The following is a 288,358-nucleotide window of genomic DNA, read 5'->3' on the forward strand; positions in this document are numbered from 1 at the left end:
ATTGAACACCTGGGGCTGTAGGGTGGGTCTCCGCAGGTGCCAGGTGCTCTCCTTCCTTCGGGAGGGGGGGTACTCTGTGGTTTTCCTTCAGGAGACCCACACGGATCTGGCCGCCGAAGACAGCTGGCGGCTGGAGTGGGGGGACAGGGTCTATTTTAGCCATCTCACAGTTCGTACGGCTGGAGTGGCTACCCTGTTCTCCCCCGACCTACGGCCCGAGGTGCTGGGGGTTGCCGAGGTTGTGCCGGGCCGCCTGCTGCACCTCCGGGTCCGCATGGAGGGGCTTGTGGCCAACCTTGTCAACGTCTATGTCCCAACGTCGGGCCCGGAGCGGCTGCCTTTTTATCAGCAGGCGTCCGCCTTCCTCGGCTCCTTGGATCCTCGTGAGTGCCTGGTCCTGGGCGGGGACTTCAATGCTACCCTCGAGGAGCGGGACTGCTCGGGGACTGAGCAGTGCCCGGCCGCCGCGGACGTCCTCCAGGAGATTGTGGAACATCACTCCCTGGTGGACGTCTGGCACGACCACCACCCGGACGATGTCTCCACGTTCACCTATGTCCGGGTGGAAGCCCATCGGTCGTGCCACTCCTGGTTGGACCGCATTTACGTGTCACGTTTCCATCTTTCACGGGCCCACTCCTCCGATGTCTGGCCGGCCCCTTTTTCAGATCACCATCTAGTCACTGTGACGGCCTCTCTATGTGCGGAGAGGCCGGGGCCGGCCTATTGGCATTTTAACAATAGTTTGCTAGAGGATGTGGGCTTCGTGGAATCCTTCCGGGAGTTCTGACTGGTCTGGCGAGGGCAGCGGCGTGCCTTTCCCTCGGCGCGGCGGTGGTGGGACCTAGGAAAGGTGCGCGCCCGGCTCTTCTGCCGCGACTACACCCGGGGCGCCAGCCGACGGAGGGATGCGGCGATAGAGCAGTTGGAACGGGAGGTCTTAGAGCTAGAGAGGCGTCTGGCCGCCAGCCCTGAGGATCCATCCCTTTGCGGAGCGTGCCGGAAGAAGCGGGAGGAGCTCCAGGCCCTCGACTATCATCGGGCCCGGGGTGCTTTTGTTCGATCCCGCATCCGCCTCCTTCGGGAGATGGATAACGGCTCCCGCTTCTTCTACGCCCTGGAGAAAAAGAGGGGGGCCAAGAAGCACGTCACCTGCCTCCTGGCGGAGGACGGCACCCCCCTCACGGATCCGGTGGAGATGTGCGAGAGGGCCAGGGCCTTCTACGCACATCTTTTCTCCCCAGATCCGACCGACCCTACCGCTTGCAGAGTGCTCTGGGACGGACTCCCGACGGTCAGCGCGGGCGACCGGGACCGGCTAGAGTTGCCTCTCTCTCTGGCCGAGTTCTCAGAAGCCCTCCGCCACCAATAAATCTCCGGGCATGGACGGGCTGACCGTGGAGTTCTACCGCGTGTTCTGGGACGTCCTCGGCCCGGACCTAGTCACCGTCTGGCCCGAGGCCTTGCGGAACGGGGTCCTCCCTCTTTCGTGCAGGCGAGCCGTGCTCGCCTTATTGCCGAAGAAGGGGGACCTCCGCGACTTAAGGAATTGGCGTCCCATCTCGCTCCTCAGCACAGACTACAAAATCGTAGCCAAGGCCATCTCGCTGCGGCTGGGGTCCGTGCTGGAGGACGTGATCCACCCAGACCAGACCTACACCGTCCCGGGCCGTAACATCTTTGATAACCTCTACCTGGTCCGGGGTCTTTTGGAACTTGGGTGTAGGGATGGTCTGTCGTTCGCCCTCCTGTCGCTGGATCAGGAGAAGGCGTTCGACAGGGTGGACCACGGGTATCTCCTGGGCACTCTGCAAGCGTTAGGCTTTGGACCCCAGTTTGTGGGTTTTCTCCAAGTGCTGTACGCCTCCGCAGAGTGTCTGGTGAGGCTCAACTGGACCCTGACCTAGCCGGTCAGCTTCGGGCGGGGAGTGCGGCAGGGGTGCCCCCTCTCGGGCCAGCTGTACGCTCTGGCGATCGAGCCCTTCCTCTGTCTCCTCCACAGGAGGTTGACGGGGTTGGTGCTTCGGGAGCCGGAGCTGCGGCTGGTCCTGTCGGCGTACGCCGATGATGTGCTCCTCGTGGTCCAGGACCCGGGTGACTTGGTGTGGGTGGAGGCTTGCCAGACCGTGTACTCGGCGGCCTCCTCCGCCCGGGTCAACTGGGTCAAGAGCTCTGGCCTGGTGGTAGGGGCCGGGTGGCAGGTGAGCTCCCTCCCACCCGCGCTTCAGGCCATCTGGTAGAGCAGCGGACCCGCACTCCATCTCGGCATTTACCTTTCTGCCACGCATCCGTCTCCGCCGGAGAAATGGCAAGGCTTACAGGGCAGGGTGACGGAGCGGCTCCGGAAATGGACAGGACTACTCCGGTGCCTCTCCCTTCGCGGGAGGGCACTAGTACTCAATCAATTAGTCCTGTCCATGCTCTGGTATCGTCTCAACACCCTGGTCCCGGCCCCGGGCTTCCTGGCCGACCTCCGGAGGGCGATTCTGGAGTTCTTTTGGCCAGGACTGCACTGGGTCTCTGCGGGGGTCCTCCATCTCCCCCTGGAGGAGGGAGGGCAGGGCCTAAAGTGCCTCCGCACTCAGGTCCATGTCTTCCGCCTCCAGGCCCTGCAGAGGCTCCTTTATGGTGCAGGTAGTCCGGCTGGAGTGTACTGGCGCACGCCTTCCTGCGCCGCTTCCGAGGGCTCCGATACGACAGGCAGCTCTTTTATCTCGATCCGAGAGGTCTTCCGCGAGACCTCTCCGGGCTGCCGGTCTTCTACCAGGACTTCCTCCGGACCTGGAAACTGTTCTCAGCGACCAGGTCCGTGGCGGCCACCGGGGGGGGGGGCAGATCTCCTCGCAGAGCCCGTGCTACACAACCCCCAGCTCCGTGTGCAGGTGGCGGAGTCCCCCGCAGTGTGCCAGAGGTTGGTCCTGGCAGACGTCACTAGAGTCGGAGACCTACTGGACTACGACCGGGGAGACTGGCTGGATCCCTTGACACTAGCTCGGCGCATGGGGCTCTCCAGGCCTTGTACTCGCCGGCGCGTACTTCAGGAGGTGAGGGCCGCTTTGCCGCCCGCTGCTCGGGTCTACTTCGACCAGGTCCTGCGTGAGGGCACGCCCCGCCCACCCTCCACCCCTGGTCCTCCAGACCTTTTTATCGGGCCCCTGCCCCGTGGACCCAACCAGCCTCCCCGCCCCTTCTCCATGAGCCGGCTGCACAATTTGCAGCCGGTTCGTTTCCTGACCGTGCCAAGGAAACATCTATACACGCTCGTGCTCCACACTCTTCACTTCCTCACCCTCATGTCCCGCCCCGATACGAAGTGGCGGGACCTCCTGCCACCTGTCGAGGGTGAGAAGCCCCGGTGGGCCAGCCTATATTCCACCCTGGTACCGAGGCCCGCCGGGGATATCAGCTGGCGGCTCCTTCATTGGGCCGTGAGCACGGGCGTGTACTTGACGCGGTTTACCCCTGTCCCAGACACCTGTCCTTTCTGCAGCGTGAGGGAGACCCTGGCTCATGTTTACTTAGAGTGTGCCAGGTTGCAGCCCCTACACCGGCTCCTCACCAATATTATGTTGCATTTTTGGTAACACTTTTCCCCTCACCTTCTCATTTATGCACTCCCTATCCGTGGCCCCACAAAGTCACGGGACCTCCTGGTCAACTTCCTCTTGGCCCTGGCTAAACTGGCCATCTATAAAACCAGGGAAAGGAGGTTGGCCGATGGAGGTTCCTGTGACTGTGTGGGGCCTGTTTCCGATCCTCTGTCCGTTCACGTATCCGGGCAGAGTTCCTTTGGGTGGCGTCCACTGGCTCCCTTGACACCTTTGAGGAGCAGTGGGCGCTGTCCAGGGTTCTCTGCTCGGTGTTCCCGTCAGGTTCCCTTCTTTTGACCCTGTGACCGCACTCCTGTCCCTGTTTTTACATTAGTTGTCCCCCGTAATTATTTGAGTTTCAGGCCCTGTGGATCCTCCCCTTAGGCTGGGGGGGGACCCTTTCGCAGTCCTGAAGCCCAATAGGTACAGAGAGTGCTTGGTGTCCTCAGACTGCCCTATTGGCTGGAGCCCTCCCTCCTTCTCCTCTCCAGTTGCCCTGCTAGCTGGAGCTCCTTCACCCTTCCTTCCCTGGACAACTGCTGCTGCTGCTGCTGAGCGTGGGGTGGGGGGGGGGCTTTGCTGGCCAGCTCCCCCTCCCCACCATCTCTGGAGGGAGAAGCCAAGACCCCACCATCACCACTACGGCCTGTGCGGAGTCTTTCCTGCCTGGCTGACAGGGTTGCTGGAACGGCTGCTGCTGCCGCTGTTGCGTTTGTCCTAGGGAGCTGCTGGAGCCTGGAGGTGGAGGAAGAGGACTAAGTTGACCATCGGCTGCTGGGGGAGCGCACAGGACTCTGGAGACCACTGTGGAGTGGGCTATTTAGGACTGAGTAATTTTCGAACTGTGCTCTAGTGGTGGGGTTCTAAACTGTGTTTGTGGGGACGCAGGGGGTGTGGCGTGGAGCTTGCCCCCTGGTCCATCTGTGTCCCCCTCCCAACCCCCACCACCACCGTTGCCCCCTCCACCACCCCCACAGCCCATTTTACCGTCTGCCTCCGCTCCTGCCTCTGGGACTCTGCTGCTCTCCTGGCCTGCCACGCCCTATTGACATCATTTGGGCCTGCAGCGGCAGGCAGCCGCATATTGACTTTACGCAAGCGCTTGTGGGCGCACCTACCCCCCTGGACTGACCCCTTCCCCTTCGCAACAGGCCTCCCAGCTTTGACCCTTGCTGCCTACCCCATTTGCCCGCTGTAGCCTTTTGCCCCTCCCCAGCTTCAGTTTGTTTGCCTGCCCCATTTTTCCCTTTGCAGTTTGGTTCGGTTGTCCCACCCCAGCCTTGCGGTTAGCCCCTTGGTTCCTCTGCCCCATTCCCAGCCTAGTTGCTCCCCTTCCTGTGCCCCCCCCCTTGCCCTGATTGACCCCTCCCCTCGTGTGCCCATGCCCCCTCCCATGCGCTTGTGCCCCCATCACATTTTTGTTAATCACTGCACCCCTTGATGTTATTGTGACCTTCCCTTCCCTAGTGCAGCTAGAGGAGCCGGCGTTGGTGACTGTCCCTCCCCCACAAGCCCTTCATACTCCCCCCTGTCCCCCCCCCTGGTTCGGCGCCCTCCTCCCCTGCCTGCAGCCTAGCGGGGAGGAGTGGTTGACCTGCTTTCCATTTAGCTGCCCCCCTTCTCCGGTGTGTTTTCCCCTCCCACCTTGCTCATTATGGAGGGGAACATGGCGGGCGAGCCCCCCCAAGTAGACTCCGCTGTCCCTCCCCCGCCTGTCCCCTTAGCCTCTACCTCAACCGCCGCTGCCAAACCACCTACCACCGCCCCCGCTGCGGCATCGGCGGCGACGGGGTGACCTCCGCTGCTGCCACGTCCCTTGCTCCCCCCGATTCCGGGGGAGCCGCCCCAGCCGGCAGGAAAGGCCAGGGCAGAAAGAAAGGAAAGGGCCCCGCTAAGAAGACTCGGCCCTCCATGGCAGGGGCTGCCCCCACCGCTGCGGCCCGGCCACCGGCCGCGGCGTCCCTTCCCGCTGCTCCCTCCACCAGCTCTGCGGGTGCCCCTCCCCTGGCCCCGAGGGCGTAAGCCCAGGTGGCGGCGGCCCCCCCCGCCTGCCGGTACGGCATCTCATCCATCCACCGCCTCCGCTTCCATCTATAGCGGCCTGGGCCCCTTCCCCACCTTGACTAGGAGGCACAGCATCCGTTGCCTCCAGGTGCCGGCCTCACCCCACATAGAGACCTACGTGCGGGCATTGGCGAGGGTGGTGGGGGCCATGGCCATCGTGGCGGCCTCCAAAATGTATGGCAATGTTGTCTTCTTCCTTGCCTCGGAGGCCGCCGCCCAGGAGGCGGTGGAGAAGGGCCTGGCGATGGGGGGCGTGTTCGTTCCCCTGGAGCCGCTGGAGGACCTGGGTGTCCGTGTGGTCCTCACCTCCGTTCCTCCTTTCCTCCCCGATGTCACCCTGCTACCTGCCCTTTCTACCCTGGGGAAACCAATTTCCATCGTTAGCCCTCTCTCACTGGGCTGTAAAGACCCCGCCCTCCGTCACGTCCTCTCGTTCCGCCGGCACGTGCAGCTCCAACTGTCGCCGGCGGCATGTGGCGGAGAGGCGCTCGAGGGGTCTTTCCTGGTCCCCTATCAGGGGGCCCATTACCGGGTGCACTACTCCACGGGGGAGGCCCGGTGCTACCTCTGCCAGGCGATAGGGCATGTCCGGAGGCCCTGCCCCTTGGCCCGGCACAGAGGAGCGTCCAGGACCCCTGAGCCCCGGCAGGGCGCCAGCTCCACCATTGCTGGTGCCCCTGGTTGCCCGGTACCCGGAGCCGCCCCTCCTCCTTCTCGGACCACAACTGCTCCTGCTTGGGCCTTAGGGGTACCTCCCCCACCATGCCCAGATGAGCGGGAGAGCCCCGCCTCTGCTACGTGCATTGTGGCGGGGCCTGTAGAGGAAGGTGCGGTGGGGGTTTTGCCGGGAGAGGGCCCTCCCCAGGGGGAATCCGCCCCCCCTCCTGCTGCCCCATTGTTACCTCCTCAGGTCCTCGAGCCATCATCTTTGCCCCCCGACCCAACCCCTGTCACCCAGCCCGCAGATAATGCCATGGAGGGCTGGACCTTAGCACAGGGAAAGCGGGGCAAGTGGAAGGCTCGAGCTCCACTCCTGCCATCTGGTGCGGAGGACCCCCGGAAAACCAGGAAGGGGGGCACCGCTGCCAAGCCTTCCGCCTTGCCCGCGGGTACATTACATCAACCGTTGCCAGCTGGGAAAGGTGTGGCAGCACCAGAGGATCCCACCATCCGTCCTCCGCAGTCCCTCCTTGCGGAGGCCCCCGTTGAAGCCCCTCCTGCCCCCTTGCCACCTGTACCCCCTGCGATGCCCGAGGAAAGTGTCGCCTCGGGTGCTAGCGGAGAAGACCCCGGGGTGGTGGGAGGTGAGCTCCCTTCTATCTATGAGGAGAGCGAGGCCCTGGGTCTGACCGCGGTCACCCAGGGGAAGGACGACCCTCTGCCAGCGGGCCTCGATCTGGCCAACCTCACCCCATGTGACGTTATTGATATAATCTGGGACCATATAGATCATTGTTGCAACCAAGGTCCTGTAGTGGCACCCAAATCTTGTATAAAGGGGGTCAAATGGGGTGTCTAAGACAAGGTTATGGATTACTGGTTATAATTATGCTGTCTATATGTGTGTATCAGTGTTATAGTTGAAGTTATGAATATTGGCTCTATACTGTCTGTGTTGCAAACTTATGCTATGCTTCTGGGTGACATCCCAGACAAGCTGGTGTTAGCTCTGCCTAGCCTGCTTGATGGCCCATTAAGAACCATCAGCTATACAATGAACTCATTGAGAAAAGGCAAATATGCCTTGAGACTCAGCAAAGTATGCAGGGACTGGCCCATGTGACTCCAGACTCCATTTTGCTGTAAATTTCCACAGTAAGAACAAAGGGGTGTTCTTACACCTGGAAAAGACTATATAAGGCTAATGCCTCGTCTCCCATTTGGTCTTCAATCCTGCTTCACACCTCTGGAGGAACTTTGCTACAAGCTGAAGCTTGGAACAAAGGACTGAGGACCCATCCCAGCGGGGGATGTACTCCAGAGACTTGATTGGAACCTGCAGTTTATTCTATCGCTGCTGCAAGCCTGAACCAAGAACTTTGCCATTACTGTATGTAATTGATTCCATTTAACCAATTCTAACTCCCATCCCTATCTTTTTCCTTTTATGAATAAACCTTTTGATTTTAGATTCTAAAGGATTGGCAAGAGCGTGATTTGTGGGTAAGATCTGATTTGTATATTGACCTGGGTCTGGGGCTTGGTCCTTTGGGATCAGGAGAACCTTTTTCTTTTACTGGGGTCTTGGTTTTCATAACCATTTGTCCCCATAACGAGTGGCACTGGTGGTAATCTGGGAAACTGGAGTGTCCAAGGAGATTGCTTATGAGACTTGCGGTTAGCCAGTGGGATGAGACCGAAGTCCTCTTAGTCTGGTTGGTTTGGTTTGCCTTAGAGGTGGGAAAACCCCAGCCTTGGGCTGTAACTGCCCTGTTTGAGCAATTTGTCCTGAGTTGGCACTCTCAGTTGGGTTCCGCCAGAACCGCATTGTCACAGTGGCGTAGTCGTGCTTGGATCCACAGAACCAGGTCAATTAAGCTTTGGGTCAGAACCCCACGCTATCCAAATTTGAATTTTGGGATTGAGAGTTTTGTTGGTTAAAGAGCTGCTGCAATGGCTGAGCAAAGAGCATATGAGGGACTTGGCAAAAAAGCCCTGGAAAATTTGTGTTCAGAAAAGAGGATAAGCTTTAGAAAGAAAGCTACAAATCAAGAACTGAGAAATCTGGTAATAGCCAGTGATCAGGGGGCAAGAGCACAGCCCTTACCTGAGGCTACAGAAGATGCAGAAAAAATTAGGATGCAAAAGGTGACAAGTAAACTGCAATTTGAGCATGAACAGAAGCTAGCAGATCTTCGATTGCTGGAGAAGCAAAAAATAGCACAATTAGAGAAGGAGGCAGATGAGAGAGAAGAGAGAGCTCGTAAGGGGCGTCTAGAGCTGCTCGCTGCTGAACAGGAGACTCGCAGGATGGAACAGGAGACTCACAAGATGGAACAGGAGACGGCCAGACTTCAGCTCCAAGTAATGGAAGAGCGGAGAAAGTCATCCCCACCTGGTACTCCACTTCCCCCCCGCCGTGAGAAAAACTGGGAAAGGATGTGTCCCATTTACAACGATACTGAGGATATAGAGGAGTTTTTATCTACTTTTGAACGCCTCTGCAATCTGTACCAGATTCCCGAGGGTCAGCGAATGCCTATCCTGCTGACCAGACTGACTGGAAAAGCCAGGGAGGTATTTAATGACTTGGGGGAACAAGAAGCCTTAGATTATGAGCGGTTTAAGGATTCTGTGTTAAGGCGGTTCAAGGTTACTCCTGAATCTTACAGAGTTAAGTTTAGAGAGTTTAAAATGTCTAAGGATTGTACTTTTGTAGAATGTGCTCATAAGCTGATGGGTTTTGTTAAAAAGTGGGTTGTGGGAGCCAAGGCGCATGGGAGTTTTGAAAAACTGCTGGATTTAATAACTTTGGAACAGTTCTTAGACATTGTGCCTGACAATGTGAGAGCAGCTGTGTGTGATAGGGACCCTGAGTCAGTCCTACGGGCAGCAGAGATTGCGGATGCCCATACCCAAAACAGGGCTCGAGAAGGGTGTAAAACCCCGGGGAAAACTAATCACCATTCTCCCCAGTTCAAGAGGAGGGAAGGATTTAAAAGTAAACCTGACTCTTCTAAAGGAGTTCAAGGGGGCCCGGAGGGTAGGAACTCACATCCCAGGATGGAACAGCTTACATGTTATCACTGTGGTATGCTGGGCCATATGAGACCAGACTGCCCAACACTGAAGGGCAGCCCAAAACCAGCAACCCCAAATGCCACGGCAAATGCTAACCCTGTTGTTATAAACTCACAGGCAAGCTACACAGAGCCCAGCATTGGTGCCCTGTGTGCAAATGCTGTTTCTGTGGTCTCTGAAGAATTTGACCTTAAGACTCACATTAAAGCTAAATATGGGGGAAATAATGCAGAGTTTATTAGCAGTGCAGAAGTGAATGGAGTAAGGTGTATGGCATGGAGGGACACCGCAGCAGATATCACTTTGGTTAAAGCAAGTCTTGTCAGGAAGAAAGATTATTTGCCAGGTGAAGATGTGACTGTTGTAGCCTTTTCTGAGTATTTTGTCAGGGTGCCTTTGGCTAAAATCCACCTGAAATGGAAGGGATTTGAGGGCACCATGGTTGTGGGAGTAAAAGACACACTCCCTAAGGATATTATGATTGGAAATGATATTAAAGCTATGGTCAGTCAAGTTAACACAAACCAGGCACAGGAGAGGATTGATCCTAAGGTCCCTATGGAGGGTTTCTCCAAAAGTTTGTCTTTGGAAAGTAGCTGTTTGGCTGGGAATGAAGTTTCTGAATGTCTATCTAATGTCTCAAAAGTAAATCTGGAATTAGATCAAGCGAAGGGAGAGGAGATTTTGGATGAGCCTAGGCAGTCTTGTGAGCTGATGGCTTTATCTAGTCAGCAGTTTGGGAAGGCAAGGAGAGTGGAAGATAAGTGTCCCCATACCTTACCTGTTTCCTGTGTAAAGAATAGGGACAGTGAAGGAAATGTGCCTGTGTCTGTCAGGGGTATTGACTTGCCTATGGAGGAAGCTACCCCAGTCTCCAAGCAGTTGTCTGTGAACAGCCCGGTGTGCTGGGACAAGGGAAATGAAATCCCAAACTGTGTGTCTAGTAAAGGAAAATGTGTCTCCAACTCTTTTTTGTCTGTGGAGCAGACAGAAGGTGCCTTTCAGCCTGTGATGGTTGAGAGTAATTCAGTTGCATCAGATTTGGTTCTGGATTCAACTAAAGCCCAGGAAGGGAATGGTCTTAAGTTTGTGTCTGCTGGGGAGAATGGCACTGTAACTAGGTTGCATCCAGTTAGTCTCTTAGCAAAATCCCAGAGACCAGACAATTCTAGTGCTTGTATCTTGCCTGTTGCTCATGTGTGGTTGGAGAAGGGGGTAACAACTCTGTCTAATCAGGGTGATACCCTAGCCAGGGCACAAGGAGAGCAGAAAGGTAATTTGGTTGTGGTACCTACGGACAGTTTAACAACTTGTAGCAAAAAGGACAAAATGCCTAAGCTTGTGTGTGGCAAAGGAAAGGAGAATGCTTCTGACCTTTCATCTGATGAGTCTATGGGTTTGCCTGAAAGGGGATTGGAGCAGAAAGGTAATTTGGTTGTGGTACCTACGGACAGTTTAACAACTTGTAGCAAAAAGGACAAAATGCCTAAGCTTGTGTGTGGCAAAGGAAAGGAGAATGCTTCTGACCTTTCATCTGATGAGTCTATGGGTTTGCCTGAAAGGGGATTGTGTAGAAATCTGCCTGATGGGCCAAAGGTGATCCTAAATGTAAGTAAGACCCAGACAGAGTCTGTTGTTGCTCAGGAAAGTGTTCCTTTAGAGCAAGCCCTAGGTGAAGAGGGTAAGGGCAAAATTTCTGTGAGGGGAAATTTGCTGCTTAGAAAAGCTCCTGGGGAAAGGAATCCTCATGGTAATCTGTGCAAGCAGATCACTGCAACTGAAGGGTGTGAGAGTGATTTAATCAAGGAAGTTTCAGTTCCTAACAGCCAGAAATTTTCTGTTGTGAATGGATCCACTGACTTTCCTTTTGAAAGGTCCAGTGTGGGTAGCTTTGAGAAGGTCTCAGATGAAGTAAGAGCTGTTAAGAAAGTTAAGCAGCCCTATAACCAGGTGGCTGTGTGTGGCCATCTTGTTGGGAAGACAATGGGGTTGGGACAGGACTGTCTCCATGCTAATTCGTTAAGTAAGCAGTTGGTGCTTCAGGGTCTGAGGACAGATTTGGTTACTGGTGTTTCAGAGCAGAACAGTTTTATGGCCAAATGCTTGAGGATGCAGGGGAGATCAAGCAAACTCTCACCCTCAGACTCTTTGGATTTTTGTGGTATCTCTTTAAGACAGAGTCCAGCCTTGGAAATGATAGCAGTTAAGAATATGAAAACTGGTGGACTGGCTCCTGTCTGTGGTAATGCAAATTACTTGCCTGGCTGGGAGAGGAAGGACTTGCTAATAGCTGTTAGCACAAAGAGCCCACCCCATCAGCCAGTGAATTCTGTTAAGCAAAAGAAATCAGGGTTTGATCCTGCAGGACAAAGAGGAAAGAGAAAACTAAATTTTGCAAAGGGAAGCCACAGGTTAACCCTAAATTGCCCAAACTCCAATGGTATTAAGCCAAAGGTGTGCCATGACAAACATGATTGTAAATGGACACTTGCAATGAATTTGTTATTATTGCTAATGGTAATTTTTGTAACAAATGTGTTGCTATTACCACAAACTGTAAAAATGTACAATGTGCCTAATCTTTTGGAAAATCCATTGAACAGGTTAAAAGGAATACATGAGAACACACTTGATGTTAAAAGGCCTTGTTATAATGGTGTTTCACCGTTAAAGCCTGTAAACAGTATTGGAACTTTTTACAGGGGAAAAGACATTCCAGACCTAATGTGCTGTATAAAAAGGGAAACCGAGGCGCACTACCATATTGCTTTCATGGCTAAAGGCCAAAATTCCTGTACTGTAAACAACCTTAATATCTACATTGACTTGATGTTAATTGGGTTCCAAATATTTGCCAAAGCTTGTATGAGTAAAGTAGCTGTTTTTTTTAGCTCGTGGCAAAATCACATGAGACATTCAGGAACCAGGCTGCAAGAGCAGATCCAATCCACTATTGTTCTAACTAAGTTTTACCTTGAGTTTGTAAAGAGGTTCAATCATGTTATTGAACATGACTTTGATAAACCATTTCTGTTATACATTGGTATAACTTCTAACCCAATGCTAGCTGTAGTGAGACAGACCCAAGGATGGGGAGCTCTTGGGATGCAGTCAGTGATGTTTGTGTCATCCCTTCCTGCATCAATTTTGCGTTGGGGGTGTGACGTTATTGATATAATCTGGGACCATATAGATCATTGTTGCAACCAAGGTCCTGTAGTGGCACCCAAATCTTGTATAAAGGGGGTCAAATGGGGTGTCTAAGACAAGGTTATGGATTACTGGTTATAATTATGCTGTCTATATGTGTGTATCAGTGTTATAGTTGAAGTTATGAATATTGGCTCTATACTGTCTGTGTTGCAAACTTATGCTATGCTTCTGGGTGACATCCCAGACAAGCTGGTGTTAGCTCTGCCTAGCCTGCTTGATGGCCCATTAAGAACCATCAGCTATACAATGAACTCATTGAGAAAAGGCAAATATGCCTTGAGACTCAGCAAAGTATGCAGGGACTGGCCCATGTGACTCCAGACTCCATTTTGCTGTAAATTTCCACAGTAAGAACAAAGGGGTGTTCTTACACCTGGAAAAGACTATATAAGGCTAATGCCTCGTCTCCCATTTGGTCTTCAATCCTGCTTCACACCTCTGGAGGAACTTTGCTACAAGCTGAAGCTTGGAACAAAGGACTGAGGACCCATCCCAGCGGGGGATGTACTCCAGAGACTTGATTGGAACCTGCAGTTTATTCTATCGCTGCTGCAAGCCTGAACCAAGAACTTTGCCATTACTGTATGTAATTGATTCCATTTAACCAATTCTAACTCCCATCCCTATCTTTTTCCTTTTATGAATAAACCTTTTGATTTTAGATTCTAAAGGATTGGCAAGAGCGTGATTTGTGGGTAAGATCTGATTTGTATATTGACCTGGGTCTGGGGCTTGGTCCTTTGGGATCAGGAGAACCTTTTTCTTTTACTGGGGTCTTGGTTTTCATAACCATTTGTCCCCATAACGAGTGGCACTGGTGGTAATCTGGGAAACTGGAGTGTCCAAGGAGATTGCTTATGAGACTTGCGGTTAGCCAGTGGGGTGAGACCGAAGTCCTCTTAGTCTGGTTGGTTTAGGTTTGCCTTAGAGGTGGGAAAACCCCAGCCTTGGGCTGCAACTGCCCTGTTTGAGCAATTTGTCCTGAGTTGGCACTCTCAGTTGGGTTCCGCCAGAACCGCATTGTCACACCCCAGCTCCCTTTTCTCCGTCTTCCATGCCCCTAACCGCTGCTCCTGCTCCTGCCTCAGAGGAGCCCCTGGACTCTTTGAACTGCCCGGCTGCGGGTGATACCCCGCTGCCAGCCGTCGAGCCTGTTGAGGCGACGGCCAGGACCCGAGTTACCAGGGGTATCCCTGGTTGGCGTGGGGCAACCGAGTTCCTTCACGGGTGGGGGCCCTGCTGAAGATTGTCCGTCTCCTGATGCCGTGGCTGATACATCTGCCGTTGAGTCTGTGCCCGGCATCCCTGGGGGCCCCCTCCCTACCCCTCAGACCCCTGAGCCCGACCAAGAGGAGCCACCTCCTAGTAGTCCAGCTCCTGGGGCCCAGGATCCCGCCTCTGTCCTTCTTCCTGACCCTACTCCTGCCCCCGGCCCTGCCCCTACTCGTGATCCCGTCCCTATCCCCTCCACCTCCTGTGATGCTATTGCCGCCCCTGGGGACGTCTCCTTCTCTTTCCCGGAGGATGACCCCCGGGGAGCGGCCTTTGTGTTCCCCAGTCCTGACCCACTAGGGGCTGCTATCCTCCCGCTGCCGCCGCCCCCTATTGAGCTGGGGTCTGAGGCGGGCCTCTCCGGGCTGCCGGTCTTCTACCAGGACCTCCTCCGGACCTGGAAACTGTTCTCACCAACCAGGTCCGTGGCAGCCACTGGGGGGGCAGATCTCCTCGCGGAGCCCCTGCTACACAACCCCCAGCTCCGTCTGCAGGTGGCGGAGTCCCCCGCGGTGTCCCAGAGGTTGGTCCTGGCAGAAGTCACTAGAGTCTGAGACCTCCTGGACTACGACCAGGGAGTCGGGCTGGATCCCCTGACGCTCGCTCGGCGCGTGGGGCTCTCCAGGCCTTGTACTCCCCGGTGCATACTTCAGGAGGTGAGGGACGCTTTGCTGCCCGCTGCTCGGGTCTACCTCGACCGGGTCCTGCACAAGGGCACGCCCCGCCCACCCTCCACACCTGGCCCTCCGGACCTTTTCATCAAGCCCCTGCCCCCCCCCCGCCCCTTCTCCATGAGCTGGCTGCACGACTTGCAGCCGGTTCGTTTCCTGACCGTGCCAAGGAGACATCTATACACACTCGTGCTCCACACTCTTCACTTCCTCACCCTCATGTCCCGCCCCGATACAAAGTGGCAGGACCTCCTACCACCTGTTGAGGGTGAGAAGCCCCGGTGGGCCAGCCTATATTCCACCCTGGTACCGAGGCCCGCTGGGGATATCAGCTGGCGGCTCCTTCATTGGGCCATGAGCACGGGCGTGTACTTGGCGCGGTTTACCCCTGTCCCAGACACCTGTCCTTTCTGCGATGTGAGGGAGACCCTGGCTCACGTTTACTTGGAGTGCGCCAGGTTGCAGCCCCTACACCGGCTCCTCACCAATATTATGTTACGTTTTGGGTTGCACTTTTCCCCTCACCTTCTTATATACGCACTCCCTATCCGTGGCCCCATAAAGTCGCGGGACCTCCTGGTCAACTTCCTCTTGGCCCTGGCTAAACTGGCCATCTATAAAACCAGGGAGAGGAGGTTGGCCGATGGAGGTTCCTGTGACAGTGGGGCCTGTTTCCTATCCTCTGTCCGTTCACGTATCCAGGCAGAGTTCTTCTGGGCGGCGTCCACTGGCTCCCTTGACACCTTTGAGGAGCAGTGGGCGCTGTCTCGGGTTCTCTGCTTGGTGTCCCCGTCAGGTTCCCTTCTTTTGACCCTTTGACTGCACTCCTGTCATTACTTTAGTTGTCCCCCATAATCTTTTGGGTTTGTGGCCCTGTGGGTCCTCCCCTTAGGCTGGGAGGGGGACCCTTTAGCAGTGGGCGGGCTTACGCCCACCCACTTCCTGGACCCCAATATGTACACATGCCCTTACCATCAGCTTTTAAAGTTCTGTGAATAAGGGTCTCTATTCATGTGCACAGTCATTACTTGTGCCTAAGGAGACACAGCTACGGTAGGCATCGTACCATTGGCATTCACCACACAGACTGTTAGAGCAATTCATTTCCAAGAGCAATTGGTTTCATAGTGTTTTGCAAACACTATGCTGCATCGCAGTCAGAGCTAGGAAACGATAGAGATAACACTACTGACAACATGACACTACAGACAGAACACTATAGACAACGTTTTACATGGCACTTTATCTAGACACTCTGGTGTGGCAGGCCAAAAGATAAATCATTTCAGCCAGGTAAAAGATAATTCTCCTGAAGGGTCAGACTCAACTGTTCTGCCTTCCGCTGTGTGTGGGGGGTGCGGAGTGTGGGGGCAGGGGATACCTCCACACGGTGCAGTTTTGTAGCAAATATACATAAAATACCATGGAGCAGAGGTCTCAATATGCTTTACTGGGTTAGACCCGTGTAAACTGGACTAATAAAAGAGTGAATCAAGCTCTCTAACTGATAGGAATTTTCTTGCATTTACATCTCTGAGAGTTTTGCCTGCAAGGACAGCTGGCTCTAGAAAGGCAAAAAAAGAAGGAGAAACTTCATTGGGTGAGACCTGTAGACTCAGTACATTACATAAAGCCAATGAGATATGCTAGAGAGGTGTGTACAGACCTCACTGAAAATCTGCCTCCACTGAATGCTATGGTTCTTCAACTCCAGCCTGTAGTTGCTTTGAAAGGCTTTTGGCTACAGCCAGTTAGAAATGCGGGACAGCAACATTGCTTTCCTTTCACTCATATGCAGAACTACTGAGCCATTGTCACAATCTAAGGTACATACAATGTACTATTACATCTGATCACTCATAGTCTTTAATGGGGAGAGTATGAGACTGCCTACAATGGCATGTAGCCGATTTGCGACTGCTAGCAGCAAATATCTCCAACAGCTAATGATGAGACACTAGATCGGGAAAGCTCTGAGTTACTACAGAGAATTCTTTCCCAGGTGTCTGGCTGCTGGGTCTTGCCCACATGCTCAGGGTCTAACTGATGGCCATATTTGGGGCAGGAATGAATTTCCCCCTGAATCAGATTGGCAGAGACCCTACGTTTTTTTGCCTTCCTCTGCAGCTTGGGGCACGGGTCACTTGCAGGTTTAAACTAGTGTAAATGGTGAATTCTTTGTAACTCAAAGTCTTTAAATTATGATTTCAGTAACTGAGCAGAGGTTCGGGGTCTATTACGGAATGGGTGGGTGAGGTTCTGTGGCATCAGCAATCCAGTTTCCTTAATTTAAAGCTCACTCTGAAAACATACCTTCTTTTGGGACACAATTCAACTCCCATCAAAACCAATGGAACGATGCCCAGACTTAAAGGGGAATTAAAGCGGGGGCCTTAATTAACTGTTAACTATATCCATAGGATTCAATGTGTGTTAATAGAACAATATATATTATTTAAAAATCTAAACCATTATTTCTCTAAGATAAAGCATGCTTCACATAATACTAAATACAGTTTCTCATACTTTGCTCATTTGATTTGGGTTGATTCTAGACAACTTGAGATGAATGAGATTGTGATGACTTCACTACCATCCCTTTTTCAAACAAAGGCATTTTATTTTAATTTTAGGCAATGTCTCTTTCCTTCCCAATCAGCACAGTTGGAGCACCCGGGGCCTTTTAAGTGTGAACTGAAAAGGTTTTGTAAATGAACAATGAATGAATGATCCCCCAATACGTGAGTCAATTATAACAAATACTGAGTGTTGTCTTTAAAAGCCACCTTTGAATTCAAACACCAAGATGTGCATGTAACTAAATGGAGTACCCGTGTGATCTTACTTTTGTAATCCTCATCTTTCCTTGCCCCTTCACCTTCTACTGTTTGTTATCCTATACATAGTGTCTTTTCTTATATTATATTTTATGCTCCTCAGAGAAGGGATGCCTGTTGGAAAAAAGACAGTTACCTTTTCTGTAACTGGTGTTTTTCGAGATGTGTTGCTCATGTCTATTCCACAGCAGGTGTGCATGCTCGCCACGTGCACCTGTGGCGGAAGTTTTTCCCCTAGCAGTACCCATAGTGGGGGAGTGCCCTCCCAACCTCTTGAGTGGCACCTGCCTGGCGCGGTATAAGGGGAGCTGCGTGCTCCCCACCACCCTCAGTTCCTTCTTTCCAGACAACTCTGGCAGCGGGGAAGGAGGGCGGGATGTGGAATAGACATGAGCAACACATCTCGAAGAACACCAGTTACAGAAACAGTAACTGTCTTTTCTTCTTCGAGTGATTGCTCATGTGTATTCCACAGTAGATGATTCCAAGCTTTATCTGCTGGAGGTGGGTAGGAGTTCACAAGTTCTTAGGATGGAATACCGCCCTGCTGAACCCAGCATCATCCCTGGTTTGGGAAACTATCGCATAGTGCGAGGTGAATGTGTGAATCGCAGACCACGTGGCAGCCCTTCAGATGTCCTGAATGGGGAGGCGGGCCACAAAGGCAGCCAACGAGGCCTGCACCCGCATCGAGTGTGCCTTAACAATAGGCGGCGGGGAAACACCCGCCAGCTCATAACAGAAGTGAAGTGATCCAGTTGGACAGTCACTGAGTGGAAATCGGCTGGCCTCTCGCACACTCAGCCGAGGCGACAAACAGCTGTGAGGACTTTCTGAACGGCTTGGTTCGCTCTAGGTAGAAAGCCAGAGCCCGCCTCACATTAAGCGTGTGGAGGCGGCGTTCCTCATTAGTCACGTGAGGTTTGGGGCAAAGGACTGGTAGAAAAACCGCCTGACCCATGTGGTAGGCAGAGACCACCTTCGGGAGGAATGCAGGGTGTGGGCGGAGCTGGACCTTGTCCTTATGAAACACAGTATACAGTGGCTCAGAGGTCAGGGCCCTGAGCTCCGAGACCCGTCTGGCTGACGTGATAGCAACCAAGAAGGCCACCTTCCATAAGAGGTGAGACCAGGAGAACATGGACAGGGGCCCCGTAAGCCGAGCCAGCACCAGATTCAGGTCCCACTGTGGGACCAGGGGCTTAGAATATGGGTAAAGCCGATCCAACCCCTTAAGGAACCGGCCGGTCATAGCATGGGAGAACACCGTGTGTTCTTGCAGCGGGGGATGGAAAGCCGATATGGCTGCCAGATGCACCCTGACCAACGAGGGTGCCAGGCTCCGGGCCTTCAGGCGGAGGAGGTAATCAAGGATAAGTTGGATCGGGGCGGCCGTTGGGGATACACCTTGGTCAGTCGCCCACCTAGCAAAACGAGACCACTTCGCCATGTAGGAGCGGCGAGTGGAGAGCCCTCTACTCTCAAGGAGGATGCGCTGAACTGGAGCTGAACATGTCCTCTCCTCGCCACCTAGCCACTGAGCAGCCATGCTGTGAGGTGAGGAGCTGCCTGGTTGAGGTGGAGGAGATGGCCCTGGTCCCGCAAGAGCAGATCCGGGCAGAGCGGCAACAGCCACGACGGAGCCACCGCCAGGCCCAAGAGGGTCCCGTACCAGTGCTGCCTGGGCCACGCCGGGGAATGAGGAGGACCTGGGCCTTGTCCATCTTTATTTTCTCTAGGACCCTGCTGATCAGCGGGAACGGAGGGAAGGTGTATAGGAGGTGGCCTGACATGGGCAGGATAAAGGCATCAGAGATAGCGCCCTTCCCCAGGCCCCCCCTGGAGCAGAACCAGGGGCATCATCGGTTCTGTCGGGGTCGCGAATAGGTCTACCTGGGGAGTTCCCCACCTCTGAAAAAGCTGGAGGGCGACTTCCGGGTGTAGGGACCACTCATGCTGAGAGGAAAAGTCCCTGCTCAAGTGATCCGCCCTCACATTCCGGGCGCCCGGTAGGTGAAAGGCTTTTAGGTGGATGTCATGGGCTATACAGAAATCCCACAGGCTGAGGGCTTTGTGGAAGAGGGCGGAGGATCAGGCCCCACCTTGCGTGTTGATATAGAACATCAAGGCCGTGTTGTCCATGAGAACCTTGACTATCTTGCCCTTCAGGTGTGAGCGGAAGGCCGTACACGTCAGCCGCACCACCCTGAGTTCCTTGACGTTTATGTGAAGGGTCAGATCTTGCGGAGACCACAGGCCTTGGGTCTGAAAATTCCCCACATGGGCTCCCCAGCCCAGGTCCGATGCATCGGACACCAGCTCCACGAATGGGGCTCTGTCCCTGAATGGGACCCCTCGGAGCATGTTGCTTGGTGTGGACCACCACCATAGGGAGGTAGCCACCGAGTTTGGCACGGTGAGGACCTTGTCCAACCTGTCTGTGGCTTCGGAGAACTGTGAGGCCAGCCAGAGTTGTAGGGGCCTCATCCTGAGCCTGGCGTGGCAGACCACATACGTGCACGCCAACATGTGACCTAGCAGCTGCAGGCAGGACCTGGCTGTCGTCACCGGGAACCTTACGATCAAGTCGATGAGCCTTTCAGGGTCTCGAACCTGTCTTGAGGGAGAGAGGCCCTGACCGACGTTGCATACAGGAGCGTCCCAATAAACTCTATGCGTTGGACCGGGACTAACGTGGACTTGGTGTTGTTTACCAACAGGCCCAGGGCAGTGCATGTGGACAGAAGGAGTGCCACATGATCCCTCACCTGCGACTGGGAGGTGCCCTTGACCAGCCAGTCATCCAGATAGGGTAATATCTGGACCCCCCGGCACCTCAGGTAGGCCGCTACTACCGACATGCACTTTGGAAAGACCCTGTCCCACCACAAAACGGAGGAAGCGCCTGTGCCCCTCGAATATATGGATGTGGAAATACACGTCCTCTAGATCAAGGGCTGCGTACCAATCCCCGGGATCCAGGCAGGGGATGATGGAAGCCAGGAAAACCATGCGAAACTTGAGTTTTACCAAGTACCGCTTCAGACTCGCAGGTCCAGTATGGGTCTGAGCCCCCCTTTGGCCTTCGGGATAAGGAAATACCAGGAGTAATACCCCTTGCCCAGGAACACCTTGGGCACCGCCTCTATCGCTCCTAGTTCCACGAGCCTCCTGACCTCCTGCTTGAGCAGAGCCTCATGCAATGGGTCCCCCAAGAGGGATGGGGGCAGGGGGTGATTGGGCGGGTAGGAGGTAACTGGAGGGTGTAACCTCGGGAGATGGTGTTGAGGACCCAATGGTCTGAGGTGAGCCGTGACCACTCCGGGAGGAACGCACACAATCGATTGGAAAAGGGGAGCTTTATTGGGGGTGGATTCCTGCTGAAAACTGGTGGGGTACCCCCGAGCATTCCGTCAAAACTGACTTTTACCCGCCTGCTTGCCCTTAGAGAACCCAGGCTGGGGGGCAGGCCGGTATTGTCTTTGCGGGCATTTCTTATAGTCCTGTTGCTTCTTGTGGGCAGCCTCGTATTTCGGGAGGGCAGTCTGGGCGGGAGCCTGCTGTGGCTTAAACTTGGGTTTTGCCAGAGCAGCGACATAGAGGCCCAGGGTCTGGAGGGTCATGCGAGAGTCTTTCATGCCGTGCAGCCTTGTGTCCGTTTCCTCCGCAAACAGCGCCTTCCCATCAAAAGGGAGATCCTGCATCGACGATTGCGCTTTGCTGGATAGCCCAGAGCAGAAGCCAGGACGCCCGTCTCATGGACAGCACCGAGGCCATGGACCGTGCGGCCGTGTCCCCTGCATCCAAAACGGCCTGCAGAGACGCCCTTGCAGTGGCTGCCCCTTCCTCCACAAGTGCCTTAAACTCCTTTCTATCGCGCTCCTGGAGGGAGTCCTCGAACTTGGGGAGGGATCCCCAGAGGTTAAACTCATAGCAACCCAGGAGAGCCTGATGGTTTACTACTCTCAGCTGGAAGCTTGACGACAAATAAATTTTTCTCCCTAAAGCATCCAGCTTCTGAGAATCTTTGTTCTTTGGGGTCGGGGCTGGCTACCTCTGTCGCTTCCTGTGGTTGACCGACTCAACCACGAAGGAGTTGGGCTCCGGGGGGGGGGGGGGGGGTATACAGATACTCATGTGCCTTAGTGGGTACGAAGTACTTGCGTGCTGCCTTTTTAGAGATGGGAACCAACGAGGCTGGTGCTTGCCACAGGGCATTTGAAATTTTTGCCACCCCTTCATGGAGCATCAAGGTCACCTTGCCCGATGCCGAGGGGAACAGCACATTGAACAGGGAGCCTGAGGGCTCTTCCATTTCCTCAGCCTGGAGATGGAGGCTCGCTGCCACCCTTTTTAGTAAGTCCTGAGGGCCCGATAGTCCTCCTGCAGGACAGAGGGGGGCGGGCCGCAATCAGCTCCTCAGGACAAGGCGAGGAGGCCGGTGCGGTGCTTTGGGTGTCAGCCGGCACCGGAGGGTCCACCACCTGGTCGGACTCCGGGCATGGCACCAAGGAAGCGGGGCCCATCGACCCTTTTCTTGGCGGCCTAGGGATGGAGGCCGATGGTACTTTCGACGCCCCGGCCACTGAGCAAGCCCCCACCGGGGGCTGCATTGGAGTCCACGGTACACACTGGTGCCAGTGGGCTGGCCACGACGCACGGTGCCATTGCACTTGCTGAGGCATCGGCGGGGCCTGCCAATCAGGCTGGCTAGCCTGGCCTGTACACGGGCGACTGTGAGCGGAGGACGGGCTGGCGTACGACACGCTGCTGCCTCTGGACCAGGAGTGGCGGGGGTGACCTCGAGGTAGGAGAACGGAACTGATGGTAGTGGGTGCTCCGCGAGTGATCTCGACAGGTGGACCCACGACAGCAAGGAGCCAGCGATCGATGTCCGGCACTACGGTGCCTTGGCGGAGACGTTGAGCAGGATTCCAAGTGGGAATGGCGTCGATGGTCATGCCGCGACCAACTGTGGTACCGCCTTTGAGACGAGGACCATTGGTGACGTCCGCCGTGGTCCTGTCTGTGCTCGCTCCATGAAGACGAGCGGTGCCGGGAGTTCCGATCGGATGGCACCCATCCAGACAGTCTGGCCGGCGTCGAGGGCGATCCACAAGGACTGAGCCCTGAATGGTCCCTGGGCAGCAAGTGGTGTCAGGAATGTTCCCTCAACCGAGACCGGTACCGGGTCGGCGGTGACTGCGGCGATCCCAGTGGCGGCTTGCCTCTGAAGCGTGGGGCCGACATCGGTGGCGCTCCCAGCACCGGCATGGAAATGACGTCCTTAGCCGCCTGGAGGGCTTCGGGCGTAGATGGCATCCAGACATCCGGAGAGGCCTGCTCCAAAGGGGCCAGGCTACGCTCTCCGCGTGAGTCGGAGGCCTAGGGCCCGATGGGGACCGAGGACTACCCGACATGGGTCTAGTCTCTGTTCCAGACTTCCCTCAGAGCCGTTGCAAAGAGGGAGTCTTTCCGGTCCTCTTGGCATGCCCCGTGGAAGGGGAGCGGTGCTGACTAGTCGAAGGTACTGGAGGGTCTCCGTGCACCGACGCTGCGGTGCCGGGTACCGGATCGGAGTGGCGTGCATGGTCGGGTCCAGCGCCGACTTCATCAGGATGGCCCGGAGTCTAATGTCCCTTTCTTTTTTAATCCGGGGCTTGAACGACTTGCAAATCTTACACCTTTCGCTGATATGGATTTCTCCCAAACAGCGCAGACAGTCTGTGTGCAGGTCACTCCTTGGCATAGAACGTCTAGAGGAGCCGCACGACTTAAATCCCGGGGCACGGGGCATGCCCCAGCCCGGGCTCACTAACTAACTAAACTTCACTGAAAGCTAAACTGACTACAGGTACTACTGAACTAACAGTTCTGGGGACAAACTGTAGCAAGGCTGGAGATGAGCAGTTCCGACGCACCTTCACTGGTGGCAAGAAGGAACTGAGGGTGGGGGGAGCACCCAGCTCCCCTTAAACCGCGCCAGGCAGGTGCCACTCCAGGGGTCGCAGGGGACGCTCCCCCACTACAGGTACTGCTAGGGGAAAAACTTCTGGAACCAGTGCACGTGGTGAGCATGCACACCTACTGTGGAATACACATGAGCAATCAGTCAAAGAAGAACTTTTATTGTCTCTGTATCATACCAGCAAACCAACAAAAGTATAGCGTATGAAAGGTTATTTACTTTCTGTAGTTTGTTTGCCTAGCCTTGCCTCTTTTCTGTCAAACTATATGCTATCAACACAGGAGGAGGAGAATCATCAATCAGTTTTAGAAATACTGATATAAAACTTCCTGAAGTAGGTCATAGAGCATGAGATTATGGCTGAGTTATGTCAGGTCAGTTGTGAATAATGTAAACACTTTCCATGACTACCCTTAATGTAAATTGGTTTGTCTAGTAGCGTTGCCTCCCTCCCTGGTTATCGTAATGAGAAACGAGGAGTGCATTAGGTACAGTAATTGAGACTGAAATATTTCTAGATAGAAAAAACTAAAAAGAACTTGGGGAAAAATTCCAGTTCCCAATTTTTTTTTTCTAATCACTTTAACTTAATTGGAACTGGAAAGGGACTTTTAGCTGCATCCACCATATTATTTTTTATTAAACATAATACTGAAGACTTGCTAAACTACCCCCTTGTTTCAAAAAGCTGACTTATAAATCCTGACTATTAGCTATTGGACTGTTAGACCTAAGCGACTAACTTGGAAAACATAATGAGGAATGGAACAACAAAGGAGGAAAAATGACGTTACTGTGCCCTCGAATGGTGAGCAAAAATGAAGTAACATCAGATAGTCCCAGCTCCAGCAAAGAGTAAGTGTGCTGCCATCTTCAAATAGTCATGCCCTTACCATCAGCTTTTAAAGTTCTGTGAATAAGGGTCTCTATTCATGTGCACAGTCATTACTTGTGCCTAATGAGACACAGCTACGGTAGGCATCGTACCATTGGCATTCACCACACAGACTCTTAGAGCAATTCATTTCCAAGAGCAATTGGTTTCATACTGTTTTGCAAACACTATGCTGCATCACAGTCAGAGCCAGGAAACAATAGAGACAACACTACTGACAACATGACACTACAGACAGAACACTATAGACAACGTTTTACATGGCACTTTATCTAGACACTCTGGTGTGGCAGGCCAAAAGATAAATCATTTCAGCCAGGTAAAAGATAATTCTGCTGAAGGGTCAGACTCAACTGTTCTGCCTTCCGCTGTGTGTGGGGGGTGGGGAGTGTGGGGGCCGGGTATACCACCACAGGGTGCTGTTTTGTAGCAAATACACATAAAATACCATGGAGCAGAGGTGTCAATATGCTTTACTGGGTTAGACCCATGTAAACTGGACTAATACAAGAGTGAATCAAGCTCTCTAACTGATAGGAATTTTCTTGCATTTACATCTCTGAGAGTTTTGCCTACACGGACACCTGGCTCTAGAAAGGCAAAAAGAGAAGGAGAAACTTCATTGGGTGAGACCTGTAGACTCAGTACATTACATAAAGCCAATGAGATATGCTAGAGAGGTGTGTACAGACCTCACTGAAAATCTGCCTCCAATGAATGCTATTGTTCTTCAACTCCAGCCTGTAGTTGCTTTGAAAGGCTTTTGGCTACAGCCAGTTAGAAATGCGGGAGAGCAACATTGCTTTCCTTGCAGGAGCCTAAGTCCCATTCAAAGTCCCACACAGTTACTCCTGGTTAATAAAAACTGTGAAGGAGATATTCAAAAGCACCTGGGCTTCCAAATCCTTTAGCTGCTTGTGAAAATCTATCTCATGGTAATTATTAGTCATGTGCACATGGTATTAACATGTCCAAATATTGTAAATTAAAAATGTTAATATTGCCTCATTATTTAATACCAAATATAAGGACAAAAATGCACAGTGGAAAATAATGAATAATAAACCAATAATCTTTTAGGCCTTAAAACTAATTAAAACTGTTCCATATCATATTAGGCACAAAGTCATAAGTCATAGCATCAGCAATCCAGTTTCCTTCATTTGAAGCTCACTCTGAAAACATACCTTCTTTTGGGACCCAATCCAACTCCCACCAAAACCAATGGAAAGATGCCCAGACTTAAAGGGGAATTAAATCGGGGGCCTTAATTAACTGTTAACTAAATCCATAGGATTCAATGTGTGTTAATAGAACAATATATATTATTTTAAAATCTAAACCATTATTTCTCTAAGATAAAGCATGCTTCACATAATACTAAATACAGTTTCTCATACTTTGCCCATTTGATTTGAGTTGATTCTAGACAACTTGAGATGAATGAGATTGTGATGACTTCACTACCATCCCTTTTTCAAACATAGGCATTTTATTTTAATTTTAGGCAATGTCTCTTTCCTTCCCAGTCAGCACAGTTGGAGCACCCGGGGCCTTTTAAGGGTGAACTGAAAAGGTTTTGTAAATGAACAATGAATGAATGATCCCCCAATACGTGAGTCAATTATAACAAATACTGAGTATTGTCTTTAAAAGCCACCTTTGAATTCAAACACCAAGATGTGCATGTAACTAAATGGAGTACCAGTTTGATCTTACTTTGTAATCCTCATCTTTCCTTGCCCCTTCACCTTCTACTGTTTGTTATCCTATACATAGTGTCTGTTCTTATATTTTATGCGCCTCAGAGAAGGGACAATGTCTTTCTCTCTGTGTTGTACAGTACATAGTATATTTGGCGCTAACATAATAAATGACATCTCAGGAAAAACTGGTGTATTGTCAGTAGGTGTGACAGAATTCTGTTGCGAGGTTTAATATGTCTTCAAATTTCAGTGGCACAAAGAAATAGTTAACTAAATATTAAACAAAAATGGGGAGAATGTGGGCGCAAATTACATGCAAACCAGTTCAAAGAAAATTACTTATGAAGAAGTAGGAATGGACATTATAAATTAGAGACATTTAAGTAGGATATGGATTAGTCAGGCTTACTAGTCTAAATAGCAACACGTTTCTCACATTCAATTAGTTATTTCAAATATTTCCATGTGTGAGAGTGTGAAGTTTAATATTTTATAGTATACCCTAAATATTTATTAAAACGTACTTGGGCAGGGCACAAAATTAAGACAAACTAGGACTTTTTATACTCACCCAAATAAAGGAGAACTTGCTTTCCTTTAAAATTCACGATATTTCTTTCAAGCATAGAGGTTTTGCTAAGAGTGATGTCTTTTCTTGGCTAAATACTAAGGCGATTATATTCTACTTACCTGAAAATGAGTGACACCATATCTCTGCCATGTATACTTCTATGTACCCTGGTTTGTGGTTTTCAATCTTTACTATCTAAGTATCTTATTTTTATTACTATCTCACAAAGTGCTACTGGGACAGCTAGCTAGTTTAGTACTTATACGGTCTCATTAGTGTTGTTACTGAAGCCCAGATTCTCAAAGATATTTTGCTGCTGATTCCAATGGGAATTAGGCACCTAAATACCTTTGAGTATCTGGGTCTGACTGCCTTCCAAACACTAATGAATTTATCCTCAGAAGGAAATTTGGAATGTGGGGATTGATATGTATTTCCTCTAGAGATAGCATAGAGCCTTTTAAGAGCAGATGACAGGACCAAGTGATGCTCTCTTCCCCCCACCCCTTCCAGTTCTAGTCAGAATCTAATGAATTATTAGAAGAGCACAGCTGCCAGCAGTCCTGGATTTTACACTCCAACCCATGTATCTTCACTATGTTAAAATAAGGCAAAAGTAAAAAATGTATTTACAGAATTAGAGCAGAGACTTTCCAATCCCTCATGTTCAGGTCTTCTGGAAGGAAGCCTGGAATGCCACCTACATCTCCTACTTCTGTTCCAATCAGCCCCATATCCTATGTCAGATACAGCACCAAACGGAGAAAGTTTGCTAATAATTTCAAAGCCCTCTAAACAGAACAGATGCCACCCTCATTGCCGAGAATCCTAAATGTGTCTGGTGCCAACCAACCTTTTTTTCCTGTGTGTGTTTTCCTATGCCTAAAACCAGGTTTCAACTGGAAATACCATGAACGACAAGCTGCTCAATGATTTGATTAAATGTCCCTTATTTTCACCATTTTGTGTAAAAGATCAAACTTAATTTTTAAAATTATGTATATGGCACTGTAATGGGGTGGTTACCCGCTCCTGCCCTGAGGGGTTTAAAACAGCCCTGGAAGAGGGCTGTGGAAGGGCAAGATGCCTGGGCTGATTGGGAGGAAGCAGGCCCTGCTGGGGCCATGCCCCAATCAGGGCCCAGATGGCCCTATAAAGGCTTGAGCCAGGCACTCAAGCAGACAGTCTCTCTCTGTGTTCAGAGAGAGAAGGGCCTGGCTGCAGGGCGTTTTACCAGATACCTAGATTGGGAGCAGGGCTGTGGAAGGGCCAGAGGAGCTGGGAGCTCCGGTCTAGGAAAGCCCCAGGCTGCAAGCCTGGCAAGGCCTAGTAGGTGTATGGTTGCAGGGGGCAGCCCATGGGTAGGCAGAGGCAGCAGGTCCGAACCCCTTTGCCTGTGATGAGTGGCTGATACTGCAGTCTGCCTTAGTGAATGGGGCTAGATGGAGACTGGGCAGTAGCCAAGACTGAGGCGAAGTGGGGGTAGTGGGTGGGGGTTCCCCTGGGAGGGGAGACCCTAAGACTGAGGAGTTACTGCCAGGGGGCAGCACCCCAGGTACATGGGCACTGGGGTCCTGGGAGGGACATGGGGCCTCAGGGTGCACCTTAAGACTGAGGGGTTACTGCTAGGGGGCAGCACCCCAGGTACAAGGGCATTGGAGTCCAGGGAGGGACACAGGGGCCAGAGGACAGGTGGATCACCAGCCTGCAGAGGGCACTCCGGAGCTGGAACGAGCTAATTCCCGGAAGTCACCAGCAGGAAGCGCCGCAGGGGTGAGTCCACACTGTTACAGATACCATAGCTATGCATGGAGTTTTGCTGCCAAGTACAAAGCTCTGTGAGGAGAATGCAGTCTAAATAAGGCAAAAAACTCATGATGGGATGACAAATTAAATATGTGGGTGGAGGTATGGGTACACAACATAAAGAAAGAGTGAGGTATGCTTATTATTACTTAAGTTGCACCATGCAAAATTTATGCAAGCATTCATGCAGACCCAATATTTCACATTTACACACGTGTTAGAACAGCTTAGATGCCTGCCTTTGAAAAGATAGCCCTTACATAGCAGAGATGAGATCTTTGGTATGAATCTGTATCTGCTTGCAGAAGTCCCATTGATTTCACTTGTGGGTTCTATCTGTTGTACACTTATAGGATACCCAGCAGAGACTTGCACTGCAGATAATAATGTGGTTGGAGTGCAATGTAAGAATGCCTATTAGCACTTTCCTTCTTCAAAGGACCTCACAAAGGTTAATCCAAGATCCAGTTCTAAACAGCTTGCCCGATATCGCAGAGGCCCTGGGTCCTACTCCTAGTGAAGTCAAAAAAAAAGTTTTTATCATTGACCTTAAAGTTGTCAACGTCCCTTCTCCCAAATGGAATTGCATTAATGAAGAGTTAATTGGAACCTTGATTGAGAAGCTCTTGTCAGCTAACCAGGACTTGATTTCCCTTGGGGACCAAGAACAGGTGGCTCCAGTCAACCTTAACTTCTCCTCATTACATTTTATCAGTGGGAACTAGGTCCAGGCCAAGCTTACGTGTTTTTAACAAGCCTTGGTCTTCAACAATAAGGAAAATAATAAGAACTGAGAAAAAATTGAATTGAATGAAATACAAACAAAAAAAACTATTGTGCAATTTTTGAGTTATCTAAGGACAAATAAGTATCTGATTTTTTTTTAAGCATGAAAAATTGGGCTTTCCTTGAAAGAAGAACTCAAAAATAAACCAATATAAGGTTACTAAATTTACCAAAAATTTCACCCTCAGCTTGAGACCAAATATGAGATTTCAGGGCAATGGATTTTTTTCATGAAAGTTGGCAGTGTCTGAAAACAAAGGTTAATAATAAAAGTGCCTTTTTCAGCCTCAGTGCTACAATATAATGACACATACCAAAGCTGTTTTACAGATGTGGATATTTTTAGGGGGACCCAGGCATCTCAGACTACATTCTAATAAATGACTAGTGATTTTGGAGGCCTTACTTTCTGTGTGTCCAAAATGACATGTCTTGGAGGGGCCTGATTTTGAAAAAGGGGCTCAGCTCCTACCATCTGAAAACAAAGCCATTTTAAGGTGTCTTAAATTGGACACCTAAAATCCCAAACACCCCAACTAACTAGCCATTTAAAAAAAAATTAGGCCAAGATATCATTTTGAGTAGCTCAAAGCACTTCCCCTCAAGAGACACATACTGTTTCCATAAGAAGAAAGCTACAACTGGGTCAACTATTCTTTCCTATCGAACTGCAAATTACAAAATACAGTGAGAACCCACAGCAAGTCAAGTCTTTCAGGGGCATTATCACACTACAATGTTACCAGGAGATTTCATAGAAACTCTCAGCTGCTGACTGTGCAGTTATTATCCCTTGTCATACAGAAAATACATACCCAATTCCCAGGGAAAAATTTAATTCTTTACGGACAAAATCATGATTCATTAAGCCATGGTCCATGTTAGGGCTGTGTGGAGAAAGAGAACCGTGACTCCATGATAGTGGTGGTTCTAAGAGTTGATATGGCTGATTCAGTCAGAATTCCTCTGGGGGAAGCACACATCAGAGTGGGAGCTGCAATACAGGGTGCAACATATGCCTTACGATGGGAGCTCTGCTCTCCCTTGCTTTCACGCCTTTCCAGTCCCTTTAGGTAGTCTTTGTACTTGAACCTGGGGAGCACAAGTCCTGTGACAAGCCCAAGCAGAAGTGCAGAGGAGTGGGAAAAGGCTCCTTGCATCCTTCTCTACCCTGCAAACTCTCTTGCAGGAGCAGCAACAATATAGCCCTTTACTTGTATTGTAGCTTTGCATATTTCCGATCTTACCATACACACTGTATTGCACTATGAAACAGGGCTGGTATGGGCACTTTTGGTGTTGAGTAATACATGATCCACAACTTAGCAATCTACCATCCTTGTAATGGTGCACTCTTTCTCCAAACATTGACTCATGGAGCGGTGCCTCTTACTGTGTACCGTGTCATTAATGTCTATATACAGAAGAGGGTGGTTATACATTGAATTTCTCAAGCATGTGACAGCACCAGCACAGTCCATAGGAATATTCATCTCATTCACATTTTTCTGTCTCAAATATCTATTTTTAGAAAATGCATTGAGTGGGTTCTTGCACATCCACAACATCCAGTCTGTTACTCTTGTCACATTGTAGTCATTTACTTTAAAAATCCATGTTAATTAAATCTATCCTTAAATAAGAAACTACCTGAATGATCACACTAAAACAGTTCAAATGAGTTCATCTAGCCAGCCAATGGATGAAACAATTGCTCTACTTAAATAATGCTAAACCAGTTTTTCTTTTACTGAATAAATAACTTGAACAAATAACATGAACAGGCTCAATTTGAACTACTTCTCTTAAAAACAATGTAATAAATGTAAGTGCAAATCCAACAAGGTACAGCAAGGAAGAAGCACAGTGTTTGAATCCATAAGTGAATAACATTCTGCAAAAACTACTAAGTTTAACAAATAAAAAAAATCAATTATTTGAGCAATAGACAAATGGCAGAACTCTGCTTTCATTTACACCCGTGCAACTTCATTAACTTCAAGGGAGTAAACAAAGGCAGAAATAAAGACAGGTAAGTCTTCAGTGGGAATACAGAAGTTTAACAGAATGAAATTTGGCCTGTTTATTTAAAAAAATATATTAAAATTCATAGGACCTAATTCTGCTCTCATTGAAGTCAATGGGAATTTCACAGTTGAGTTTACTGGGGCTACGATTTGGCTCCTCATGTTTCCAGGACATTAGTTATTATGCAATACACAACTCAAACTATTGTATCTAGCTGCATAGGTGCTGGAACAAGGAGTGCTGGGGGTGCTACCGCAGCCTCCCGGCTTGAAGTAATTTCTATCATACACAGGGATTACAGTTTGGTTCAGTGGCTTTCAGTATCCCCACTGTACAAATTGTTCCAGCGCCCCGCCTTGCTGTGGTTCCTTTTTTTAAAAAAGTAAGAAAGATGTGAAATCGATTTTACATATGCAGTGGTATGGAGGGTTTAGATTATAGGCTACTACAATCTGGTGGGCTATTGTGTTACTGGGAATGGAAAATTCTATAAGGGTGACAATTCATCCCTGTGTAGCACAATGCCTATGCACCACAAATTTCACAAATTTAAGATCTCAGGTTTAAGTGTAACTAAAGAGGGGCACAGTCCTTGTGTTGAACCTCCACACAAGGGTGAATTTTGCCGTCAGGCCCTGCTGTTGGAAGTTGTATCTAATGGGTGTATTGCTGACTTCAGTAAGGTGCATGAGAACAGGTGTCTCTTCACACCAAACAAGGCACAGAAGTGGAGTCTAAGTGTTTATGACTTTAAATTGATTGGTTTTAAAATTTGTAAGGCATCTAGAATCCCAGACAGGCCCTTAAAAAGGAACAGAAATAAATATAAACATGAAGTAGTAAAAACACAAAGCAACTATGGAGATTGAGAATAACTCAGAGTTTACCTGTGGAAACAATGGCACATGGCCAGTTTAGAATCCCAGAGTCTCCCAAGCTGTAACAAAGCAGATTTTTAATAGGCATAATTCAGAAACAGATGAATAAATAGTAGTTATATGAATATCTGACCAATTCAAGTGTGGAGGAGGCAGGGCCGGCTCTAGTGTTTTTGCCGCCCCAAGCAGAAAAAAAAAAAAGCCGCAATCGCAAGCGGCGGCAGCTCTACTGTCACTTCATTCTACGGCGGCAATTCGGCGGCAGGTCCTTCGCTCCGAGAGGGAGTGACGGCCCCGCCGCCGAATTGCTGCTGAACGGCCGGACGTGCTGCTCCCCTCTTCAATGGCCGCCCCAGGCACCTGCTTGCTAGGCTGGTGCCTGGAGCCGGCCCTGGGAGGAGCGATTCCTTGATGAGGAAAGGAGTGTTCTCTTGAGATTTGAAACCACTGGATAGAACTGAAAAAGCCCATGTTAAATACTTCCATATATTCCTTCACAGATCCAAGACACCACTGTTAAGTAATAGCTTGTCATCATGAAAACCATCCTTTTTAATAGAAATACTGATATGATTAGAATACAACAATTGCTGCACTAGTTGATGCTGTTATAAAAGGCGTATTGGCCATACTTCATTATAGATTTTTGCTGTGAGTTTACAATTTAGAATCAGATTCTATATTCAGTTCATAAAACAATGCTCATCTTTAAAGGCATAGAATCAATTTAAAAAGAAAATACATTTCTCTCTCTCTCTCTCAAAAAAAATCAATTTCTTGCAATTTCCCTGCTCCACTGGCACAAATTGAACCCGAAGCTGGCAGTGCTGGCTAGTGGCTGATTACTCTAAAGTAGGAGGCTCCTCGGGTGGCATAGATCCAATGCATTATAGAGGACGATGTTGTAACTTTGCAGTGTCACTGTATAAATCAATGTGTTGATTTACAGTACTTATACAACAATTGAGAAGATAATAGTTGATACAGAATAAATATACTAATTTAGTCTCAGAGCTTCGCTGATGCCACAATCTACAACCGATTCCTTAGCGTGAATTAAAGCGCATGGTTACTTACAGCCAGCTCCTTACCGTGCACATATTTTGGGCCTGATTCACCACGGCATTACTCCAGCTTTATAAATAGGGGTCAATCAAATTTGTGGCTGTGAAAATCATGTCACAGACTGTGACATTTGGTCACCCCCATGAAATCTGGCCTTTGGCTGCCAGCTCTGAAGGCAAAGTGGAGATCAGTGGCTGATGGGCAGGCACCTAGCTCTGAAGGGAGCACCGCTGACAGCAGCAGCATAGAAGTAAGGGTGGCAGTACCACTACCCCCTAATAGACCCTGTGACCCCCTTTTGGGTTGGGGCCCCCAGTTTGAGAAATGCAGCTGAGAAATCACACGTTTTTGTGGCTTGGTCATGGCATAAATTACAAATTTCATGGACGTGTTACACATCCACAAAAATTTGCTATTTATGCTGTGACCCCAACCCATGAAAAATGTGGGATTTCTCTGAAATTTAAGTAGACCCCTATTTATCAATGGAATTCACACTGATATAGCACTGGAGCAATGCTGTTATGATTCTGCTCTTTAACTTTAATCTTTAAGTGTTTATCTTTTTAAACAGTCACAATTATTAACTATTCAAAGAGTTAAGGTTTTCACTGACTCCACTCTCTACGTTGCCAGGGGAAATGAATTGCAGGTTTTCTTTTTCCTACAGTTGTCTAAGAAATAAACTTACTGGCATATTTTACAAAACACAAATATTGAGCAATATATTTGGGGCTTATCTCTCTCAATGTGCCAGTACAGCAAGTGAACATTCTAATTATCCAGCAAATGAACTTAGTGTCCACAGTTACCCCTTATATGAGCTTCCTCCTAATATGGCTACACCATTCAGGCTCCTGTGCTGAATTAAGCCCATTATAAATCTTGGGTGAAATCCTGAGTTCGTTGCAAGTCAATGAGAGATATGCCATTGACTTTAATGGGAGCTGGGATAACACTCTCCATCTTTAGTTATAATATAAAGTGTTAGATGACTTTAGGAGATGCACCTCATCAATACAAAGAATGTTGCGTTCCCAAAAACAAAAATCAGGCCTGGATCCAATAACTGATGGCACGGACTGGGCACACCTCTGCACCCAATTGCAGGATTGCAGCTTTAAAAGGAGATACTCTTTTTTCAGCAATCAGGTTGTGAAAAGGATTCTATTTCTGAGAACTTTCATCCAGGGCCACCGAGAGCGGGTTTGGGCCCCGGTGAAAAAAAAATTTTGGGCCCCCCAGCAAAGGCGTACCGGCTAAAAAGGGCTGACAAGAGAGGGGGAAGCCAGGGAAGCCGGGCCCTGGGCCCCCTTCCGGGCCCTGGTAATTTGTACTGGCTTCCCCCCCCCTCTCGTCGGCCCTGCTTTCATCACAAGACCAGAAGTTTCACCTGCGATCTTGAATTCTATCGTGTCCCCATATCAAGTAATTCAATAAAGCAAATGCCATGGTCTGATGCTTATTGTAGTGAATCAAATGTCCAAAGCTGGAATGTGGGCCTCACCTTTTAAAATGTGGCCATGAAAAGGAAATACACTTGACACCTGCCCAAATCCCACATTTGCACATGCAGTCCATGGGATCACACATCTACTCTAGCTACCCAGGAGTACATGCAAGAGCAATTTTTGGCAGGTGTGGCCATTGCATCAATGTTTGGAAATTTGGTCCAATTCATTTTAAAATACAAAGAGGAAGGTTCAACCTAATATACAAATTGGGCTAATAATACACATTTCCAGGATACGTTCAGCTTGTGCACTAATTTTGGATGCTTAGCTTCTTCCTTTGTCATAAAATTTCCTCTCCCTATTTGTCAAACGGAGTTTAAATGAACAAATAAATCCCTAAGTAAAACACAGTCACCGAGAAATTAAATACAATTAAAAATCTTTTCCCATCTCACCGTACCCAGTGTTAGTATTATACATTATGAAATAAACAGTAAACTGAGGACTCCTCCACTGTACTGCATTGACATATGTCATTCACTGAGTTCTTTACTTTTTTCAAAATATGGAATTAAAATTAGTCCAGTTTCACCTTAAATTGTCCATCAGCCACTCACTTTGAAACAAACTATATTAATTTTGTAAAATATATCCACTTCATGTTCTGTTTGTCTGTTGAGGGAATTATACCACCGTCATTGCTGTTGTATCTGAGTGCCTTTTTGTTTAACACTACTGTAAGCAGTGCTATGTTTTACACAGTTTATAGAACTCCTGTGTTGGAGTCTTATGTTTGATATTAAAGGTAGCTTTTATCCTGTAATTTGATGATTAAATAGTGTAAAATGTTGTACAATGGATTAAATTTTCTTGTACTTATACTTTTCTCTGCCAGAATGAATTTTTTTTTTAATAAACCATTAGTCAGCAACTAAAGGCCCAACACTTCCTCCCAATTACACAGGTGCAGTTGCTTTCACCTCTGAATTTTATGAGAGAAGGGTTTGCCCCTTACAATTCCATTTCAATAAGCAAGATGTTACTTCTACACTACAATAGTTCAAGCAATGTTGCAGAAGCCCTGGGGGGAAAAAAATCACTTTTCTAGGACCTTGGGCAACACATACGCAGTTCTGGTTTCTATTGTGTCTGGCCCAAGGTTTCTACATGGAAAAACTAAACTGTTTTTTCCGAGTCTGCTCAGTGCATGTTAGTTATGGCCTGCAGCCATACCATCCTGGATTGTGACCTCCCCAGATCTTAATGGGGTCGGTCCTGTTTAACACCTCAATGAGAAGCCACCAAGAAAACCCATCATTCAGTAGGAAGTGATGTTAGTGTAGGTGGCATTCTTCCCTTTGAGTCAGTACTATTGCACAAAATGTCCCACTAGCAGAGCAGTAGGGGACACTGTGCTTGTGACGTTGTGCAGTCTATATGGTTTTATAAAAACATGATAAGTGAATATAATGCAACTGGGATATGCTTCGTGCAAAAGGTCTCTTGTAAGGTATCATTACAAAGCTCATAATCTACTGAGTGTGATCATCCTATTTGTAGAAATGTACCACTCTTGTATCTAAAACTAGAAATATAAAACATAACTCTGAGGGCCTATTGTAATTTATGTAAAGTGTGGGCCATTAATGATGGTTTGGAATCTTGATGACTCCCATTAACCAGGACCATTGTCTGCAGATGGCTGTGTTTACCTGTTAGTCTTTCTGTATATGTGTGTGCTGGCAAGTGGGCAATGAAGTCTTGCAGTGACATGTGATCATGTCACCTGAACTGGAATCCATCTTTAACCTGGTGCTTTTCCAGTGAGGGGGGGTAGAAACCCAGAGGGACAAAGGGTTCCCGCCTTATGCAAAAGATATATAAAGGGGTGGAAGAGAACAAAGGGGGAGAGGAGCCATCATGAAGAATCCCCTAGCTATCACCTGAGCTGGAACAAGAGCTGTACCAGGGGAAAGAATTGTGCCCAGGCCTGGAAGGTGTCCAGTCTGAGAAAAACTTACTGAAGCATCTCTGAGGGTGAGATTATCTGTATTTAGCTTGATTAGACATAGATTTGCGCATTTTATTTTATTTTGCTTGGTGACTGTCATAACTATAAAGGGAAGGGTAAGAGCTCTCCTGTGTACAGTACTATAAAATCCCTCCTGGCCAGAGACTCCAAAATCCTTTTACCTGTAAAGGGTTAAGAAGCTCGGGTAACCTGGCTGACACCTGACCCAAAGGACCAATAAGGGGACAAGATACTTTCAAATCTTGGGGGGGGGGGGGAGGCTTTTGTTTGTGCTCTTTGTTTTGGTTGTTGTTCGCTCTTGGGACTGAGAGGGACCAGACATCAATCCAGGTTCTCCACATCTTTCTAAACAAGTCTCTCCTATTTCAAACTTGTAAGTAAACAGCCAGGCAAGGCGTGTTAGTTTTCCTTTGTTTTCTCAACTTGTAAATGTACCTTTTACTAGAGTGTTTATCTTTGTTTGCTGTACTTTGAACCTAAGACAGAGGGGGGTCCTCTGAGCTCTTTAAGTTTGATTACCCTGTAAAGTTATTTTCCATCCTGATTTTACAGAGATGATTTTTACCTTTTTCTTTAATTAAAAGCCTTCTTTTTAAGAACCTGATTGATTTTTTCCTTGTTTTTAGATCCAAGGGGGTTGGATCTGTATTCACCAGGAGTTGGTGGAAGGAAGGAGGGGGGATGGTTAATTTCTCCTTGTCTTAAGATCCAAGAGGTTTGGATCTGTATTCACCAGGGAATTGGTGAAAGGTTTCTCAAGGCTTCCCAGGGAAGGGAATTAGCTTTGGGAATGGTGGCAGCGGACCAGATCTAAGCTGGTAGTTAAGCTTAGAAGTCTTCATGCAGGCCCCCACATTTGTACCCTAAAGTTCAAAGTGGGGAAGCAGCCTTGACAGTGACTTACTTTGTTCTGTCTGTTACTACTTGGAACCACTTAAATCCTACTGTCTGTATTTAATAAAATCACTTTTTATTTAGTAATTTACTCAGAGTATGTATTAATACCTGGGGGAGCAAACAACTGTGCATATCTCTCTATCAGTGTTATAGAGGGCGAACAATTTATGAGTTTGCCCTGCATAAGCTTTATGCAGGGTAAAACGGATTTATTTGGGTTTAGACCCTATTGGGAGTTGGGCATCTGAGTGCTAAAGACAAGCACACTTCTGTGAGCTGTTTTCAGGTAAACTTGCAGCTTTGGGGCAAGTGATTCAGACCCTGGGTCTGTGTTGGAGCAGACGGGAGTGTCTGGCTCAGCAAGACAGGGGTTTGGGGTCCTGAGCTGGCAGGGAAAACAGGCATGGGGTAGTCTTTGCACATTGGGTGGCAGCTCCCAAGGGGGTTTCTGTGATCCAACCCGTCACAGTGCTGATGAGATGAAAAGCTATGGCCCTTACTACTTGTGCTCATTAAAGAGTCAATATCTGTTTTCTCAACATCAGAGTTGTTACGCCCAGTGTACTCCCTACATTTCACTATGTGTAATTACATTCTAGGTACTTAAATTCCATCTGCAGTTTCAACTGGATAAGCCATTCTTCATATCACCCTGTCCTGAAGTATTGTGTAGTGTTACTATGCATAAACAGCTGTTGCAGTCCAATATATAAACATCTGCATTTGAATAGGGGGTGAAATAATTTCTGTTAAAATAAACCAAAAAATGAAAACAAACAAAAAAATCCCAAACAAAAAAACCCTGACACAGGTATTATATCCAGGCATAACTCAGCTGAAGACAACAGTGTTGCTATAGATCAATGGTTTCCAACTTGTTGTCTGCAGACCCCTGTGGGTCTAAAGACTATGTCTAAAATTTCCAAAGGGGTCTATACCTCCCTTTGAAATTGTTTAGAGGTCTGCAAATGAAAACAGATTGTAAACCACTGCTATAAATTAACAGTTTATAACTCCAGTACTAAATGGGTTTTATGGAACATGTGAATATAGACATTTTGAAAAATATATATTTTGGTTTTTTTATGAAAGAATCTTTTAGACTCACGAACTAGAAATATTTCTAGTTGATGTTGAACAAAAATTAGTGCATTTTTTTCTTCTAGTTATAAAAAGTGAACCCAATCCTAATTGTCACAGAGCAGAATTTGGCTTATAATTTGTAAAAGTGCTTTGGGTTTAGAACTTGCTAGCTATATATATATATATATATATATATATATATATATATATATATATATATATATATATATATAACCATAGAATACCAAGGATCTCAGGAAGTCACCTAGTCCAACCCTCTGCTCAAAGCAGGACCAATCCCCAGACAGATTTTTGCCCCAGATCTCTAAATGGCCCCCTCAAGGATTGAATTCACAACCCTGGGTTTAGCAGGCCAATGCTCAAACCACTGAGCTATCCCTCCCCCCATCAGAACATTAAAACATGTTCTTTTAATGTAACACACACACACGACTTTGCTTGCATAAAAATTGAGCAAGACATAGACAAGTCAAATAAAAATAGTTAAAATAATGTAATTCTGATTGTAAAGTTTGATTTTTAAATTCTCCCATTGGTATATGCAGATTTAAGCACAGATAGAGGAGAAAATTTACTTTTTTAGGCCTTGTCTACACTAGAAAGTTTTGGTGCTTTAACCATGCTGATATGGTACAACCTCCCCATCTAATGCTGATGGCATTACACCACTAAAAAGTGCAGACAAATTCAAGTTAGAAAGAGAAAGTTACTCACCTTGCAGTAACTGAGGTTCTTCGAGATGTGTGTCCCAGTGGTGCTCCACTCTAGATGACGGTGCGTCCCGGCGCTGTTGATCGGAGATCTTCGGTAGCAGTGCCTGGTCGGGACACACGCGCTCAGTTGGTATCTCCCGTCTCGTTGGAATCTTCCTGAGCGTGTGAGTCCCGCACTCTCCTCAGTTCCTTCTCTACCATGGAGAAATCATACTAGTGCTCCAAAGTAAAGGGGAGGAGGGTGGGGAGTGGAGCACCCACAGGGACACGTACATCTCGAAGAACCTAAGTTACTGCAAGGTGAGTAACTTTCTCTTCTTCTTTGAGTGCTGTCCCTGTGGGTGCTCCAGTCTAGGTGAATGTGAAGCAGTACCCACTATGGCTGATGGGATTTTGGAGTTGTGTGAGCGACAATGGCAGACAGTACCATATGGCCGACTATGGTGTCTTCCATGGTATCCCGTGATAGCATAATGTTTGGCAAACGTGTGGTCAGATGTCCACGTGGCCGCCTTGCATATGTCTGTAACAGGTACGTTGTGGAGGAAGGCAATGGATGTTGACATTGCTCTAGTAAAATGAGTCCTAACACCCACTGGTGGTTGAACATTCTGGGTCTGATAGCAGGATCTGATGCAGATCGAGATCCACTTGGAGAGTCTTTGCTTAGAGATAGTGTCACCCTTTGAGCTCTTGGTAGTAGAAAAAATAGTCTAGGGGATTCACAAAATGGTTTAGTTCTGTTAAGATAGAATGCAAGAGCCCGTCCGACATTGAGGGTATGTAATGCAGCTTCCTGTGGAGTCGTGTGAGGCTTGGGATGAAATACAGGTAAGTGTATTGACTGGTTAAGGTGGAAGGTAGACACCACCTTGGGGAGGAATTTGGGGCGGGTTCGTATAGTAAGCTTGTGTTTAGAGAAAATGGTGTAGGAGGGTAGGCCATCAGGGCACTTATTTCACCAACCCTTCTTGTTGACATTATGGCAACCAAGAAAGCCACTTTCATGGACATGTGGAGCAGGGATGAGGTGGCCAGGGGCTCGAAAGGGGGTTTCATAAGAGTGCGGAGAAGTAGGTAGAGACTCCAGGAGGCTCCTGGTGAATGAATCTCAGGGTAGAGATTTTGCAGGCCCGTGAAGAAGTGTTTGATGTTGGGGTGGGCGAAAGTGAATAGCTGTCCAGAGTGTCATGGAAGATGGTAAGGGCCACAAGATGTACTCTGATAGACGTGAGCAAAAGCCCGTCCTGTTTTAGTTTGAAAAGATAGTCAGCGAGGGTTGCAGTCTGGGGTATTAGGCATCTGTGGAAGCACCAGATGGAGAAGCATTTCCACTTTTGCAGGTAGTGTTAGAAGTGGAGTCCCTTCTACTGTGCAGGAGGATGTGTTGGACCTGTTCTGAGCAGGCTAATTTGTGGGATTGAAACCATGAAGGAACCACACCATCCAATGGAGTTTCCAGAGCTGCGGGTGAAGAATCCAACGACAGTTCTGGGAGAGGAGATCTGGTCTGTCGGGGAGAGTCTGGGGAGGACGGATGGACATGCGTAGCAGGTAAGAATAGCATGTCTGCTTGGGCCAAGCTGGGGCAATAAATATGACCCGGGCCTCGTCCTCTGTGATGTTGTGTAGAACCCTGTATATGAGGGAATCGGTGGAAAAGCATACATGAGGGAGCTGTTCCAAGGAATGAGGAACGCATCCCCTAGAGATGTGTTTCCGAGTCCCGCTCTGGAGCAAAGTAGATGGCATTTGCAGTTTTGAGGAATGGCAAACAGGTCTATTGACGGAGTGCCCCAGTGGGAGGAGAGCTGTCGGAATATCGTGGGATGTAATTCCCATTTGTGTTCCTCGAAGAAGTGTCTGCTGAGTGTGTTGGCGGTAGTGTTGTGACACGCGGGCAGGTAGGAAGCGGTGACTTTTATGTGATGTTGTATGCACCATTCCATAGTTTAATGGCTGCTGTGCATAGGGAGTGAGATTGTGCTCTGAGTTCTAGGAGATCGATGTGCAGATGTGTCTCTGATAGGGACCAGCGGCTCCGTGCCTTGTGGTCACCTAAGTGCGCTCTGAAATCTATCTGGGAAGCATCCATGGTCAGCATGAGTACTGGGGAGTGTGGATGGAAGGGAACACCCACGCATAGGTTCTCTGGTTTTGTCCACCAATGTAGGGAGGCCAATACGTTCGGTGGCGGAGTCAGTGTTATGCAGAAACTATGTCTGCTGGGTTGGATGAATGGATATATGGAAATAGGCGTCTTGTAGGGCGAGGGCTGTGAACCAGTCCCCTTGTTCCAGCAAGGGTATTATTGTGTCCAACATGACCATCTTGAATTTTTGTAAACGTACAAACTTGTTCAGTCGGTGTAGGTCCAATATAGGTATCCACCCCCCCCCACCTTTCTTTTGGGTTAGAAAGTAGTGGGAGTAGAATCCTTTTCCCCGATGTTGCGTCGGTACATGTTTGACTGCACCTAGGTGGAGAAGATGAGCCACCTCCATGCAGAGAAGGTGCTCGTGAGAGGGGTCCCTAAGAGGGACGGGGAAGGGGAAAAGGGAAAGGGTGGGTGGGGGAGATAGGAAAGGGATGGAGTAACCTGACTGAGCTATTTTCAGGACCCAGCAGTCCTGCGTGATCTGTTGCCAGAAATGGTGGAAAGCCTGGAGGCAGTAGCCAAATGGGCAAATAGGCGGCGGAGTCAAGGTGGTCGAGCAGACCCCCGAGCAGCGCTTCCAAACTGTTTGTTATCCGATGGTGGGAAGTAGTTTGTTGTGCCTGGTTTTGCCTGCACCTATGAGGTCTGTTGTGGTTTTTCCCAGTGTCATACGGTCTGGACTGGGGTCGGTGATATTGTTGTGCGCTGGGCCTCTGATAAGGTTGATACTGTGGTCTCCTGGGGATGAATGGGTATATGCCCAGTGTGCGCAAAGTGGCTCTAGAGTCCTTCATAGTGTGAAGGGCTTCAGCTTTTTTTTTTTTTTTTTTTTTTGGAAAAGAGTTTATCTTTGTCAAAGGGGAGATCCTCCACTTTGGACTGCAAATCTTTGGGGATACCGGATGCCGAGAGCCAGGAAGACCGGTGCATCACCACTGCAGTGGTGCGGGTTGCTGGATCAGACATGTCCATGGATGCTTGTAGTGCCGTCCTAGACACCAATTCACCTTCGACGAAGATTAACTTGAAATCCACTCTCCTGTCCTGGTATGTGGGAGGCAAATCAAAGAGCTTGTTGTAGTTGTCATGGTCATAGCTTGCAAGGAGGGCGGAATACTTTGCAATTCTAAATTGTAGAGTAGAAGAGGTATAAACCTTGCGGTCCAGGAGGTTAAGGGTTTGAGGTCCTTGTCCTGCGGAGTGGGCCGGTAGTGTGGCTGCTTTGTTCTATTCTGGCGAATGCAGCGACTCAGAGAATTGGGTTGTGGGTGGGAAAATGAGAAATCGACATCCCTCGCGGGCATGTAGTATTTATGTTCAGCTTTCTTGCATATTGGTGGAATGGAGGCAGGGGTCTGCCAGAGAGTACCAGCTGGTTCTAGGAGAGCCTTGTTGATGGGTAGTGCTACCTTTGAAGGTGCAGAGGGTTGGAGGATTTTGAGAAGCCTATGTTGTGTCTCCTGGACTTCCTCCAAAGGGATGTCCTGTCTGAGTGCCATTTTCTTAAAAAGTTCCTGGAATTGCTTAAAGTCATCCATGTTTTGTGGAGGTGGAGGCATGAGGGCGACTTATGCGGCTGATGGTGAGGCAGGAGCCGGTAAAACCAGGAACGGTTCATAGCCCACATCTTCAGGAGGGCGTTCAGGAGCTCTAGATGTTGGTAGAGCTGGGGATAGAGGCGTAGGACAAGCTTGCGGTCCAGTAGAAGGGGCGCAAGGAGGAGCGGTGGCAGGAGCTGACCACGGGTATCACTGAGGCCAGGGCACCAGGTAGGAAAAAGTTGGGTCCCGGCCACTGGGGGACAAAGTAGGGAAACTGAAGCTGATTCTTATGATGCCCCATGTCTTGGGGTATGTATGGCTCCGGTGGGGGGAGGGGGGAAAAACTCAGGCAGTGAGAACTCTCCCTGCTGCTGTGTGCCATTCTCACTATCAGTGAAAGTAGCCAGGTCAGGTGGTGAGAGCTGCTGTTCAAACAGTGAGTGCTCCAGAGCGGAGAGTGAGGCTTAGGGGCCACAGAGATATGGTGCTGATGCAGGAATTGTTGCTGCTCCGGAGGCTGGTGTGCTGCAGCGCGTGAAGTCTGAGCAGCAGCCCAGAGTGATTTTTAGTTTCCCTTTTGCAGGAACCCAGAGCCCTTTGTGAGCCGTGTGTGAATCTGCTCCGGGGGTGGCAGGCAGCTCGGTGGGGGTGGAACGCATTGTCGGCACCGTGTCCATGTCGGTGCCGGGGAACCGGTGCCGAGGAGAGCTTCCGGCTGTGGGAAGTCGGGTCCCTGCTTTTGAGCCCAGTGTGAGTTGTTTGTAAAGTGCAGGGGCGGCCAGAGTTGCCTGCTCTCGGCGCTGACAGCACCAAGGGTAAAGCTCCTGCGGGAGATCCATTACCCTCTTGAGTGTCTCTGAGAGGAGACATTAGGGCTTCTTGCCTCTTCACGTGAGAGGGTGAAGTCGGGCTCCCGGGCGGTTCTGACCTGGCAGGGGAGCCTGAGGGAAGAGGGTTTAGTGTCCTTCTCCATAGGCTCACAACACACCTGTTAATGCATCCCAGAATCATGTTTGCTTTTTTTGCAAGGGCATCACACTGTTGACTCATATTTAGCTTGTGGTCCCCTATAACCCCTAGATCCCTTTCTGCCGTACTCCTTCCTAGACAATCTCTTCCCATTCTGTGTGTGTGAAACTGATTGTTCCTTCCTAAGTGGAGCACTTTTCATTTGTCTTTATTCAACTTCATCCTGTTTACCTCAGACCCTTTCTCCAATTTGTCCAGATCATTTTGAATTATGACCCTATCTTCCAAAGCAGTTGCAATCCCTCCCAGTTTGGTATCATCTGCAAGGGGAGCCTTGATAACGGCTTGGAGATTGGAAAAGGGCTGGGGGGAAATGTCATGCCTCTGTCAGGCATAAAGTTGCTAAGGAGCATGATTACTATATTATAAAGGGCTCAGTATCATTGAGAACAGAAACAATGATAAATACAGATTTGTTGCTGAACTGCCATTCAGTTCTTTGTTCAGAAATCTCCTTACCTGGCACACAGCTGCCTGAAGCATGGCATCAACCCCCCCTTCAGGTGTATCAATATTCCCAGAGATCTTTTGTTTATTCACTGCATTTTTGAACTCTGCTATGTTGTCAGCACATGAGTGTAGCCATGAGGTGGCACACAATCTAAATTATAATCACTGTAGGAGAAAACAAAACAAGCCCAACATATTATATTATTATTTTAAAATAATTTTTATAACTCCAGTACTAAATGGGTTTTATGGAACATGTGAATATAGACATTTTGAAAAATATATATTTTGTTTTTTATGAAAGAATCTTTATTAGACTCACTTGAACTAGAAATATTTCTAGTTTATGTTGAACAAAAATTAGTGCATTTTTTTTCCTTCTAGTTATGAAAAGTGTACCCAATCCTAATTGCTTTCAAGCCATCATAACAAAAAATAAGCAATGCTGAAATATAGAATTTAATGTACAGCAAAATATGGCAAGAGACAGTTTAACCTCAAACAGCACATTATCCCTTTGGAATCCCTAAGAAAGGGAACAATTAGACTTCACATTCAAATTTTTTGTGTCCTGCCATACAGCGAGCCAAATTCCTTCCACAGTTATACCTATGCAACTCCACTGGGTATAACTAAGGGCAGACTGTGGCCAATCTATTCAATTCTGAGTCTTAGCACCGTGGGCAATTTCAGTCTTATGCCTCTCTTAAGCAAAAACCGGCAGTTGCTCTTACTCTGTGAAACTTTGTGATGTGGACGGATGTTCATTTAGGACTAGGAGGAGATCTCTAAGCTCCTTTTCACTTATAGAACAGATTACTTAGGCCTGGTCTACACTAGGAGTTTGTCGAATTTAGCACCGTTACATCGAATTAACTCTGCACCCGTCCACACCACGAAGCTATTTAGTTCGACATAGAGGTCTCTTAAATTCGACTTCTGTACTCCTCCCCTACGAGGGGAGTAGCGCTAAATTCGACATGGCCATGTCGAATTAGGCTAGGTGTGGATGGAAATCGACGCTAATAGCTCCGGGAGCTATCCCACAGTGCACCACTCTGTTGACGCTCTGGACAGCAGTCCGAGCTCGGATGCTCTGACCAGCCACACAGGAAAAGCCCCGGGAAAATTTGAATTCCTTTTCCTGTCTGGGCAGTTTGAATCTCATTTCCTGTTTGGACATCGTGGCGAGCTCAGCAGCACTGGCAACGATGCAGAGCTCTCCAGCAGAGATGGCCGTGCAATCTCAGAATAGAAAGAGGGCCCAGCATGGACTGATCGGGAAGTCTTGGATCTGATCGCTGTGTGGGGCGATGAGTCCGTGCTTTCCGAGCTGCGCTCCAAAAGACAGAATGCAAAGATCTATGAGAAGATCTCTAAAGCCATGGCAGAGAGAGGATACAGCCGGGATGCAACGCAGTACCGCGTGAAAATCAAGGAGCTGAGACAAGGCTACCAGAAGACCAAAGAGGCAAACGGACGCTCCAGATCCCAGACCCAGACATCCCATTTCTACGAGGCACTGCATTCCATCCTAGGTGCGGCCGCCACCACTACCCCACCACTGACCGTGGACTCTGAGGATGGGATATTGTCGCCAGCCGCTTCCTCGGACATGTTAGCGGACGGGGAAGATGAGGAAGAAGATGAGGAGGACGAGGCAGTCGACAGCGCTTACAACGCTGATTTCCCCGACAGCCAGGATCTCTTCATCACCATTACAGAGATCCCCTACCAACCGTCCCCAGCCGTTAACCCGGACACAGAATCAGGGGAAGGATCACTCAGTAAGTGTTTTAAACATGTAAACATTTATTTTTAACAGAACAGGAATATTAACAATATTAACAATGGGTTTTGCATGATTACTTTGCCCTAGGCGCTTAACGGTTCAGTCCCTGGCAGTGCAACTACTGAAAAAAATCTAACAATGTCCGGTTTAGCATGATTGTTCTGCCCAAGCCGTAAAATCCGGTCTATATGTCCGGGGATAGAGCAGAAATCCTCCTGGGACATCTCCACGAAGCTCTCCTGGAGGTAATTGGAAAGCCTTTGCATCAGGTTCCTGGGGAGAGCGGCCTTATTGGGTCCTCCGTAGTAGCAAACATTTCCGCGCCAGGAGACAAGCAAGTACTCCGGGATCATTGCCCTGCAGAGCATGGCGGCATATGGCCCTGGTCTTTGCAGGCTTTCCCGAAGCATCCTTTCTTTTTCCGTCTCTGAAATCCTCATCAGAGTGATGTCACTCATGGTGACCTGCTTTGAATTAGGTAGGGGAATGTTAGTATTGGGACTGCTTGCCTGTTCCTTTACAGAACTGTAACCGGCGGTTTACAGCCACGCGGTGGAGGCGGGAGAGGGGCAGCATACAGGGATCTTTCCCTGGGACAGCCGCGAGAGGGTGGGACAGGGGCAGAGTTCATGCTTGCCGGATTGCTGGCAGCAGGGACTGGCATTGCTTTCAATGTGAAAGGAGGCCAGTGCTACTATTAAAGTTTTAAGCAGCCACAAGTCTACGGCTTACCATGTTGGCCTGCTACACAAATTCCGGTGTCCTGCCCCGCTTCTCTGATCTGCACTGCAAGACCCCAGGCACTGAATGCGAAGGCCGAAAATTCGACCTTGTCCTGAGTGCGCATGTGATAGGTGCTGTGCATGGTCTTGTTCACAGAGAAAGACTATGTTCTTTGTTCACAACTAAATTTATCTTTCTGAGGAATTCACTCCCTTTTTCCCATTCCCACAGCTGCGACTGTCTCCCGACCTAGCCTGGCATCACACTCCCAGAGGCTAGCGCAGATTAGGCGTAGGAAGAAGAGGACACGGGAGGACATGTTCACGGAACTTATGGGCTGCTCCCGAGCCCAGGCAGCCCAGCAGACCCAGTGGAGGGATAACTTGTCCCAAATGCACCGATCACACATGGAACGGGAGGAGAGGTGTCAGCAGGAAGACCAGCAGGCGACTCAAACGCTGCTTGGACTAATGAGGGAGCAAACTGACACGCTCCGGCACCTTGTGGATGTTCTGCAGGACCGGAGGCAGGAGGACAGAGCCCTGCTGCAGTCTATCTGTAACCGCCTTCCCCCGCCACCAAGTCCCATACCCCCCTCACCCAAAGTCCAAAGAAGGAGGGGCAGCAGAGTCCATGAAAACTCTCACTCCACCCCTGCAGACTGCTCTAGTACTAGGAGGCTCTTATTCCCCAAAATTTCCTTTCCTTCCTGCCTCACCCAAGCCCCCGTCCAAGTTTCACCCCCCAGTTTCATGTGTAGTTGCTAATAAAAAATAAGTTTCTGTTAATTACTGTTTCCATCATGTTCTTTTAGAGGAGAGTCTGTCTGAAGGGGGTTGGTAATTGGACAGGACAGTCACCTTTACCAGGGTACGGAGGTTGGGGCAGGTTCAGCAGCAGGGCACACACACAGAGTGCAGTCACTAGTTACCCTGGTCAGTCTGGGAGGTGGTTTTCATGTTCTGTGGTGGGGGGGTGGGGGTTGCTCTGTGACTTTGTGGCGGGGGAGGGCAGTTAGAGATCTTATGCAGCGGTCCTTATCCTGGATCACAGAGCCACGCAGCAGGGGATCTGTAACCGTCCTCCCCCTGCCACAAAGTCACATAGCCCCCACACACACAGAGTCCCGAACAGGAGGGGTGGCAGGCTCCGTTGAAACAACCAGTCCACCACTGCGGAGCCTGTCATTCTTGGAGTTTAGAAGCGTCATTTGCATCACTACACTACACCCGCTCCCCACCACAGTCTGCGTCCCAGGTTCAACACTTTCCCGCGAAAACAGTAATAAAGAAAACGGTGTTCATTAACAAAATTCAAGTGATTTTATTTTTAAACGTGTGTTGGAAGGGGGGGAGCGGGGTATGTAACTGGAGAGGATACTGAACATTTAGTGGGTAAAGAAACAGGGGCAGGATCAGCTTCTCTGTACACAAACTTAAAAGTCACAGGTTACCCTGCTCACTCAGGAACCTGGCTTTCAAAGCCTCCCGGATGCACAGCGCGTCCCGCTGGGCTCTTCTAATCGCCCGGCTGTCTGGCTGGGCGTAATCAGCAGCCAGGCTATTTGCCTCAACCTCCCACCCCGCCATAAAGGTCTTCCCCTTGCTCTGACAGAGATTGTGGAGCACACAGCAAGCTGCAATAACAATGGGGATATTGGTTTCGCTGAGATCACAGCGAGTCAGTAAGCTTCTCCATCTCCCCTTGAGACGGCCAAAAGCACACTCCACCACCATTCTGCACTTGCTCAGCCGGTAGTTGAAGAGTTCTTTGTCACTGTCCAGGGCGCCTGTATAGGGCTTCATGAGCCAGGGCATGAGCGGGTAGGCTGGGTCCCCGAGGATGACTATAGGCATCTCCACATCCCCAAGAGTTACTTTGTGGTCCGGGAAGTAAATACCTTCCTGCAGCCGTCTAAACAGACCTGAGTTCCTGAAAACACGAGCGTCATGAACCTTGCCCGGCCATCCGACGTTGATGTTTGTAAAACGTCCCCTATGATCCACCAGTGCTTGCAGCACTATTGAAAAGTAGCCCTTTCGGTTGATGTACTGGCTGGCCTGGAGGTCCGGTCCCAGGTAGGGATGTGAGTTCCATCTATAGCCCCACCGCAGTTTGGGAATCCCATCGCGGCGAAGACATCTATGATGACCTGCGCGTTTCCCAGGGTCACTACCTTTGAGAGCAGTACCTCAACGATTGCGTTGGCTACTTGCATGACAACAACCCCCACGGTAGATTTGCCCACGCCAAAGTGGTTCGCGACTGACCGGTAGCTGTCTGGCGTTGCAAGCTTCCAGAGGGCTATGGCCACTCGCTTCTGGACAGTCAGGGCTGCTCGCATCCGGGTGTCATTGCGCTTCAGGGCAGGGGACAGCAACTCACAAAGTTCCATGAAAGTCCCCTTCCGCATGCGAAAGTTTCGCAGCCACTGTGATTCATCCCAGACCTGCAGCACTATGCGGTCCCACCAGTCCGTGCTTGTTTCCCGGGCCCAGAATCGCCGTTCCACAACATCAACATGACCCATTGCCACCGTGATGTCCTCGGCGCGGGGTCCCGTGCTTTCTGACAGGTCTGTGCCACTTTCAGACTTCAGGCCCTCACCGCACTGCCGTAGCCTCCTCGCCTGATTTCTCTGCATCTGCCTCTGGGAAAGGTGGATGATAAGCTGCGAGGTGTTACAACGGCCATAACTGCAGCGATGGTCGCAGCGGGCTCCATGCTCGCAGTGCTGTGGCGTCCGCGCTGTCACTGACCAGAAAAGTGCGCGAACTGATTTCCCGCCGGCGCTTTCAGGGAGGGAGGGCGGTAGTGACGGACGGATGACGACAGTTACCCAAAAGCACCCTCGACACATTTTTTTTACCCAGAAGGCATTGGCGGCTCGACCCAGAATTCCAATGGGCAGCGGGGACTGCGGGAACTGTGGGATAGCTGCCCACAGTGCACCGCTTCCAATGTCGACGCTTTCCCCGTTAGTGTGGACTCACAAAGTCGAATTACTGTCCTTAGTGTGGACACATATGTTCTATTTTGTAATATCGATTCCACATATTCGATTTAAGTAAAATCGAACTACTCTCGTAGTGTAGACATACCCTTAAACCAGCTTTTCAAAAGGCTGTGTTGCACATTAGCCCAAAACATTTCAGAGCCCCTAAAAGAATTTAATGACAGCTGCAAGATAGGCCCAGATTCCACGACCCCTATTCAGCCTGAATTCTACCTTACTCTACAAGTAGTCCTACTGCAGTCAATGGGATTTTTAGAGAAGTAAAGTATGATTCAGTGTGAATAAGGGTAAAAGAATGTGACCCACCATTTTAATAATTTGAGGGGTGGAAAAGATGGATGGCTAACATTCACTTGTGCTTCACTCCTGCAGTAAGACTTGAAGATGACTCAGATCTTAATTCCCTTTCCTAAAGAAGACCCATCTTCCTCGTTAAATGTGGAATTGTCTTTGTGACAGTGGCTATAATTTGTATAGAAGGTTCACAGTAGTATACTTTTGATATTATAAAGATAAAAAAATCTCCTCCCCTCACTTCTCCTGAGTTGAAGGACACATGATCACACACAGTTGAGTTGGTCAGACAATGACTTTCCATTCATTCGAGGGCAAGTTTAGGTGTACAGAGGTACCTGGGAAGTTATTCCCTATATCAACTTTAGGAGCCTTTGCAAGCAGATAGTAAATGTGAACAAAAACCGAACAAAATATAGGGCTGTCAAGCGATTAAAAGAATTAATCGCTATTAATTGCATGATTAAAAAAATTAATCTGAATTAATCACGTAATAATAGAACAACATTTATTTAAATATTTTTGGATGTTTTCTACATTTTCAAATATATTGATTTCAATTACAACACAGAATATGAAGTGTCCAGTGCTCACTTTATATTTATTTTTTATTACAAATATTTGCACTGTAAAAAACAAATAATTTTTTTTTTGCAATTCACCTAACACAAGTACTGTAGTGCAATCTCTTTATTATGAAAGTTGAACTTACAAATGTAGAATTAGGAACAAAAAAAGCCTATTCAAAAATAAAACAATGTATAACTTCAGCGTCTACAAGTCCATGCAGTCTTACTTCAGCCAATCGCTCAGAAAAAAAAGTTTGGTTACAATTTGCAGGAGACAATGCTGCCCGCTTCTTGTTTACAATATCACCTGAAAGTTAGAACAGGAGTTTGCCTGGCACTGTTGTATAAGGCGTCGCAAGATATTTACGTGCCAGAGGTGCTAAAGATTCATATGTCCCTTCATGCTTCAACCAACATTCCAGAGGACATGCGTCCATGCTGATGATGGGTTCTGCTCGATAACTATCCAAAGCAGAACAGAGCGACGCATGTTCATTTTCATCATCTGAGTCAGATGCCACTAACAGAAGGTTGACTTTCTTTTTTGGTGGTTTGGGTTCTGTAGTTTCCACATCTGAATGTTGCTCTTTAAGACTTCTGAAAGCATGATCCACACCTCGTCCCTCTCAGATTTTGGAAGGCACTTCAGATTCTTAAACCTGGGGTCGAGTGCTGTAGCTATGTTTACAAATCTCACATTGGTACCTTCTTTGCGTTTTGTCAAATCTGCTGTGAAAGTGTTCTTAAAACGAACAACATGTGCTGGGTCATTAGCCGAGACTGCTATAACATGAAATATATGGCAGAATGCGGGTAAAACAGAACAGGAGACATACAATTCTCCCCAAAGGAAGTCAGTCACAAATTTAATTAATGCATTATGTTTTTAACAAGCATCATCAGCGTGGAAGCATGTTCCCTGGAATGGTAGCCGAAGCATGAAGGGGCATATGAATGTTTAGGATAACTGGGACATAAATACCTTGCAACACCCGCTACAAAAGTGCTATGCGATTGCCTGTTCTCACTTTCAGGTGATATTGTAAATAAGAAGCAGGCATAAGTATCTCCCATAAATGTAAACAAACTTGTTTGTCTTAGCAATTAGCTGAACAAGAAGTAGGACTGAGTGGACGCTAAAGTTTTACATTGTTTTGTTTTTGAGTGCAGTTACGTAACAAAAATAATCTACATTTGTAAGTTCAACTTTCATGAAAAAGAGATTGCACTACAGTACTTGTATGAGGTGAATTGAAAAATACTATTTCTTTTGTTTATCATTTTTACAGTGCAAATATTGGTAATCAAAAATAATAATGTAAAGTGAGCACTCTACACTTTGTATTCTGTGCTGTAATAGAAATCAATATGCTTAAAAATGTAGAAAAAAATCCAAAATATTTAATAAATTTCTATTGGTATTCTATTGTATAACTGTGCGATTAATTGCAATTAATTTTTTCGAGTTAATCGCATGAGTTAACTGTGATTAATCAACAGCCCTACAAAAAAACAAAACCAAACAAATCTACAATCTAGGAATTTTAGCTCACAAATTTATTGTATGGGTTCATAAGTAATACAGATTGTGTATCCTCAAAGGAAGATTATTTTTATAGGAGAATCTAAACTTAGAAGATAAAGGAAGAACACAAAACAGAAAAGACCAGAAAAAAGTAGCAGCAATTTTAAGGTTAGAGTGCCAAATTCTGCAGTCTCTGGTGAGAGTTTTCCTTAGTCAGGGACCACAGAATTTGGCCAAGAGGAACTAGTAAATAAAGGGACATATTAGAACATCTAGTTTATCTCCTGCCAGGGCAGGTGTTCCCTATGGTGCACTGTCTACTGCTTTGTCCAATCTAGTTTTTCCACCATTCCTCTCAAAAGGCTTTTTACAACCTCAGGGCCGCCAACTACATTACAAAAATAATCCTGTTTGAACATGACTGTGAAACATAGCTGTGGCCCAAATGCATTATAGAAATGTTTCTTCTTGCCTGTGCACATAATCCATTTAATGATTTATGAACCCGAAGTGCACAACAAAGCTGAAGCGTACATAATGGCTTGGATTTTCAAAGGGAGCAAAAAGAAATAGGTGCTAATTCCCACTGAAAGTCAATGGGACTTGGAAGCCTAACTCCCTTAGGCCTCTTTGAAAGTCTCAGGTAACGTCCCAAGCTTCACAACAAGCAACACACACTTTAGCAAAGTGCTACTTTTGAATATGCACATGTGCCAGTGAGGTGAGGAAACATGTCATCTGTGTGTGTGCTGCATATGAAAATTGTGTAGAAAAAGGAGCAGCTCCCTTTCCTCTAAGGTATCAACATCCCTTTGGTACTACTGTTTTGCAGGTGGGGGTTGAGGCATTGCTACCAGGAAAGAATGTATCAGGGGTTGCAGCTCTTGCTCTAAAGAGCGTGCACCACTTGGAAACTCACGGACTTTCCCACTGATGACTTCACTGGAAATTAATGCTATTCAGACCAGTATTAATCTCGAATACATGATGTCTATCCTCTTGTGAGAACAGGGGTAGAGTGGATGGCTGTGGGACAGGGATGAGTTGAAACATGGCCACTGAGCTAGCCAGGAGCTTGGGGCTGAAGGAATAGGAAGATGGCTGGGGAGCAGTCTAGAGGGACAGGCATTCCAAGCTATGCTCCAGGATCCACAAGGTTGGGGTCATCCATACAGAGCCTTCTTGAGTGTTCATGATTAGAAGACCTACAACCACTGCTCCCATCCATGAAGCCACTAGATTCTCCCCCCTCCTTCTGGATGAGGCAATTTCTGGGGTGTCTTTTGGCTTCTAAGTAGGTATATTTTGTATTATCTTTTCCCTTTCTGGATAATTTCCATCAAATGGGATGACATGGTCATATGATATGGCATGGTTTAGATTATATGTGGGAAAATAACTATATTACAACATTACTATTGAAATTTTAAATTGCATGAGAGTCAGGAAATTCAATGAGGGTTTTTACAACAACCCTATTACTGTACAGTCTTCTATTCTGTCATAACACAATATACTCCAGCATTCTCACTCTAGCACTTGTGCATTAAATTTATACTACAGAAAAAAACCCCAAAAATCTGATTTCAAGATGAGTGTATCCAAAAAACATCCTAAATGTCTTTTTTGTGTTTAGGCGCATGAACTAGTAAGTCAGTTTGTAACAATTTTGTTAGATAGTCAACATTATGGACCAAACAGTGTTTTGGTATTTAGTTTAATGAGGTGGGTTTCATTCTTCCAATTCTGGGATAATTCAAGCAACAGAATTATAACCTGTCTTTTGAGAGTCTCTGGAACTTAACCTGTGTATTTCCAAGTGCAAAACTCCAACTTGGTGGATCAGGATGGAAATAGCTAACAAATAAAAATGAAACAAAACACCACAAAAAGTTTTCACCTTCACTCCATGTCACTGTTTGTGAAACTCAGTGGCAGCCCTAATCCTGAGTTAATGGGCATAGCTGCCAATAGATATAATTTTTAGCTATACCCACAGGAACATTGCAGTTATACTTCTACACATAATTTTATAGATGAAATATAGTTGTTATAATAATAATTACAGCCATTGCCTCACAAACTGGATTGAACCGTCCCTGTATTTAGTTTAGATTTAATACACTAGCAATGTTTTAGATAACCAAACATGGACCCAGTTGGATTGAAACCTCTCCCAGTGTTACTTATGTATTTGCCTTGTGGTCGCTGGGTATTGTTACACGAATGGTGGGATTTTCTATAAATTCTGATTGGCAGCCTTTTTTTATTAAATTAAAAAACATGTCACATCGTCCCTTATGTGTTGCTCCTGCCATGAAATCCTGGTTGAAAAGAGGCAAAAGGTACAAACCATTTTAAGTTAAAAAAATATAATCTTCAAAGGAAACCAGTTACCAAATAACAATGTTTCGAACAATAGAACATGCTACTATAATTGCAAAGACTGTTGTGCAAGGCCAAGGAAGCCACATGTTTTTAATAAGGACAATAACAAGCAAATATTTAAAATAGAAGTTAAAGAAAAAATAATTTTAGATATAAAGGACAAAACTTTTTGAATAGAGAGAGGATTTTACACTATTAGAACAAGCTGCCTTTGGGAAAAGGATGGTATGCACTGTCATTATGTCACTGTAAAATTGTTTGTGCTACGTTCACTAAAGCAGTTCCACCAAAGTAGTGTGAGCCACACTTACTATTTTACTTCAAAATGTACTGCTCATTTCTCAGAAAAAATCTACTGGAAATTTTGTTTAAAACAATATTTTCAAAATTAGGACCAATATTTTCAAAATTAGGACCAATATCTATAGTTAAGTTTTTCATATTTTGGAGTTCCTTTATCTGCATAAGTGTATTAGAAGCAGCTAAAATAAATAAATACAACAATAAAACAAAGAAATAGCTCACCTCTTGAGAATACCATCCACACTCTGGGCCCAGGGCAAGACACATTGTGGACATTAGTGCATTTGAAGTGGCACATCTTTTTTCCGCTGTAATGAAATATAAAAACAAACATTAGTGATTCATGATGTTATGTGGGCATTCTGTAAAATGCCTAATTTTAAACTCTGATTAAATAAACTACTGTTTAGCAGATTAAGACTGATGACAAAAAGTTTTTGAATAAGAGAAGAACAGTATAGAAGCCAGGGAAGTAGAGAGCACCTATACAAATCTTAATGACTATATTCAGATACTGGAAATATTCTTCCCACCCATCATTACACTGCTTAGCATATCGCTTCATGCCTGTGTTTTTGGAGGGCATGGTGTCAACTCTCACTATTCTCAAACCTTTGATACGGAACATTGGCAGTTTGCCTCTGAAAGGAGATCTATTCTTCTTGAGCCTGTCAATCAGCCCTCTCTGAGCATCAACATTAACAGACTCTTTCAGCATATTCAGTCTAAGGCTATGTCTTCACTGTACTTTGGTCGTTAAAAAACTTTTGTCGCTCAGGGGTGTGAAAAAAAGTTTTAATGACGAAAAGTGCCAGTGTGGACAGCGCTTCATTGGTGGAAAACACTCTCCTGCTGACAAAGCTACCACCCCTCATTAGGGGTGGGTTTATATTGTCATTAGGAGAGCTCTCTCCTGGCAGAAGAGAGTGGCTACACTGCATACCTTACAACAGCACGGCAGTAGCGGCACAGCCGCACCATTGTAAGGTATGCAGTGTAGACGTAGCCTAAGTGACTCTCACATCAGAGCGTATGTCTGTGGGAGCAGAGAGTCTTCCTGACAAGAGGCATTAGGAAAATGTATTTTATGGCTCTTCAGTACTCAGCGAAGTATATTTAAATTGGAGTGCAGCAGACACAGTGATCAACACCACTGCCGGCAAATGTCACAATCAATTTGCACAGAAGCCAGCAGAGACTCTAAGGCTAAAATTTTGGAAGATAGCATTTTAGTTTCATATGGTCCAAATGTTAAAACTGTAATTTGTACTGGCAACAAAGTCAGTAAATTACAGCACATGGGATCCACCAGTACTCTGCGCATATTATAATACACAATCTTGCATCCATTAGAACATGTGCATGCTGCTTTAAGAGACACTTGTTTTTCATTCAAGATTTTAACTTTGTATAAACCAGGGGTTCTCTAACTTTTCCATAGCACTGACCACACCTTAATAAAGACATTGTCTCACAGATCACCTCCTTCCCATTCATTATCATGCAGGCCACTTCCCCTTCCAGAACAAAATCCTTGTGACAGTTAAAACAGCTCACACTAAAAATAATATTGAGAAAGTATTTAATATTTTAGCTTCTTTTAATGTGATTTTAGCAGCTGGATTCAAGGAGGAGAACCAGCATTACACAATCAGCCAGCTCTGTGCAGGCAACCAGCAAGAGCTCCTTGCATAACTGATGCTTACTTGATGACAACTTGGGAACTACTGGTATAAACAAAATAGGTCAATGTCTAATAGAATATGACCTTAAGGTCTTATCCTGCTCACATTTTTAAGTTAGTGGCAAAACTCACAATGACTTAAATAGAAGCTTGATCTGCCTTCTATTTTATACAAGCTGTATCCAAAATATTTTATTATAAAATATAATAAAATAATAATAATAATAATAATAATGCAGAGAGAAATTAACACATACGAAAGGAAGAAAATATGTGTTATCAGATGACAGAGTACTGATAAACTGAAGAGATACAGGAACACAATTTTAGATGGCAAGAGATGCAGAGGAGAAGGTTTTTGCAGCAGAAGAGAAATTGCTTGAAGCGACAAAGAGGATGTCAGTGCTAGGTAAGTGGAGGGAGCATCAAGGAAAGTAAAAAGAGCAAAAACTGGTCTATGAGGTGTACTTTAAAAAAAGAAACATGGTAAATTTGGACTAGACCTGAAATGAGTGTAAGGCAGGGTAGTGTTGTTCTTTGTTACCATCAAATTTCTTTGCATTTGTGAGAAGATGGGCAGCAGCATTCTCCACGTGCTGAAATCTAGAGAGCTGGAACTTGGACGCCGCGGAGAAGGTGGCACTACAAATTGAAAGGATGGGAGAAGACAGCACAGATGAGGATTTCAGTCAAGGCAGTGCACTGGCAGGGATGTGAAGCTGGCAATAAACAGATCTGCAGGAATAAGAGGGCCCAGGACAATGCCAAGGTGTTGGAGGAGGAAATGGAGGGGATGGAGTTGCATTTGAGGATTTTCTTGCTCAAGAGAATCCCTTCTCTCTTCAATTCAACGTCTTCAGAAGCAGAGATGAAGCCAGACATGTATTTGGTCATGACAGACAGAGAGAGGAACAGAGAGAAGTCATTAAACGTACCAAAGGGTATAGAATGGCTGATCATCATCATAAGTGTGGCAACTAAAAGAAAAGGTAGGGAGAAGCTGGATAGAAGAGAAAAGAGGCTAAGACCTAAACCTTGATGGGATCCACTGAGATGCAGCCAGTTCTAGCAGAAGAGTTGTTTGACAGGTAAGAGCAGAAAGTTTACAGGTGGAAACCGGCAGCAGAAAGTGATCCACAATACTGAAGGCTGCACTAAGGCCAAGGAAAACCAGGAGGGAGAAAGTGCCTTCAGCAGAAATAAGGAGAAGGTTGTTAGTTACATGGAAAAGATCAATTCTACTGCTGCCATTTCCCTTAAGAGTTTTTAATATGGTGTATTGGCTGTATGACTAAATAAACAAAACTGGGCCAAATTAATCCCTTGTAATCATTGTAATCAATGGAGTTAAACCAGAATGAATTTGGTCCAGTGAATTTCTTATATTCATTTAAGAGAGTCTCCACTATAGATGTAGACTCCAATATGAATAATATAGGTAATTTACTTGCAGAGTTCTTGTATGTATTTCTAAAACATTTCCCAGAATGAAATGTTACTACATGTGTAACAAGACCCTCCCCCCACCCCCCCACACACACCTGCTAAGAAGGATAATGAATGTCAATCATCAACAGGATGAGTGGACAGCATCCGGAAGCTGAATAGGCACAAAACTTCTTCCGCACAGCAGTGCCCTGCCCTCTATGGCCCTGCTGCTGCTGCTGCTTCTGGCCTCCTTGCCGCAGTCCCTGGGTGGCTCGGGCCATTTCGCCCAGCCCCGGCTGCGCGCTGGGGGGCGGCCGCCTTGCGGCACCTGCAGGCGGCTCCGTGTGCCCCGCGGGGCATCCCCCAGCCCGAGTGTCCCCCGCTCGGAGCCTGCCCGGCCCAGCCCCAAGGTGCGGGCACTGCTCCCCCGCGGCACGAACCGCAGCGGCCCCAGGGCGCCCCCTGCGCACCACGCACTGCTGCTGCCAGGGCCGGCTCTAGGCTTTTGCCGCCCAAAGCAAAAAAACAAAAAAGATGGCCGGAATGCCGCCCCTGAAAATGTGCCACCTCAATCATGTGCTTGATTTGCTGGTGCCTAGAGCCGGCCCTGATGTCTCTTGTGCCCTCTTTCCTCCAGTACAGCACTCAACACATGCACCAGCAGCAGACACAATTTTCTACACTCTGGGTTCTATTGGCGCCCCCCACACACACACACACGCACACAGTCTGGCACCTGAGGCGGCCGCACAACACACCTCTCCTTGAATGCACTAACTTAGGCCAGCATCAGGTACTGAGCATCTTATGTCAGGTGCTACTGTCAGGAAGATTAAAATTCATACCCGGCCCTCCTGATTGCTCAGTGCCACTGGCCAAAGAAGATAAGCATGTGCTTGACATAAATAAAAATGATGTTTAGGATGATGGTGGGCATCTGTCAGCAGACCAAAGAAAACCAGGTTCAGCAGGTAAAAAGCAGGAATATAATTTGGTCATTCAAAAAAGCCATCTGGTTTAAAATTAACCTGTTTTAACACGAAGTAGGTGGCAACCTCAGGTCACATCCACACACACACAGACACACACACACAAAAACCTGATTAACAACTGCAATTAAACTTGGTTGCCACTCAACTCTGTTCTTACATGGTATAGCCCAGATTGCATGGATGGGACAGAATCACGTTATAATGGGATGAAGAACCCTATCCCAGTTGTTAGAACAAGCTTGAACTTCAACCAAATGTAATGACTGTTTTAGGTGTGGTTTTTTTAGCCTGTAAATGAGGTCTTAGCTTGGTAGCATGTAGCATACTTTCATAATGAGGTTCTAACACGATTTCCAGTCAAAAAAATCTCTATTCAGAGTGGTCAAGGAAATTTGCAATAATAGGGGTTAATCATGGTTAGAATTAGCATAGTTCTTCTCCTACTTTGCATAGAATAAGTATACACATAATTATAATAATACTAATTAATTAATATCTAAATCTTCATGTGAAAGGTGGTGCAGTAAAATTGCGCTGTGTATGAGGAAAGAGGGTGGATTAATCCATTTGCAATTTATTATAGGAAAGGCAAGTGAGAAAATGGTGTATTTATAAGAAAAACTTTAACACTAACCTGCCGCAGCATGGCTTTAAATGCCATATGCCCTAATCTCATTGTTAGGATTTCTCCCGACCTCCCATAAAGGAATCCCTGTAAGAAAAAATAAAACAGTAGTGCCTCATATCTTTGATTTTTACTACTTGTAATTTAAATGGCAGTCTGATGCTATTTATACATCAAGTGCAGTCATTTATTACAAGCATAGCACAAAATGGTGAGATATGAATATAAAATTAAAAAATCCAACAAGAGCTGAACAATACAGCTGTAGAGAACCAGACAGACATTCCCCCATCCCGTCATGCCATGATCCCTCAGCTGCCAACTTTAAATCCATAGCTGATTAAAGCAGTTACTAGAATGCAAACTGCTGTTCCGACCAATTGTTTTATTGATTATGAGAGTTTACCTGCAAAAACCAAGTGATAAAGCAAACACCACCTATAACAGCAAATGTGATGGAGAAAATGTTAGCTTCATGCTGGATCCTCTCCGGATCATCTTTCATTGAAAAGATCTGCAAAAATAGGAGGAAAAACATCCAAATATTTTGTTACCCAGCCTATTAATAGATGCTGTATATCACTATATAGACTAGAATGGAGTTTCTTACATACTTGGGGAAGAAGAGAGGAGAGCGTTTATATTAATGAATATTTCAAGGTTAAAGTTAACGAGGACTAAGGGTTAAATTTTCAGAAGCCTCACACTGACTTTTCTGCCTCACACTGGCTCCCTCCTGATAGTCATGGTGCTGTACCTCTGCTGCCTGGCTACAGAGAATTACCTTTGTTCAGACCTCTAGGCACTGGTGTCAGAGACGGCAGTAATTATTGTGCCCATTCCCTGGCTTTGGAACGCTGACACAGCACTGAAGTCAAAATGAGAAGGAATGAAAAAAGCAATCTTGTTAGCAACTGGTCGGTCAGTGACTTCCTAATAGAAGTTAGCCCTCTAGTGCCATCAGGAAACCTTTTTTCTTGATGATATTCCAATAGGCATAATCTTTCAGGAACAGGAGCACTACAAGAGGCCCTACTTCACTCTATTCAGTGCAGAAAGACCCTCCATCCGCATTAGAGAGAGGAAAAGAAGGTGGGTTGCTCCGTGCCACCATCCAAGCTCCCTGGAGGCTTTCATCTGCTTCCTACTCAGCCTGGAACTGTTCCCTTGATGCTGGAGACATCAGTTCGTCACTGGATTGTGGACTTGGGCTTGGTCCCTCTGGAAGCAATGTATGGGATGGGGCTGTTTCTGTTGACTGTGAACCACTCTCCGCTGGTGCACTAGCTTGTGTTTCAGGCTCTGGCTGAGCCTCTTTTGCAAGTTTAGCTCCTACTGCCAGTGCAGGCTCACTGGTGCCCTTTGGCATTGGAGTTGCCAACGGGGTTGCAAGCACTGGATTCAGTGCTGGCATTGGTACTGATGCTGGTTGCTACGCCAGTTCCGGTTCTGGGACTGGCTCTGGCTGGGTCTCTGCAACTGGATCCACTACTGCTGTCGCAGATGTTGGCATGGAGTCCAGTCCCACCACCTCAATCTGGCTCTCTGGTAACACAGACTGGGCCCTTATAGAAGGCTCAGGAACAGAGCTAGGTGTGAAGGCTTGCTTAGCCTGGCTGCGGGTGACCATTCCCACCCTCTTGGCTAGCTTCACATGGTTGGCCAAGTCTTCCCCCAGCATCATGGGAATGGAATAATCATCATAGACTGCAAAAGTCCACATTCCTGACCAGCCCTTGTACTGGACAGGCAACTTGGCTGTAGGCAAGTCAAAAGAGTTTGACTTGAAGGGTTGAATCATCACTTATGCCTCTGGGTAATTTGAAATTGTTTAAAATCAAATCCTTAAATTTACCATAGTCCGAAGCATCCTCAATAGGTATCTTGTTGAATATGTCCAGAGCTCTGATAGCCAATTTTGCTACTAATGTGGTCATCTTGTGATCATCAGGAATTGCATGGAGGGTGCACAGTCTCTCAAAGGTGATGAAGTATTCAGCAATATTGCTGGATCCATCATACTGTGGACATAGTCGCTCCCATTTGTGGATTTTTGGGGAAGTGGAGTCAGCTGCTGAAGGGTTCTGTCTTTTCAACTCCATGACAGACAAATCATGCTTCCTATCTCTTTCCCTCTCCTCCTGAGCATGCTTCTGGGCTTCCCTCTGGGCCTCCACAGCTCTCTTGTGGGCAGCTTCCTCTGCATTAATTTCTAATTGTTTTAATTCCATCCGTCTCTTATGTTTGTTTTCTTTCTCTTTTGCTTCCAATCTAGCTAAATCTAGTTTCTTTTGGACGTCACTTTCCATCATCCTAGCCTCCCTGCGGTTATCCTAGCTTAACCCGAGAGCTAGAAAGAAAAAAAAAGCTTGTGAATTCCCTTGCAGGACTTAACTATTCTGCCCTGAGGCAGAGAAAAAAAACAACCTCCAGCTGCTCTCAGCTAAAAGAAAAAAAAAGTGTCCTTTTTAAAGAAAAACTCCCTGGTTTTCAATCAGCCAAAAGAAAAAAAAGTTCTTTTAATATCCTGAGGTCTGTGCTTCTGGTTCAAAATGATCCCACCGCTCTGCCACCACGTCAGGGTTCCCTCCCAACTCTGGGGTAAAAATGCGGGGACCCGCATGAAAGACCCACTAAGCTTATGTCTACCAGCTTAGGTTAAAAACTTCCCCAAGGCACAAATCCTTCCTTGTCCTTGGATGGGTACTGCTGCCACCACCAAGTGAGTTAGACAAAGATTCAGGAAAAGGACCACTTGGGTTCCTGTTCCCCCAAAATATCCCCCCAAACCCCTTCACCCCCTTTCCTGGGGAGGCTTGAGAACAATATATCAACCGAATAGGTAACCAAGGTGAGCACAGACCAGACCCGTGGGTTTTTAGGACAGTAAAAACCCAATCAGATTCTTAAAAAACAGTACTTTATTATAAAGAAAAAAGTAAAAGAAGCACCTCTGTAAAATCAGGATGGAAGGTAATTTTACAGGGTAATAAGATTAAAAACACAGAGGATTCCCCTCTAGGCCAAACTTTAAAGTTACAAAAACAAAAACAAAAAACCAGGAATAAACCTCCCTCTTAGCATAGGGACAATTCACAAGCTAAAGCAAAAGATAATCTAATGCATTTCCTTCCTATTATTTACAATTTGTAATCTTAGATGCTTAGTTCAGGTATGGCTTTGGGAGATGTATTTTCCCTGTCCTGATTCCTTGCTGACCTGGAGAGAACCCACAGACAGACAAAACAAAAACCATCCCCCACAGCTTTGAAAGTATCTTCTCCCCTCATTGGTACTTTTGGTCAGGTGCCAACTAGGTTATTTGAGCTTCTTAACCCTTTACAGGTAAAGGAGGGATTTTATGCTACCCTTAGCTGTATGTTCATGACAGGTGCCTACAGGAAGAGTTCCGTTTAAGAACCCTGGACTAGGAGAGAACACGGCAGGTAAATGAAATGACTACAGGTGACAGGACTGGCCAAAATCCATTCTAAAAACACCCTGGAATACTCTTAACAGCAAACTTTACATGGATAATTATGCTTTGTACTTACATTCAGTAGCACCTTTCAATCAAGGATCTCAAAGAAGCTCTACAAAGGAGGTTATGTATTACCCATATTTTATAGATGAGGAAACGACAGACTCAGAAGTGAAGTGATTTGCACATTGAATCAGTGATACAATTTTAGGAAGAGGACACAATCCTCTTGACTCCCACTGAAATAATCTTTGATATACACCCCCTTTCAGAAATGTTCTGATCTCTCTGGAAGAATTGTGCAGGTTTACCACTGAGCTGCTGAAGCTTTGCAGGATGAAAACAAAGACCCACGAACCAAACAACCAAACCAAAAAAATCTCGACTAAGCTCCAGTAAACCATTACCTCTTCAGGTGCAGCTTCTTCTTCAGCCTCTTTTTGTGGAACATGTTTTATGCTTGCTCTTTTCGAAATCAACCCATTGATGGGGAACGCTTCTTCATGATCTTTTAAGGTAATAGTTTCTGTTGATTCTTCATGGTCTTCTGTTTTAATAGACTTTAACACAACATAAATTCAGTCACAAATATATCCAAAAGGTCAGTGTAGTTGCATTAGGTAGGTAGACTCCACTTCCATTTGCAGTGTCATGTAGGTTCTGTGAGACCCTGACTGCTATTTTGGATTTAGTCCTCTGACTGAATTTGTTACTCATACCCTTATTTGGCAGAAACATAGGAGTATTTCTCCTAGTTCTTGGATTCTCACTCCTCATGTCCTGAAATCCAGCTACAGGAATCTTCTGTGTTCTCTACATATTTACACAAAAAGCTAACATTTTGTGCCAAGCATTAAGGAAGCCATGCTCACTTTCTTCCAAAGAGCCTAATCCTGTGCAGTTATTCCTGTGAGCTTCCATTGACTTCCAGAAGTGAGCCCAAAAGGTTGTAAGCAAACAATACATTAAAAAATACTTTGACATATTGTTTTAATTCTGTTTTTTTAAATGGTCTGCAAAACTCATGAGAATACATGTGTGTTCTCCCATTTTAGGCCAAAATCCTGGCCCCATTGAAGTCAGTGGCAAAACTCTTATCAACTTTGATAGGGGGAGGATTTAGTTCCTAGTATTTTGAAACAATTTCTTCTGAATTTCCTTCTAGTTTATCTTTCCATGTTGAGATATTGATAGTTTTATATATGGTTTTGTAATTTCATAGGTATAGATAGATCCCCTTTTAGGCTCCAAACCAAATCAAGCCAACAGAAAGGAATATAGAAGCGCGAGCACCAAGGACAAGCTAATTAAAACTATCCTCCCTGTATCTCTATGTGAAAAGTTACAAGGACAACTTGCTAATTGTACTAGCACATCCACAGACAAAGAGTCTGTTCGAGGAGGTGATAAGAGTTGTTGTAAAAACAACTGTGCTCTGGAATTGGTCTTGCAAAAATCCCTCACCCCCTTCATTTATTCTCCTGCTTGTTTTCTACTATTGTATCAAAGAAGTTAAATAAATTGATGGAAGTCTGTCACATCTGGAAAATAGAATTGTAAAATAAGGATGTCAGGAAGAGGAGGTAGTAAAACGTAAGTGCAAGATGTGACTTAAAAATAAAAAATGAATGTAAATGAATGCGTGTAATGCAAATAAATAATTAGCAAATCAAAGGTGCCAGCCTAAAAGTTATAACTGTGATCTCCCATGGCCAAAGAATGCGTAGCACGGAGATAACCAGATGACGCCACAGGGCCAGCCAGAATCCACCCAAGTACCCCCCCCCCCCCAAATGGAGGGCTGAAGACTCGAAGAACAAAATTACACTCAGCCATCGGGGATGTGCCATCTGCTGATTAATTATCACTTCAAACAAACATCAGCATGATGAAGCGATTCCCATAGACTTGTATAAGGACAAGATCCTGTAAGAACAGAACCAAAACCTCAGGGACTTTAAGTCTGGTTCTGCAACCACCCTCCAGGAGCATCGGATGCGCATCTGACAAGGACTCGGCTCCACCCTCGTGTGCAGGCTACCTGGCCAGTACTCTGCCACGAGCAACCTCTAGGCTGGTAACTATAACAACTCTGCAGAACTTGTATAAATGTGTAAATGAATAAGGAATAGTAGTGAAATAATATTGAACTGCATATCCTGATTTCTCTCTCTTTCTCTGTATTTACAATAAACGTGGCATTTTGCCTTATCCCTCTTATAAGATCCTGTTGGTATTATTTTATTAGTATAACACCCACAGCCCCAGAGTATCAAAGTGGGTTGATTCTGAATTGCACAGATGAAAGAATCCATGACAGTACAACAGTTCTAAAGTATAGCGTATAAGAGCAAAGAAAGTTTCCTACTAATATGGTTTAAAACACTGTTTCCAGAGTCAGAGCAGGCCAAACTCAGCTTGAAACTATGTTTTAAAAACAAACAATTTTCAGAGTATATTCAAGAGTTTTCTAAAATATGGCTTAAAAACAGCCTAGTTTTATCTATTGGCCATTCTTAAACTGTGTTGTTAACAGGAGTGGTTTTAAAACCATGGTAACATAAATGGTATGAAAAAAACCTGCTTTAAAATTGTTCCACTGTCACAGCCTTAGTGCCAGTCCAGGCCTTGTCTCCATTAAACAAAACTACTAGCACGTCTCTCACAGTTGGGCTAGCAACGGTGACAGAACCAGGTAGATCAGGCTCTATTCTAACCCTGGTTAGAGAACATGGTAGTAAAAGTGCCTGTGCTCTGCCTACAGTACACTAGCACCATTTCTACCATTGAAGTTGCACTGGGTGCTAGAGCAACAGTGGGGGAAAATGCTGAAAATGGTGTATATACCTGTGTGTATATACTGCACTACAACTGTAATTGTACAAGCACCTGGTTGTCTAGCAAAGTTAGGGGGCATCTGGATTCTGACAGATTCTGTGTGTAGTGTGGATCCAACATCAAAATTAGGCAATAGAATTACAGACTAGACTGTTACCTTTTCTTTGGAACCACCTTTGTGCTGTGAAAGCTTCCATCCACCCCTTTAGTTGGGATTCCACACACAGCAGTTGCCAAAGGAGCTGTGCTACCAGGAAGCTGGAGGGTGGGGAAGGGGGCCTGATTTCAGCACATCCTGGGGTATCTGTGGGTTTGGGGAGGCATGGGGGGAGGCGCAAACCCCAGTGACATGTACAAACAGAACAATCTTGGTTTTTCGCAGGAGGCGGTGATTTGGCTTTTAGTTACCATTGTGCCTCTCACTTCTTGGCAGAGTAAAGAACTTAACACATGTACTAGTGTATGCGTGACCTGCTTATTGCTCTATCTTTTAAATAAATGAAGTTGATATGTCACAAACAAGGACTTTCACAGCAAAACTTTAGTATCTTTGTAAGGTACCTGTGCTGTTGCAAGTCTATAATATAACCCCCTTTTCTCCATCAGCTCTGAATGTGTTCCTACTTCAGCCACAGCACCATCAGCTATGGCCACTATTACATTTGCAGTCCAAATGGTGGAAAGCCGATGAGCTATTACAAAAGTGGTTCAACCTTTGCTGGCCTGTAAACAAACAACCACATTGTAATTTGTGTCCCCTGTGGCTTGGAGATTTAGCGTAATTTACTCTAATTGGTCATATTGAGACTGTAGTTACTTTTTAAATTTTGAATAGAATAATAAAGAGAGAGAGAGTCAAGAAAATCAGGAGAAGCAAAACAAGCTTTCTGATTTTGTTTAGTGTGGATGCCGGCAAGCAGGTGTCCTGTAGCTCAGCAGAGACAGAACCAGGATACAAAAAGTTTTAGTTGTCAGTTGTGGAAAAACTCATGGATTGTCAGGATGTTTAGCAAATAAAATCGATGGGAGCTAAACTCTGAGCTGCTTTAGGTTATGCCGTGTGGAACAGTCTCATAGGGACTGATTCCTTACAGAGGAGCAGATGGAGCAACATGTGCTCTAGCCCTGCCCCAGTGTTATATCATAATAATAATAATAATAAAAAGAAGAAGACGATGACCAACAGGATCTTGTAAGGGAGATAAGGCAAAATGCTGCATTTATTGTAAATACAATAACAAGATCCGAATATACAATTCTATATTACTACTATTCCTTACTTATCTATATATCCATTCATACAATCATTCATACAAGTTCTGCAGAGTTGTTATAGTTACCAGCCTAGAGGTTGCTCGTGACAGAGTACTGGCCAGGTAGCCTGGACACGAGGGTGGAGCCGAGTCTTTGTCAGATGCGCATCCGATGCTCCTGGAGGGTGGTCGCATAACCAGTCTCAGAGTCCACAGCCCTTAGAATCTGTTTTTATAGGAATTTATTCCTATGTTAGTCTATGGGAATTGCTTCATCATGCTGTTGTCATGATGGCTCCATGACGACTATCAGGTGTTTATTTTGTTCTTCAGTTCTCTCATCCTTGGGATGGTTGGGTGGATTCCGGTTTGCCCTCTGGGGGCCATCCAGTTGTCTCCACTCTGCGCATTCTTCGGCCGATGGATATTGAACTCTTAGGCTGGCACTTCCCTGCTCATTCATTTATTATCTACACCAAGCATCCATCCACATCCATTCTCTATCTCTATTTTAGTCACAATTGTTATTTTGCTGTCCCTCCCGACTTTAACAACTCTCGGGGTGTTACAAAGTTACTTGAGCTTCCCGCCATATAACATTCATAACAAAGCGAGATAAAAACTACAAAGGGTGGGAGTCTCTGTGTGCTGTTTCTGTTGTTACAAAGTATCGCTTTGAGTCTCCCTCTCTGTGAGCAGTTGTTGTTACAAAGTATCGCTTTGAGAACAGACTCTCTGTCTTAGGATGTACTAACACAATTAGCAGCTTGCGAGTTTCACACAGAGAGGGGGAGAAACAGAAAGCAAGAGACCTCTTAATTAGCAATGCCCTGGAATTTAAACCATGGGGATTCAAAAACTTACTTGTGATTTTAGTACAGACCTTCTTTAATATCATCCAACACCAACATGCCTCTATATAGGGGCCCAGGTAGCATGAAGTTGGCTACGCTAGCCTCACACCTCCCAGGAGTCTTCCTGAACTGTGGGAGCTCTCAACTGTCTTCTTGAGGCTTCTGTGAGTGTCTTCTTTGCTGCCAGAGTGGCATAAAGACACCCAGGACACATCTATTCTGCAATATCTCACCTGAGGCTAGCCCAGGTCAGCTGACTCAGACTCATGGGGCTCAGTCTGTGGGTCTATAAAATTGCAGTGTAGACATTCAGGTTGGAACCCAGGCTCTGGGACCCCATGAGAGGGGAGGGTCCCAGAGTTCAGGATCCAGCCCAAGCCCAGAAGTCTACCCTCAGTTTTACATCATGAGCCCCACAAGCAAAAGTCTGCGGACACAGGCCCACTCACAGGTGGTTAATTGCCGTGTAGACATACCCTAAAAGGTACCTGGTTCACATTCACGTAGTCCCATTTGAAACAGGACGATATTAACATGAGCTAGGTACCTTTTAAAGGGCAGTGAGAGCACAGCACTGTACCACGCTTCACAAATCACACCCCTTTGGTGCACTTTGCCAGTGCCATGTAGACAAATCGTTCATCAGTGCTGAGGATCTGTTTTCTGGAGGGAGTAGGCACGAGTGACATGCAGTGGAATAATAATCAATGCACACTTCTTCGGCAGTGCACATCTCTATGAAAAGCATGAACTAGAAGGAATCAATATTTACACACTCAAAAGATTAACATTACTGTAGCACTTCTTAATACCCCATTTGCATTTTTGTTAGTATTGGTCTGATGATCTGAAAGTACAGAAATATCTATTGTACCAATTCAGATGTTTGTGTATTTAAAATTGATTTTCAAGAAAAGGACAAGATGTTGATTCTAAAAGCTCTAACGGTGACAAATTATTTGCCAAAGGGCAAATGTTGCCCTCACTGATTTGCACCCTATTTACAATCTGATGGTAGCCAATGGGTTTGCATGTGCATCAGGGCAACTTTTGGGCCCCATAACCACATAACAATACATTCATTATATCTACGTGATTTAGACCCCAGTCTTGCACTGAGGGCTCACCCATACAGAGCCTCACTGCAGGATTGGGCCACGGTGAGAGTTACCACGTGGTTACTGTTGTTCCCAGTGGGGTTACAGCATTGTTACTGCTGAGCAATGGGCAGCATTTGGCAGTAATTGAGTAAATCATCCCTGTCATTGCAGTACAATAATAATCTTGTTCATCTATTCCTTGCTTTGAAAGAAAATATATTTGATTCAAGAAGATGGAACTAGAGGTTGTGTCAATAACCCAGCATTTACCTTTTCCAGTGCAGCTTGGACTACTGACTCACTTTCTGTATCCAGGGCGGATGTGGCCTCATCTAACAAGAGAATTTTAGGGTTGCGCACCAAAGCTCGAGCTATGGCTATTCTCTGCTTCTGCCCACCACTCATCTGGGCTCCTCTTTCTCCTACAAGGGTATTGAATTTCTGAGAAAATAGCAGAGACACCATCAGTTTTGCAGTCTAAACAATTAACCACTAAATAGAGCTTGATCCACAGTCCATTGAAGTCTGTGGAGAGATACGCCACCCCCCAACCTTGATTTCAATGGACTTTGGATCAGGCCCACAGTGAGAGCAAGATAATTCTGTATTATGGGAACACCCTAGTGAAATGAAAGCTAAGGTTATATATTGTCTGATCCCCAGAGTGCAGGACACAAATCCCATTTGGAATGAAATCTACACAAAGTCACTTTCAGTAGCAAAAACGTTCCCACAAGCAGGTGGTCATGGAATTTTTTCAGATGGGGTACTAAGAATATAAGAACATAAGAACATAAGAAAGGCCGTACTGGGTCAGACCAAAGGTCCATCTAGCCCAGTATCTGTCTACCGACAGTGGCCAATGCCAGGTGCCCCAGAGGGAGTGAACCTAACAGGTAATGATCAAGTGATCTCTCTCCTGCCATCCATCTCCATCCTCTGATGAACAGAGGCTAGGGACACCATTCTTACCCATCCTGGCTAATAGCCATTTATGGACTTAGCCACCATGAATTTATCCAGTCCCCTTTTAAACATTTTTATAGTCCTAGCCTTCACAACCTCCTCAGGTAAGGAGTTCCACAAGTTGACTGTGCGCTGCATGAAGAAGAACTTCCTTTTATTTGTTTTAAACCTGCTGCCTATTAATTTCATTTGGTGACCCCTAGTTCTTGTATTATGGGAATAAGTAAATAACTTTTCCTTATCCACTTTCTCAACATCACTCATGATTTTATATACCTCTATCATGTCCCCCCTTAGTCTTCTCTTTTCCAAACTGAAGAGTCCTAGCCTCTTTAATCTTTCCTCATATGGGACCCTCTCTAAACCCTTAATCATTTTAGTTGCTCTTTTCTGAACCTTTTCTAGTGCTAGAATATCTTTTTTGAGGTGAGGAGACCACATCTGTACACAGTATTCGAGATGTGGGTGTACCATGGATTTATATAAGGGCAATAATATATTCTCAGTCTTATTCTCTATCCCCTTTTTAATGATTCCTAACATCCTGTTTGCTTTTTTGACCGCCTCTGCACACTGCGTGGACATCTTTAGAGAACTATCCACGATGACGCCAAGATCTTTTTCCTGACTCGTTGTAGCTAAATTAGCCCCCATCATGTTGTATGTATAGTTGGGGTTATTTTTTCCAATGTGCATTACTTTACACTTATCCACATTAAATTTCATTTGCCATTTTCCTGCCCAATCACTTAGTTTTGTGAGATCTTTTTGAAGTTCTTCACAATCTGCTTTGGTCTTAACTATCTTGAGTAGTTTAGTATCATCTGCAAACTTTGCCACCTCACTGTTTACCCCTTTCTCCAGATCATTTATGAATAAATTGAATAGGATTGGTCCTAGGACTGACCCTTGGGGAACACCACTAGTTACCCCTCTCCATTCTGAGAATTTACCATTAATTCCTACCCTTTGTTCCCTGTCCTTTAACCAGTTCTCAGTCCATGAAAGGACCTTCCCTTTTATCCCATGACAGCTTAATTTACGTAAGAGCCTTTGGTGAGGGACCTTGTCAAAGGCTTTCTGGAAATCTAAGTACACTATGTCCACCGGATCCCCCTTGAGCATGTGCATGACTTGAGGCACATGAGTATCCTCACTGTCAATAGAACTACTAAGGACCAGAGGGGCATCCCAGGGCAATAGAGGGAGTTTCTGCTCGATCTGGTACTGGAACACAGGTTTCTGATGTGAAAGACCCAAATCTTATCCACTCAGCCGCAGCATCCCTCAAAAAAATACATGTCAGGTCTGCTGCCCTGATTCAGCCAGGTACTGAAGCACCTGCATAACTTGAAGCACTAGGGTGACCAGACTGCAAGTGTAAAAAATCGGGATGGGGGTGGAGGGTAATAGGTGCCTATATAAAAAAAAGCCCCCAAAATCAGGACTGTCCCTATAAAATTGGGACATCGGGTCACCCTATGAAGCACGTAAGTAGTTCTATTGACAGTGAGGATACTCATGTGCCTCAAGTCGTGCACATGCTCAAGTGCCTTATTGAACTGGGGCCTTTGTGCCATAAGCACTACCCTGATCACCACCTTATATGCCTAAAAATACAAATTTTGAATGACACTGCAATTTCCACTCTTGGCCACAAGGTGGCTGTAAAAATCAATGTTTCCCTGCTTACATTTATCAGCTGTTGCTGAGTTTTGGTTACCCATATTCTGTGATTTTGCAGCGGGGCAGCTGTCCCTCAACTTGGGGCTGAGACTGAAGGAAAGACAACCATAGTTCTTACTTTTAAGATGCATTTATATCAGAGTCATCCATGCTTCCAGCTTTTGGATTCACAGTTATCTCTCCCCCGACCCAGCCCGGATTTATTTCCATTTCCTTAGATGTCTGTTTCAGAGAATTTAGGGAAACATTGCAATTGCTGTAAATTCCTTCTGTCACACACACAGAAAATGGTTTCTTTTATGGTCATATAGCAATATCTCACTTTATTTCTAAGAATGCAGGTTATTTTAAGTACCATACTTACATCAGGAAACTCCATGATAAAATCGTAAGCATTTGCTTCTTTTGCTGCATTCTCAATTTCTTCATCAGTTACATCCTCTCGACCATATCTTATATTGTTTCTAATTGTTGTCCCAAACAGAACAGGTTCCTGACTGACCACACCAATGAATTCTCGGTCATGTCTCAGATTAAGGGACTTTATGTCGTGTCCGTCCACTATGATCTAAAGAAAAAAAAGACTATGAGAGCCAGAGGTTGTATATTATTATTTTTCTTATTATTTTCTATTATCGTAGCATCTAGAAGCCCTAATCATGGACCATGACCCCATTGTGCTAGGTGCTGTACAAACAGATCAAAAAGACCGTCATGTTCTTGAATCTTTCTAAACCTAGAAATGTTTAGGACAAAATCTTCCCATTCAGTTTGTTAGGGCAGATTTAGGATTCATGAGAAAAGTGAGGATTTATTTTTGTTTCAGTGAAGAAATAGTCCTTGGCCAGATGTTGCCATACACCAAGTGGAGATTTGCCTCTGCTGGGCACCACACCTGCAGTAAGGCCAAAGTAAAGGAAAAAGGAAGGGGCCCTCAATCTGAATCCTACCATCCCTAACATAGTGTTGGCTGGAGATATTTTTCATTTTTGCAGGAAAGGAAAATTTGAAACTAGCGGAGGCCATCTCTGCTTATCAACCATATGATATTATGGTTTATTGACACACACCCTAAAGCCTGCATGAAGCATGGTGCAAGGAGGATAGAAGGGAAAAAGAACAATCATCATGTATCTTAAATGGGAGATCAGTCCTATGCAGGTAATCCATATGGTGGAGGAGGTAACACAAGGTTTGGCACTTTACACTTTAGCTGTGCTCAGAAATGGCCATGAAAATTCTTTGTCTGGATAGCAAATAGGAGAGGACAGACTTAAGCGTCAGGCAATCTTTGAGATGAACACCGGTCTTCTACGTGCACTCTCACAGGACTGTGTGACACTGGAGCCGGGGTGGGGTGTGCTTGGCTGTATTTTGTTACAGTGCTGTTTTTTCCCATTTCACACATGAAGGGGATCACAATTATGTAGTGGCCTGGAGGACAGAGTTGCGAGAAGGCCAAGCCCAGAGACTGTCCTATCAGGACCCTGGCCCACTTCTCCAAAACTCGCTTGCCAAGTCACAGCGCCAGGACAAGAAGTTCAGGTTCTGGAGTGAGCCGCAAGGATGGAGTAACTTAAGTATGGATAATCAGTGGCCTCACCTTCCTACATGGTCATGTTACCTCAATCGATTTAGATACATATATGGCCCCTATCACTGTGGCACATGAACACCTCTAAAGTAGTTAAGCTTAAAAAACAATAGCCTCTCTCTCCTCTCATCACATACGATATTAAATACCATGAGCCTCCAGGTCCCTCGGAGGAGCATGGATCTGATCTACTAGTAGATCTACAGTAGATCTGAATAGCAGGTAGCAGGTGATTTGAACTGAGCTCTGGGGCCAGACTCATTGGCAAAGATCTGCCAGCAAAGGACAGATCTGCATTTAGATGGTCTCTCCTAAATAATATTTAATAATTAAACATTGTATTTATTTCAATTCAAGACAATATCTACCCTCCACAGGAAACCCTATAAACAACACTGTTAAGCAAGAAGGCTACCCAATATGCAGGACACCAGCCAAGTGTGTGTTTGGGTGTTCTAAATCCAAGCCCAGCATCTGCAACAAATTCCTAATGTAAAAGGTGAGGCTGCTCAGAACAGAAAACACCCTACAGTATTTAAAAAGCTTGCCAGTGATTTATATAACTTCCAAGTGAGCCACTCTCTGAAGGCTGTAAGGCTCACTTTGTAAGAGTTAGACTTTTGTTAAATCTCCCTGCATCAGATGGGAGGAACAGGGGCTGATTGGCCCAAAATCTTGTGTATTATAGTTGGGTACAATATCCCCAACTTTGTGCTCCACTTGTCTCCTTTCTCCTTGAGGACTTGTATAGCTATAATTCTTTGTATATCACTATTTTAATACCTATGTAAACAGTACTATGCTCTAGAATGGCTGTACTCACCACTTCTTTCTGTGGATCATAAAACCTGTGAAGCAGCTGGACCATTGTGCTCTTACCACATCCACCGCTGCCAACCAATGCCACCGTTTGTCCACAGTCAATTTTCAGAGTGAGACCTTTCAAAATCTTGTGGTAGTTAAAAAATAAAATGTAGAACAATCTCAAATTAATGAGATTCTGTCACTTAGGGTGACCAGAGGGCAAGTGTGAAAAATTGGGACAGGGGGTGAGGGGTAATAGGTGCCTATATAAGAAAAAGCCCCCAAAATCGGGACTGTCCCTATAAAATCGGGACATCTGGTCACCCTACTGTCACTAAATTCTGCCAGATTTATCCCTGCTACATTTTCAAAACCCACTCATTCTCATTGCAAATTCTGGCTCTGATCTTGTCTCATACCTCAACCACTGGACCCTGCCCTTCCTGACACCTCACATACTCTAATTTGTCCAGTGTTCTGCAGCAAAAAGTCATCTACTGTCATGATTCTGACGTCAGTCAGTCCCTCTTGAAGTCCTTCCATTGGCTCCTGTATGCCACCTGCATCACAGTCAAGCTCTTGGGCTCACCTTCAGGACCCTGCATAACTTTGCTTCTTCCAATCTCTCTTCTCTTGTCCTTTTTAGAGGCCACACCTTTCTTGCCTCCCTCAGCTCAAACATTCCATTGGCTGACAACCCCTTTTTACATTCTTCTCCAACACTCTTCTCCGTGCCTTCTTTTATGTTTCCTCTGTACGCATGGAACTCAAATCAACCGCCTGACTCCAATCTGCCGTGCTTCCATCCTGTCCTCTAAAGCACACAACTCTTTTAGCATAATACACAAGTAACATGCCATATTTCAAGTTGTAGTCACAGTGACTACAACACAGCACAGAATAGGTGTTTCTCCTACCTGGACATCTGGTCTTGAAGGGTAACTGAACTGTACATTATTAAATTCAAGTGTTCCCTTTATGTGATCGGATTGTGTCCATCTGAAGAAAAACTATCTATAGTGGGTTTCTGGGGAGTGGACAAAAATTAAAATTTAAGCAAATAATTTACAAATGCACAGTTGAGGGAGGGAGATATCATTATAGCCTGAATATTTCATATTTTTATTCTACTATTTAAAACATATTCCACACCACACCCGTTTTAGCATTGGGTAGTTTGCAATCTAAGGCTAGCTGCCATAGTTACTTTGCTTTGGTAACTGCATTCTGTTCTTTGTAATTTCCTTTTAAGAGCCTGAACATAATGTTTCTTTCTAAGCCAGTTTGGTCTTTTTCCATTTGGCAAACACTAATTTTTTCCTCCTTTATTTTTCAATGGAAATTACGATGGCTTTTTGCTTATTACTACTTTATTTTTCTATTGGCATCATTAGTGCTCTCATACAAAATAATAGCCCAATTATGAGGACAGGGTAGAAGGATCCATACCTGATCAATTATCTTGAAAACTTTAAAGGCAGCTCCTCTAGCAATAGAGAAAGTTTCAAAGTGTGGTGCTGCTGTGCCCAGGCAATAACTACTAAAAGTTACGCAGAAGAAAACCTAGAGGAGGAAGAAGTTGAAACCCACACTGAAAACAAATCCAAAATTAAAGGCTGGTCCTATAGTCTTGATTTAGGCAACACTCCCATTTATGACCATTGGAGCTATGCCTCAGAAAAGACCGCAGGATCAGCCCCAGCACTGCTGTGTCATTCACAAGACATTCCTAAGTATCAAAAGAATAAAGTTTAAACCTTGGAATGCCAGCACAATACCTTATAGTCTGGACCAATAGAAACTGAGAAGGATTTTTGGCAAAATTCTATGGAATTTCTACATAAGAAAGAAAGAAAATGATTATTTTTGTTTTCTATTCTACTTGCCTCTGTTGTAGTATATTTTAACACCAAATATTGTTAAAAAATACAAAAAGGCCGTTCAAAAATATTTATTGACCCATTAAAGTGAATGGCCTTTACCACTGCTAGATAAAGTTTTACAGAAAACTCAGAAAACCTGCAAACCACACTGTGAAAGTCCAACATATCTTTAGCTGACTACACCATAAACCTCACTATAACTCTGAGTTTTAAGGCAAGCAGTAAATAGAGTTCCAATTTTCCAAACAATTAAAGACTCCACATAGTCAAACTTTTAACTTTATTCTATAGAATATCCTTCAAATGAATAGAAACACAAGATGTGAGGAGTAAAAACAGCCACCCTACCTAACAGTAATTTGTGAGGAAGAATCTATTAGGCAAATTTCACCTCCTCTTCTGGTTGTGGAAAATCCATGAGCAGATTATGATTTTCTCTAATTTGTTATTTTAAATTATCTGATTATGTTTTCAATTAACTTCATTTACTGCTATTTAGTTGTGATTGGTCATATAGTCGCATGGTATTGTTTCTGTTCTCTGACTGCAGTTATTATAATCCTTGTGTCTGGTGTGAATGCTTTTGGAAAGTAAATTTAACATTCATCTTCTATGCACATTTGTGCCGGTAAAACAAACTGCATGAATGTTCATGGAAAACAAACACAGAAGAGACGCAAATATGGCGGAGACAAATTTTTATATAAATTCAAATTAATATCATGAAAGAAATCACTATTTGCCTCACTCTATTAGATAAGCATGTTAGCTGAAACAGCTATGACTGTGAAGTGCAAAACCAGGTGGATTTACGTCATCTTTATTTGATCTCAGAGTGAACACTTCACTGAGAAGAATGAAAAATTTACATCTGCTTTGTTGTTACATTAAAAAGACAACAGCAAACCAGTTATGTAGTGAAGATTCTCTTCTGCCTATCTAAATTCTTGTATTAGTGCCCATTACCCTGGTATCCAAACACAACTTCACAACCAAAAGGGCAAGGAACTTAATTTTAACTTATATTTTACAGAACACAACCAACTCTGCAGGAAGTTATAGAAAGAACCCAGCGCCTGAGCAGTTGTGGATTCTCCAAACATATGATATCTCTTGTCCCTGCCTATAGCCAACATGTCATATACTCAACATCCCTTCACAATGAAGTTAGTTTGTAGAAAGACACTGATGTTAAAATACGACACTTACAGCCAGGACAGTCCCAACTGAATAGCCAGTATTCTCATCAAGAATTAAGGTAGTTCCACACCAAAACCCAAACCCGTAGCATCCATTTATAATTAGGTACAAAAATCCAAGAGACAGCTTAGAAGCAATAGCCTTTTTTATACCAAGGTTTTTTGCTTCTCCTAGTTTACTTGTATATCTGTTAAAAAGACAAACATAGGTTAGTCATTGTGGCTGCAGACAAAGTCATAAATTAAAAAAGACATTAACTATTGAGAGTCAGACCTATTGATTTCCTGAGCTTGTTTTAGGGATCTATGCTGCCATAGGTTACACCCTTCAAAGAGGATATAGGTTCATATCCTAATGCAGGATCAGGCCTGAGTGGTTGACTCTACAGTAAATCATGTGGTCTTAAGACCCATCTTTATTTATTTCTGTGCTACTGCTAACAATTCCATCATCTCAAGCCATTTTGTTGTGTCTTTATGCATCTGGATTCCAGCACTGCCTTCAATAAGGACCCGATTGGATGGATTTGAGACTCTTCTTTTTTTTTACTCTGAAATTTAACTGGGTTTAAGCACATTAAACCGGCTGTAGCATTATCAGAATTTACATGTCATACATGATGTGCTCTGTACATGTGATCAATAGCTATCCTGTGTTTGTATCTCTTGTCTAAACTTCTCTAGTCATGTTAATCATTGAAATCTGACATTGTTACCCATATTGTATGTGATTCAAAGCCATCCAAAGTATGACATGTATTTAGAGTAAACAAATGGCACTAAACATGTGTTAGCTGCTTATTGTATCAGAGTTTTCATTTATAGATTCATAGATTCTAGGACTGGAAGGGACCTCGAGAGGTCATCAAGTCCAGTCCCCTGCCCGCATGGCAGGACCAAATACTTTCTAGACCATCCCTGATAGACATTTATCTAACCTACTCTTAAATATCTCCAGAGATGGAGATTCCACAACCTCCCTAGGCAATTTATTCCAGTGTTTAACCACCCTGACAGTTAGGAACTTTTTCCTAATGTCCAACCTAGACCTCCCTTGCTGCAGTTTAAGCCCATTGCTTCTTGTTCTATCCTCAGAGGCTAAGGTGAACAAGTTTTCTCCCTCCTCCTTATGACACCCTTTTAGATACCTGAAAACTGCTATCATGTCCCCTCTCAGTCTTCTCTTTTCCAAACTAAACAAACCCAATTCTTTCAGCCTTCCTTCATAGGTCATGTTCTCAAGACCTTTAATCATTCTTGTTGCTCTTCTCTGGACCCTTTCCAATTTCTCCACATCTTTCTTGAAATGCGGTGCCCAGAACTGGACACAATACTCCAGCTGAGGCCTAACCAGAGCAGAGTACAGCGGAAGAATGACTTCTCGTGTCTTGCTCACAACACACCTGTTAATGCATCCCAGAATCATGTTTGCTTTTTTTGCAACAGCATCACACTGTTGACTCATATTTAGCTTGTGGTCCACTATAACCCCTAGATCCCTTTCTGCCATACTCCTTCCTAGACAGTCTCTTCCCATTCTGTATGTGTGAAACTGATTTTTTCCACTCTAACATATGAATAAAACCTACTAGATTTGGTAGGAGAATAGTTCTCTTTCCTATCATCTTCTGATGAGCCTAGTGGCAGCTTTTTTTGTTATTAATAAAGACAACACAATGTTTATCTGGATAATTTACTTGTTAAAATGAAGAGATTTTCTAATATAAATTAATATTAGAAAGTTTCTCCATTTTTAAAGATAAAACAATTTGAATTGGCCTAAATATATCTATGTCCCTGTCTATCTGTGCAAAGAAACTATTTTTTTTTAAATCAGGCATTTTTCTTTTAGTTTATTTTCTTTTCATGAACCATGCTCTTAGCAATTGTGAACAGCTGTTAAACTCCTACTAAAGGAAAGCTAACACTTAAAATGTAATTTGGTAATTTAGAGATCAAAATGTACATTTATTCACACATAAGAATAAGACACAGGATTTCACTAGTGGAAATCTGAGCTTTTCGGTAACTGTAATTTTGGCAAGTATATAGCAAAAACGGTTTCCATGAAATTGCCTTTTGTTACATATTAATCTTTAAAATCTTGCCTACCTTAGAACAAAATGCTGCTGATAGTACTATGAGGGGGCTTGTGGATAGGATCACAAGTGTAAATTTCCGTCCCTTCACAAAGCCAATCATTATGCCTACTGTGAACATTGACATGTTTTGAAATAGCTGAGTGAATTTGTCTCCAATGCCATCATTGATTAATTAATGTCTCGGGGGGGGGGGGGAGCAATTTTTTCAGCTGAAGATAGTTTAGAGTAATATGTATATTATCTCTATTTCTCTCTCATTTTTATTAGGGCTGTCAAGCGATTAAAAAAATAATCATCATTAATCGTGCTGTTAAACAATAGAATACTATTTACTTAAATATTTTTGGATGTTTTCTACATTTTCAAATGTATTCATTTCAATTGCAACAGAGAATACAAAGTGTACAGTGCTCACTTTATATTCTTGATGACAAATATTTGCACTGTAAAAAAACAAAATAAATGGTATTTTTCAATTCAAGTACTGTAGTGCAATCTCTTTGTCATGAAAGTTGACCTTATAAAAATAGAATTATGTACAAAAATAAATTCATTCAAAAACAAAACAATGTAAAACTTTAGAGCCTCCAAGTCCACTCAGTCCTACTTCTTGTTCAGCCAATCGCTCAGACAAACAAGTCTGTTTACATTTGCAGGAGATAATGCTGCCTACTTCTGGTTTACAATGTCACCTGAAAGTGAGAACAGGCATTTTCATGGCACGTTTGAAGCCAGCATTGCAAGGTATTTACATGCCAGATATTCTAAACATTCATATGTCCCTTCATGCTTCGGCCACTGATCCAGAGGACATGCTTCCATGCTGGCGACACGTTAAAAAATGTGTTAATTAAATTTATGACTGAACTCCTTGGGGAGGAATTGTATGTCCCCTGCTCTGTTTTACCCATATTCTGCCTATATTTCATGTTATAGCAGTCTCAGATGATGACCCAACACATGTTGTTGATTTTAAGAACACTTTCACTGCAGATTTGACAAAACACAAAGAAGGTACCAATGTGAGATTTCTAAAAATAGCTCCAGCACTCGACCCAAATTTTTAAGAATCTGAAGTGCCGTCCAAAATCTGAGGGATGAGGTGTGGACCGTGCCTTCAGAAATCTTAAAAGAGCAACACTCTGATGTGGAAACTTTAGAACCTGAACCATCAAAAAAGAAAATCAACCTTCTGCTGGTGGCACCTGACTCAGATGATGAAAATGAACATGTGTCGGTCCGCACTGTATTGGATCATTATTGAGCAGAACCCATCATCAGCATGGAAGCTTTCAAGTTTTAAAGCTAATTGTAGTGTAATTTTTGATAATGGCTGCAGAGCGCTGGGACCAGGCCAGGAGCAGAGCCTGAGTTTATCCCTAAAATAAAACTTATTCCTGGAACTGCATCCCTTCACCAATAGCTCCTGTTTCCTAAGTCCTTGCATCCATAAGACCTCCAAAAATCTTAGAACAGAGGTGGACTGACCCCCGGTCCTATCAGTCTTATGAGGATGGGCTACCCTGTCACATTAGCCTTCTCACTCTATATGGCCTTGGAATACCAGAGATTCCCAAAGAGATAGGAAAAAGGGATTTAATGGTTTGTCCTTACTCCTCTTCTTGGATTAGCTGATTTCATTAAGTGTTTAAACCAACCAACAAACATGGGGGGAGGGAAGGGGGAGATTCTAGCCAACTTTCTCCAAAACAGATGAATTGCAAGAATATAAACTGCTTGTGGTATATTAGTTTCACCCAAAAAGATAGACTCTTGGTCAACATAAATAATTTTCGGGAGGTCTATAGACTGTTTTATACAGGATGTCACAATAAATGATCACAGTGGTTCCCTCTGACCTTGGAATCAGTGAATCTATAGTGAAAATAGAGCCTGCATCTTTAAGACCATAAGTTCAGCTCCTTCCTATAGAAGTTTTCAGACAGCTTGCACCTATGTCTGGATCTTGCTGGTCTGCAGGGATTAGTTCCCAGGGTTGTATTCTACTTTAAGTTGTTAAATACTATTATTTGGCAGACTGCTAGTTAAAGACAGACTGCTAAACACATTCATGTTATTGATAATACACCTAACAATTACTCTAGACATTTTAAACAGAAAAAACAAGTGCAGGGTACCTTCTTGAACCATTAGAGGTCACTGTTGTGTATGTAATGCCAACTTGCTTACACATTTCTTGCAAACACTACAGCATGGTTGTGCTCAGAAAAGTGACTGTATAAACTGCCCCACTTTTACTCTACAGATCTGGCCCCCGTAGATCTAGCTACTCTTACTGCAACAGAGCTACCCAATACAACATTGGGATGTGAGTTGGACGGTCTTCAGGCTTATGCACAACCTACAGAATTGTTAACTGAGTCCCATATTTCAGATGGTGCCAAAAATAATACAGTTGGACCCTTGATCTCAGTTTTAATTTGTGAAGCTGGTAGCTAGAAAAAACACCTTAATTGTAAATTGGTGATTTGATATTACTGAAAAACAATAGCCCCCACAATGTCAATGTTAGAGTCACTTATCATAATATGGGCACACTCCAATACCTCAATTATAAATGAGCCAAGGTAGCCTTCACTGGGGCACACTGGGCAGATTTCTACTTGCACCCACTGAGGCCAATAGGGTTGCATATATGTAACTGAGAGCCACATTTAGCACAGAGCATTTGGCAAGGCCACCAAACAAAGCTATCAGCAATACCCTCTGTCACAGCTGTCTCAGTAATCAGATGGGAAACTCATCTAATTGTCAAGTATCAAAGGGGTAGCCGTATTAGTCTGGATCTGTAAAAGCAGCAAATAGTCCTGTGGCACCTTTTGCTGCTCGTCTAATTGTGTGGAGAAACAGCATATCCTTCAATAGAGGGAGCTGGTATTTCTAACAAAAGATTGATAGCTACTTTAATTTCTGGCTGAATTGCTCTGACCAGCTCATTTCAAAACACACACTTTCCTCTGGCCCTGGTTACAAGGCAGGGGGCTTGCAGAAATAGAAAATGCTACTACCATTAACTTCTTGCTACTAGTCCTGTCCTCTGTGTTCTCTCATTCTTTTCTAATGAGTCATCCACTTTTTATTACTGGAATGAAAATGCTTTAATACTTTTGTTCCAACCTTTTTCTTTTTATTTATGCCAAACATGCTCCCAGTAAGGCAGTTCGGTATAACACAAGGCAGATTTTGATCCCACCAGTGCACCCAATATTTGCATCACAGGATGCTGTTCGTAAGATCCCAGAGATTTTTTGGGGGTCCCTGAATTCCCTGCATCTCATTAGATTATTGTCCATTCCACAGCTGTAATAATCTGGAGCCAAGACTGTCAGAAGCAAACTTATGGCACACCATTAGGGTACCCCCTTGCGTCAGGGTGTGATGTTTCAGGAATATTAGCCTCTAGAGCCTCCTGCAGGTCTTCAGTCTGTACACAATTCAGCCCTCCAACTGAGAAGCATCTAAGTCCAACCCCTTTCAGGGCAACACAAACTCAGACCAGCATCCAAAGTTTCTCAACAAATCTACCCTTTTCTGGACTCTGTCTTCAGTCGCCTTCCTCCAATACCAGAGGAGACTTTCTGAGATGTGTGGCTTTCCTACACACCCAACTCCTTTACAGGAGTCCCTCTTTTCTCTGTGGTTCTTCCCTTCACAGTGAACTTTCTCCCTCTTTTATGAGGGCCAGGTGTCCATTAAGTATCACTTACTGCCCCTTAGTTCTTTTCTTCTGGCTGAGAAGCAATTAGCTAATTATTGTTTGCAGTATTGAAGAATAACCCTGTGTAGCTGATAAGCTTGTCTCTTTCACCACCAGAAGTTGGTCCAATAAAATATATTACCTCACCCACCTTGTCTCTCTATTAATTAATTATGGCACAGGTGTAATAGATATGACTAATAACTCCTTCCCATCACATTGACTCATTAAAAAACTCCTCATCGTGCCTGCCAAATCATTTCATCTTAAAACCTCCCATTCTCTACACAACCCAAATACTGGTTTGCATGCTGGGTATTTCCATGGGGGCTTGAGGGAGGTGGACTCTTTCTCACCAGATGATGAAGTTTCTCTGGAGATGCTAAGCCTGGAGGGCGCAGTAGCCTCTGTGTCCCTAAAGAGTTTCTCTCTCTGAAGGCTGGAGAAGAAAATCTGTGTAGAGAGGTCACTGACATGAGGAAATCACAATTTAAATTAGCCATTAAAGAACAACTGGTGATTAATTCTGTCTTGTAACTCCCCCTGCAATTTTATTATTGAGTAAAAATAATGTCAAAATATTTGTGATGTTGTTTTGTTTTGTGGTGTTTTTTTTGGTAACAAAGTTAATGATTTGATTCAGGGTTAAGATGTTTTTTAATCCATTTGCCAGTTACTAATTAGAACAATAAACAAGTGAATAGTTAAATATATTATAAAAGTCAGAATGTCTCAGGCTGGAGGAGCTGGCATTAAAGTGTCCTAAATGAATTAATACTTTTAGATTGAACTCTGAGTTGATAATTGGTTTCCTCACAATAACAAAATGTGGAGTTACAAAACTGCAGAATATCATCCACTGTAGTTCTTCTCTTTCCTCAGGAATCTCGGACATTTCCTGGATTGGGGATGCCTGGGGAGTTCTCAGGAAAGCACCACTCTCATTTATTTAGACTAAAAACATCTCCTTGATTTATGGCAATTTTAAAATATTTTCAACTATCTGCTGAAGAATTAAAAGGCAGTGAGAAGTTTGTGGGTTTTCTTTAGGAGGTGGGTAAGAGTGGAGTTTTATTTAATACTAGCTGCTAATCTCTTGCTGCCTTTCATTAAATGATGAAAATGGGATTTAGACAACCTCTGGGAGGGGATGCAATCCAGCATCACTAACTCTGGTTCTTGCTAGAACACCAGCTTTGCTTCCTGATTTATATACGTTAGTGCAGGGCTGATTCAAGCACATCCATGGCCCCCTGAGAATCACCTCAGGTTTATCCCCTCCTTCCGATGTAATAATTTTTTCCTCCTGCCTCTGGGATTATACTTAAAACTGTATGTTGACTGAAATAAAAAGCTACTATTTTGGGTGCGGAAATGGGCTGGCAGGGAGGCTGAGAGAAGGCCAGCTGAGGGACATGTACAAAAGTGCAGCATTGAGCAAGCTGTGGGGTTGAAGGTGCAGAGAAACGTTGTGGAGAGAAGGGAGGAAGCAGCAGGAGCACAAAGCAGCAGGCAGCTCTAAGTGGCAGGGCAGTGCCAGAAGTGAGGGAAGGGAACTGCCACAATAAGGCAACAGGTCCCGTCAGGTGTAGAGGACAAAAGTGACAGGGGACCCAGAAGGAATCTTCTTACCTGAGCAGCAGGAGCCACTTGGGCAGAGGTTGGCTCAAATCATGAAGTTCTTGAGGTCAGCAGGTGACAGGAAGGTTGAGGAGGAGGAGGGGGGGGGGTCACAGAAAACCCCAGTGGAGGCAGGAGATGTGCAGCAGGTGGGGGGGAAGTGCAAAGGAAGCCCTGGTTAGCGGTAGCGAATCAGCCTTGCAAAGGGGCCAGAGGAAGCCCCATTTGGGGACAGGAAAGCAGCTCCATGAAAAAAATGAGACCAGCTCAGGGGAATAACCTGCTGTGAAGGAGCAGAGCAGTATCCTCAAGGGAGGAGGGGCCCTAGATCAAGCCCAACCAGGGTCTGCAGACCCCTGTCAGAAAGGGTCTGGTAAAAGGCTGTGATTGGGCAGGAACAGCCACCAGGAGGGGGTGGGAAAACTCCTCAGCCAAGGGCTACAATAGCAGCATCAGGCAAGGCACCTGGGAGGCAGGAGCCACAGCCTCTTCCTTTCTCCTTGACCCCCTTTTATTCCTCTTAAATCTTCCTTTTCATTTATATCCCACCAGTTGTGCGCGTGTGGCTCGGCTGGTGCCCCAGTGCTGGGGAGTGGCAAAATCTAGCCAGAAGGGTTTTGAGTCTTCGAGATACAGCGAGAGGTTCAGCTCAGCTTGCTCACACTGTCCCTTTGCATGCAGTACAGAGGGGGAAAATGAGGAGCAGGAGCAGAACACTCTTTCTCACTGCCTCCCTGTGAGGGGTCCTTCCCACCCCAGGTGCAGCCTGTCACCAGTGCATCTGTAGCTTCTGACACACAGTCTAGTACTGATCCTGCAAGATCTAACAAAATAACCAGTTCTTCAACCTATGTCAATCTCCCTGTTGTTCCCCTAGACTCACTTGTTAATGGCATTTTTACAATTTCCTGTAGAGACCACATGAAGGTCAAGGGGAGCTTTATGACAAAGGCCGACACACTCTCATGCTTCTAAAAGCTGGAACCGAACTAACCCATTGCTCACCACTGCTGTCACTGAATGGAGAAACTCACAGCCACGTGATCCAAAGAAAACAAGGCTTCTTACTAATATGCAGCCTTCTGACATCTCTCTTCCCAGTCATTGGGTGACCAACAATTCCCATCAGAGATTTTCTCTCTTTTTTTCAATCTTTCCCCATAAAGCTTTCCCCAAAGGTCATTATTCACTGCATGTGGAAATGCCGGGTAGAACTTTGTCAATCGCTTTTAGCTGCAGGACTAAAGACCCAACCACTCCCAGTCTTTATTCAGGCCTAATCTGATGGTATCCAGTTTGCAAATTAATTCCAGTTCTGCAGCTTCACGTAGGGTGACCAGAGGGCAAGTGTGAAAAATCGGGACAGGGGGTGGGGGGTAATAGGTGCCTATATAAGAAAAAAACCCCAAAATCGTGACTGTCCCTATAAAATCGGGACATCTGGTCACCCTAGCTTCACGTTGGAGTCCATTTTTAAGTGAAGCTGCAGAACTGGAATTGATTTGCAAACTCGATACCATCAGATTAGGCCTGAATAAAGACTGGGAGTGGTTGGGTCATTACAAAACCTAAACTTAATTTCCCCAATAGTAATTTGTCTCTACTGTTACTCACACCTTTTTGTCAACTGTCTGTAATGGGCCACTCTCTTACCACTTCAAAAGTTGTTTTTCCTCCCTTGGTATCCTGCTGTTAATTGATTTATCTTGTTAGATTGACCTCACACTTGGTAAAGCAACCCCCATCCTTCCATGTATTTATACTGCTCCTGTATTTTTCACTTTCCGGTTTGACAGCCCCTGATTAGGCCCTGATAAGGGCCTAATCACATCAGCCATACCATCAGGGGCTCGTTCACCTGCACATCTACCAATGTGATATATGCCATCATGTGCCAGCAATGCCCCTTTGCCATGTACATTGGCCAAACCGGACAGTCTCTACACAAAAGAATTAATGGACACAAATCTGACATCAGGAATCATAATACTCAAAAACCAGTGGGAGAACACTTTAACCTATCTGGCCATTCAATGACAGACCTGAGGGTGGCTATCTTACAACAGAAAAACTTCAAAAACAGACTCCAACGAGAGACTGCTGAGCTGGAATTGATATGCAAACTAGACACAATCAACTCAGGATTGAATAAGGACTGGGAATGGCTGAGCCATTACAAACATTGAATCTATCTCCTCTTGTAAGTATTCTCACACTTCTTATCAAACTGTCTGTACTGAGCTATCTTGATTATCACTTCAAAAGTTTTATTCTCTTACTTAATTGGCCTCTCAGAGTTGGTAAGACAACTCCCACCTGTTCATGCTCTCTGTATGTGTGTATATATATCTCCTCAATATATATTTCACTCTATATGCATCCGAAGAAGTGGGCTGTAGCCCACGAAAGCTTATGCTCTAATAAATTTGTTAGTCTCTAAGGTGCCACAAGTACTCCTGTTCTTTATGACAATAAGAGATTACGCTGAGACAAAAACTACATTAAGATGGGGTTAAGGTTGAGAGTTCATAGCAGTAATTTAGGGTAAAATACTTTATAGGGATGTTGTAATTGTCCTCAAAACAAGCAATAGAAACTCAAGAAAGTCATAGTTAAAGTTCCATTTTAAAAAAATCAAAACCTGTTAAAAGTGTGGAAATCCTCAGGTAAGGCACTCAAGCAATCTTACTTTGTCCTGATTAAACTGATTATTAAAGACATTAGATTTTTCTTTATTTTGAACTCATGGGATATGGTGGTCCTAAGCAGCTCCCGTAGAGGGAGAATCCTCCCATAGCCAGTTGTGGTTCCTTTATGTCCCCTATATGCCACTAGAGTGGCGTACAGGAGCTGGGATCAGAATTGGGCTTCATGTTTTTGTTGAGTACTTTATAGGTGCTATGTGTTTGTGGGATGGCTGAGTGGAGAATGAAAATATGCGACTTTCTAGGCAAAGCTGTATTTTTTTTGGAAGAAGGAAAGTCTGTGGGCAAAGAAATGAGACCACACGAGAGGCTCTGATTTTGTGGCCGGAAACGCTTTTTGAAGATTTAGGGTTGAATTCTGCAGCCTTTTATTATGCAATTTCCCATTAAAGCCAAGGGACAAATTCTGGGCTCCTTACATTTCCTCCATCCCCATCATGAAATGAACTAGCTTGGCTATTTAAGTGCAGGGAATAGGACCTTTTCCCAGGAGGGCTGGTCATCAGGGCTTACATACAAGAGGTAGCACTGGTTTAACTAATTGTACAATCCCATCCAACCCCCTGGGTACATACTCAGGCAGCTGCCCTGACCATACTGTTATTTTTAGGAGCTAGCTCAAGCACAGCTAGCATGTGTACATCTACTCGAGCTGGGAATCACCCCTCGCAGCTGCTGTATAGATGTGCTCTGTATGGGTAACTAACATCACATTGGCACGTGTTCACATGACATCTGTGTGTGATGGTTTACGCAACTGACCAGACTGAATAGACAACTTGTAATAACAAAGGTTAATTACTTTCTTAAGATCCTATGCATGATTAAAAGAATCCACTGAAAAAATGTAGGAATTTCCTATGATTCATCAAACCGTTTGCTCCCTTCCCACCTGTTCATCACTAGCCAACTTTTGTTTATTTACAAAACTTTTTCAATGTGTATACCTCTGCAAAAGCGATTATGTCTGCTTCACAAGGATGTATCAGACATTTACTTGTAACAAGCAAGCTCATGAATACATTTATATAGTAGGAACATTTAAAATGATTACTAAAATGTAATTAATTACTATGGATGCAGAAAGATTTTATTAGTGTCAAGTCACGCTGCCATGTCATGAAACTGAATGCATGAATGAAAAACAATTGCAAATGTTATTTAAAAGGTGGTGGGGAGGAATGAAAAACATAACAGTGGAAAACCCCTAAAAGGATTGGTACGCAGGTATGGAAAACGTTGCTTCAGGTCTCAAAGTGTTTGTGAAATAAGAAAGTGGAAAAAAAATAGTAATGTGAGTCTTAATAGGGAACCCTGTTTATTCCAACTAAAACTACTTTACCAAGTATTAAAAGTAAATCACATAACAGAGGTCTCTTCACTTCACTCTTGCATCATAAAAGTGACCCATTAAATTTTTGTTTTCATGCTCACTGTTGCCGATGTGTTATGCACTTCATTTATAGTAAATAAAACACTAAGCCCATTAATACTGCATAAATTGATAGTGGTTTGATCCAGTTTCCTCTGAAGCAACAAAAACTAAATTGCCAGGTGTGTTCATATGAATAGCAGATATGAAAATGAGAATTCTACTTATCACCTGAGGGGAAGGTTCATAAGAACGGGCAAGTGGTGGGTAAGAATTGTCACAGAAGCCGTTTGTTTTAAACAGAAGTTTTACTTAAATTGTTCAAAGATCAAAATAATGTCCCACCAGCACACCCAAGAGAAAAAAAAATCTATATCCCAGGCTCTCTGGTTATTCACTCTGTCATTCTTGTAAAATGTTCTGGGCGCTACTGCTGCTGTAATCTACAATACCTTTCCCATTTTATATACTCAATAACAATAACTCTGCTTTTCAGAGCTTTACTCCTGCATCTACCCCTCCAAAAACCAGGGAACTGATTTCTCCTCATCTTAGAAATACTCACCAACAGCATGCCTGTAAAATGTGTGAAACCATTTATTCCCTATTGTGCTTGGGGTCTGAGTCCCATTTTGTTGTTGTTGTTGTTTTTTTGTTCCAAGGTGGACCCCAAAGACTATTTCTAGAGGCTGGTATTCTGACCCAGCAATCCCTTCCTGGCATACCAGACATTCAACACCTGCTCCCCTTTTAATGTACTGCTTCCTCCCATAATTACAGACAGGTACAAAACTTTACCACCTCGCTATCTACCCTCTTTTCCAGATCATTTATGAATACACCTCTACCCTGATATAACGCGACCCAATATAACATGAATTTGGATATAACGCGGTAAAGCAGTGCTCCAGGGGGGCGGGGCTGCACGCTCCGGCGGATCAAAGCAAGTTCGATATAACGTGGTTTCACCTATAACGCGGTACGATTTTTTGGCTCCCAAGGACAGCGTTATATCGGGGTAGAGGTGTATGTTGCACTGCACTGGTGCCAGTATAGATCTTTGGGGGACCCTGCTATTTACCTCTCTCCATTGTGAAAACTGACCATTTTTTCCTAAACTTTGCTTCCTATCTTTTAACTGATCCATGAGAGGACCGTCTTTCTTATCCCACGACTGCCTATTTTGCTTAAAACCCTTTGCTGAAAGTCCAAATACACTATATGCACTGGATCAACCTTATCCACATGTTTGTTGACCCCCTCAAAGAATTCTAATAGATCGGTGAGACATGATTTCCCTTTAAAGTGCTGTGTTGACTCTTCCCCAACAAATCATGTTCATCTAGGTGTCTGATACTTCTGTTCTTTACTATAATTTCAACTAATTTGCATGGTACTGAAAGGTTTCAGAGTAGCAGCCGTGTTAGTCTGTATCCGCAAAAAGAACAGGAGTACTTGTGGCACCTTAGAGACTAACAAATTTATTAGAGCATAAGCTTTCGTGGGCTACAACCCACTTCTTCGGATGGTACTGAAGTTAAGCTTACTGGCCTGTAACTGCCAGGATCATCTCTGGAGCCTTTAAAAAAAAAAATCAGCGTTACATTAGCTGTCTGCCAGTCACCTAGTCAGGGCCGGCTCTAGGCACCAGCAAAACAAGCTGGTGCTTGGGGCGGCACATTTTTAGGGGCGGCATGGCCGGCGCCAGAATGCCGCCCCTAAAAATGTGCCCCGGCCGCCCTAGCTCACCTCCGCTTCTGCTGCCGCTCGCGCGCCGCTACTCGCCCTCCCTCCCAGGCTCTCAAACCTGGGAGGGAGGGGGAGATCCCGAGCGGCCGCGGCACGCAAAGCAGCCGTTTCGTGCGCCGCTGCCACTCAGAGTCTCCCCCTCCCTCCCAGGCTCTCAAATCTGGGAGGGAGGGGGAGATCCCGAGCGGCCGCGGCGCGCGAAACAGCTGTTTCGCGCGCCGCTGCTCCCCCTCCCTCCCAGGCTTGAGAGCCTGGGGGGAGGAGGCAGGGAAGGGGCGGAGTTGAGGCAGGGCCGGGGGTGGGGTAATTAAAAAACGGGGGGGAGGGGGGGCGGCCAAAATTGTTTTTGCTTTGGGCGGCAAAAATCCTAGAGCCGGCCCTGCACCTAGTACAGAGACTGATTTAAGTGATAAGTTACATACCACAGTTAGTAGGTCTGCAACATCATATCTGAGTTCCTTCAGGACTTTTAGGTGAATACCATCTGGCCCTGGTGACTTATTAATTTATCAATTTCTTCCAAAACCTCCTCTACTGATACATCAATGTGGGACAGTTCCTCAGATCTGTCACCAAAAAAGAACAGCTCAGGTATGGGAATCTCCTGCACATCCTCTGCACAGAAGATCGATGCAAAGAATTCATTTAGTTTCTTTGCAATGACCTCGTCTTCCGTGAGTGCTCCTTTAGCACCTCAATGATCCAGTGGCCCCATTGATTGTCTGGTAGGCTTCCTCCTTCTTGAGTACTTAAAAAAATTGCTGTTCTTTTAAAAAATGGAAGTAAACTCCTACTGAGGAAAATAGAACGGAGCATAAAATTTGGCAAGTCAAGTATGAAAGTGTAACTAGGAGGCCAAAAAAGAATTTGAAGCACAATTAGCAAAAGACACAAAAACTAACAGCAATTTTTTGTCTTTTTGTCTCTAACTGTCTCTTTTACTCTGTTGGTTAGCCATGGTGGCATGTTTTTGGTCCTCTTACTGTTTTTCTTTATTATTATTTGGGAGTATACATGTAGTTTGAGCCTCTATTATGATGTTTTAAAGTTTTCATGAAGCTTGCAGGCATTTCATTCTTGTGATTGTTCCTTTTAATTTCCATTTAACTAGCCTCCTCAGATTTGTATAGTCCCCTTTTGGCGTTGCAGGACTCACCCCTGGGGCACCTCCTGCTGGTCATCTCCGGAATTAGCTCTCCAGCCTCCGGCGCACCCTCTGCAGGCTGGTGTCCCGCTGCCACTTGGCCCCCCGTGTCCCTCCATGGACTCTGGTGCCCCGTTTTCTGGGGTGCTGCCCCCTGACAGTAACCCCTCACAGCCTCAAGTTCTCCCCCTCCCAGGGGAACCCCCACCCACTATCCCCACTTCGCCTCAGTGTTAGGCTACTGCCAGTCCCCGTCTAGCCCCCTGCTCACTGGGGCGGACTGCAGTGTAAGCCACTCATCATAGGCAAAGGGGTTCGGACCTGCTGCCTCTGCCTACCCATAGATTGCCCCCTGCAACCCTGCACCTATTTGGCCTGTCGTCAGGCCTGCAGCCTAGGGCTTTCCAGGCCAGAGTTCCCAGCTTCTCTGGCCCTTCCCCAGCCCTGCTCCAATCTAGGTTCCTTGCTTGGCATCTTGCAACCAGGCCCTTCTCCCTCTTCAGGCAGAGGAAGACTGACTAGGCCCTGGCTCACAGCCTCTTATAGGGGCCAGCTGGGCCTGATTGGGGCATGGCCGCAGCTGAGCCTACTTTTCCCAATCAGCCCAGGTTTCTTGCCCCAGCCACAGCCCTCTCCCAGGGCTGGTTTTAACCCTGTCAGGGCTGGAGTGGTTAACCACCACGCTACACCCCTTTTTTAACTTAAATGCTACTGTGGTGGGTTTTTTTGGTATTTCTCCCTCTACGAGGATGTTAAATTTAATGATATTATTGTCGCTATTAATTGAGCAATTCAGCTATATCACCTTTTGGACCAGATTCTGTACTATACTTAGGATTAAACCAAGAATTGCCTCTCCTCTTGTGGGTTCCAGGACTAGCTGCTCCAAGAAGCTGTCATTTATGGTGTCTAGACATTTTATTTCTGCATCCCATCCTGAGGTGACATGTACCCAGTCAATATGGGTTTCTGTAGCCTCTCTAATCTCCCTAAGCATTTCACAATCACCATCACAGTCAGTTGCTCGATAGTATATTCCAATTGCTACACTCTTATTATTCAAGCATGAAATTTCTATCCATAGAGATTCTATAGTAGTTTGATTCATTTAAGTTTTTTACTATCATAGAATCATAGAACTGAAAGGGACCTCGAGAGGTCATCTAGTCCAGTCCCCTGCAATCAAGTCAGAACTAAGTATTATCTAGACCAGGGGTCGGCAACGTTTGGCACGCGGCTCGCCAGGGTAAGCACCCCGGCGGGCCGGGCCAGTTTATTTACCTGCTGATGTGGCAGGTTCAGCCAATCGTGGCCCCCACTGGCCGCGGTTCGCCGTCCTGGGGCAATGGGGGCGGCGGGAAGCGGCGCGGGCGAGCCGACCCCTGATCTAGACCATCCCTGACAGGTGTTGTCTAACCTGCTCTTAAAAATCCCCAATGATGGATATTCCACCACATCCCTAGGCAATTTATTCCAGTGTTTAACCACCCTGACAGTTAGGAATTTTTTCCTAATGTCCAACCTAAACCACCCTTGCTGCAATTTAAGCCCATTGTTTCTTGTCCTATCCTCAGAGGTTAAGAAGAACAATTTTTCTCCCTCCTCCTTGTAACAACCTTTTATGTACTTGAAAACTGTTATGTCCCCTCAGTCTTCTCTTTTCCAGACAAAACAAACCCAGTTTTTTCAATCTTCCTTTATAGGTCATGTTTTCTAGACCTTTAATCATTTTTGTTGCTCTTCTCTGGACTTTCTCCAATTTGTCCACATCCTTCCTGAAATGTGGCACCCAGAACTGGACACAATACTCCAGTTGAGGCCTAATCAGCATGGAGTAGAGCAGAAGAATTACTTCTCGTGTCTTGCTTACAACACTCCAGCTAATACATCCCAGAATGATATTCGCTTTTTTGGCAACAGTTTTACACTGTTGACTCATATTTAGCGTATGGTCCACTATGACCCCCAGATCCCTTTCTGCAGTACTCCTTCCTAGGAAGTCATTTCCCATTTTGCATGTGTGCGACTGATTGTTCCTTCCTAAATGGAGTACTTTGCATTTGTCCTTATTGAATTTCATCCTATTTATTTCAGACCATTTCTCCAGGTTGTCCAGATCATTTTGAATCCTATCCTCCAAAAAACTTGCAACCCCTCCCAGCTTGGTATTGTCCGCAAACTTTATAAGTGTACTCTCTATGCCATTATCTAAATCATTGATGAAGAAATTGAATAGAACCGGACCCAGAACTGATCCCTGCGGGACCCCACTTCTTATGCCCATCCAGCATGACTATGAACCACTGATAACTACTCTCTGGGAACGGTTTTCCAACCGGTTATGCACCCACCTTGTAGTAGCTCCATCTCAGTTGTATTTCCCTAGTTTGTTTATGAGAAGTTCATGTGAGACAGTATCAAAAGCTTTACTAAAGCCAAGATATACCACGTCTACCATTCCCCCCATCCACAAGGCTTGTTACCCTGTCAAAGAAAACTATCGGGTTGTTTTGACACAATTTGTTCTTGACAAATCCATGTTGACTGTTACTTATCACCTTATTGTCATCTAGACATTTGCAAATTGATTGCTTTATTATTTGCTCCATTATCTTTTGAGGGAGTATCCCTGGCTCACTATCTCTCTGACCCATTTGTCTATGGTTGATGAAAACCATTCCTCCAGGAAATGGGGAATCCTGCCCCCTAGTTTCAGTTCTGGGCAGATGTCTTCAAGATCTTTCTCAAAGTAAATTTTGGGGGAGGGGAAAGGGCTGAGGTCCCTCCAGACTATCCCCTGGACCTCTATTCCACCGGTTTCCTTTGGGGAATCTGTCATACCTTTGCTGGTACCTCTGTGAGGATGAGGCATGAAAGAAGCATCTCTGTCTGAAGGCTGGTCTATACGCTCTCCAGTGGGCACTTAGTGGGCCAGGGAGAGACTGTTTGGTTTTGCCACATTGTCAGCCAGCAGCTTCTCCACCTTTTCTCCAAAAAGGAGGAAGCCTGTAAACTTGGCCAAGCATAGGACCTGCTTAGAGTTAGTGTCCATCTTCTAGGGTCAGAGCCATAGCTGGCAGCTGGCTACATGGCTTGGGTAGAGAAACGTATTGCATCCATTGAAGTGTTAGGTATAAATGCTGTTGCTAAGGACACTTTTGTTAAAGTGGAGCCAAAGTCAGGGTGATCTCTGTCCTTTAGGCTTGGAGCCCTTCCAGCCAGGAAAGGAGCTGCTCTTGCAAAGCAGGTAGCTGCCAGGGACACTCAGAGGGTGGCCTCCATCTTTCTATCCTTGGGATCCTTAGGGTAGAACTCCCTTCTGAGGGAATAACCATATCCCTGGTGAGGGATGCTACAGTGGCGCCAACCTTCGGTGTCTCAGCCATAGACCCCTTTTGGTTTCTGAATGTTTAGAGAACCTGAAGTCACTCTTGTTAATGTGTGTGCCCTGACCCAGCTTGTTCCATTCATCCCTAATCACTTTCTTAAAGGAGGAGTGAAGGGGTCTCGCAGCCTCAGGGGAGGAATTTGAGGGGAGGAATTTACTCTGAGGCTTGATCTCAGGAGCCCACTCAAGCTGGATGTGAATCTTGGAAACAACATTGTTGCACACAGCTTGAAATTTCAAAGGTGAAAAAAAAAATTTTGCATTCCCACCCTTTCTGTTTGGATTCAGAACCAGACAGCTCACCTTCCTCAGTGGAGGAGGAGAGTCAGAGGACTCTGTCTCCTGGATTTTTTGTGTGCCTTGTCTTTCCCTTTTTGGAACCTTTTTAGGGTGCTTTGGGAGCTTAGATGCTCTGCTGCAGCTTTGGTGAGGGCTTTTGCTGCTTGCCTTCCATCGGTTCTGCAGCACTCTTGAGAGGTCTGTCTCAGAATCCTCTCCCGCTGGGACCCATTTCTCCTGAGAGTTGTCTGAGTCCTGCTGGTCAGCTTGGGAGGGAGTGGGAGCTGATTAGAAGCCCTGCTTCTTTCCCCAGGGCTCTGAGGACCCACTTTTAGACATGGGTGGGGGGTATTTGTGGCCCTCCAAGTTTCCCCTCTTTGTTCTGTTGGGGCCTCTGGGACTTACTCCCTGAGTAGAGTGGTCAGGGAGGATCCTCCTCGCTTATGGAGCCGCTCCCTGCTCTGCACCCAGGTTCCTGGTCCATTTTATCCCTGCTGGGGTTGTGGCTGCCTTGGTGGGTGTAATGGGGTTTGCTCACCACTCTGGCACCTCCTGCTGGAGGTCTTTGGAATTAGCTCTGTATGGTAGTGCGCCCTCTTCGGGTGGTGCCTCGCCACCGTCACTCCTGCTCTAGCACCCACATCTCTCCAAGGACCACAACAACCTCTTCAGTGACACAGCCCTCTGGCCTTGCCACACACTGGGTTTCCCCCTTCTGGGGGACCTGCAGGCCTCTGTTCAGCCACTTCCCTTAGTGGCAACTGCAGCAAATTGGCCACTTACTCATCATCCCAGCATCTTCTTTGCCCTTGCCTCGGGGCCTCAGCCTGTAAACCCCAGTAGCCAGCCAGGAGCTGTCTCTCGCTCCCCCAGTCCCTGCTCGCAGCACTGCACTTTCCAGGGTGCTGGCAGTTCTCTCAGCTCTCCAGAGACACAGTCTTTCCTCCCTGGGCTCCCAGCAGAGAACTGCCCTCCTCTGCCCTGCAGCTCCCTTTTTATATGGGCCTACTTGGCCATGATTGGCTGCTCCCTTCAGCCGTTTTCTGATAGGCTGCGCAGGAGGCAGCCACCCTGGGCTCTATTAATCCTGTAGAGGCCAGTGTGGGGCAGGCGCCCCATCACACACTCTCCCCCTCAAGCCTACAACTCTTGGGGGTAGGAAGATCTCATGCTCTTCACTACTCTGAGATGCCCCTTTAGGTTATCCTGCTGTTTCTTGGTTTCCCTCAGCCAGAGACACACATCTTCCTTCTCCTTTATAGCATCCCTAAATTCTTCCCTCAGGCTTGCCAGTTCTCCTTCTGCCCTTAGGCTGCCACTGCTAATTGGGCTTGTATTTTGCACTCCCCCAGTCCCTTTTCTCTCAGAGTCTGGGTACCCACAGTAGCCTGTTCCACCTCTGTGTTTGTTCCTACCTCTCCCTGGGCTCCCTCTGTCCCAGTCATTTTGCCCGTGACCTCCTTACTACCTCCTACTGAGTGTGGGAGATGACTCCCTGGCAGGTCTACAGCCATCACCGCTGCATCCACCCTGACAGTCTCTGATCCAACCTGGTTCCTGGGCACGCCTTTCCTATCCTGCCTTCTCTTAAGGGGGCAATGCCTTTTTATTTATATGCCCCCCCTCATCGCACCAAAAGCAAGCTCCTTGTCTCTTCTTGGCCATGGGTCTCCCATAGTCATTCCCTTGTTCAGCCCCATCCCCTGGGCTAGCCATGACCCTGCAATTTATGAAAGGGCACTCCCTCTGTAGGTGCCCCTGTTGCCCACAGGCCCAACATGCCCATCCTCTCTTTGTTCTCCTGATGGGGGGATTCTTTTGGGCTCTCGATCCTTTCCACTCTCTGATTGAGGCTTCAGTCCCCCATCCCAGTAGGGGCAATCTCTTTTCCAGTGTCCTTGCCACCCACAGGCATAACAATCAGTCAGCCCAGCCACAGGTCTCCTGGTCCTGGTACCTGGCTTCTCCTCATGCTCTCTGTGGCTTCTATTAAACTTTCTCCATAGGAGCTTTACCAGGGCCTGCTGTTGCTTAACCAGCTTCCCCAAATAAGTCTGGAGGTACCACTGTGTCTCCCATTCCTTCTGTTGGTTCTCCTGGATTTCATGCAGCAGGGTCTCGAACCTTCCGTGCTGTCTGTCAGTCCCTTTCTGCCAGGGTACTGACGCCAGAGTCCAGCCTGGGATGGCACAAAAACCCTCTGCAAAGAAGACCTCTGCATACTCTGGATCCATCGTCCCCACCTTCAATATCTCGCCTTTACTCTCTCAAACACTCGTGTACCTGGGCAATCGTCCCCACAGTCCTCTCTCCTCCCCTTATCTCAGGGGTGACCTTGTGCCCACATTCTCCACCACGTGTAATGGGGTTCACTCACCACTCTGGTGCCTCCTGCTGGATGTCTTTGGAATTAGCTCTGCATGGTAGTGTGCCCTCTTCAGGTGGTGCCTCACTGCCATCACTCCTGCTCTAGGACCCACATCTCTCCAAGGACCACAGCATCCTCTTCAATGGCACAGCCCTCCGGCCGTGCCACACACTGGGTGTCTCCCTGCAGTCCTCTGTTCAGCCACTTCCCTTAGTGGCAACTGCAAATTGTCTGGCCACTTGCTCGTGGCCCCAGCATCCTCTTTGCCCTTGCCTCAGGGCCTCAGCCTGTAAACCCCAGTAGCCAGCCAGGAGCTGTCTCTCGCTCCCCTGGTCCCTGCTTGCAGCACTGCTCTGTCCAGGGTGCTGGCAGTTCTCTCAGCCCTCCAGAGACAAAGGGTATGTCTACACTACGAAATTAGGTCAAATTTATAGAAGTCTTTTTTTAGAAATCGTTTTTATACAGTCGATCGTGTGTGTCCCCACCAAAATGCTCTAAGTGCATTAAGTCAGCGGACTGCATCCACAGTACCGAGGCTATTGGAATTCTGGGTTGAGATCCCAATGCCTGATGGGGCAAAAACAGTGTCACGGGTGGTTCTGGGTACATGTCGTCAGGCCCCCCCCCCGCCCTTCCTCCCTCCCTGAAAGCAACGGCAGACAATCGTTTCACTCCTTTTTTCCTGGGTTACCTGTGCAGATGCCAAACCACGGCAAGCATGGAGCCCGCTCAGCTCACCATCACCGTACGTCTCCTGGGTGCTGGCAGACATGGTACTGCATTGCTACACAGCAGCAGCTTATTGCCTTTTGGCAGCAGATGGTGCATTACGATTGATAGCCATCGTCGTCATACTCCTGGCTGCTCTTTTATCCGAACTCGGTGACGTGGGTCAGGGGTGCCTGGGCAGACATGGGAGTGACTCAGCCAGGTCATTCCCTTTTCAAGTTTCGTCTCATGGACACTCAGTCCTGCCGGCAGTCGTACTGCACCGTCTTCTGGCGAGCAGCCAGGAGATGGCGATGGCTAGCAGTTGTACTGCACCGTCTGCTGACAGCCTAAGATGTATAAGATAGATGGAGTGGATCAAAACAAGAAATAGACCAGATTTTTTTGTATTCATTTGCTCCCTCCTCCCTCCCTCTGTGAAATCAATGGCCTGCTAAACCTGGGGTTTTGAGTTCAATCCTTGAGGGGACCATTCTATGTGACAGTTGTTTGTGTTTCTCCTTGATGCAAAGCCACCCCCTTTGTTGATTTTAATTCCCTGTAAGCCAACCCTGACAGCCACGCCTTCAGTCGCCCCTCCCTCCGTCAGAGCAATGGCAGACAATCATTTCGCGCCTTTTTTCAGCGCAGACGCCATAGCACTGGGAACATGGAGCCCACTCAGATCACCGTGGCAATTATGAGCACTGTAAACACCACACACATTATCCAGCAGGATATGCAGAACCAGAACCTGCAAAAGCAAAACCAGGCGAGGAGGCGATGGCAGCGTGGTGATGAGAGTGATGAGGACATGGACATAGACTTCTCACAAAGTACGGACCCCGGCAATGTGCACATCATGGTATTAATTGGGCAGGTTCATGGCATGGAATGCCGATTCTGGGCCCGGCAAACAAGCACAGACTGGTGGGACCGCATAGTGTTGCAGGTCTGCGACAATTCCCAGTGGCTGTGAAACTTTCGCATGCATAAGGGCACTTTCATGGAACTTTGTGACTTGCTTTCCCCTGCCTTGAAGCGCCAGGATACCAAGATGAGAGCAGCCCTCACAGTTGAGAAGCGAGTGGCGATAGCCCTGTGGAAGCTTGCAACGCCAGACAGCTACCGGTCAGTCGGGCATCAATTTGGAGTGGTCAAATCTACTGTGGGGGCTGCTGTGATCCAAGTAGCCAACACAATCAAAGAACTGCTGATATCAAGCGTAGTGACTCTGGGAAAAGTGCAGGCCATAGTGGATGGCTTTGCTGCAATGGGATTCCCTAAATGTGGTGGGGCGATAGAAGGAACCCATATCCCTATCTTGGCACTGGAGCACCAAGCCAGCGAGTACATAAACCGCAAGGGGTACTTTTCAATGGTGCTGCAAGCACTGGTGGATCACAAGGGACGTTTCACCATCATCAATGTGAGATGGCCGGGAAAGGTACATGACGCTCGCATCTTCACGAACTCTGGTCTGTTTCAAAAGCTGCAGGAAGGGACTTTATTCCCAGACCAGAAAATAACGGTTGGGGATGTTGAAATGCCTATAGTTATCCTTGGGGACCCAGCCTACCCCTTAATGCCATGGCTCATGAAGCCATACACAGGCAGCCTGGACAGTAGTCAGGATCTGTTCAACTATAGGCTGAGCAAGTGCAGAATGGTGGTAGAATGTGCATTTGGACGTTTAAAAGCGCGCTGGCGCAGTTTACTGACTCAGATAGACCTCAGCAAAACCAATATTCCCATTGTTATTACTGCTTGCTGTGCGCTCCACAATACCTGTGAGAGTAAGGGGGAGACGTTTATGGCAGGGTGGGAGGTTGAGGCAAATTGTCTGGCTGCTGATTACGTGCAGCCAGACACAAGGGTGGTTAGAAGAGTACAGGAGGGCACGCTGCGCATCAAAGAAGCTTTGAAAACCAGTTTCATGACTGGCCAGGCTACAGTGTGACAGTTCTGTTTGTTTCTCCTTGATGAACCCCCCCCTTGGTTCACTCTACTTCCCTGTAAGCTAACCACCCACCCCTCCCCCTTCGATCACCGCTTGCAGAGGCAATAAAGTCATTGTTGCTTCACATTCATGCATTCGTTATTAATTCATCACACAAATAGGGGAATACCTGCAAGGTAGCCCGGGAGGGGTGATGGAGGAGGGAAGCACCGGGTGGGGTGGTGGAGGAGGGAAGGACAAGGTCACACTGCACTTTAAAACTTAAAAACTTAAACACTTAAAAACTTATTGAATGCCAGCCTTCTGTTGCTTGGGCAATCCTCTGGGGTGGAGTGGCTGGGTGGCCGGAGGCCCCCCCCACCACATTCTTGGGTATCTGGGTGAGGAAGCTATGGAACTTGATGAGGAGGACGGTTGGTTACACAAGGGCTGTAGCGGCGGTCTGTGCTCCTGCTGCCTTTCCTGCAGCTCAACCATATGCTGCAGCATATGAGTTTGATCCTCCAGCAGCCTGAGCATTGACTCCTGCCTTCTGTCAGCAAGCTGACGCCACCGATCATCTTCAACCCACCTCTTACTCTCTTCAGCCCGCCACCTCTCCTCGCGCTCATATTGTGCTTTCCTGCACTCTGACATTGTCTGCCTCCACGCATTCTGCTGTGCTCTGTCAGTGTGGGAGGACAGCATGAGCTCAGAGAACATTTCATCCCGAGTGTGTTTTTTTCGCCTTCTAATCTTCGCTAGCCTCTGCGAAGGAGAAACATATGCAGCTGGTGGAGGGGGAAAAAGGGAGAGTGGTAGTTAAAAAGACACATTTTATAGAACAATGGGTACACTCTTTCACGGTAAACCTTGCTGTTAACATTACATAGGACATGTGCTTTCGTAACAAGGTCGCATTTTGCCTCTTATTGAGGGTATGCCGGTTTGGTGTGAGAGATCACTCACGCAGGACTGGGCAACAGAATTCGGCTTGCAGGCAGCCATGGAAAGCCACAGTCTTTTGGCTTCTTTAACCTTCATAACATGTGGGAATGGCTTTACCCCTCCCCTTACCGCGTGGCTAACAGTGGGGAACATTGCTGTTCAGCCACAGGCAAACAGCCCAGCAGGAACGGGCACCTCTGAATGTCCGCTTAATAAAACCACCCTTTTTCAACCAGGTGACCATGAATGATAACACTTTCTTCAGGATAACACATAAAGAACGGATGTTGTTTGAATGCCAGCAAACACCGGGACCATACTCTGCAATGCTTTGTTCTGCAATGCTTTGTTCTACACGCTACTGGCCTGGCGTGGTAAAGTGTCCTACCATGGAGGACGGAATAAGGCTGCCCTCCCAAGAAACCTTTTGCAAAGGCTTTGGGAGTACATCCAGGAGAGCTTTATGGAGATGTCCCTGGAGGATTTCCGCTCCATCCCCAGACACGTTAACAGACTTTTCCAGTAGCTGTCAGATGTATACGGTGGGAGGTTTTCCAGATTCATATTTTCAGAAGTGAGGTGCAGCCACAGAGCCGTGTCCTTTCTCCACACAGAAGATCAGCATCAACATTGAACTCACACTCCAAGCATAGACTAAAATACACTAACTAGCAAGAGCTGGTTGTTCTGGCCGGAGCAACTTCTAATCCCACAATATTTTAAAGAATGATCTGATACTTGACACCTCCAGGCCTTTTATTTCAAAACGATTCTTCCAGCAATACAGACTTGATTAAATTTGGCTGGCTACTGCCACAGAAGAATGCACTAATGAACAACATTAAGCAACATGCCAAGAATGATATACGTACAATCATCTTCCTGTACGTCAGATGTAATGCTGACACCTTTCTCTAAGATGGCAAAATGATGGGACCACATGTCTAATGGATGTGGCAGCTCATATGTACTGTTGGTTGACCGAAGCAAAGCCCTTTTCTAAACCTTTAATGTCCAATTGTGCATGTCTCCTCAAATGTTTTGCCCAGCTCCATTAAAACAAGTTCAAAGTCATCACATTGGAAGCAGATTGAGCAGTGAAGCATTTTGGCCTCTACTCTACATTATCTGTGTTGATGTGACTATGAGATCCCATTAACTAGCTACAGATGTTCTATAGTTCATACATTAAGTGGCATTAAAATAAACTAAGTTTGGCAATCCTCTCTGTGTAATATTTGAATGATTTTCCACATTCTTTATTATAGGCTTCACCTTTACAGCAAACAGACTTAACAATTGGTTCCAGTGTAAAAACAAAGCCAGACAAAGGGACACATTTGATTCCAGTTTGGATAATGGGGAAATACTGTGAGAACAGCCATTGATTTCTCTATAACCAGAAGTGGAAAGTCACTTTCCTGCACACGTCACGGTGGTGCCAGCAGAAACTGACCAGCCCTTCCCAATGTGTCTACAGAGGCTCAATGCTCCATAGTGGGAATAGCCCTTCCTGGTAGCTGCTGAGAAAAGCTGATTGGGGATGAGGATGAATGGGGAAGAGTGATCACATGTATTTTGGCGAGGTTGAGAGCAAAGTTTAAATGTTTTTATATTTTGTTTCCCTCATAGACCTAGAAGGAGGGAAACAAAGGAGCAAAAGACATTATAATTTTTAATTTCTGTCTGTCACAAGTAAGCAGTGGCATCTGAAAGTGTGAAATATTCCAAGCTCCTGTAAGGTGTAAATACTAAACAAAAAATAAAGGTGGTTTTGATTTTGTCCTTGGCAAACCAAAAGGTGAGTTTGCCAGAAGCAAACCCAAAACAGGGCTGCCCGAGTCTGTCTGTCTGTTTCTCTCATGACATATGTTCCTCAACTGTTGTTTTAAGCATGATGGTTGACTATATTAAGGGAAAAACACTCTGATAATAAAATATTATAACAGAGCTGTGTAAACCACTATGACTATAGAAGGTTCGATCAACATTTCTAAAACTCCATTTAAAAAGCTGAAAAAAATGTTTAAATCTAACTTCATATGGTAACCCCACCCCAGTTTTTTGCTTAATGTCAACCATGTAAATAGTTATTTATCAGCTCCAAAAGGAGCCATCATGGTCATTGGGCCAATAATAATAATTTTAAGTCTTTTTGAAATAGCCTTAATGGTTTCAAAAGAACCAGTAAGTTCTGTTAGGTCAATAATACAGGTTTTAACAATAATTTATAAACAAACAGTTTGTGATCTATTTTGTCAATATATATTTCCATGAAAGGCTTGTAATCATTAATATAAAAGCAGTTTAAAATTAACCAACACGCCCCAAAGGATTTTACCAATAGGATTAAATAATACTAAAGCTGTGACAAAAGGAAAAAATAAATGTCTCTTCTCTGTTTTTTACTACGTGCCTGTGTTTTGAACCTGCAGACATCTCAGTAATGAGGTGCATCCTTAATATTACTTAGCTGTGGGTTGTGTGTGTATTTATATAAATAGATTAGTTTGTAACATTAATGTTAATGAGAAACTTGTGCATTTACAAGTGCATAGTAATGTCCTTCCTTTGCCAGCAGCTGGCTGTGAGTCCCTTGTTCCACTACTTTTCCATTATGAATCACTGCTATGACATCAGCGTTCTGGACGGTCGTCAAGCGGTGAGCAATAATAATGCAGGTTCGACCCTTCCTGGCATCGTCCAAGGCTTTCTGGACAATCTGCAGACAGATGCAGTGAAAAACGTATTACTTGGAGAATCTTCCCTTTCACCTTTGCCTTTATAGTTCACATTATCACTTGGGTGTTCCTCACTGGGGTTTAGGAGTCAGTACTTCCCATGCATGAAGGAGGCCTCAAACACAGAGGCCTGATATTCCAACCTTTATTTGTGTGAGTAATTCCACTGAAGTCATTGAGACTACTCTCATGAACACAGGCTAGCAGAATGAGCTCCATAAGGATCTAGTTTGGACCAACATAAAACTTAGATTAACTTGCAGCACAACTGATTTGCAAAGGTGTGATATTGGCTCCTTACCAAATGTGTGTGTTCTATTTGACATTGCATGCTGTTTGTTTCCAACTACATGCCAAATTTAGAGAAACTAACAACCTCTGTCCTCCCTGCCATATGCACTTGTCCACGTGTTTGTCAGTCAGACATGCACAATACTTAGATCAGTTTGGAGAAAGCAGACCAGCCAAATACATAGACATGACTAAAACTTGCGTGTTCATTGATAATACCAGCAATGCCAGATACTTCTTGTTGTCCATAAAAATCCAAAATTCAGGATCCTGACATCTGGCTCACAACTGGATGGCGGTTTGCATGGTGGCATTTTTCACTTCTACTGCACCCCCATCCAAATGAACAGTTTATTCGTCCCTATGGAGTCTCCCCCCTCTCCTGGAGATGGTGGCTGCAGTGGGGAAGCTCAGCCAGCTCAGCAGCAGAGGATAGCTTAATTACTCTCTCTTCACTGCACAACATCTCGTGAGAGGTGGGAGGTGTTGCTGAAGCCTTTTTTCCAAGCCAGCTGCTCCTGCATGTCACCTCTTACCCTCTGAACGCAGGTGGATCAAAGGACTGGGAAGCGGACAGAGGCAGGACAACATTAAACTTCTTCATTGTTCCATTCTGTCCTGACAGCCAGCAGTTCTACTGGCAGAGTGGATCCCTCTCGGTCTCTGTAGCAACACCTGTTCACCCAGACAGAGCAGGAAATAGTGCAGAAAGAGACCCACTTTGCTGCTAGTGCTGCTGGCTGAAGGGAAGAGGAAGGAGCTGGTGACTTGCCTTACAAGGCCTCCTCTAGTAGATCACAGTCTACTGTTTGAAGACACCTGTCTCAAACTCAAAGCTGCTAATTATGAATGGGATTTTCCAAAGTGCTCAGCATTGGCCTAACTGTGAACCCATTAAAAGTCCCATTGACTTCATAACTGACTTTGAAGGAACTGAGGCAGGCCCAAACTGAGGAGTTCTGAAAATCCCACTTTGTCTCCAGCCCCAAGTGTTGCTGACTACCATCAACTCCCAATTTAGACACCAGGAGTTGAAGGCACTCTACACCTTGCAAAAGCAGGCCGTAGACAGAGAGTGAGCTAAGGACTGTTCTGTGGAACTTTCAAAATTGTATTGTAGATGGAGCGCCTGTGCTCTTGCAGTGAAGCGTTCGAACCCCGTAATTTTGTGTATATTATAAATGGTAGAATGCATATTACTAACCTTTTCACTTTCCGTGTCAAGAGCAGATGTGGCTTCATCCAGAAGCAGAACTGCTGGCTTACGAACTAGAGCACGAGCAATTGCTATTCTTTGTTTCTGACCTCCAGAAAGTTGTGCTCCTTTGTCACCCACTCGGGTCTTATACTTCTGTATAAGTAATATTCATTGTGAAGGAAAGTTAGAAACAGAAAGTTATATTTTTAATAGCAGATAATGTACTATATTAAGCATTTCCACCGTGAAAGAAAAAAGAATAATGTAATGGTTTTTAATAAAAAATAAAATTTTATAAGATCTTATTAACTGTTTGAATCAAAATGCATATCTACAGCTACACGTATTGATAACTGCTCTGTAATGAAAATTCATTTCAGCATTAGAAAAAGACTAACTCCCAAGTGGTGCAACCACTGATGTGTCTAGTCAAAGACACCTGTACTTAAACATATAGATCTCAAGAGACTTTTATAATTTCAAGGCCCTAGAGACCCACACTCAGGAGGTGACCCTTTATTTCTTACACATCCCAAACTTTCTTCTAAGTACATTTTCAAAAACTAGGTGGTCATGAAAAAGAAATATTGTTTTTTTTCAATTTTCAATTGTCATTTCCAATTCCATGCAACTCTACAGGAAGCCCGATTTCTCTGGGCTTTTCCAAGGTCTTTCTCCACTTTGAGAATTAAGTCCATGGCAAACATGAAGGTTAAGATGTACTTGAAACATTTTACCTTTCAGATAAGACTAAAACTAGAGAAAGTTTCTGCCAAAAAAGAAAAAAGAATTGGCAAAGTTTATGAGGAAATGAAAATAAAGGTTTAGAATCGAATGTCTCTTTTATAGTTGTTATATAACATCACTGTGGTAGAGGAAAACAAGAAAACTGGAGCGCAGATTTTGCATTTGAATTAGCTAATTATGACTGCGTATGTGTTAATACATATTGCAAGTTACATTTTTAAACATCAGCTTCCTATTTTCCTCTTTGAGAATTGTAAACACAAGAAAATAAGCTTTTTTTTTTTAAAAAAAAGCATATTGTTTTGCGTTAATGGGAGTTGCTTAGATAAGTCACAGTGAGTATTTACCCCACACTGAGACTGGAAAGACTTTTTCATTTACCTCTGGGAGATTTTCTATGAAGGTGTGAATATTTGCTGCTTTAGCTGCCTCTTCAACTTCCTCCTGACTGACAACCCTACTGTTGTCTCCGTACTGGATATTTTCAGCAATGCTGCAGTCAAACAAAATAGGCTCCTGTGACACAATACCCAATTTGGACCTTAACCATCGCAAATGCAAAGACTTGGTATCGAACCCATCTGCAAACTAGAAACAGAAAAAGGGAAAAATCATTCCCTGCAGAATGCAATACTCCTCCTCAGGTGTACAATGTACATGTGAAACACAAATCTGTAAAAATCCTCTGACCTGTGCTAGAGTTACAGTAAAAGTAAAGTGGTTAGTGAACCACTTCTGATGAAATAATAGATGATCAGATCTTTCATCCAAACTTCAACTGAACCAAAACTCTGAAAATTCAAAAGAAGATCAGATAACCTTTTCTTCTCAGAAGTATTTTTTGTGCATGTCTGCTCTGCTAGCTTCCGTAATAGATGTGGAATTGCCAATCTATAATGAGATGTGCCCACAGAATTTCCATCTTTACTGATGATGGCAGGTACCAGAGATCTCATGAGAAAGTCTGTTCATGAGCTTCTTAGACCTAGACGGTTGAAGAGCTCCAATAAGAATCCACATCTTTGGGCATTTATTCAAACGTCCTTTGACTCACCATCTCTAGGCTATTCTTCTTGGAGCTCTCATCATCATTAATAGGACTTGCATCAAAAGTCTCATCAAGTGATGAATTAGACCTCAAATTGTGTCATGTTAACATGAGTACAGGACTAGTGGCAAGGGTTACGTTATGGGAAGTATATTCTAATGCCCCCTCCAATATATCAAGTAAATCAACCAAGAGATGCAATCCAGTGATCTAAAGCCAGGATGGGGAGTCAGAAGATCCAAAGTTCTACTCCCGGCTCTACCTTAAGGAAGTCCCAAGTCTTCCCTGCAGTACCCGGACCTGTAACAACACTTATCCACCTCAAAAGGGGTGTTTTGCGGATGATGATATGTTTGTAAAATACTTTGAAGAACAGTTCTATAAGCTCATAGCGTTAACAGCTTCACAAATCTTTTCTTACCACTTGTCCTGCCATAGGGTCATAAAATCTCTCCAGCAGCTGAATGGATGTGCTTTTGCCACAACCACTGCTCCCCACCAAGGCTAGCGTCTGTCCTTTATTAACCTTTACGCTGAGTCCTTGCAAAACTTGAGCTTCTGGTCTTGTAGGGTATATAAAATGGATGTCCCTGAATTCAATGTTGCCATCAAACTGACTCTGGAAATGGTAGAAAATACAAATGTATGACAGAAGACCTGTCTATCTTGTACAGAAGCATCAAACACAACCCATTATGGTCCTTTAAATGAAGGCGTGACAAGTCAGTTGGAAATGGTATGGCATTGACAAACCCAGAGCATTTTTGTCAGTTTATTATTGCTTAAATATGCAGTGCCATTGGATTGGTATCTTCTGTGTACGGGCCCTCCTTCTTGAGTGGTTCTTTTCTGCATCTCTCTCTCATTTATATCATTCCTTTTCAGCCTGGTTTGCAAGGACTATCATTACTTTAGGTAAGTAAACAACCCTAATACCTCTCTTTTTTGTCATCATTGCATATAATCCAGACACTATCATTGTGTGTGGAAAACATAGTTCCTGCCCCTGGGAGTTCACTCTCTAAATAGTGTCATTTAAACACATAGTACGCAGGATGAACATAGTACAAGGCGAACATCAGATCTCAGATTGTGTTAAACATTTTTACTTTGGTGGATTATTCATAGTTTTCAAGGACAACCACATTTTAAGTGTAGGTTTGAATAAGGAAAGGGTAGCTGATTGGCTCTTTTATGTAGGAAGGGAGCTCTGAGTATAAGAGGTAGCAAGGAAGAAGACTTGAAGACAAGGGCGAGTGAAGGAGATGTTAGGAGAGACTGTGGGAGCCTCCTCTGATGCCTGGGGGATGGGACAGCTCTAGGACCACAATACCAGCACTGTGAGTATAATGAGCTCTTACAGCACCTAGAGAACTGGACTTTCAAGGTTTAAGCTCTTTGGGCCAAATCTTAGCTTCACTGAAGTCAAAGGCAGCTGCTTCACTGGCATCAGGACTTGGCCCAGAGTGGTTTCACTTTCAATTAACATCTTTATCCGCAAGAAGATATTTCCCCTGGAGCATTAATAGCCTGGGCATGTGGAGCTGATTCAGGAAAGTAGTCAAGCACATGTGTGACTTAAAATTGTGCACATGAATTACTGGCATGCTTATAGCATATGCCTGAGTCCTTTTCTGAATCGAGGCCACTATCCAAAAGCTAGAATTCTAAAGCAATTTCAAGTTTCCGAAAGGCTGGTTCAGCTTGTAAAAGCATTTATGAAAAGCACCGAGAGACAATATGAAATGTGTTCAGTTTACAAATACAAAGATGAGTTTCTAACTGTCAACACTGGACTTTGAGAGACAAGCTGGGTTCTTTCCATCTCACGTATAATCACCAGGAACAAAAGGTTCTGCAGGCCAAGTTACGTCCTCATTAATACTTGTGCAACCCCTTTGACTTGAATGAGGTTACACAAATGTTGTATGTAGTGTTGTTATAGCCGTGTCAGTCCCAGGATATTAGAGAGTCAAGGTGAGTGAAGTAATATCTTTTATTGGACCAACTTCTGTTGGTGAGAGAGACAAGCTTTCGAGCTTATACAGAACTGAAGAAGAGCTCTGTGTAAGCTCAACAGCTTGTCTCTCTCACCAACAGAATTTGGTCCAATGAAAGATATTAACTCACCCACCTTGACTCTCTGTTACACAGTTGTAACCGACTGGAACTTAGCAAACAAGTCTGCTGATAATGCACAAGAAGGAATAGACTAACTCACTCTCCCCAACAGCTGCATAGTTTACAGTAAAAAGCAGCGAAAACATACTTGTATTACTAAAGAAAGCAGTTATAACTCTGGGCTTGTCTTCACTACCAGGGAGATGGACACTGCTGCAATTGATTTAGCGGGTGTCGATAGCAGAGTGCTCTCTGATCGAGTCTGATACTCCACCGGAACGAGAAGAGTAAGGTAAGTCGATGGGAGAGCATCTCCCGTCAACGCAGCACAATGAAGACACCGCGGTAAGTCGACCTCAGCTACATCGAACTCAATTACATTATTCACGTAGCTGGAGTAGCGTAACTTAGGTCGACTTACCCCGGTAGTGTAGACAAGGCCTCAGAATACACCCAACGGACAGAACAGGTGAATGAAATGTCATTCTTCCAGTCATTTTTCAAAACAGAACCGCACTTAAAAGTATTCTATTAATTTCTCAAGCAAAAAGGTATTAAATGGCACTGGGCAAATATAAAATTATTAAGTTATTGCTGTTAAATTTTACCCTACCTGTCTGGTCCTGTCTTCTGTGACATTGCAAAAGGCAATTTAACAAGATTAATACAATTAAGGACAATACAGTACCACCAGGTTTGTTAGTTTCAAGGACTTTCTGAATGGCCTTACCAGTTTTGTACCCTCTTCACTATAGCTGTCAATTAAGGGTTTCCGATCCAAAAGCTGAAAGATTCGTTGGGAAGAAACTTTAGCTTTGCCAAAATCTGGTGCCAAAGAAGTGGACAGCCCAACATTTAAAACACCATATAGAACTGAATAAAAGGCTCTGAAAACCAAACACAAAACATCTTTCAGTTCATCTAAAGAGAGACTTTTTTATTATTGTTCATAAATTACAAATATTGTTTTCCTTATTTAAAATAAACAGACTTAACACTATCTATAAATCTGAGAACTGTGACATTTTTACAACTTTATGGTTTAGAAAAATTACACACAAAGGATTAGAAACAGAGGTTTACAGCTACAAACATTTTTAGGGGTGACTAATGGTATGTAATTTCTCCATGCAGAAGCATTTCACAAAGCGGATTGTCTGCAATGAAGTGTCAACAGTAAAAGTTTCTCCATAGTAAATAAACTGAGCCAGGCTCTATACATGCCAACACACCTATTTCAAGCTTCGTCTCCCAGAAATAACCCTTCTGCCTGAATTGAACTCCTGACTAGATTCTAAACTGTTGGACCTCTTGCACTATTGCCTCAGTAACTAGACTGATACACAATTACCATGTGTTGAAATCACTGTCTTTGGACTGATGTGTACTCACATAAATACATTTTCAAAGTTTGTATAACAATTAGCAATGAGCCATGCCCCGAATCTGAAGATTGCTGCATTGAGAAAGTAGTTTGCACATTGGGCTATTCCATAGGTAAGTCCATATAGGGGGGCTTTTGTTAGAGAGTCCCTGATAAAAAAAACAAAACGGTTTTTGTTAAAGGAAAAAATTGTCATGAAATGCCAAAAGCAGAGACTGGCCGGGAGAAGGTCAGACCTTTGTATTAGGGGTGGCAAACCATATACCTCAGTCACTCAAATAATAAATAATAATAATTAATAAAGCTGCATGCTAGGGGCTCCATGAAGGTGGCTCTGGAGAGAACTTATGGCAAATGAGACTCCTTCATCCCAACTAGCTGTTTGTTGGATAGGACCTTATGATAAAATTACCTTTAATACTCAAAATATTTTAACACTCGAATGCTGGTTTCCAGAGTAAATGTTTATGGATGGCCAAGGATCTGACACAAAGCAAATTGATAATTTTGATAAGTCTCTTATGATCTTTGAAGGCTTGAATTTTTGGACAATTTGGATAAATGTAGTGGTCACCATAGAAAAGTCAATGTGTACAACACAGCATAACTGAAGCACTGCAGATATGGCCTGTTCTGAGTACAGGAGAGGAAAAAGTAGCAACTCAGACCCCCTGTACAGTGGTGACTTTTAAATGGTGACCAATGTTGTTGTGTGGGATGGTAAAACTGAATCACCTTAATTATGTGCAGACCTTGCTGTGACAAAGAAACTGGTTCTAGTTCTGACACAATGATTTTTCAACAGAAAATGCAATTTCTGCACATTTGAAATTTTCCATTGGGAAAAAAGTAACAAAATATTTTATTCTGGGTTGGTTTGACCTGAATTGAAATATTTCTGCTTTGCACCCATAGCCATGTGACTCTGATAATGCATTATGCCACTCATTTCAGAGGGGAGACCACACTGCATCATGGGAGATATACTCCAACCAGGGAGCCTGGCCCATAAGAGAGGCAATGTTCCAAAACAGGAAAATGCAGTTTGATGTTGAACTAGATAGAAACAAAAATGTTTAAGGTCAGTTAAACAAAAGAAAAATTAAATATTTCAATTATTTGGAAATATAAAAATAGTTTGTTTGGAGAAAAAATGCAAAAATGGAATGATTTGCCATTTCTAAATTGAAATTTTTCTAAAAAACTTTTCTTTCAGTGAAAAAATTTGATATATTTTCACATTTTGTCCCACTTCAGAGCAAAACAGAGGTTGAAATATTAGAATTTCCCACAGGATAGAAATTCAGATTTTCACTCATCTCTAGTGCTCATATATTTTTAAAACGTTTTTCAAAATAGTTTCTCTAAAAATCATAATATTGTGATACAATGACCTTCCAGGACTAGAGACAAGTGCTAAAGCTGAGAATCCCATTTCTCCAATGAAATATAGATTTTTTTTTCTCATACTGATGGTTTATAGAATATTGAATCATAAAACTGTCATTGGCAGAGGACTATCATTTTCAATCCCTACTTTTACTTAAAGCATATTTAAGGGGAAAGAAACAAAATGGATGGTAGATCATTTCATTTAAATAAAATGGAGACTAGGAAAATGTCTGACATATTTGGATATTAGAAGTTAGCCCCTGCAGTGGTTAGCTTGTAGAGTGTGAATGAAAAGGCCAAAGGGGAAAAAGAAATGCACCTTATTTCAAGACCTGCAAGTCCTTACTTGTAGTTAAAGTCATAATATATGGTGACGTTATGTAGTATAAAGTCTTTGCCACTTGATCCATGAAGCTCATTCTGCTGCAGTACTTGTGAAGCAAGTAAATATCCCATATTCATGTTAATAAAAACTTTATACCAGGTCATTACATTCTCTCTCTCACACAAATATTACATCACACACAATAGCATCTAAGAATGTATTCTAAAGAAACTGAGTAAATACATTTTACCCTGCCAAAATCTTTTCAAATCATTTATATGTTTAATATTTTCAGTCTGAAAATGAATGTAATATGAATAAATCTTGAGTTGTTTTAAATTAAGAAAATATGTATTCATTGCTTTTAAAAAACAGAATTGTTTGAGAGCAAATCCTACCTGTATGGACCATTCAAACTTGCAATATATCTCTCATAGAATGCATCTTCACTAGTTAATGAAGCCACAGTTCTTATATTTTCAACTGCTTCCGTTGAAATCTAAATCGGGAGACAAGACAGCTATGAAGTATTCTCTTATGTTTGAGTCTCCTCCTACCACTACGTAGTTAGCACATCTGTAGCACTTTTCATCTTTCGCTCTCCAAGTGTTTTTCTTTTAAAAAAAGGAGATTAAGTATCATTCTCAGGGAAACTGAGGCACAACGATTAAATTATTTGCCTACGGTCACACAGTGGTCTTTCTACTAAGCCAACATGGCTGCTATGTGATTCCTAAGTACTCCTCCCCCCACCTGTCCATTTTGTTGCACAGCAGCATTAGCTGGCACTATAGAAGCCATTAAAAGGTAAGAAGTTGCTCCTTGCTCTGAGTACACATATCCCAGGCAGCAGCTCACTGGAGGGCTGCATGCTACCTTGGTTATGCAGCCTGAGCGGCACATTGAGCTGGGTGAGCCCCACACTCCTACTACCCACCCCCAGTGGGGACTCCTGCTCCTGCTTCTGCCAGGCTTCCCCAGCCATGTGCCAGGCCCACCCAGTCCTTCAAACCAGGCCCTTCCCCCACACACTTTGGCCAGCACTCCCACAGGGGTGACGTGTATCTTTGCTTTTCATTTTCTGGATTTCAGATGTTTGAATTTGCATATTCTTTAGCCCCCCTGATCCTGGCTTCATTGGGGGGCAAGGTGAGAGGCTCAGAAACTCCAAGAAGAGCAGGGTCCCTAGATCCCAGCTCACATGGAGGAGCAGGGCTCCCCTAGATCTAAGCACACACAGAAGGGGAGAATTCAGGGCTGACAGCCCACCCGCAAATCCTCATCTTCCTCTGCCACCCCTCACATTCCCCATCCTCTCCCCTCACACTCCCCCAATCCCCACCCTCCCCCTTATTTGAGCCCCTAACCCTTCTTCCCTCCCCTACCACCCATCCTCATTAATCCCCCTCCTCATGTGCCGGCTTCCTCCTTTCCCCAGGGGTGCTCAAACCCCCGCTCAGTTCCAGGCCCCACCCCCACTCCACCCAGTCCCCCAAAGCCCCACCCCCATCCCGCCTCTCCCCACCCTGCTTATTCCCACCCAGTTCCTCCCCCTCCCCCGAGCGCACCTCATCCCCACTGCTTTCCCTTTCCCCCCAGCACCTCCTGCACACCGCGGAACAGCAGATTGTGGTGGGCAGGAAGCGCTGGGAAGGAGGGGGAAGGAGTTGATCAGCGGGGCCACCGGTGGGCGGGAGGCGCTGCAGGGGAAGGGAGGGAGCTGGCTGCCAGTGGGTGCTAAGCATCCACCAATTTTTTTCCACCCACAGAGTCAGCACCTGTGCCCCCATCCCTTGCTCTAGACCCCAAACAGCCCCTTCTTCCCACTTACTCTTACACGGCAATCACCCCTTGTAATTAATTTTCTTTTCAAACATAGTTTGAGAGCCTTCTTAATTATCGGCTGTTAATGGAATTATCAGATTCCATTTCTCCAAATTAAAACAAAAGTTTACATTTCATTTTCAGATTTCTGCTCAGGGTGAGCTTACAACTTCAAAGTTGCAAAAATCTGTGAACTTAATTTTTTTCCCCTGGAGGCTGCGGTGAACCCCATACTCAAATGACCCATCTTTGGATCACTCACCCTACCCTATGCTTTCATGACACATAGCAAATTTCGAGACAATCTGTGTAAACACACAGATTTTAGCATACTTTGTAGTCATCCTTTAAACAGGAAGGGCTTCCCCACCTTAGCTAGAGCAGAGCTGGTGCTCAGTTGTAATGCTGTATAAAATTAGAAGGCCAGTGGAGCAGAGGTGCTCCACACATCCATCAGCATCATAATAGTCTCAGAGAGCTGTGAAATGGCCCATTCATCTCAATGAGATGTTCTCAGCTGAAAGTGAACACCCAGCCTGAATTCAGCCAGAATCTAGCTCTGAGTAGGGTGACCAGACAGCAAGTGTGAAAAATCGGGACAGGGGTGGGGAGTAATAGGCACATATATAAGACAAAGCCCCGAATATCGGGACAGTCCCTCTAAAATTGAAACACCTGGTCACCTAGCTCTGAGACATATGAACTGCTCCATTCATGCCAGTGGATTTTTCCATTCCCCCTCCCCAAGCCTGTAGAGTTTCTGACATGCCCATTCTCAGCTCCTCACCCCTCTCTCAGCAGTGTGTTCTTGGGGCATACTCTGAGCATGCCTGTTTTAAGCTTCCCGCTCAGAGCACCTGGACTTCCCTGATCCAAGCTCACATGGGGAGACGTAGAGAGAGGGGGCCAGACTCCCTTAGAGGGACAAAGCACCCCAGATTCCAATTCATGTGAGGAGGTAGGGAGAGGGGCTTAGATGTCTCCAGAAAGCAATGCCTACTGCAGACCCTGGCTCACATGAGAGGGGGCATGGAAGGCAGATAGATCCCCACAGCTGGGCAAGGCAGCTTCAGAGCCTGGCAAATAGAGGGGGGTCAGGTGCAGGACTCAGACACCCCCAGAGAGGCAAGCCCCCCCCCCAATTTCCAAGTCACATGCAGGGAGTGGACAGAGAGGCTAAGATTCCCCTAGAGAGCTAGGGGGTCCCCGAGATTCAAGCACACACACAAAAGGGACAGAGGGGAGAATGTGGAGCTGCCCCTATTCCCCCCAGACCCTCTGCAACAAACCCTCATGTCTGCTTCCCAGTATCCATTCCCCAAACCCAACCTCCTCTACCACCCGTTCCCATTTATCTCCCTCCCCATAATCCCCCCTCTTCTCCGTGCAGCCCCAAACCCCTCTCACCCTATTCCCTTAACTCCTCCATCCCCTAAAATGCTCCTCTCTTGCCAGCAAGTATTTGCACGCCTATTTTTTAAAACAAGAATACTTTGATGACATTACACCCTCCTCCAAAATAAAAGCCTGATAGTAACAGATTTTAGCAACATGCCAGCCAAGCTTTCCCAGATTTTCAGCAAAGGGGGGCCGTGAACTGTCACTAGCTGGGGGAGTTCAGGAACAAACACTTACTGTGCATCTCTTCAGTCTATCCAGCTGCTTTGACCATATTCTACCTGCAAATCCTTTGGGGTTCGCTTTACATACGTGCTCAGTGTAACTTGTGGAGTGCTTGACCTTTACTCAAGAGCCTAAGTCGATGGCCAAACTCTTTTGCTGATAATGTTCTGAATCTTGCTTCCCCCAAAGGGCTAATGGATGCCATGCATTCTCTGGAGGTCACCCTCAAGTGAGTGAGACCCTTGTGCCAGGATTAGACCTGTGGTCTGTTCTCTAGATGTGGGCAAAAAAACATTCCTAGAACATTTTTTCCTTTAGAAAAGCTGATTATTGGGTGGGAAACAACATCTCGTAAACCCCTTGGTCAAATGACCCCAAATTTGGATCACTACACGTATCTTGCACCCCCATAAGGTTCACCAATTTATAGTGGTGCACCTCAGGAGACGGCAGGGTAGGGTTAGTGACCCAAACTTGATATCTGTTGAGCCAGACGTTCTGGAGATATAAGCCCTAAAAACAGCCATTTAAAAAAAAAAGTTTCTAGGTGGTGGGTGTTTAAAAAAACCCAAAAATTTAGAGCTAGAACTCTAGATCTAGAATTCATAGGTAGATACTAAGGACTGGAAGATGAATCACAGACCACTGGATGGCTGTGAACTCACCCTTCAATTAACACTGCTAAAGATAAGTTAATTACAACACCCACCTAAGACAAAAGGAATTTTGAACTGAGTGGCTGGAGATTGCTACAATGTGAGAGTCATAGGAGGTAATTTCATTTTGGGAGAAATGCAATCAAAGCATTTGGGTGGAAAATTGGATGTGTAAACTTTCTTGGAATGAGGGTTGCCACTTGCCAAACCTCCAGGATTGTCCTGGAGTTTCCCGGAATTAAAGTATCAGAGGAGTAGCCGTGTTAGTCTGTATCCACAAAGCCACCAGACTCCTCGTTGTTTTTCAGGAATTAAAGATTAATCTTTAAAGATTGTGTCATGTGAGGAAACCTCCAGGAATATGTTCAACCAGAATTGGCAACCCTGCTGGGAGGGTGGATTGGGGTAACTAGGAATAGGTGGTAGGGGAGATAAGCGGTTCAGGTGATGGAGGCACGTGACCCCCCAGCTCTGCCAGTGCACCCCAGCCATGCACTGCAACCCATGTGCCCCCTTTGCCAATAAACTCAAGCCATCCTGCACCTCAACCTTCCTGCACCCCAACCCCCAGCTTGGTCTTGGCATCCTAACTCCCTGCATCCCACAGCTGTCTTTGCACCCCAACCCCTCATGCACCCCAACTTTCCTGCAGCCCCAGCCCTTCCAGTGTACCCCAACCTTCCTATACCCCAGCTCTACCAGTGCACCTGACCCGTTGCACCTCCCAGCTCTGTCAGTGCACCCCAACACTACAGGAAAGCTACTGGACGCACATTAATTGGAGGGTTCGTGGCCTACCAGAAACCATTACAAGCTCTGACATCGCACTGTTCTTGGAGATGGGGCACATCTATCGGAAAGGGGTCAGAGGATTTTTCTCTCAAACATAAAATTGTCAGTGTTTTGGAACACAAACCCTATCTGTGATTTCTCCCACCAGCCTGCTACAAACCCCACCCTCTAGCCATTCTGAAACACGACCAGGAACACTATGGCACTGGAACACAGCTGTCCTGCACCCCAGGCACTGCATGTGAGTCAGATTAGAGGAGGGAGGAAGTGACAGCAATAGAAAAGTTAGTACACAGGGAGTGAAAACTTCAGGGAGAGGTGTTCCCTGCTTGCAATAGGGAGGCCTCTGTATGGTAGTGGGGATGGGGGAATGCAGTGACTGGGTCAGAGGTATGGCAGGGGAGGTGTGCTGAAGCAGGGCTGGTGAGGCACAGCTGATGAATGTGTGTGTCAGGGGGTGCAGCTGGCTCAGTATGCTAATTGTGGAACACTAGATGTACAACTACTTATATGGCCACTATCTCCTAACGCCACCAGAGCTTTTTCTGTTTAAAAAAAAAAAAAACACAAAAAACTTTGGAAATTCCATGGCAAAGAACGCCGTTAAATGCAGAGTTAAGGTTGCTTGGGGGTATGTCGTACCCCTGCAGAATGCTGTGTTGAACAAAACTCAAACTACTGAAAACCAGGAGATGCACAAGTAAGGTTGTGCATGTAAGCTTACCTCTGCCCTCTTTCCGCAGTGCCCAGTTAACACACATACCTTTGCTCTGCCAACCCCGCAGCTGCTGACATGTACAAGCTCTTCACGTCCTTTTACAACCCATTCACTGTCACCCACAGGATTCCATCTAACAATATTACAGGACAAGAAAGAAAAAAAAAAAAAAGGCTGCCCACCCCATGTTCCATCTGTTTCATGGAGCTGGCAGTAGTCAATGGGAATTATTTGCATATACTCCAGTTGCAATCAGGATGCTAGATGTACCCACACTAAATGGTGGAGACGGTAGTTGGGCCTGCTTGGTAAGTGTGTTGGTGATGTGAGGACATGTGGATCACTCTGAGGTATGTGAGAGAGCAGAGCAGAGCTTCGGACAGGAGGAACTCTGTGTTTTCCACCCTCCGATGTCTGAACAAAGGGAGGAGCTAGGTATGTACCTTCAGGATCCTGTGTGCATCAGTACAGTGCAGAATCATTAGCAGGGCACAGGGGCTGTATAAGAAAGGGTATTTTCAGTAGCGAGCTGGCATATGAGCAATCTAAGCATTTATTATCTATGCACACTCCAGGCAAAGTGAGTGTGCTCAGTGGCAGATGGAGCTGAACTGAAGAGCGGAGGAAGTAGTTAGCTCTGCTTGGTAGGTGTGTTAGCGAGATCTATGGATGACTTGGAGATGTGTGACAGAGCTGTGACTGAGATATGAGGAGATCTGTGTGTGTGTGTGGAAAGGCAGGAGGTGCATGTGTACCTTCAAGATGAAGTGTGTCTCAGTTCTATGTGGAATTGTGTAGGTTATGTCAGAAACAGGGCACAGGGCTTTAATTACAAAGGATATTGTCAGCTGTGAGGTGGAATTTGAAAGGATTCTAATGCTTTCAGGATGGCTAAGTGAAAGTGTAGGTTGAGATGGTATCCTGTATGTAACAGTAGCCCTACACTTAAGCTGGGAGGTGCGAGTCCCAGCTCGCATAGATGTACCCACTGTGCATAGCTAGGGTGGCACGAATAGTGGCTTGAGCTACCTGCATGAGTACAAACCCACCCAGACCCCCTGGGCACATACTACTTGTGAGGCTCGCCCAAGCCACCGTCCTGGCTACACTGCTCTTTTTAGTGCACTAGCTCAAGCAGAGCTAGCATGGGTATGTCTATGAGACCTGGGAATCACCTCCCAGCTGAGATGTACCATCAGGGCACGGGAGCTGTAAAAGGCTGTAAAGCAGTTCTCACATTGTACATGTATGATATTCTTTCTGGGGAGTTCGCTAAGTGTGACAGTGAAGTGGAACCTTCTGAATCTTTACAGTGCTTGAACATTTCAGCAACTGTGGGGTCGGCAGAGTAAAGGTACGTGTGTTAACAGGGAGCACTGGGGAATTACTGAAAGAGGGCAGAGTTAAGGTTGCATCAGCAACCTTAACTGTGCAATTCCTGATGTTCACAAGTTTGAGTTTTGCTCAACTCAAGGTTCTCCAAGGGGACGACATGCCACCAAGCAACCTTAACTTTGTGTTAAAATTCAATGGCAAAAAAATGATGTTAAGGCAATATGAGTAACTGTGTGGATTTTAAAGCGGTAAGAAAAGTCATCCTCAACCTTAACTAGAGTGGAGCTAGCATCCCACTATAATAGAATGTCTCTCTTTATCACTGTTTTATTTAATATATTTTCAGAGTAATTTCTGTAGAAAATCACCACTGACAATGTTGTCCTTAAAACGATATAACATTATACCCATTTAGTTTATATTGGAGATCTTACTCGTCCGGCCTCTTCCAAAGCTTTTTGATCTTTTGATGCCTGACCAACCACAGAGCTCAGTCGAATAGCACTTGCAGCAATAACGAAAGGAATGCAGGCCAGGATAAGCAAAGTTAATCGCCAGTCATATACAAAAGCAATAATGATGGCGGTCAGAAGGGTAGAGGCAGTCTTAGTGAACAAGCCAAGTTGGCTTCCAGTAGCCTATTAAAAGCAAAAGAGTCCAAAGTTAGAGTTAATTCCTGACACACAAAACAGAGATCAAATGTATGAAATCATTGTTCACTCAGGATCAAATATTCAGAGGGAGAAGAATCGTAAATGTTATGCATTTAAAATGGGCAATTGTATATGCAAAAACCCATATGGACAATTACATATGCAAATACCCCTAGCTGTGGCTGAGGTTCAGGAAGCCTGATGAAAATGTGGCCACATGGGCTCAATTCAACAAAAAATATCAGGGTCCTCCTGTGCCACAACCAGGCACAGAAATCATGAAGAGCCAACAGCCTCTAATTTGGGGCATGTCAGTTATTGGGTGCCCAGCTTAAGGCACCGAGGGCCTGATTTTCATAGGTGCTGTACATCAGCTGGAGATAATGGAAGCTGCAGGTTCCTTTAATTAGGCACTTTGTTTTCAGCAGCGTTAGCAGCAGGAAATGAGCGTTCACACCAAAGAGCTCTTCTCTCCCTGAGGATCTGCACATCCATGTCATCAAGAAATGTAAAAGTGATAATTGGCACAAGGGATCTATGTAAACTGTGACAATACTCATGGCTCAGCTGAGAAAATAGTGGATTTTCCAGCTGGGGACCAAAGTGGAAAATTGCAGGGGGTGGGGGGAGGGAAATGATTCGATTAGATCTGAAACAATAAAAAAAATTCTTTGGTCGAATAAAAAATAGTAATTTCAAATTGACCAAAACATTTTGGTTGACTAAAAACTCCTCCCGCCACACACACAATTTTTTTTGTATTGATTTGGCCATTTTGTGGTATTTTTCTTCTCTTTTTTATTTGGTCAAATTTGAAAACAAAATGCCATTTCAAAACAAAAGTAGAAATGGCATATGTTTAAATGGTCAAAATGAAACATTTAGACTTAAATCAAATCTCCCTTCCTATCTCTTTTGACTATTAGTCACATTTTACCTGAATTCATTAATAGATTTGGGGTCCCTAAAAATACATATTTCAGCAAAAATACCATTCACTGAAAACATGTTGGTCAGCTCTACTCATGCCTGCAGACGAAATGGAAAGTTTTGTGGAAACAATCCATCTTTCAAATATCGCACTGTGGACAAACCAAGAAAACCTTGGGTGGGAAGTATGAGTCTTTCTTTGCTAGCCAGAGGCTTTCCTGCCCTCAAGAGACTTTTGTGTTCAATAAAATTATAAAACCAAACCAATGCCAAGATGAATTATTGCCATGCACTCTAGGGGCTTATACATAAAGATCACTTTGAGACTTCAGCTAGCACAACATACTTAGTTACTTAGCAGTAGCCGTGTTGGTTCCAGGCGATTAGAGAGACAAGGTAGGTGAGGTAATATCTTTTATTGGCCCAGCTTCTCTTGGTGAAGAGGACCTAAAGAGCTCTGTGTAAGCTCGAACGCTTGCCTCTCTCACCAACAGAAGTTTGTACAATACAAGATATTACCTTACCCACCTTGTCTCTCACTCACTGATATTTCTTTGTTCTCCAGAGCAGGGGTTCTCACCCTTTTCCTTTCTGAGGTCCCCCCCCAACATGCTATAAAAACTTAATTGCTCACAATAACTGGTTTTCTGCATGTAAAAGCCAGGGCCAGCATTATAGGGTAGCAAGCAGGGCAATTACCTGGGGCTCCATGTCACAGAGCCCCCCGCGAAGCTACATTGTTCAGGCTTTGGCTTCATCCCCATGTGGTGCGGCTCAGGGCCTTGGGCTTCAGCCCCATGAGGTGGGGCCTTGGCTTTCTGCCCTTGGCCCCAGCGACTCTAATGCTGGCCCTGCTTTGCGGACCCCCTGAAACCTGCTCGCAGCCGGTTGAGAACCACTGCTCCGGAGAATGCAATGTTCTGATGTTCATTTTGATCTATTAAGCTTTTTTATAGTTTGGATCCCATGCACCTGTTTTACCTTGACAGCTGGGATGATGGACCTGTTAGGCCAAAAAATATGGAGTATAGAACATTGTTTGGCCAGCTTAGCCAAAGTTAGGCTAACAGTAGTTGCTGGGCCATTCCTGTCTCTGTGAAACCTGAGGGCATGCTTGCTTGAGCTGCAGAGAATAAAATAAGAGGTGGGGGCCGCATTCTTGTACCAGAAGTGCTAGGAACAGTTTGTTTGGACATATGGAAACTTGCAGTCTCCACTCCCTGTTTCTGTTCTTCATCTGTTCTTAACTCCCTCCTTTCTCCTAGTTTCTGGTGCATGACAACAAAGCTCATAAGAAGTTGCTGAGGCATCACAAATTGTTTGTAGTGTCAAAGAAGATAGATATGCATGAATATTAGAAGCTTTTAACTAATAAAGGGGGGCTGGGTTGTTTTAACTATGACGCGACGGAACTGTCTATATAACCTTACTAGTTATTGTAATCGGGGCTGGTTCTCTCTGGAGACAGGCCGCCCTCTATTGTTGTGTGCACTCTTCAATAAAGAGCTTGTATTGGACCTTGCTGGTGTTGCCTGTCTCACTCTGCGGTCAGACAACGAACCTTGCCGTCTGGGTTAAAGTCCCCGACAAATTTGGCGACTCCGCCGGAACTCGTCTGACTCTCCGGTGCGGGATCAGACTCTGAAGCAATGCAGCGCGCATCCTCTGGCTTCGAGGAGCCTTGCCCGGTAACCTGATCCCTGCATCGGCGATAAGGCGAGTCCTGTGAACCAGCTGAAGCCCGTAGAAACCCAGCAACGTCCACCTACCCGTTGAGTAGGTCAGGTCTTCGGGGTTCGAGTCCCTGGATAAGGTAAGCGATCGCCAGGAAGGGGTTAGAGGCCCCGAAGAGGGGTTAGAGGCCCCGGGAAAGGGGTTAGAGGCCCTACAGTCTAAATGGGACAATTTGGCAGTAAGTGCCCGGGGGACGCCCCGTTGTCTCTGGTACTTTGAGATTGGAAGGAAATCTCTGGAACAACCGGTTTGACTAAATCTAAGATGAGAAACTTATGCCAAATTCAGTGGCCCTCCTTTACTACCCATTTGTCCCCGACTAAGGACTGGCCAAGGTGCGGAACTTTTTCTGCTGACAGGATGGATTCCCTCAGGGATATACTGGTTGATCTTAGACCGGGACAAATGGATTATTTATTTGTATGGTATAACTATAAACCAAAAGAAAAACTGCTTTCAGCCCCAGCTGGCTGTGAAAAATATAGACAGAGGCAAACCAAAGACAATACAAGTTACAAGTGCTGAGATTACATTTGCAAAGCTTAACTGTCCAGTGAGATCCAACAGTCTGCCTTTGAGACCCTGGAGCTGGCGTGGTTTGGGGACGCTGTGAAGAAGCCACAGGCAGCCGGCCTGGACTGGAATCTCTGAAAGAGACGCCGCAGGAGACCCCAGGGTGTAAAAGAACAGTCCCCCCTTTAAAAAAAAAAAAAAAAAAAAATTGAATAGTTAAATGCCAATGGGCCATGCGTTTTTGCCCAGGTGGCAAGCCTCACGAGGGAGGACTCAGGTAGCCTTGTGAGTAAGAATGTTTAAGGGAAGAGACCAGGAAGGGTGGGGGCTAGTTGAGAAGCCCACCATCCTAGTTAAATTGATAGTGGAACAAGCCGGTGCCCATGGAAGGGACGGTTCATCAAGAAAAGCAGGATCGGGCCCAAGCGGGCAGTCAACAGATAGATTAGAAAACAGGTTAAAAACTTTAAGGGCATAGTGGAAGAAAAGGAGTAAGTAATTATAAGCATGGTGATTTCAAATCCCCAGGACAATAATTGGAATGGTAAAATCTGAGTTGATTGGGTGTCGTTTTGGGAGACAAGCAAGTGATCTAAAAAAAAAAAAAGAGTGAGAAGTTAACTCTATAGTTGCTAGAGGGAATTAAGCAGTGAAACTTGGTAAGAATTTCTGTAAGTAATCCAGGCAAGAGGTTATTTAAGTGGAATTATTCGACTATGAATAATTTAGTCGAATTTGCTGAAGAACACTCCGGCTGTATACAATCTGTATTTTAAAAGTTTAAGATGAATTGGTATTGTTTAAAGTTGCAAAACCGAGAATACTTTTGCCAGGCACAGGAAACTAGTGTTGTTTAAGGTATTTAGCATTTAATCCTTAAGGTGACTTAATGCTACAAGATTTAAAATGTTTTAAATAAAGACCAAAGGTTGTGGCTGCAGCAGGGTAGTCAAAGCCAGAAGAATAAAAGATTTAAATTTGTTTTTGGGTAACAAAATAGCAGATAAAAGATCTGGTAAAGAGAGAGAAGGACAGTGCCCCTGGCTCTGTGTGGTCAAGCTGTCACTTTGCTGTGGGTGCATGGAGATTTTGTAAGCATCAAAGAAACAGTTACACCTTGTGTAGAAATTGATGTGGCTAGTGTTGTGGAAATTGAATTGTGGAGAGGATGTGCATTTTCCCCAGAACATGTGCAGTGTATATTGTAGCAAAGGTAAAAGAAATGCAAACCTACCAATATAGGTTGTGTTGTCTTTTTCAGATCACTGTGCGTTTGAAAGCAGGAGTTAGAAGTAAAAGGCAATCAAAAGTCTGGGAAAGTTAAATGTGTCCTTTTTTAAAGTAAACATTTTTAAGCTGTGGATAGCTTTGGATCTGGAAGCAAGCCAGAAAGCATCTGTATTAATGCAAATTATCTAACTAATAAGGTAGAAGCCACTGAAACCTGGGCTGCCTATAAAACAAATAAAGGAAATATGGGGTAATTCCTCTGTTTTGCCTAAAATCGACAAGAGTATGTGTATATAAAGGAAATATTTTAAACAATGACTGACTGCCCAGAAGGGGTAGACCTCTGTTCTTTTGTCTTTCAAATCATCAGAGAAAACGGATGCCAGCTGAATAGCATTCAACGTACCATGCATTCACTGGCACAATAGGAATTATTTTTGTGTTCTATGGCCAAAATTGTTGTTAAAATTTGCACACCAATAGTCTTTGGAAGCAAGGACATGGAAGGTTAACCCACTCCCCATATTGCCCATGGGATCCTTCTGGCTACCTCAGATTTCTAGCCAGAGGGCCAGGGAGGGAGGAAAGCTATTGGACACCAGAGGTTGTACCGAGTGGACTCCTCAAAAGTGGGAGTGCTTGTCTTGGTTTGTTGCTCCAAAGCTCTGTATATAAGTTATTTTACTGGAAGGGTGTATATGGCATACATTGAATAATAAGGCTAATGTACTGTATAATGGCAATGTGTATGTGTTCATTGTTGGGAAAAGGTGTATGAGTGAAGAGTGGAAGTTTCCTTTGTAGGTTAAAAGAAGCCAAAAAGAAGGAGAAGGAAAAAGACCAGAATGAGTTAACTGGAAAAAATAGCTAGCAAGCTCAGTCCAAAGATAAGACGCTGGCCTCATCCAAGGACACTGCCCACAGCTAAGACTTGGCTGAAAGCCAAGAAAAGGGGGGCCTGAATGTGCCCAAGCAACTATGAGATCTGCAAAACACTGCCAGGCATTAATGAAATGTGTTAGGTTTCTTTTCTCACAGATAAAAGAAGTGCTACCCAAAGACCCTAGCAGCCCTGCCATTCATTGAAAACAAGGAGACTGAGTCTACGTAAAGTCCATCAATGAAAGACTGCTTTGGCTCCACACTGGAAAGGCCCTTTCCAAGTCCTGTTAACCACCAACACTGCTGTGAAGTGCCAAGGACTGCCTACCTGGACCCATGCTTCTCACTGCAAAAAGACCCCTCCACCTCGGGAGGACTCTCCGACTGATGATAAGCCTATTTCTCCTTCTAGCTCTGCTGTGTCTTCTGGACAGCAGGAAAAAGAAAAAAAAGACAAGGTGAAGTGCTAGTAACCTCTCCCTTGTCCACTGACAGACCTACTGTGCCTTGGATTTTCCTAGAAGAAGCAAAACCATTACAGGGTGATGTGCTAGTAACCTCTCCCCTGTATGATGCTAAACCACACTGTTTCAGAAAAAGAGAAGAAGGATCACTCGCGCCATTGAAACCACCAAAGTCCAGGGATTCCTGCCTACAAGAGACATTAAGAACTGACCCTGGTGAAGAAACAAAGAATTATACACTGGCAGGAAAAAACTTGTGGGACCCATGCTTGGGAATGTGGTATAGTACTACACCAAACAAATGTATTAGGATATCAATGAACTGTGATTAACACTACACTAGGGACTGTTAAATTTTCATTACCCTTATCCAGTTTCCAAATTACCTCTACATACCCAAATTGCTCAAAGGGGGCTGCCATTAGATTAGCACAACAGAGGGCTTGGGTTATTTCCTCTAGAAAGAAGAGAGACTTGACCGGATCCCTATGGGATGGGGCCAATAGTACAGCAGCAGTTTGAAATATTTTTAAGAACCAAAAACATGATAAGAAATTGGGGCAACTAAAGAAGGCCACAGGCCTTATTTCTGGGGCACAGCTAACCCAGGTACAGGCTGGAATTGGTGAGTTACATGTTATCTCCGCCCTTAGTTCTATGACCCAGAAGTTGCTGACAGAAATAGTATTAAGTATCACTGAGGCTGGGAAGGCATTGCAGTGGGATCTAGCATGTTCAGGCTTGGCCCACTGCCCTTACAGACACATCAGGAGTACCATCTGATCTGTGGCCATGGAAAAATACTTGGAGACTTTCTGGGTGGAAGTGCGGACATTCTCAATGCTCCTTCCAAGCATATGGACCGGTTGGGGGGGGGGGGCTCCCACATACCGAATCCTGCCGGGTCCATGGGGAGGATGCATGTGGAATTGGGTAATTCACCAAGACATCTGGGAAATTAGACTACCGCCAATGCCCTGGTGGACTTGGCAACCGCACAGAGAAAACTAAGGCAGATGGTTCTCCAGAACCGCTTGGCTCTAGATATCTTACTGGCCTCTCAGGGAGGAACATGTGCACTAATTGGGCAAGAATGCTGAGTATATGTTCCTGATGTTTATAATGCCACCTGGGATAGAGCAAACCACCTCATACAAGTAGCAAAGGACCATTGAGGGGAGCGGGTTGAATCCTGGTGGAGTAACCTGTTCAATTGGATTCCAAACATAGGTGGTTGGCTCCATAATGTACTCCGAAGCGCCGTTGTAATTATATGTGGCTTGCTAGCTTTGTATGTTATGATAAAGGTTGGATGTTGGATGGGTACCAAGCTGTGTTCCGTCCAAAAGTAATCAACTCCAAGCTCACCACTCATAGCAGCTAGTTGTCCCAGGAGTCCCTCCAAGGCACTCCAGGGACAAAGGGGGGATTGTTAGGCCAAAAAATATGGAGTATAGAACATTGTTTGGCCAGCTTAGCCAAAGTTAGGCTAACAGTAGTTGCTGGGCCATTCCTGTCTCTGTGAAACCTGAGGGCATGCTTGCTTGAGCTGCAGAGAATAAAATAAGAGGTGGGGGCCGCATTCTTGTACCAGAAGTGCTAGGAACAGTTTGTTTGGACATATGGAAACTTGCAGTCTCCACTCCCTGTTTCTGTTCTTCATCTGTTCTTAACTCCCTCCTTTCTCCTAGTTTCTGGTGCATGACAGCAAAGCTCATAAGAAGTTGCTGAGGCATCACAAATTGTTTGTAGTGTCAAAGAAGATAGATATGCATGAATATTAGAAGCTTTTAACTAATAAAGGGGGGCTGGGTTGTTTTAACTATGACGCGACGGAACTGTCTATATAACCTTACTAGTTATTGTAATCGGGGCTGGTTCTCTCTGGAGACGGGCCGCTCTCTATTGTTGTGTGCACTCTTCAATAAAGAGCTTGTATTGGACCTTGCTGGTGTTGCCTGTCTCACTCTGCGGTCAGACAACGAACCTTGCCGTCTGGGTTAAAGTCCCCGACAGACCTTATCCTCAAGAATTAAGTTGCAGTTTTTAAAGATTCAAGTAATTGTACGTTTGGTCAAATATTTGATTGATTCCCACCCTGTGCTGGCCAGTAAAGAGGAGATGGGAGGGAGTATGAAATCTAGTGAGTCTGAGGATCTAGTCAGTCTAGTGAATCCGGGAGTCGAGGAAGCATTTTTTTTATTTTGTTAAGACAAGTGAAGTAGAAATTTAATTTTATTTTAAACTATTGAATAAATAAGGAAACTTATTACTCTTTGCTCGTCAGTGAATTTATTTTAAAAAGAATGGCTGATGCGTCAGAATTTTTTTGATGGAGTCGTGGTGGGAAGGAAAGGGGAGATTGGCAAATTCTGCAGAATTTGCCACTTACCTGCAGGATTTTCAGTGGCTCCTATCCTACACCACTCCCCCAAGTCACACAGTATCTCGTGCTTCTGCCATCACTGATACTCTGTATTAATGACAACTCACTTCACCCCATAAAGCCCACATAAACCGTCTTCCTGTGTATGAAATGCAGTGGACAGAGCTGGGAAGAAGAAATGTACCCATGTCAACATGAGGCCAGGGCATTGGCTGCAATGCAATTCTCCCACACTACAGCCCCTCCAAGCAACTGAAGTGGGGCTTTAGGGCCACTTCATACACTGAAGACTTTGCTCCATCATGCAGTTTAAGTGGTGCAGAAGTGCTTACACTGGGCCTTGGACATGGCTTACTTTTAGAGTTACTAAGGTGTTTACTTAGCCGCTTACAGCAAGGAAATGGAAGATGTACGAACATCTGCCGAAGCTTTAGAATCGCCACAAATTGGGACTAGTGAAACTGTTTCCGAGACGTTGATAGTGTGGTATTTAAATGTGTCAGCCAGTCTCTAGAGTAGATTTACCAACTCGTTTTCCAAAATAACTTCATCGTCCCTTGCCAACACTGCAATTCACATTTGTAAGCAAAACATACAAACAAAAACAAACATACCCCTTTGACTTGTGAAGCATCTGTAGCTAGTCTGGTTAACAAAACCCCTATGGCATTTTTAGGATCGTCGTACCACCCAATCTCCTGCAAGGGAATAGATGGTTCAGTTATTTTTGCTTTTGCAAATGAAATGTTCTTATCGTAACTCAGACTTGTCAGGGTCATTAGTACAATGTATGGACATTTAAAGCTTGACTAGCACGTGAGTGTGGGGAAGAGACAGAGCCAACATAAGCACTAAGATACTCACTCTTCTTTTGTGATGAATAACATTTGTCAGATAAACTGAAAACAATCTTAACAAACTATTCTTACCCTCAGAACATTAAACTGTTAACAATCCAGGTGCTAACAACTTCATAGATTTTAGAATTTAGTCAAGTACATGTCATGCACCATAATGACAGGTTTCAGAGTGGTAGCCGTGTGAATCTGTATCAGCAAAAAGAACAAGGAGTACTTGTGGCACATGTACTCCTCGTTCTTTTTGCACCATAATGAGAGTGCCTTCCACGCCCATACTAACATCTGATAGGCACAGTGCTCCTCTCCTACACCTTTTATATTACACTGACTTCTGTAGAGCTATTCCTGATCGATATGGGTGCATGCGGGAGGAGAATCAGCTTTATTATCCTTAAAGGTAGTGGAAAAGAAGGAGAGGTTTGGGTTTTTTTGTAATTTTCCCTCTCCTCCCCTATCCTCTTAGAATGCTCCTGTGCATATGTAGAACCCTGTGATACCAAGTGCTACCAATGGGTGTGCAGGGTGCCTAATCGTTCACCCACAGAGAATCCTCTGCAAGGAACAAATAGAGGAGTGTCATTCCCAGGGATCCATCAGCAGCGAGTATAGAAGGGCAGTCATGTTGCAACAGTATTATTGTAAATCATTCCTGATCCAGCTGGTCATCTTGACAAGAGAAACCACTCTAGAGAGCAAAGATAATACTTTGAGAACATATACCTGTTATGATATGGTCCGTTTGCTATGGAGTTTGATGCAAACAGACCTAAGCCTATTTATCTAAACATTTATATCATGACCATCAGGGTGAGATAGAGATTTAACTTCTGTTTTGTTAATCTTTGCAAATATACCAATGCACTCAGATACATGCATGTTTTATACACTCTTCAGTATGGTCGATATTGAAAGAGATGGCATCAAAATTAGACAGCTCTCCTAGCAGCACTGAGTTAATCTGTACATGCTTTTCTTTATTTTGTTTCGCACGTGTGCTCAGAGACTTGCCGCTTGTGCATTGGTAAAGTTTCACTAAAAGGATGGGTTCTCTTGAAGCTGTATTGGAGGGAGGCTCTACACAGGCTGCAGGGAACCAGGAATTTTGATGGTGTTATACAAACATCAGCCCACAAAAGCCATCTGGCTCACTTGGCAGGAGTGCTGCATATTTGCTCTGACCCAGAAACGTGGCCCATACCTGCTGAAGCAATGCTTTGAATGACAAAGATCGCAATCTCTTGGTCAGAACTTCTCCAGAATTTCCAAACATGAATCCCTGAAAAGGGAGAATGGGAAATAAAACAGTTGAACTGTATGTGCTGGGCTGTACAGTCATATTTAGAACAACCTGCTGTAAATGTGATGATATTTCAACCACTCAGCCACACAGTTTACACAGTGTTTTGGGATATAGTTTCAGATGTTAGTTTAAAGCTGGTGAAAGGTACCACACACATTCCTGGAAACTGAAGTTTCCTCATACTGCCCCCCCCACACACACGCTTTCGCAGCCAGCTGCAGAGGTCAGCAGTGGAGTCACCTTCCCTGCTTACTCATTCCTTAGCCTCACTACTCACTCTGCTATCTAACAGTGCCGACTGGGCCGGTGTTTTTTGTAACGTACACACCAATGTAGTGGAACTGGGCTGTGCCCAAACGCATTCCCCCAAGGACACAGAACGGTCAGCAGCACCTTTCAGACATTGCTGCCCTGGGCTGCTTTGTAACTGGCAATCGGGAAGGGTATGGCTCTGTATTCCATACCAGCCACTTGAGTCATTCAGTGGCTTGGCTCTGGAACAATTTTTAAGAAACATAGTGCATACAAAGTTGCATTATGTCCCCAACATAGCCTCTCAACGAGATCTGAAAATCTTGACCATAATGTATGTGACCAGATACTCAGCTTTGACTTTTTAATGTAGTGAAGTTTACCTGGATTATGTGTGTTACTAAGCTGATCACTGCCAGTACAAGAAACATTAGAGAAAGCAATGTGGTGGTTTTGCTCCTTTTTTCAGGATCTGTTTCTTGAAAAGCCTATGTAAGAAAAGCACAAAGTGACCACCAGTTACAATAGCTCAGGAAACACTGTAGAAACTATTGAACTTCACCTTCTCTCAGCTCTTCCCCAGCACCTGAACTCTGCCACCTCTCAGCTTTCTGCTGCTGGCCAGGAGGTCACTCCACCTCTCCCAGCTGACCTGCCTCTCATCAGCTGCTCCTTCTCCAACCCACCACCAGACCCTCTCCACATTTGCCTGGGAGCTGCAGTTCCACTAAACCCTGCCTCCAGGCTGCCACTTCACCAGCTCTTATCTGCCTTCCACTGAATGCTGTCACTCCGTCAGACCATCCACCTCCCCTCCAGCTGACTACAATACCCCTCTTCTCTTGCCTGAAGATAAAAGATTCCCTCAACATCTTGCTCCAACTCCCAGCAGCTTCCAACAATCATATACTGGAATCCAAAGGAAGACTCCATTTCTTTCCTGCAATGATTCAGGAATTAAGGGGTTAATTATTCAGACGGTCCGTCCCTGGTACTTGTTGGAATGCAAAGTACCTTGAAGGAGCTTACTGTCTGAAGAGAATGGGTACAATGCAAAGAGTAGGGTCGGGTACAAGGCAGGGAATGTGCACAACAGTGGAGAGTGGTAAACGAAAACTGAGTTTGATAAGGGAACGTGATTTGCTTCACTGGAAAGGTGAAGTCATTCCAAATACGGGGCTGGAAAATAGGCAAGAAATCTCAAGTGGGGAGAGGAGATCAAGGGCTTGATCAAGTTCCTACTAAAGTCAGTGGAAAGACTTGTAGAGTTCAGTGACGGTGGGAGTAGAAGGAGGCTCTAAGGCATCACTAGAGAGGACTAGCTGGAGGGTCGAGCTGGATTTAAAGTTCTGTATTTGTGCCTGGTTCGTTAGTTTACCATACAGTTCTGAACTTACCCCAACTATTTTTCCATATAGAACAGAAAATGCAGGGTGGATGCCACCAGAGAAGGCAGCAGCAATCACGCCAAAGAATATATGCAGCCACTCAGGTTTGTTCAGAGCCAGAATTCTGGAATAAGGCACAGCCGGGAGATTTTCCTCCTATATAAGAGATAAAATTCAACTGTTCCCTGAAAGTTGTGGAACATGACAATTTCCTCAGCTAGGGGGTAAATCAGTAAACTGTCCTAGCAACTGTTCACAGATAATTCGCCCCAGCCTCCAACATACACACTGAATGAGCAAACATATTGAAGATTTGCCACTCTGTAATTTAAGGTCTTAAAACTGCAATTGCAAGTCAAAAAAATCTGCAGGCATAAATTTAACAAAAGGTTAACTGGGGGGGTCGATGGGATGGGGTATATATAGTTCAGTGAAATATCAAATAGGGTCAGTGACCATGGATTGCAACTTTAACACATGAATCATTATAACGACCTAAAAGTCTCACTGTTCAGAGCACAAAGAGATCAGTCTAGTTCAGCCTCTGCTAAATGCTAGTGGGTTGGCAGTAATACAATTGGGTCTACTTATGTCAGTTAGTCTGTATTTTGTAAAAGACAAAACAGACTATCATTACGAGATGCATGGAAAAGGCATATGAAACAGTGATTTAGGCTTCATCTCCCTTGAAAAATACATGGCAGCTCAGTTCAGCTTCACTGAACTATTCAAAATGTCCATACATTTGTTGAGGAAGTTGTGGAAAATGAAATGAAAACATAGGAACTGGTACAAATTATTAGATGAGGTTTTCAGCCAGTTGCGATGGCCTCGCCTGGTTATCTTTGCCTGTGTTTCAGAGACTGGAAAAGCCTGTCCACACTTCAACCATACAAGCCTGCTGAACTTTGTGACATCAAAAATTGCATGTCTTCCCATCTGATTTCTTCACTTTACTGCAAACAGTATGAATTCTGAAGCCATGTATCTTGCCATCTATTTCCTCTGACAAGGCCCAAATGCAACGGTTATGAATAGATAAAAAGTGTGTTCTGGACTTCTGGGCATTGTAAGAATGCATCCAGTGCTTATTGTTTGCATCGTGTTCTACCAGTAGACTGTACTATAATAAAAAAAGAGCTCCTAGAGCAGGGTTTCTTCACTGGTGGGTTGCGACCCAAAATCGGGTCATCTGAATGTGTTAAAGGATCACAGGGCTGGATGGGCTCAGCTCCCCTCTCTGGCTTTGTGACCAGGTGCACGTGGTCGCAATGCCACTCTCACAAATTTGGCCTGGTTGGCCCCCTCATCAAGGGGGCCAGGCCAAACCTGAGCAGTGCTGCAACTTCTGAGGTTGCAACACCTGGAGTAAGGAGCCAAGCCCAGCTAGCCCTGCGGGACAGGAGCTGGGAGAACAGCTGGTATCCCAATCTCTGGTAAACACTGGCTCCCTGATGTAACCCCCACCTCACAGCTGGGCAACACTCCCTCTTCCATAACCCTTGTCCTGCACCCCATTTTGGACCCCATGATGTAGCCTTCCCCCACAGCCAAGTGATCCTCCCTCTGTCATACCATCTATCCTGGCTCCCAGCCCCCTCACCTCCTTCCCTCAACCTCTCACTGTAACCCTTGTACCCCAAATCCCCCCACTCCTTTACCCTCTTCTCTCCAGGGGCTGCATCACATGTCTGTGGTTTTTGGGGAGCTATCAGTTTGCCACCCCTCCCCTAGACCTGTCTGCCTCCATATCCTTCCCCCAGCCCCCAACTGCACCTCCACACCCCTCTGCCCCCATTTCCTTCCCCAGACCTTCCAACTTCTTCCTCATTACATCCCCAGAATCCCAGTCTCTCCATTTTACCTTCAGCCCTTATTCCTCTCCACCCCTTATTCTCCTCCCCCCCATGGGCTGTGTGTGTGGGAGGGTTGTGTGTTTTTGGAGGGGGTGTCTTGGTTTACCACCCCTCCCCCCAGTTGCTGGTGGGGGGAGTTCCCCAGCTATTTACATCTGGCTAGAACATCTGGAATCTTAGCTCTGAGGCCCACCAAGCCCCTGACGGATCCCTGCAAAGGGGGTGGAGGGAGGAGTATTGAGTCTAGGAGTGTCTCAGGAAGTCTCTGGGTCATAACAGACCATTACAAATAGGGTCTGAGCTGAGAAAGGTTGAGAAACAAACAGAAACATCTGGCAAGGTTAGGTACGTTATGGATTCTGAAATTGTATTCACTAATCAAACATTTTATTATAGGAGAAATCCCAGCAAAACACCCATTGATTTCAATGTCAGCAGGATTTCACCCTAAATTTATATTCTAGCTCTTTGCACTGGCAGATGATTGAAAAATGTTCTGTAGGTCTTCTACAACCAGCCTCATACAAGGATGTGAATAATTATACTGTGTGCAGTTCAAACTATATATATTCTGCAATAAAGTCCTTGCTTGGCCCCATGGCCAAGGTCTAATCCAGGGACCACTGAAATTCTTTTAATTGACTTCAATGAGTCCATTGAAGCAGGGCCTAAAACCTGAAGCCCTTACCTGGTTTTTATTCAGTTCTAACTCAGGCAAAATACCTTAACATGAAGGGGAATTTTGTCTGAATAAAAATAGAGTAAGGACCTCAGGAGCTGGCCCAATTGAAACAGAGAGAGAGGTGGTTGGAGAAAAAGGTAAACCTTTTCTATCGTTTTAATTTAGGCTGCATTTCAAAATAGAGTTTTGAACATTTTCTCTGTTTAGTATGTGACCAACACTATTATTAAATTTGATAATTTCCATTTATATAGCACCTTTCATCCCAAAGTGCTTTAAAAACTGGTATACATATCACAAGGATCGTGTCATCCACTGGTAAAATGCCATGTCTGTGTAAGTAGGTATAATTTAATTACTTGAGTAGGAACTTGGCCAGGACAGTGGCCTTAACACCGTAATCTTATGAAGTTTGACAAGAGGTTGAGAACTTGTTTGAACATCTTAATAAAAAGATAACTAGCATAAAGCTCCTTAACACCATATTGTGTATCAGGTTAATTTAGTCTCAAGAGGTCAGACTGATTTATTTAGACCTGTGTTCTCCCTGAAGATTCCCAATTCAAGTATTCACCCAGGTCAATGATGCATATGACAGGATCATAGCAAAGGTGACATGGCTTAAGGCCTTTTAAAAAAAGAAAACAGAATCACCTTTGTTCCTATTCTCACAAGCTATCACTAAACTTTAGGATTAAACTAAATTTTAACACTAACCTCTTTCTCCTTTGTTTTCTTCTTCTTTTCAGACGACTTTTTCTTAGAAGAGGTCTTTCTGCTTTTATGCCTTCTGGATCCCTTAGGAATGCTTCCCATCTCAATGATTCCTGGTTCTTCAAAACCACCAACATCAGTTAGGTTCTCCATCCTGAGATCATCTAGATCCTCTTCCTCATAGTCTTCATCTTCTGACATCCCATTTTGAGTGTTTCCACCATGACCCTAGTGACAAGCAAAGAACAGTGATACACAGTCACAAGACACTTTGCAGCAAGGGGAAGGAACAGTATACTTGGTATGGAAACAAACAAAAACACTGGTTTCGTTCTCACTTTCACATTGTAATTTGTATAGGCCAAGTTCTCTGCCAGGATAAGTTGGTGCAGTTGCAACTTACACCAGCAGAGAATTTGGCTCTGTATGTCCCCCCCCCCCCCCCCCCCCCCCCCCGCTATCTATATAGGTCAGTCAAATTTGGGATCTAACAGCTCTATGAGGTCATCCACCTCTTCTGCTCAGTTATGTTTTTGACTCATTACTTTGGGTAAATGTGAAGCACTGCTACCGGTGAAAAACAACCACTTCCAACTCATAAACAAGATTGACTGATCAACTTTCACTCAACTAGAAAACATGCAGAAACTGCAAAGCGAAAATGGCCCAGCTGTTTGAGTGCAGAACCTGCATGTGTCAGCAATAGTATCAGTGAGATCATAGGCGCCGACACTGTGGGTGCTCCGTGGCTCAAGCACCCACCGAAAAAAATAGGGGGTGTTCAGCTCTCCCATGGCTGGATAATGTTTTGTGGGCCCCTGGGCTGTGGCCCCGCCCCTGCTCCACCCGAAGGCCCTGCCCACCACTCCACCCCAGGGCCCCTCCCTTGATTGGCCTCTTCCTCCCTAAGGCCCTACCCACACTCTACCCAGAGGGCCCACCCCTGCTCAGCCTCCCCCTCTCCCTCCCCCCCGCCCCGAGTCCCTGCCCACAGGTCACACAGGAAGGGCACCCACCAGCGAATACAAAAATCAGCACTTGTGAGTGAGATATACAGATAATTTTCTGGAGTAGAGAGATGGCCAGTACATCTGAAGCATTTAGTCAGGAGTGCTCGATCACATCTCATTACCTGCTGCATCACAAGAGAATAGTAGACACCCTTCTGTGTCATGAGTTCATTGTGTGTTCCCTGTTCAACAACAACACCGTTGTGAAATCCAGCAATAATGTCAGCTGTCCGGATTGTGGAGAGCCGGTGAGCTATCACAATGGTGGTACGTCCAGCCCTAGCCTTACCAGGGGGAAAAAACGAGAGATTTACTTTAAAATGTGGTGAAAAAAAACCAAAAAATCTCTACCTAACAGCACAGCAATAGTGTGGAAAATACAAGCATAAAAGCCCTTCTGACCCTTTATAGCTGATCATTATTTCCATGCATACTGTCTGATTTAACAGCCAAAGGACATTTCTGATTACAAAATTCACATTTATAATAATGACAGGGAAAAGTGGATTAATTTTATAGGCTACTATGCAAGTACCAATTCCTATAGCTAAGGTTGCCTGACACTTCCAATTGTAAGACCTGTTGTCAGATGCTTATAACTTTGCCAAGATTTAATTATTTGGGCTGAAACTTTCCATGCTGGTAAATGCCTCGGCTGTCTTTTTTTTTTTTTTTTTTATTTCAGCAAAAATGGTTCAATGGTGTCTCAGAATGAGGTTAGAGAAAAAATAATGTTATTTTGCACATATTAAAAAAATTCTTATAACTGTTTAATTGAGAAGCTTTATCACCTAAATGCTCGAGAGCAGGGACTTGAAATTTGGAGGAGATGGGCATGTCTCACTGGTTATCAGGGATGTGCCTTTTACCATTCCTATGAAAATCTGCCCAAATGTGGCCGAGTTATGAGGCTCTGAAAATCTCAATTTGCATGTGTTCAGTAGAGACTTCTTAGAGCTCAACAGCTAAATTCCCCAAAGAGACAGTCTGAGCTCGCTGCATTGTATGACAGGAGTGCACATGCACCATCCCCACAGAGAGTCTAAGGGTATGTCTACACTACGAGAGTAGTTCAATTTCACTTAAATCGAATATGTGGAATCGATATTACAAAGTCGAACGTGTGTGTCCACACTAAGGACAGTAATTCGACTTTGTGAGTCCACACTAACGGGGAAAGCGTCGACATTGGAAGCGGTGCACTGTGGGCAGCTATCCCACAGTTCCCGCAGTCCCCGCTGCCCATTGGAATTCTGGGTCGAGCCCCCAATGCCTTCTGGGTAAAAAAATGTGTCGAGGGTGCTTTTGGGTAACTTTCGTCATCCGTCCGTCACTACCGCCCTCCCTCCCTCCCTAAAAGCGCCGGCGGGAAATCAGTTTGCGCACTTTTCTGATCAGTGACAGCGTGGACGCCACAGCACTGTGAGCATGGATCCCGCTGCGACCATCGCTGCAGTTCTGGCCGTTCTCAACGCCTCGCAGCTTATCATACACCTTTCCCTGAGGCAGATGCAGAGAAATCAGGAGAGGAGGCTACGGCACCGCCGTGAGGGCCTGAAGTCGGAGAGTAGCACAGAGCTGTCAGAAACCACGAGACCCAGCGCCCAGGACATCACGGTGGCAATGGGTCTTGTGGATATTGTGGAATGGCGATTCTGGGCCCTGGAAACAAGCACGGACTGGTGGGACCGCATAGTGCTTCAGGTCTGGGATGAATCCCAGTGGCTGCGAAACTTTCGCATGCGGAAGGGGACTTTCCTTGAACTTTGTGAGTTGCTGTCCCCTGCCCTGAAGCGCAAGGACACCCAGATGCGAGCAGCCCTGACTGTCCAGAAGCGAGTGGCCATAGCCCTCTGGAAGCTTGCAACGCCGGACAGCTACCGGTCAGTCGCGAACCACTTTGGTGTGGGCAAATCTACCGTGGGGGTTGTTGTCATGCAAGTAGCCAAGGCAATCGTCAAGGTACTGCTCTCAAAGGTAGTGACCCTGGGAAACGTGGAGGTCATCATAGATGGCTTCGCCGCGATGGGATTCCCAAACTGCGGTGGGGCTATAGATGGGACTCACATCCCTATCCTGGGACCGGACCACCAGGCCAGCCAGTACATTAACAGAAAGGGCTACTTTTCAATGGTGCTGCAAGCACTGGTGGACCACAGGGGATGTTTTACAAACATCAACGTCGGATGGCCGGGCAAGGTTCATGACGCTCGCGTGTTCAGGAACTCTGGTCTGTTTAGACGGCTGCAGGAAGGTATTTACTTCCCGGACCACAAAATAAGTCTTGGGGATGTGGAGATGCCTACAGTGATCCTCGGGGACCCTGCATACCCGCTAATGCCCTGGCTCATGAAGCCCTATACTGGCGCCCTGGACTCAGAAAAAGAACTGTTCAACTACCGTCTGAGCAAGTGCAGAATGGTGGTGGAGTGTGCTTTTGGCCGTCTCAAGGGGAGATGGAGAAGCTTACTGACTCGCTGTGATCTCAGCGAAACCAATATCCCCATTGTTATAGCAGCTTGCTGTGTGCTCCACAATCTCTGTGAGAGCAAGGGGGAGACCTTTATGGCGGGGTGGGAGGTTGAGGCAAATAGCCTGGCTGCTGATTACGCCCAGCCAGACAGCCGGGCGATTAGAAGATCCCAGCGGGACGCGCTGTGCATCCGGGAGGCTTTGAAAGCTAGGTTCCAGACTGAGCAGGGTAACCAGTGACTGTTAAGTTTGTGGACACAGAAGCTGAACCTGCCCCCGTTTCTTTACCCAGTTAATGTTGACTATCCTTCCAAGTTACATACCCCCTTCCACACCTTCCCCAAAAAATAAAATCTGTTCTGTTTTGTTAATGAACACCGTTGTCTTTATTACTGTTTTCGCGGGAATGTTTTAAACCGGGGACGCAGACTGTGGCGGGGGGCGGGTTTAGTGTTCTGATGCAAATGATGCTTCTAAACTCCAGGAATGACAGGCTCCGCAGTGGTGGACTGGTTGTTTCAACGGAGCCTGCCAGCACTCCTGGGCGGGATTGCGTGTATGTGTCGGCTATGTGACTTTCTGGCAGGGGGAGGAGGGTTACAGATCCCCTGCTGCGTGGCTCTGTGATCCAGGATAAGGACCGCGGCATAAGATCTGTAACTGCCCTCCCCCGCCACAAAGTCACAGATCAACCCCCCCCCTCCCCGAACATGAAAACCACCTCCCAGACTGACCAGGGTAACTGGTGACTGCACTGTGTATGTGTCCTGATGCTGGACCTGCCCCCGCCTCTGTACCCTGCTAAAGGTGACTGTCCTGTCCAATTACCAAGCACCTTCCCCCCCTTCAGACAGAGTCTCCTCCAAAAGAAAATAATGGAAACAGTAATTAACAGAAACGAATATTTTATTATGAACCACACATGAAACGGGGGGGGGGGTGAAACTTGGACGGGGGCTTGTGTGAGGTGGGTAGGAAAGGACTTTTCAAATTTTGGGGAATGAGAGCCTTCTAGTGCTAGAGCAGTCTGCAGGGGTTGACTGAAAGTTTTAACGGCCCTTGCCGCCCCTCCTTCTTTGGACTTTGGGTGAGGGGGGTGTGGGACTTGGTGGCGGGGGAGGGCGGTTAGAGATAGACTGCAGCGGGGCTCTGTCCTCCTGCCTCCGGTCTTGCAGAACATCCACAAGGCGCCGGAGCGTGTCCGTTTGCTCCCTCATTAGTCCAAGCAGCGTTTGAATCACCTGCTGGTCTTCCTGACGCCACCTCTCCTCCCGTTCCATGATTGCTCGGTGCATTTGGGACAAGTTCTCCCTCCACTGTGTCTGCTGGGCTGCCTGGGCTCGGGAGCAGTCCATTAGTTCTGAGAACATGTCCTCACGCGTCTTCTTCTTCCTCCGCCTAATCTGCGCTAGCCTCTGGGAGTGTGATGCCAGGCTGGGTTGGGAGACAGTCACAGATGTGTCTGTGGGAATGGGAAAAAGGGAGTGAATTCCTGAGACAGATAAATGAAGTTGTGAACAAAGAACATAGTCTCTCTCTGTGAACAAGACCATGCACTGCACCTCTCACATGCGCACTCAGGACAAGGTCGAATTTTCGGCCCTCGCCTTCAGTGCCTGGGGTCTTGCAGTGGCGATCTGAGAAGCGTGGCAGGACACCTGAACTTGTGTAGCAGGCAAACATGGTAAGCCGTAGACTTGTGGCTGCTTAAAACTTTAATAGTAGCACTGGCCTCCTTTCACATTGAAAGCAATGCCAGTCTCTGCTGCCAGCAATCCGGCAAGCATGAACTCTGCCCCTGTCCCACCCCCTCGCGGCTTTCCCAGGGAAAGATCCCTGTATGCTGCCCCTCTCCCGCCTCCACCGCGTGGCTGTAAAGCAGTCCCAATACTAACATTCCCCTCCCTAATTCAAAGCAGGGCATCATGAGCGACATCACCCTGATGAGGATCTCGGAGAGCGACAGGGAACGGATGCTTAGGGAAAGCATGCAAAAACCAGGGCCGTATGCCGCCATGCTCTGCTGTGCAATGATCCCTGAGTACTTGATTGACTCCTGGCGCGGAAACGTCTCGTACCATGGAGGACCCAATAAGATCGCTCTGCCAAGGAACCTGATGCACAGGCTTGAACATTACCTCCAGGAGAGCTACGTTGAGATCTCCCATGAGGATTTCGTGTCAATCCCCGGACATATAGACCGGATTTTGGTGTAGTTGTACTGGCAGGGACTACAGAGTGGAGCGTCTTGGGCAGCAGAATCATGAAAATCCGGACATTGTTAGATTTTTTTTAAATAGTTGGGACTAAATAGTTAAGCGCCTAAGGCAAAGAAATCATGAAAAACCCATTGTTAATACTATAAATATTCCAGTTCTGTTAAAAATAAAAGTTTATATGTTTAAATCACTTAATGAAAAACCCATTGTTAATATTATAAATATTCCAGTTCTGTTAAAAATAAATGTTTAGATGTTTAAAGCACTTACTGCTTGATCCTTCCCCTGATTCTGTGTCCGGGGTAACGGATGGGGACGGTTGGTAGGGGATCTCGGTAAGGGTGATGAAGAGCTCCTGGCTGTCGGGGAAATCAGCGGTGCAAGCGCTGTCGACTGCCTCGTCCTCCTCATCTCCTTCCTCATCTTCCCCGTCCGCTAACATTTCCGACGAGGAACCGGCCGCGGACAATATCCCATCCTCAGAGTCCACGGTCAGTGGTGGGGTAGTGGTGGCGACCGCACCTAGGATGGAATGCAGTGCCTCGTAGAAACGGGATGTGTGGGGCTGGGATCCGGAGCGTCCGTTTGCCTCTTTGGTTTTTTGGTAGCCTTGTCTCAGCTCCTTGATTTTCACGCGGCACTGCGTTGCATCCCGGCTGTATCCTCTCTCTGCTATGGCTTTAGAGATCTTCTCGTAGATCTTTGCATTCCTTCTTTTGGAGCGCAGCTCGGAAAGCACGGACTCATCGCCCCACACAGCGATGAGATCCAAGACTTCCCGATCAGTCCATGCTGGGGCCCTCTTTCTATTCTGGGATTGCACGGCCATCTCTGCTGGAGCGCTCTGCATCGTTGCCAGTGCTGCTGAGCTCGCCACGATGTCCAAACAGGAAATGAGATTCAAACTGCCCAGACAGGAAAAAGAATTCAAATTTTCCGGGGCTTTTCCTGTGTGGCTGGTCAGAGCATCCGAGCTCGGACCGCTGTCCAGAGCGTCAACAGAGTGGTGCACTGTGGGATAGCTCCCGGAGCTATTAGCGTCGATTTCCATCCACACCTAGCCTAATTCGATATGGCCATTTCGAATTTAGCGCTACTCCTCTCGTTGGGGAGGAGTACAGAAGTCGAATTTAAGAGAGCTCTATGTCGAACTAAATAGCTTCGTGGTGTGGACGGGTGCAGGGTTAATTCGATGTAACAGCGCTAAATTCGACATAAAAGCCTAGTGTAGACCAGGCCTAAGCATGTTCCAGCCCAGGACTGTGGGGCCTGAGCAGGCCTTTGCCTGCAATTTCTCCTCCCTATAGTCAGGGGGAGTTGTGGCTCCAGGCACAGGAAACAAGAGTAGGGAGAGCAAAATGAACAGTGATTATGGAAGGAATCAAAGTTATGCAGGAAACCCACCTTATTTGTTGCAGAAGTTGTAAGGTGTGTAGTGAATGAGGCAGAGGATTGCAGGAAAAGAAAGGATGGTCTCGTTGTTATAGCAGTTGAATACTGCCCTGGAGAACTGGATTCTAGCCCTGTCTCTGCCACAGAGTTACTATGTAGGGTGACCAGACAGCAAGTGTGAAAAATCGGGACAAGGGGTGGGGGTAAATAGGAGTTATATAAGAAAAAGACCCCAAAATCATGACTAGCCCTATAAAATCGGGACATCTGGTCACCCTATTACTATGTGATGCTGGTACTAATTGTGTAGTCCTCATTTTCTGGATGCCTGACTTGAGGCAGTGGGGTCTGATTTGCAGAAGTGCTGAGCATTCACGGCTGCAACTGAAGTCAATGGGAGATGTGCTTTTAACATATATAGCGCTGTATAATGCACAATTCTCTGAAATATTGAGTCCTGGGCATCGCAGATCATGCACCCAAAAGTAGTATGAACTTTCAACATTAACATCTCTGTGTCTCAGTTCCCCTTCTGTAATATGGGAGTAATACTACCACCTTACCTGTCGGGGGTGTTGTGAAGATAAATTCATTAGTGTTTATGAAGCACTCAGATACTAGAGCGATGAGAGGTATAAAAAAGCCCATGAGGAAGTTAATAATTTTGCTTTCAGAGCAGGGTTTGAATGGAATGGGGGCATACATTGAATGCTGAGGATAAAAAGAAATATTGACTAGCACTGAATGTTGAATAGCATCCTGTGCACTGAATGAAGCAGGGGCCCTGTGGAAGAAATAGTATGTGATTGTAGCAATTGGACTCACCCCTGAGGCACCTCCTGCTGTCTCTCTGGGAATTAGCTCAGCCAGCCTCTCGAGCACCCTCTGCTGGCCGGTGTCCCGCTGCCGTTTGGCTCCATGTTCCTCCCTGGACTCCAGTGCCTCTTTCATCTCTCTCTCTCTCTCTCTCTCTCTCGGGGTCTCCCCTCCGCGGGGAACCCCCATCCCCTATCCCTACTTCACCTCAGTTGTAGGCTATTGCCAGTCACCAACTAGCCCCCGCGCCCTGGGGCAGACTGCAGTGTAAGCCACTCATCATAGGCAAGGTTGGGTCTGGACCTGCTGCCTCTCTCTGCAACCCAGTGCCTCTATGGGGCCTTGGATAATGCCCTGCAGCCTGGGGAGTTACCAGCTTTTTAGCTCCCCAGCCCCTCTGGCCTTTCCCCAGCCCTGCCTCACTCTAGGCACCATGAGCTTCCCAGCAGCCAGGCCCTTCTCTCTCTGAAGGCAGAGAGAGATTGCCTGGGCTCCTCGCTCGCAGCCTCTTATAGGGGTCAGCTGGGCTCTCTTTGGGGCGTGGCTGCAGCTCTGCCTGCTTCCCCCCCCCAATCAGCCCAGTGGCTGCTTTCTCCTCCCACAGCCCTTTCCTAGGCCTGTTTTAAGCCCCTCAGGGCAGGAGCGGGTGTCCACCCTGCTACAGTGATCATGTAACCGAAGACTGTCCCCTAATGCAGACACACAAGGGTTTATTAATGCTGACCAAGCAACTTTAATTCTGTCATTCCCTACATTTTGAGTGCTTGACTTTGGAATCTTAATGGTCTTTTCATGTAGTGTGTGTGTGTAATTCAGTATAAATAATGATATTATCTATGCAGAATATAAGGGCTCAGCACCCAAATACTACCCTCAATTACACCGTGCGCTACCGCTGATATTAGGGTTGCCAACTCTGACTGAAGCTATTCCAGGAGATGTTTTTTCCCAACACGACAATGTCATTTTCTTAAAATATCCTATTAAAATCTCCTGGATTACTTCCAGTGGTCACTGGGAGATCGATGCCGATTCTGGGAGACTCCAAGCCAATCCTGGAGGGCTGCAAACCTAACGGATATCAGTGTGGTGAGATGGGTATAAGTGAAGGCAGAATTTAAGCCCATCGACTTAAAATTTATTGCAGATAAATGCTGGGGGCCATATAGTGCCCTTGAGCCATGCATAGAACTTATGCTATTCTGTGTTTACTATTACTGAGTACTAATGGGAGGCCGGCTTTTTTATAGAGCTTATTTTTAGGATACACCACTGGTTATATACAAATACACATCAGAAACTTAAAGCAGTGTTGCAGCCCAGTCCTGTAGGCCTCACTCAGGCAAAGCTCCAGATTCTGTCTCCGACTCACCGTGTGTCCACTTGACCTGTCCGTGCCTCAGTTTCCTCATTTTCAAAATGGAGAAAATAATTCCTAAGTCCCAGCAGTGTTATGAAGATTATTAAAACGTCTGTTTAGTGATTGGAGAAGACACAGTGCTGGATAAGCACAATGTATTTTTATTATTGCCCTGTAGAAATCCATACAATGCTGGCACCTTGCTTTGATAATGTAGGAGTTAAATTCCTGATGCCACATTCACAGTTTACCACCAGGCAAGCAACTGTGATGTGAGGCAGGATGTGGTGCAGGCCAGCATTAAAGAAGACGACTTCTGTCCACATGCAAATATCCTGGCAATCAGGAATGATGCTAACAGAAACAGAGCCTGTGATTGCTTTAGGGTTACCACCTGTCTGGGTTTTATCCGGACAGTCTGGCTTTTGGCTTCTGTGTCCAGGTGCGATTTAGGGTTTCCAGGTGCCCAGCTTTTGGTGACTTGGCAACCCTATGGCACCTGAACCAAAAGCTCAGTTACTGCAGGGCAGGGAGAGTGCCAGGTCATTAATGCGTACCAGCCTCTGCTCAGCCGGGCCACCTCCTACCTGCAGGCAAGCTCCTTGAGACGGTACAGCGAGCAATGGAGGGGGCATGGGGAGAGGAGCGAGTAATGGAGGCAGGGCCTCTGGGAAAGAGGTGGAAGAGGGGGAGGGGTTTCAGGGGTGGCAACCCGAGATTGTTTAATGGAGTTTTGATTAAATATTACAGGGTCATATCCTGACACCAAAATTTGAGCATGCATCCCTATTGATTTCAATGCCCTCCTTGAAACCAGTGGAGAGCAGTGCTTAAAAACGGATGGCATGCTATAGCCTTTAATGTCAAGCTTGCCATATGGTTGTTGTGCTTCTTAATATTGATTGATTGATAACTCTAGCAATAGGATTCCTACCTTATCAAGAGCTGCTTGCACAATAGATTCACTCTGAGTGTCCAGAGCAGACGTGGCTTCATCCAGCAGCAGAATCCTGGGATTCCTTGCTAGGGCACGGGCAATAGCAATTCGTTGTTTCTGCCCTCCGCTCAACTGAGCTCCCCTTTCCCCCACCATGGTGTTAAATTTCTGAGAAAACCAGAGAAGCATAGAGATTGCAGAAGGGGTCAGTTGAAATCCTTTTACACCCCCCGCTCCCATCATATTGTTACCATCACAAACAGAAATTCCCTCTTTTAAGTTTTATGATGGGTGCTCCAATAAACGCTTTAAGAATAATGACTTCTAAAAGAACTGTCTTGGCCAATTACATTCAGTGTTTTTGGTAAAAAAAATCTCTCATTGTCCATAGAAATTCCTTATCCACCCTATTAAAAAATGTTGCCACGTAACATACAGTTAGTATTGTAAATTAAGAACAACGTGGGCCAAATTGTCAATTGGAATAAATGACAAAACATTAGTGAAAAACTAGTGAAGCACCGTCTATTTGCACCAGCAGAGAATTTGGGCCACAAAAATTCAGAAGAACCGAGAGAGAGAGAGAGAGAGAGAGAGAGAGAGACCAAAGAATCCGTCATAGTTATAAGGTGCTCAAAAGTACATGAACTCACATCAGGCAGTCTGGATATAAAATCAAAAGCATTGGCTTCTTTAGCTGCTTTCTCAATTTCATAATCAGTAATACCCTCTCTGCCACAGCAAATGTTCTCAGCTATTGTTGTAGCAAACAAAATAGGCTCCTGGCTTACAAGGCCAATATGTTCTCTTAGCCACTTTATATTAAGTGTCCGAATATCTCGTCCATCTAAGGTAATCTGAGTGGAAAGGCATAAATGAAGAGTTTGAGGAAATGTATTATGTTTAAAATAATTAGTTGTTATAATGGTAAAATAATAATGATATAATAATTGACTTAAGTATTTGTTTAGCAGCTTCTCACATGGAATAAAGCAATAACATTTAAACAAAATGACCAGGAAAAATTAAAAATATATCTTCACGATCACCTCAGATTAGAAGAATGGAAGGAGCAGGATAAACAAAAAGGATATTGTCGGAGCAGTGTTTTATCATTGTACTTTGAGAATTAATGTATGATTTGATTTCATCCTGCCAGCCACCCTTTTTGAATAGCAGAAAGGAATGACAGACCAGAACAATCCTTATGATTGATTATGGTCACCCTTTTGTTTTAGGATAAGTTATAATGTCTACTATGGTTTCCTATATGTATTACAAATTAGGCACTCTAGTTTAATATACATTTCTTTGTTTTAAGGTTTTAGTATGTAAGAGACAGGATCTTGTATTGTATCTATGTTAAGGAGATTAGAGGAATGTTGAGGGCCTAAAGCCCCAATGTGAATTGTTTTAGTTATAAGATTTAGCAAGGCTTGATTTACAATGTATTCTGCTGAATATAAAATACTGCTGTCTCTATACCTTTGAAGGTTTCTGTAAGAGATTGTTTGTGTGAATGAGGAATGCATGCATCAGGAAAACGTAAGGTGTGAAAGCTATCACAAATGTCCAGATGGTCAAGAAAAAGTGAGAGACTTGGAAAGACCAGGAGACAATCAGTAAACATCCATTGTATCTGATGCTAAACATGTTAACAGCATTGACGACCACAGAGGTGAGGCAGGCACCCCAGAAGGTGAGACAACAAATAGGAGATAACGATGGGAAGCCTGACAATAACCATCAAATGATAACAGCAGAAAACCCCAAGATTAACACCACTTAAGGACAGGATGACATTGCAAAATTCATGGACTCAAATGGGAATTTACAACTATAAAGCTGGGGTGTTTTGTCATGGAACTCTGGGTTCAGTCCTGCAAAGCCTCGGAGCATCGGATCGTGATCGACTGAGCCCAGCTCCACACTCGTGCTCAATCTAACTGGCCGTTAGATTGACTCGAGCTACAACTAACTGGTAACTATCAACATAAACTTGCAGGAGTGTGTGTGTGTGTGTGTGTGTGTGTGTGAGAGACTAAAAAGCATATGCTAACTGTTGTATCTTCAATAAATGCAGCGTATTTGCCTTTTCTCCCTGAAAAGATCCCGTGTGCTTTGTATACCATAACAATATCCTCAAATATTTAAATCCAAATTTTGACTTCCCTTAATATCAGTAAAGTCCTGTCTAGGTGTTTACAATATTCTCATCATCATGACATACAAGTAATGAAAAATCAGTTTCAGAATTTCGTTGGATGCTACATATCTTTTGTTCTTTTAAGAATCCAATTTTGTGTAATGTCCTTTTAAAGTATAGGTCTAATCTACTCAGGAAATTAATCTTCATCCTAGTAGCCAGGAATATCGACAGTTCATCCAAACTAACCTCTCCTTGGACTGGATCATAGAATCTCTGTAGCAGCTGAATAGCAGTACTTTTGCCACAGCCACTGGAGCCAACCAGAGCGATGGTCTTCCCCGATTGAACTTTCAGGTTCAGGCCCTTGAGAATCTGGAAATATAATCTTTATATGTTAGTCCAGTAAATATAGAGCTACCTAAATGGTTTGTTTATAAAAAGGTCCATTAAGATGCTTGGCATCATGATCAAGCCAATAATGAGAGGTCTGGTCTAACAGTGCACTGAACTCCCAGGCCTGCTTTCAGTCCTTTGTTCCAATCCTGGTTGGAAAGCACTTTGAAGATGACAAGAAAAAGTTTTTATTAATAATAACAATCTTGCTTTGTTCTCTTCTTATTCTATAAAGACTGTCCTAAGAAAAAACCTTTGGCTCTGAAAACAAAGTGGGTGTTTTAATATCCCCAATGGAATGAAGAGTCAGGGTTCGACAATCTCTAGAATTTACTAGGAAGGGATTAGTTATGGAGTAATGACACTTTTGATGCTATGTTCACATTTAGGAACATTTTACCTCAGTCCGTTTATCCCATCTTATAAATGTCTAATATTATTAGTGGCCAAAATATTGGTCTCCTATGGGAACTCTTATCTATATTGATATTTAGGCTGATTTATGACTACACAATTTTTGCAATAGAAGATCAAAACAACAGTAATATTGTTCTCGTCTCCTTATACTATACCAGAAGAGCTCCAGTTTTCCAGTAAGCTACTAGCAGATAAGCTTTGGTGTTTGCTTGACCAAGCAAGAGCATCATCCTCCACCCCTTTAACGTCATTTCTCATCACGACCATCCCATCTCTAACCTCCCTTTTTAGGTAAGGCAGGAAAGGGCATGTCAACATAACACTGACAATAACTAGAAACTTCATCTCTCTGTGACCCGGTTCATTCCAAATTTAGGTACTAAATGGAGATTGCTTTGATCTTGTATGTTGGTCATCTTTGGCTGGTGATTGATGAGAACCAAGTATCCAAGATGATTCTTTTAGCTTTGCCAGCTACCTCTGATACCATTGATAATGAGCCACTGCTGACACAGGGTGGACTCTGGAAGGGATGGATGGAATCATTCTTGAATGGCTCCATCCCATTCCAGCCACAGGCCCAAAGGGTGGCTCATCCGGTCCAGAGTTTCTCTTGTGTAGAGTGATGTGGGATTCTGTCTTGTCACCCTCCTGCTCAATTTGTATGCAAGACCATTAGGGGAAGACAGTGAGACAGTACAGACTACATTGTCTTCAGTATTCAGATAACATAGCTCTAGGTCTCTGTTTCATCAGACCCAGCTGGGAGAAGTCAACTGGCTTAGCCAGCAAGTTACAGGGTGGGTTTGGTGAAGGCAAGTCAGCTGTGACCAAGGCTGGCTCCAGGCACAAGCCCAGCAAGCAGGTGCTTGGGGCGGCCAACGGAGAGGGGCGGCACGTCCGGCTCTTTGGCGGCAGGTCCCTCACTCCCTCTCGGAGCGAAGAACCAGCCGCTGAATTGCCGCCAAAGACTGAAGCTGATCGCGATCGCGGCTTCTTTTTTTCCCTCTCTCTCTGCTTGGGGCGGCAAAAACCCTGGAGCCAGCCCTGGCTGTGACTAACCTCAGAAATGATTGAATTTATGCTTGTAGGTTGGAGGAACCCATCAGAAGAAATGCAGAGCTAACAGCAGCACACTCAAGTGAGTTTGTAACCTGTTGGATCCACAGCTGCTTTTGCACGCAGGAAGCAGTAGTGCCGAATAGTATTTTCTTTGTCTCTGTCACTTGGCCAGAAGGTTCCAAACTTTCAATTCTGGTACAGATGTCAATCCAGAGAGAAGTATTGGATTACTGCAAAGTACCATACATGGGACTGTACAACAAGATGACTCCCCTCACAAACTTCAGCTGGTGGAGAGTATGGCAGTCTGTTTCTTAGAGGTCATTTGCTGTAGGGAGAATCTTACCTCCATGCTCTGTGATCTGCACTGGCTTCCATTTCATTGTCAGCAGTGATTTAGAATAATGGCTTTAACCAATATGCCTTCAAATCCTGCATTGTTGTTGTATTTTTATAACTATTATAATAACATTTAGCTCTTACATAGTACATTTCATCCATATATCGCAAAGCACTTTAAAGAGGAGGACAGTATTACTATTCCCATTTTACAGATGGGGAAACGGAGGAAGAGAGAGGAGAAGTGACTTGCCAAGTGTTACTTTGCAGGCCGGTGGCAGAGCTGGGAATAGAATCCTGGTCTCTTGAATCCTCACCCAATGTTTTTTCAACTAGACCACACTGTGGTGCATAAATACCCAGAGTACAGGATGGACACTTTAAAAAAAACTGAATTAAAATGAACACATTAAATTGATAAAATATCAGTTTTCTTTTTAGTCACACAGATAATGGCAGCAGCTTTTCACTGCAAAGATGAATGTATAAAGATCACTTACTTTAATATCAGGTCTAGATGGGTAACTGAAATGGATGTTTTTGAATTCAATCTCTCCTTTGAGCTTGTCTGGTCTGTATCCTTCCTTGGCACTGCTATCTAGAAGACGGTGCTGGAGAGAGATTTTGAAAAGCTATTACACAGTTCTGTGATTTTACAGTTGTGGCTTTAGAAGGATAAGTTGTTTAGGACAGTAAAAGAAACACTGCAACACTACATAGCAGTTTAACTGATCAGTGGTTGCTGTATTTCACCCCAGAGGATTCTGCATATCAGTGAAATGCAATCCTTGTGTATGCCCTGCAAAGCATTTTGGGACAGGGGACAAGGAAAGAACAGGAGTAACTAGAATAATAAAACATCAACTATACCTTAAATCATCCATCTCCCAACATTTACAATGGGCCCAAATCCCTTAGCTCCCTCCAGGCATCTGCCTAGGCAGAATGTGGGTTGAGAATCAGATCTTGGAGAAATGATGCAGCCTGAAATTGTTGGTGGGCTTAAAATGCACAAGCAAAATAAACAAACTGGGGATTTATTACAAAAAGTCTTCACCCCTAAAAAGATACCATCATCCTGAGGCTCCCTGGTCTGAAGTCCAATGGAAAATTAGCCTGGTGCTAAATAGCCTGACCTGGAATTGCTCCTCCACTTCCCAGGTTGCTGATCTCTGTTGGACTGATACTTTTCAAAGACCCAGTAACCACCGGCAGAGTTCAAATCTTCTCTTTGAGTAGGAATGGGAAGTTTAAAGGGGACCTCCTAGGCTCTCTCTGCTCCACTCCAAGACCATCAAAACCAAAAATAAGTTCTGGTTTCCGATTGGCTCTGGTAGTAGCTTCCAGCTTGTTCTATCTCCATCCAGGACTCTAGGCAATCTAGGAAACAGAGTCCTGAGCCTCTGTAGTCATTGTTGCTGTAGTCCGGGGCGAGTCCCCTAAAGACGTGCTTAGTTTAATAGGTCAGGAACAACCAACTCCAGAGGTGGTTATACAGAGTTTGATCACCTTTAATTTAGTTTCTCTGGGTAAAATTCCACCCTTTGTTATATCCACACAACCTCACTGAAACCAATAGACATTTATGGCCATAACAGAGGACAAAACTCAGCCCTTTGTTCTAACCTAATATGAACCTGAGACTGCAGATATATAACAAACTGCTGTACAAAATTCTAAGAGTTAGTTACTGAAAGTGTGGCATCCCTCTTCCCCAGCAACAGTATTACCATAGCTTTCAACAGCACTGTTAATTTCCGAATCAAAAGCAGTTGAACTGAAATCATGTCTACTCCATATACTTGTGTTTTAAAGAGCAATGTCATTTCACTTAGCTCTTCACCACTTACTCTAAAAAATAAATAAATGAGGGAGTGACAAACCTAACAGGAAAGAGGGCCCCAATCTGTAAAGTTGAGCTATAGATCTGAATTTCCCCAAGTTTGCAATAAGCACTTTTAGGGCTTTGGTTAAGGCGCATGTCTCCTTAATATGAATAGAAATGTCGTCTTATTTTTGTTTTCAGTGGTATGAGTCTATGGAGTTCATCCACTTTTTGAATTTTTTGAGAAATAAATCAGAAATTTCAGACTGCTAGAAAAGCGACATTAAGTACCTTATTGATAACCTTGTACACTTCATAGGCAGCACCTCGAGCATTGGCAACACTCTCTAAGTATGGGTAGCTCTGTCCGAGAAAGAATGCGCCACGGATCATAGAAAATAATACCTACAGGGAACAAAAACAGGAGCTAGCATACAGTGGTTCCAGACCTGCAGTTTCCTTAGTGCTAAATGTCAAAGTAATCCTGGTGGTTCTGTCAGAGCTTTCCCAGAAAAAAATATAAAAAAGGAAAATCAAAACTAAGATTTCAGGCTGCATTTTTCCATCTCCCCCAGTTTTTATTTTTTCACTGGATTTGACACAGGAAGTGGTGAATGTAGCTATTGGGTGCAGCCACATGCCCTTTAACAGTTGGATTAGCTTCTTTTTTTGTTTCTTGTTGCTGCTGCTTTCATTAACTCCCATTAAGAGAATAAATTGTGAAATTAGACATCTCTCCATCTCTTTGCAATATTAAAAACCTCAGCGTCCTCAAAGAGAGTTAATCCACAGTTTCCTGAGGCCCCAATCCTTCAAAGCGCACACTTAGCATTATACACTGTGACTAGTTCCACTGAAGTCAAGTTCTCATCAGAAGTCAATGGGGCTACTCACAGTGCATAAAGCACGTACCTAAGTCTTTACAGGACCAGGGCCTTATTCCTTTCCAAAGGAAAAATAATCTAAAAGTATTGGTAAAGTACAATAATCCCTTGCAGAGATTTAAAAAAAATGAAAGATGGTCACATGGCTGTGACACTGGCAGACCAGGTGCCAGCTCATGCCAAAGCTCCAGACCTCACTGAATGCTTACAGATGCATAGCTGGAAGCCAGGCCGACTCACTTGTGTATTAGTGTAGTGCAAAGTGATTGTTAAATGTATAAGAATGTATTTGGTGTTTAAACTTAATGAAAACTAATGGGATGTTAGTGCATTGTTTTAACTAATGCATTGTTTTCACTTATCTGGATCCCATTATAATACTGTAGCAAACATTCACATAGTGTATGCCCCTGTCAGTAAATAACCCATCAAATGAGAAAGACGCCTTGTGGAATGCAAATGAAGAACTTTAACAGAAAAGTGTTAATTTCAAAGCAAGTGGTCATTGTGTGTGATGATCGAAGGTCAAAGACTCCAAATGTATTCCTCACTCTCTGCCATCAAAGGAAAAGCCAACAGGGGTATTGACCCTGTCAGCTTGTTTTCTGTGGGACGAAAACTATGAGTATGGATTCAGGGACAAATCCTTCATCTCTGCACTGTTTGGGTTCTAACAGGGCAGAATAAATGAACAGGGAGATGGAGATTCCCGAGTTATTCTGGGTAGCCCTGAGAGACTTTTGGGAAACTGGCAGATCACTACATCTCTGCTACCATTTGGAATTATAGACTGACTCATCTGTACATATATTTTATCTGCTTTAATCTCTCAATAATTCTTATTACCTTTTCTTAGCTAATAAACCTTTAGTTAGTTTACTGTAGCATTGTCTACTAGCATTGTCTTTGGTATAAAATATAGGATACCAATTAATGTGGGGTAAGTTATTATTCTCTGGGACTGGAAGCAACCTGAATGTGGTGTGATTTTTGGTGTAAATGACCTTTTATCATGAAGTCAAGTTTGTCTGGGTGGCAAGATAGACTGGAGAGTCTGCCTGTGACTCCATGGTAAGACTGGTATAGTGATCCCGGAATTCACATTTGTTACTGGCTTGGTGAAATCTAATTATAGAACACACCACCAGTTTGGGGTGTCTGCCCAGGGCCGCCCAGAGGATTCAGGGGCCCTGGGGCAAAGTGGAGGATCTGTGGCGCTTGTACTCACCCGGCGGCGGTCCGGGTCTTCGGCGGCATTTCAGTGGCGGGGGGCCCTTCAGTCGCTCCACGTCTTCGGCAACACTGAAGGGCCCCCCACTGCCGAAATGCCGCCGAACCCAGACCGCCGCCGGGCCAGGGCTCGCGGGGCCCGTGTGGGGCCCGGGGCAAATTGCCCCACTTGCCCCCACCCTCTGGGTGGCCCTGTCTCTGCCCTGTTTTCTGACAGCCTGCCCTGAGGTAGGCACTCATGGTCGTGAACCACTCCAGACAGCGACCAAATGAGATATTTGTTACGGAACTTTGAGGTCTTAAATATGTAGATTCAACATCTCTGTTGATTTATATTAAACATATATTAACATTTAGTTTGATGGGTACTTTGTGCCCGAGTAGAAATTATAGATCTTTTTATGCAGTACTTAAACAACAAAGCATTTTCTCTAATTTATAGATCATTTTTAAAAAGTTTGCCTCAGCTAATCGGACTATACTGTGCTGTACTTACAATTAACACACGTCCGATGTCATAATTCTCTTTCTCCTCCACTGTGAGTTTGGTTCCGTACCAAAGTGCAAGAGCAAAGGCTCCAAATAAAATAAACTCTATGAAACCCAAAGATGTGTAGGTGGTAATGGATTTTTTTACTCCAACTTTCTTAGCATTCTCTAGGTTAACATCATATCTGAAAACAGATGATAAATGTTAAATTTGGTATGTACCCAGATGACATTCAGTTCCCGAGCTTCCTTTCATGCTTCCAGGGTTTTCTGCCATAAAAATCAATTATCTAGATTCTTAGATGGTGTGAATCAACACAGCTTCATTGATTTTACATCAACAGAGGATCTGGACTAATAATTGTCAACAGTAGGCCTGCCTTCTGGTGTTATTTCTCGGAATGTGGCTGCTCTGAGTGAATTATCAGGCACACAGATAAACATGATATGTTGGGGAACAGTCAACACGGCTTTTGTAAATGGAAATTGTACCTCACCAATCTATTAAAATTCTTTGAGAGTTTCAGCAAGTGTGTGGAGAAGGGTGATCCAGTTGATATAGTGTACTTGGACTTTCAGAAAGCCTTTGACAAGGTCCCACACCAAAGGCTCTTAAGCAAAGACATGGGATAAGAGTGATAGGAAACAAAGGGTAGGAATAAATGGTCAGTTTTCACAGCGGGGAGAGATAAATAGCAGGGTCCCCCAAGGATCTGTACAGAGACCTGTGCTGTTCACATATTCATAAATTATATGAAAAAGAGGGTGAACAATGAGGTGGCAAAAATTGCAAATGATACAAAATTATTCAACAGAGTTAAATCCAGAGCTGACTGCAAAGAGCGACAAAGGCATCTCACAAAACTGGGTGACTGGGCAACAAAATGGCAGATGAAATTCAATGTTGATAAATGCAAAGTAATGCACATTGGAAAACAATCCCAACTATACATAAAAAATGATGGGGTCTAATTTAACTGCTACCACTTAAGAAAGATCTTGTAGACATCATGGACAATTCTCCGAAAACATTTGCTCAATGTGCAGCAGCTGTCAAAAAAGCTAAGAGATTGTTAGGAACCATTAGGAAAGGGATAGCTAATAAGACAGAAAATATCATAATGCCACTGTGTAAATCCATGGTATGCCCACACCTCAAATAATGTGTGCAGTTCTGGTTGCCCCATCTCAAATCAGCTATATTAGAATTAGAAAAGGTACAGAGAAGGGCAACAAAAATTATTAGGAGTTTGGAACAACTTCCAGCTGAGGAGAGATTAAAAAGACGACTGTTCATCTTAGAAAAGAGATGACTAAGAGAGGATATGATAGAGGTCTAGAAAATAATGAATGAAGAGAAAGTGAATAGAAAACTGTTATTTACCCCTTCATGTAACATAAGAACCAGGGGTCACCCAATGAAATTAATATGTAGTAGGTTTAAAACTTACAAAATGAAGTACTTCTTCACATAATGCAGTCAACAACTCATTGCCAGGCCAAAAGTATCACTGGGTTCAAAAAAGAATTAGATAAGGTCATGGAGGCTAGGTCCATCAATGGCTATTAGCCAAGATGGTCAGGGGTGGAACCTATGCTGTGGATGTCCCTAAACGTCTGACTGTCAGAATCTGGGACTGGATGACGGGATGGATCAATCAAAAATTGCCCTGTTCTGTTCATTTACTCTGAAGTATCTGGCACTGGACACTGTCAGAAGACAGGATTCTAGACTAGATGGACCATTGGTCTGACCCAATATGGCCATTCTTATGTAATATTGAAAAAATTGGCCTGAAATCAACATGAAATTCAATAAAGACAAGTGCAAAGTACTACACTTAGGAAGGAAAAATCAAATGCACAAATACTAAATGGGGAATAACTGGGTAGGCAGTAGTACTGCAGAAAAGGATCTGGGAATTCAAGTATATCACAAATTGAATATGAACCAACAACGTGATGTAGTTGTGAAAAAAAGATAATATTCTGGGGTGCACTCAGGGGAGTATCATATTTAAGACATGGGAGGCAATTGTTCCACTCTACTTGTCTCTGGTGAGGCCTGTGCCAGAGTAGTGTATCGGTTTAGGAAAGGTGTGGACAAACTAAACCGAGAAAGTCTAGAAGAGAGCAACAAAAATGATAAAAAGTTTAGAAAACCTGAGGAAAGGTTAAAAGAACTGGGCATGTTGGTCTTGAAAATTGAAGACTAAGCGGGGACCTGGCTAACAGTCTTCAAATATGCTAAGGAGTGTTACAAAGAGGATGGTGATCAGTTGTTCCCAATATCTACAGAAGACAGGACAAGAAATAATATGGGCAACCTGCAGCAAGGGAGGTTTAGGTTAGATATTAGGAAAAACTGTCTAAATATTAGGATAGTTACGTACTGGAATGTGTTACCAAGGAAGGTTGTGGAATCCCCATTATTGGAGGTGTTTAAGAACTGGTTAGACAAACACCTATCAGAGATGGCCTAGGTATACTTGACCCTGCCTCAGTGCAGGGGGCTGGAATTGATGATCTCTCAAGGTCCCTTCCAGCCCTACATTTCTAGGATTCTATGAATATCAGCTCGCAAAGGTAAGAATTAGTGCTCACTCAATTGTTGAAGAAAAAGTGCTCTAGATAAAACCAAACAAGTAAACAGAAGTCAGAATCCCCTTTGATTCCACAACCTGGCAGTAGTTTGCTCTTGATGAACGCTGTTGGAAGCCAGGAACTATTCTTATGAGCTAAGTTACCAAGATATATGCCAATAGCAAGCAATCAAATACAAATTAAGCACCATATTATGCTAGTTAACCCCTGTGAGACAAGGACACTGTAATTGTAAACACTTTAATCAATGATTTCAGTGGGAGTGTGCATGTGCTTAAAGTATTTGCAGAAGTGCTTTGTTGAACTGGAGCCTTAGAGAAGAATGCATTTTCTATAGCTTCAGCTTCCAAATTCAACTTCAGGTTAGTGTCAGAGGGAAATTGGGCCTTACAATGCCCCTCCATAATGTAGGTCAATTGAGTGATTGCAAATATTCATGGGTGACAGAAAACATCTCCTTCCATATGCTCATATTTATCTTCATCTGAACTTCTCAGCTGTCTGGGGGATAAACTGACAGATCATCTTTGATTTTTTTAAAATAACCACATCACTTTCCCAAATATTATGTACAATCAATAATTAGTTAAAAAAAACTCACATTGATAATGCCTTCATCTGTCCATTGAAAGCAACCACTGTTCTGATAGCAGTCAAAATTTCTTCTGCCACAGCTCCTGCTCTACCATAAGCAGTCAGCTCTTTTGTAGTGAATGATGCCAGGAACTGGAAAATTGGGAGGGTGGGGGGAAAAGGGAAAGTATTTCATTGCCATCTATTTAAGTGGTGTAAATTATGTACTGATACAAGGGGTGATCAAGCAGTTAGGGAAAGAGCCTGGAATTTAGGAGACCTGGGTTCAAGTCCCCACTCCAACAGAGTTTTCCTGTGCAACTTTGGGTAAGTAACTTCACTCTGTGTTTCACTTCTCCATGTGTAACATGGGAATCCCCTATCTTGCATGGTGTTGTGAGGCTAAACACAATGAAGCTTGTGTGGCACTCAAACTATAGTAATGGAGGCCATGTAAATAACTTAGCTATCTTAATTATAGGTCACAATCCTGTTTCTTCCTCCACCATTTTCAGTGCTTTGGGGGCGGGGGCGGGGGCGGGGGGGGGGGGGAGAGAAAACAAAATACAACCTATAAATGGAAACACTTGGTAAATTTTTCTGTGAATTACAAGCAATATCTACTACTGTGGTTACAGTTGATGAATGCTGATCATCCTCTTCCCATGTGATGAGTGGTGGTGACTGGAAGCAGTCCAGGCCTCCATGGCATGCCAATGCCTGCCTGCTGATGCTCAGTGTAGACAGAGCTCTGCAAATTTTGGGGCAGGAGCCAGTGGAGTAGGAGAAGGGCTGCTCTCCATGCTCTCCAAACTTTGGGGTCATGTTGCTTTGGGGTTCACTCCCTCTCAATCTGTTTTTAGAAGTAGAATTCTTATTTGTTTTCCCCCAGCACTTACGATTGATCCAACTGCTGCTGCTGCAGCAAGGAGAGGGCTAACTGACAAAATCACCAAAGTCATTTTCCACCCGTAGACGAATCCTATAACAATCCCTGTCAGAAACGTGGCAAAGAATTGTACAAATATACAGATCTTGTCTCCGATGCCTTCCTGGATGGTGTTAATGTCACTGTTAGTTAAAAAAGAGATTTGTTAACTTTGATGAATGCCTCCTCCTCACACATTTTTCTGTTTTGCTGGAGAGAAGCTTGTCAGAAGTTTAACTGTTCAAATCATTGGCTAGTAGGAATTTTGGACATGGATACTGAACGGCAGTAATGGCTCTTTGTGGGGCTAGGAACTAGCAGATCACAACTCATTTTCTGTGATGTAACCTCTAGACAGACTTCTGCCATTGCTACCCCTGCTCATTCACACGTGACCCAATTCATTTATGCAATATCCAAAAGGAATAATCCACACAAACACAAAAATTCACCCCCAAAACCTTTACATTACTTTTTCCTCCAAGTTCCCCTATGTATCCTATCTTCTTCAATTTTGTTATTAGATTTTAAGATCTTTGAGGCAAGGAATATCTCCATTTTGCATTCTATACAGTGACAAGCACAGTGTTAGTAAATTATTATTTGCAAAACCATTGTGTGTCACACTAATTTTCTCTTGCTAGTTACATATGTGGGAGCTAGAATTGGTGAAATTCAAGCCTCTCTCATTCCCTTCAGGACTCACATCTTACAAAAACCGGGCATATCCCTCCCTGCAAACACTTAAATCTGGATAAACTCTTCATACCCTGATCATACCTTCCTCTGAATCCCTGCACAAGGGACCTGATCCAAAGATTCCTAATGATTTTAATTGGTTTGGATCAGGTTCAACATGATAACATAGTGCCCATAACTATGAGTGCAGTTTCATTTCATACAGTGTCAGGGGTTTCAGTGTTTGTAAACTAGCTGGAGACAGCAGAGCTGTTTATCTACAGTAGTTTGCAAAATAGCTCATAGACACTACAAAGCCAATGTCAGATGAGTAAGATATTGCATTTCACAGGATAAGTCCTCGCAATGGAAATGTCACTGAAACTCTGAAAATGAAGTATCAGAGGGGTAGCCGTGTTCATCTGAATCTGTAAAAAGCAACAGAGGGTCCTGTGGCACCTTTAAGACTAACAGAAGTATTGGAGCATAAGCTTTCGTGGGTGAATGCCCACTTCATCAGACGCAAGACTGATGAAGTGGGCATTCACCCACGAAAGCTTATGCTCCAATACTTCTGTTAGTCTTAAAGGTGCCACAGGACCCTCTGTTGCTTTCTGAAAATGAAGTGAAAAATGATAACGAATTCCTCCCTCAGACAGCAGTAATATTTTGGGTCTTAGTTAAAAAGGTTTCCTGGAAATTCCCTGTAGCTAATTCTATAAAGGGAAACATCAGACTTCTTTTTGGCTCATGTTCCTGATGCATAGATAAATAGAGCCTTCTCACTCCGTCAGTCGGGTGTTCAACGTTCCAATCTGGCTGGTATCAAACCAAGCCATCTCCTGGTGAAGTATTGCGAAAAAAATCTTTTGTCGGATTCTTGCTGTCTGTCTTGCAGCTGAGGTCAAAAATGTCCAGACTTGGATCGTGCTCAGTATCACTACAGCAAAGCCAATACCTGCATAGTAGTAGGCAAACCTGTAGTAAAACAGTAAAAGTCCATAAAGTCAATTGCATCTTGCAAGATAAGTTAGACACATCAGGTCACATTCAACCCTGCTGAAGCCAATGGGATGTAATTCAGGGCCAAATTTGGCTTACAGCCTAATTGACAAAAAAATATAGAAACTACACTGTGCTATTCTTATGAAAATAATTGCAGAGGTTCTTACCTGGTCATTTCAGCTTCTATATCCAAACCTGGAATTGCTGGACAAGTAGAGCTACTATTCATCACAGCTAAAAGATTAACAGTAACAAAGAAAAATATTCAGTTTTATTAGAACAGGCATAAAAGAAATCATGGCGGTTTAAGGCCATAATCTTATGGGTGTTTTGTAGGACACTACACTCCCTGCAACAGCTCTGTAGATTTATAACTTTCATGGTGGCCATCATCCTTCCAGTGGAGGATCAAACAAGGCAAACTTCTGAGTCAGCTCAGAGGGTTACTGCAGAGTGATGTCATGGATTTAGCTCACTACGTCAATGGGCACTGGTCAGATCATAGCTTCATCTGTTCTGACTGTCTGATTCCAACAGTGGCCAATATCTGATTTTTCAGAAGTTGATAACTCCCCCTTCTACCTCACATAAGGCAAAATTAATCCATGCAGACACCATAACTCCGATTTTTATGTACCACTTAGGTTCCACCCAAGCATCAAAACTGGGCCCAAGTGGGGTCCAAGTGGTGGCTCAGCCTTTTGCTGGCTGTCTGCAAAAAGGTAAATTTCACTAATAACGCACCTAACCAAAGGTGCAAAACTATTCAGACCTGGGAGAAATAGGAGACCCCTTCCAGGTGTCAGCACATATATTTTAGGGTAAGTTATGATTGCCCTTATCAGAAGCTTAGCTCTTATAAAGGCAAAGTAGTATTAATGGTCCTATTTGGTTGTTTTAAAAATCCAATCACAGAACTTGATTTGGTGACCTCCTGGGACAGTGAATTCCATGGATTAACTATAAGCTATAGAAAGTAGTACATTGTTTTACAGTTACCAAATGTACTGCTCTGTAATTTATCAAGTGTCTATATTGCTACTGTACTATACAGCAGGGTAAAAAGGAAGGACTGCTCAGAATTTGGGGGAGGGATAACTCAGTGGTTTGAGCATTGGCCTGCTAAACCCAGGGTGGTAAATTCAATCCTTGAGGTGACCACTTAGGGATCTGGGGCAAAATCAGTACTTGGTCCTGCTAACGAAGGTAAGGGCTGGACTCGATAACCTTTCAGGGTCCCTTCCAGTTCTATGAGATAGGTATATCTCCATATATTATATTATTGAATTCACTATGCTCTTCATGGCTTTTAACACCACAGCAGCACTCCATCCTGAATCTCTGCCAATCCAGTAAATAAGAGACCCTAACAAATAATTTCAGAAGTTGAACAAACTTTGTTTACCAGAAGACATATTTAATGCTTGGCCAATCGTCACAAATCTGTTTGTCATCTCTCCAAAGACAATGATTAAAAGTGGCAGGCCTGTTCCATTCGCAACAGCTGCAATCAAACCTATTATCATCAAAATGATATCCAGCCAATCGGCATACCCAAACTACATGAATATAAAGAAAAAGGTATTAATTGAAGGTTGACAAATTCACATAATTGTGACAATATCCTACTAAGACACATAGAATAGGATTTGTTTTTACATAGCACCATTCGCGATTTGGGTATCCCAAAACACTTTATGAAGCAATGAATTAGATACTGTGAAGGCAAAGAACATTTGGGATGCACTTTGAAAAAGCTTACACACAGTTTTAGGCCAGTTTTTATTGAGGGAGTTTGGACATGTTGGCAGCATGAATCCCCTAATTTGCAGAAAAAAGAATCTATCTTACATTTTCCACAAAGTGATAACATCACCTGTGCAACTCACTGCCTCTGTGTGTGCATTCTACTACATCCCATATTTACTCAGTGCATTTAAAATGTAAACAAGAACAGGTAGTTGACAAACATTTGGCTGCTGCCTACCAATAGAAACGGGTATGTAGCAGTTATCACATTTAAGAAAAACACAGCACTTGTTTCCCTGGATAATTCATAAGACAATATGCACTAATGGTAAAATTAGCTCCAGTTGAGAGAGCCAGGGCAAGGCTCTTACCACATATGCTTCACTTCAATCCTTAACATGGGTGAATTTCACTCCGTTATGGTGCTAGTGCTGAAACACTGTCTGCTGAATCAGACTGCAGCTCTCAGCCTGCCGGAGCTGATTCAATCAGCCTGCGGGAGCCCGAGGTAAGACGAGACTCGGAGGGGAGGAATCGGGGGGTGATAAGACTGGGGGGGGGGGGAGGAATCGGGGGTGATGAGGCTCGGGGGGAGGAATCAGGGGGCTGCGAGGCAAACCGGGGGACGGTAGCGCTCGGGCAAAGGACGCTCGGCTCTTCAGCTGCACAGAGCCAAGTTATCTTGTCTCCCAGCAGCAGCCGCCACCGCTGCAGGGGAATCAGACTGCAGCTCGCAGCCTGCCAGAGCCCAAGATAAGACGGGGAGGGGAGGAATCAGGGGGTGACGAAGCTGGGGGAGAGGAATCGGGGGATGATGAGGCTCGTGGGGGGAGGAATTGGGGAGGGGAGAGGCATGGGATCCCGGGGGGCAGTGAGTTGTCTGTCTATATGTTCTAAATAATAGCTGTTGTTCCCCTAGCAAAATCCTCTCCTCTACATTTCCTTTCTATTTTTGCCTCATTTTCTCCAGTTTATAGTTCTGTTTTTAAAGCCTATGTTATCTATTCATGTTAATCTGTCTCTCTGTTTCAGACAGGGTTAAATATGTAACTTATTTTACGTAGAAAAATAGCTGGAGAGATAATGGTAAGACTATATCACCCAGCATTCTAAAGAGGATCTGTCCGTTACACTTTGTGAATAGGAAACACAAAACTTGTCTTTGAATATTATTAACCAATGTAATTGCTTTTAACATCAGGAAGAAAGGCAGTGACTTTAAGACCTGTTTGTATAATAATGGAAATACTATAGTTTCTCACTGGCTAACTGTTAAAACATCATTTCTTTTGTTTACAGCCACTGGCAGTAGCTATATAATCCCTTACCCACAATGGTGTTCTGTAACGTTTGCCATGGCTACTGTCTAAATTCTTGCCAAGCTTTTCATCATATCCACAGAACAGAGATTAAATTCATGTAACTGCTAGCTTCAATTCATACTAGTGCTTGTAAAAACTGCTTCATCAAAGCACTTAGTTCAGTTTTGCAATAAGGGGTGTGGAGAGGGATCGGGGTAGTCAGGGGACAGGGAGCGGGGCGAGTTGGGTAGGGGGTGGGGACCTGGGGGGGTAGTTAGGGTGGGGGGTCTCGGGAGGGAGTGGTCAAGGGACAAGGAGCAGGCGGGGTTGATGGATTGCAGGTTCTGAGGGGGGCAGATGGGGGCAGGATGTGGGGGGGGGTGTCAAATGGAGGGGGACAGCTGTTTTGGGAGGCACAGCCTTCCCTACCTGGCCCCTGATAGGAAGTGCAGGGCCCAATTCGAACAGTTTTGACAGGGCCCCGGCAGGGATGACTAAAAAAAAAGAACACGTAAAAAAACACATGGGGCTTACTCACCGGGCGGCACTCCAAGTCTTTGGTGGCACTTCGGCGGCGGGTCCTTCACTCGCTCCGGGTCTTCAGCGGCACTGAAGGACCCGCCGCCAAAGTGCTGCTGAAGACCCAGAGCAAATGAAGGACCTGCCACCGAAGTGCCACCGAAGACCCAGTAGGGAACCGGTTGTTAAGATTTTGGCAGCTCATCACTGAAAACGTACAACAGGCAAAGAAAAGGAACAATGAGAAATATAAATCAAACCAATAAACTATGCACTAACCAATTTCAAAATGCCAACCATCTTTTCCTTTGACTTCTCGTTTTTCTTTCTAAAGAGATTAATGCAAAATTAATCCAGGCCCTTTCTTGAAAGGCAGGGCAAGAAATTTAACAGTGTATTAAGATCAAGGAACCCCTACTTTTTCTTGTTCTGTAACTGGTCTTTTTGCTCAGGTTTTTCATCATGTTGGAAAGCAGGATTGTCATAGCCATTCCTTGCAGATTCTGTGGAGGGGAAAGTAGGTTTTGCTTTCACAAATAGTAAGGTCTTTTAAGTCAGCTTCTTATGAAGCACATTAAATCCCTTTCTGAATTATCGGAGCCCCAAAACAGTTGATTTTTTTAAATCAGGAAAACTACATTTTTCTCATGCTCTTGAAACAGCTCAATCACTTTCAATTTTTTCCTCCCCAAAAATCACATCCAAGCTGAGAACAAACAAACTAATTTTAAGGGAAGTCATTAAAGACTAACTTGGGCCTCAGTCTTGCAAAAACTGAGGGTATGCCTAAGTGTATGTCTACACTAGAAGTGCTACAGGGGCACAGCTGCAGCTATGCTCTCTGTAGCATATACACTTACTACAATGATGGAAGGGATTAGTGAATCCACCTGCTAGGTTGATGGAAGAGTTCTTCTGTCAACCTAATGGTGTCTACATTGGGGCTTAGGTCGGATTACCTATGTCTCGCAAGGGCATGAATTTTTCACACCTCTGAGAAATGTAGCTAGGTGGACCTAACTTTTAGGTGTAGACCAGGCCTTTGTCTTTGCAGGATTGGGGCCTTAGAGTGGAACAGGCATCTTATTATTTGTTGGTATTTCAGTAGTACCTACAGGCCTCAATCCTACTGTGCTACGGCTGTACAAACACAAGCAAAAAAAAGAGGATCTCCGCCCAAAAGAGTTTATAATCAAGGAATAGGATGAGAAATAACAAGTGGATGAACGAAACAGACAGAAGAATCACAATGGAATAGTGAGGTGACTGTGAACTACAGGATAAAAGAAGGTCACAACACTCTAGCTGTCTATCCTATCTCAACCTGAACTATAACTACTGTGTTTTCCAACACTAGTTTTAGAACACCTTTGTAGAGACTTACAGGACACTATTATGTTTGTTTTGATTATATAACAAATCAAATGCAGTTAACTGGCTCCTGACTCACATAGTGGAGCATTTGCATGCTTAGGCCCCATTGCTGATGCATGTAAATAACTTTAGGCATGTGAGCGGCCACATTGAAACTCAATGGGACTACTCATGTGCATAAATGCTCGCAGGATGGGAGCCTTAGTTATTTTCAAACTAGAGTGCCTCACTAGGCACACCAGGGTCACTTAAGTTGGTAGAAAGGCCACACAGAGCTATGCCCAGCCAGTGCTGTGATTAAGTTAAAAGAGAATACATGTATTCAGTGCTAGCTAAGAATATTTTCTGAATGCAGTTTCCTCCACATAGATCCCCAAGAAGGGTCCATACTCGCTGGGTAAAGACACCACAGAAGAAAGCTTAATAGCCAGAGTAGCATGATTTGTGGAGGACGACGGGAGGGCTGATCAGTTTTTCCATAGAAATCCCTCATGGCTACCAGACAATATTCAAAATGTGGCTTAGTTTCGTGGCAATGGAGTACATCCTTCCAACAACTAGCCTAACATTCAAAAGAAGAAACAACTAACCGAAAAACTTACTAGGATTAGGTGGTTCCTTTTCTGTGCAATTTATGAAATCATCCTTCATTGTGTTATTCTGTTGTATGGTTATTAGACTTGCAGAACCAAATCACTTTGGGTAAAATCTGCATACACAAGGAAACAGCACAACCTTTCAGAGACAATAGCCATTCAAAGAGTTCACATTAAGATATGTTTATGTTTCTTTATTAATTATTTGTTTCCTTTCAACAACTTTTTCTAGGGAAGAAAAAATATTTATCATTACATACTACTTTTACATCAGGGTAAATTACTTTTCTAAAGAACTATGTTCATTTTTAAAAATTAGGACAACAATGCGGCCTGCTTCCTGGGGGTACCCAGGGTTGTGGCCACCTGCCCTTAGCACGAGAAAGCCTTGTCTGTGCCTGATGGGGGTCAGCTCCCCAACTCCAGTGACCACAGGCAACACAAGCACTCCCCTCTAGGCCTATGCAGGCCCTGCTGTCTCTTTACAGGTTAGCAATAGGCACATTCCAACCCCCGAGCTCTCCGAGCATCTCCCTGGATTGTGAAGCCCCTGCTCCACTGCAAACTCACAGTATTTACAGATTTGCTGTTTGGAAGGGAACAGTACATCCCAGCTTACCAGTTCCAGCTCAGATCACCTCTTTGCTTAACACATGACACTTAGATACGTTTATACTGAAAATGAGCAAAAGTTTATTTAACAAAGTAGAGATGTAACCCCCCTTTCAGTGCTGGTTTAGTACTTGAATGCAGTGCAAACAGGAGCGGGGTACCTCACAGTTTTTGGACAGTTCCAAAGTTTCGGTCACCCTGGGATCATTTTGCTGTGCTGCTGGTAGGTGCCTGCCTCCCCCTCCTGGTATGCTAAAGGATCAAGCTACTTGGTAGTGCTTCCAGTGAGACAAGGGATAACCACACTAAGGCTGTGTCTACAGCACTTGAACTCACAAATAATTCAAACTCACACAAGCAAACACATTAAAAACAATAACTATAAACTTTATGTAAGGACTTGACCAAAGAGAAATAGACAATCAGTGAAAATATTAAATGATTAAAATGATTAGAGATCAGTAATGCTTTGTAATTACTAAAGGCTCTGCCGAGAGGCATGCTAGGTCACGTGACCACACACTCTCTGAATGTTCCTAAAGAAAAGTGTCTCTTCCCACCCCCACCCCAAGTTCTGTCTGTCCCCCACATCTCAGGTGGTGCATGTGGAGACATGTTGCAGGCCTGTAAGGAGATGCTGTTAGAAACACACTTTATTATACTGTTTTGGCAGTGCAGGTCTTGATGATCCAGGTAGATGAAAATCTTCCGCAGATGCAATGTGCCTTCATGGTGCAAAATTACAACCCAACTGCCCATATAACTCTAAGGGCTTGGCTACACTTGCGAGTTAGAGCGCATTAAAGCAGCCACGGGTGCTCTAGCTCACTACCTGTCCACACTGGCAAGGCACGTAGAGCGCTCCTGGTACTCCACCCCGGCGAGTGGAATAACGTTTGATGCGCCCCCGCTGGAGTGCTGCGGCGCCAGTGTGAACGGGGTGTTGCATTACTATGCTCTGATCGGCCTCCGGAAATGTCCCATAATCCCCTCTCAGCCCCCCAAAACCCCACTCTCTCTCCCCCCACATACATACAACACACTCCCTGTCACACTCCACTCCCCTCCCCCATTTGAAAAGCACGTTGCAGTCACTTGCATGCTGGGATAGCTGCCCATAATGCACCGCTCCTAATGCTGCTGCAAATGCCACAAATGTGGCCACGCCAGTGTGCTTGAAGCTGTCAGTGTGGACAGACTGCAGCGCTCTCCCTACTGCGCTCTCCGAAGGCTGGTTTAACTCAAAGCGCTCTACATCTGCAAGTGTAGCCATGACCTAATACAGGATACCCCCTCAGGTTCCATTTCTGGCTGATTGGTCAGGAGACTGATTCAGGCAAGCAGGTCCTGCCTAGGGATCAATGGAAATGGACTAACCGCCCACTCCCTTCTGACAGTGCTGACAGTCTTTAAAGCTTGGAACCCATGGGTTCTAAAATCCTGGACCTCGTGTGGGCTGGCTGCCGGGCAGGCAGGCTGGAAGCAGTGAATGGCAGGAGAGACAGGCTATCTCCTAAGCTTGCTGGCAGGCAGCGACAGGAGGATTGTTCCCTCTTGGGGCTTTTCTGCAGGCTGGGGTTACAAGTTAGGCCAGTTGCTGGGCCTGGAAGAGCTGTGCTGGCAGACTGCAGGCAGCCCTGCTCTCCCCTCTGCTTCCCAACTGGTCTCTCCCACATAGCGGGAAAAGCTGAGCTATTCATAGCCTTCCCAGGGTTCCCAGGGTGATTTAAAGGGCTAGGAGCTCCCAGCCGCCCACCACTACCACACCGGGCCCATTAAATCACCGCCCGAGCCCCACTGCCAGAGCCCTGGGGTAACGGCAGTGGGGCTCTGGCAGTGATTTAAAGGGCTTGGGGCTCCCGGCCGCAGTGGAGCCCCGGGCCCTTTAAATCACCAACAGAGCCCCGGGGGATCCCAGCTGCCGCCGCTACTCCAGGGCTCGAGGCTCTGGCAGAGATTTAAAGGGCCTGGGGCTCCGCTGCGGTAGCGGCGGCGGATGTAGTGTATTAAAGTGCTCTCCGTAGTAATGTGCTACTTACGGTGTACCGAGCATGCTCAGTACATCTGCTGAAGCCACTGCCCTTCACCCTGCCCTTATTAGCCATAAGATTCTGCGGTTTGCTTTTGACGGGTTAAAAAGTGGCAAAGGGGGCGAATCGGAGGAGGGGGGTGGCCAGGGCAGGGCCGGCTCCAGGCACCAGGCAACCAAGCTGGTGCTTGGGGCGGCACCTGGAGGGGAGCGGCGCGGCGCTCGGGCCGCCGGGGAGAGCGGGGCCACAGCCGGGCTCGCCGCCCTCCCCCCGGCGCTCTGGCCGCCCTCCCCCTGCGCCCTCCCCCCGGCTGCCGGGGGGAGAGCTGAGCCCCAGCCGGGGCTCGCCGCCCTCTCGCCGCCCTGCCCCCGGCGCTATGGCCGCCGGGGGGAGAGCCGAGCCCCAGCCGGGGCTCGCCGCCCTCTCGCCGCCCTGCCCCCGGCGCTCTGGCCGGGGGGGGGAGCCGAGCCCCAGCCGGGGCTCGCCGCCCTCTCGCCGCCCTGCCCCCGGCGCTCTGGCCGCCGGGGGGAGAGCCGAGCCCCAGCCGGGGCTCGCCGCCCTCTCGCCGCCCTGCCCCCGGCGCTCTGGCCGCCGGGGGGGGGGGAAGAGCCGAGCCCCCGCCGGGGCTCCTCGCCCTGCCCCCGCCGGGGCTCGCCGCCCTGCCCCCGGCGCTCTGGCCGCGGGGGGGGAGAGCCGAGCCCCCGCCGGGGCTCGCCGCCCTCCTCCCAGGGCTCCGGCCGCCCTCCCCTCCAGCGCCCTCCCCCCACCCTCGCCCCGGGCTCCGGCCGCCCTCCCCCCGGCGGGAGGGCGGAGCCCCCAACGGGGCTCGCCGCCCCACCCCGGCTCCGGCCGCGCCCCCCCCCCCCCCCCCCCGCGGGGGGGGGGGGGGGGGCGGGCGGCCGAGGCTTTTTTGCCTGGGGCGGCCAAAAAGCCAGAGCCGGCCCTGGGCCAGGGTGTGAGAAGGGGGTGGAAATTTACTGGTCGGGGGGTCAAGCAGCTGGATGCAGCATTAGGAAAGGGGCTAAAGGGAAAATCAGGGCTGTGGGGAGGATCAGGAGTTAAGCTCGGGGTGAGGCGCTGGCAGAAGGTGTCAGAGGGCAAAACCCGGCACAGAGGGTAACAGTTACCCCAGTGGCATTGAGACACCCGTGTTTGCAAAAATGGAAGGGGGCAAAGGGGCTTTTTTTATTTCCCCTCTCACAGACAGCACCTCTCAGCATCGGCTTCCCAGGGCTGGGTTCTTAAAGGCACAGGCATCCCAATGCCTAGTCAATGCAACTCCTCTTTGTCTGATCTAACCTACTGAGGCTATGTCTACACTACAAAGTTCAAAGCGCTGCTGCGAGTGCCAGTGCTCCCGGTAATCCACCTCGATGAGGGGATTAGCTCCGAGCACTGGGAGCCGAGCCTGTCCACACTATCGCTTTAAAGCGCTCAAACTTGCTGCGATCGGGGTTAACTCAACTTATGTCAGCATAGAGTCACTATGTCACTTGTGTGCATGCCTCCTGTACTCCTTGTCTCAGCAGACAGGGTACTCACCAGAAGCACTTGTATAGAGTCAGAGTGAGGTGCACCATGAATAGATATCCCACTGTATTTTGGGAAGCTTTGTTTTGGCAGTGTATGCTGGGTACCAAACAGGTCAGACAGGGGTGGTTGTGGCCATGGGATCCAACTTCTTATAATGCATTGTTAACCATCCACTAATTTTATATGTATCCCATACATAAATGTATACATAATGTTTATACCTTTTTTTCTAAACCCACTAAGCTGCCTGGCCCTCCTCACTGTCTGCCATCTCACACAGAATCATGGAACTTGCATGGCTCTGCACTATTGTCATGAGCGTTTGCACCCAAAGGTGCATGCTCCTTTATTGTTTGCCGATCAACAAACATACATGTGGGGTGTGACATTATACTCTACATTCTTTATGAAAATATGCTTATGATATGGATATGACATAGCTAATATATACTTTATGCAAGATGGCTGATGTGGGATATCATTGCAAAACTGAAGACCTATTGACTGTGTTTATCCAACCTGTATGCATGTAACATTTGTATCTGAGGCTAGAAATATTTACCATGTCTCTGTATTTCAAATGTGTCTCTGTATTTCAAATGAAGTAAAAATCTTAAGTGAATCCGCATGTTCCATAGAATCTCTGTGGATAGTAATTTCATGCTCTAATAAGAATATAACATGAGGGATCTATTATCGACCACCTGACCAGAACAGTGATAGTGACGATGAAATGCTGAGGGAGATTAGAGAGGCGATCAAAATTAAGAACTCAATAATAATGGGGGATTTCAATTATTCCCATATTGACTGGGAACATGTCACCTCAGGACGAAATGCAAAGACAAGATTTCTCAATACTTTAAAGGACTGCTTCTTGGAGCAGGTGGTACAGGAACCCACAAGGGGAGAGGCAATTTTCGATTTAGTCCTGAGTGGAGCGCAGGATATGGTCCAAGACGTAACTATAACAGGACTGCTTGGAAATAGTGACCATAATATAATAACTTTTAACATTCCTGTGGTGAGAAGAACACCGCAACAGCCCACCACTGTGGCATTTAATTTCAGAAAGGGGAACTATGCAAAAATGAGAGGGTTAGTTAAACAGAAATTAAAAGGTACAGTGACTAGAGTGAAATCCCTGCAAGCTGCATGGACACTTTTCAAAAGACACCATAATAGAGGCCCAACTGAAATGTATACCCCAAATTAAAAAACACGGTAAAAGAACTAAAAAAGAGCCACCATGGCTTAACAACCATGTAAAAGAAGCAGTGAGAGATAAAAAAGCATCTTTTAAAAAGTGGAAATCAATTCTAGTGAGGTAAATAGAAAGGACCATAAATACTGCCAAATTAAGTGCAAAAATGTAATAAGAAAAGTCAAAAAGAAGTTTGAAGAACAGCTAGCCAAAAACCCAAAAGGTAATAACAAAATGTTTTTTAAGTACATCAGAAGCAGGAAGACTGCTAAACAATCAATGGGGCCCCTGGACGATCAAGATACAAAAGGAGCACTTAAAGACGATAAAGTAAAGAGAAACTAAACGTATCCTTTGCTTCAGTCTTCACGGCTGAGGATGTTAGAGCGATTCCCAAACCTGAGCCGGCTTTTGTAGGTGACAAATCTGAGGAATTGTCACAGATTGAGGTGTCACTAGAAGAGGTTTTGGAATTAATTGATAAACTTAACAATAACAAGTCACTGGGATCAGATGGCATTGACCCAAGAGTTTTGAAAGAACTCAAATGTGAAATTGCAGAACTACTAACTATGGTTTGTAACCTGTCCTTTAAATCAGCTTCTGTCCCCAGTGACTGGAAGATAGCTAATGTAACACCAATATTTAAAAAAAGAGGTGATCCTGGCAATTACAGACCGGTAAGTCTAACATCAGTACTGGGCAAATTAGTTGAAACAATCGTAAAGAATAAAATTGTCAGACACATAGAAGAACATAAATTGTTGGGCAAAAGTCAGCATGGTTTCTGTAAAGGGAAATCGTGGCTTACTAATCTCTTAGAGTTCTTTGAAGGGGTCAGCAAACATGTGGACAAGGGGGAATCCAGTGGACATAGTGTACTTAGATTTCCAGAAAGCCTTTGACAAGGTCCCTCACCAAAGGCTCTTATGTAAATTAAGTTGTCATGGGATAAGAGGGAAGATCCTTTCAAGGATTGAAAACTGGTTAAAAGACAGGAAACAAAGGGTAGGAATAAATGGTAAATTTTCAGAATGGAGAGGGATAACTAGTGGTGTTCCCCAAGGGTCAGTCCTAGGACCAATCCTATTCAATTTATTCATAAATGATTTGAAGAAAGGGGTAAAAAGTGAGGTGGCAAAGTTTGCAGATGATACTAAACTGCTCAAGATAGTTAAGACCAAAGCAGACTGTGAAGAACTTCAAAAAGATCTCACAAAACTAAGTGATTGGGCAACAAAATGGCAAATGAAATTTAATGTGGATAAACGTAAAGTAATACACATTGGGAAAAATAATCCCAACTATACATACAATATGATGGGGGCTAATTTAGCTACAAATAATCAGGAAAAAGATCTTGGAGTCATTGTGGATAGTTCTCTGAATACAGCCACGCAGTGTGCAGTGGCAGTCAAAAAAGCAAACAGGATGTTAGGAATCATTAAAAAGGGGATAGAGAATAAGACGGAGAATATCTTATTGCCCTTGTATAAATCCATAGTACGCCCACATCTTGAATACTGCGTACAGATGTGGTCTCCTCATCTCAAAAAAGATATACTGGCATTAGAAAAGGTTCAGAGAAGGGCAACTAAAATGATTAGGGGTTTGGAACGGGTCCCATATGAGGAGAGATTAAAGAGGCTAGGACTTTTCAGCTTGGAAAAGAGGAGACTAAGGGGGGATATGATAGAGGTATATAAAATCATGAGTGATGTGGAGAAAGTGAATAAGGAAAAGTTATTTACTTGTTCCCATAATATAAGAACTAGGGGCCACCAAATGAAATTAATGGGCAGCAGGTTTAAAACAAATAAAAGGAAGTTCTTCTTCACACAGTGCATAGTCAATTTGTGGAACTCCTTGCCTGAGGAGGTTGTGAAGGCTAGGACTATAACAGGGTTTAAAAGAGAACTGGATAAATTAATGGGGGTTAAGTCCATTAATGGCTATTAGCCAGGATGGATAAGGAATGGTGTCCCTAGCCTCTGTTTGTCAGAGTGTGGTGATGGACGGCAGGAGAGATATCACTTGATCATTATCTGTTAGGTTCACTCCCTCTGGGGCACCTGGCATTGGCCACTGTCGGTAGACAGGATACTGGGCTGGATGGACCTTTGGTCTGACCCAGTGCAGCCATTCTTATGTTCTTATGCTCTGTTGGATGAGGCCAGACAATGTTAGTGGCTTATTGAAGGAATGCACAAACACATAAAGATTACCCCAGGAACTGTGTGCAATAGGAACCTCTGAATGACAGTGCTATACCGGGGTCGGCAACCTTTCAGAAGTGGTGTGCCGAGTCTTCATTTATTCACTCTAATTTAAGGTTTCGTGTGCCAGTAATACATTTTAACATTTTTAGAAGGGCTCTTTCTATAAGTCTATAATATATAAATAAACTATTGTTGTATGTGAAGTAAATAAGGTTTTTAAAATGTTTAAGAAGCTTCATTTAAAATTAAATTAAAATGCAGAGCCCCCCGGACCAGTGGCCAGGACCTGGGCAGTGTGAGTGCCACTGAAAATCAGCTAGCGTGCCGCCTTCGGCACACGTGCCATAGGTTGCCTACCCCTGTGCTATACAAAGGCCATCTGATATAGCTCATTGATACAGATAGCAGTCTCACATATCTACGGTGTGAGAAACTGCTATCTGTAGGAATTAGCTTAATCAGATTGCAGTGTTACAGGTCTCACATGACCTTCTCATAAACAAACTATGGAAATGCAACCTAGATGGAGCTAAAATAAGATGGGTGCAAAACTAGTTGGAAAACAGTTCCGACAGTAGTTATCAGTGATTCACAGGCTGAAAGGGCTGAGTCAGGCTGAAAGGGCATAGCAAATGGGTCTCTCTAGGGATCAGTTCTGGATAAGTTTCTATTCAAAATCTGAATCAATGATTGAGATAATGGCATAGAGAGTACAATTATAAAGTTTGTGAATGATAACAAGCTGCACACATACAAAATGGGAAATGACTTCCTAGGAAGGAGTACTGCGGAAAGGGGTCTGGGGATCATAGTGGACCACAAGCTGGATATCAGTACTGTGGAAAGGGATCTATGCAAAAAACCAGAACATCAGTCTGGGATATCCGCTCTACTCTGCGCTGATTAGGTCTCAACTGGAGTAAAAATTGGAAAGAGTCCAGAGAAGGGGAAAAAAATTAAGGTCTAGAAAATATGATCTATGAGGGAAGTAGCATCTTTTTACAAAAGCTGTTTCTTACAATCTATACGTATAAATAACTGCTACAGATAGCACATTTCTACACGTAGCAATTTCACATACACTATACTGCAAGAAACTGCTACCTGTAGGCATCTGCTACATCAGATAGCAGTTTACTACAATAGCAGTTTCTTATAACCCATTACCTATCGGTAACTGCTACCAGTAACACAGTCCTACCCAGAGCAGTTTAATACACTACACTTGTCTGGTCCCGCAGGGCGGACAGGATCGGACCCGGTTACTTTCACCTCCGCCCCCCGCAGTGGCCACGATCCCTTTGCTTTCAGTCCCAGCGGCCAGGGCTCCCTTGGTGCGTGTCACTCCGAGCTGCCATTGGCCATGGAGCGCGCATCCCCCAGAGACGCGGCCCCGATCCTGCCGGGGAAGGTGCCCCGCTGCCCGCGTGCGGCGGCCGGGGAGCGCCGCTGAGCCCCCGTGGGAGGAGAGCGAGTAGCGCGGAGGGGCTGGGCGAGGGGTTTGCTCGGACACGCCGCTGGCGCCAGAGCGGCTGGAGCTTCCCCATCGCTCAGCCCTGGGCCGACCCCAGGCGGCCTCCTGCCCGGGGCGGGGGGGTGTGACTGTGGAGGCAGCTAGGTAAAGCCTGTCTCGGGGGATGGGAGAGATTCCTCAGCAGGAGACTGTCCCCGTCCCAGCGGGTCTGAGCCTCACCTGCCCGCTGCTCCCTGCGCTGCTCCCAGAGCGGGTGTGACTGCGGAGTGCCCACACCTACCTTCACTCCCTAATCAAGGCAGACTCCCCGGGGTGGTGTGTCCCAGACGCTGCACTTCCTAAACCTCAGTGCCCGCTTTACCCTGCCCTTTATAAACAGCAGGCTGCTTCCCGCCGCCCAGTTTTCAGCTACCTTGTTTCCCTTCCTCCACGTACCGAAGGATCAGGTTTCAAGGTAATGCTCTGGGGCCCCCTTTCCACATCTCCTATCAGTGATTCCTTCCCCACAGTTACCCCCCACCCAAAACAAGAAAACCATTTCTGTGTGGACCAGAAATGGGTAAAAGGACTAAAGCCTACAGTTGTGGTTCTTTCCTGCTTAAATTATTTTAAATGTCTCCTAAAAAGTTCAGAGAGTTGATTCAGAAAAACATCCCAAAGCTCAGATTCTTCACCACATTTGTAGGGACGTCTATCAGTTACTATGGGAAAATTTATGCAGACTTTACAGTACCCTGTGGCTCCCCACCCCTTTCCACTGTGCAAAAACAAAATCCCATAATTATCTTCCCATCCATCTGGGTGCTGATATCATCCTCATCATGCTGGAATCTGAGTGCCCAAGGTTTTTGGAAAGTCAGGGAAACCAGTGGTAGTTTTGCCTGATTAAGGAGTCCAGGCATGGGCCCTGAGTGATGATTCCTCTTTTCATTCCCCCCCACAAGGTTCAGGGTAAAATGATATAATTCCCTTTGAAAGAAAAGGCAATGTTTCCCATCGCTTTCTTCACCCCACCACCACTACCTTTTACTTTACAGCTGCACTTCCATATTGCTCAAAACCCTACACCTCAAGTCTGTTTATTTCTAGGGCCCCACGCTCTCATTACCATTGCGTTATTTCTTGTTGTAAAGTTTATTACAGGACTCAACTTCAGTCCCCATTATGCTAGGCATTGTACAAAACACATTGGGACAGCGACTGACTCTTCCTGAGAGTTTATAAAGTCTTGGCTTCCATAGCTCAGAAGTCTGTGCCTCTAGATTAGCAGGGGGGAAAAGGTGAGAAGCACAAATACATGATTGGCCCAAGCCCCAAACTGTTAATCCCAATGGAGTCAATGGAATTTTTGCCATTTCAGTGGGAACAGGAACAACTCCTGCATCCACACTAGGAGCATTTTGCCGGTGCAGTATACTGGTATAGCTTTACTGGCAACGACTTTTCAAGAGTAGACCTGGCCACAGGTTTAGTTGTGGTTATGGTTGAACTCAGATACTATAGCAATGAATGCCATATAAGAATATAAGCAGAATTAAATAGGAAAGTCTTGATCAGAAGTTTGAAGATGCTAAGCACCCACAACTCTTATTTGAAATCTCCAGGAGTTGTTGGATGCTTGGTACATCAGAAAATCAGGCCATTTTATTATTACAGTAGAACCTTGATTTTATGACCACCAATCTGACAAACTACCAGGTACAGGAATCATTCCCCACCCCCCCATATTGTGGGAAGGAAGTAGAAAATCACAGCATGAATGTGATCTGATGAAGAACAAGTTGACATCCCTTCACATTTTGAGGCCTTCAGTGTGTTGGAAAATGTTTTGCTGTGGTTTGAAGGATAAGGAGAAAGTGATGCAGTGCACCATGCTGCAACTCGCACTGTACCTACTGTCAGTTCGAGATATTCAAGTTTATGAACTTTTCAATGTTATGAACTCCTCAGTCCCCAATTAGTTTGTAAAACAGAGGTTCTGCTCTTTTTGTGTGTAGAAGCCCCAGCCAAGACTGGAGCCACATTGTGCTAAGCATTGTAAATACATGTTGTTCAGCATTATCAAAATGCTTTTCCCCCCAAAATAAAATGTTGTCAAGGTTGACACAGTCCCACAGAAAGTTTAGATTTTGATGAAATGGCATTTTATGATGGGAAAATGTTCTATCTGAAAAATTTTGACCAGCTGTAATGTTAATAAGCAACTTTAAAAAGTATAAACCAGGAAAGCAAAGGGAAAGTGAGAGGAGGAGAAAGGGAAGAGTTGGCAAATAATTCCTGCAGTAACCTGGTAAGATATAAGGGCCCCACTTATCACTTGGTAGAAGACCAGGGAAAGTCAAAGCAAATTGCATTATTTTTTTAAACCTCCTTTATAAGTAAAAGATGACCACAATTATTTAGAAGTTGAACAGAACTGATAGTAGTGGACTGAAATAAATGCGATGGTAACTTGAATGGACATGAGCTTATAAATAAAGCTTCAGTATTTAACTGTTGTGGAAGAAACAAACTTTATTTTTAGGTTGGAAGCAATAAAATGAGAGACAGCTTTATTTAGGACATGCAATTGTAAGGGAAGAACGTAGCTGACAGAGAGCATTTTTGTTTTAGTTTTTTTAAAGTACAAGCAATATTACACAAGCATTTATATAGTTTAGTGGCATGTATTAATTTAAAACATTTGTAGTTTGTTTATGTTATGTTTTGCTTATTTTTGTATTTTGTATTTTTGTTTTTAACTATAGCTATTTTAAGGCTGGGTTACATTGACTATTTTGCTGTCTTTATTTGCTTTTGATATAAGCTTTGCTTTTATAGGTTCTGCGATATTAGGCTAAGACTTAGCTTAACAGTTACTTTGTTTTTGATACTTAAATGGCAGCTTAACCCCCCCCTTTTTATTTTATTTTTTGCTTTTACACTCCCCCCTTTTGTCCTTTTTTTAGCATAACTAACATTTTAAAAATTTTAATTGCATTAAGCTTTGTATTTTTGTTTTTAGCTTAGGAGGATTAGAATTAGCCTTATAAGTTTTAACTGGATATAACAATAATGCATAATTAGTATGAACATGAAAGGCATTTTTGTTATTACATTTATTACAACAATAACATATTTTTAGACTAAATAAAAGCAATTCAAGCATTAATGCTTTTATTGTAATAATATGCTGGGGTTGTTTTACTGCCTTAGTTATATAGCACATTACATTATAATTAGTACATAAAGTAGACACTTTATAGGCTGTATGAAAAGCATGTTTTTTAATTTAATATATATTTTGAAGCACATGGATTTGACCCTGTAAGTTAGAAATTTTTTGAACCTTTGGTAGGAGTAAGCGCAAATTTTGAAATTGGTTAGGTATTAAAGTGGTTCAATTAAAAGAATTTGATACCTAAGGTTTGATTGGAGGGCTTGTTTGCAGGCCAATAAATAATTTGATTTTTTGCGGTTATGTATCAAAGGGGTAGCTGTGTTAGTCTGGATCTGTAAAAGCAGCAAAGAGTCCTGTGGCACCTTATAGACTAACAGACGTATAGGAGCATGAGCGTTCGTGGGTGAATACCCACTTCTTCACATGCATGCAAAGAAGTGGGTATTCACCCACGAAAGCTCATGCTCCTATACGTCTGTTAGTCTATAAAGGTGCCACAGGACTCTTTGCTGCTTTTGCGGTTATGGTGAAATTAAAATGCATATTTAGCAAAGAGGTGGCCTTAATGTATACACAGCTATTATTAGCTTGGAAGAGTAATTATTTTGTTAGGGTATTTTTTTATATATTTTTAATAATTTTTATTAAATATTGTGACAATTTTTTTTGCTTTAATTTTTTTACATATTGAAGCTGCGGGGGTTTTCAGGGCCAAAATGTTTATTGATTTTTTATTGCAATTTAAATATTAGGTGTTATTTTAGGAGCACTAATAACAAATTGGCTAGGCATTACTAGGTGGTTTAATTTTTTAGATATTACAGTGAATTATTTAATTTTACATGCATTTTTTATGGGCTTGGCAGGATTTGTTATTGGGAGCCTACACCTCTCCTATCGGCCCAGATGCTTGGAAGGAAGGAGCACTGTGAGTACTTGCACATTTATTTTGAAATATTTTAAGTATGTTTTTATGGCCACAAATTAGATGGCATTTTTGAAGCACTAGTAAGGGCAGTGGGCCACGCTTGCTGCTTGAGATTATTTTGAATGGCGATTAGTTGGTCATTTAGGAAATTTTGAATTTTTGAACATGCCAGTTTTTATTGCAATTTTTTTTGCCTTAGTGATTTTTAATATTATTTTTGTTAACAGCTTTTGGGTTATTAAACTAAGGGCAGAAATAACATGTAATTTACCAACTGTAGCTTGCACTTGGGTTAGCTGTCCTTTAGTAATAAGACCAGTGGCTTTTTTTATTTGCTTTAATTTTTTATTATGTTGTTGGCCCTTAAGAATATTTCAAATTGCTGCTGCACTATTTGCACCATTTTATAAGTGTTTAGCTAAGCCTTTTTTTTTTTGTTTTTTTTTAAGAGGAGACCTGGGCTTTTTGCTGTGCTAGCCAAATAGCAGCCCCTTTGAGTGATTTAGATACATGAAAGTGATTTGAAGGCTGGATAGGGACAGGGTAAATTTTACAGTTTTTAATGTGGCATTAATTATTGTTATTTGATATTTTAGTATATTTTGGGGGGGATAGCATTATATTATATTTATTGTTTAAATATTTTAGGTACTTTTGAGAGGCATTAACATTAATAGCATAGGAAGGAGTATTTTGTAATATGGTACAGGTTAAATTATTAGTTACTGGGATAATTTTAGTACATGTACAATTTTTAGTAGCAGAACATACTCTTTGAGTATGAGTTTGATTATTTATTAATTGGGTAACCAAAACAATAAGGACTTTTTTTAAATATACTATACACTTTTTGTTTGGCCATTCTATTAACCCCATTATAAAACTTTAATTTTAAATTTTTGAAGCTTATTTGTTATATATATTTTTATTTTTTATTAGTTTTTTTTTTATTTAATTGTTTGCTTATATGGGATATTTTGAACTTTAAAAATATTTTTTTAAACAATATTTAAATAAATTACTATAGTGTTAAGGCTTTGGCCAGTGGGTTTTATTAGATATATGGCATTGTCTGTATTTGGATGTATTACAGGGGTAATAGTGTAATGGAGGAGATGGTGGGGGCAGTTGCAACAAGGTGCCTTTGGTATTTGTTATTTAAAATTTAATTAGGGAGGGCAATATATGCTGAAGGTACTTATTTCAAAACACAGGGTGCAGCCTATAGACTAAACCCCAACATTTAATTAATACCACATTCCCAAGCATGGGTTTTACAAGGCTTTTTTTGCCAGTGTATACTTTTTTGTTTTTTTATTAGGGTTAGTTAATATTTTTTGTAGTTAGGAATTTTTGGACTTTTGCAATTTTAATTATTATTATTTTTTTTTTTAAGCAATTGTGGCTTAGCATTATACGGGGAGAGGTTACCAGCACATTAACCTGTAGTGTTTTGGTTTTTGTAGCAAATACTGAATTCAGGTTAGCTTTGTCAGTGGACAAGGGAGAGGTTACTAGCACATTACCTTGTTTTTCTCTTTTGCTGTTTAGAAGGAGGAAAAGAAATACTAGAAGGAGAGACAGGCTGATGAATAGTAGGAGTGGAATTATTTTGAGGCGGAGGGGTTTTTTTGCAGTGAGAAGCCTGGGTCCAGGCAGTTAGTTTTTGGCACTTTACAGCAGTGTTGGTAGCTAGCAGGACTTGGTAAGGGCCTTTTTAGCATCAAAAGCAGTTTTTTGTTGGTGGACCTTTACATAGATGCAATTTTTTGGTTTTAAGGAGTGGCAGGGCTGCTAGGGTTTTTGGGTAGCGCTTTTTTTATTTGTGAGAAAAGAAACCTAACACATTTTATTAATGCTTAGCAGTGTTTTGCAGATTTTACAGCTGCTTGGGCATATTTAAGTCCCTTTTTTTTTGGTTTTTAGCCAAGTTTTAGCTGTGAGCAGCGTCTTTGAAGAGGGCCAGTGTTTTATTTTTGGACTGAGCTTACTAGCTATGGTTTTTTTGTTTTTTGTTGTTGTTGTTGTTTTGGCTTTTTTTAATTTATAAAGGAAATTCTTACCACGATGCATTGGGTTTTTTTCCTCTCCTTTTTTTTTTAAACCTGAGGGTGTCATCACAACCCCTTTGTCCAGACTGAACACACCTGTGTTCTTTTTTGAGGGCGTTACCACAACCTCTCAACTCAATAGGTCTGACCTAAGCCACACATTGGCTTACCCTGGGGCAACAACACATTTCCCAGCCCCGCGTATGCATATTACTGACCTTACATGGGGCAACCAATTCCCCAACACCGTTCTGCGTCTGATCTTGTTGCATAAGCAAAAGTTCGCATGGCATGAGCCCAAAGGGACAGACGGCCCCACGGTCAGTCCTCCTCCGACACCCCAGCAGAGATTTCAAAAGGTCTCTTATCTCTGGCTTGGCGCCTGGGGTTCGAAGGAGAACGGTCCGTAGTAGCGGTCACTGCCTCAGCCCAGGCGTAGCCATCCGAGTCACACGGCACCAAATATTGTAGAAGAAACAAACTTTACTTTTAGGTTGGAAGGAACAAAATTAGTGACAGCTTTATTTAGGAAATGCAATTGCAAGGGAAGAACACAGCTGACAGAGAGCATTTATACATTTTATTGGCATGCATTAATTAAAAATATTTGCTGTTTGTTTATGTTATGTTTTGATTATTTTTGTATTTTTTTATTTTTGTTTTTAAATATTGTTTTTTTAGGCTGGGTCACACTGATTATTTTGCTGTTTTTATTTGCTTTTGATGTGAGCCCTGCTTTTACAGGTTCCGCGATATTAGGCTAAGACTTAGCTTAACAGTTGCTTTGGCAACTTAAACCCTTTTTTTTTCTTTTTCTTTTTTTTTGGTTTTACACTGTCATGATCCACAACACTATAGTTTACAACAGTGTCTCTGCAGTATTTTGGGGCCATTATTGTAGAATACCGTAGACTGTTTTGTTTATCATTTAAGGAAGGTGTGTGCTTTGGAAGGAAGAATGCCATTTCCCTTTTTAGGTGTTCTATTTTATGAAACCACTCAATTAATTTTAAAAATCATCTTTGGTTAGAAATAAACAATCTTCAGGTCCAACTGTCAGACTTTGAGGCCAGAAACGACAACCAGATCATCTAGTCTGACCTGCTGTATATCACAGGCCACCAACACCCAGGCATTAAACCCAACAACTGAAATTAGACCAAAGTATTAAATCCCTCAGGAGATTAAACTGTCACAGGCAGAGAATAGGAGGCGCGGAGGTGCACCAGGCATGGCAAGGAACTGAGTTAATAAGATATACCTGGATGATTCTAACACAAGAACTGCACCACATGCTGCAGAGGAAGGCAACCCCCTCCCGCCCCCAGCTCACTGCCAATCTGACCTGGGGAAGATGCCTTCCCAACTCCACATATGGTGGTCAGTTAGACCCTGAGCATGTGAGCAAGAGCCAGCTGGCTAAGCACATAAGAAAATTCTCAGTAACACCTGAGAGCAGCAGCCCACCTCATCCAATGTCCCATCTCCAGCTATGGCCATCTCTGATGCTTTAGAGGAAGGAGATAAACACCAAATACAATGGGAAGGGGGGAATCCCTGCAGGTGACCAGCTGAAGCCCTTAAGCAAGATATTTTAGGAACATAAATCATGAACCAGAAGGGACGCTCAGGGCTGTGAAGCCAGCTCCCCTAACCAACCACATCATACAATCCCACTCATAAATGTGTCCAGCTCTCTCTTAAAATTAAGTTGCTTGTCCCAGAAACTCCTATTGTGAGGCTGTTCCAGAACTTCACTGTATTTGATTGCCCTTCCGAGAGGCAGCTGCTAATGGGAAGGGCCTAATTACTATAGTGCAGCATCAGTCAAGTTGAGTTAACTAGCATCAGCCCTAACTGGTTAGACTGGAGAGTGGTATCTGCTTAAAGGAAATACTGGTTACAGCTGGACTATACCCACTATAGCATTCATAAAAAACAAGCTACACTTTGTTTTCCTGAAGTGATTGAGCTGAAAATACCCCAATGTGTGGCAACTCTCACATTAATATATCTGCATGTGGCAATGGTAAAATAATAGATACCGTTTTCGGCTTAACATCCCCAGCCCTGATATAGTAGGCAAAGACCAGGAAGATAGAATTCCTTTCCTGGGTGCCTCTCCCAGCAGTACCCAGACCTGGTTGGTGTTGGACAACTGTTACAGAGTTAAGGGTTTGGTGGCTAAATCCTACCTTCAGTTACAACCATGCAACCTGTGTGGGGTTAGAGTTGTGTAACTGAGGGCAGAATTTAGCTCATTGTACCAATTCTAGTTGATAGTGAAAGCTACTACATTTTAAATAGAGACATAATTAGTACTCCATCACCACCACAACCAACAAAAAATCCTTCTGCTCCAATATTTGTTAAAAATCAGGAGCTGCGGAGGAAACTGATGGCACAACACTCTGAAGTTTCCTAGGTCACCTCCACAATCCCAGCATTCCCCACTGTCACACGCACCTTCCCTAGTTCTAGGGCATTATTGTGAAACATAAACCACAACATTTATTATGAGATTTACAGTTTGGAGGTAGCACCTCAAGGCCCCAACCAGAGAACATGGCCTCATTGTGCTAAATACTGTGCACAGATATAATTAAAGATGGTCCTTCCCAAACCGCTTATCATCACAAGCTTTTCATTAAAAAGGTTGATCAATACATACTGATATGCATGTAGACCTGGATACATGACTAATTTTTCACTGATAATTTTTTATATATACTTTATTAATTTTCTGGCAATTTAGATTAATGATGGATACTGTAGCTAAGGCAATTCTGCATAAAGTTAGTTTACTTTAAAAAACTTTCCCAGTTATTGGCCATCTCCTCCTGGTTGTGTTATATAAGCAGCGATGGTGGGTGTCCATGGCGTATTGCAGGGCTTAAATTTCAGCCTGGGAACAGCTTTGGGTTGATGCCCCAGTTACGGTATAAGATTCTGCCCCTCTTAGCCCAACCCCTGCCTCAGTCACCAGTTAAACCAGTTCACTCAGGCTCTGTACACATGAGGATGATCTCATCCATTAATTCCTTCTTCACCTTGATCACTTACAGGTATTTGGATAGTTCAGAGACTTTCAGGAGTTCCTAGTTCACATCTGCTTTAGTTCACATTGAAGTTCACATCTGCGTAAGGAAGAAAAACAAAGAAATGACATTCTAATTGCCTCCTGAAAAGTTTGTACGTCTGCTCTAGGCCCTAGGAGAAATTTAATTAAGTGCAAAGAATCTGGCAGATCTCTCATATTCAAAAGGGGCAGGATGTAGTCTTGTGGCTTTTTTAGGTCAATGTAGTTTATCTGTTACTATAAAAGGGAAGAAGAGGAAACACCCTGTGTGTGGTGAGAAAATAAGGTCTTTACCTGAATGTACAGCATGCCTGAATGGAGCAATAGGTAGGTGCAGCACCATACACTGGGGCGATCATATGTTTTATATTTCCTCTAAAGACAACCTGCCAAATTCACTCAGGTCTGTGCCAGTTTTGCTGGCACCAGTCTCGGCATGGACTCCTGTGGGTGAAAGTGGGGAGGTTGCAGCAATAAAAAACAGCACTTGTAAAGGTGCCAAAAATGAGAGTTCCTATTGGGCAGAGTGTGTGACCACCAGGGGTGGCTGTGATGAACTGACTCAAAACATCCCTTCTGCAGCCTCCACCAGCATGGCTCCTATGGAACCTCTGGCAAACTTTAAAGTTGTCCTTCTGTAGTATAAGTTATAACCCTGGAGTGGGTGATACATGGTCCCCAGGGTGACTCTCTCCTGGGGCAACAGCAAGGCTGAATCTGGACCCACATCAAGAAGTAAGCAGAAAGTTAACTCTTCAGCAGTATTAGAACAGGCTAGCTGATCATTTTGGTATGACGAGTGTGCATTGCCAAAAGAAGCACATACCTAGGCCTTGTCTACACTTAAAAGTTTTGCCACTTTAACTGTGTGAGAATAGTTAAAGCAGCAAAAGCGCCCTAGTACTGACATAGTTATAATGTGCATAAACTAGTATAGCCCATTCTGATTTGGGGAACCAAAATAAGCTATGGCAGGATTAAATGCCTTATAGTGGTACAAGTGCAATGCTTTTTCCTTACATACTTAAAAATGTCTTACTAGTTATCTTTTTATTTTGGCTATATAAGGTACGTATATGGTCCCCAATAGTGTAATAATTGATCACCTCAACAAAATCTTTAATGTATTTATCCCCACAATATTTTTGTGAGGTAAAGAAAGACTATTACCCCCATTTTACAAATGGGGAATTGAGACAGACTAAAGATCCAGGAAGCCTTTGACAGAGCAGGGAATTAAACCTGGGTTTTTCATATTCTAAACTGGCACCCTAGCCAGTAGTCTACCCTTCCTCTCTAGCCATATTTTCTCAAGTTATTGCTTCAAACAGTGTTTTTCCAAGTGACTGAGGCTCCTCTGAAACTTGTATGGACCAGCTCTCAGCACGACTCTGGTAGACAAAAGGGGAAATACCCCCCACCATGTTTGACTGCATAATGAAATGTGAAGGAAATATTGGACATCTGTGCATAAAACTGTATTATTGACCAAATCCCTTAGTCTGTATTCTGTGCCATCGTCTACCTTATGGTGGCTACTTTTGCATCAGGTGCAGGAAACACAGTGGACTTCAGCTCATTAAGTATCCTGCCCCACATTCCATCAGAGGCGTGGCAAGTGGCAATTGCTTTTCTTTAATTTATTCCTTTCATCTACATCATTGTGAAGTCTTTAGGGCAGGATCTTTCTTCTTATCTGAATAAAGAGCCAATCAAGCATATTGTTGGTGCTATCCAAATAATAAATAGGAATTGTGACTATCTGCATCACTCAAGAAAGATATTAAGACAGCTAGTGCAGGCTGGTTATTGCTTGACTGAGATTTCACCATTCTCCAGGATCTTACATTTGGAGGGGAGTTGAATGACATATGTATATGCTCTCAGGAATCAGAGCTTCAGGTTGGGTGACCAGATGTCCCGATATTATTGGGGCTTTGTCTTATATAGGCAACTATGACCAGGATCCTAGTAGGGAGCCAGCTGTGGTCACTCAATTAGGGTGCAAAGAATGGGGCAGACAAACTCCAAAAAGCTGGTGGATATTCCAATACTTAGATTACCAAGTCAGCATAAAACAGCTTCTTTATTACCTTATTGGTTACTCAGAAGTCCAAACAACACAGTTCCCTTAAAGTGATTCAGCCTCAGGCCTCCATCCAGGTACCCACGTCAAATATGATGAAAATTTCTGTAAATCTTATTTCATCAAAGAAAAGGTTCTACCAATCCCAACGGATCGGACACATTAGCTCCCAGGTTAATTAATTTTTCATATCTTACCCAGATACATGCTACAGCCAATTCATTGAGGTGCAGATTCATAACAGAGATGTGAGCTTTGTAGTTGCAAAGAGTTCTTTCAGAAATAGTTCATAGGTTTGTGGAAGCAGAGAAAGAACTGACAGGAAGGGGATTGCAATGCATGACAGTTTGTTAGCATGAGTTAGGCTAACTGTAACCCTAATAACGCAAGATTTGTAGAAGCGAGGATTGTGTGAGGCGAGTGGGAAAGAACTGTGTGAGAAGTTGTTGCGACCTTGTGTAGATAATGTGTAGATAATATTGTATGTAGACTAGAGGCTAAACAAGTGAGGAAAATAAGCTATCAGGATGACCTATGTATAAACAAAATGCAGCTGTTGCTCATTATTGTCTGTAACAAAAGGTATAAATGCTTGCTGTAATTGTTTACCTGTGAGAGACCTGCCTAGGAGGGGGAGACCCTGTGTCCTAGTGCACTCTCTCCCTCTATGCAATTGATAGAGAGAGAATAAAGTATCTGACTTTGCTCTGCCCAACCAAAGAGTGAGAACTGTGTTTTTCTCCGACAGGTTATAGTCCAATGTCCAAATATCATATTCAGGGCGTACGAGCATAACTGGGACCTCAGTCTTGCGAATCAAAATTCTCCTGGTGAAGCCCAAGTAGATCTGAGATGACAGAATCAGGACCCAAGGATCTTTTATACAGTTTCATGTCTTTTGACAAATTGGAGTTCCCCAGGGAACAAAAGGTAATTAGGATGACTTTGAAGGAGGTCCATCACCGGTACTTAGCTATACGAATTAACATAAGGCCATTTGCTTGTTCCTCCACCATTCACAGTACATTTCAAAGAGAGATGAATACCAGGACATCCCATGTTTACAATTCATTTAAATGATAGGATGTTCTTTTGACCTCTGAATTATCAGAATACAGCATAGACAGGGACTGTTGATTACATTGTCAACCCTATTCATACATATGTAAACACACAAAAACACAAACATTATCTCCCCACATGTCTTTTGAGGGTTATTTATTTTGCAGGATATTTAACCACTTCTAGCCGTGCGTCACAGCACCTATATCCCCACCCCAGAGAAAAAAGTGTTCCAATTTTTCACACTTGTGATCTGGTTACACTAGCTTCAAGTCCCTTTCATCCAGGGGGATCCCAGTATAAAATCCAAGCATGTTTAAGATGTCCTTATGTGCATCATGAATCTCACAATCATGTCACTGAATCAAATTGCTGCCTTGCCAAAAGTGGCAAGAATGGAATGGATTTCTATTTTCTGTGAGGATGTCCACGGGCATTGACTTTCAGTCAATGTCTAATATTTAATCTAGGTAGGGGAATGGCAGAATAAGAGGCTAAAAATAATAGTACTTGGCATTTACAGAACACCTTTCATCAGAGGCTCTCATACTGTTCAAATACTGGAGTGGTAAATTTAACTCAAACATACCTAAGAAACCCAAAGGAAATGTAAAAATAAATTCACTATCTTGGTAATCCTTATGGGTACTTACTGGCTGCTTATTCTCCTTGGAGGACAAATGCCTGGGAGGTCGCCTGGCGTGGGGAATCTGCGGGGTGACGGGAGATGAGAGCACGGGTCTGTGATCAGGGCCGAACGACAAACAAAGTTACAGAGCCCAGCCCCTGGTCAGGGCAGGGCAGCAAAGAGTCTCTGGCTCAGGCCTGCACTCAGGCTGTGCAGCAAAACAGTCGAGCCTCCTAACTGTAGTGGAGGGCCAACAAGCGCAGGCTTCTTGCCTAAGAGAGGTGGGAGACTGCCACCCACGGATTGGGGTGGCAGGGGGGATGCAGGCCCACCCACTCCACTGCGTCCCAGCCCAGGGCCCTAGCACTGCCAGAGCGGTCTGCCACTGGTCAGCGGTGATCCTGACCGCAACACACTGACTCACTTGCTGGCAGCGTTGCAGCCAGACAGGGGTCGGCTACCTCTGGGCCACTTCTTAACTCTCCCTCAGGGCGTACCTGGCTCTGTAGAGGGTCATCCATGTTGTCAGGGAAGAGGGCCTCTGTCCTCTGCCTTCTGTGTTCGGGTCTCTAAATGGCCCTGGCCAGTCCTCGGATTCCTCAGTGTCTATAGCAGCCTCCCAGCTCGGGAGCTTTCAGGAAGCCTGTGGCTCTGCCGGCAGCTGGGCCCCAACTGAGTTTTCCGGCTTGCCTTTTATACTTCCTGTCCTGCCCACTGACTTCCAGTGGGAGGGTTGAGCATGGCGTGGCTCTGCCCACCAGGGTTCAGTGAGGGGCCCCTCCCCCTCCGGGTCTGTTGGCGGCCAATCTGCCTCACTACAGTTGGTCAGTTGAAAGTGATATGTTTTTGTTTTTGTTTTTGGATATAAATGGTGCAAGACTTCCACTTCAGAAAATTCTTTGTAAATCTAATAACAGCTGTATTTGCACTGCCAAGGACCTCCTGGAGCAACTGAATAATTTTTGAAAAATTATGAAACTCAGCAAAAAGGAACAGATCTTCAAATTTTGAACAGTGCTTCAGAAGAACTGCAAAATTAAAGCCGGAATTTATCTAGTTCTTTGGAATTAGTAGCAAGCAATACTCCTGCTTCTGAGGAAATGAGATCATCTGAAAGCAAATGGAAGGAGTTATGTGAGGAAGCTGAACACATAGCCAAGGAACCTGAAATTGCCTTTTCCCCTCAGGCAGTAGCAAAAGTTGACCTCAGCACTGCAAACCAGCAAGGCCACAAAGAACAAACAAAATATACTCCAAGCTGGCACGGCTCTTTATTTCTGGCACACAGGATCAGTCATCTGCATATGATGTTCTGAAGAGCAGTCAACAATATATAAAAAATGGTTTCTACTATCCTGTGCTGGATGAATTCTTGCTAAGCTTGGCAGATGATTCACCTCTAACTCTAGTTAGTTGTCTGATTTTTTTACATTTTATCCTTCAAAAAAATCCAAGAGTTTATAGGGGCCTAAGTGGCTCCTGGGCCCTTGCTCAAAGTTGGGCTCCCCCCCGCACTGAAATCTGAAATGTCACCCCTGCAGCAGATTGCCACTTCATTAAAGATTGCTTAGAATGGAGTTAATAATGCAAACACTGACATGGTCTGTTAAGCTGTATTCTAGTCTAAAATCCGGAATATTGTTAAATACATGTTCTGAAAAAGAACTAATTTGACAACAGTTAACCACATACGAACAAAAAGGCTATAGTCAATTCAATTTTTAATCTTTCCTGAGTAAAAATCAGTTTTATTCCAGAATATTACTGCACTTCCAAAATGGAGTAACTATTCCAGAATAAGGTGATTTTTATTCTGGAATGCAGTGTTCATGCAGGGAACTGTTCCGGAATAGCTATTGCAGAACAGCTTATTCCCATCAATGACTCCATGCTGACAAACAAGCCCTAAGACAAATTGAGTAAGGGTTGCACAATCAGGTGCTTAATGATCATCCTTGAAATAATAACACATGATGCACTTGCACTTCCCTCTGTGGTCTATGTTTCATATAATATCAATATTTTTATTGTAAATGATGGTGAATGAGACCATTGACTGTGGTATTTCAAAAAGAAAATAGAAGTAGGTAGAGACCTTAGAAGTGTAGCCTATAGGACTAACCTGCTTGCTTGTATGTATATATATATATATTCTTAGAGATTAAGTATTTGGTTTATTGTAATAGGTTTATAAATTTATATTACAGTAAGTTTGGCTGTAATGCAATAGACCTACAGGCCAAAAACCTGTATGTTAAGCAAAAGCAAAGTTAGCATATTTATATTGGGCCCTTTTACCCAGAAAGTAAAGTTGTTTATCCTATACCTAAATAGATAAAGTACCTATGCCTATAACTTTTTATCTAGACCAATAGACAATGGAGAATGGCATAGGGGGGGTTTCAATGTTGTACCCACAGACTTAACAAGTACACTACAAGAGACTGATGTGCGTACATACCTGTCGTCAATACGCACATTCATACTAACCTATGGGATAAGTGTACCCTAACACTTCTGTGGGTGACGAATGAAATTTGGTCATAAGAGGAAGGATTTCCGGCATTTGCCCTATAAAAATGTCACCCCTGCAGCAGAGGTAACCTACCTCGATAGAGTACTCCAGTTCTCACTTCACTCCATCTCCTTTCTCACTTTGCTTTATTCTTCCTTCACTCTCTCTCTCTGTCTACGATAACTACTACTATTAGTAGGCTATATTTTTTCTTCTTAAACTTTAAGTTTCAAGGCAACTAGGCTAAGCTCGGTTTCCCTAAGTTTTATTCTTTGTTTATTAGGTTTTGATTTTAAGTGTAAGTTAGTCAAGTAAACCCTAAGTTCACTTTAATAGCTCATAGCATTAGTTTCTTCTAAGCACTGCATCCCTCACGCAAGAATTAAGAAACCTGAACCACAAGGCTGTTCCTGTGTCTCTTACCAGCAGGTTATCAAGGAAGGGTGTGAGTATATTAACCAAAGGTTTGTTGCATATAATACTATATTATCACATGTATCTTTTAAATAGAAGTAATGCAACTGTAACTTTGTAACTCTAATTATTTTACCATTTACTTACTATTATTAATTTTAATAAAAAGTCTTTAAGGCTATATCTGCCTCAGTGTGAGCTTCCTGTCATACCCCCAAGGGTCCTTTATAAATTCTGTGAAGCCTAATTCAAAACAAAACTTTTATCTTCTAATCAAACAAATTGGAGAGCCTAAAACCCATACCAATTAATATTAATTATAACAATTATTAATATCATTAATAAATTAAAATTAAATAAAAATTAAATTCATAAATTAAATTCCCATATTATCCAAATTAATATTATCAGTACACCCTAAATCAGACTGGCGAGCCACAGCCACACTCAAGGATTGTGTGACAGGAATTTTCAGGGATTCCAGGCATCCTTAGACCCCTGAAAATCTCACCTGAAACATAAGTAAAAAGTTACTGAGAAATAGAAATTGCGTGTCTTACTCATTCTTAAGAGTACAGAAACCTGATTTCCTGTGGCTGCAGCTTGGCAGCAAGCCCAGTATTTCCATCCTGCATTGTCGTTTAACTTAAAGTTTTGAATTTCATCTTACAAGATAAAGTAATAGTAATGTTATTTTAAAAGTGATACGTGCATTTAAGGGGCTTTGTTGGAGGTTGAAATTGTAACAAATGGTACCAATAAGATATAAGCAGTAGCATCGGGCCCAATGACCCACACTAAGTGGTGGCAGGAGAGTTAATAAATATATGTATTAATTGCCTCCAAAAGGCTGCAATAACTCAGAACTTGTATAGTTCTTCAGTCCCCACAACTCTCCCGGGCTGCACCTCTGATCTGTCTGCCTCAGTTCCCCAGCTGTTTGGCAGGTCCCAACAAAGGGAAAAACCTCTCAATCAGCTACGAGCCATCGAGGGAAGAGTGGGGAACGCACCCCCAACCCCTCTATCATTTACTTGCAACTTATTAAATTAGGTGAAAAACTGGTTTGGGGTATTATTTCCTGTTGTTTCTGTGTAAAGGAACGCCTTCAGTTACAGAGTAGAGCAGCAAAGTGTTCATTATAGTTTATAACATAAGCTAGTAAAGTGTTAAAATTCAAATAAGTTCTATGTTATGTGTTAAGGTAAGTAAAGCAAGGGCAAGAGTAAAGTCTGTTAAAGATACTAGCAGTATGGCTTTAAAAAACCTTGCCAGAAAATACATTCAGGAACATGAAGAAGGTTTAGAACAGCTGAAAAATAGCGAAATAATATCTAGCCATTGTAACCCATGGGGTTTTGTAAATAATGTATTTAATGTAAAAACACAGAAAAAAAAAAGAAACGCTAAACTGGTAAAGTAAATAGCTGTTAAATGTCTGCGTGTAGCTTATAGTTCGCTGGGGGAAAAAAAATAAAAAAATTAAAGTTACTCAGAAAAGCCCAGCAAACTTTAAATGCCAGCTTAAAATCACTAAACGGCTATAAATCAAATTGTGGTCGGATGTTAAAAAAAAAATTAAAAAGTTAAAAAGTTAAAAAATGTGTTAAAAGAAGAATAGAAAATCGGTTCCCATTTGGCATGGTGGAACCATCGGAAACAAAAAAATCTGCAGGGCCAATTACTAAAAGTAGGGTAAAAAAGTTAGCTCAGGCTAACACAGTACCTTTAAAAGCAAAGTTAAAAATTAAGTCTCAAAAGCCACAGGAAAAGTAAAAAAAAAAAAAAGTTAGCTCTGCAAAAGCTACTAGCAGTCTGCAGGTAGAAAAGAAAGTCTTAGGGTGGCACCACAAAAGGCGAAGTTAAGTATCATCATAAAAAAAGCAACTAGTAATGTAAAAAAGGAGATGAACAGAGCAAAAAAAAAAAAATCCTCTCCTCTGTTAGTGTCCACCCCAATAGTAAAAACGGAGTGGCTTTAAAAACTGTAATTGTTCAGAAACTAAAAAATGCAGTGACATGGGTAGCTAGTGCCTGTAATATAGTAATCTCTAGGTTACAACAACAACAAAAATACAGCAACCAAAAAATGTAATTCCTGCTCCTCCACCCAATGTTACATTGGCACCATATAGATCAAAAATCCACCCCTTTGGGTGGACACTTACTGACATTTGGGTAATTATCCACATTGACTAGGTCCCTAAAATTTCAAGAACCCTCTACACCCCCAGTGTATTCCTGTTGCAATATTTCAGAAACCACAAGCTAATCCCACTGTGAGGATTAAGGAACCCCAGGGTTGGGCCAAGGAGTTCCTAAATTCCCTAGGTATCAGCTTCGGCAAAATAACCCTAACCCATGTAGTAACCCTGAACCTTCGAGTGGGCGTGCCCCTCGACAGGGTTGTGTTTAAATCCCGTGTGGGGGCCTGGAACCGTGTTCCTTTCTTTTCAGATTCCGCACAAAACAATTCATGCCTGCAGAAACCCAAGTCAAAAATGAGGACTCAGTTGTAATAATGTTTAAACAAACACTTAAGGTTCAACAATGGAATATCTGAAAACTCCAAGCCCCCATAAATAAGCTAATAATAAAAGACCAAGGCCCGGCAACCTCAAACCGTCCGGTGGCCTCCGTAACCCATTTCTTCTCTCCGGTGAACAGCCTCTGGAAAAATAAAAGGAAAACCCGTAAATTATTTGTCTGCATACTCTACAAATTACTCGGCATAACGCCAATCGGCCCCGAGCATAGTCATACGCCCTTTAGGCAGGAATGCAAGCAGAAGACCCACAGTATTTGCAGTGGTACAGGGCCGTCACAGGAATTTTATTATAAATAATGGGGCAGCAATTAGTATTATCCATGTTAAGGATCCTAGATCCTCTTCTCTGTCATCAGAACGTACAAAACACTTGCAACTTTTGCAAGTAGTCAGGTTGTTACCACACTTCCTATACCCATTAAAGTACAGATAAGTCGCCTAAGAAAGGTTCATACCTTTGCGTTAATAAAATTAGCAAACCCAGAAAATTGCCTACTAAAAACTAATTTCCTATACAAACAGGAATGCGTTCTTAATTTGGGTAACCAATTATTGTGTCTTACTGTAAAACAGGCAAAGAATAACTCAATAGTAAGCATACCTAAGTGTGGCAGGGTATCTCCAGTGGAGAACTCTAAACCCAAGGATATAATTTAAACAAAATAGTGGCTAATCATGCAAACCAACGTAAGTTAGAGGTGTTACTTTGCAAGCATGCAAATGCCTTTGCTAAACACAAACATAATTATAAATGTATGGCAGTCACTATTGTTGTAAAAGAAAATATATCAGCCCCAAAACAATATCCTTACCCAAAACAGGCAAACCCATACATAAAAAAACCCTATCAAGTCTTTATTAACATAGGGAGTGCTACGTGAATGTACTTCCACTGCCAATTCCCCTATTTGGCCCGTAAAAAAACCAAATGGTGTGACGGATTGGATCACAGAAACCCCCTGGGAGCTGCCACCTGATGTGTCAAAACTACTTCTACCCCTGCTTTCCCTGCCAGCTCGGGACCCCAGCACCCTGTCTTGCTGAACCAGACACACCCGTCTGCTCCAACAAAGACCCAGGGTCTGAATTACTTGCCCCAAAGCTGCAGGTTTACCTGAAAGCAGCTAACAGAAGTGTTCCTGTCTTTAACACTCAGATGCTCAACTCCCAATGGGGTCTAAACCCAAATAAATCCGTTTTACCCTGTATAAAGCTTACACAGGGTAAACCCATAAATTGTTCGCCCTCTATAACACTGATAGAGAGATATGCACAGCTGTTTGCATATCTCTCTATCAGTGTTAGGGTAATGTAATCCAAATGTCGACATAACTAGGTTAGTGTCTACATACAGCCTTGCTCCTGCTGATGTAAGTTCCCTACTACACCAACACAATAACTCCACCTCCAGGAGAGGCATAGGGCTTATGTTGTTGTAGTTAGGGCAAGGCAGTATCATAGCTCCTCTGGAGCCATGAAATTGACAAGAAAGCGAGTTCCTGGCTCCCCAGCTGGGCAGCTGCTGGGTCTCTGCTCCAAGTCAGGCTGCCACCCAAGGTCCCAGCTTGGGCTGCCGCCCAGGCTCCCCACTGGAGCCCTGCTGCCCCCTGAGGTCCTGGCTGCCTGTTCCCCGCTGGTAGCATGGTAACCAGACTCTGGGTGTGGATTTCCCTGCCAGAGGTGAGAAGCCCAGACTCTCAGCCCCCCACAATGCCCCTCTTCAGTTGGTGGAAGCACTCCTGGTGAGGACGTGCACCTTTGACAGAAGGAAGGTAGTGCGGACATCAGCCAACACAGTAATTACTGCAGTGGCTGTAAGTCAACATAACATAGGTCTGCTTAAGATTGTAGTGTAGACAGGCCTTTAGTTTCCTGGGTAAAGCTTAACTTACCCTGCTATGACCATTTATTGCTGGAGTCTACAAACAACAGATGTTTTTATATATTGTGCCTATGATGCCCTGTAATAACTAACCACAAAAGGATATAGGTGTAGAAGAGAGAGCCTTAACTCTGAATTTCCCTGATTTTTTTGTTGGTTTGGATCACAGTGTTAAAGGGAATCAGCAGTGTTTTTCTATCCAATCCCATATAGATATTTAGAAAGAAAGCCATACAAATAAAAAGCAATGTTCAAAATTGTTGTCTGCTTCAACATTAATTTCAATGGGAAAATCACTCTACTTTGAACATTGTTTTCAGATAAGTTTCAAAATGTATTTAAAAGTGGTGGGTTTTTTTGGTCGGTAAATTATTTTTTCTTTATATTTGAAATGACACTTCCTTTTCATAGCGAATGTACAACATTTTCAAAAATATTGTAACCAGGTGTAATCCAATATGCAGCATAATCCACAAATTCATTCAATAATAATTAGAACTTATTTTTTAACTGCAAAATTTACCCCAAAAATTGCAATATACCTCTACCTCGATATAACGCTGTCCTCGGGAGCCAAAAAATCTTACCGCGTTATAGGTGAAACCATGTTATATCGAACTTGCTTTGATCCACCAGAGTGCGCAGCCCCGCCCCCCGGGAGCACTGCTTTACCGCATTATATCCAAATTCATGTTATATCGGGTAGTGTTATATCGGGGTAGAGGTGTATATTTGTTATAAAAGTAGCTTCCTAGCATGAAATATTTAACCCCCTTAATACAGATTTGAATAGAACACGATCTTACAGACTACATGGTGATATAACATTAATATCAACCAGACACGTGTCCATACATTCAACTAAACTAAACTGAGTCCTCCCTACAGAAACCAAGACTGTTCATGTGAGAGGCAAGTCAAATTTGAACAATGTTAATGTTTAATGTAATATGTCTTTAGTATTCTATAAATACATTAGGAGTAAGAGGAACACAAAGGAAAGTGTAGGTCCACTGCTTAGCAGGGAAGGAGAGTTAATAAGAGATGACATCAAGAAGCCTTGAGGAGTTTAATGCCTGTTTTGCTTCAGTCTTCACTAAAAAGGGTAACTGTGACAAGAGGCTTAACACAATTAATATTAACAACCTGGGGAAGGAACGCAAGCCAGAACAGTGAAAGAACAGGTTCAAGAATATTTAGAGAGGTTAGATGTATTCAAGTCAGCAGGGCCTGATGAAATTCACCCTAGGATATACTTAAGGGACTAATTGAAGCAATCTAGGAACCCTGAGCAATGTCTTCAAGAACTCATGGATGATGGGTGAGTTCCCAGAGGGCTGGAGAGGGTAAACATAGTACCTATCTCTAAATGGGGAACAAAGAGGACCTGGAGAATTACAGATCAGTGACCCTAACTTTGATACCTAGAAAAATACTGGAACAAATTATTTAACAATCACTTTGTAAGCACCTGGAAGATAATAGGGTGATAAGTAATAGTCTGCATGGATTTGCTAAGAGAACAATCATCTCAGGCCAACCTAATTTTCTTTTTTGACAAGATTACTGGCCTACTGAATAGGGAGGAAGCAGTAAATATAATTTATCTTGATTATAGTAAGGCTTTTGACACTGTCCCATATGACAGTCTCATAAGCAAACTAGGGAAATGTGGGCTATATGACATTACTATAAGGCAGGTGCAGAACTGATTGAAAAACCAAACTCAAAAAGTAATTATCAGTGGTTGACAGTCAAACTGAGAGGATTAATCTAACAGGATTCCACAAGGGGCTCTATTCTGGGGTCAGTACATTTCAACATTTTAGTTAACTACATGGATAATGGAATGGAGAGTATGCTTATAACAGTTGTGAATGACACCACGCTGAGAAGGGTTGCAAGCACTTTTAAGGACAAGATAAGAATTCAAAATGACCTTGACAAATTGGAGAACAGGTCTGAAATCAACAAGATGAAATTCAATAAAGACAAGTGGAAAGTCACTTATGAAGGAGAAAGTCACTTACGAAGGAAAAATCAACTCCACAGTGTAAAGGCAGCCATACTACGGAAAAGGATCTGAGAGTTATAGTGGATCACAAATTGAATATGAGTCAACAATGTCTTGCAGTTAGGAAAAAGGCTAACCCCATTCTAGGGTGTATTAGCAGGAATGTCATATGTAAGACATACTTCCACTCTACGTGGCTTTGGTGAGGCCTCAGCTGGAGTATAGTGTCCAGGCATGAGTGCAACACTGTACGAAATAAGTGCACAAATCGGAGAGAGTTTTGTCGCCAGAGGAGGGCAACAAAAATAATAAAAGGTTTAGGAGACCTGACCCTGAGAAAATGTTAAAAAATTGGGTTTATTTACTCTTTGGAAAAGAAGATTGAGGTGGGATCTGGTAACAGTTTTCAGATATATTAAAGACTGTTATAAAGAGGATGGTGATCAGTTGTTCTCCATGTCCACTGACGGTAGGACAAGAAGTTAATGGGCTTAATCTGCAGCAAGGGAGATTTAGGTTAGATATTAGGACAAACTTTCTAACTATAAGGATAGTTAAGTATTGGAGTAGGTTACCAAGGGAGGTTGTTGAATCCCTGCCATTGGAGGTTTTTAAGAACAGGTTGGACTAACACCTGTCAGGGATGGTCTAGGTATACTTGGTCCTGTCTTTGCACAGGAGATCAGCCTAGATGACCTCTCAGGTCCTTTCCAGCCCTACATTTCTATCATCCTATATGACACAAATCCTACAATGGGAAAGTGCAAACAGGAAGTTAAAATGGAACTCCATATGAAACATTAAGTATGCCATTTGCTACTGTATCTGTGTAGCCTCTAGGCTTGAATTTACATCTACTGGAGCTTGCTTTTGAATCTTTAAAGTAATATTGGTCTGCCTTCAGAAAATAATTTGTTAGAGAGATTAAATGATAGAGAGAGAAATGATCTGTTTGTGTTTGCTGTGTCCACATTTGCCCATTGGAAGATAAGACGGTAACTCACCTTTGTAACTGTTGTTCTTCAAGATGTGTTGCTTATATTCATTCCAATTAGGTGTGTGCGCGCCACGTGCACGATCGTTGGGAGATTTTTACCCTAGCAACACTCGGTGGGTCGGCTGAGGCGCCCTCTGGAGTGGCACCTTCATGGTGCTGGATATATGCCCTGGCCGACCCAGCGCTCCCTCAGTTCCTTCTTGCCGGCTACTCCGACAGAGGGGAAGGAGGGCGGGTTTGGAATGGATATGAGCAACATATCTCGAAGAACAACAGTTACAAAGGTGAGTAACCGTCTTTTCTTCTTCGAGTGCTTGCTCATATCAATTCCAATTAGGTGACTCCCAAGCCTTACCTAGGTGGTGGGGTCGGAGTGAGAGGTCGCGGAGTGAAGGACCGCTGAACCAAATGCAGCATCACCCCTGGACTGCTGCACTATCACATAGTGGGTGGCGAAGGTGTGCACCGATGACCAAGTCGCTGCCCCACATATCTCCTGTATGGGCACGTGCACCAGGAAAGCAGAGGATGAAGCCTGAGCCTGGGTGGAGTGGGCGGTAAGGTGTGTAGTTGGAACACCAGCCAAGTCATAGCATGCATGGATGCATGATGTGATTCAGGACGAGATGCGCTGGGAGGAGACCGGAAGGCCTTTCATCCAGTCTGCCACTGCAACAAACAGCTGCGACGTTTTCCTGAAAGGTTTAGTTCACTTGATGTAGAAGGCCAGGGCCCTGCGAACGTCCAGGGAGTGCAGCTGTTGCTCCCATCAAGAGGCGTGCGGCCTCGGGTAGAAGACAGGGAGGAAGATGTCCTGGTTGACATGGAAGGCAGACACCACCTTAGGGAGGAAGGCCAGGTGGGGTCACAGCTGTACCATGTCCTTGTGGAACACCGTATACCGTGGTTCCGATGTGAGTGCCCTGAGTTCAGACACCTGCCTCGCTGAGGTGATAGCTACGAGGAAGGCCATCTTCCAGGAAAGGTACAGGAGTGAGCAGGTGACCATCAGCTCGAACGGGGCACCCATGAGTCTGGATAGGACCAGGTTAAGATCCCACGTAGGGACCGGTTGTCAAATTTGTGGGAACAGGCGCTCCAACCCCTTGAGAAATCTACTGACCATGGGATTGGAGAAAACCGAACACCCATTTTTGCCTGGGTGGAAAGCCAAAGTAGCTGCCAGGTGCACCCTGATGGAAGATATTGCCAAGCCCTGCTGTTTTTAGGAGAGGAGGTAGTACAAGATGATAGGTACTGATGCCTGTAGGGGGGTCGTATGATTCTGAGCGCACCAGCAGGAAAAACGCTTCCACTTGGCTAAGTATGTGGACCTGGTAGAGGACTTCTGCTACCCAAAAGGATCTGCTGAACCAAGTGAGAGCAGCACAGCTCAGATTGATTTAGCCATGCAGCATCCACGCTGTGAGGTGGAGAGATTGCAGGTTGGGATGACCGAGTCGTCCGTGGTCCTGAGTGATCAGGTCTGGCCACAGCGGGAGTGGAATCGGACTGTCCACTGACAGCTCTAGGAGAGTGGTATACCAGTGCTGTCTGGGCCATGCCGGGGCGACCAAAATCATACGGGCTCTGTCCCTGCGCAGCTTGATCAGGACCCTGTGGACTAGCGGGAATGGAGGAAAGGCGTAGCACAGGTGATCCTTCCACTGTATTAGGAAGGCGTCCAACAGGGAACCCGGAGAGCGTCCTTGGAGAAGCAGAAAACCTGGCATTTCCGATTCTTGTGAGAGGTGAATAGGTCTATCAGGGGAAAGCCCCACTTCAGGAAGACAGAGTGGATGACTTCCAGGCAAACCGACCACTCGTGAGTCTGGAATGATCTGCTGAGGTGGTTCGCTAAGGTATTCCGGACTCCTGGGAGAAACGATGCCACCAGATGGATCGAGTGGGCTATGCAGAATTCCCACAGACGAGTGGCCAGTGGGGGGACAACCGGGCTCCCCCTTGCTTGTTGATGTAAAACATGGCTGTAGTGTTGTCTGTGAGGACTGCAACACAACGACCTTGAATGTGCTTTCAGAATGCTTGACACGCCAGACGCACTGCTCTGAGTTCCCATACATTGATGTGCAGGGATAACTCTCCTGCCAACCATAGCCCCTGTGTATGGAGGTTCCCGAGGTGGGCTCCCTATCCCAGGGATGACGCATCCGTGACTAGGGACATGGAGGGCTGTGGGGCGTGAAATGGCACCCCTTTGCACACTGATTTGGGGTCCAGCCACCAGCCTAGAGAGGCTAATATCCGTGGCAGGATGGTAACCACCGTGCTCAAGCTGTCCCAACCTGGGCGGTATACTCCTGATAGCCAGGCTTGGAGTGGACGTAGTCGCAGCCTGGTGTGCCTGGTCACATACGTGCAAGAGGCCATGTGTCCCAGGTGGCATAGGCATGTTTTCACGGTTGAGGTCAGGAAGCTTTGCAGGCTGTGCACGATGTTCGTCAGGGATTGGAAGCGTGCTTCCGGCAGAAATGCCCAGGTTAGGCCTGAGTCTAAGACTGCTCCTATGAATTCTATCCTCTGGGTTGGTACCAGAGTGGATTTCGCGACATTGAGCAGGAGGCCCAGCCGATTGAACATGTTTGTGGTGAGCTGAACATGCGACTGCACCTGATCCCTGGAGCGACCCCGAATAAGTCAGTCGTCGAGATATGGGAACACTTGGATCCATTGTCAACGAAGGGAGGGAGCCACCACAGCCATGCATTTGGTAAACACCCTGGGGGCCGTGGACAGGCCGAAAGGAAGGACAGTGAATTAAAGGTGCTGTTGATTGACCACAAAGCAAAGGAAGCGTCTGTGCGCTGGGTAGATCGCAATGTGGAAGTACGCATCCTTCATGTCGACGGCGGCGTTCCAGTCTCCAGAATCTAGGGAACGAATAATGGTCCCTAGTGAGACCGTGAGGAACTTCAACTTTACCATGAATTTGTTGAGTCCGCATAGGTCCAGGATGGGCCGAAGCCTGCCCTTGGCCTTGGTGATTAGGAAGTAGCGGGAGTAAAAACCCCTGCCCCTTGACTCTCCCGGAACCTCCTCTATCGCTCCCAAAGCTAGGATTGATTGGACCTCCTGTAGAAGGAGGTGCTCGTGAGAAGGGTTCCCGAAGAGGAACGGGGAAGGACGGTGGGGGGGGGGAAGCAAATTGGAGGGAGTATCCCCTTTCCACCGTGCGTAGGACCCAACGGTCTGATGTTATGTAGGACCACGCACGGAGGAAATGGGAGAGACAATTTTGGAAAGGCGGGGAAGGATCCTGAATGGAGACTGATGCGCCGTCCTTGGGCGCACCTTCAAAAGTTCTGCTTAGGCCCTGCCGATGGCTTGGGAGGGCCCTGGCCTTGGCTGGCTTGGTGCCCAGTTTGTTTTCTTTTACCACCTCGGCCACGTCTTCTAAAGAAGTCCTGTCTTGGCCGAGGGGGAAGGTAGGATCTCTGAAGCTGTGGTCTGAAGGGCCTTCTCTGCATTACTGGGGTATGCATTCCCAGAGAGTGCATGATAATTCTTGAGTCCTTCAGACTCTGCAGCCTTGAGTCTGTCTTTTCAGAGAATAGGCCCTGGCCATCAAAGGGCAGGTCCTGGAGGGTCTGCTGTAACTCTGGTGGTAAGTCAGAGGCCTGCAGCCACGAGATGCGGCACATGGCTATGCCCGAGGCCAGGGTCCTAGCTGCCGAGTCCACCGCATCCAGAGAGGCTTGTAGGAAGATTCTGGCTACCTTCTTGCCCTCCTCTACTAGAGCCCCAAATTCCTCTCTGGACTCCTGTGGAACCAACTCTGAATTTTTCCATAGAGTGCCATGGATTATAGTCATATCGGCTCAGGAGTGCTTGCTGGTTGGCCACCCTGAGCTGCAAGCCTCTGGGCGAGTACACCTTGCGCCCAAACAAGTCTAGGCGTCTAGCGTCCTTTGATTTAGGCGCCGGGGCCTGCTGACCGTGCCGCTCCTTCTCGTTGACCAAAGCCACGACAAGGGAGAATGGTTGGGGGTGCGTATAGAGGTACTCGTAGTCCTTTGAAGGGACAAAGTACTTCCTTTCCACCCCCTTGGCCGTAGGTGGAATAGAGGCTGGCGATTGCCAGATTGTTTTGGCACTGGCCTGTATAGTTCATATGACGGGGAGGGCTACTCTGGATGGTGCCTCCATGGACAGAATGTCCACCACAGTGTCCTTTAATTCCACCACCTCCTCTATCTGGAGGTTCATATTGTGCGCCACCCTTCGGAACAGTTCCTGGTGGGCACGGAGGTCCACAGGAGGAGGGCCCGAAACCGTAGTCCCCGCCACTGCTTTATCAGGCGAGGACGAGGAAGATACCCCCGGGACTAAGGGATCCTGCGTGAAGTCCTCTTGTGGAGGATCTTGTTGCTCAAGGTCCACCATGCTAGGAGCGTGGGCCTGTATTGGCACTGGAGCAGTCGCCTCAGAACCCCCCGGGGTGGGGGGCGAGACACAGTGGCCTCCGGTACTCGGGGCTCCGAAGGGGCAGAATGGGAAGCCCCCAAAGGAACCCCCTAGGCCTGATGGTATGCCTAGGGGGTCCAAAAGGACCACTGTGGGGGTTCCTGGCCTGGGTCCTGGCTTTCTTCCAGCCACTGGCCTGCACCGCCCTCGCCCTGGTCCTGGGTGTGGTAGCCACCTTGCGAGTGAGATGATGCAGAGGAGGAGCGAGACGGCCAAGGTGGTGCTGTACGCATCGGCGCCGAGTACCCTAGTGCTGTACAGTGCCGTGGTGCCGGGGACCGGTGGCGTGAGGCAGAACAGTACCGAGACGTCGATCAGTGCCTGCGGTCGTATCGGTACTGGGAGCCTGATCTGGATCTCGATGGTGACCTCCGGTGAGATTGGCACCAGGACCGGCTCCAGGTCCAGTGCTGCTCTGACTGGTACCGGGAGCGGTGCCAGGAGTCCGATCGGTACCGGCCGTAACGCGATTCGGATCTCTGCGAGCCAGACCGGCGTTGCGAGTACGACCGGCGCCAAGAATGAGATCAGTGCCAGGACTGCGAGCGACGCCGTGATGGGTGCTGGGAACAAGATCGGGACCGGTGTCGTCCTTCTTCGCTCGGTGACGGTGGTCGCATGAGGGATGGCTTTCCCTTCGACAGCACCGACCGCTCATAAAAGTGGCCTGGCATTGCTTTTTTTTTTACACATTATTTGAGGGGGCTTTATAGGCCATAGCTGCCAGGTGTTGCCCTTTGCAATTCATATGTGTGGGTATTCAGAAGATGTTGTCGGCACATACTGCTTAGCTGTGTCATTGGGGGGTGCCACCTTCCACACGTTGCGATGGACCACCCAGTCCCAGAGGCATCCTTCCCAAAGGCCCAGTTGGATTTTTATAGCGGGGGCCCACATTCCTTTTATAGGGCCAAAGGCCATGCAGGAGCAGGCTATGCCTGTGCACTTTCAGTTAGTGAGCTCCAGGAATAGCGAAAAGGCCATTGCTTCGGGGAATCCCTGAGTGGGAATGGATTTTCCCAGGCCAGGCTCCATGGAGCACATCCTTATGGCGGCTACGGCCTTATTGGGTTAACTATTGTTGGAGCTGGGAGCACACCGAATCCCACGCTAGTTGGTCCCCGGCCTCCATTATGGTTTTAATCAGTTCCCGCAAGGTGTCCCACGTGTGGAGGGCCAATTTCGCAGAATGTTTGAGGGCGGAGGTGGCCATTATAAGGTGGGTAAGAGCCGCACTTGTGACCAGCCCCATGGCCTTTTTTAACTGTTTTAACTTTGTTTTTTATGGCCGCTTGCTGAATATTTTAAATACTAACTGCCGAATTGGCCCCATCCCACAAGGAACTTACTAAGGTTCGCCTTTTTCGGGGGGCGCAAGGACAACGTCTGCGTAAGGAGGGCAAGTTGGAGGGTGGCCCCCCCCCCCGGTGCAATTGGGGAGGAAGGCTGGGCCCTGGAAGCGTGTCAGGGGAAGGTGAATGTTTAAAGCTTTTAAGGTGGCATTGAGGAGGATTTGGCATTGAGGAGGATTTAGCATTGAGTGACTGCTTTTTATTTGGTGGCTAGTAACATTTGCCACCACTGCTGGTGGGAGGAGATGTGGAGGTGCTTTTTTAGAGTTATTTTTTGAAGACTGAGGGCTAAGCGGAGGAGGCTAGAATTTAAAAGGGATGCTGGAAATTGTTCGGGACATGTAATATTTACCTTTTTACACTGGTGGGATGTGTGTGTGGATGAGTGGATGATATACGTGATATACTAACATTTGGAACTGCAGGGGTTAGGTTGAACCCTACACCACCTGGGGACCAACACTGCAACCACATCCCGATGCCAGCTGTTAATATTGAACTTTTTTGTGACATTGAAAACCTCCCCATCTACCCTCCCATCGGTGGTTTATTTGAGCCATTGCTTTTACATTTTTTTTTTTTTAGTGGAACCACAAGCGCTGGCAGTATGGATAGAGATTGTTTTTTTTTTTAAAGGTAGGTGCCATTGTTTCCAGGTGGAAACAAACTTTTTGTGAGGGGGGCTTAAAGGGAGATGGGACGCAATATTGTTTCGGGAGGTGCTGTTTTGCAGGGTATGGAGTTTTTTGGGGTTAACCCTATCTGGGACCCAAATGGGGAGGGAGACGCAGGGCCAGGGGACCTGGGGCTCTCGGCAGGGGGCCGCCCCTGGAAAAACGCCCAGGCAATACGCGGTGCCACACTTTCAGGATGACACACCGCAACTGCCCCCTTGCCAATGGACAATACACCTTCTTTTTTACCATGGCCAATTTTGGATAATGGTAAAATTAACAAAGGAGGACAAAAACATCGGAAACCCAAGGAATTTTATAAAAATATGCCACCATATATACATTGTATTACAATGAAGGATTTTGAAGGCTTGAAGCAGCAAGAGCAGTTTTACCACTTTTGTTTGGGGTGTTCCTGGGCTTTCGCTATTACTGCCTGTTCTGTTAACAAAACAAAGGAAAGAAACGGGACAACGTAAATGCACCTATTGGGGAAAGTGAGACACAGACAAAAACTTTTTCAGCCATTAGTTGTCCTGTTAGAGCCCACCCTGGCTTCCATTATGTATGTTGTTTGCCTGGTTTAGGAGGTTACAACAATGATATTGCATTTAGGGATTAATACTTGTTATTGCCCTCCAAAGGGCCTTTTATTTCGCTTCAGGCCACCACATGAGGAACAGGGTCTGCCCCTTGGGGGTCCATGGGAGGTCCGGGGCCACCCACCAGGTATTTTGCTGTGGCTCTGCTGTGTTTATTTGGGCTAGGCATTGCCTTTATGGCTCCTCCCCTCCAGCCTTACACCACACTGTGGCTTGGGCCCCATCAGTTGCTAGAACCAGGGAGAGCCTTTGGAGGTACTTTCCCTCCTCATACTTATAATTATCCAGATAATCCCATGAGCAGATGGAGACCTGGATAGTCCAGGCAGCTGGCAGGTCCACAACCGAGGCCCATGACGCCATGACCGGAAACCTAGGGAGAAGCATATGTTTTGAGCTGATTGGAATGTACCCATTTTAGTTGACCTGGTAGCTGAAGTTGGTACACTACCAGGAACATGCGATTTACAATGGAGTACGGACCCACCCACTTGGCGTTCAGAGTGTGGGCTGCCTTTTTTAGCTTTTGCAACATTACTTTGTTTTTAATTGGCCATTTTTAGATGTTTTTAATGACAATTTTTTTACACTTGGCCTTTTTTTTATTTACGGCTTGCGGGTTTTACATAGCTGTTTTTTAACTGGGCAAAGCTGCGACTTTTTTGGTTGTGGCAAACAGTAAATGTGATTATTGGTAAACACAGTATTTACATTACATTTACATTTGTTTACTAGTGGGTTGCTAACATTTATTTTTTTTAAACACTTTTTTTTAGGAATTAACGCATACACATTGCCCATTATACAGTACTTTGGTTTTATTATTTAATATACAGGATTTTAGTAAAATGTTTTAGTAAAATGGTGTGCATTTTTAATAACAATTTTTTTAATTAAAATGTTTGTCCTTACTATGGTAGAAACATACTGCATTTATTTGTATTGATAAGTATTAAACGGTGATTTTTTTTTTTTTTTTGCTTTAGCAAGTGTATTAAAACCTTAGTATTTTTTGATATTACTCAAAACATTTTGTGTTCCAAGGTGGACAAAGCAAGTATTTGCATTTTAGTACATTTTATAGCTATAGCAGTATGTTTTTTATTTTTATTTGTTTTTGTATTAGGCTGTTCTGTAGCTGGGACAGAGAGCTTAATTTATTTTTAATTACCTTTAGGTATACAGTATTTAGAATTTTTGCTTTAAAACCAATTTCCCTTAATATGGTGTTTACTACCTGAGGATTTTTTTTGCAGTATTTTTTTTTAATACACAATAGTGCTAGCAACAAGACAAACACCACAAGACAAAACATAGAACACAAAACACAATTTTTATTATGACTGTAGATTTATGGTATTTTGGGTTGCTTTTTAGCTGGTATTAGCTGTTTTAGATTTTTTTTGAAAGACAAAAAGAACATATTTTTACCCCTTTGAGGGTGGCAGATTATTGCTTAAAATATATATATACACCCTTGCTGATTGCAGGCAAAACAGAGGAATTACCCCCATATTTTTTTGTGTTTGTTTTATAGGCAGGCCAGGTTTTAATGGTTTTTACCTTTATTAGTTAGGTAATTTGCATTAACACAGATGCTTTTTGGCTTGCTTTTGGATTCAAAGCCATTAGCAGCTTAGAGACTTTGTTTTAAAAGGAATACAGTTAACTTTTACCAGAGTTTTGATTACTTTTTATTTTTAACTTGTGCTTTTAAAATATACAAATATTTGAAAAAGAAAACACAACCTATTGTGGCTTTCTTTGGAGCCCGAATAAGATTTTAATTATGTAGCATGGTATGTTTGCATTTTTTTTTACCCCTTCTTCAAAAAACACTGCACATGTTCTGGGGAAAACGCACATTTTTTTTTACACTGTTTTGTCTTTATATAGCTGTATAGATTAAATTTTTATATATATATTTGGGGCAGTTAAGTTTTAATAGAACCCCCTTATATTTTTTTAGCAAATTTGACTAAATTGTTTATATTTAAATGATTTTAGTTGGATAGCTTTTTTCCTGGATTATTTACAGACTTTTGGGGGGAAAAGGGCCCATTTTTCTTCAGAATGGCTACAAAGAAACCAAGAATTTTTTTTATAACACTTTAAAAAAAATATTTTTACAAAGTTTAACTGCTTAATTTTTTTTAGCCTTTGCAGAGTTAACTTTTTACTTTTTTATATAATTATTTGCTTATTTTTTTTAAAATGATATCTTACTTAATTTAGATTTTACCATTTGAAGTACTATTTTAGGGAATTGAATTTTCCATGTCTGCACTTACTCCTTTCCTTACTCCTGCCACTATGCCCTCAGGGCTTCCAACCTGTTTTTTTTATTTTATTTTTTTTAATTTGTTGCCTGCCTGCTTGTTTGGGGACAATTTTTTTTTATTATTATTATTTTGTTGAACCTTTTCATGGGCACAGGTTGGGTTGCCGCCTGGTTAGTAGTTTGCGCTTTTAGTTGCTTAATTTTTACTAGCTGCCGGGTACACACTACTTCCCTTTTCCCCAACTTTTTTTTTTTATTTTGACAACATTTGGTACCAGATGTCCGCTGCAGTTTATATCAATCCCATAGCTCCCCCTAAATTTTTACCCTTCTGCCTTTCATACTTGGCATACTGATTTAACAAATTTTGCCAAGTATGCACGCTTTTTTGAAGCTTTGCCATGGAACCCCAGGGATTGTATCCCACCTTGGTGAGGTTCTTACCCCCCGTTTGAAAGAGGCAGAGTCACGTCCTTTCTTGTCGCCCCTTCTGTGGCACGGGCATCAAGTCCACCAGCAGGCCAGGCAGCGGGACTCCCATGTCCGCGCTCCCTGATGCCTGTCCATCCAGCCTTGAACCCATTGTTGATGCCATCGCCCACGACTGCGGGACTTTCGATTCCGCAGTTGTACCCTTCTGTTTCCTGAACATGTTGTCACAATTCATTAGTACAACATTTATGTTTTTTTTAGTTACTTGAGATTTTACGCTGCCCACGCTGGCACCGGGGCTTACAATGTTAACCCAGCCTGAGCCAGAGGGAGAAACGCTAAACCTTCCCCTTTATTACTCGGCCTACTACCACCGAGGGTCCATACACCAAATACAAAACCCTTCCCGGGCAGAGCGAGAAACCCTAAGTTCTTCTTTTATGCTTAGTTATGCTAAGGCTGAGGGTGTACGCACTGAGGATTTTTTTTTTATTTTTTTTTTTTGCTTGGAGCGGGGTTTTTAAAGGTTTTTTTTTATTGCCCATCACTTTTATGACTGCGGTATATCCACCTGCAACAATGTCCCTTGCTGTCTGGAGTGGACCAGGTTGGAGAGAGGAATGCTAAACCTCTTTTTGTTTTTTAGCCCTGCTATGACTGAGGGTGGGCATACCTTTAATTATAAAATCCTTAACATGAAATACCAACAATGCTGGGCAGAGCAAACATGAAATACCAAGGGAAGAACAGTTGGTGCGCTCAATATTTCATTGTATGAAAACAGACCTCCAATCCACTTTTTAAAGCATAGGAGGTCTAATATTGTTATCAGGGAAGGGATTCCTGTTGGAAACTTTTATTGTCTCTTTATCATACCAGTAAACCAACAAAAGGTTACGCCATCTATAGCGTATGAAAGGTTATTTACTTTAAGATTACACATGTTTTTAATGTTCTGTAGTTTGTTTGCTTAGCCATTCCACTTTTCTGTCAAACTATATGCTATCAACACAGGAGGAGAAGAATCATCAATCAGTTTTAGAAATACTTATATAAAACTTCTTGAAGTAGATCATCAAGCATGAGAATATGGCTGAGTTATGTCAGATCAGTTGTGAATAATGTAAACACTTTCCATGACTACCCTTATTGTAAAGTTGTTTGTCCTGTAGCGTTGCCTGCCTCCCTGGTTATCGTAATGAGAAACAAGGAGTGCATTAGGTACAGTAATTGAGACTGAAATATTTCTAGATAAACAAACACTAAAAAGAACTTGGGGAAAAAATCCAGTTCCCAATTTTTTTTCTAATCACTTTAACTTAATTGGAACTGGAAAGGGACTTTTAGCTGCATCCACCGTATTTTTTTTTATTAAACATAATACTGAAGACTTGTTAAACTACCCCCTTGTTTCAAAAAGCTGACTTATAAATCCTAACAATTAGCTAATGGACTCTTAGACCTAAGCGACTAACTTGGAAAATATAATGAGAAATGGAACTACAATACTACAAAGGAGGAAAAATGATGTTACTGTGCCCTCGAACGGTGAGCAAAAATGAAGTAACATCAGATAGGCACAGCTCCAGTGAGGAAATGAAAATGAAATATTCCAGCGAAGAGTAAATGTGCTGTCATCTTCAAATATTCATGCCCTCACAATCAGCTTTTAAAGTTCTGTGAATAAGGGTCTCTATTCATGTGCACAGTCATTACTTGTGCCTAAGGGGACACAGCTACGGTAGGCATCGTACCATTGGCATTCACCACACAGACTGTTAGAGCAATTCATTTCCAAGAGCAATTGGTTTCATAGTGTTTTGCAAACACTATGCTGCATCACAGTCAGAGCCAGGAAACAATAGAGACAACACTACTGACAACATGACACTACAGACAGAACACTATAGACAACGTTTTACATGGCACTTTATCTAGACACTCTGGTGTGGCAGGCCAAAAGATAAATCATTTCAGCCAGGTAAAGATAATTCTCCTGAAGGGTCAAACTCAACTGTTCTGCCTTCCGCTGTGTGTGGGGGGTGGGGGGGTGGGGGCAGGGGATACCTCCACATGGTGAAGTTTTGTAGCAAATACACATAAAATACCATGGAGCAGAGGTCTCAATATGCTTTACTGGGTTAGATCCGTGTAAACTGGACTAATACAAGAGTGAATCAAGCTCTCTAACTAATAGGAATTTTCTTGCATTTACATCTCTGAGAGTTTTGCCTGCCAGGACAGCTGGCTCTAGAAAGGCAAAAAAAGGAGAAACTGGGGGGGGAGGGGGATCGATCTAAGATATGCAACTTCAGCTACGAGAATAGCGTAGCTGAAGTCGACGTATCTTAGATCGATTTAAAATTACTTACTTCGCGTCCTTGCGGCGTGGGATCAACGGCCGCGGCTCCCCCGTCGACTTTGCTTCCACCTCTCGCAGAGTTGGAGTTCAGCAGTTGACGGGAGCAGTTCAGCAGTCGATTGGGGATTGATTTATCGCATCTACACTACACGCGATAAATCGATCCCCGATAGTGTAGACGTACCCTAAGGTACATACAATGTACCACTACATCTGATCACCTCATAGTCTTTAATGGGGATGGTATGAGACTGCCTATAATGGCATGTAGCCGATTTGTGACGGCTAGCAGCAAATATCTCCAACGGCTAGGATGGGACACTAGATGGGGAGAGCTCTGAGTTACTACAGAGAATTCTTTCCCAGGTATCTGGCTGCTGGCTCTTGCCCACATGCTCAGGGTCTAACTGATGGCCATATTTGGGATCAGGAAGGAATTTCCCCCTGGATCAGATTGATAGAAACCCTATGTTTTTTTGCCTTCCGCTGCAGCCTGGGGCACGGGTCACTTGCAGGTTTAAACTAGTGTAGATGGTGAATTCTCTGTCACTTGAAATCTTTAAATTATGATTTGAAGACTTCAGTAACTGAGCAGAGGTTTGGGGTCTATTACAGGAATGGGTGGGTGAGGTTCTGTGGCCTGTAGTTTGCAGGAGGTCATGCTAGATGATCGTGATGTGTCCTGCTAGCCTTAAAGTCTGAGTCTAATTCATTTATCCTTACAATGTACCTGTGAGGTAGGGAAGTGCTGTCATCCATATTTTACAGAGGGGGAACAGCAGCACAGGGAGACCAAGTGACTTTCCCAAGGTGAGACAGGAAGTTTGTGGTGGAGCAGAGAATTGAATCCCTGTCTTTAGAGGACCAGCTAATGCCCGAACTGCTAGACCATACTTCCTACCAGGGAACAGAGCATACTTTCTGCACCATGCCTCACTGAATACATAATTTTTAATAAACATATCAGTTTAGAGATTTGGGTTGATTCTAGACAACTTGAGATGAATGCGATTCTGATGACTTCACTACCATCCCTTTTTCAAACACAGGCATTTTATTTTAATTTTAGGTAATGTCTCTTTCCTTCCCAGTCAGCACAGTTGTGGCACCTGGGGCCTTTCAAGGGTGAACTGAAAAGGTTTTGTAAATAAACAATGAAGGAATGATCCCCCAATACGTGAGTCAATTATAACAAATACTGAGTATTGTCTTTAAAAGCCACCTTTGAATTCAAACACCAAGATGTGCATGTAACCAAATGGAGTACCTGTGTGATCTTACTGTTGTAACTTTGTAATTGTTGTTCTTCGAGATGTGTTGCTCATAACCATTCCAATTAGGTGTGCGCGCACCGCGTGCATGATCGTCGGAGAATTTTTACCCTACCAACATCCAGTGTGTCGGCTGTGGAGCCTCCTGGAGTGGCGCCTTCATGGTGCTGGATATATACCCCAGCCGACCCAGCGCCCCACCAGTTAATTCTAAACGGCTACTCCGACAAAGGGGAAGGAGGGTGGGTTTGGAATGGATATGATTAACACATCTCAAAGAACAACAGTTACAAAGGTGAGTAACCGTCTTTTCTTCTTCGAGTGCTTGCTCACATCGATTCCAATTAGGTGACTCTATGATAGATTTTTTAACTCCTGCTTCCAAAACACACAGTGATTTAAAAAGGAAAATACAACCTATTGGGGCTCCCTTTTGGCAAAGTGACAGTTTGATTACACAGAGCCTCCTGAAGGCTCAGTGTGGGGCACGGTCTTTCTCTCTTTTACTACAGTTCTTATCTGCTATTTTGTTCCCAAAAAACAGATTTAATTCCCCCCCCCCCCCCCATTCTCCTGGCTTTGACTGCCCTGCTGCACCCATGACTTTATTTAAGCATCAGAGGTTCCTGTGGCACCTTTAAGACTAACAGAAGTATTGGGAGCATAAGCTTTCGTGGGTAAGAACCTCACTTCTTCAGATGCAAGTAATGGAAATCTCCAGAGGCAGGTATAAATCAGTATGGAGATAACGAGGTTAGTTCAATCAGGGAGGGTGAGGTGCTCTGCTAGCAGTTGAGGTGTGAACACCAAGGGAGGAGAAACTGCTTCTGTAGTTGGATAGCCATTCACAGTCTTTGTTTAATCCTGATCTGATGGTGTCAAATTTGCAAATGAACTGGAGCTCAGCAGTTTCTCTTTGAAGTCTGACACCATCAGATCAGGATTAAACAAAGACTGTGAATGGCTATCCAACTACAGAAGCAGTTTCTCCTCCCTTGGTGTTCACACCTCAACTGCTAGCAGAGCACCTCACCCTCCCTGATTGAACTAACCTCGTTATCTCCATACTGATTTATACCTGCCTCTGGAGATTTCCATTACTTGCATCTGAAGAAGTGAGGTTCTTACCCACGAAAGCTTATGCTCCCAATACTTCTGTTAGTCTTAAAGGTGCCACAGGACCCTCTGATGCTTTTTACAGATTCAGACTAACACGGCTACCCCTCTGATACTTGACTTTATTTAAAACATTTTAAATTTTGTAAAGCATTGAGTTACCTTCAGAGTTAAATGTTAAATACTGAAGTTAAACAACACTAGTTACCTGTGTCTGGCAAAAGCGTTTCTTGGTTTTGCAATTTTGAATGGAAGATTCAAATGGATTTTAGTGGTATTATTTAAAACAACACCAATGTCTCTTAAACCTACAACACAAAGATTATACACACCATGAGTGTTCTTTTAGCAAATTTGACTAACTTGTTTATAGTCAAATGATTTTACTTAGATAACCTCTTTGCCTGGATTATTTACAGACATTCCTTTGGAAAAGGGCCCATTTTCCTTCAGAATAGCTGCAAAGAAACCAAGGATTCTCTTTTTCTCTAACACTTTTACAATGTTTTACTGATTAATTGTCTCCAGCCTCTGCAGAGTTAACTTCTCACTCTTTTTCCTTAAATTACTTGCTTATCTCCCAGATTGACACCTTAATCAACTCAGCTGTTACCATTTCAAGTACTATTTCAGGGATTTAAATTCCCCATGTCTGCATTTATTGCGTCTTTTACTGCTGCCACTATGCTTTTAAGGTTTTTAACCCATTTATCTGTTGCCTGTCTGCTTGTCTGGGCCCGATTCTTTTTTTCTTGCTGCACTGTCCCTTTCCATGGGCACAGGCTTTGTTCCACTACCAATTTAACAAGGAGGGTAGGCTCCTTAACTAGCCCCCACCCCTCCTGGTCCCTTTCCTTTTTGTAATCACCCCCCAGGGTGCTTTCCTTGTAGTTGGGGGTGGGGGGGTTCCGTACATACGACATTCTCCTCCTTCACCCGCTGTAATGGCTGCCACCTGGACAGAACGCACGGCCAATTGGCGTTTTAACTGTTCAATTTCCTTTTCATGGTAAGCACACTGCCGTTGCGGCATATGCTGGGCACGAATGGTCAAGTCTTTGATGAGTCCCTGAAGGGCCGGTACTTGCTTAGCCAGTGCTCCCAGGTGGGTGTGTTCCTCCTTTTCCGCCTGGAAGTCCTGTCTCAAGGCTTGCAACTTGTCCTGGGCATAGGCCTGGGTTGCCGCCTGGTTAGTGATCTGCGCCTTTAATTGCTCAATTTTCACCAGCTGTTGGGTACACACCTCCTCCCTTCTCCTCAACTCCTCTTTCTGTCCTGACAGCATTTGATATCACATGGCAGCTGCAGTCCAAATTAATCCCACAGCTGCCCCTAGGTTTTTACCCTTCTGCTTTTCATACTCAGTATACAAATTCAACAAATCCTGCCAAGAATGCACCCTCCTCTGAAGCTCCATCACAGAACCCCAGGGATTTTATCCTACCTTGGTGAGAGCCTTCTCCAGCCGGGAGAGTCTAGTCCTCACCTCCCCTTTGAAAGAGGCAGCAGGGTCCCATCCCTCTTTGCTGCCTCCCCCACGGCTTGGGCATCAGGTTCACCTGCCTCCCGTGACACCAGCTAACCGGGCAGCTGGACTTCCATATCCGTGCTCCCTAATGCCCATGTGTCCAGCCTTGAACCCATTGTTGATGCCATTGCCCACGACTGCGGGACTCCCAAGTCCGCAGCTGTACCCTTCTATTTCCTGAACATGTTACCACAAACTGTTAGTACAACTCTTAAGATCTTTTAATCACTTGAGATTTCATGTAGCTCTCAACGACTGGCACCGGGGCTAACAATGCTCACCCCTCCTAGGCCGGAGGAGAAACGCTAAGCCTCCCTCCGTATTATTCGGTCCAATCTCACCGAGGTTTCCATACACCCAAAACCCTTCCCGGGCAGAGCGAGACACCTCACGTTCTCCTGTTATGTCCAGTCCTGCTACGACTGGGGGTGTATGCACCGAAGATTATATGCATGGAGCGAGACTCCCTGAGTCCTCCCCTCCTATTACCCGGACTTCTACAACCGGGAGTGTACCCACCTGCACCCTATCCCCGCCAACCGGGGTGGAGAAAGGAATGCTAAACCTCTCTCTGGTTCTCAGACCTACTACAGCTGAGAGTGGGCACACCTTTAATCACAAAATCCTCAACATGTAATACCAACAGTGCCAGACAGAGCAAACATGAAATACCAAGGGCAGAAACCCCCCCCCCCACACACACACAATTCTCCACCAAAACTGTGGCAGATTTTTGTTACTAATCTGCCTGGGCCCACAGTTCATCAAACTGGGATCACAGGAGCTTTTTGGGGAGGAGATGACAAGGCACACCACCTGTCTGAATTTTAAAGCTTTATTGATAAAATAATAAAATAACAGCGGAGAGAGCTGGAAATGCTTCCATGTTACTTAAAGGAAGGAAGAAAGCATTAGTGCCCTAAGCCCTAATTACTTTTATACTCACACACTTACTACTCGGGGCTGGCCAGGCCTGGGTGTAGCATAGGAAGAGGAGGGGGGGAAGGGTGGACGGGAGGTCTGTTCTGTGTGCACAGGTTGTCTAGGATCCGCTGTGTGATCTCCGAATTGCTCCAGCTCTTGGGAGGGTTTTTAAGTATCGGGTTTCTTTGGGGGTGTCATCATCCAGGTCCCTCTGTGCCTTGTGCTCATTGTACCTGTCCCAATCGGCTTGCTGTGGCCTTCTCGGCTGCCCAAAGCACACCGGCTCCGGAGAATTTGTTTTCCCTTCTGTTGGCCTTCACCGTTGCCGCCTCATTCGCTCTGTTTTCGCTGCTATCTTTGAGCTCTGCTGCACTTAGTTCTCCTCTTCTTACGACTGGGAAGCTGTAGAATTTTTGTCTTTAAATTTTTCGTCGAGCCCATGACCTTGGGCCTGGGACAGCATCTTATCTTTACACGGAGCTAGCTAAAGTGCCGAGTTAACCCGTTCTCTGCTTCTTTCTTTCTTTCCCCTCTCTCTTGGCCTCTCGTACTCCTGCAAAGGAATCTTCCATTCCCCACTCACACACCTTTGACCCTCCCCAAAATGCTTTGCAATGCTTGCAACAGTGTTAGCCACATACAATGCTGATCTGCCTTCCCCGGGGACTCCCTGAGGGAGGGGGCCATTGGGGTGTGAAAACTCCCAAGTCTTACCTTGGCAGTGGGACAGGAGTGAGATATCGCTGACTGCGGCACCGCTGAACCAAATGCAGCCTCGTCTCTGGACTGCTGGACCAAATGGCAGCCCTACAGATCTCCTGTATCGGAACCTGTGCCAGGGAAGCAGCCGACGAGGCTTGAGCCCTTGTATAATGGGTGGTGAGGGGCTTTGCCAGGACACCGTCCAGGTTGTAGCAAGCATGGATACAGGACGTGATCCAACAGGAGATGCGCTGTGAGGAGATTGGGAGGCCTTTCATCTGGTCAGCCATGGCAACGAAGAGCTGGGTCGTCTTTCTGAACGGCTTCGTACGCTCAATATAGAAGGCTAGGGCCCTACGAACTTCGAGGGAGTGCCGTCACTGCTCCCACTGAGTAGCATGTGGATTTGGATAGAAGACTGGGAGGAAAATGTCCTGGTTGACGTGAAAAGATTATACCACCTTGGGAAGGAAGGCAGGGTGAGGGCATAGCTGCACCTTGTCTTTATGGAAGACCATGTACGGTGGTTCCGAAGTGGGGGCCTCTGATCTCGGATACACGCCTTGCCGAAGTGATAGCCTCAAGGAAGGCTGTCTTCCAAGAGAGGTACAGAAGGGAGCAGGTGGCCATCGGCTCGAACAGGGCCCCCATAAGTTTGGAGAGGATCAGGTTAAGGTCCCATGTGGGGACTGGTTGCCGCACCTGCAGGTAGAGATGGTCCAGTCCCTTAAGAAACCTACCGACCATAAGGTTGGAGAAGACCGAGTGTCCATGTTCTCCTGGGTGGAAAGCCGAAATGGCTGCCAGGTGCACCCTAACGGATGATATCACCAGATCTTCTTGTTTTAGGGATAGGAGATAGTCCAAGATGAGAGGCACAGACACATGCAGGGGGGACGTGCCATGCTGGGCGCACCAGTAGGAGAAGCGCTTCCATTTGGCCAGGTACGTGGCTTGAGTGGAGGTTTTTCTGCTACCTAGTAGTACCTGCTGCAGCGAATGGGAGCAAAGCAGCTCTGAATGAGTTAGCCATGCAGCATCCACGCCATGAGATGGAGGAATTGCAGGTCAGAGTGACAAAGGCAGCCGTGGTCTTGTGAGATCATATCCAGCCAAAGCGGGAGTGGAATCTGAGTGTCTATGGATATTTCCAGTAGCGTGGTGTACCAGTGTTGTCTGGGCCACACCGGGGCGACCAGAATCAGACGTGCTCTATCCCTGCACACCTTGAGCAGGACCTTGTGGACCAGCGGGAATGGAGGGAAGGCATAGAACAGCTGGCCCTTCCATGGGAGCAGGAAAGCATCTGCGAGAGAACCCGGGGAGTGTCCCTGGAGAGAGCAAAATATCTGGCACTTCTGATTGCTGCATGAGGCAAACAGGTTGACCTGGGGAAACCCCACCTCAGGAAGATGGAGTGGATGACATTGGAATGAATCCACCACTCGTGGGATTGGAAGGACCTGCTGAGGTGATCTGCCAGTGTGTTTTGGACCCCTGGGAGAAAGGACGCCACCAGATGGATAGAGTAGGCTATACAAAACTCCCACAGGTGAATGGCTTCCTGACAGAGAGGGGAGGAGCAGGCTCCTCCTTGCTTGTTGATGTAGGACATGGCCGTGATGTTGTCCATGAGGACCGCCACACAGCGGCCATGTAGTTCCTCTTGGAACACTTGGCATTCCAGGCGCACCACCATGAGCTCTTGTACATTGATGTGTAGTGTGACAGACCCAGACCAGTGGGGTACAGGAGTCTGGTAGAGGGCAAATATACTGGTCACTGGATAAGCAGTTTTCTGTTCCCTGAGTGACCAGAGAAGGGGCTGCACTAGAGTAATCAGGAACCTGCTAGAACCAGTTAAGGCAGGCAGGCTAATTAGGACACCTAGAGCCAATTCAGAAGAAGCTGCTAGAATCAATTAAGGCAGGCTAATCAGGGTTCCTGGGTTTTAAAAAGGAGATGACTTCAGTTTGTGGTGCGAGTGTGAGGAGCTGGGAGCAAGAGGTGCAAGGAGCTGAGAGTGAGAGGGTGTGCTGCTGGAGGACTGAGGAGCACAAGAATTATCAGACACCAGGAGGAAGGTCCTGTGGTGAGAATAAGGAAGGTGTTTGGAGGAGGCCATGGGGAAGTAGCCCAGGGAGTTGTAGCTGTCATGCAGCTGTTACAGGAGGCACAATAGACAGCTGCAGTCCACAGGGCCCTGGGCTGGAACCCGGAGTAGAGGGCGGGCCCGGGTTCCCCCCAAACCTCCCAATTGACCTGGACTGTTGGTTCTTCCAGAGGGGAAGGTCTCTGGGCTGTTCCCCAAACCACATGGTGAATCTCTGAGGCAAGAAAATCCGCCAATAAGCGCAGGACCCACCATAGAGGAGGAACTTTGTCACACTGGTGTCAGAGGTGGGATCTTGGGGTGCACAGTGCGGCGGAAGAAGGAGAGTGATTTAAACAAAAAACAAAAAACAAAAAAAAAGGAAGAGGGTTTTTTTTTCCCCACCATAATGGATGACATAGTGCGGGCACTGATACAAGCTACAGTGGCCCAGCAGGAGGCTACCCATGTCCAGGCAGCCGCCCAACAGAAGGCAGTGCGGCTGCAGCAAGAGACTAATCACCTGCTGATGGACCAGGCTGCTCAAGACCGAGCTATGTTGCGGGAACTGGTAAACCAGATAAAGTCCAGGTAAAGGCCATGATGGGACGCGGCTCATACGGGCCAGCCATTGGCTGCAGAAAATGACACGGGAGGATGATGTAGAGGCATACCTTCTGGCCTTTGAGAGGACAGCCCTACGGGAGGCCTGGCCTCGAGATCAGTGGTCTGGCATCCTTGCCCCATTCCTGTTTGGGGAGGCCCAGAAGGCCTACCATGATCTGCCTGAAGAGGCTGCGGCAGACTACCCCCAGCTGAAAGCAGAGATCCTGGCCAGATCTGGGGTAACGACAGCAGTGCGGGCCCAGCAGTATCACGGTTGGAGGTACCAGGACGACAAAACCCCGCGGTCCCAATTGTATGACCTCATCCATCTTGCACGAAAGTGGTTGCAAACAGAGTCCCGGAGTCCGGAAGAGATACTAGCGGTTCTGGTCATCGACCGATACATGAGGGGACTACCACCAGACCTTTGTGCCTGGGTAAGCCAGAACGAACCCTCCACCTATGATGAGGTTGTCGCCCTGGTAGAGAGGCGAAGGACAGCGAGGGAGCTGACCCGACCAGTTAAGGAAGAGGCACCCCGGGTTAAACTAGCAGCACCAAGCCCTAAAGTTTGGGTGACTGGGCCACCAGGAGGGCCCAGGTGGAAAAAGAGAGAGGCTGAAGGCCCATTAGAGGCCACAAAGAGTCGGAGCACTGAGGGAGAAGAGGATCGTGATGTTAGACTGCCCAAACCAAGAGACCGGGGAACGCCTAGGGCTCCATACAGATGTTATGCCTGTGGGGAGTGGGGACACATAGCTGCACAGTGTCCCAATGCTGAGGAGCCTATGCAGTGTAACCTGGGGAACTGGGCAGATCCATGCTCTCTAATCCACCTTGTGGGGGTCTCACTAACCCCACATATGTATACCAGACCAGTGAAACTAAATGGGGTAGGGACCACGGCACTGGCTGATTCGGGGAGTGCTATCACGCTTATCTCAGGGAAGCTCGTGAAGCGTAGTCAGCTGCTGCAAGCTAAACGTACGGGGATAACATGCATCCATGGGACAGTTAATTACTACCCCACCATCCCAGTAAAAATCGAGATCCAAGGGAACACTACTGAGGTAGCAGCAGATGTAGTCCCTAAACTCCCATACCCGGTGCTCATAGGGAGGGACTTCCCAGGGTTTGGAAACTTACTCCCAGTAGGGGGATTGGAGAAAGATGGGGACCCTAAAATTGATGAGGCATCCACAGCAGACTGTCAACCCCCAATCTTCTCTGAAATATCCCCAGATTTGTTCTCCACTCCCAGACAGGGTAGAAAGACAAAAAGGGAAAGAAGGGCAGCTAAGGCCTTGGGAACCCGAATACTGACCCAAAGCCAGATGGTCGCTCTTGTAGGTAGGCGGACCCGCGCAGCTGAACAGGAGGCCACTCAGGAGGGAGAAGCACCTGAGTCTGACCCCCACCCTAATGCTTCTGAACCAGTAGAGGCAACAGAGACTGGGCCCCTAGATCTTGGGCAGGTTAGCCCTGGGAAAGGAAATTTTGGACGGGACCAGGCAGAAGACCCAAGGTATGACAACAATAGGAAGGAGGTGACTGAAATAGATGGGGTCCCCGTGGAAGAAAAAACCCAGGGACCAGTACCCTACTTCATAATGAAGAAGGATCTCTTATACCGGGTTGCACCAGTACAGGGGCAGAAGGTACAGCAGATCCTAGTACCTCAAAAACACCAGAACGCTGTATTAAGTCTTGCTCATAGTCATCTTTTTTGGGGGCATTTGGGGGTAGAGAAGACCCTGGCACGAGTCCTACGACGGTTCTTCTGGCCCGGAGAACATGAAGAAGTGCGGAGGTACTGTGCCTCCTGCCCGGAGTGTCAGCTGCACAGTCCCCGTCCCCACTTGAGGGCACCTTTAGTATCCCTTCCCATCATAGAGGTCCCCTTTGATCGAATAGCCATGGACCTAGTGGGACCCCTGGAGAAGACGGCTCAGGGCCACCAATATATACTTGTTGTTTTGGACTATGCTACTCGCTACCCAGAAGCCGCCCCCCTGCGGAACACAGCCTCTAAAACTATAGCCAAAGAGCTGGTGGGGATCTTTGCCCGAATGGGGCTACCGAAGGAGATATTAACCGACCAAGGAACCCCATTTATGTCGAAGTTAATGAAGGACCTCTGTACGCTGCTCCATATACATACCCTGAGAACTTCGGTCTACCATCTGCAGACTGATGGGTTGGTAGAAAGGTTTAACCGAACCCTCAAGGCTATGATAAGGAAGGTGGTAAGTCGGGACGGGAAGGATTGGGACACCCTACTACCCTACCTTATGTTCGCTATCCGGGAGGTACCTCAAGCCTCAACTGGGTTTTCCCCCTTCGAGTTATTATACGGGCGTCACCCCCGTGGCATACTAGATATCGCCAAAGAGATCTGGGAAGAGGAACCCAATGAGGGGAGAAATATAATAGAGCATGTAATGCAGATGCGAAACCGGATAGCCCGGGTTACCCCTATTGTATGGGAACATTTGGAGAAGGCACAGGAGGCCCAGCGAACCCATTACAATCGCCAGACAAAAGTGCGACAGTTCCAACCAGGGGATCGGGTTATGGTGTTGGTACCCACGGCAGAAAGCAAGCTTCTGGCCCAATGGCAGGGGCCCTATGAGGTGGTTGAACCCGTGGGGGAAGTATACAAGGTGCGGCAGCCAGGACGCAGAAAACAAGAACAGATTTATCACGTTAACCTTCTGAAACCCTGGCATGCACAAGAGGCATGCACAACGGTCCAAAAAGACCTAACCCAAGAAAACAAGCCTTCCAAACAGATGAGAGTGTCTCCCGATTTAACACCAGACCAGAAGAATGAGGTGTCTGAGATGATCTTCCGGAACCAAGATGTGTTCTCGACAAAACCGGGTCGAACAACTGAGACATATCACCACATCGTCACGAACCCTGGGGCCAGAGTAACAATGAGGCCCTATCGGGTGCCAGCGGCAAAAAGGGAGGAAATAAAAGCAGAAGTAAAAAAAATGCTGGAGTTGGGGATCATCGAAGAATCCCACAGTCAGTGGTCCAGCCCAATCGTGCTGGTGCCCAAACCTGATGGCACCACAAGATTTTGCAATGACTTCCAGCGACTAAACGAAGTATCCCAGTTCGACGCGTACCCCATACCTCGCATAGATGAGCTAGTGGACCGTCTGGGTAATGCCCGGTACTTGACTACCCTAGACTTGACAAAGGGGTACTGGCAGATTCCCCTTGCAGAAGACGCAAAGGAAAAGACTGCGTTCTCTACACCAGAGGGTCTTTTTCAATATACTGTCCTCCGTTTTGGACTACATGGGGCCCCAGCTACCTTCCAGCGCCTCATGGACAAGCTATTACACCCGCATAACAGTTATGCTGCTGCCTACTTGAACGATGTGGTCATTCATACCCCAGACTGGGAAACCCACCTGGAGAAGGTGGAGGCTGTCCTCGATACCTTCAGGCGAGCTGGCCTTACAGCAAACCCTGCCAAGTGCGCTGTAGGGTTTACAGAGGCCAAATATCTTGGCTACATTGTGGGAAAAGGTCTGGTAAAACCCCAAGTGAACAAGTTAGAGGCCATCCAAAATTGGCCCCGACCAAGTCGCAAGAAACAAGTCCGGGCATTCCTAGGTGTGGTGGGGTATTACTGACGATTTATCCCCCACTTTGCCACAAGGGCAAGCCCCCTGACAGACCTAGTGAAAGCCCGTGGACCTGATCTGGTGAGATGGTCTGACGCAGCAGAGGAAGCATTCACAGACCTACGGACTGCCCTCTGCAATAACCCCGTACTGATAGCCCCTGATTTTACCAAGGAGTTTATCCTGCAGACGGATGCATCAGAAGTAGGGTTGTGGGCCGTTCTATCACAGATGGTCGGGGAGGAGGAACACCCAATTCTATACCTCAATCGGAAACTCCTTCCAAGGGAACAAAAATATGCAGTGGTGGAGAGAGAATGCCTCGCTGTAAAATGTGCCTTGGAAACATTGCGCTACTACCTGCTCGGGCGCAGATTTGTCCTCGTGACCGACCATGCCCCTCTTCAATGGATGCAGCGGAACAAGGAGAAGAACACAAGGGTGACCAGATGGTTCTTATCCCTCCAACCTTTCCAGTTCCGTGTGCAACAGAGAGCAGGGAGCCGTCATGGCAACGCCGATGGCTTGTCACGTGTGCACTGTCTGGCGTCCCAAGCTGCCCAACCCCTTGGCATTGAGCAGGGAGGAGGGATATGTGACAGACCCAGACCAGTGGGGTACAGGAGTCTGGTAGAGGGCAAATATACTGGTCACTGGATGAGTAGTTTTCTGTTCCCTGAGTGACCAGAGCAGGGGCTGCACTAGAGTAATCAGGAACCTGCTAGAACCAATTAAGGCAGGCAGGCTAATTAGGACACCTGGAGCCAATTAAGAAGAAGCTGCTAGAATCAATTAAGGCAGGCTAATCAGTGCACCTGGGTTTTTAAAAGGAGCTCACTTCAGTTTGTGGTGTGAGTGTGAGGAGCTGGGAGCAAGAGGCGCAAGGATCTGAGAGTGAGAGGGTGTGCTGCTGGAGGACTGAGGAGCACAAGCGTTATCAGACACCAGGAGGAAGGTCCTGTGGTGAGAATAAGGAAGTGTTTGGAGGAGGCCATGGGGAAGAAGCCCAGGGAGTTGTAGCTGTCATGCAGCTGTTACAGGAGGCACAATAGACAGCTGCAGTCCACAGGGCCCTGGGCTGGAACCCGGAGTAGAGGGCGGGCCCGGGTTCCCCCCAAACCTCCCAATTGACCTGGACTGTGGGTTGTCCCAGAGAGGAAGGTCTCTGGGCTGTTCCCAACCCACATGGTGAATCTCTGAGGCAAGAAAATCCGCCAATAAGTGCAGGACCCACCATAGAGGAGGAACTTTGTCACAGTAGAGATAGTTCGGCTGCGGTCCATATACCCTGTGTCTGGAAGTTCCCGAGATGGGCGCCCCATCCTAGGGATGAAGTATCCATGACCAGAGACAAGGAGTGTTGAGGAGTATGGAATGGGACCCCTTCGCATACTGTCCTGGGGTCTAACCACCAGCGGAGAGAGGTTAGGATCGTTCCCAGGACGGTGACCACCCATGGGAGGGATTGCAACTGCTTTGGAGGATAGGGTCATAGTTCAAAATGATCTGGACAAATTGGAGAAATGGTCTGAGGTAAACAGGATGAAGTTTAACAAAGACAAATGCAAAGTGCTCCACTTAGGAAGGAACAATCAGTTTCACACTTACAGAATGGGAAGAGACTTGTCAGAATCTAATTGTGGTACTGTTCCTGCTGCTGAAGCTGGGGCACTGTGCACCGAAGCACTTGGTGCCGGGTCTTGTCTCGCTGCCGGAAGCTGGGGGCTAAGAGCCGCCTCCATAAGGAGCTGTCTCAGGCGAAAGTCCCGCCCCTTCTTGGTCCAGGGGCAGAAACCCTTGCAGATCCTGCACTTCTCCACCTGGTGAGATTCCCCCAGACACTTAAGGCAAGAGTCGTGGGGGTCACCCGTCAGCATGGGCTTGGAGCAGGAGCCGCAGGGCTTAAATCCCAGAGCTTTGGGCACGAGCCCAACAACTACGTTGGGGGGGGGGAGAAACCCCTCACCCCTAAAAAGTAAAACTACTAGACTAAACTACAACTATGACAACTAATACTATAGCACTATAACAACTATGTACAAACTGCAATAAGAGCGCTAGGGAGAGTGGAGTGTTGGCTAAGCCGAGCTCCACAGTTCCAACGACCACCACAGGCGGTAAGAAGGAACTGTTGGGGCGCTGGGTCAGCTGGGGTATATATCCTGCGCCATGAAAGCGCTACTCCAGGCGGTTCCACAGCCGACCCACCGGGTGATGCTAGGGTAAAAATTCTCCAACGATCGTGCATGTGGCGCGCGCACACCTAATTGGAATTGATATGAGCAAGCACTCAAAAAAGAATCCTCATCTTTCCTTGCCACTTCACCTTCTACTGTTTGTTATCCTATACATGGTGTCTTTTCTTATATTATATTTTATGCTCCTCAGAGAAGGGATGCCTGTTGGAAACTTTTATTGTCTCTTTATGATACCAGCAAACCAACAAAAGGTTACGCCATGTATAGCATATGAAAGGTTATTTACTTTAAGATTACACATGTTTTTAATGCTCTGTAGTTTGCTTAGCCTTTCCTCTTTTCTGTCAAACTATATGCTATCAACACAGGAGGAGAAGAATCATCAATCAGTTTTAGAAATACTTATATAAAACTTCTTGAAGTATGTTATTGAGCGTGAGATTATGGCTGAGTTATGTCAGGTTAATTGTGAATAACGTAAACACTTTCCATGATTACACTTATTGTAAATTTGTTTGTCTAGTAGCGTTGCCTCCCTCCCTGGTTATCGTAATGAGAAACAAGGAGTGCATTAGGTACAGTAATTGAGACTGAAATATTTCTAGATAAACAAACACTAAAAAGAACTTGGGGAAAAATCCAGTTCCCAATTTTTTTTCTAATCACTTTAACTTAATTGGAACTGGAAAGGGACTTTTAGCTGCATCCACTGTGTTTTTTTTTTATTAAACATAATACTGAAGACTTGTTAAACTACCCCCTTGTTTCAAAAAGCTGACTTATAAATCCTGACAATTAGCTAGTGGACTCTTAGACCTAAGTGACTAACTTGGAAAATATAATGAGAAATGGAACTACAATACTACTAAGGAGGAAAAAAGACCGTTACTCACCTTTGTAACTGTTCTTCGAGACGTGTTTTGCACATATCCATTCCAATTAGGTGTGTGCGCACCGCGTGCATGATCGTCAGAGAATTTTTTACCCTAGCAACACCCGGTGGGTCGGCTGTGGAGCCCCCTGGAGTGGCTTCTTCACGGCTCTGGATATATACCCCAGCCAACCCGGCGCCCCCACAGTTTCTTCTTGCTAGCTACTCTGACAGCGGGGAAGGAGGGCGGGTTTGGAATGGATATGAGCAACACATCTCAAAGAACAACAGTTACAAAGGTTAGTAACCGTCTTTTCTTCTTCGAATGCTTGCTCATATCAATTCCAATTAGGTAACTCTCAAGCCTTACCTAGGTGGTGGGGTCGGAGTGAGACATTGCTGAGTGCAGAACTGCTGAACCAAATGCAGCATCGTCTCTGGACTGCTGGTCTATTGCGTAATGGGAAGCAAAAGTATGAACTGATGACCAAGTGGCAGCTCTACACATTTCTTGAATTGGAACCTGTGCCAGGAAACTAGCCAATGAAGCTTGGGCCCTTGTGGAATGGGCGGTGAGGTATGTGGTCGGGATGCCAGCCAGGTCGTAACAAGCATGGATAAAGGAGGTGATCCAAGAGGAGATACGCTGCGAGGAGACCGGGAGGCCTTTCATCTGGTCGGCCACGGCAATGAATAGCTGGGTCGTCTTCCTGAACGGCTTCATACGCTCAATGTAGAAGGCTAGAGCCCTACGAACGTTGAGGAAGTGCAGCTGTTGCTCCCGCTGTGAAGCGTGCGGCTTTGGAAAGAAGACCGGGAGGAAAATGTCCTGATTGACGTGAAAGGATGATACCACCTTGGGGAGAAAGGCAGGATGAGGGCGAAGCTGCACCTTGTCCTTATACAAGACTGCGTATGGCAGCTCTGACGTGAGGGCTCTGATCTCAGATACGCGCCTTGCTGAAGTGATGGCTACAAGGAAGGCTGTCTTCCAAGAGAGATAGAGGAGTGAGCAGGTGGCCATCGGCTTGAACGGGGGCCCCATGTATCTGGAAAGGACCAGGTTAAGGTCCCACGCCAGGACCGGTTGTCTCACCAGCCGGTAGAGACGGTCCAATCCCTTAAGAAACCTACCGACCGTCGGGTTGGAGAAGATAGAGTGACCATGTTTTTCTGGGTGGAAAGCTGAAATGGTTGCCAGGTGCACCCTAACAGATGATATCACCAGACCCTGCTGTTTTAGGGATAGGAGATAGTCTAGTATGAGAGGCACCGACGCCTGCAAAGGAGGGATGTTGCGCTGAGAGGAGAAGAGCTTCCATTTGGCCAGATACGTGGCTCAAGTGGAGGGATTCCTGCTACCTAGCAGAACCTGCTGCACCGAGTGTGAGCAGAGTAGCTCCGACTGAGTTAGTAGTTATGAGAGACCATGTACGATGGAAATGGGAGAGATGATTCCAAAATGGAGGGGAGAGAGAGAGAGAGAGGTGGACAGGAGGTTATCCTGTGCACAGGTTGTCCAGAGGTACGCTGCAAAAAATCTCCAACTTGCTTCCACTGTTGGGTTTTTTTCCTCAGCCCTGGGCCTCTTGGGGTGTCCCTTCCAGAGATCTTTGCTCAGTATTCCAGTCCAGGCTGGGTGCCTGTGGCTTTTTCAACGTCCCAAACCACACCCGCTCAAGGGTCACAAAGGCAGACTGTTGGATCTCACTTGCAACTGTAAGTTGTATTGCCTTTGTCTATATTTTTCACAGCCAGCTGGGGCTGAAAGCAGTTTTTCTTTGTCCTTGGCATGGTCTGTGTTGATTCTTGACCTTGAACGCAGAGCAGCTTTCTCTTTATCTCTGGGCCAAGCTGAATTTTCAAATTAACCCGTTCCTTTCCTTAATAGACAAATTGCCCCACTGTGTCAGAGGCTTTTTGGTGATTAAAAAGCTCCTCTGAGATGTATGATCTTATCTAGATTGAAGGTACCTTCTAGTGGGATTTGTTTAGATAGATTATCACGTGTGTAAAAATTCCAATTTTCTAAATACCTGCAGGTTCTAGGACCATAATGTACGTACATATAATATGCAGGGGAATTCTTAGACTGTCCCCCATCCATTGTCCAATCACACACGTTGGGGGGGGGGGGAACCCTGTCCGCTAGGTCAGCGGCTCATAAGCTAGAAAGGATTTCCCTCACACTCCGGGAAATGCCCTGTCCGCTCAGCAGCTCATGAGCTAAAGAAAATTCTCACTCTCTCACCTCCCCGGGAAAGGGTCCACTGGGGTCAGTGGCTCATAAAGCTAAAATAACCACACCACCTCTCTGGGTCACGTACACAGAAAAGGTTAACGAGGATGTCCATGACCCTCCTACACCTCCCTTCAGCAAAGAGCGTTGGCTAGTCTCAGAGAGACGGCACCGCTTACTCTAATTGCTTCCAGTGAGATGGTCAGACCAGTCAGTGGCTCAGGCAAGGAGGAGAGGAGGAGGGAAGATGGGGTCACACAATCCTAGACCCAGGCAGGCCCCTCGCCAGTCATGCCATGCAGAGACACCCGCCTTGGGTCAGATCTTCTCCCGATCCACTAAGGTGCAGCCACCAGGCTTGAATTAGAGATATCCTCGGTCACGAGCTTGTGGTCTTTGCAGGGAGCTCTGGGCATCTTCCGGTGGCCCTCATTCACACTGGCACACACACACACCCAAGGCCTCTATTCCTTCGTACCACGATGCAGCAGGTTTTGTTTTTTTAACCTGAGGGCGTCACCACAACCCCTCTGTCTGGACTGAACACACCTGTGTTCTTCTCTGAGGGAGTTACCACAACCCCTCAACTCAATAGGTCTGACCTAAGCCACACATTGGCTTACCCTGGGGCAACAACACATTTCCCAGCCCCGCGTAAGCATATCACTGACCTTACATGGGGCAACCAATTCTCCAACACCGTTCTGCATCTGATCTTGTTGCATAAGCAAAAGTTTGCATGGCGTGAGCCCAAAGGGACAGACGGCCCCATGATCAGTCCTCCTCCGACACCCCAGTAGAGATTTCAAAAGGTCTCTCACCTCTAAATTGGCGCCTGGGGTTCGAAGGGGGACGGTCCGTAGTAGTGGTCACTGCCTCAGCTGGGCGTAGCCATCCGAGTCACACAGCACCAATTACTGTGGAAGAAACTGTGACAGGTTGGATCACAGAAACCCTCTTGGGAGCTGCCACCTGTTGTGCCAAGACTACTTCTACCCCTGCTTTCCCTGCCAGCTCAGGACTCCAGCCCCTGTCTTGCTGAGCCAGACACTCCTGTCTGCTCTAACACAGACCCAGGGTCTGAATTACTTGCCCCAAAGCTGCAGGTTTACCTGAAAGCAGCTAACAGAAGTGTTCTTGTCTTTAACACCCAGATGCCCAACTCCCAATGGGGTCTAAACCCAAATAAATCCGTTTTACCCTGTATAAAGCTTATGCAGGGTAAACTAATAAATTGTTCGCCCTCTATAACACTGATAGAGAGATATGCACAGTTGTTTGCGCCCCCAGGTATTAATACATACTCTGAGTTAATTAATAAGTAAAAAGTGATTTTATTAAATACAGAAAGTAGGATTTAAGTGTTCCAAGTAGTAACAGACAGAACAAAGTAAGTCACCAAGCAAAATAAAATAAAATGCGCAAATCTATGTCCAATCAAACTGAATACAGATAAGATCCTCACCAGTTCCAGAATGCTCCCTTTTACAGACTAATCTCCTTTTAGCCTGGGTCCAGCAATCACTCACACCCCTTGCAGTCACTGTCCTTTGTTCCCATTTCTTTCAGGTATCCTGTGGGATGGAGAGGCTCTCTCTTTAGCCAGCTGAAGACCAAATGGAGGGGTCTCCCAGGGGTTTAAATAGACTTTTTCTTGTGGGTGGAGACCCCCTCCTCACTCGTATGCAAAGTCCAGCTCCAAGATGGAGTTTAGGAGTCACCTGGGCAAGTCACATGTCCATGCATGACTCACAGTTTTTACAGGTAGCATCCATTGTTTACATGCTACCTTGAACGTCCTCAAGTAGACTTCTTATGTGGATTGGAGCATTCCAAGATCCATTATCCTTTAAGTGTTTCTTGATTAGGTACTTAATTTCAACATTCCTTTCTCCAGGAACTGACCAAATGTTCTACTAAGGTTATTTAGAAATTAAGCCGGTACACAGCCAACATTCATAACATTCATAACTTCGAATACAAAAACGATACATGCATACAAATAGGATTAATACATTCAGTAGATCATAACCTTTACGGGGATATGTTACATGGCATATGTAGCATAAAACACATTCTAAGCATATTTCCATAAAGCCTTATGGGAGGCACCGTCACAGAAACGAACTCCACTCTCAGGTTGGAGGCAACAAAATCAGAGACAGCTTTATTCAGGACATGCAATTGCAAGGGAAGAACACAGCTGAAAGAGAGCATCTCTGCCTCAGTTTCTTCAAAGTACAAGCAATATCACACAAGCATTTATACATTTTAGTGGCATGCATTAATTAAAAACATCTGCAGTTTGTTTATGTTATGTCCTGCCCATTCCTGTATTTTCTCACTTCTGTTCTCAAAACATCTCTATCTCAAGGCTGGGTCACGCGGACTCTACTCTGCTGTCTTCCCACTCGCTTCTGACGTGAGCCCTGCTTCTACAGGCTAAGACTTAGCATGCCAGTTGCTCTGTTTCTTACAACTGAGAGGCGTATATTGAAACCATTTAACCCTGTTTCCATGCCCATTTTTGTCTTATCTCCTTTTTACTCAGAACTGAGTCAATGAAGCTGTGGGAAGCTCAATAAGTCAGGGAAGCCGTGGGCTTGTCTTTGGTGGAATTGGGAGAGTAGCATCTTGGACAACTGGACAGGGAAAGAGGAAAAAAACCCTCCCTCCAATGTCCTATCTCTTTCCTTGGGCCATTATTAATCATGTGCATATGGTATTAATATGTCCAAATATTGTAAATTAAAAATGTTAATATTGCCTCATTATTTAATACCAAATATAAGGACAAAAATGTACAGTGGAAAATAATGAATAATAAAACAATAATCTTTTAGGCCTTAAAACTAATTAAAACTGTTCCAGATCATATTAGGCACAAAGTCAGAAGTTATAGCATCAGCAATCCAGTTTCCTTCATTTAAAGCTCACTATGAAAACATACCTTCTTTTGGGACCTAATGCAACTCCCATCAAAATCAATGAAAGATGCCCAGACTTAAAGGGGAATTAAATTGGGGGCCTTAATTAACTGTTAACTAAATCCATAGGACTCAATATGTGTTAATATAACAACATATATTATTTTAAAATCTAAACCATTATTTCTCTAAGATAAAGCATGGTTCACATAATACTAAATACAATTGCTCATATTTTGCCCATTTGATTTGGGTTGATTCTAGACAACTTGAGATGAATGCGATTCTGATGACTTCACTGCCATCCCTTTTTCAAACACAGGCATTTTATTTTAATTGTAGGCAATGTCTCTTTCCTCTCCAGTCGGCACAGTTGGAGCACCCGGGGCCTTTGAAGGGTGAACTGAAAAGGTTTTGTAAATGAACAATGAAAGAATGATCCCGCAATATATGAGTCAATTATAACAAATACTGAGTATTGTCTTTAAAAGCCACCTTTGAATTCAAACACCAAGATGTGCATGTAACTATATGGAATAGCTGTGTGATCTTACTGTTGTAATCCTCATCTTTCCTTGCCCCTTCACCTTCTACTGTTTGTTATCCTATACATGGTGTCTGTTCTTATATTATATTTTATGCTCCTCAGAGAAGGGACAATGTCTTTTTCTCTGTGTTGCACATAGTATATTTGGCACTAACATAATAAATGACATCTCAGGAAAGACTGGTGTATTGTCAGTAGGTGTGACAGAATTCTGTTGCGAGGTTTAACAACATGTCTTCAAATTTCAGTGGCACAAAGAAATAGTTAAATAAATATTAAACAAGAATGTGGGTGCAAATTACATGCAAACCAGTTCAAAGAAAATTACTTATGGACAAGTAAGGATGGACATTAAAAATTAGAGACATTTAAGTAGGATATGGATTAGTCAGGCTTACTAGTCTAATAGAAACACATTCCTCACATTCAGTTAGTTATTTCAAATACTTCCCATGTGTGAAAGTGTGAAGTTTAATATTTTATAGTGTACCCAAAATATTTATTAAAATTTACTTGGGCAGGGCACAAAATTAAGACAAACTAGGACTTTTTATATTCACCCAAATTAAAGAGAACTTGCTTTCCTTTAAAATCCATGATATTTCTTTCAAGCATAGAGGTTTTGCTAACAGTGATGTCTTTTCTTGGCTAAATACTAAGGCAATTATATTCTACTTACCTGAAAATGAGTGACACCACATCTCTGCCATGTATACTTTTATGTACCCTGGTATGTGGTTTTCAATCTTTACTATCTAAGGATCTTATTTTTATTACTATCTAACAAAGTGCTGCTGTGACAGCTAGCTAATATAGTACTTATATGATCTCATTAGTGTTGTTACTGAAGCCCAGATTCTCAAAGATATTTTGTTGCTGATTTCAATGGGAATTAATCACCTAAATACCTTTGAGTATGATGAAAGGACCAAGTGATGCTTTCTCCCTCCGCCCCCTTCCAATTATAGTCAGAATCTAATGAATTATTAAAAGAGCACAGCTGCCAGCAGTCCTGGATTTTACACTCCAACCCATGTATCTTCACTATGTTAAAATAAGGCAAAAGTAAAAAAAATATATTTACAGAACTAGAGCAGAGACTTTCCAATCCCTCATGTTGAGGTCTTCTGGAAGGAAGCCTGGAATGCCACCTACATCTCCTACTTCTGTTCCAATCAGCCCCATATCCTATGTCAGATACAGCACCAAACAGAGAAAGTTTGCTAATAATTTCAAAGCCCTCTAAACAGAACAGATGCCACCCTCACTGAATCCTAACTGTGTCTGGTGCCAACCAACTTTTTTTCCTTTGTATGTTTTCCTATGCCTAAACCAGGCTTCAACTGGAAATACCATGAACGACAAGCTGCTCAATGATTTGATTAAATGTCCCTCATTTTCCCCATTTTGTGTAAAGGATCGAACTTAATTTTTAAAATTATGTATATGGCACCATAGCTATGTGTGGACTTTTGCAGCCAAGTACAAAGCTCTGTGCGGAGTATGCAGTCTAAATAAGGCAAAAAACTCATGATGGGATGACAAATTAAATATGTGGGTGGAGGTATGGGTACACAACATAAAGAAAGAGTGAGCTATGCTTATTATTACTTAAGTTGCACCATGCAAAATTTATGCAAGCATTGATCCAGGCCCAATATTTCACATTTACACATATTTGTTAGAACAGCTTACATGCCTGCCTTTGAAAAGATAGCCCTTACAGATTCATACCAAAGAGCTCATCTCTGTTACGTATCTGCTTGCAGAAGTCCCATTGACTTCACTTGTGGGTTCTATCTGTTGTACACTTATAGGATACCCAGCAGAGACTTGCACTGCAGGTAATAATGTGGTTGGAGTGCAGTATAAGAATACCTATTACTACTTTCCTTCTTCAAAGGACCTCACAAAGGCTAATACAAGATCCAGTTCTAAACAGCTTGCCCGATATCGCAGAGGCCCTGGGTCCTACTCCTAGTGAAGTCAATAAAAGTTTTATCATTGACCTTAAAGTTGTCAACGTCCCTTTTCCCAAACGGAATTGCATTAATGAAGAGTTAAGTGGAACCTTGATTGAGAAGCTCTTATCAGCTAACCAGGACTTGATTTCCCTTGGGGACCAAGAACAGGTGGCTCCAATCAACCTTAACTTCTCCTCATTACATTTTATCAGTGGGAACTAGGTCCAGGCCAAGCTTAAGTGTTTTTAACAAGCCTTGGTCTTCAACAATAAGGAAAATAATAAGAACTGAGAAAAATTTGAATGGAATGAAATACAAACAAAAAAATATTGTGCAATTTTTGAGTTATCTAAGGACAAATAAGTATCTGATTTTTTAAGCATGAAAAATTGGGCTTTCCTTATAAGAAGAACTCAAAAATAACTGAAAACCAATGTAAAGTTAGAAAATTTACCAACATTTCACCCTCAGATTGAGACCAAATATGAGATTTCAGGGCAATGGATTTTTTTTCATGAAAGTTGGCAGTGTCTGAAAACAAAGGTTAATAATAAAAGTGCCTTTTTCAGGCTCAGTGCTACAATATAATGACACATACCAAAGCTTTTTTACAGATGCGGATATTTTTAGGGGGACCCGGGCATCTCAGACTACATTCTAATAAATGACTAGTGATTTTGGAGGCCTTACTTTCTGTGTGTCCAAAGTGACATGTCTTGGAGGGGCCTGATTTTGAAAAAGGGGCTGAGCTCCCACCAGCTGCATCTGAAAACAAAGCCATTTTAAGGTGTCTTAAATTGGACACCTAAAATCCCAAACACCCCAACTAACTAGCCATTTAAAAAAAATTAGGCCAAGATATAATTTTGAGTAGCTCAAAGCACTTCCCCTCAAGAGACATATACTGTTTCCATAAGAAGAAAGTTACAACTGGGTCAACTATTCTTTCCTATCGAACTGCAAATTACAAAATACAGTGAGAACCCACAGCAAGTCTAGTCTTTCAGGGGCATTATCACACTACAGTGTTACCAGGAGATTTCATAGAAACTCTCAGCTGCTGACTGTGCAGTTATTATCCCTTGTCATACAGAAAATATATACCCAATTCCCAGGGAAACATTTAATTCTTTACGGAGAATATCGTGATTCATTAAGCCATGGTCCATGTTAGGGCTGTATGGAGAAAGAGAACCGTGACTCCATGATAGTGGTGTTTCTAAGAGTTGATATGGCTGACTCAGTCAGAATTCCTCTGGGGGAGCACACATCAGAGTGGGAGCTGCAATACAGGGTGCAACATATGCCTTACGATGGGCGCTCTGCTCTCCCTTGCTTCCACTCCTTTCCAGTCCCTTTAGGTAGCCTTTGTAGTTGAACCTGGGGAGCACAAGGCCTGTGACAAGCCCAAGCAGAAGTGCAGAGGGATGGGAAAAGGCTCCTTGCATCCTTCTGTACCCTGCAAACTCTCTTGCAGGGCCAGCAACAATATAGCCCTTTACTTGTATTGTAACTTTGCATATTTCCGAACTTACCATACACAGTGTATTGCACTATGAAACAGGGCTGGTTTGGGCACTTTTGGTGTTGAGTAATACATGATCCACAACTTAGCAATCTACCATCCTTGTAATGGTGCACTCTTTCTCCAAACATTGACTCATGGAGCAGTGCCTCTTACTGTGTATTGTGTCATTAATGTCTATATACAGAAGAAGGTTGCTATTACATTGAATTTCTCAAGCATGTGACAGCACCAGCACAGTCCATAGGAATATTCATCTTATTCATATTTTTCTGTCTCAAATATCTATTTTTAGAAAATTCATTGAGTGGGTTCTTGCACATCCACACCATCCAGTCTGTTACTCTCGTCACATTGTAGTCATTCACCTTAAAAAATCCATGTTAATTAAATCTATCCTTAAATAAGAAACTACCTGAATGATCACACTAAAACAGTTCGTATGAGTTCATCTAGCCAGCCACTGGATGACACAATTGCTCTACTTATATGATGCTAAATCAGTTTTTCTTTTACTGAATAAATAACGTGAACATATAACATGAACAGTCTCAGTTTGAACTACTTCTCTTAAAAACAATGTAATAAATGTAAGTGCAAAACCAACAAGGTACAGCAAGGAAGAAGCACAGTGTTTGAATCCATAAGTGTATAACATTCTGCAAAAACTACTAATTTTAACAAATAAAAAAAAATCAATTATTTGAGCAATAGACAAATGGCAGAACTCTGCTTTCATTTACACCTGTGCAACTTCATTAACTTCAAGGGAGTAAACAAAGGCAGAAACAAAGGCAGGTAAGTCTTCAGTGGCAATACAGAAGTTTAACAGAATGAAATTTGGCCTGTTTATTATCCTAAAAAATATTAAAATTCATATGACCTAATTCTGCTCTCATTGAAGTCAATGGGAATTTCACAGTTGAGTTTACTGGGACTACGATTTGGCTCCTCATGTTTCCAGGACATTATTTATTATGCAATACACAACACAAACTATTTGATCTAGCTGCATAGGTGCTGGAACTAGGAGTGCTGGGGGTGCTACCACAGCCTCTTGGCTTGAAGTAGTTTCTATCATACACAGGGATTACAGTTTGGTTCAGTGGCTTTCAGCATCCCCACTGTACAAATTGTTCCAGCGCCCCGCCTTGCTGTGGTTCCTTTTTTTAGAAAAAGCAAGAAAGATGTGAAATCAATTTTACATATGAAGTGGTATGGAGGGTTTAGATTATAGACGACTACAATCTGGTGGGCTATTGTGTTATTGGGAATGGAAAATTCTATAAGGGTGACGATTCATCCCCTTGTAGCACAATGCCTATGCACCACAAATCTCACATAAGATCTCAGGATTAAGTGTCACTAAAGAGGGGCACAGTCCTTGTGTTGAACCTCCACACAAGGCTGAATTTCACCATCAGGACCTGCTGTTGGAAGTTGTATCTAATGGGTGTATTGCTGACTTCAGTAAGGTATATGAGAACAAGTGTCTCCTCACACAAAACAAGGCACAGAAGTGGAGTCTAAGTGTTTATGACTTTAAATTGATTGGTTTTAAAATTTGTAAGGCATCTAGAATCCCAGACAGGCCCTGTAAAAACTAATGGAAATAAATACACCTCTACCCGATATAACGCTGTCCTCAGGAGCCAAAAAATCTTACTGCGTTATAGGTGAAACCGCATTATATCGAACTTGCTTTGATCCGCCAGAGTGTGCAGCCCCCCCCCCCCCCCCCCCCGGAGCGCTGCTTTACCAGGTTATATCTGAATTCATGTTATATCGGGTCGCGTTATATCGGGGTAGAGGTGTATAACCATGACGTTGTAAAAACACAAAGCAACTATGGAGATTGAGAATAAATCAGAGTTTACACGTAGAAACAATGGCACATGGCCAGTTTAGAATCCCAGAGTCTCCCAAGCTGTAACAAAGCAGATTTTTAATAGGCATAATTCAGAAACAGATGAATAAACAGTAGTTATATGAATATCTGACCAATTCAAGTGTGGAGGAGGGATTCCTTGATGAGGAAAGGAGTGTTCCCTTGAGATTTGAAACCACTGGACAGAACTGAAAAAGCCCATGTTAAATACTACCAAATACTCCTTCACAGATCCAAGACATCCCTGTTAAGTAATAGCTTGTCATCATGAAAACAGTCCTTTTTAATAGAAATACTGATATTATTAGAATACAACAATTGCTGCACTAGTTGATGCTGTTATAAAAGGCGTATTGGCCATACTTCATTATAGATTTTTGCTGCGAGTTTACAATTTAGAATCAGATTCTATATTCAGTTCATAAAACAATGCTCATCTTTAAAGGCATAGAATCAATTAAAAAAAATTACATTTCTGTCTCTTTCTCTCAAAAAATATAATAAATTTCTTGCAATTTCCCTGCTCCACTGGCACAAATTGAACGTGAAGCTGGCAGTGCTGGCTAGTGGCTGATTACTCTAAAGTAGGAGGCTCCTCGGGTGGCATAGATCCAATGCATTGTAGAGGATGATGTTGCATCTTTGCAGTGTCACTGGGTCTCTGTATAAATCAATGTGTTGATTTACAGTACTTGTACAACAATTGAGAAGATAATAGTTGATACAGAATAAATATACTAATTTAGTCTCAGGGCTTCGCTGATGCCACAATCTGCAACTGATTCCTTAGCATGAATTAAAGCGCATGGTTACTTACAGCCAGCTCTTTACAATGCATATTATTTTGGGCCTGATTCAACCACGGCATTACTCCAGCTTTATAAATAGGGGTCAATCAAATTTGTGGCTGTGAAAATCATGTCACAGACTGTGAAATTTGGTCACCCCCATGAAATCTGGCCTTTGGCTGCCAGCTCTGAAGGCAAAGTGGAGATCAGTGGCTGATGGGCAGGCACCTAGCTCTGAAGGGAGCACTGCTGCCAGCAGCAGCATAGAAGTAAGGGTGGCAGTACCACTACCCCCAATAGACCTGTGACCCCCTTTTGGGTCGGGGCCCCCAGTTTGAGAAATGCGGCTGAGAAATCACACGTTTTTGTGGCTTGGTCACGGCATAAATAACAAATTTCATGGACGTGTTACACAGCCACAAAAATGTGCTATTTATGCTGTGACCCCAACCCATAAAAAATGTGGGATTTCTCTGAAATTTAAATAGACCCCTATTTATAAATGGAATTCATTCTGATATAACACTGGAGTAATGCTGTTATGATTCTGCTCTTTAACTTTACTCTTTAAGTGTTGATCTTTTTAAACATTCACAATTATTAACTATTCAAGAGTTAAGGTTTTCACTGACTCCACTCTCTACGTTGCCAGGGGAAACGAATTGCAGATTTTGTCTTTCCTACTGTTGTCTAAGAAATAAACTTACTGGCATATTTTACAAAACACAAATATTGAGCAATATATTTGGGGCTTATCATCTCTCTCAATGTGCCAGTACAGCAAGTGAACATTCTCATTATCCAGCAAATGAACTTAGTGTCCACAGTTACCCCTTATATGAGCTTCCCCCTAATATGGCTACACCATTCAGGCTCCTGTGCTGAATTAAGCCCATTATAAATCTTGGGTGAAATCCTGAGTTCATTGCAAGTCAATGAGAGATATGCCACTGACTTTAATGGGAGCTGGGATAACACTCTCCAGCTTTATTTATAATACAAAGTGTTAGATGACTTTAGGACATGCACCTCATCAATACAAAGAATGTTGCATTCCCAAAAACAAAAATTAGGCCTGGATCCAACAACTGATGGCACGGACTGGGCACACCTCTGCACCCAATTACAGGATTGGGGCTTTCAAAGGAGAAACACTTTTTTTCGGCAATCAGTTTGTGAAAAGGATTCTATTTCTGAGAACTTTCAACACAAGACAAGAAATTTCACCTGCGATCTTGAATTCTATCATATCCAGATATCAGGTAATTCAATAAAGCAAATGCCATGGTCTGATGGCTTATTGTAGTGAATCACATGTCCAAAGATGGAATGTGGGCCTCACCCTTTAAAATGTGGCCATGAAAAGGAAATACACTTGGCACCTGCCCAAATCCCACATTTGCACATGCAGTCTATGGGATCACACACCTACTCTAGCAACCCAGGAGTACATGCAAGAGCAATTTTTGGCAGGTGTGGCCATTGCATCTATGTTTGGAAATTTGGTCCAATTCATTTTAAAATACAAAGAGGAAGGTTCAACTTAATATACAAATCGGGCTAATAATACACATTTCCAGGAGACGTTCAGCTTGTGCACTAATTTTGGACTCCTAGCTTCTTCCTTTGTCATAAAATTTCCTCTCCCTATTTGTCAAATGGATTCATGAACAAATGAACAATGAACAAATAAATGAACAAATAAATCCCTAAGTAAAACACAGTCACCGAGAAATTAAATACAATTAAAAATCTTTTCCCATCTCACCATACCCAGTGTTAGTATTATACATTATGAAATAAACAGTAAACTGAGGACTCCTCCACTGTTCTGCATTGACATATGTCATTCACCGAGTTCTTTACTTTTTTCAAAATACAGAATTAAAATTAGTCCAGTTTCAGTTTAAATTGTCCATCAGCCACTCACTTTAAAACAAACTATATTAATTTTGTAAAATATATCCACTTCATGTTCTGTTCTATGGCACCTTAAAGACTAACAGATGTATTGGAGCATAAGCTTTCGTGGGTGAATACCCACTTCGTCAGACGCATGCATCTGACGAAGTGGGTATTCACCCACAAAAGCTTATGCTCCAAAACATCTGTTAGTCTTTAAGGTGCCACAGGACTCTTTGTTGCTTTTTACAGATCCAGACTAACACAGCTACCCCTCTGATACTTCATATTCTGTTGTTTGTCTGTTGAGGTACTATGTTTTACACAGCAACAGAGGGTCCTGTGGCACCTTTAAGACTAACAGAAGTATTGGGAGCATAAGCTTTCGTGGGTAAGAACCTCACTTCTTCAGATGCATCTGAAGAAGTGAGGTTCTTACCCACGAAAGCTTATGCTCCCAATACTTCTGTTAGTCTTAAAGGTGCCACAGGACCCTCTGTTGCTTTTTACAGATTCAGACTAACACGGCTACCCCTCTGATACTATGTTTTACACAGTTTATAGAACTGGAGTCTTATGTTTAATATTAAAGGTAGCTTTTATTCTCTAATTTGATGATTAAATAGAGTAAAATGTCAAGAAAGATGTGGAGAAATTGGAGAGGGTCCAGAGATGAGCAACAAGAATGATTAAAGGTCTTGAGAACATGACCTATGAAGGAAGGCTGAAAGAATTGGGTTTGTTTAGTTTGGAAAAGGGAAGACTGAGAGGGGATATGATAGCAGTTTTCAGGTATCTAAAAGGGTGTCATAAGGAGGAGGGAGAAAACTTGTTCACCTTAGTCTCTAAGGATAGAACAAGAAGCAATGGGCTTAAACTACAGCAAGGGAGGTTTAGGTTGGACATTAGGAAAAAGTTCCTAACTGTCAGGGTGGTTAAACACTGGAATAAATTGCCTAGGGAGGTTGTGGAATCTCCATCTCTGGAGATATTTAAGAGTAGGTTAGATAACTGTCTATCAGGGATGGTCTAGACAGTATTTGGTCCTGCCATGAGGGCAGGGGACTGGATTCGATGACCTCTCGAGGTCCCTTCCAGTCCTAGAATCTATGAAACTATGAAAAAATGTTGTACAATGGATTAAACTTTCTTGTACTTATACTTTTCTCTGCCAGAATGGATTTTTTTTTTTATAAACCATCAGTCAGCAACTAAAGGCCCAACATTTCCTCCCAGTTACACAGGTGCAGTTGCTTTCACCTCTGAATTTTATGAGAGAAGGGTTTGCCTCTTCAATTCAATTTCAATAAGCAAGATGTTACTTCTACACTACAATAGTTCAAGCAATGTTGCAGAAGCCCTGGGGAAAAAAATCACTTTTCTAGGACCTTGGGCAACACATACGCAGTTCTGGTTTCTATTGTGTCTGGCCCAAGGTTTCTACATGGAAAAACTAAATTGTTTTTTCCAAGTCTGCTCAGTGCATGTTAGTTATGGCCTGCAGCCATACCATCCTGTATTGTGACCTCCCCAGATCTTAATGGGCTCAGTCCTGTTTAACACCTCAATGAGAAGTCACCAAGAAAACCCATCATTCAGTAGGAAGTGATGTTAGTGTAGGTGGCATTCTTCCCTTTGAGTCTGTACTATTGCACAAAATGTCCCACTAGCAGAGCAGTAGGGGACACTGTGCTGATGAGATGAAAAGCTATGGCCCTTAAACTTGTACTCATTAAAGAGTCAATATCAGTTTTCTCAACATCAGCATTAAGCCCAGTGTACTCCCTACATTTCACTATGTGTAATTACATTCTAGCTACTTAAATTCCATCTGCAGTTTCAACTGGATAAGCAATTCTTCATATCATCCTGTCTTAGGGTGACCAGATAGCAAGTGTGAAAAATTGGGACAGGGGTGGGGGGTAATAGGAGCCTATATAAGACAAAGCCCCAAATATTGGGACTGTCCCTATAAAATCGGGACATCTGGTCACCCTATCCTGTCCTTAAGTGTTGTGTAGTGTTACTATGCATAAACAGCTGTTGCAGTCCAATATATAAACATCTGCATTTGAGTAGGGGGTGAAATAATTTCTGTTAAAATAAACCAAAAAACGGAAGAAAAAAAAACAAAAAAACAAAAAACAAACAAACAAACAAAAAACCCTGACACAGGAATTATATCCAGGCATAACTCATCTGAAGATAACAGTGTTGTTATAGATCAGTGGTTTCCAACCTGTTGTCTGCAGACTCTTTGTGCGTCTGAAGACTATGTCTAAAATTTCCAAAGGGGTCTACAACTCCCTTGGAAATTGTTTAGAGGTCTGAAAATGAAAAAAGGTTGTAAACCACTGCTATAAATTAACAGTGTCACAGAGAGCAGAATTTGGCTTATAATTTGTAAAAGTGCTTTGAGTTCCTTTGGGCTGAGAACTTGCTAGCTATATATATATATATAAAACACACATACACACACACACACACACACGAGTTTGTATAAAAATTGAGCAAGACATACACAAGTCAAATAAAAAAAGGTAATATAATGTTGTTCTGATTGTAAAGTTTGATTTTTAAATTCTTCCATTGGTATTTGCAGATTTAAGCACAGATAGAGGAGAAAATAGACTTTTTTAGGCCTTGGCTACACTAGAAAGTTTTGCTTTAACCATGATGATATGGTACAACCTCCCCCAGGGCCACCCAGAGGATTCAGGGGGCCCGAGGCAAAGCGGGGGGAGCTGCGGCGCTTGTACTCACCCGGCGGCGGTCCGGGTCTTCGGCGGCATTTCAGCGGCGGGGGGCCCTTCAGTCGCTCCGTGTCTTTGGCAGCACTGAAGGGCCCGCCGCTGCCGAAATGCCGCCGAAGACCCGGATCACCGCCGGGCCAGGGCTCGCGGGGGCCCTGCGGGGGCCCTGCGGGGCCCGGGGCCTGGGGCAAACTGCCCCACTTGCCCCCCCCCCCCCGGGCGGCCCTGACCTCCCCATCTAGTGGTGATGGAATTACATCACTAGAAAGTGCAGACAAATTCAAGTTAGAAAGAGAAAGTTACTCACCTTGCAGTAACTGAGGTTCTTCGAGATGTGTGTCCCTGTGGGTGCTCCACTCTAGGTGACGGTGCGTTCCGGCACTGTTGATTGGAGATCTTCGGTAGCAGTGCCTGGTCGGGATGCACGCACTCAGTTGGTATATCCCGTCTCATTGGAATCTTCCTGAGCACGTGCGTCCCGCACCCTCCTCAGTTCCTTCTCTACCGTGGAGAAATCATATTAGTACTCCAAAGTAGAGGGGAGGAGGGCGGGGAGTGGAGCACCCACAGGGACACACATCTCGAAGAATCTCAGTTACTGCAAGGTGAGTACCTTTCTCTTCTTCTTCGAGTGCTGTCCCTGTGGGTGCTCCACTCTAGGTGAATGTGAAGCAGTACCCACTATGGTTGGTGGGATTTTGGAGTTGTGTGAGGGACAACGGTAGACAGTACCATATGGCCAACTATGGTGTTTGCCGTGGTATCCCATGATAAAATAATATTTGGCAAATGTGTGGTCAGATGTCCACATGGCCACCTTGTATATGTCTGTAACAGGTACATTGTGGAGGAAGGCAATGAATGTTGACATTGCTCTAGTAAAATGAGTCCTAACGCCCTCTGGTGGTTGAACATTCTGGGTCTGATAGCAGGATCTGATGGAGACCGAGATCCACTTGGAGAGTCTTTGGTTAGAGATAGCGTCACCTTTGATCTCTTGGTAGTAAAAACAAATAGTCTAGGGGATTCACAAAATGGTTTAGTTCTGTCAAGATAGAATGCAAGCGCCCATCGGACGTCGAAGGTATGTAATGCAGCTTCCTGTGGAGTCGTGTGAGGCTTGGGATGGAATACAGGTAAATGTATTGACTGGTTACGGTGGAAGATAGACACCACCTTGGGGAGGAATTTGGGGCGGGTTCGTATAGTAAGCTTGTGTTTAGAGAAAATGGTGTAGGAGGGTAGGCCATCAGGGCACTTATTTCACCAACCCTTCTTGTTGACATTATGGCAACCAAGAAAGCCACTTTCATGGACATGTGGAGCAGGGATGAGGTGGCCAGGGGGTTTCATAAGAGCGCGGAGAACTAGGTAAAGACTCCAGGAGGCTACTGGTGAATGAATCTCAGGGTAGAGATTTTGCAGGCCCGTGAAGAAGTGCTTGATGGTTGGGTGGGAGAAAGTGAATAGCCGTCCAGAGTGTCATGGAAGATGGTAAGGGCTGCGAGGTGTACTCTGATAGAAGTGAGTGAAAGCCCGTCCTGTTTTAGTTTGAAAAGATAGTCTAAAATGTCAGAGAGGGTTGCAGTCTGGGGTATTAGGCATCTGTGGAAGCACCAGATGGAGAAGCATTTCCACTTTTGCAGGTAAGTGTTTGGAGTGGAGTCCCTTCTACTGTGCAGGAGGACGTGTTGGACCTGTTCCGAGCAGGCTAATTCGTGGGATTGAAACCATGAAGGAACCACGCTGTCAGATGGAGTTTCCAGAGCTGCGGATGAAGAAGCCGACTCCAGTTCTGGGAGAGGAGATCGAGTCTGTCAGGGAGAGTCTAGGGAGGACGGATGGACATGCGTAGCAGATAAGGATAGCATGTCTGCTTAGGCCAAGCTCGGGCAATAAATATGACCCGGGCCTTGTCCTCTGTGATGTTATGTAGAACCCTGTGTATGAGTGGAATCGGTGGAAAAGTGTACATGAGGGAGTTATTCTAAGGAATGAGGAACGCATCCCCTAGAGATGTGTTTCCAAGTCCCGCTCTGGAGCAAAATAGATGGCATTTGCAGTTTTGAGGAGTGGCAAACAGGTCCATCGACAGAGTGCCCCAGTGGGAGGAGAGCTGTCGGAATATTGTGGGATGTAATTCCCATTCGTGTTCCTCGGAGAAGTGTCTGCTGAGTGTGTCGGCGGTAGTGTTGTGACACGCGGGCAGGTAGGAAGCGGTGACTTTTATGTGATGTCGTATGCACCAATTCCATAGTTTAATGGCTGCTGTGCATAGGGAGTGAGATTGTGCTCCTCCCTGCCTGACAGCTCTGAGTTCTAGGAGATCAATGTGCAGACGCGTCTCTGATAGGGACCAACGGCTCCGTGCCTTGTGGTCGCCTAAGTGCGCTCCACAATCTATCTGGGAAGCCTCCGTGGTCATCATGAGTACTGGGGAGTGTGGATGGAAGGGAACACCCATGCATAGGTTCTCTGGTTTTGTTCACCAATGTAGGGAGGCCAATACGTTCAGTGGCAGAGGCAGAGTTATGCAGAAACTATGTCTGCTGGGTTGGATGAATGGATATATGGAAATAGGCATCTTGTAGGGCGAGGGCTGTGAACCAGTCCCCTTGTTCCAGCACGGGTATTATTGTGTCCAATGTGACCATCTGGAATTTTTGTACACGTGCAAACTTGTTCAGTTGGCGTAGGTCCAATATAGGTCTCCACCCCCTGCCTTTCTTTTGGGTTAGAAAGTAGTGGGAGTAGAATCCTTTTCCCCGATGTTGTGTCGGTACATGTTTGATTGCACCTAAGTGGAGAAGATGAGCCACCTCCATGCAGAGAAGGTGCTCGTGAGAGGGGTCCCTAAGAGGGACGGGGAAGGGGAAAGGGTGTGTGGGGGAGATAGGAAAGGGATGGAGTAACCTGACTGAGCTATTTCCAGGACCCAGCGGTCCTGCGTGATCTGTTGCCAGACATGGTGGAAAGCCTAGAGGCGGTAGCCAAATGGGCAAATAGGCGGCGGAGTCAAGGGGTGGTCGTGCAGACCCCAACCAGCACTTCAAAATTGTTTGTTACCTGATGGTGGGAAGTAGTTTGTTGCACCTTGTTTTGCCTGCACCTATGAGGTCCGTTGTGGTTTTTCCCAGTGTCATACGGTCTGGACTGGGGTCGGTGATATTGTTGTGCGCTGGGCCTCTGATAAGGTTGATACTGTGGTCTCCTGGGGATGAATGGGTATATGCCCAATGTGCGTAAAGTGGCTCGAGAGTCTTTCATAGTGTGAAGGACTTCATCTTTTTTTGTTGTTGTTGTTGGAAAAGAGTTTATCTTTGTCAAAGGGGAGAGCCTCCACTTTGGACTGCAAATCTTTGGGGATACTGGGTGCAGAGAGCCAGGAAGACTGGCGCATCACCACTGCAGTGGTGTGGGCTGCTGGATCAGCCATGTCCATGGATGCTTGTAGTGCCGTCCTAGACACCAATTGACCTTCGACGAGGACTAACTTGAAGTCCGCTCTCCTGTCCTCTGGTATGTGGGAGGCAAATCAAAGAGCTTGTTGTAGTTGTCATGGTCATAGCTTGCAAGGAGGGCGGAATAATTTGCAATTCTAAATTGTAGAGTAGAAGAGGTATAAACCTTGCGGTCCAGGAGTTCAAGGGTTTGAGGTCCTTGTCCTGCAGAGTGGGCCAGTAGTGTGGCTGCTTTGTTCTCTGCGTCACTGCATCCACCAGAATAGAATTGGGTTGTGGGTGGGAAAATGAGAAATCGACATCCCTCGTGGCCATGTGGAGGCATGAAGGCGACTTCTGCGGCTGATGGCGAGGCAGGAGTATAATCTTAAATCAAGGCTAATATAAAATCATTGGAACCAAAAGAGCCTGGTTCTTTGGCTGGAACTTGATCCAACTAATTTTTATTTTTGATAATATGTAACACAGTAGATGGTCTGTTTCCCCTTTTCCATACAACAATGTATTTTCTTAATAGGAAATTCAACTTTCTGCTGGTTTGCAGAACAGTCTGCATAAACATTCTCCTTCATATCTATTCTTGAAGAAGAAGAATGAGAAAACATTGACCTCCTAATTGTTTGTCATATACAAGGTCACACTTCCAAAGTCCTGTCCAATAACTGAGCCATAGAAAATATGCATGTACCCACTTCCTGTAAGTCAGTAAACTCCATGTATTCCCATGTGCACAGATACATAGAGAAATTTCATAGTTACACAAACTCATGTTTATGCTCACTCACAACGATGGTATTTGATGGGTAGTGTGCACATTGTGTGGCATATCCATTGCAAAGGCCATGAAACAATAGGCCCCCCAGACTACAACTTAGCTTGAGAATCCCCATTTATTTTAGTCTGGTGTCAAGGCTGCTTCCCCACTCTGAACTTTAGGGTACAGATGTGGGGGCCTGCATGAAAACTTCTAAGCTTAACTACCAGCTTAGATCTGGTCCGCTGCCACCACTCTCGATGCTAATTCCCTTCCCTGGGTAGCCTTGAGAGACTCTTCAGCAATTCCCTGGTGAATACAGATCCAAACCCCTTGGATCTTAAAACAAGGAGAAATTAACCATCCCCCCTCCTCCCTTCCACCAACTCCTGGTGGATCAAGATCCAACCCCCTTGGATCTAAAAACAAGGAAAATCAATCAGGTTCTTAAAAAGAAGGCTTTTAATTACAGAAAAAGGTAAAAATCATCTCTGTAAAATCAGGATGGAAAATAACTTTACAGGGTAATCAAACTTAAAGAGCCCAGAGGACCCCCCTCTAGCCTTAGGTTCAAAGTTACAGCAAACAGAGGTAAACACCCTAGTAAAAGGTACATTTAAAAGTTGAGAAAACAAAGGTAAACTAAGACGCCTTGCCTGGCTGTTTACTTACAAGTTTGAAATATGAGAGACTTGTTCAGAAAGATGTGGAGAGCCTGGATTGATGTCTGGTCCCTCTTAGTCCCAAGAGCGAACAACCCCCAAAACAAAGAGCACAAACAAAAGCCTTCCCCCCCCCAAGATTTGAAAGTATCTTGTCCCCTTATTGGTCCTTTGGGTCAGGTGTCAGCCAGGTTACCTGAGCTTCTTAACCCTTTACAGGTAAAAGGATTTTGGAGTCTCTGGCCAGGAGGGATTTTATAGTACTGTACACAGGAGGGCTGTTACCCTTCCCTTTATAGTTATGACATCTGGATAGTCCCAAAAGAAACAACTGTGTTTTTTCCATGCTGCAAGAGACCCAGAAGGCTGTGGCTGCAGAGCAAGTCAAGTTGACCCATTTGAGAGTCACTGTGCCCTGCACAATAGACTTCCTTCTCACCAAAAAATAAAAAAATAAAAAAATAATTACCAACATTGCTGAGAAGGCCCTTTGGGTCAATGGGTGAGATATCTGCAGTGAGGAGTCCTCAGTGGTGGAAATCACGATCTCCATCAGCCAAATTCAGACCTGTTTCGAGTGCAGTTCTGTTGATTTCAATGGAGCTGCAAACTCTTTTACAGCAGTAATGAATCTGGCCAAATGTGTTGGTTTGTTTGCTAATTAAAATTTGACTGAATTAAAAGATATATTGGAGAGCTTCCCTTCAGTAACTGATACCTGAATGATTTGTTTTGCTGGTAATAGTTTTATTGCATCTCTATTTACATTCACAAATGTCATTACAGAACAACAACATTCATACTTTGGGGCATTGTTTGGTTTGAATTCAAGAAAATGATTAAAGGCCAGAGTGGAAAGCACAGGAGCTGACGCGGAGCATGCCACACTCTCGCCATGAAGCCTTGGTAGGCCCTGGGTCCAGGTATTAGAGGTTGGTGAGTGCTGTGCACCCATTACTCCCCATCATGGGGAACAGATCTTATTTACTGGGTTAGCTAAACATTTAGGGGTCAGTTCTTTGGACATGCGCACACACGCACTCTCCCAACAGCATCAACGGGAGCTAGCAGCTTCAGTACCACAAGCTATTCGCTCATGCTGACAGCACAGGAGATAGCGCCCTCTCAGACAGTTTCAGGCCAGGCAAGTTTTCTGTACAATTAAAGTTTTGTTTATTTCGTACATTTTAAATGTTTTGTTATAAACCCAGCGTTGCAAGCACATATTTCCAAGGTTCTTTTCTTTATTGTAGATCAACAAAATAAAACCCTCCAACACCCTTCAAAATCCGCTCTTCTGCTAGTAATGCTCAGCTCAATAACAGCTTCTTCTCCTCGCTCCCCCCTCCCACTGATCCCTTTCCAGTTGCTATAGTGCCACTATGTACTCCAGATCTTTACTCAAACCATCATTGTGCTTTTTAACACAGATCTTTTTGGTCAGCTCTCTCTCTCACTCACGCAGACACAGACGACTCTTACACTTCTTTAGGTATGTTGGGTCAAATCTTGCCCTTAGCACAACGGGAATCCTGCAGAGACTGAAATTACACAATAGGGGAGTACACCTACATCACTGTTGTCAAAGAAGTAGTTGAAGTCAGGGCCTCTTTCATCCCTAGGCTCTAGAGGCTGTAAGGTAGGTTTCCCTCCTCTTCTGAGAGCTTGAACTACAAGCCTTTTTCTTGTCAAGGGGATCTGCAAAACAATATGAGTAGCATTAGATTGGAGCCAAACCACCTTAATCCCTATTAGGGTGAATGACGTGAATAATTATAAGACATTATATGCTATAATGGTGCAAAAACTATCACTATGTGGACAAATAGTCCAGTTTAATAGCTGCATTTCACATCCTATGTGGAGAAAGAGAAAGACTTCATAAAGCTCATTTACCATCATTCCACAACAGGGGTGAACACTGGGAGATGCACCACATAGCTTGGTACCAGGACCACTGTCGTTAATGGGGACAGGGCTTTGTAGGTGCATAAGTTTATTTGCTATAGCTCATACTTTGCCTCTAACAGTTCCTCAACTTCGTCCTCTTCCACTGAAATTATGAAAATTGTGGTCATCGTTCTAACATTTGAAAGAAAAAAAAGACGTAAAATGATACATTTTTCCTTTTCTTAACATTTAGAACATTCTCTTCTTATGTTGCCCTATATCATTTCCAAGGTTTCTCTCTTGCGTTGCTGAGTCCAAGGGCTCATGTAAGTGACATACAGATTGTCATGAACACAGCAGCCCTTACTTGAATGCTAATTCTTGTCCCGGCACTGTTGTGCTATTTTCAATTAAACAAAAACAGTTCTTGCCAGAATTAGCAATTTATGGTCATGATGAAAGAATGACTAAGGGCTAGGAAGTGATTATGTGAAACAAAACAGAGCTAAAAAGGTTAATTTTGGTGGTGTCACATCATGGGCAAGTTTTGAAAACAACTCTGCTCATTTAGACTTTCTTGGCCCCCTGTCGGTCTCTGTAGTTGATCAGGTATGTTCTTAAAGCATAGAAGTTCTTTTCATGTCAACAGTTTGGCCTAGAATTTTGTAGGGAAACTATTATGACCAGAATCAACACAAGAACAAAGTGCATGTCCCTTTCACAATTTACATTTTGGCCAGTGTTAGAAAAGCAGCATAACTGTGTCTTATGAGGATACAGATGTGTACGGGGAGACTTTGGCAAACCAGTAAAGTTCTTGAAACCACTATGGCTTATTGTTAAAAAGCAACCTAGTCAGCAGGCTGTAAAATGGCCATGCAGCTTGACCAAGGCAGGAGGGGAGGGGGTTTTGGGTGCCACAGAAAGGGCAGCTTGACCCCGCGTCCTTCCTGATAAGAATTGTGTTGAAGTTGCTGATACATGCGTTTTAAAAGAGTAGGATATGCCCAGGGCCGGCTCCAGGCACCAGCTTAACAAGCAGGTGCTTGGGGCGGCCAAGGGAGACGGGCGGCATGTGCAGCAATTCGGGGGCGGCAGGTCCCTCACTCCCTCTAGGAGCGAAGGACCTGCCGCCAAACTGCCACCGCCGATCGCGGCTTTTTTTTTTTTTGCTTGGGGTGGCAGAAATGCTGGAGCCGGCCCTGGATATGCCCCAGGAATGTCTATTGAGGTCTCAAGGCTGCAAGTTCTGGAAAAACCCACACCTGGTTAATCAATAATCAGAAGGAACCTCTTGCTTGAAACTGCTTACTTAACAAGGTTTCTTTAAGGGACATGTCATTCTATTACTAATGTATAAATAAGGGGACTCGTTTGGGGACTCTTCGGGACTGGTCTCTCCCTCTGGATGCATCTTGTGTTCCCCACTGGCAGACGGGCTGCCACTGTGCCACTCGAGAGCCACACTCAGCTTTGGTAATTATCAAGGGTTGGGGGTGTTTTACTAATCTTGTTGCGGACGTGTGTAAGTGCTGAGACTAAGTAAAGGTTTAGCTTTAAGTGAAAGCACTCTTGTCTTGTCCTGTTTGTGCCAGCCATCTATTGGTCGGATGGCCGTGTCTCCCCTGATTTATTTCCTGACACCTCCTCGCACAGAGTAAAAGTTACTAAGAGCTTTGGGTTGAAAGAACCCCGGGTAACAGATGTATGCTCAAAAGTACAACCCTATTCCAAGCCAATCCCAACAAGCCAATTCTTACCCAGAGTAGGAACAATGTGTAGAGAGAGGGAGGAGGAATATTTTTAGCCACATATTAATATTCAAATCATGCCTTCATGCCCTTAGCTATGCCATGTTACACTCCTCTGACATCCCTTCACATTTTGAGGCCTTCAGTGTGTTGGAAAATGGTTTCCTGTGGTTTGAACGACAAGAAGAAAGTGATGCAGTGCACCATGCTGCAACTCACACTGTACCTACTGTCAATTCGAGATATTCAAGTTTATGAACTTTTCAATGTTATGTACTCCTGAGTCCCCAATTAGTTTGTCAAACAGAGGTTCTGCTCTTTTTGTGTGTAGAAGCCCCAGCCAAGACTGGAGCCACATTGTTCTAAGCATTGTAAATACATGTTGTTCACCATTATCAGAATGCTTTTCCCCCCAAAATAAAATGTTGTCAAGGTTGTGACAGTCCCACAGAAAGTTTAGATTTTGATGAAATGGCATTTTATGATGGGAAAATGTTCTATCTGAAAAAATTTGACCAGCTATAATGTTAATAAGCAACTTTAAAAAGTAAAAACCAGGGAAGCAAAGGGAAAGTGAGAGGAGGAGAAAGGGAAGAGTTGGCAAATAATTCCTGCAGTAACCCGGTGAGATATAAGGGCCCCACTTATCACTTGGTAGAAGACCAGGGAAAGTCAAAGCAAATTGCATTATTTTTTTAAACCTCCTTTATAAGTAAAAGATTACCACAATTATTTAAAAGTTGAACAGAACTTATAGTAGTGGACTGAAATAAATGCAATGGTAACTAGAACGGACATGAGCTTATAAATAAAGCTTCAGTATTTAACTGTCATGATCCACAATACTATAGTTTACAATAGTGTCTCTGCAGTGTTTTGGGCCATTGCTGTAGAATACTGTAAACTGTTTTGTTTATGATTTAAGGAAAGTGTGTGCTTTGGAAGGAAGAATGCCATTTCCCTTTTTAGGTGTTCTATTTTATGAAACCACTCAATTAATTTCATCTTTGATTAGAAATAGACAGACAATCTTCAGGTCCAAATGTCAGACTTTGAGGCCAAAAGCAACAACTGGATCATCTAGTCTGACCTCTATATCACAGGCCACCAACACCCAGGCATTAAACCCAACAACTGAAATTAGACCAAAGTATTAAATCCCTCAGGAGATTAAACTGTCACAGGCAGAGAATAGGAGGCGCGGAGGTGCACCAGGCATGGCAAGGAATTGAGTTAATAAGATATACCCTGATGATTCTAACACAAGAACTGCACCACATGCTGCAGAGGAAGGCAACCCCCTCCCACCCCCAGCTCACTGCCAATCTGACCTGGGGAAGATGCCTTCCCAACTCCACATATGGTGGTCAGTTAGACCCTGAGCATGTGAGCAAGAGCCAGCTGGCTAAGCACATCAGAAAATTCTCAGTAACACCTGAGAGCAGCGGCCCACCTCATCCAGTGTCCCATCTCCAGCCATGGCCATCTCTGATGCTTTAGAGGAAGGAGATAAACACCAGAATACAATTGGGGGGAAAATCCCTGCAGGTGACCAGCTGAAGCCCTTAAGCATGATATTTTAGGAACATAAAACATGAACCAGAAGGGACACTCAGGGCTGTGAAGCCAGCTCCCCTAACCAACCACATCATACAATCCCACTCATAAATTTGTCCAGCTCTCTCTTAAAGTTAAGTTGCTTGTCCCAGCAACTCCTATTGTGAGGCTGTTCTAGAACTTCACTGTATTTGATTGCCCTTCCGAGAGGCAGCTGCTAATGGGAAGGGCCTAATCACTACAGTGCAGCATTAGTCAAGTTGAATTAACTAGCATCAGCCCTAACTGGCTAGACTGGAGGGTAGTATCTGCTTAAAGGAAATACTGGTTACAGCTGGAATATACCCACGATAGCATTAATAAAAAACAAGCTAAGGTTTCACAAGGACTCCTCATTTTTTTTGCTGATACAGACTAACATGGCTACCACTCTGAAAGCTGCACTTTGTTCTCCTGAAGTGATTGAGCTGAAAATACCCCAATGTGTTTCAACTCTCAATATATCTGCATGTGGCAATGGTAAAATAATAGATACCGTTTTCGGCTTAACACCCCCAGCCCTGATATAGTAGGCAAATAACAGGAAGATAGAATTTCTTTCTTGGGTGCCTCTCACAGCAGTACCCAGACCTGGTTGGTGTTGGACAACTGTTACAGAGTTAAGAGTTTGGTGGCTAAATCCTACCTTCAGTTACAACTATGCAACCCGTGTGGGGTTAGAGTTGTGTAACTGAGAATTTAGCCCATTGTACCAATTCTAGTTGATAGTGTAAGCTACTACATTTTAAATAGAGACATAATTAGTACTCCATCACCACCACAACCAACAAAAAATCCTTCTGCTCCAATATTGGTTAAAAATCAGGAGCTGAGGAGGAAACTGATGGCACAACACTCTGAAGTTTCCTAGGTCACCTCCACAATCCCAGCATTCCCCACTGTCACACGCACCTTCCCTAGTTCTAGGACATTATTGTGAAACATAAAACACAACATTTATTATGACATTTACAGTCTGGAGGTAGCACCTCAAGGCCCCAACCAGAGAACATGGTCTCTTTGCGCTAAATACTGTACACAGATATAATTAAAGATGGTCCTTCCCAAACAGCTCATCATCACAAGCTTTTCATTAAAAAAGTTGATCAATACATACTGATGGGTATGTAGACCTGGATACATGACTGATTTTTCACTGATAATTTTTTTATATATATTTTATTAATTTTCTGGCAATTTAGATTAAAGATGGATACTTTAGCTAAGGCAATTCTGCCTGCCGTTAATTTACTTTAAAAAACTGTTTCTCAGTTATTGGCCATCTCCTCTGGGTTGTGCTATATCAGCAGCAATGGTAGGTGTCCATGGCGTATTGCAGGGCCTAAATTTCAGCCTGGGAACAGCTCTGGGTTGATGGCCCAGTTACGGTATAAGATTCTGCCACTCTTAGCCCAACCCCTGCCTCAGTCACCTGTGTTAAACCAGTTCACTCAGGCTCTGTACACATGAGGATGATCTCGCCCATTAATTCCTTCTTCACCTTGATCACTTACAGGTATTTGGATAATTCAGAGACTTTCAGGAGTTCCTAGTTCACATCTGTTTTAGTTCATATCTGCGTAAGGAAGAAAAACAAAGAAATGACATTCTAATTGCCTCCTGAAAAGTTTGTACATCTGCTGTAGGCCCTAGGGGAAATTTAATTAAGTTCAAAGAATCTGGCAGATCTCTCAGATCACCTCTTACTCAAAAGGGGCAGGATGTAGTCTTGTGGCTTTTTTAGGTCAATGTAGTTTATCTGTTACTATAAAAGGGAAGAAGAGGAAACACCCTGTGTGTGGGGAGAAAATAAGGTCTTTACCTGAATGTACAGCATGCCTGAATGGAGCAATAGGTAGGTGCAGCACCATACACTGGGGAGATCATATGTTTTATATTTCCTCTAAAGACAATCTGCCAAATTCACACAGGGTCTGTGCCAGGTTAGCTGGCACCAGTCTCGGCATAGACTCCTGTGGGTGAAAGTGGAGAGGCTGCAGCAATAGAAAACAGCACTTATAAAGGTGCCAAAAATGAGAGTTCCTATTGGGCAGAGTGTGTGACCCGGTGGCTGTGATGAACTGACTCAAAACATCCCTTCTGCTGCCTCCACCAGCATGGTTCCTATGGAACCTCTGGCAAACTTTAAAGTTGCCCTTCTGTAGCATAAGTTATAACCCTGGAGAAACGCTGGCCTTACCATGAGGCGAACTAAGGCAGCCGCCTCAGGTACCAGACTGTGGGGGGGTGCCACTAGGACTCAGAGTGTAGAAAATTGTGTCTGCTGCTGGTGCATATGTATTCTCTCTGTTCTAGATGCACAGAGATGGTGGAGTGCTCTGCTGGAGGAAGGCGGGCACAAGAGACATAACAAGCAGGCAGGAGAAAAGGTGAGAGGGAATAACAGAAAGCAGCAGGAGCTGCAGGGAGAGAGAGGAAGAGGAGGAGCCTCTTATGCCTTCATCTGTCCATTGAAAGCAACAACTGTTCAGATAGCAATCAAAACTTCTTCCGCCACAGCTCCTGCTCTAGCATAAGCAGACAGCTCTTTTGTAGAGAATGATGCCAGGAACTGGAAAATTCAGAGGGTGCGGGGAAAGGGAAAGTATTTTATTGCAATCTATTGAAGTGGTGTAAATTATGTACTGATACAAAGGGTGATCAAGCAGTTAGGGAAAGAGCCTAGAATTTAGGAGACCTGGGTTCAAGTCCCCACTCCAACACAGTTTTCCTGGGCAACTTCGGGTAAGTAACTTCTCTCCGTGTTTTACTTCTCCATGTGTAACATGGGAATCCCCTATCTTGCATGGTGTTGTGAGACTAAACACAATGAAGCTTGTGTGGCACTCAAACACTATAGTAATGGAGGCCATATAAATAACTTAGCTATCTTAATTATAGGTCACATGATTTGAGGACTTCAATCGCTCAGACACAGGTTTGATACAGGAGGGGGTGGGTGAGATTCTGTAGCCTGCATTGTGCAGGAGGTCAGACTAGATGATCATAATGGTCCCTTCTCCATTTTTATGGAAAGGGGCAGAGAAAACAAAATACAACCCATAAATGGAAACACTTTGTACATTTTTCTGTGCATTACAAGCAATGTCTACTAATGTGGTCACAGTTGATGAATGCTGATCATCCTCTTCCCATGTGATGAGTGGTGGTGACTGGAAGCAGTCCAGGCCTCCATGGCATGCCAATGCCTGCCCGCTGATGCTCAGGGTATGTCTACACTACAGGATTAATTCGAATTTATATAATTCGAATTTAGGAAACCGATTTTATAAATTCGAATGTATTCGGCCACACTAGGCACCATTAATTCGGTGGTTTGCGTCCAAGCTACCATAGTAGCATCGATTTCCAGAGCGTTGCATTGTGGGTAGCTTTTACATAGCTATCCCATAGTTCCCGCAGTCTCCACCCCCCTTGGAATTCTGGGTTGAGACCCCAGTGCATGATGGGGCAAAAAACATTGTCGCAGGTAGTTCTGGGTACAGCCTCCCCCTCCCTCCCTGAAAGCAACGGCAGACAACCATTTCGCGCCTTTTTTCCTGAGTGAACTCTGCAGACTCCATTCTGCATCAAGCATGGATCCCGTTGTGCTCCAGAACGCAGTCTTGAACATTATAAACACCTCGCGCTTTCTCGTGGAGTTTATGCTTACACAGGACCAGAAAAAAGAGGCGAGGAGGAGGAGGCGGCGATTGCAGCGCAGCGACCAGCGTGATGAGGACATGGACACGGACACAGAATTCTCTGAGACCGCGGGCCCCGGTGCTTTGGAGATTATGATGTTAATGGGCCAGGTTATAGGCTTGGAACGCCGATTCTGGGCCCGGGAAACAAGCACAGACTGGTGGGACCGCATAGTGTTGCAGGTGTGGGACGATTCCCAGTGGCTGAGAAACTTTCGCATGCGTAAGGGCACTTTCATGGAACTTTGTGACTTGCTTTCCCCTGCCCTGAAGCGCCAGAATACCAAGATGAGAGCAGCCCTCACAGTTGAGAAGCGAGTGGCGATAGCCCTGTGGAAGCTTGCAACGCCAGACAGCTACCGGTCAGTCGGGAATCAATTTGGAGTGGGCAAATCTACTGTGGGGGCTGCTGTGATGCAAGTAGCCAAAGCAATCACGGAGGTGCTGCTACGAAAGGTAGTGACTCTGGGAAATGTGCAGGTCATAGTGGATGGCTTTGCTGCAATGGGATTCCCTAACTGTGGTGGGGCAATAGATGGAACCCATATTCCTATCTTGGCACCGGAGCACCAGGGTACCCAGTACATAAACCGCAAGGGGTACTTCTCAATGGTGCTGCAAGCACTTGTGGATCACAAGGGACGTTTCACCAACATCCATGTGGGCTGGCCGGGAAGGGTTCATGACGCTCGCGTCTTCAGGAACACCAATCTGTTTAAACGGCTGCAGCAAGGGACTTACTTTCCGGACCAGAAAATAACCGTGGGGGATGTTGAAATGCCAATTGTTATTCTTGGGGACCCAGCCTACCCCTTAATGCCATGGCTCATGAAGCCATACACAGGCAGCCTGGACAGGAGTCAGGAGTTGTTCAACTACAGGCTGAGCAAGTGCAGAATGGTGGTAGAATGTGCATTTGGCCGTTTAAAAGGTCGCTGGCGATCCTTATTGACTCGCTCAGACCTCAGCCAAACCAATATCCCCATTGTTATTACTGCTTGCTGTGTGCTTCACAATCTCTGTGAGAGCAAGGGGGAGACCTTTATGGCAGGGTGGGAGGCTGAGGCAAATCGCCTGGCTGCTGATTACTCGCAGCCAGACACCAGGGCGATTAGAAGAGCACACGATGAAGCGCTGCGCATTAGGGAAGCTTTGAAAACCAGTTTCATGACTGGCCAGGCTACAGTGTGAAATTTATGTTTGTTTATCCTTCCTGAAAACCCGCCCCCTTTATTGACTCATTCTCTGTAAGGAACCCACCCTCCCCCTTCCCCCAGCTTGCTTTCAAAGGAAATAAAGTCACCATTGTTTAAAAATCATTTATTCTTTATTAATTGATTATAAAAAGAGGGAGAGAACCTGAGTGGGGTTTGGGAGGAGGATCAGCGGGAAGGAAAAGCCCAGTAAAAAAAGGTTAAGAAAATGGCAGCCTTTTGCTTGGGCTGTCCACTGGGGTGGAATGGGAGGGTGTACGGAGCCTCCCCCCCGTGTTCTTACACATCTGGGTGTGGAGGCTATGGAACATGGTGAGGAGGTAGGGGGGTTATACAGGGGCTGTAGCGGCACAGAACCTGAGTGGGGTTTGGGAGGAGGATCTGCGGGAAGGAAAAGCCCAGTAAAAAAAGGTTAAAAAAATGGCAGCCTTTTGCTTGGGCTGTCCACTGGGGTGGAATGGGAGGGTGTACGGAGCCTCCCCCCCCCGTGTTCTTACACGTCTGGGTGTGGAGGCTATGGGACATGGTGAGGAGGTAGGGGGGTTATACAGGGGCTGTAGCGGCACTCTGTTCTCCAGCAGCCGTTCCTGAAGCTCCACCAGACGCCGGAGCATGTCTGTTTGCTCACGCAGCAGCCCCAGCGTTGCTTCCCGACTCCTCTGATCTTCCTGCCGCCACCTCTCATCTCGAGCGTCTCTCCTCTCCTCACGTTGGTCCCTTCTGTCCTCACGTTGGTCCCTCATGTCCTCACGTTGGTCCCTCCTGTCCTCACGGTCACTGGCTTCTTTCCTATACTTGCAAACCGTCTCCTTCCACTCATTCAGATGAGCTCTTTCATTCCTGGTGGATTGCATGATTTCGGAAAACATCTCTTCTCTCGTCTTTTTTTTACGACGCCTTATCTGGGATAGCCTTCGGGAAGGAGGAGGGAGGCTTGAAACATTTGCACCTGCTGGAGGGAGTGAAAAAAGGAGAGAATTTTTTTAAAAGATACATTTTTCAGAACAATGCTTATACTCTTTCACGGTGTATACTATTCACATTACATAGCACATGTGATTTCTGTGCAAGGTCGCATTTTGCCTCTTAATATTGAGTGCCTGTGGCTTTGCTGCTAGAGATCACAGACGCAGGTCGGGGCAACAGAATTCACCTTGCATGCTGCCATGGTAAGCCACTGTCTTTAGGCTTCTGCGCCCTGCTTTCCCACATACCAAGCAAAGCCCGTTGTGCTGCAGTTTTCCTGTTAGCTTGTTTTCTGCTGCTGAAGGTTAACACCCCCCCCCCATCCAATTCTCTGGGATGAGTGCTTTCTCCCTCCCCCCACCGCGTGGCTGGTATCAGGGAAGATCCCTGCAGGAACCAAACTAACACCCCCCCCCCACCCGCCATGAATTCTCTGGGATGAGTGCTTTCTCCCTCCCCCCACCGCGTGGCTGGTATCAGGGAAGATCCCTGCAGGAACCAAACTAACAACACCCCCCCCAAACCCGCCATGAATTCTCTGGGATGAGTGCTTTCTCCCTCCCCCCACTGCCTGGCTGGTATCAGGGAAGATCCCTGCAGGAACCAAACTAACAACCCCCCCCCCCACCCGCCATGAATTCTCTGGGATGAGTGCTTTCTCCCTCCCCCCACCGCGTGGCTGGTATCAGGGAAGATCCCTGCAGGAACCAAACTAACACCCCCCCCCCCACCCGCCATGAATTCTCTGGGATGAGTGCTTTCTCCCTCCCCCCACCGCGTGGCTGGTATCAGGGAAGATCCCGGCAGGAACCAAACTAACACCCCCCCCCACCCGCCATGAATTCTCTGGGATGAGTGCTTTCTCCCTCCCCCCACCGCGTGGCTGGTATCAGGGAAGATCCCTGCAGGAACCAAACTAACACCCCCCCCCCACCCGCCATGAATTCTCGGGGATGAGTGCTTTCTCCCTCCCCCCACCGCCTGGCTGGTATCAGGGAAGATCCCTGCAGGAACCAAACTAACACCCCCCCCCCCACACCCGCCATGAATTCTCTGGGATGAGTGCTTTCTCCCTCCCCCCACCGCCTGGCTGGTATCAGGGAAGATCCCTGCAGGAACCAAACTAACACCCCCCCCCCCACCCGCCATGAATTCTCTGGGATGAGTGCTTTCTCCCTCCCCCCACCGCCTGGCTGGTATCAGGGAAGATCCCTGCTAGCAAAACGCGAAAAGCTCTGGGCCAATCCTCCCCCCCCCCTTTGCACTTGGCTAAATGCAGGGAAGGATTTCTTTTCAGCCACAGGCAAACAGCCCAGTAGGAACGGCCACCTCAGTCCCCTTAATTAAATTCCCTTATTTCAACCAGGTTACCCTAAGCGATATCACTCTCCTTAGGATTACACAGCAAGATAAAGAACGGATGTTGCTTGAATGCCAGCAAACACCGGGACCATACGCTGCCAGGCTCTGTCAGGCAATGATACCAGATTACTTGCTACTAGCATGGCGTGGTCAAGTGTCCTACCATGGAGGACGGAATAAGGCTGCACTGCCCAGAAACCTTGTGGCAAGGCTTTTGGAGTACCTCCAGGAGAGCTTCATGGAGATGTCCCTGGAGGATTTCCGCTCCATCCCCAGACATGTTAACAGACTTTTCCAGTAGCTGTACTGGCTGCGAATGCATCCCAAGTGCTCAGGGCAAATTAATCATTAAAAATGCTTGCTTTTAAACCATGTTTTCTATTTTAAAAGGTAAACTCACCTGAGGTCCCTTCCATGGGGTCATGGTCTTGGGTGCTGGCTTGGGAGGCTTGGGAGGGTACTTCAGTCAGGGTGAGAAACAGTTCCTGGCTGTTGGGGAGAACGGAGAGCTGGGTGCTCTCTGCCAGCTCGTCCTCCTCCTCCTCCTCTTCCCCTTCCACGGAATCATCAGGTGTACCTGATGAGATTATCCCCAGCTCGGAATCCACAGTCAGAGGTGGGGTAGTGGTGGCGGCCCCCCCTAGAAATGCATTTAGCTCAGCGTAGAAGCGGCATGTCCGCGGCTCTGACCCGGAGCGACCGTTTGCCTCCTTTGCTTTTTGATAGGCTTGTCTGAGCTCCTTGACTTTCACGCGGCACTGATCTGTGTCCCTATTGTGGCCTCTCTCCATCATGCCCTTGGAAATTTTTTCATAAGTTTTGGCATTTCGTCTTTTCGAACGCAGTTCAGCTAGCACTGAATCCTCTCCCCATATAGAGATCAAATCCAGTACCTCCTGTACGGTCCATGCTGGTGCTCTTTTTCGATTATCAGCCTGCATGGTTACCTGTGCTGATGAGCTCTCTGTGGTCACCTGTGCTCTCCACGCTGTGCAAACAGGAAATGAAATTCAAATGTTCCCGGGGCTTTTCCTGTCCACCTGGCCAGTGCATGCGAGTTCAGATTGCTGGCCAGAGCGGTCACAATGGTGCACTGAAGGATAGCTCCTGGAGGCCAATAACATCGAATTGCGGCCACACTAACGCTAATTCGAATTGACAAATTCGATTTTGGCGCTACTCCGCTCGTCGGGGTGGAGTACAGAAATCGAATTAAAGGGCCCTTTAATTCGAATTAAATGGCTTCGTTGTGTGGACGGGTCAAGCGTTAATTCGAATTAAGGCAGCTAAATCTGAATTAAAGTCGTAGTGTAGACCAGGCCTCAGTGTAGACAGAGCTCTGCAAATTTTGGGGCAGGAGCCAGTGGAGTAGGAGAAGGGCTGCTCTCCATGCTCTCCAAACTTTGGGGTCATGTTGCTTTGGGGTTCACTCCCTCTCACTCTGTTTTTAGAAGTAGAATTCTTATTTGTTTTTCCCCAGCACTTACGACTGATCCAACTGTTGCTGCTGCAGCAAGGAGAGGGCTAACTGACAAAATCACCAAAGTCAGTTTCCACCTTTAGACGAATCCTATAACAATCCCTGTCAGAAACGTGGCAAAGAATTGTACAAATATACAGATCTTGTCTCCGATGCCTTCGTGGATGGTGTTAATGTCACTGCTAATTAAAAAAGAGATTTGTTAACTTTGATGAATACCTCCTCCTCACATATTTTTCTGTTTTGCTGGAGAGAAACTTGTCAGAAGTTTAACTATTCAAATCATTGGGTAGTAGGAATTTTGGACATGGGTACTGAACAGCAGTAATGGCTCTTTGTGGGGCTAGGAACTAGCAGATCACAACTCATTTTCTGTGATGTAACCTCTAGATAGACTTCTGCAATTGCTACCCCTGCTCATTAACACGTGACCCAATTCATTTATGCAATATCCAAAAGGAATATCTATACAAAAACAAAAATTCACACCCAAAACCTTTACATTACTTTTTCGTCCAAGTTCCCCTATGTATTGTATCTTCTTCAATTTTGTTATTAGATTTTAAGATCTTTGAGGCAAGGAATATCTCCATTTTGCATCCTATACAGTGACAAGCACAGTGTTAGTAAATTATTATTTGGAAAACCATTGTGTGTCACACTAATTTTCTCTTGCTAGTTACATATGTGGGAGCTAGGATTGGTGAAATTCAAGCCTCTCTCATTCCCTTCAGGATTCACATCTTCCGAAAACTGGGCATATCCCTCCCTGCAAAAATTAAATCTGGAGAAACTCTTCATACCCTGATCATACCTTCCTCTGAATCCCTGCACAAGGTACCTGATCCAAAGATTCCTAATGATTTTAATTGGTTTTGGATCAGGTTCAAAATGATAACACAGTGCCCATAACTATGTGTGCAGTTTCATTTCATACAATATCAGGGTTTTCAGTGTTTGTAAACTAGCTGGAGACAGCAGAGCTGTTTATCTACAGTAGTTTGCAAAATAGCTCATAGACACTACAAAGCCAATGTCAGAGGAGTAAGATATTGCATTTCACAGGATAAGTCCTCGCAATGGAAATGTCACTGAAACTCTGAAAATGAAGTGAAAAATGATAACAAATTCCTCCAGCCAATTGGCATACCCAAACTACACGAATATCAAGAAAAAGGTATTAATTGAAGGTTCACAAATTCACATAATTGTGACAATATCCTACTCAGACACACAGAATAGGATTTGTTTTTACATAGCACCATTCGCAATTTGGGTATCCCAAAACACTTTATGAAGCAATGAATTAGATACTGTGAAGGCAAACACAACACTTGGGATACACTTTGAAAAAGCTTACACACAGTTTTAGGCCCCTAATCTGCAGAAAAAAGAATGTATCTTACATTTTTCACAAAGTGATAACATCACCTGTGCAACTCACTGCCTCCCTGTGTGCATTCTACTACATCCCATATTTACTCAGTGCATTTAAAATGTAAACAAGAACAGGTAGTTGACAAACATTTGTCTGCTGCCTACCAATAGAAATGGGTATGTAGCAGTTATCACATTTAAGAAAAACACAGCACTTGTTTCCCTGGATAATTCATGAGACATTATGCACTAATGGTAAAATTATGTCCAGTTGAGAGAGCCAGGGCAAGGCCCTACTTACCACACATGCTTCACTTCAGTCCTTAACATGGGTGAATTTCACTCCGTCATGGTGCTAGTGCTGAAACATCGTCAAGCACTGGCAGTTAGCTGTGGGGGGAACTTTGCACAACAGGCCATATTTTTAAAGAGGGAAGCCTGAGATCAACGCACAAAAATGGCTGTGCGGCGATACTAAGTTTTGCACAGACCTCTTTCCTCTCTTTCGAAATGCAGTATTGTGGTTGCACATTAGTCTGTCACCATAATGTACAACAGGCAAAGAAAAGGAACAATGAGAAATATAAATCAAACCAATAAACTATGCACTAACCAATTTCAAAATGCCAACCATCTTTTACTTTGACTTCTCATTTTTCTTTCTAAAAAGATTAATGCAAAATTAATCCAGGCCCTTTCTTGAAAGACAGGGTAAGAAATTTAACAGGGTATTAAGATCAAGGAACCCCTACTTTTTCTTGTTCTTCTTTAACTTGTCATTTTGCTCAGGTTTTTCATCATGTTGGAAATCAGGATTGCCATAGCCATTCCTTGCAGATTCTGTGGAGGAGAAGTAGGTTTTGCTTTCACAGCTAGTAAGTTCTTTTAAGTCAGCTTCTTATGAAGCACAGTACATACCTTTTTGAATTATCGGAGCACCAAAACAGTTGATTTTTTTAAAGCAGGAAACCTACATTTTTCTAATGCTCTTGAAACAGCTCAATAACGTTCAGTATTTTCCTCCCCAAAAATCACATACAAGCTGAGAACAAACAAACTAATTTTAAGGGAAGTCATTAAAGACTAACTTGGGCCTCAGTCTTGCAAAAACTGAGGGTATGCCTAAGTGTATGTCTACACTAGAAGTGCTACAGTGGCACAGCTGCAGCTATGCTCTCTGTAGCATATACACTTACTACAATGATGGAAGAGATTAGTGAATCCACCTGCTAGGTTGATGGAAGAGTTCTTCTGTCAACCTAATGATGTCTACATTGGGGCTTAGGTCAGCTTACCTATGTCTCGCAAGGGCATGAATTTTTCACACCTCTGAGAAATGTAGCTAGGTGGACCTAACTTTTCGGTGTAGACCAGGCCTTTGTCTTTGCAGGATTGGGGCCTTAGAGTGGAACAGGCATACTTATTATATGTTGGTATTTCAGTAGTACCTACAGGGCTCAACCCTACTGTGCTATGGCTGTACAAATACAAGCAAAAAAAGAGGGTCTCCACCCAAAAGAGTTTATAATCAAGGAATAAGATGAGAAGTAACAAGTGGATGAAAGCAACAGGCAGAGGAATCACAACGGAATAGTGAGGTGACTGTGAACTACAGGATAAAAGACGGTCACAACACACCAGCTGTCTATCCTATCTCAACCTGAACTATAACTACTGTGTTTTCCATCACTAGTTTTTGGAACACCTTTGTAGAGACTTACAGGACACTATTATGTTTGTTTTGATTATATAACAATTCCAATCCAGTTAACTGGCTCCTGACTCACACAGTGGAGCATTTGCACGCTTAGGCCCCATTGCTGTTGCATGTAAATAACTTTAGGCATGTGAGCGGCCACACTGAAACTCAATGGACTACTCATGTGCATAAATGCTCGCAGGATGGGAGCCTTAGTTATTTTCAAACTAGAGTGCCTCACTAGGCACACCAGGGTCACTTAAGTTGGTAGAAAGGCCACACAGAGCTATGCCCAGCCAGTGCTGTGATTAAGTTAAAAGAGAATACATGTATTCAGTGCTAGCTACGAATATTTTTCGAATGCTCTTTCCTCCACATAGATTCCCCAAGAAGGGTCCATACTCGCTGGGTAAAGACACCACAGAAGAAAGCTTAATAGCCAGAGTAGCATGATTTGTGGAGGACGATGGGAGGGCTGATCAGTTTTTCCATTGAAATCCCTCATGGCTACCAGACAAGATTCAAAATGTGGCTTAGTTTCGTGGCAATGGACCACATCCTTCCAACAACTAGTCTAACATTAAAAAGAAGAAACAACTAACCGAAAAACTTACTAGGATTAGGTGGTTCCTTTTCTGTGTAATTTATGAAATCATCCTTCATTCTGTTATTCTGTTGTATGGTTCTTAGACTTGCAGAAGTAAATCACTTTGGGTAAAATCTGCATACACAAGAAAACAGCACAACCTTTCAGAGATAATGGCTATTCAAAGAGTTCACATTAAGATATATTTATGTTTCTTTATTAATTATTTGTTTCCTTTTGACAACTTTTCCTAGGGAATAAAAAATATTTATCATTACATACTACTTTTACATCAGGGTAAATTACTTTTCTAAAGAACTATGTTCATTTTTAAAAATTAGGACAACAATGCGGCCTGCTTCCTGGGGGTACCCAGGGCAGTGGCCACCTGCCCTTAGCGCGAGAAAGCCTTGTCTGTGCCTGATGGGGGTCAGCTCCCCAACTCCAGTGGCCACAGGCAACACAAGGACTCCCCTCTAGGCCTAGGTAGGCCCTGCTGTCTCTTTACAGGTTAGCGATAGGCACATTCCAACCCCTGAGCTCTCCAAGCATCTCCCTGGAGTGTGAAGCCCCTGCTCCACTGCAAACTCACAGTATTTACAGATTTGCTGTTTGGAAAGGAACAGTACATCCCAGCTTACCAGTTCCAGCTCAGATCACCTCTTTGCTTAACACACGACACTTAGATATGTTTATAGTGAAAACGAGCAAAAGTGTATTTAAAAGCGTATAGCTGTAACCCCCCTTTCAGTGCTGGCTTAGTACCTGAATGCAGTACAAACCGGAGAGGGGTACCTCACAGTTTTTGGACAGTTCCTAAGTTTCGGTCACCCTTGGCTCATTTAGCTGTGCTGCTGGTAGGTGCCTGCCTCCCCCTCCTGGTATGCTAAAGCAGTGGTCTCCAAACTTTTTTGATCGCGCACCCCTATCAGTAAAAAAATTTTGAGCATGCACCCCCTGCTACTACAGCATCCATATCTCCATCTCAAATGGATGTAACCATGCACATTCCTGAAGAAAAGTGTAGATCAGAGAAGAGTGTGGTGGAGGCGCAAGAAACAGCTGTTGCTGAGTTTAGTTCCTTAAGTCTAGATGATCCAGGACTGTGGACCCACTTGAGCAGTAGCCTGAGGGACTTCCTTGTAGTGCATGGGCCACAGCAAGTGAAAAACTTCATGTTCCCCAAAGACAATGAAAATAGAAGTTTCCGTCCAACACATTAATGGCGTGAAATTCCCAATGGTAACAAAGTGGAGAGGCCATGGCTTATTTACTCAAAATCCCAGAATGCTGCATACTGTTTTTTTTGCAGACTCTTCCAGTCTAATGTTCCAGACACATTGGGTTGTACAGGAACAAAGGACTGGAAAAATCTGGCTAGAAATCTGGCATGCCATGAGAAGGGAAGGCAGGAAATAACCAGAGAGCATTCCATAGGTGGAAAGAGCTTGAGATGAGACTAAGGCTAAAGGCCACCATAGATGATCAGCATCAAGAGAAGATTGCATCAGAGTCTCTTTACTGGCAAAATGTTCTGAAAAGACTCATTGCCATTGTGAGAATGCTTGCTACCCAAAATCTAGCACTGCATGGCAATTCAGATCCGCTGTATGTACCAAACAATGGAAACATCCTTAAAATTGTGGAGCTGATGGCTGAGTTTGATGCTGTACTCCAGGAGCATCTAAGAAGAGTCACCACCCAAGAAATGTACACACACTTCTACCTTGGAAAAACAATTCAAAATGAGATCATACAGTCACAGGCAACAAAAGTCAAACAGAAGATTGTGGCAGATCTGAAGTCAGCAAGATATTACTCTGTTATTCTGGACTGCACACCTGACATCAGCCATATGGAACAAATGACTCTAATGGTGCGTTTTGTAACAACAGAACCTAGTGAAAATGTCCCTGCAAAGGTGAAGGTCAGAGAGCATTTTATAGAATTTATTGACATAGATGATACTACAGGAGGTGGTGTGACAAATTTGCTTCTTAAAAAGCTGGAAGATATGGGAATTGCGATAGCTGACATGAGAGGTCAGGGCTACGATAATGGTGCCACCATGAGAGGAAAGAACAGAGGAGTGCAGACACAGATCCGAGAGTTAAACCCTCGAGCTTTTTTTGTCCCATGCAGTTCTCATTCATTGAACTTGGTGGTCAGTGATGCAGCGTCAGCTTCTAGTGAGGCTGCTGAATTTTTTAATGTCATTCAAAGCATCTATGTATTTTTCTCTGCATCAACTCATCAATGGCAAATTTTGAAGCAACATCTGGGAACATCCTCTCTGACACTGAAACCCCTGAGTGCCACATGATGGGAAAGTCGAGTGGAGGCGATACAGCCTATCAAACACCAATTGGGAAGATAGATGATGCCATAGTTGCCATTATGGAGGATAATGCTATGACAGGAACTTTTCATGGGAGAACAGTGGCAGAGGGAAATAGAATCACCAGAAACATACATAACTTCAAATTTCTGTGTGGCTTAGTGTTGTGGCATGACATAATGTTTGAAATAAATGTTGTAAGCAAGAGACTCCAAGGTGTTGACCTTGATGTATCTGGAGCAATGGAACAACTGGACAAAACAAAGCCATTCCTACAGTCTTACCGGTCAGATGAGGGATTTCAAAATGTTTTGAAGAGTGCACAGAAGTTGGCAGAGGAACTTCACACTGAAGTTATTTTCCCACCCATTCAAGAATACAAGAGTCACCAAAGAAGAAGACATTTTGATTACGAGGCACGGGATAATCCCATAAGAGACCCCAAACAACAATTCAAAGTTGAATTCTTTAACCAGGTGCTAGATTGATCAATACAGTCAGTTGAAAAACGTTTCATGCAGCTCAAGGAATACAGCAGTATATTTGGGATGTTGTATGATATTCCAAAACTCCTCACTATACCTGAAGAAGACCTAAACCAGCAATGCAGGGCACTAGAGACAGTGTTGACATATGATGACATGCGCTTTATTGATGCGAGTGATTTAGGTGATAAACTGAAAGCCCTTTCAAGATACATTTCAGCAGGATCAACTCCAAAGGCTGTTCTGGAATATATGTGCACAAATAAGATGACCACCCTCTTTCCAAATGCTTTTGTTGCTCTGTGCATATTTCTAACACTTCTCCAAGCTGAAGTTAATAAAAACACATCTACTCTCCACAATGACACAGGAGAGGCTGATCGGCCTTGCAACCATCTCAGTAGAGCATGAGTTGGCCCAGACTGTGGACCTTCAGGAAGCAGTTCAAATCTTTGCAACCAAGAAGGCACGGAAAGCACCACTTTGATTATTCAAACAGATAAAAATGCCAGTGTTTACTATGCAGACAAGAAAAGTTACATTTGCTGTTCAGGCATTTGAAAGTTAAGTGTTACTTAAAATTTTTGAACAAGGCATTTTAAGTTGTTAGTTCTCCTTTATTGGGGTAGGTAGCAGAGCAGTACCATGAGAGGAGCAGAACAGGAAGAAGGCAGAATTGAGACCTTTCAAAGTTTTGGCCCAAGCGAGGGCGTATGGGGACGTCATTTGAGCTCCCCGCCTCAGGTGTCAAAATGTTGTGGGCTGGCCCTGCCCTGGAGTGGGTGAGATATGGTCCCCAGGGTGACTCCCTCCTGAGGCAACAGCAAGGCTGAATCTGGACCCACATCAAGAAGTAAGCAGAAAGTTAACTCTTCAGCAGTATTAGAACAGTCTAGCTGATCATTTTGGTATGACGAGTGTGCATTGTCAAAAGAAGCACATACCTAGGCCTTGTCTACACTTAAAAGTTTTGCCACTTTAACTGTGTGAGCATAGTTAAAGCAGCAAAAGCGCCCTAGTACTGACAGAGTTATAGTGTGCAAATACCAGTATAGATCATTCTGATTTGGGGAACCAAAATAAGCTATGCCAGGATTAAATGCCTTATAGTGGTACAAGTGCAATGCCTTTTCCTTACATACTTGAAAAATGTCTTACTAGTTATCTTTTTATTTTGGCTATATAAGGTACATATACAGTCCCCAATAGTGTAATAATTGATCACCTCAACAAAATCTTTAATGTATTCATCCCCACAATATTTTTCTGAGGTAAAGTAAGACTACTACCCTCATTTTACAAATGGGGAATTGAGACAGACTGAAGATCCAGGAAGCGTTTGACAGAGCAGGGAATTGAACCTGGGTTTCTTATATTCTAAGCCAGCACACTAACCAGTAGTCTACCCTTCCTCTCTAGCCATAATTTCTCAAGTTATTGCTTCAAACAATGTCTTCCCAAGTGACTGAGGCTCCTCTGAAACTTATATGGACCAGCTCTCAGCACGACTCTGGTAGACAGAAGGGGAAACACCCCCCCCCCCGTCCGCCCCCATGTTTGACTGCATAATGAAATGTGAAGAAAGTATTTGACATCTGTGCATAAAACTTAAATCCACCAACACAAACTGTTAGCATCAGGAAAAGGGTTGCCCACTCCAATTTCCAAAGCATTCCCTCAGGACAGTACCAAGGCTGAACAACCGACAGTTGCGGGCACTGTATTTTCCATCACCCTCCTCCTGGTAAGTCAAAAACTGTGTGTGTCATTGGCAATTTATTTTACTCTGGCAATGCTTTGGTGACAAAGTTGGTCACAGAAGTTTAGCTAATTTCTTAATAAGTGCTTCACAGACAGTATCTCAAAGTTTGTTTTCAGTGTTTGTGTCTGGTTAGGATTCCTAATGTACCACGTTGAATAAAAAGTTTGTCTTTGATTGTTGATCAGTCGCAGACAGGAAATAAAATTGACTTAATTGCTCAGCAGGGGAAGCAAGTGAGGGTCTCTTCATTCACTTAGCATTTCCATGTCACAGAGTCCCCTAATTAAAACAATTTAACCAACTGTATTTTTATTGTGTTTTATTCATAACGTGATAAGAGAGTTAATAAAGTATTAATTGCTTCTGAAGTTTAAATTGCCAGTTAATATTTCTGTATGAGGAAACATTCAGTGCATTCAAATTAAAGCACCACATATGCCAGAAAGAAGGACGTGTTGTCATGGTAAAAGATAGCGTGGTTAGGCTTAGGCAAATGGCAGGTTCTGGTGGGATGAGGAGATTGACTGAAGGTGAGATGTTGGATAGAGAACAGTGTCTCATAGACTCCTAGACTTTAAGGCCAGAAGGGACCATCATGATCATCTAGTCTGACCTCCTGCATATTACAGGTCACAGAACCTCACCCACACACTCCTGTAATAGACCCAGAACCTCTGGCTGAGTTACTGAAATCCTCAAATCATCATTTAAAGATTTCAAGTTATAGAGAATCCACCAATCCTCCTAACCCCGTGGCCCCAGCCGGGGCCAGACTAGGTCAAGGCAGCAGGTTCGCGAGTTGCTGGAGGCACTGTTGCTATTGCTCTCAGTGCTGGGTCCCCAGCTCCAGGAGTAACTGCTGCTGCTGCGCACCCAGCTGCTGCACCAGTTGCTGTAGCTGCTGCTGGCTCTCAGCCAGATATTTAATGAGCTTCTCAAACTCCATTTTTTCCCTCTTTTTTTCTTTTTTTTTCTTTTAGGGTTCCTGACAGCGGCCTGCTGCTGCGGGGCCCCTTACTGCAGGGGTTGGGCCAATGCCTGCGTTCTCCATCAAGTTGTAGTCTGTTGGGGGGAATGGCCCCTCCCCCTCCAGGTCTGTGGATGGCCAATCCGCCTCACTTCGTCTCTGGGAGGTCGCCTGGTGTGGGGAATCAGCGGGACGACGGGAGATGTGAGCACGGGTCTGTGATCAGGGCCAAACGACAAACACAGTTACAGAGCCCAGCCCCTGGTCAGAGTAGGGCAGCAAATAGTCTCTGGCTCAGGCCTGCACTCAGGCTGTGCAGCAAAGCAGTCGAGCCTCCTAACTCTAGCGGAGGGCCAACAAGCACAGGCTTCTTGCCTAAGAGAGGGGGAGACTGCCACCCACGGATTGGGGTCGCAGGGGGGACGCAGGCCCATCCATTCCACTGCGTCCCGGACCAGGGCCCTAGTCTGTCACTGGTCAGCGGTGATCCTGACCACAAAACACTGACTCACTCGCTGGCAGTGTTGCAGCCAGACAGGGGTCGGCTACCTCTGGGCCACTTCTTAACTCTCCCTCAGGGCGTACCTGGCTCTGTAGAGGGTCGTCCATGTTGTCGGGGAAGAGGGCCTCTGTCAGGGCTTGCAGCTCCTCCGTGTTCGGGTCTCTAAATGGCCAGTCCTCAGCTTCCTCAGGGTCTGTAGCAGCCTCCGAGCTCGGGAGCTTGCAGGAAGCCTCTGGCTCCACCAGCAGCTGGGCCCCAACTGAGTTTTCCGGCCCGACTTTTGTACTTCCTGTCCCGCCCACTGACTTCTGGCTGGAGGGTTGAGCATGGCGTTGCTCCGCCCACCAGGGTTCAGTGAGGGGCCCCTCCCATCCAGGTCTGTGGGCGGCCAATCCGCCTCACTACAGTCGGTCAGTTGAAAGTGATATGTTTTTGTTTTTGTTTTAGGATATAAATGGTGCAAGACTTCCACTTCAGAAAATTCTTTGTAAATCTAATAACTGTATTTGCACTGCCAAGGACCTCCTGCAGAGACTGAATAATTTTTGAAAAATTAAGAACCTCAGCAAAAAGGAATAGATCTTCAAATTTTGAACAGTGCTTCAGAAGAACTACAAAATTAAAGCCAGAATTTATCTAGTTCTTTGGAATTAGTAGCAAGCAATACTCCTGCTTCTGAGGAAATGAGATCATCTGAAAGCAAATGGAAGGAGTTATGTGAGGAAGCTAAACACATAGCCAAGGAACCTGAAATTGCCTTTTCCCCTCAGGCAGTAGCAAAAGTTGACCTCAGCACTGCAAACCAGCAAGGCCACAAAGAACAAACAAAATATACTCCAAGCTGGCAGAGCTCTTTGTTTCTGGCACACAGGATCAGTCGTTTGCATATGATGTTCTGAAGAGCAGTCAACAATATATAAAAATGAATTTCTACTATCCTGTGCTGGATGAATTCTTGCTGAGCTTGGCAGATGATTCACCTCTAACTCTAGTTAGTTGTCTGATTTTTTACATTTTATCCTTCACAAAAATCCAACAGTTTATAGGGGTCTAAGTAGCTCCTGGGCCCTTGCTCAAAGTTGGGCTCCCCCCCACCCCCCGCAAAAGCTGAAATATCACCCCTACAGCAGATTGCCACTTCAGTAAAGATTGCTTAAATGGAGTTAATAATGCAGACACTGACACGATCTGTAAAGCTGTTTTCTAGTCCAAAATCTGGAATATTGATAAAATACATGTTCCGAAAAAGAACTAATTTGACAACAGTTAACCACATATGAACAAAAAGACTATACTTCCACTACAGGCAATTCAATTCTTAATCTTTCTGGAATAAAAATCACTTTTATTCCAGAATATTGCTGCACTTCCAAAATGGAGTAACTATTCCAGAATAAGGTGATTTTTATTCTGGAATGCAGTGTTCATGCAGGGAACTGTTCTGGAATAGCTATTGCAGAACAGCTTCTTCCCATCAATTACTCCACACTGACAAACAAGCCCTAAGGCAAATTGAGTAAGGATTGCACACCAGGTGCTTAATGATCATCCTTGAAGTAATAACACATGATGCACTTGCATGTCTCTCTGTGGTGTATGTTTCATAGAATATCAATATTTTTATTGTAAATGATGGTGAATAAGCCCATTGACTGTGGTATTTAAAAAAGAAAATAGAAGTGGGTAGAGACCTTAGAAGTCATTCTTGAAAGTTTGGGGTTTTTTTTAATGAATCAGCCTCAAAATAATACAGTATGTTGAAAGTCCAAAATAGAAAGAATAAGAGGAGCATTCACAAACTCTCATCTTCTTCAAGTGATTGCTCATGTGTATTCCACAGTAGGTGTGTGTGCTCGCCACATGCACCGGTGCCGGAAGTTTTTCCCCTAGCAGTACCTGTAGTGGGGGAGTGCCCCCCGCGATCCCTGGAGTGGCGCCTGCCTGGCGTGGTGTAAGGGGAGCTGCGCGCTCCCCTCACCCTCAGTTCCTTTTTGCCGCCAGTGAAGGTGCATCAGAACTGCTCATCTCCAGCCTTGCTGCAGCTTGTCCCCAGAACTGTTCGTTCAGTAGTACCTGTAGTCAGTTTAGTTTTCAGTGAAGTTTAGTTAGTTAGTGAGCCCGGGCCGGGGCATGCCCCGTGCTCTGAGATTTTAGTCGTGCGGCTCCTCTAAGTGTTCTATGCCAAGGAGTGACCCACACACAGACTGTCTGCGCTGCTTGGGAGAAACCCATATCAGCGAAAGGTGTAAGCTCTGCAAGTCGTTCAAGCCCCAGACTAAAAAAGAAAAGGACATTAGACTCTGGGCCATCCTGATGGAGTCGGCGCTGGCCCTGATCCCGGCACACCGCTCCGATCCAGTACCCGGCACTGCGGCGTTGGTGCGCGGAGACCCTCCGGTACCCTCGACTAGTCGGCACCGCTCCCCTTCCACGGGGCATGCCAAGAGGACTGGAAAGACTCCCTCTTTGCAGCGGCACTGAGGGAAGTCTGGGACAGAGACTAAACCCATGCCGGGTAGTCCTCGGTCCCCATCGGGCCCTAGGCCTCCGATTCACGCGGAGCGGAGTAGCCCAGCCCCTTCGGAGCAGGCCTCTCCGCATGTCCGGATTCCATCTAGGCCTGAAGCCCTCCAGGTGGCTAAGGACGTCATGTCCATGCCGGTGGTTAGGTGAACATACATTCAACTAAACTAAACTGAGTCCTCCCTTCAGAAACCAGGACTGTTCATGTGAGAGGCAAGTCAAAATTGAACAATGTTAATGTTTAATGTAATATGTCTTTAGTATTCTATAAATACATTAGGAGTAAGAGGAACACAAAGGAAAGTGTAGGTCCACTGCTTAGCAGGGAAGGAGAGTTAATAAGAGATGACATCAAGAAGCCTTGAGGAGTTTAATGCCTGTTTTGCTTCAGTCTTCACTAAAAAGGGTAACTGTGACCAGAGGCTTAACACAATTAATATTAACAACCTGGGGAAGGAACACAAGCCAGAATAGTGAAAGAACAGGTTAAAGAATATTTAGAGAGGTTAGATGTATTCAAGTCAGCAGGGCCTGATGAAATTCACCCTAGGATATACTTAAGGGACTAATTGAAGCAATCTAAGAACCGTGAGCAATATCTTAAAGAACTCATGGACGATGGGTGAGTTCCCAGAGGGCTGGAGAGGGCAAACCTAGTACCTATCTCTAAAAGGGGAACAAAGAAGACCTGGAGAATTACAGATCAGTGACCCTAACTTTGATACCTAGAAAGATACTGGAACAAATTATTTAACAATCACTTTGTAAGCACCTGGAAGATAATAGGGTGATAAGTAATAGTCTGCATGGATTTGCTAAGAGAACAATCATATCAGGCCAACCTAATTTTCTTTTTTGACAAGATTACTGGCCTACTGACTAGGGAGGAAGCAGTACATATAATTTATCTTGATTATAGTAAGGCTTTTGACACTGTCCCATGTGACAGTCTCATAAGCAAACTAGGGAAATGTGGGCTATATGACATTACTATAAGGCAGGTGCAGAATTGGTTGAAAAAACAAACTCAAAAAGTAATTATCAATGGTTCCAGTTTATCTAACAGGATTCCACCAGATGCTCTATTCTGGGATCAGTACAATTCAATATTTTAGTTAACTACATGGATAATGGAATGGAGAGTATGCTTATAACATTTGTGAATGACACCAAGCTGAGAAGGGTTGCAAGCACTTTGAAGGACAAGATAAGAATTCAAAATGACCTTGACAAATTGGAGAACTGGTCTGAAATCAACAAGATGAAATTCAATAAAGACAAGTGGAAATTCACTTACAAAGGAAAAATCAAATACACAACTCCACAATGTAAAGACAGCCATACTACGGAAAAGGATCTGAGAGTTACAGTGGATCACAAATTGAATACAAGTCAACAATGCCTTGCAGTTAGGAAAAAGGCTAACCCCATTCTAGGGTGTATTAGCAAGAGTGTCATATGTAAGACATACTTCCACTCTACGTGGCTTTGGTGAGGCCTCAGCTGGACTGTAGTGTCCAGGCATGAGTGCTACACTGTACGAAATATGTGCACAAATCGGAGAGAGTTTTATCGCCAGAGGAGGGCAACAGAAATAATAAAAGGTTTAGGAGACCTGACCCTGAGAAAATGTTAAAAAAATGGGTTTATTTACTCTTGAGAAAAGAAGACTGAGGTGGGACCTGGTAACAGTTTTCAGATATATTAAAGACTGTTATAAAGAGGATGGTGATCAATTGTTCTCCATGTCGACTGAAGATAGGAGAAGAAGTAACGGGCTTAATCTGCAGCAAGGGAGATTTAGGTTAGATATTAGGACAAACTTTCTAACTATAAGGATAGTTAAGTATTGGAGTAGTTACCAAGGGAGGTTGTCGAATTCCTGCCATTGGAGGTTTTTAAGAACAGGTTGGACTAACACCTGTCAGGGATGGTCTAGCTATACTTGGTCCTGTCTTTGCACAGGAGATCAGCCTAGATGACCTATCAAGGTCCTTTCCAGCCCTACATTTCTATGATCCTATATGACACAAATCCTACAATGGGAAAGTGTAAACAGGAAGTTAAAATGGAACTCCATATAAAACCTTAAGTATGTAATTTGCTACTGTATCTGTGTAGCCTCTAGGCTTGAATTTACATCTACTGGAGCTTGCTTCTGAATTTTTAAAGTAATATTGGTCTGCATTCAGAAAATAATTTGTTAGAGAGATTAAATGGTAGAGAGAGAAGTGGTCTGTTTGTGTTTGCTGTGTCCACATTTGCCCATTGGAGGATCTCTGTCTGGCTTTCAGGAACTCAGAAGTCAACCAGAATTTATTTTAATTTGAAACACTAATTATTTCCAAAACAATGAAATGAAGAGAGGGTGACAAAGCAAAATTGTACACTGTATAGAGAGGTATATTTCTACACCTCAGTAAAAATAATGCTATACCCCAGAAGACTCTTTCAACTAGTCTCCATTGATTTCCAATTGAGGACCAATAGCTCCAGGGATTTGGAGATATCAATAAACCTGTTACTCTGTTTCAAATCTTAGGTGACAACTGGAAGCAGTAGTTGGTGATCAGCTGCACAGGCACCAAATTTCTTTGGCGCCGGTGGGTGCTCACGCCCCCCGGCCACACACCCGGCCCCGCCTTGACTCCACCCCTCCCTGCCCCTATTGGACCCCTCCCCAAATACCCTCCCCGGCCCCGCCTCATCCCCGAGCGCGCCGCGTTCCTCCTCCTCCCCACTCCCTCCCAACGCTTGCCGCACGAAACATCTGTTTCGCGGTGCAAGCGCTGGGAGGGAGGTGGGAGAAGCAGGATGCGGCAGCGCACTCAGGGGAGGAGGCAGAGCGGAGGTGGAGGTGAGCTGGTGTGGGGTGGGTGGGTCGTGGAGCTGCTGGTGGGTGCAGAGCACCCACCAATAGTTCCCCATGGGTGCTCCAGCCCCAGAGCACCCACGGTGTCGGCACCTATGATCGGCTGTGACTACTAGAGACTATGGATGGTTTAGTGACTAGCAACTCTACCTGGAACTTAGAAGACCTGGGTTCAAGTCCCTGCTCTGTTACAGACTTCCTGTGTGATCTTGGGCAAGGCACTTGGCCTCTCTGTGTCGCAGGTCCCCACTTATAAAATGCAGATAATAACACTTCCCTACCTCACAGAGGTTGTGATGCTATGCTAAGCACTGCAGTATTTACACACTGATGTAATAATCTTTGAACAAAGTATGTCTTGTGAAATATCATTTGAAAACTAATTAATCCTGATCATTAACATTCTTGTGTGATGTATGTATGCAATGTGTATTAAGAGTTATGAATATATGCTGGAATTATGATTAAAGTGTGTGTAAACCAGGTATGTGAGGGGAGTTTACAGCAAGACAGCAGAGGGAGGAGATGGCAGGAAACAGAACAATTTGCATTTCAACAAACACAGTTGAGGGAAGAAAGAGCATGTACCTCCATGTTGCCTTCCTCGCAACTTGAACAAACTTCACGTGGAGGGGTAACCTTCAGAAGAATCCATTTTAAAGGTTTACTGGTGTATAAACATAGGCGGTTGAACCTCAAGTAATAAGCAATTGTATCAATGGCTTGTATACAATATTACTGTATTATAAGAGTGTATAGACTAAGGTCTTTTCTGAAAGCTAATGACACACTAGTGATAATATCATCATGAAATGTATGTATTACCACTATCTGAGGACATATGGATATTTAATGATGTTATGTTTTAAATTCTGCAGGCAAACAGGGAGAAACAGTTTCCCTCCCATACAGGAGAGGAGGCAACTATTTACCTGTCTCCTGTGTAAATTAAGCATGCTGGAATCAAAACAATGGAAACCCCAGTTACATATAGGGGGATGGGAAGCCCATAGGAAGCAAAGAACAACATGAGGTCATCCTGCCTCTTGAAACAAAGTCATTGAACTTTGGAAGATATGAGCATAGACAGAAGCCATCTTTGGCATCCATCACTAGACACACAAGGGAACCGAGCTCTTGCAAGCTAAGAAAGATGGGTCCTTCAACCAAGGGTGGGGAGGGGATGAAGTCTTTGGAACTGAATATAGATGAGAAATCTGCTTTGGCAAAGATCTTTCAGCCTAAGTAGACAAGGAAAGACAGCACCTTGTACTTTTGTGGAAGGTCCTGACTGAAGGAAAGTCAGCCATGGCTGGGAAGAAGAATAAGAAATCATCTTGAACAATGCCTGTAACTTGCTAGATTAAGTTTTAGACTTTTAGAAGCATGTTTTCACTTTGATTTGCTGGTAACCATTTCTAACTTTATTCCTTTTAGTTGGCATCACTTAACCTATGTCCTATTGTTAATAAAATTTGTTTTATTTTTACTATAAACCAACTCCATGGTGTGTTAACTGGAGTAAGTACACCCTTCCCTTTAAAGTTAATATGCTGTGATATGCTTTTGGGTCTTTAGAGGAACAAACAGACCTTTTTATATCTCTGAACTATCCAGGAGAGATCTGGATAATAGAGAGCACACCATTCTGGGAAAATTCGGGACCAGGAGTGTGTTGCGGTCATCTTGCTGATTGTAACCAAGGCTGCTGGGAGTCTGAGTGGGGCTGTGGTGTGGTAGACAGGGTGCTGGGGTCAGAGCTGCTGAGTTACGGTTGCCTAGCACACGCACACTTCAGGGTGTGACTTGCACGCTTGTAGGCTGGTTGTGAGCATCCCAATATGGGAACTACAGTAGCAAAGCACTGTAAGGTACCCAGGGTTATAGGACACATAGTGACAACCTCTCTCTGGTCAGCATAGCACCCCCAGATTCCATCTCAGAGGTGTTGTGAAGATAAATACATTAAAGTTTGTGAAGTAATCAGGTACTATGGTAATGTGGGTCCTGTAAGTATCTTAGACTAGATAGACTATTGTGATTAATAATGTAAAATAACTTGCCTCTACGGCTACGTTGTACTTCCCTGTTTGTCTATTTAGTCATCTGGTGTATATTGTCAGACTGCTCTTTCTGGGGCAGGTCCTCTCTGTGTTATTTGTTAGTACAATGGAGCCTTCATCCTTCTCGGAGATCCATAGTCTTTACCGTATAGAAATAGTAAATAATAACAGGAACCAATTAAAATTTCTCTAGTAGGTCATTGGACTACAGGAGTCTATACATGGCTCATTTGATGGGGTTAATTTAGCCTCGGCTCTCTGGTGAGGTAGCCGGGGCCGGCTCCAGGGTTTTGGCCGCCCCAAGCAGCCAAAACAAAAAAAACAAACAAACAAAAAAGCCGCGATCGCAATCTGCGGCGGCAATTCGGCGGGAGGTCCTTCACTCCCAGGCGGAGTGAGGGACCATCCGCCGAATTGCCGCCGAATACCTGGACGTGCCGCCCCTCTCCGGAGCGGCCGCCCCAAGGACCTGCTTGACAAGCTGGTGCCTGGAGCCGGCCCTGGAGGTAGCAATACTTTTTGGATGGGGAAACTGAAGCACAGAGATTAATGGCTTGCCAAGGAAGTCAGTGGCAGAAAATGAAATTGAACGTAGATCTCCTGTTTATCAGTCCTGCAGTCACAAGGCTATCTGTCCTTCCTGCCATTCATATCAGTAAGCATTTGGTATATTATGCCTGGAATAGACAGTGAGAGATTGGGGTGTGAGGCTCCTCCCATTATAAGGTCCTGCCCTGTACATGTTCCTATTAAAGTCAATGGCAATTTGAGGTATGCAGGGAATGCATATTTGGGATGATAAAGATGCACAGTTTGACCACTGTATAATGTGAGCTTTGCTATTAAATCTCGCAAGATCTCTGGTTAGTGTTACACTTCCCCAAAATGTTACAGTTAAAATTCAGATGTTGAAACTGTTCATAACACAGGCACAGTGGAACTGAACTGAAAGGAGGTGACACATCATGCTTTCCACCCCATCAACTGCCATGTATAGACTCCAGTAGTTCAATGACCTACTAGACTGAGATGGAGACTATTGGAGATGCTAAGAAAAAGAGAAACTTCCTTATTGTTCTTAGCTTTTGGATTTTGTGAGCATTACACAACATAGCAGTAGTCCCTTCCTCACCTTCACTCAGCTTTTTTTTTTTTAAATGTCTCCCTAACATTGACTTTATATGACATGCAGCACAGTTTTTCAGTGTCCTTTTGGTGTGTCAGATATACTGTCCTCGGCTTTATCAAAACTACCTTATCTTACCAACCACTTCCAGAAATCAAAAGCACTATCTGAATTTCTCTCAAATGTTGCCTTGAATATTTATAGGTTCATGTTAAATATTTTCAGCAGATAAAAAACCCATCCACTGGGAATGGGTGGGTTGAAGAACCCACCTTTCTTAGCTTGCAAGAGCTCAGTTCCCTTGTGTGTCTAGTGATGGATGCCAAAGATGGTTTCTGTGTATGCTCATATCTTCCAAAGTTCAATGGGAAGGGGGATAGCTCAGTGGTTTGAGCATTGACCTGCTAAACCCAGGGTTGTGGGTTCTAATCCTTGAGGGGGCCCTTTAGGGATCTAGGGCAAAAATCTGTCTGGGGATTGGTCCTGCTTTGAGCAGGGGGTTGGACTAGATGATCTCCTGAGGTCTGTCAAAGTTAGACTCAGGACTCATAGTTTGTCAGACCACTCTGTTTTATTAGCACAGCGCTCTGCTAATACATTCAGATAATGTGAGCCCCCATGCAAGATTCAAACAGTCTTATTTATACAGATAAAAGGGTGCGAACTAAACAAAGGGACAGAGAGAGCAAAATAGTAAGATATGCATGGAGCACAATATGCATATCTTGCTTCCTTATTAACTCTTATCGATCTAAGACTAATGCTTCACCAATTGCCCTTAAGTGGGGCAATTCATTAAGCAGTTAATGTCTGCTTTCCTGACCCCCTGGCTTGCAGCATTTCTCATTTCTACTTAAAGGTACATACAGCATTCTTTAATTCATTCTATTTCTTTAATATAATTCATTTCACTTTCACAATCCCTCCTTTTGGTCAAGCTTACGCAAAGACCAACAATTACTGGGTTCCACATATTAATAGTTCTTTATCTCTTCGTTCATCAGTGATATTTAACATCATCATATTAGCACTCTGTTTTGGGGCAGTCACCTGGGTGGCATACCTTACACAATTCTGGATACAACAGGAGATTAGCTGAAAACATACAAAAATCATTAGGATTCCACACAGGATAGTCAGGGCTCCCTGAAACAACCAGTTTCCTATGCCAGAGAAATTGAATAGGTTACTTAGCCACTTCCATAAAGAACTTGGCTTTTCATGGGGAAGATATGCAATTTGTTCTAAGTGACTAGTGCGATCTATTACCTCATTGGTGTCGTCAGGTATGAACACACAACATTCTTTTCCAATGAGAGCACAGGTCCCTCCTTTGGCCGCCAGCACTATGTCCAATGCCTGACGGTTTTGGAGGGCCATCTGTTGGATCACCCCTGTTTCTTTGGCCAGGGTCTTTAAACTCTCTCCGGTTTCATTTGCCATAATTTCAACTACTGCTTGTAACCTTAGGAGCTTTTTTGCATGGTGTATTACTCCCCCAAGTGGGATAAGGGAACCGCCAATGGCCTCTTCCCAGGTCAAGGGGCTTATGTTATTTACATACCATTGGGCATCTGATAAGTCCCTTCTTCTTCGCCTGAATTTACGAAGGCGTTCTCGTGGGAAGGACCCTAGCACTCGGAATTGTGGGAAGAGTCGGGCGGGATAATAGATACCTGACCAGTTAGCTGGTAACACAGTATAAGCTTTGGTCCCACAAACCCAATGATGGCCTATTAAGGCTGGGAAGGGTCGGTTGCACCCATTTGTCACATAGGTGCCTACAAAGGAGGAGTAATATCCTCCGAAGGGCACAGGGTAATTCTCCTTACGAGGAGTGGTGTTATTTGCATGGCATTGAAAGATTGTATTGTTTTCACTAAGATTACTGTAGGGGGAACATGAGATTGATTTTTCTGTTTGATCCCAGGTCGAGAAAAAATTCATATCCCCATACCCGGCCCGCCACTCTTTAGTTTTGTTTGAATAATCCCATACACCATTGGCCACAATATGCTGAAGGCAATGACTTTTCCCCAGATCCAGCCCTGTCCATTACACACTCAACACCAATGACCTTTTCCCTCCATCACACTTATCCATTTAGATACATTTATTCCCACTGCTTCCCAAGTGTCATTATTGTTCCATGTTTTGTTAAACGGACGAGGTCCTCCAGTGAGGTCTGGGGAATTGAGTGGGATTGCCAGGACAGGAACACCAGCTTGAGAGTGGACTGGGATGTGGCTGCAGACCCAGCAATTAGAAATATTAAGGGTCTGAGCTATCCACACTTGCTGCTGGATAAAAGAATTGTCATTGTGGACTCCCCAGACCTTAAGACACCAGCAGCCGAGGAACAGGCGCCACCAGAGGCTCATGTTGGAGGCAAGGCCCTTCCGGTTCTGACAACCTCAACTGAGGGAACCGCAGTCACTGTTTTACATCCACCAGGCAGCAGGCGCTAGGCTCACTACTGCTTCCTTTTGGGCCTTGCTTTAGGTCCTCGTCTGCTTCTGGCAACCCGTACGAGAGCGTAGATGGTAAGGTATTGCAGGCTGTTCCTCTACGTCTTCTTCTGGAGTCAAAATTGACTCTGCGTGGTCCTGAGGTGATTGGTTTGCTGGGGGGGTGCCTTCTTACACTGTGAAGCAAGTATGCACGCTGTGATGCCAGACAGTTTAACAGCCATCTGGATAGTAAGCAGTACCTGATGATTCTTTGATGTCCTTTAAGTCTCTTTACTTCTTCTTCCTTGACTCTGGCTATAACAATGGCCTTCACACCTTATCTTTTCCTGATGCATACATTCCTTATTCACACAGATTGAGAATACAAACAGTAGTATTTTATATCGAGCAAAAAGGCATTGCAAATTAAACCTTGCTAAGTTTTACAATCAATAACCAAGACAATTTACATTGAGACCCAGGCCTTCAATGTTCCTCTAATCTACTTAACATAGACACAATAGAGAATCCTGTTTCTTACTTACTAAACCTTAAAACAAAGAAATGTATATTTAACTAGAGGCCTACTTTGTAATACATATAGGAAACCATAGTAGACATTATAACTTATTCTAAAACAAAAGGGTGACCATAATCAGTCATAAGGATTGTTCTGGTCTGTCATTCCTTTCTGCTATTCAAAAAGGGTGGCTGACAGGATGAAATCAAATCATACATTAATTCTTATGGGACATTATAAAATCCTGCTCCTACATATCCCCCTTTTGACACTAAGATTATTAATCGCCAGTGTCACTTCTTATTTAGTCCACGTAATAGAAAATACTGGGAGGTGATTTGGGCCTGTGGCTCTAGCTTTGCATACATTTGTTTTATCCAACAGCACATTTCAAACGTTGCAATTAAACACATACAATTTAAAATCAAAAACAATTAGGGTTAGTAACATTAGTATGCCAGTAGTTGTGGGAGACCATTCAGAAAATATATTATACCAATGGTAAGCTGTTATGTCTTTCTGCAGTGGCAATTCTTAACATGTTGCCATTTGCATGTATAATATGAATGGTTCGGTTTCCCACATTGCCTTTTTGTTTGTTTTAGGAACTATGTTACCTTTTTACCTTTTGTAAATACATTACTTACATTACATTTACATTTGTCTATTGGAAGGTTGCTAACACTTCCATTCTTTTAAAACACTTTTCCCCCCAAGAATTAACACATACACGTAGCCCATTATACAGTACTTTGGTCTCATTATTCATTTTATCCCACATACAGGATCCTAGTGAGATGTCTTTACTACAGGGCTTTGGAGCAACAGGCATGGATAAGCATACCCACTTTTATTTGTTTTTTATTAGGTTGTTCTGTAGCTGATATTAGCTTTTTCTGAAAGACAAAAATAACATTTTTCTACCCCTTTTGGGGTGGCATTCATTATTGCTTAAAATATTCCTTTCTTTCACAAATACCCTTGCTGATTGCAGACAAAACAAGAGGAATTACCTCCATATTTTCCTGTGTTTTTGTTCTATAGGCAGGCCAGGTTTCAATGGCTTCTATCTTTTAAGAGTTATGGGGAAATTATCCCACTGTTCAGTCATTAAATCCATGAGGTGGTGTACCTCAGTTTTCCCTTTACAGCAGACCAAGGTTACAATGTCTTTCCTGCTGTATTAAGCTTTAAGTTTGTTCACAGGTAACAGCTGAAAAGCATCATTACCATAAAGGATTTTTTTCAAAAATCATACACAATATATACATTGTTACAGGGGTACTTATTAACATTAAATTTATTTTAATTAAAGGTATCTTGTTATACCGTGCCTTTTATTTAGACAATTTGTTTGCTGACCAGGTATGTTCTTTATCTGCAACTTCTTTGTGCTGGCAGTTCTCTCACTTCCTTTATCAGTTAGATAATTTGCATCAACACAGGCTTGGCTTTTGGATTCAAAACCATTAGCAGAGCTCAGAGACTGTCTTAAAAGGAACACAATTAACTTTTACCAGAGTTTTGATTACTTTTAACTCTTGCTTCCAAAACACACACAGATCTGAAAAAGAAAACACAGTCTATTGTGGCTCCTTTGGAGCCCTAATAGGATTTTAATTAAGTAGCATGTTTCGTTTGCATTTCTTTTACCCCCTCTATAATATACACTGCACACGTCTGCACATTCCTTCTATACTTTAACTTTTAAAACATTAGCCATATTAATTTTTACATAAGGTGTAACTGTTTCTTTTGTTTTTACAGAGTTTTATGTACCCTTATCAAAGTGACAGTCTGATTACACAGAGCCATTGTAAGGCTCAGTGTTTCTAACATTGCTTCTTTTTGTTTTGTGCACCTCACCCCTGCTGTTGCTTCAGAGGGCCACTGTCTTTATTCTTTTCCTACAGCTTTCATTTGCTATTTTGTTACAAAAACAAACAAACAGAATCCAGAATCTCTCCCTATTCTTCTGATTTTGACTGCCCTGCTGCAGTCATGACTTGGTCTTTATTTGAAAACATTTAAATTTTGTAAAGAATCAAGTTACCCCTTAAGGGTTAAATACCAAATCTCAAAGTCAACCAACACTGATTACCTGTGTCTGGCAAAAAGGTCTGTCAGTTTTGCAACTTTGAATTAAAGAGTCAAATGGATTTTTAGTGGCATTATAAACAAAACAAAACCAATTTATCTTAAACTTACAAAACAGGAGTTTTACAAACCTCACATATTCCCACAGACAGACAGATACATACACATTTTCTCTCCCTTAACATCCCTCTTACACTGCTTTGTTTTTACATAGCTGTACATAGATTACATTACCTTTATACATTTGGGGCAGTTAAGTTCCAATAGGAAACCCCCCCCCCCATGTTCTTTTAGCAAATTTGACTCAATTGTCCATAGTCAAATGATTTTAATTAGATAGTCTCTTTACCTGGATTATTTACAGACATTCCTCTGGAAAAGGGCCCATTTTCCCTTTAGAATGGCTGCAAAGAAACCAAGAATTCTTTTAACAAGATCCTTTTTAACATTTTCACAAAGTTTAACTGTTTAATTCTCTCCAGCCTCTGTAGAGTTAACTTTTCACTCTCTTTCCTTAAATCACTTGTTTATTTCCCAAAATGACACCTTTATCAACTCAGATTTCACCATTTTAAGTATTGTTCCAGGGGTTCATACTTGCACTTACTCCTGACACTATGCCCTTAGGGCTTCCAACCTGTTTTTTTTTTTTTTTTTAGTTTCTTTATCTGTTGCTTGCCTGCTTGTCTGGGCCCAATCCTGCTTTTTCCAATGAACCATTTTTGTGAGTGATATTGTGGTCATTTCACAATTTTGAAAGAAATGCTTAAGGAAAGGGACCAGGAAGGGTGGGGGCTAGTTGAGGAGCCCACCCTCCTTGCTGAATTAGTAATGGAACACTAAAGAATCAGTTTCTGAGGCAGACAACAAAGGGGAACAGTACAAGGGGCATTTTATCCTTTTTACAATGAGAGGGGAGTATGAAGGGAGTTGAGATCGATCCGGGGTTGTTGTTGTTTTTTTTTGTCAGAGAACAGGGTGAAGGGGAGCGCTCAGTCTGGTGGTGGGAGAGGAGGCTTTTAATAAAGCTTTTAACTTATTATTTGAATATTTGAGAGAGGCGAGTTTTGATTTTGTCCACCTACGATTTGCCTCTTCCCACCACTGCATGAAACAATTAACCTCTCCTTTAGCCAATTTAGTTTTAGGCTGGCCGAGTTTGTTTTTTTTAAGATGTCCACTCGGTCCTTGTTCCAAGGTTTTAACAGTGGGCACTGAGTTTTGGGATCTCCCTGAGTTAGCCTAGACCATTTTTCCAGAAATTTACAGGAGTCCGGACCCTTCCTAAAACTGAGCCGGCGTTCCTTTAGGGAACTGTCCCGACTTAGACGTCTGGTTACCAATACAGGAGGACTTTACACACACCAATCACACAAGAAGGAAATTCGGGTTCGTCAGAGCGATGCCCGGTGCAACACACAAAAGGAGCCCACAGGCTACTGACTCAATCGCCCTTGCTTTCACACCAAGGGTTTTACCCAAGGTGCAGTGCGGCTGCGATTGTGCAGATTTCACTCACTCAGACCGCGGGGACAGGAACCCCTTGGTCGGCCGATCCCCGGACGGAGATGGCACCCAAACTCAAACACTCCACAGGAGGACGGATAGACACAGAGACAGGACAGTCCTCAGTCCGGACAAAACACAGATATAATTACCTGACCAGATTCCTGATGTCAGATCCCGGGATCCCTACCAGAACAGAGTGGGAACCAACAGGTTCGATGGCGTAGACCTCACTGTGGTCGTGCACCCTTCCATTCAGTAGGAGGACCGCTCAGGCCAAATGCCCAGGTGCCGGCTGCCACGGTCATCCTACAAAAATGGTCAGGAATCACACGGCCCCAGTGAAGACGGTTGCCATCTCGGTGGAACCTCCAAATTGTCAAAGTTAGACTCAGGACTCATAGTTTGTCAGACCACTCTGTTTTATTAGCACAGCGCTCTGCTAATACATTCAGATAATGTGAGCCCCCATGCAAGATTCAAACAGTCTTATTTATACAGATAAAAGGGTGCGAACTAAACAAAGGGACAGAGAGAGCAAAATAGTAAGATATGCATGGAGCACAATATGCATATCTTGCTTCCTTATTAACTCTTATCGATCTAAGACTAATGCTTCACCAATTGCCCTTAAGTGGGGCAATTCATTAAGCAGTTAATTAATGTCTGCTTTCCTGACCCCCTGGCTTGCAGCATTTCTCATTTCTACTTAAAGGTACATACAGCATTCTTTAATTCATTCTATTTCTTTAATATAATTCATTTCACTTTCACAGGTCCCTTCCAACCCAGATATTCTATGAACCTATACCTGGAGGTAATGCAGGAGAACAGAGATTGCATGGGGAAGTGGCTGGCCTCTGTACTCAGAATAAACATCCACAGAACAGAGGTTTGGCCATATGGATAAGAGGACAGCTTTATAATAATGCAGAAGGTGATATAGCAAACCAGGAGCACAAGATCATTAACACCTGGTGAATAAGGTAGAGGTTGATCCTCATTGCTGAGTAAAGTAACAAAGTTGGAGAATCTATACATTCTATTAGATCTTTTGTGTGTGGACATATACTAATAGAAAATATAACATGAGCCCTCCTTACACCATCTTGAACTTCTTGTTATTACTTAGTTTACAAATTAGGATATTTCTCTTCCCCACTGGCAGTGTCCTAACATTTTTACTAACTGATGTAATTTCATCCAAACAATTTCTATAATTTCATGATAAGGGCATTGAGATAGCATTCCATGCCAACACCATGTGCCAGGCATATTAGAAATTTAGCCTGAGAAATTGATCTGGGCAATTTCCAGTGAAGGAATGTGGAAACCTTAACGGGTGGGGGAATCAAGATTTTTTATTTCAAATTTTGGAAAATGGTCCGATTCCTTAAACAAAAACCCTCCAAAATAACCTGAATTCTGGCTTTTCCACCTAATCAAAACCAAAATCTATTTTCCAAGCAAGACATGAACAATTCTGGACATTCAAAATTTATTTCAGACTGTAAAATCAGTTGGCATGGAAATTGGAACATTTCTAACCTCTCAGATTTACCTGTGAAAGTATCTATTTCGTGGAACTTTTGTGGGGAAAAAAATTAAGTTACTGTCTCACAAAATGACCCAGACCAAATTAATATGAAATTTTACACAAGAACTCTCATATCTTTCTTTAGTATCTAGTTGCTATAAGGACAAGGTTTATTTTTAAATCGCTTTATGAAAGTCTCTCTCTACTCCTCTCCCTGAAGCACTGATGCCCAGAAATGCTGGATCCAGGATACCTCCACTGAACCTTTGTCTCCCACTCTTTTAATTTGCTGTTTCCTATTGTCAGTCCAATCTATCTGCCAAAGTATCCATCTGCTTTGGAAGTACAGCACTTGGAATTTTTTCCCATTGATGTGATATTTCAGTGAGACTTTTCCAAGTGACATTAAGTTCCTTTCCCAAAATGTCTAAGTGTCTTGTGTCTGTGTTTCTTGTAGTTTCCAGGGTCTACCCTAGCAGAGCTGTCTAACCACTTAACAATCAAAACACCTCCAAAGTGATGAGATTTCTAGACAGTAAGTGCTGCTGGCAAAGTTAAACATGACCAGAAAGATCAAGGATTGATACATTTAGTTTCCTTCCTTTTAAAAATTACTTTTGATAAGCACAGAGACTTCATCAGTTCCTTTACAGACAACACATTTTTCTCTTCACAGGCATCCAAGATTCAATATTTTTTTTTAAAGTATATATTTCGTTGGTAAAAAGAAAATTGACAAGTTTTCTGACTTGATTTCAAGAACTCCACTTCATCCACTGGAGTTACAATCCAATCCAATATCTTATCAATAAATTTCATCCTTAACATAGTGCCACCGCACACACCTCAATTCCCCCAGTACATAATTCTCATAGAATCGTAGGACTGGAAGGGACCTCCAGAGCTCATTTAGTCCAGTCCCCTGCACTCATGACAGGACTAAGTATTATCTAGCCCAACCCTGACAGGTGTTTGTCTAACCTGCTCTTAAAAATCTCCAATGAGGGAGATTCCACAACCTCCCCAGGCAATTTATTCTAGTGCTTAACTACCCGACAGGAAGTTTTTCCTAATGTCCAACCTAAATTGCCCTTGTGCCATTTAAGCCCATTTCTTCTTGTCCTATCCTGAGG

General features: G+C 44.8%; 1 protein-coding gene and 1 pseudogene across 1 annotated transcript; both read right to left on the minus strand.

Annotated features, from left to right (window-relative positions):
* Positions 1–61,240: 61,240 nt before the first annotated feature.
* On the minus strand, positions 61,241–98,755 carry LOC135873828 (ATP-binding cassette sub-family B member 5-like; annotated as a pseudogene).
* Positions 98,756–104,030: 5,275 nt separating this feature from the next.
* Positions 104,031–199,275, minus strand: LOC135873829 (ATP-dependent translocase ABCB1-like). Its single transcript, XM_065398442.1, has 27 exons — positions 199,180–199,275; positions 161,752–161,886; positions 161,642–161,666; positions 160,495–160,561; positions 160,109–160,300; positions 158,616–158,787; positions 157,745–157,869; positions 154,547–154,724; positions 152,228–152,341; positions 150,612–150,722; positions 148,147–148,272; positions 146,405–146,608; positions 145,749–145,919; positions 136,678–136,839; positions 135,549–135,773; positions 132,303–132,449; positions 131,289–131,393; positions 130,552–130,629; positions 129,108–129,191; positions 120,136–120,339; positions 113,152–113,252; positions 111,045–111,185; positions 110,383–110,539; positions 107,953–108,150; positions 106,865–107,071; positions 105,743–105,889; positions 104,031–104,228 (listed from the first exon to the last, which is right to left on the minus strand). The coding sequence occupies exons 1-27, from the start codon at positions 199,273–199,275 to the stop codon at positions 104,031–104,033; spliced, it is 3,870 nt and encodes a 1,289-aa protein (XP_065254514.1).
* Positions 199,276–288,358: the final 89,083 nt, after the last annotated feature.

Source organism: Emys orbicularis, chromosome 2 (genome assembly GCF_028017835.1).
Source record: "Emys orbicularis isolate rEmyOrb1 chromosome 2, rEmyOrb1.hap1, whole genome shotgun sequence".
Lineage (NCBI taxonomy): Eukaryota > Metazoa > Chordata > Testudines > Emydidae > Emys > Emys orbicularis.

Excerpts from the sequence above, each read along its gene's own strand:
- LOC135873829 (XM_065398442.1), bottom strand. The coding sequence starts at position 199,275 with ATGGCCTTCCTCGTAGCTATCACCTCAGCGAGGCAGGTGTCTGAACTC. Across the intron at positions 148,273-150,611 it reads CATCTAGACCTGATATTAAA|ATTCTCAAGGGCCTGAACCT; the intron begins GTAAGTGATCTT and ends TTATATTTCCAG. Across the intron at positions 131,394-132,302 it reads TATATGGAAAAATAGTTGGG|GCTTTTCAAGAAACAGATCC; the intron begins GTAAGTTCAGAA and ends TTTCTTACATAG.